Raw genomic sequence first — 285,244 nt, 5'->3', positions numbered from 1 at the left:
TACTATTTTCATCTTTTTTTCCTTTTGTCTTTTTTTTTCTTTTTCATGGTTTTCCCCTGTTGTTTTGATGTTTCAATCCCAATATGACTTATATGGAAAATTAAATAAATGTACTTATATTTTTAAAAATTTTAACAGAGAAAAAAATGGAGGCTAGAAAGGTGAAATGATTTGCCTAATATCAAAATTTATTTAATGGCAAATCTAGGACTAGAATTCAGTTTTCTAGATTCTGGTGAATTATGTTGTCCTTTAGAGTGTTAACATATTCTTTGGCTATGGCCTTTCCCTGTGCCCTTAACTGTTAGTGTTTTCCCCTTTTAGGTCACCTTGTAACTACTTTTATGTATCTTGTAGTAAACTATTTACATATGCAGTGTCTCTTCCTATTTGAAAATAAGCTCATTAGGGTTAGGGACTCTGCTTTTGGTGGGGGAGAAGAGTTTTCTCAGTCCTTTCCCTAGTCTTTGGTGTACAGTAAGCTCTTAATAAACCTTTGCAAATTGATTGAACAGAGGGTCTATCCAAGGAGAGAGGGCTTGTAACAACATAAATGACAAATGATCATCTTGCCTTTGCCTGGAGACTTCCAATGAGATAGGACTGTCTTTTCTTTTCCATTTTTGGATAGCTCTAAGGATATTTTGTTTTGTTTTTGATATCGAACCTAAATTTGTCTTTTTGTAACTTCCATCTATTATTCCTAGTTTGGTCCTCTGGTGTCAAATGGAATTACCTTAATCTCTTTTTCAGATGACAGTCCTTTGAATACCTGAAGACATCTATCCAGTCCTTTTTCCCCCCCTTCTATCAGAATTATACCATGGCAGGTAGAATAGCAATTGATATGTATACTCTGCCTTCCCAGGAATATCAGTTTCAGTAGGGGAACAAATGGGCAAATTTAGATTTGATGTAAGGGAAAGGAGCTGTCCAAAAATGTCTAGGGAGTCATCTTAGGAGAGAGGGAGTTTTCCTTTCCTGGAAGTCTCTAAGCAAAAATAACATGACTAACTACTTTGGCATAGATTGGAGAAGGGTTTCTTTTTTCAAGTATGGATTGTACTAAATGACCTAAGAGGACCTAAGAGGACCTCTGAGATCCTCTAATTCTCATTGTTGTTTTGAGGCGAAAGGAATTTGATACAGGTAAGCTCTCTAAGGTAGTAATAACCCCTCCAATTTTTGAAGATAATTTCTGCCCTATTACTAATTGTTCTTTAAAAGTTTGGTAAAATTTTTCTTTGAATTTATCAAGACCAGGTTTTTGTTTTGTTTTGGTAGTTCTTTTTACAGTTCCAGCTCCTTTATATTTTTAAAGTTATTCCTCTATTTCTTTAGAGTTTTTGGTTGTGCTGTCTTATACACTGCTCATAGTAGATTCTGGTCATTTTATTTCTTCTGGTTTGTTGTGATTTCCCTTTATTTGCTTGGATAATTTGATAGTTATGCCCTCTTTTTAAAAAAGATTGACTAAACAGGAGGACCTGAGTTCAAATTTGACTTCAGACACTTAATACTTCCTAGTTGCCCCAGAAAAAAAAAGATTGACTAAATTATTGATTTATTGGTCTTTACAAAGAACCAGTTTTTAGTTTTCTTTATTATTTTTATAGGGTTTCTTTTTGTTTTTTAGTTTATCCTTCCCCCCTCTAATTTTTAAACATCTCTTTTATATGATTTTATGTTCTTTATTTATTTATACATATTTTAAATTTATTTGTTGGCTTTCTACTTTTGTATATTCAGTTCATTAATCCTCTCTTTTCTATTTTTGTTTATGTAGATTTTTAGGGTTATCATTTCATCCTGAGAACAGCTTTAGCTATATCTTAGAAATTTTGGGATATTAGCCACTTGATTTCTAAGTCTTCTCCCAGCCTGGATCCTCCTATAGCCAGACTAATCTGCTCTATAGCATTTGATTAATTCTATTTTCCTACTTTTGAACATGTGTGATTCCCTCCACAGGACTGCCCATCTTCTTCCTAAACCATATCTCTTGGTAGTAAAGAGGAAGGGTAATATAAGACAAGACAATATGGTTTAGTGGATAGAACTTTGGACTTAGCACTTAGCACAGTGCCTGACATATAATAGGTGTTAAAAATATTTATTAATTAATTAACAGAATCAGGAAGGCCTAGATTTGCATCTACTACAGACATTTAGTGGTTATATGACCCTAGGTGAATCATTTAACCTTTCTGAAGCTCACTTTCCTTACCTACACATATCTATACATAATAAATGTATCTACTTTTAGGGATTTTTGTAGGCTTTAAAGAGATATCTGTAAAGCACTGAAAGTCAGTATCATCATCATCATCATCATCATCATCATCATCGTCATCATCCTCTCCTCCAGAAAACCTTGACTCCATATAAGTAATACTTTTCTACTAAATGTCACCTTTATGTGGTTGGACTCTTTGCTACACTCATTTGTACATGGATTCATAGATTTAGAACTGGGAAGGACTTCACAAGGACATCCAACACAATTCCTTTATTTTATAGTTGAGGAAATGGATGCCTACCATATAAATTAAGTTACTTGCACAAGATCCCATAGTGGCTGAGATAGAATTAAAACCTTTGGGCCTTTAACTTAAAATCCAGAGTTCTTTCTCTAGAAACATAGATTTATGTGTAGCTTTGTCATACATGTGTTGTTTCATGTATGATTGTTCCATCTTTTCACCTAAAATATAAGCTGCTTGAGAGTTAAAATCTGTATCTAAATTGTTCACCTTTACTATAGGTGCTCAAAAAAATGCTGCTGATGGTGGTGATGATAATTGTGACAATGATGGTGATGGTTATGAAGGTGATAGGAATGGGGATAATAGTGATGGTGATGGTGACAATGATAATTTTTGAAATGAACATGCAAAGAAAAAAACTAGAAAAAATATAAATTAACCCCCCAATTAAATACCAAATTAGAAATTCTGAATATTAAGGAGAAATTAATAAAATTGAAAGTAAAAAGCTATTGAACTAATAAATAAAAGTAAGAGTTGGTTTTATGGGAAAAATAATAGACCTTTGGTTAATTTGATTAGAAAAAGAAAAGAAGAAAACCGAATTACTAGTATCAAAAATGAAAAGAGAACTTACCACCAATGAAGAAGAAATTAAAGCAATAGCTTTAGCTATTGCCTAACCTATTTGCCTAAGCTATGCCAGTAAATTTGACAATCTAAGTAAAATGTATGAATATTTACAAAAATATAAATTGCTTATATTAACAGAAGAGAAAATAAAAATTTTAAATAATCCCACTTTGGAAAAAGAAATTGAACAAATCATCAATGATTATGGTGGTGATGGTAATTGTGACAATGATGATGATGGTTATGAAGGTGATAAGAATGGGGATAATGGTGACAATGATAATATTTGAAATGAACATGCAAAGAAAAAAACTAGAAAAAATATAAATTTTGAACCCCCTAAGAAAAAATTCCCAGGACCAATCAGATGTATTTACAAATGAATTCTACCAAACATACAAAACACAATTAATTCTGATACTATATAAACTATTGGAAAAATAGACAAAGACAATCATAATTTTTTGGAAAACCCTTTTGTCTCTAGTTTCAATCACAAAACCTTATATTTAGAAAGAATCTAAGAGGTCATCTAGCATAAAATGTAAATTCCATCTACAATCCTCAGCCTATTGCTTTCATTTGGAGAGATTTAGTAAGGGGGAGAAACCATCACTTCCTAAGACAATATATTTCATTTTAGGAAGAAATGAAGGAAACGTTTACTAAGCACTTACTATATTCTAGGCAGTATCCTAAGCTCTTTATAAATATTACTTCATTTTATTCTCATAACCATCCTAAGAAGTAGGTATTATTATTATCGCCATTTTACAGATGAAAAAAAAAGTGAGGCAAAAAGTGATATAGCTTGCAAGTATTTGAAATCAGATTTGAATTCAGGTCTTCTTAACTTCAGTCACAGTGTTCTATTTACTGAACTACCTAGCTGCCTCTTTTGGATAGCTCTAAATAGAAAGGAAGCTTTTCTAACATCAAGCTAAAAATCTGCCTCCATGTATCTTTTAAACCATTGTTCTTAGTTCTGCCCTCTGTGGTTAAACAGTGTGAATCTAAACACTTTTCCATTTGACAATCCTTCAAACAGATAAAGAGAGGAATTGTGGAACTTCATGACTCCAAGGAAAATGACTTGCTCAAGATCACAGGCAATAATTAAAAGCCAGCATTTGGACCCAGGTTTGCCAGCTTTAAATCTAGTATCTGTTCTAGAGTGTCATGCTGTTTCTCCCACAGATCACTAAAAGTGATGTTTGAATCAAGTTTTAAAGGACCAAGGATTCAGGAAATGAAAGGAAGGAAGAAAAACATTCCAGATACAGTGGATAGTCCAGTGGAAAGGCTTGGAGGTCAAAGATGGAGTTTTGTATGTGGGGAATGGCCATGTTTGGATGGGAGAGCATGGAGGGGACTAATGTACAAGAAGACTAGAAAATCAGGAAGGAACCAGCTTGTGAAAAGCTTTGAACACTGAACAGAGCAGAACTAGAAGAGAGAAATTAATCAATAGATAAAATAAAGCTATTTCTCTACATATAATATAATTTATTAACATTGTCATGCAATTTATTAATAAAGGACAGGTCAATGACCTGCCTTTATTTTGTGTCAAAGACCCCGAGTGAAACCCAGTATAGGCTTTTATACTAATCTGTGTCTTCCTTCTGGCAGATCTGACAGATACTGGAACCTGCCCTGGCAATCCTGACTGAAGGACATTTTAATGAGGATGAGTTTTAGTGTTGTCCTTGGGTTTTCTTGGCAAAGATACGGGAGTGGTTTGCTATTTCATTCTCCAGTGGGTCACCTTTCGTCAGAATTCTCCACTATTACATGTCCATCTTGGGTAACTTTTCATGTCATGGTTCATAGTTTCATCACGAGCTCCTCTGTCATGACAAGGCAGTGATTGGGGTATATGTGTGTATGGAATAGTATTGTTATAGTTCAGTTTTATCCAGCTCTTCACAAGGGTTTGCTTGGCAAAGATACTAGACTGGTTTGTCATTTGCTTATCTGGTTCATTTCATAGATGAAGAACGGAGATAGAGTTAAATGACTTGCCCAGGGTCACACAGTTAGTATCTAAGACTGATGAACTCAGGTTGATGATTTCCTGACTCCCTTGCATTCTATCAACTGAACCATTAGCTACAAGTTGGATTATAAAGAAAGCTAAGCACAGCACCATCAACACTCTGGATTTGTGATGGGGGAGAAAACTTTCGAGAGTCCCTTGGACAACAAGAAAATCAAATTATTATTATTGTTATTAAATTCAGACTATCCACTTGAAAGTGACTTTGGTCACATAATGTGAAGATGAGATTAATTGGAAAAGACCCTGATGTTGGGAAAGATTGAAGGCAAAAGGAAAAGGGGATGGTAAAGGATGAGATGGATACAGTGTCATGGAAACAAAGAACATGAACTTGAACAGATTTCAAGAGATAATAAAAGATAGATGGGACTGGCATGAGGTCTTTAGGAGTCACACAAGACTGAACAGCAACTGACTAAGTTCTCAGCCCTTCTCTTTTACTTCATCTTTGGGAGGAGAGTAGGAAAGATAGCTGGGAAAAGTGGGTAGATCCTCAGATGTAGTTGATCATGCCCTTCTCTGACTCCTAAGGAATAGGAGTTGCTAATAATCTTTTTTTTAATTATAGCTTTTTATTTACAAATTATATGCATGGGTAATTTTACAGCATTGACAATTGCCAACCCTTTTGTTCCAATTTTTCCCCTCCTTCCCCCCAACCCCTCCCCCAGATGACAGGTTGACCAATACATGAGTTGCTAAGAATCTTAACCAGAAAAACTTAAGTCATTTCAATCAGGTTTTTACTGGCTTGTTCTCTCCTTTGTTGATCAGGTCACCTCAAATTTTAATGGAGGGAGCAAGGACAAAGCTCATACTTCCTGGAGGAGGATCTAATTCAACTGGGGTCCTATTTATAGAATAAACAGAAGCCAGGGTTCCATTTGGGTGAGACCCAGCCCACACTAGTTATGAAGCGGATGCCTTGGGGGCTTAGTGATCACATAAATTGGCCATACCCTTCAGTGACTACTTGGCTTTTTCAGGAGTGGGGTATGGCCAAAAATAGCAGGAAAAGGATGGATCACAAATTAGTAATAGGATATTAGTGTAATATTAATTTCTCTCAATAGGTAGCCACTGGAATTAATTGAGTCTGTGGGGTTTTGACATCAGACTTGTGCTTTCAGAAAATCCCAAGTGTTGTAGGGTTGGAATGTGGTATCCACAGAGCTGGGCTGACCTTCAGGTTGCTGAGTGTTTCTAGAGAGGAATGGTAGCAGGAGTCTGCCTGTCCTTCCCTGCATGGGTAGGTCCATCTCATTATCTGATATTAGTAGCCTGACAGCTAATAGCAGCTGGGAACTGCCTCAATTACTCGAAATCTCCACATTTCACTCGGCCTGAACACTCCCTGTCCATTTAGCCAATGAATCCTCTCTGTTATCACACTCACTGTTACCTGCCAAGCTTTTGGAGATTAACCTTGTGAACTTGGCTACTATTCGGCTGCAGTTGCTGTTATTTGAAAGAAAGTTTTCTCATCTTTCAGGGGATGGTTGCTTAAATATGCCAGGGGAGTATATATACAGCTTGTGGCACTCAAGGAGAGGAGTTATCTTTTATTTTAAAAACCTCTCACAATTTTCAGCTCTTCTAAAGCTGAGGATCATCTCCCAAAACCAACAATCTTAGAAACCCAAACACTTTGCAAACATCAAATCTGTTTCAGAATCCAGCGACAAAAAATTCAGCTCCTTTATAAATGGTACCAGAGAGTGCTTACCTGTGATCATCAGTGATATGTGGCAGCTTGTACTTGCCAACAGATGACAACTCTTGCCTCCCCATAGGATGTGGGTGCAAGAGATCAATGGCAGTTTCCTCTCACGGAAAGTAGATATGGTATCAGGTTTGAAGTTGGGGACCTGTGTTCAAATTCTAACTACATTACAGTATAACTTTCGGCAAATCACTTAAGCATTAGCCCTCCCTCCTGATGTGTAAAATAAAGAAGGTTGGACTGGATGGCTTCTAAAATCGCTTACAGTTCTAAACTATATTATCATGGTCCTCTTTGTGCCTCAGTTTCTTCATCTGTTAAATGAAAGACTTGGATTAGGTCACCTATGAAGTTCCATCTAGCTCTAATTATATACTCTTGGACCTATGGAGACTAAATGCAAATCAAATCATACCATTTTCACCTTTTTGGGGGGTTTGCTTTTTCTATTTTCTGTATTTTTCCTTTTGTTCTGATTTTTCTTTCCTCACATGATAAATATGGAAATATGTTTAAAATGATTGAACATGTGCAACCTATATTGGATTGCTTGTTATCTTGGGGGAAGGGAGGAAAAAAAAAACTTGGAACTCAAAATCTTACAAAATAAATGTTGAAAACTATCTTTACATATAATTGGAAAAATAAAATGCTGTTGAGGAAAAAATATATACATACTCCTATCATTTCAAAGTGACTGATAGCTGGAAGCACTGAAAATAAAATATTTGATTTTACTTCTTTTGTATTAAGCAGGATGGTCTTGGATTTTGGATCTTCCTGATTCCAAATGCAGTACTCTATCTGCTGCACCATATAGCTGCTTCTTTAAGAGTAATCATTGTTAGATAATTCAAGGTAATTCCAATAGATTTGTGATGGAAAAAGCCATCTGCATCCAGAGAGATTATGTAGACTGAATGTGGATCACAACATAGTATTTTCCTCTTTGTTGTTGTTGTTTGTTTGCTTGCTTTTTTTTTTCCTTACTCATTCCACCCCTCCCCCCATGATCTGATTTTTCTTGCACAGCATGACATATGTGGAAATATGTTTAGAAATATGTACGTTTAATCTATATTGGATTATTTGCTGTCTAGGGGAGGGAGAAAAATTTGAAACATAAGATTTTGCAAGGATAGATGCTGAAAACTATCTTTACATATATTTTAAAAAATAAAAAGTTGTTATTAAAAAATTAAAAAAAGAAAGTCCTTGGGGAAAAAAGAGTAGTCATTGTTTCATTCCTCATATTTGAAGCCCTGATTCCCAGAATAGTCCCTGGCACACAGTAAGTGCTTTATAAATGCTTGTTGATTGATTTTGAGTTGTTTGTGGTTTTCACTTTTCCCTGCAATTCTAGTGTTTCATGATTTGAAGCTATATACAGTCATTCAAAATGAATGAAAGAACATTTGTATTAAAAGATGAATTATTGCAAGAGGAAAATGCATCTCTCCTCATTTATCCCTTGACATGTCCCTTGTTAAAACATATTTCACTGAGCTCAGGGTGATGTGGCAACCAAGAAAGTTAATGGGATCTTGGGATGCAGTAAAAGACTAGCTTTCAAAAACAAGGATTAAGAATCTGCTGGGTTAAAATGTTAAATGCTGGGCAGGCCAGTCTGAAAAGGACATGGATAAACCAGGAAACACCTCAAGGAGGGCAACTAAAATACAATACAGCTTTGAATTCATCTTACACTGGGGATGGTTAGCCAGAAAAAGAAAAGAGCTTGTGGACAGACATGATATCCATGTTCATACATTTGAGGGAAGAAGGATTAGACTTGTTACATGGCCATAGAAGGCAGGAATTAGGAGTGGAAGTTGTTGTCTTGGAGAGAGGGAACTACCTTTCAGGGATATGAGTCATGTACCTTACAGTCCTAGCTCAAGTTGATCTGTGTATGGATATTTGCCATGAATCCTTCATCAATGAGGCAATTAGCTCTGGGATTCTGATGGCACAAAATGTCCAGGTTGTATATTTAACCGAGTTATTTAAGAATGGTCTAAAAAAGAGTTATTGCATCTAGAATCAGCATATCTAGGCAGAGGCAGCTAGGTTGTCAAGTGGATTTCTATCCGCTTAGACTGGATTGGGAGTCAGGAAGCCCTGAGTTTGAATTCTGCTTCATATGTTAAGTAGCAGTAGGGCTCTGAGGAAGTCGCTTAACTGCTGTCTGCCTCAGTTTCTTCATCTGTAAGATTGGGATAACAGTAGCTCCTACCTCTCAGAGATTAAAAAAGAAATAGCAGATCTTAAAGCACCATGTACAGCTAGTTATTTTGCAGTATTATCATTATTATTAGATGTCCTTTGTTGAAGAAGAGAGGATGAAATGAGACAAGGCAGAGCAGTAAGAGTCTAGGAGTCCTGGGTCAAATTCTATTCTGATGTCCCTTTTGGAGAATAAGACAGTGGAAAGGGGCTGGTTTTAAGCTTGGAGCACCTAAGTGCATGCATATTCTGGTTTGACTACCTGCTAATTGCATAACTTTGGCATTGATTTCTCTTCTTTGAGCTTTAATTTTCTTATTTATAAAAAGAGGGAAACTGATTAGGTGGTTTCCAAGGTCTCTTTCAATTCTTAAAAGTATGATCCCATCATTTGAGTAGGACTTTCACTCTCTTATTCCTGGGAATTAGGACTCTCATTGCACAACTCAGTCACCTCAGCAGTTTTAACTGCCATATCATACCACTGATTCCTATTGAGTTCATAGTTCACGAGAACCCCTGGATCTTTTCAGACAAACGGCTACCTAACTTTGTCTAATACTTGTGAAGTTGATTTTTTTTGAATCTATGGGTTTATCCTATTGAATTTCATCTAATTAGATTCTACCCAGTGCTCCAGCTGGTCATTTTTTTTTTTTTGAATCCTGACTTTGTCGACCTGTGTGTATGTCATTTATCCCTTTCAACTTTGTGTCATTTATAAATCTGAAAAGCTTTACTACATATCCCTTTATCCAAATTATTGATAAAAATGTCAAACTATATAGGGCAAGCACATTGACAGTATGACAAATAGGAATGCTGGGTGAGTGTCCTTTAAACGATTTTGAAGACAAAATTGAAACATGAATAAATCCTTAATACAAAACAAAAATTCAAGCAGAATGATAGGAATCTTTTGTCAGATTGAGACACTCTTGAATATTCCTCTGGCGATCTCTTACCATGTTGACATTGATATTCTCCTGGAGCTAGTCAGTAAGCATTAAATCAATCTAATTTTATTATAATTGTGTACATACCTTTTCCTATAAGAATACCATGAGATATTTTTTCAAGTGCTTTGCTAAAAATCTTATGGCATATTTATTGCAGCTCTCTTCATGGTGGCTAATAATTGGAAATCGAAGAGATGAAAATCAATTGGGGACTGACTAAACAATGTTTAGTCATATGATTATGATGGAATATTATAGTGCTATAAGAAATGATAAGCAGGTGATTTCAGAAAAACCCAGAAAGACTTAAATGAATTGATGTAAAATAAAGTGAGCAGAACCAGGAGAATCTGTACACAGTAATAGCAATATTGTTTGATGAAGAACTGGGGATAATTTAGTAATTCTCAGCAAGATAATGATCTGAAACAAAACCAACAGACTCATGATGAAAAATGATCTGAAACAAACCCAACGGACTCATGATGAAAAAATCTTCCAAAGGAATTGATATTGTCTGAATACAGATTAAACATGTTATTTTTTTCCATTTTTCTTTCTTTTATTCTCTTTTTGCTTAAATCTTCTTGTCCCAAATGACTAATATGAAAATGTTGTACCATGATTACAAAAAAGAAAAAAAAACTTATGGTATTCTGATCCATTTAGTCTGGTATCTCTGTCAAAAAAGAAAAATGAGATTAATGTTTTAGAATATTTAGTTTTCTTCCAGCTTAACTCATCCACCATATCCTCCCTAAGGGAAGCCTTTCCTAATCCTTTTTTTTTGCTCTATTCCTCCTCAAATTGTTCAGCATGTTTATGCACATATATTATATATGTACATACTCTTCTATTTGCATGTTATATATAGCTCCTTGACAGAATGTGATGTTAAAAGGAGGAACTGTTTTTCATTTGGCCTTTGTAGCTCAAGTATAATGCCTGGCACACAGTAGGTGATTAATAGGAAGGAAAAGAAGGAAACAAACATTTATCAAGCATTTACTATACACACTATGTGCTGGGAAGTATAATGAGTGCTTTAAAACATACCTAGAAAGGTAGACACTATTTATCACCCTCACTTTATAGTTATAGAAAATGAGAGAAAGAGAGATTAAGTCATTTGTCCAATGACTTATACAGTTTAAGTGTTTGAGATCACATTTGAATTCAGGTCTTTCTGACTCAAGGACCAATAAATGATCCATCCAGCATACCATCTAGCTGTTTATTGAATTAGATTAGCTAAAATTACATTCATTTTTATTCCTTCATAAGTTCCTTTGGAAAGGTATTCTTGAGCAATATCCTAATATCCTTTAGGTATTTAATGTATCTCCTCTTTTCAATTTTTAAAAGTAATTTTTGTTAACTGTGGCTCAGTAACTATAGTTACTGGATGAACAGGGACTGACTTCAATCTTGGAAGTCTCTCTCTAATAAAAAATTCTATGGTTTTGTTCCCACCCAGAGAAAAAATCTGGGAATATTTGACTTTTGCTTTTCTCTTTCTATTTCTTCACTAGATTTTCAGTTCTGCTTTAAACACTTAGTTAATAATAAGCATTTAAACCTACAAGGGGCAGAAAGCACAAAAAACTCACACCCAAATCCATTAATGATCAGGAGAACTCTTCCTTCTGGTGGACTCCACCTAACTCTTGATTCCTGTGATTGAGGGGCTCTCCTCCTACTAAGATTTCTCTTCCCTTGGGGCCATATAATCCACTTGAAACATAATACCAACAATTGTTTCGAACCAAGATAGGTTCAGGATTATAGTTAGAGATCTGGAAGGGACTTTGGAGGCCATTCTTCATTTTACTGATGAGGGATTTGAGGCCTTCAGTGGAGGGAGGAGGAGGGGGATGAAATGACTTGCTCACTATCACATAGATAGTGACAGAATCAGAAGATGAGCCCAGTCTCCAGATGCTGAAGGCAGGGCTCTCGCCACTGTACTACATTGCTTCTTGTGCTACTTCTCTTTCTCCTTTTGCCAGGGAGAAATAGAGATGGAGATAGACTTAAGGAGGAGGGGGGAAAGCCTTTAAAATTATTAAGATGAAATATCTGGCCCCAGTGTAGTTTCTTATTAATAGTCAAGTCTCGATGGCATTTTATCAGAGAGAAAAGTTAGGCTGCTGATGAGAGAATAAGTGAACTTTCCAAGCAGCCTGGGTCAGTCCCCCTGTCCCCCTCCCTAACTAATACATGCAGGAGACTCAGGGGTGGGGATTCTGCCCCAGTGGGCATTGGGTAAATGTCACCGAAAATCCAAGTGCACCAGGATTCATAGGCACCAGGGGAGTGCTCTTCCCCAAAGGTTAACGGTTGAGGCTATAACTTAAGACATGGTGGGCCTGATTAATGTGCACCTCTGGAGGGTATTGAGGCATGAGACAAAGTGGAGTATTTCCAACTCACTTGAGAAATGCATAATCATTAATCAACATTACCCTGCCACACTCAGCAGTCTAGACTAAGTGGCCTCTTGTGATTAGGGCCTGGGCCCTTGAAAAATAAAAGTGTAATATTTTAACATTTTAAAACATATAGGGATGTGCGCATTTGATAACGGCTGGGGAGAGCTTCCGGGGGAGCTTGCTGGGCCAGACCAGCCAGGAGGGGGGGAGCTTCGGTTTCCCCGGAGCCAGAGGAGACAATGACACTCAGTAGGGAGTAGGGGTGAGAGGGAAGGAGCAGGGGGAGCGGGGCTGCCATCAGACATGCAGATGAGCACTTTACAATGCTCCTGGAGAGCCCGTTTTTCTTCCCTTGCCCAATTCTGCAACAGATTACAGTGGAGAAAAAAACAGAGTATAGCCATGAAAAAAAGGAAAGTAAAATTCTCCTCCGGTAGGAGTTGTTATTGTTCTTCGTCCTTCATTTTGAAGAGAACCAATGACATCACTACTCATGCTACAGCTTCTCTGGAGCCACAGGTGAAAAATGGGTGACAGATGGACACCAAAGGTGGATGAGCAGCCCTGAAAAGGGCTCAGCAAGCCCTCATACCAAAGGTGTTAAATCCTCTCTGAACACTCCATGCATCAAAGTACAGCTGATTTAATAATAACTGACATTTTTGTAGCCCTTTGAGGTGATCCCCACAACAATTCTATGAAGAAGATAATACAAATGTAGCTCTGGGGGACAATCCTCTCCTGGACCTTTACCATCTAGGTTAGGGCCTCCATTGGATGGTTCAGGTTGTTCTGTGAATCTTCAATTCTAAAACTATAGCTCATAAGCCACCATTGATGGATTTATATTTAATAGTCAGCCAGAATGCACAATTAGTTCATAGAGAAGGTATTTAAAGAAATAGTGAAGTAGAAAAAGTAGCAACAAAACCTATTCTCCATAAATATGAGCTTCAGTCTGCTATTCACTTGGGGCACATGTGATAGGGAACACACCTAGAAGGCACATGTGTGCCTGAGGGATGCACCAGAGGGACAATTTACACCCATGATGTTGCAAGGATTGTTACTGTCTTGTAATGGGCTGATAACCTTGTGGTTTCTCTATTAGATGGTCCTACTCCCTGCTGGATGCTGTTCTGAACAGTCTTTGCTGCTGGCTGCAGTCTTAGTTGAAATCCTTCGTTACACCTTCCATAGCTATTATATTCCATTCCTTCTCAGCCCTAGGAACTATGTTTTTTTTATTTATTTATTCATCCATCTATCCATTTATTTATCTGCTTATTTGTTTGTTTATTTATTGCTAGGCAATTGGGGTTAAGTGACTTGCCCAGGGTCACACAGCCAGGAAGTGTTAAGTTTCTGAGATCAGATTTGAACTCAGGTCCTCCTGACTTCAGGGCTGGTCTCTATCCCCTGCAACACCTAGCTGTCCCCAAATTATGTTCTTTTGATCAAAGACCACTATCCTCTGAGCTAGTTTACATTCTTAGATTCAGTTTATTCTTTGGATTCTTCCTTCTGGTACAGGAACTAGGTTCCTTTAACAGATACCTCATCCTAGCTAAGAGTGATTATTGCATATACTTCCAGTTTCTAGTTTTGGAAGTCTATACCTTTTCTTTCACCACAAAGGCTTTTGCTAACAAAGGGAACAAAGGATATGTTTCATTTCTTTAAAAAAATTGTTTGCTTTATTTTTTCTGGTTATACATGTATATTAATTTTTTTTTAAAATACACATTTCTGTACAAGTTATGTTGGGAGAGAGAAATCAGAACAAAAGGGAAAATCCACAAGAAGAAAAAAAAAAGAAAGAAAAAAGTGAACATAGCATGTATTGATTTACATTCATTCTCCATTTGGATGCAGATGGCATTTTCTATCCAAAGTTTATTGGGATTACCTTGAATCACTGAATCACTGAGATGAACTAAATCTTTCATAATTGATCATCACACAATCTTGCTGTAACTGTGTACATTGCATTCGTGGTTCTACTTGTTTCGCTCAGTGATAATTCATGTAATTCTGCAGGTCTTTCTGAAATCAGCCTGTTCATCATTTTTTATAGAATAATAATAGTCCATCACTTTCATATACCATAACTCATTCAGCAATTCTCCAATTGATGGACATCCACTCGCTTTCCAATTCTTTGCTACCATAAAAAGAGCTACCACAAACATTTTTGCACATGTAGGTTCTTTTCCCTTTTGATTTCCTTGGGATACAGACCCAATAGTAGCACTGCTGGATTAAAGGGTATGCACAGTTTTATAATCCTTTGGGCATAGTTCCAAATTGCTCTCCAGAATGGCTGGATCATTTCAGAACTCCATCAACAATGCATTAATGTCCCATTTTCCCACATTTCCTCAAACATTTATCATTATCTTTTCCTGTTAGCTTAGCCAATCTGAGAGGAGTGTGGTGGTGCCTCAGAGTTGTTTTAATTTGCCTTTCTCTAATCAATAGTTATTTAGAACATCTTTCACCTGATGGAGATCAGGTAAGATTTCTTCTTCCTGGGGTGTAGCAACCCTGGAAACCTGGCTTTATTTCTTCACATTGCTAAGGTTTTCATTAAGTTGCTTCTTGCCATTATCATCCTGCTATTTCTTGCAGTATTTGATGAAGGCCTGCTTCTTGAATTTGTATTCTTAGTATTTGTAGGACTGCCTTTTCCTCCCTCCCTCCCTCCTTCCCTCCCTCCCTCCCTCCCTCCCTCCCTTCCTTCCTTCCTTCCTCCCTTTCTCCCTTCCTTCTTTCTTCCTTCTTTCCTCTCTTTCTTCCTTTCTTTCTTATTAGAGTTAAATGACTTGCCCAAAGTCACATAGCTAGTAAGTGTCTGAAGTCTGATTTGAACTCTCATCCTCCTGCCTCTCGGGCAGTTGCTCCATCCATTGCATCACCTACCTGCCCCAGAACTGCCTCTTATGCTCATCACTGGTGTTTTTGGCAAAGATGGTTTTCCATGCCTGAAGATCACTCCTTTCCAGCTTCCCTCCACTCCCCATGATACTTATATTGACCATGGGGACTATCTTCACAGTGATGGTGGACTCTGTTACTTCCTGGTTGTTCATCTTGGACCAGACACTTCCATCTCTTACATGGAGTCCTTGATACCCTTTTAGTCCAAGAAAGCAGTGAGATGAATGGGCTTAGTGACTTCATCTGGGGGAACTTTGTGCCTATGGCAAAAAGCCCAGAGAAGGCAGTGAAGTACAGTGGAAAGTACTCCGTATGTAGGGTCAGAATACAGATTCAAATCTCAGCTCTGATACTTACTGTCAGTGTGGGCAATCCAAATCACTTAACTTCTCTGGGACCCAGTTTTTTAGTTGTAAAATGGGAGGGTTGGATCAGGTGGCCTGTAAGGGCCCTTCCAATTTTTAATCTATGATCCTGAGATTTATGTCTACTAATGTGAGCCAGGAGAGCCAGAGGGTACATTTCCTACTCAAACGTCTCTGTTGCCATCCCTATTTGTATATCCACTAACTGGCCAACAAGGTCTCAGGAATAGGTCCTTAAATCACAGGAATGATATGGAAACAGCTGCTAGTTTTAAGGACTGCCGAGCTTGTGTTATTTTGTCAAATGTTAACAGGAGCTGTGGGAATGCCCAGGCAAAACTACTCGTGCTGTCGCCTGACTGGCCCCTTTGCACCAAATTAAAGGTTTGACAGATCCCTGTAAAGTTCAAGGAGATGGAAATTCAGTTGTTTTCTCTCTGTTGTTCTCCATCCCCTTTCCCACCTTCTCTGCCCCTTGTCAGTCTAAATGCTTTCTCTCCTTGCTGCCTGCCAAGCCCCGAAGGGAACACCCGCTGGGATTTACCACCTGTCCCCTCCAACAGATGTCTCCAATAATAAGACTGGAACACATTTCAGGCTGATGTTCTAGGGTGATGATTGAATGTCATTTCTCTACCAGAGCAAAACCTCAACAGCTGTACTGGGAAAGCCTAATGGAGTAGAAGTAACTGAGAAAATGAGTGAGAGAAAAAGAAAACGCCTTTTAATATTCCTTCTACCGAATTATGCTCCTTTCATCTTTAAAATTAGAAATGAACAGGCTATCTCTTCCAGGAAGCCTTCCAGACTGCGTTTGCTTATTGTTGTTAAGTTGTTTCAGTCTCGTTCAGTCATTTTAGTATAATTCCATTTGGGGTTGCCTTGGCAAAGATACTGGAGTGGGTTATCATTCTGTCTCCAGCTCATTTTACAGATGAGGAAACTGAGATAAACAGGGATAAAGTGACTTGCCCAGAGTCACACTGCTAATAAATGTCTGAGGTCAGATTTGAATTCAAGTTGATGGGTTGGGCCTGGAGTCAGGAAAACTGTGCCATCCAATTGCCCTGTCACTCATTATTATCCCATTAGATCCTAAAGCCCTAAAGTCTCTCCTTATTTTGCTCATTTGTAATACACACACGTATACTCATATGTGTGGGTGTATATGCATGCATTATATAAATACACACAATATATATCTTTATAGTTATTTAAATTTCTATATAAATTTCTATATTTATATGCTTCAATAAGAAGTACATTTATCTCTCACAATATCTATATACTTTTATTGAAAGAGATATATTCATTTTTCATAATAAAAGCATATAGATATAAAAATAAAAATATATTTCAACACAGATAAGGATTAGAAGCCCCACATGTAAGGAAAGACTTCTTCTGCAAAAAGGGCCTTTTATGGCTTGATGGGGAGCAGAACATATCTCTCAAGCCTCTTTTCCCCTCATCTTCTCCAAGAGAGACTTTCATTCCTGTCAAGATAAGAAACAAGAAGTCACCACTCTGATAGATAAGAGAAGAGAGAGAGAGACAGACACACAGAGAAACAGAGACAGAGACACAGCGAGACATAGAGACAGAGAAACAGAGACAGAGACAGAAACAGACTGAGACAGAGAGATAAAGACAGAGACATAGAGAGAGATACAGAGACACAGAGAGAGACTGACAGAGAAACAGAGATAGAGACAGACAGAGAGATAGAGAGACAGAAAAAGACAGAGACAAAGACAGACTGAGACAGAGACAGAGAGATAGAGAGACAGACACACAGAGATAAGAGACAAATAGAGACAGAGAGAGACACACACAGAGACAGAGACACACACATAGAGAAAGGGAAGGAGAGAGAGAGAGAGTATGAGATTAGATGTATATCTGCTCCCTATGGGAGATGGGTGGGTTTCATCTGACTTCTGATAACTTTGTCATTTACTCCTAAGAGTAACCCTGAACTTTAATATCCAGATATTGACTTCTGTCCCACCAAATATCACTTCTACCAAGAATATATAGCATATAGCAGAGAAACCCACTTATTCAAATCATAGCAAAATGGGAATCAAAGACAGTATACATAGGAGAATATATGCCAACAATACAGAGTAAAGGAGCTTTCCCAATGGGATGGGGTGAGAGAGAGACAGACAGTCAGACAGTCAGACAGAAAGGGACAGAGAAAGAAACACACACACACACACACACACACACACACACAAATAAAAAGAGACAGACAGACAGTCTTAGATCTCACCCAAGGGGAAACTCCCTAAAACTGGGGACAGGAATATGATGGAGGTTGCCATCTCCTTTTTTGTCTTCTGAGTCTTTTCTTTCAGCAATCTGAAGTGGGGTCAGTCTCTTCCTTCTCTTTTGAAGTTGGAAACCAGAAGTTCCTGAAGTGACTCAGTCTGAAGCCTGAGGAGTCCCCAAGAGGATTGGCTTTGTGAAGTCCTGAAGGGGTTAGTCAAGGCTGAGGCTCTTTCAGTTTTCACCACCTGCTCCCTACCCTTGTCACAAGGCAGAGAATTCATCTCTACCAATAAGGAGAGTCCTTTTGGGATGGGGGTTACATATGCGTACACATACATATGCATATGTGTATATATCACACGTAATATAGGCTACATAAATTATATGTACAATTTTAATGTACACATGTGTATATGCTATATATATGTTATATTTCTAAAGCTCATTGTATGGAACTCTTATGTACATATATGTTCAAAAATACATACTTGCACACCTATTACAAGGGCAATGTGACAGTGGATAAAGAACTAGCTTGAAGACCTGGTATGTAAATCCTGTCTCTAACCCATACTTGATGTGTGACTCTGGGAAAGTCACTTAACCTCTCAGTGCTACAGGCAACTCTCTGAGACTATAATAAATTGCTAAGAAGATGCCCACCTTCATTGATAAAGAGTATTTTCTTATCCAGGAATTGCTTATATTGATGAATTCACAAGCCCAGTCCCTGTTCTTACTGATGTTCCTATAGCCTTTTAAGATTACAAAGCACTTCTTTATAAGCCCTCTGTGACAAGTAGTTCCAATATGATTATCCCCATTTTTATAGATAAGGAAACAGGCTCAGAGAAGTTAAGTAGATTACCTAAAGGTCCTATGCTTAGTCATTCAATTCAATGTAAAGAAGGTAGTTTAAGGAAGCGTCTTCTTTGTCCAGGGTTCTGTGTCATCCCCAATGTAATGGGGATAAAGGGAACAGAACAAAAACTAGCGTTTGATCTCCAGTTGCTCAAAGGTTAGCAGATACAAGGGAATCTGAATTTACAAAGAGCACCGGCATTTGGAAGAAGAGCAAAAAAGTCTTTAAAGAGAAATTGGTCCCCGAATCGAAACTTGAAAAAAGGTAAAGAATTTAGGAGGAGGTGAGTGAACAAATGAAACATTTATCAAATGTCACTATATGCAAAATCCTGTGCTTTTACTAGGCAAAGAGATTTCCAAAGAGGGAAAAAGACCCATATGAGCAAAAATGTTTATAGCAGCCTTTTTGTAGTGGTAAGGAATTAGAAATTGAGTTAATGCTCATAAGTTAGGGAATAGCTGAATAAGTTATTAAATATTATTGTTTTCTAAGAAATGATGAGCAGAATGATTTCAGAAGGACCTGGAAAGACTTACATGCACTGATGCTGAGTGAAATGAGCAGGACCAGGAGAGCAATGTACAAAGTAACAATAAGATTATGTGATGATCAGCTGTGATAGTTAACTCTTCTCCTCAATGCAATGATCCAAGAAAATTTCAATAGATTCCAATCTGATATAGATTATATATGTATAATCCTTTTAACCAGATTTTCATATTTGTCATGTACCAAAAAGTTCAGACCAAAAGGGAAAAAACCAAAAGGAAAAAAAAGCAAAAAAGTAATCCACATTCAGTTTGCATAGTCTATCACAGCTGATCATCCTTTTTTTTTGTTTTTTCTTGTATATATACATATATACCATATGTATATATGTGTATACATCTTGTATATACACGTGCACACACTATATATAGCTGTGTATATACACATGTGTGTATAATCCTATATATGTTATATACACACATACACATAATATAGAATATATATGCATACATATATATCAGGGCTTTGTATCATTTTGTAAGGTAGCCAGGTGGCACCTGAGCTTTATCTATCTATCTATCTATCTATCTATCTATCTATCTATCTATCCATCCATCTATCTATCTATCTAGATCTATATATATAGATATATCTATATATTTGTATCTATCTATATATCTATATAGATCTATCATATAGAGTATAGCATCTGGAGTCAAGAAGACTCATTTTCCTGAGTTCAAATCTATCCTTAGATACTTCCCAGCTATGTGACTCTAGGCAAGTCACTTAGCCCTGCTTGCCTCAGTTTCTTCATGTGTAAGATGAACTGGAGAAGGAAATGGGAATCCACTCCAAGATCTTTGCCAAGAAAATCCCAAATGAGGTCATCACATAACGCTGAAAAAATGACTGAACAACAAAGATGATTTTATGTTTAGTTGCTACTTAAAAACAATCTCTTCCAAATGTCAATGTACCACCTGGAATCTTAGATGAATTGGAATTGAATATAATTGACTTGATCTAATAACTTAAGGCGGCTTTTAAATAACCATTTAGTTAACTAAATTAGTCAGCTAGTCATGTAAGTTTTATCCTTATTGTTGGAAAAGAGCAGAACATAGACCACCCAACAAACACAATATGAATAATCTAAGAATCATTGAAATATGGCTTTGGCGTGGATCCAGAGATGAGTTTCCAGGCACTCATAAACTTACGCCTCTCTCTCTTTTGCCAGCATATCATCACATGCATTTTCCTGAGCCAACAAAGGGTTCTAAGAAACAAGTTCACCAGTGAGTCAAGCCATCGCTTTAACTGTCACATCTCCTCAGACCCTGGTGAAGAGTCCAGGATCCAGAGCTCATGAGTCCCTGGAATTGCAGACCAGCAGTCCTCCTTTCAGTACAGAACCCACTATCATTAGGGGATTCCCATGGAGATTCAGTCTCTTCAGGCTCTCTCTCCCTAAGTCCAAAAAAAGATGATTATTAGTAATAATAATAATAATATAACAATATTAATAATATTACATTTATATAGTGCCTACTATGTGCCAGGCACTGTGCTAAGCACTTATCTCATTTGATTCTCACATAGATTTATCAGTGAAAATGATTTTGAAGAAGATGCATTACCATCCGCTTTTCCAGATGGTTTTCATGATATGATTCTCTCTTGATCCTCCTGATCCTACTTTGTCTTTGACAGTGGATCTACTACTTTCTTGGATCATTCTCACCAACTGTAGGAGTCTCCCAAGGCTCCATCCTGGTCTCTTTTCTCTTCTCTATCTAGAACATTTCAACGGTGATTTCATCAGTTCGCATGGTTGCAATTATTATCATCTCTGCAAATATCAGACCTGTTTATTCAACCCCAGTCTCTCTCCAGACCTCCAGTGACACAACTGCTTGTTAGGCATGTCAAAGTGGACATCCCATATACTTCTCATACCCAACACGTTCAAAACTGAATTCATTATCTTTAACCTTTTTCATAGCTTTTCCTCTTTTTTATACTTCCTTGTTACTCTTGAGAGCATCAATATCCTCCTAATAACCCAGGCTTGAAATTTATGCATTATCCTTGACTCTTTATTCTCTCACTCTTCCCCCACCTATATCCAATGAGTTGCCATATCTTGTGATGTCTAATTTTATTTTTTTATTTTTGACAATGCATTTTATTTATTTATTTTTTAAATTTTAATATCTTTTTATTGATAGAATGCATGCCAGGGTAATTTTTTACAGCATTATCCCTTGCATTCATTTCTGTTCCGATTTTTCCCCTCCCTCCCTCCACCCCTTCTCCCAGATGGCAAGCAGTCCTTTACATGTTGAATAGATTACAGTATATCCTGGATACAATATATTTGTGCAGAACCGGACAGTTTTCTTGTTGTACAGGGAGAATTGAATTCAGAAGGTATAAATAACCCGGGAAGAAAAACAAAAATGCAAGCAGTTTATATTCATTTCCCAGTGTTCTTTCTCTGGGTGTAGCTGCTTCTGTCCATCTTTGATCAATTAAGGCTCTCTTTATCAAAGAGGTCCACTTCCATCAGAATACATCCTCAAACAGTATCATTGTTGAGGTATATAATGATCTCCTGGTTCTGCTCATTTCACTCAGCATCAGTTCATGTAAGTCTCGCCAGTCCTCTCTGTATTCATCCTGCTGGTCATTCCTTACAGATAATTTTATTTTTTTATTATAACTTTTTATTTACAAGCTACATGCATGGGTAATTTTTCAACATTGATCCTTGCAAAAACTTCTGTTTCAACTTTTCCCCTCCTTTCCTCCACCCCCTCCCCTAGATGGCAATCCCATATAGGTTAAATATGTTTTTTTTTTGTATTTATATTCCTTTTAGTCAACTGTTGGATTGTGAAAACATGGCACATTACAGAGTATAATTAAATTAAATATGTTAAAGTATATACTACATACAATATATGTATACCTATTTATACAGTTATCTTGTTGCACAAGAAAAATCGGATTTAGAAAGAAGGGAAAAATAACCTGGGAAGAAAAAACCCAAAAATGCAAGTGGACAATAATAGAAAGAGTGGAAATGCTATGTTGTGGTCCATACTCATTTTCCAGTGTTCTTTCTCTGGGTGTAGCTGGTTCTATTCATTACAGATTAATTGAAACTGATTTGGATCCTCTCATTGTTGAAGGGAGCCACGTCCATCATAATTGATTGATGTCTAATTTCATAACATCTCCCCTATATACATCTTTTCCATCTCTGACACTGCCATCACCCACTATAGATTCTCATCATTTCATACTAGAACTGCTGGGATAGCCTGCTGTTTGGCTTACCTGCCTCATCTCTTCCCATTCCAATCCATGCTCCACTTGGTTGTCAAATCCTAGGTACAAATCTGACCATACCATTCCTCTATTCAATATATTCCAGTGGTTTCTTGAAACTTCCAAATTGAATACAAAATCCCTTATTTGGTTTTTAAAAATTTATTTTCTAATAAACTTAAGAAAAAAACCCCAACATTTCTATAACATAGTAGAATAGAAGAAAATGATTGTACATGCAACTCTATTATGTACAATTTGCAACTTCTTTTAAATATATAATAAAGTTATCATGTAACTTTTTTCCTTTTTCGTTCTCATTTTTTAATTCCTTACTCCAAGCCCCATGGCTATCATTAGGGACAAATATTAGGCACACATGCATACATATCTATATCTATATCTATATATACACATACACTTATATCAATAACATACACATATATATGCACGTGTATACATAGAGATGTAAAATCACTTTATACATAGTTTATCGGTTCTTTCTTTGGATACAAATATTGTCTCCATTTTTTATATTCTTTATAGTTAATTTGGGTACTTGTAATAGTCAAAATGACTTATTTGCTTAAAATTATTCTTAAAACAATATTGTTGTTACTGTATACAATGTTCTTTTATTCTCATTTCTGTCTTTTTTAATATTTCAAATCTTGTTTGTTTTTCAAAGTTCTTTGCATCCTCATCCTTTCTCCTTTTCCAGATTTCTTAAACTTTCTTTTCCATGATTACTCCATGTACTCTGTGAGCCAGTGACATTGGTCTCTTTGCTGCTTCCTGCGCATGACACATTTCACAATATTCTTATATCAGCATTTGTTCAGCCAATCTGAACTCCCCACCCCAATTCTTTGCTCCCAAAAGAATTCTGGTATTAATATTTTTGCTACATGTTTTGGATGTACAGAATCTGAGATGTCTATGAGCCAACCAGGTAGAGAAGCACAGGGGACAGCTGTGAGGTGGTCCTGGAGTTTAGAACTATTAAGTTGGACATCTATGTTTGGGAGTTTGTTCACTCATGTCTCAATCCCTTGCAGAATCTGGCTTTTGTTCCCAGCACTCAACAGAAACTTGTTTCTCCATGGTTTCCAAGGATTTTTTCATTGCTAAATCCCAGAGCCTTCTCTCAGCTTTGACCTCTCTGTGGTGTTTGACATTGGTGATCAATTCTTCCTCTGGAAACTCTCTTCCCTGAATTTTCATGACATGGCTCTCTCCTGAGTCAGACTACTTATCTGACTATTCCCCATGCCCCAGCAAAACTAAAGAATTATTATTATATGTAAATTGACCATTCTTTAGTACTCATTACAGGATGGTTATCTGTTCATCTCTTAAATCTAGAGATCCATTCTGGGTGCTCTTTATACTCTTTCTTTAGTAATTTTACACTTCTAAAAAAATGAAAAAGAGAAATAAGGAAAGGAAGGAAGGAAAGAAGAAAAGAACCAGCATTTATATAGCAGTTTAAGGTTTTCAAATTGCTTTACAAACATTTTCTTATTCCCCCCCCCCCCCCAACAGTCTTGGGAGATAAATGCTATCTTAATCAGAGGTTAAGTGACTTACTCATAGTTATCACACAGCTAGTAAATCTTTAAGACTAGATTTGAACTCATATCTATCCTTTACTTAGTGGTCTACAAGGGTTGAATTACCATTTCTGTGACTTCTGTATCTGAATATCCATCTCTAATTTCTCTTCTGAGCTCTAGTCCCACATCATTAATTGCTTTATACATGTCCACCTGGATAACATAGACATCTTAGATTCAACATGTCCAAATTAGATCTTTTCCCCTAAGTGGATCCCTCTTTAAAAAATTTCCTTTTTCTTTACAGAGCACTTCTGGAGTTTCAGTGACCCAGTTTTATTGTCCCAGAGTCATAACCTTCATTTTCCGTTCTACCAACCTCTAAATTTGATCATTTGTCAAGTCTTGTTGATTCTATCTCCACAAAGTTTCTTGCATCTATTCCTTCCCTCTACTCACACATCCATTACGCTTGCTCAGACTCTCTTCACCTCTCACCTGAATTAGTGTAATTGTTTCCTAATTGGTCTACTTGCATCCGATTTTTCCCTTCTCTTATCTACCCTTCAAACTGTTGCTGAAATGATATTCCTAAAGCACAAATCTGATTGTATTAGTTCCCTGAGCAAGAAGCTTCAGTGGTCTCTAGTGTCTCTTAAGTAAAAAAAAAATATTCCGTTTTTGGCATTCAAAGTCCTTCTCAAGCTGGTTCTAACCTGACTTTCGTGACTGTGGTCACATCAGACCTACTCATGAACTTGCTTATTTGCTGCTTTTTTGCATTAGTTTGTCACCCCTGCTTGGAATATTCTCCCTCTTTATTTCCTGATCTTTAATCTGTTTGTGATTCAAGTGTCACCTCTTTAAAAGAGGCTGTTCCTGATTCCTCTAGTTGTTAGTGCTTTTCCTTCCACCCCTCAAATTATTTTGCATTTACTTCTTTGCATCTTCCCTTTCTTTCTGCCCCGTCCTTGTAGCAGGGGATGATCCATTTATATCTTTGAATCCCACTCTAAGCACAGTATAAATGTGTAACAAATGCTTATGGATCAAAGGAATGAATCTTTAGGATGAGTGTGATGGAATATTATTTTGCTTTAGGAAATAGAGAGTTTCAGAAAAACTTGGGAAGACCTATATGAGTGGAGGCAAAATAATATGAGCAGAACCAGGAGAGCAATTTCTACTTTAACATCAATGTTATGGAAATGAACAATTTTGAAATACTTGAGAACTCTGTTGAAAGCAGTAATTCAGATAGGGAATCCTTCATTATTCCAGAAGAATGGTGACAAAAAATGCTGCATACTTCCTGACAGAGAGGTGATGGATTCAAGGTACAGAATGAGACACACAGTTTTTTGGTTAGTCAGTATGGGAATTTGTTTTGCTTAACTATGCTTTTATGTTACAAGGGTTTGTAATGCTCCCCCTACCTCCCCTCCCTCTGATCCCAGAGAAGAGAGAGACTTCTGAGCTCACACTGGTCTGATCAGCCAAGGTAGGACGCATTGTAGCTTGACTCCAGGATTACAGCTTGGCCAGCATGTCATTTTGATCCTCTTTGAGAATGGACAACATCCATCCAACCAATCAACCAACCAGCCACATATTATTTCCCATTAGAATATAATTTCACATTGGAATGTAAGCTACTTGAGGGCAGGGGCTGAATTGCTTGTATTTATATCCTTAATGCCTAGCATATAGCTTGGTGCAATGTAACTGCTTAATAAATTATTTTATATTATTATTAAATTATTAAATATTATATTTTTATTTTATATTATTACAAATTATTTTATTATTTATCCACTCATCTATTAATCCATTCATTCATCCATCTGCCTATCCTTCCATCCATTCATTCATAAAACAAGGAGACCAGAGTACCCCAGGTGTGAAGATAGGAAGTATCTCTTGGTGAATAATCTCTCCTAGGGAATTTGGGTAAGGGGGCTTAGCTCTGTCAGAGCCGTGCACCTGTTGAAAGACTGAGCCTTTTGAGGGAATGCTATCCTTTACAGGGCATGTACCAGCTGCCATAATTATAAAGACAACACACATTTCAAGAGTTCTTCTCAGAACAATCCTGTGAGGCACAGTTACAAAAAGCTCAGTGGGATAAAACATGGAGACAAATTGAATAAGATGAAATTTAATAAAGGCACACAAAAAGTCTCAGAAAAAAATCAATTTTTCAAGTGTATGCTGGGAAAGCACGGAAATTTGGTTGAAAGGGATCTGGGCTTATTAGCAGACTACAGCTCAGTGTGAGCCAGGAGGGGGATGTAGTGTCAAAGAATTCCAGTTAACAGAGGTGTAGTGTCTCATCCTGGGTGGGGGGGCAGCGATAAAGTTTGGTGGTACTCTGCCCTGGTCAGAGTGTATTTAGAATATATTTGGTTGGACGTATAGCTAGAAATTATGGACCTGAGAGCAACTTCAGTTCATGCTTCTGGGGGACTGCTTCTGGACTGTGAATCTTGGAGCTTTCTGGTTAGCACCGAGTGTGATACAGAGAAGTCCAGCTCTCTGGCCTGTCCTTCCAGAGATTATGATTGGGGATGGATATCACTTTTTAGCTTGCTTTGTGTTCCAGTCTGTGTGGGAGCTGCGTGGCCTCCTCAAGATTGTATTTGCTCGAGAGCAGGATCCCTAACTACTTCCACCCTTTTTTTTGGTATCATGAACCCTTTTGGAAGTTTGGAAGCTTTTGTATACCCCATCTCGGAGTATTTTGTTTTTAATTCAGAATTGAAGGAAATGCTAAATTTTAGTTAGAGGTCAATGAGAATGAATATGTAAATTTTTTTTTTTTCATTTAAATTTGTGGATGTCCTGAAATCTATCCCTGGGAAAACAGGATCCCAGATTAAGAATCCTTGGTAGAGAGAAACAACATCTTGCTAGAGACCCATATCTTGCCTGTTCTTTTCTCTGGAATGGATTTGATCCTCTGTTCTTCTTGCCTCTTTAGATTCTCTTTTTCCAGCATTTCTCTCACCCTTTCTCCACCCTTCCTTGTCTGACTGTGTCATAAAATTGGTATCTTCTGTGCCTTTCCCTGTATGCACTGCAATTTGTGGATTCTGAACACAACCCGGAACAAAGTTTGGTAAGGCCCAAATACTTTTGTTTTTGTTTAGGAAATCCCACAATTTCATCACAAAATATGAAATGTTAACACACACACACACACACACACACACACACACACACACACACACTTCTTCCTTGGAACTCCAGTCCTTATTTCACAATACTCAGATGACTTATCATGCAAGTAAATCAGCAACACTTGGATTAAATTTCCATTGGAACATACATAGATTTCAAAATCATGGGCAAAAGGAATTAAGAAAAATTGGTTCTACTCAAGCCAAAGTCTCCATTTATATTCTTTGGCTGCTTTCCCAACCCGGCTTCCACTAGGTCCTTCCACCTCTGCTGGGGCTCTCTTCATTTGGGGAACATCAGCCAAGTGAGGGGTCTTTGAGCAGGAGCACTTGCCCCTTTCAGAATTGCTGATTTGATGCCATTGAATTCAATTCTTCAAGCATTTATTACATGTCTTGTATGTGCCAAAGTCATATGTTACGGGTCAGGGCTAAAAAGACAGAAACAAAATCATTCCTGATGAAATTGCTTTGAACAAAGGTCCTCTTTTTTCTCATCTGTCTGCTTATAAAATGTCATTTTGCATTCAGCTCATCGAGGAGAGAGAAACACTGGAGTCCCATCACGGGCTGAAAGTGCCACCATGCACAGTATGCTGCGCAAAGTTTCCATGATGTCTTAGCTGCTCTTTAATTAAACAATGTTTATAGGCACATATGCTTCTTAAAGGTTCCCAGGGGAAAGTTGGGGATGGTCTTTGCCAAGTAGATTCGAGGGACTCCCTACTCAGAAGCCGCTCCGTTAACCGCTGCTTGGAGCCTGGCCCAGGGAGCAGAACAGCCAGAGATGCCGGCCCCGAGCCGGACCTGGCCCTGCCGCTTGTGCTGTGGGACTGGGCCGGGCCACCGACTCTCAGCTGCAGGCGGATGAAGCTTCTCTCCTACCCCCCAGAGCAGCATTGCTGGGAAAAGTGGCCCAGCCAAGTGAGATCACACAGACACACACTGGAGAACGAGGAGGAACTTTAGGAGCAATTTTAGCTAATCTCTTCATTTTACAAACGAGGACACTGAGGTTTAGAGGTCTGAAGTGACTGGTCCAATGTTAAAAAGTGGCCTAGGCAGGATTGGAACCAGACTCCTGGTTCTCAGCTCTTCTGACTGGTCATGCTAATCCGTGGAGGCAGGTTCTCAGGCAGTAGCCTGTTCTCATTAAGGTCTTTGAGTTTTAGCTTTCTGAATATCTGAGCTTATACCCCAAAGAGATACTAAAGAAGGGAAAGGGACCTGTATGTGCCAAAATGTTTGTGGCAGCCCTGTTTGTAGTGGCTAGAAACTGGAAAATGAATGGATGCCCATCAATTGGAGAATGACTGGGTAAATTGTGGTATATGAATGTTATGGAATATTATTGTTCTGTAAGAAATGACCAGCAGGATGAATGCAGAGAGGACTGGCGAGACTTACATGAACTGATGCTAAGTGAAATGAGCAGAACCAGGAGATCACTATATACTTCAACAACAATACTGCATGCGGATATATTCTGATGGAAGTGGATCTCTTTGATAAAGAGAACTAATTCAGTTTCAATTGATAAATGATGGACAGAAGCAGCTACATCCAAAGAAAGAACACTGGGAAATGAATGTGAACTATCTGCATTTTTGTTTTTCTTCCCGGGTTATTTCTACCTTCTGAATCCAATTCTCCCTGTGCAACAAGAGAACTGTTCGGTTCTGCAAACATATATTGTATCTAGGATATACTGCAACATATCCAACATATAAAGGACTGCTTGCCATCTAGGGGAGGGGGTGGAGGGAGGGAGGGGAAAAATCGGAACAGAAGTGAATGCAAGGGATAATGCTGTAAAAAATTACCCTGGCATGCGTTCTATCAATAAAAAGTTATTATAAAATAAAATAAAATATTCAAAAAAAAAAAAAAAGAAATGACCAGCAGGATGAATACAGAGAGGCTTGGAGAGACTTACATGAACTGATGCTAAGGGCCAGGAGATCATTATATACTTCAGTAACAATACTGTATGAAAATGTATTCTGATGGAAGTGGATTTCTTCGATAAAGAGAAGATCTAACTTAGTTTCAATTGATCAAGGATGGACAGAAGCAACTACTCCCAAAGAAAGAACCCTGGGAAATGAATGTGAACTATTTGCATTTTTGTTTTTCTTCCCGGGTTATTTATACCTTCTGAATCCAATTCTCCCTGTGCAACAAGAAAACTGTTCGGTTCTGCACACATATATTGTATCTAGGATATACTGTAACCTATTTAACATGTAAAGGACTGCTTGCCATCTGGGGGAGGAGGTGGAGGGAGGGAAGGGAAAAATCCGAACAGAAGTGAGTGCAAGGGATAATGCTGTAAAAAATTACCCTGGCATGGGTTCTGTCAATAAAAAGTTATTAAAAAAATAAAAAAATAGCTTTCTGAATACCACAGTTATGGGGGCACTAGTAATGTGGCAGGAACACCGAACCACAGTCTGAAAACCAGGATTTGAATCTCAGCTCTCTCCTGGCTGAGTGGCATTGGGCAAGTCAAGCTTTTCTGGGTGGAACAAGAGGGGCTTGATTATTTTGCCCTACTTATGGGCACTTACAGTTTTAAATCTATGGTATTCCAACCTTACAGCTAAAGGGAGAAATGTTTCCATCTATCACAAAACACAGAGCATACCTTACATGACTTCAGTTATTTATCTTCTCAAGAAGTAGCTTGGGCTCTTTTGATCGAGTTGCTGTGGTAGGGTCGGTTCAGGAAGACTGTTCAAATTCTGAGTCCAAAACTTAGTAGTTATGTGTGTGTGAATAGCTATTAAAGCGTATGTCTGTTATGATCTCACTCGGCTGAATTCACTTTTAGTAGCAATGTGCTTCTGTGAAGGCAGGATAGAAAGAGTGATCTGTCTGAAGTTGAAATCATCTGAGACCAGTAAGTATGAGAGTTAATGGTTTGTCCCAGTTTTCCCATCTGAAAAATGGACATTTGAAATTATTACCTAATATGGTTACTGTGGAATTTAAATTTAATAATAGATGCAAAGAATTCTGCAAAGTTGTAAATGTTCTAGGCAAATGCCAGTCATTATCTTCAGTTAGAATATAATACAGGACACTATCTCAAAGTCTGATTCTTTTTGTACAGCAAAATAACGGTTTGGACATGTATACTTATTTTGTATTTAATTTATATTTTAACATTTAACATGTATTGGTTATCCTGCCATCTAGGGGAAGGGGTGGGAGGAAGGAGGGGAAGAATTGGAACAAAATATTTGGCAATTGTCAATGCTATAAAATTACCTGTGCATATAACTTGTAAATAAAAAGTTATTAAAAATAAAATAAAAAATATTCTTTTTGGCATAAAAAAAGAATATAATGCAGGAAGGGGAAAGTGAAAGTACTAAGAATTGACCAGTGCATTTATAAGGCATTTGGGCAGCTTAGTTAGTAAAGCACTAGATCTGGATTCAAATTTGGCCTTAGTCACTTGCTAGGTTAGTGACCCCAAGCAAGTCATTTAACTCTTGTTTGCCTTAATCCACTGGAGAAGGAAATGGTAAACCAGTATGTTTGCCCAGAAAATTCCATGGATAGTATATCTATACTATGGTCCACAGAGTCATGAAGACTTAGTTACCACCAAACAACAACATAGCATATATTATGTGCCAGTCACTGTATTAGGTACTTTTTAATTTTTATAAATATTATCTCATTTGATCCTTACAACAATCACCACCAGAGGCAGGAGGGAGGTGCTGTTATCATCTGCATATTACAGTTGAGGAAACTGAGGCAGGCAGAGAGGGTAAGTGGCTTCCCCAGAGTCATAAAATTAAGAAGTGTCTCTATTTGAACTCAATCTTTCTTACTCCAGACCCAGGGCTCCAGGCACTGTGCCACTTTGCAGCCTCAAACTAAATCATCAGGCAAAAGGAAGAATTAGGAGTTTGATAGCAAAAGCAGAGTGAGTAGAATCATTATAACCTAAGGGCTCTTCAGGATCTTCCAAAAGACTTTAGGTGATCATTAACACACAGTCATGAAGGGAGATGCTTGAGAAAGATAGCAAATTCTACAGATTACTGAATTAGGATCTACTATGATCTCTGCAGGCTGGAGAATTGGGTCAAATAGAATAGGATGATTTTTTTTTTTAGGAATAAATGTAAAGTCTTCATTAGGGTTCAAAAATAAGGGGGATTTAGCTAGTTGGCAATTTGACTGGAAAGGATCCAAGGCTTTATTGTCCTGCAATCTCTCTGATATGATACTGCATTCCAGAAAGCTAATGGAGTCATAGGCTACAGCAAGGGATACAGTGTCCAGGACTAGAAAGTGATAGTCTCACTATACCTTGCCCTGATGAGAGCATACCTGGAGTATTACCTTCAGTTCTGGATGCCTTATTTTAGAAAAGACATATTTGTATTTGTACTATGTCAAATAACTGCAATATATGTAGAAAATCATGTTGTTTTCCATCCTAGAAGGTAAAAAAAGGTCCAGGTAGGTCCCTCTGCTCTCTAAGTTATTTGTTGTTCTTGAGTCATTTCAGTTATGTCTGATGCTTCGTGTCCCCATCTGGGGTTTTCTTGGCAAAGATGCTGGAATGATTTGCCATTTCCTTCGCTAGCTCATCTTACAGATAAGGAGCTGAATCAAATCTAGAAAGTCTGAGGAGGGATTTCAACTTGTGAAGATGAATCTTCCTTATTCCAAGTGCTTTATCCACTGTGCCACTAATTGCCTAACTTCTCTAATTTATCAAAGAGAATGAAATATTCTCTGAAAAAGAAAATGGAAAATTTCAAGGTAAAAACAAAGAAAACATTGAAGATAATTAAAAAAATATCATTGGGAGGGTCTGTGGGAAGACATGAACACCCACCATTCTGGAAAACAATTTATAATTGCATGAGAAAAGTTACTAATCTTATTAAAATCCTTTGACCTTGCACTCCCACCACTGGGCATGTACCTGAAAGGAGAAAAAGGTTTTATCAAACATTCATAGCAGCCCTTTATGTGGTAGCAAAAACAGAAACAAGACTGGAACAAAATGGACAGTTATCAGTAAAGCAGTAGACAAATGACTTGTAGTCTGTGAATTGCAATTTATTCTTACCATGTCATGGGATATTATTGTATGGTAAGCATAACAGTAATTTAGAGAAAAATAGGAAGACAGGGATTCATTCAGAGTGAAGTGTAAAGAAGGGAGTTTTATGCGCCAACCTCAATCAACCAAGTAACAAAGCAAATTAGTTATTAAGGAACTTTCCTATAACCCTATCATAATTATTGGATAAGCTCTTAAATAATTGAAAAGATTTGTACTTGAGAGTTGGTGAGGGTGGATGACCAGAGATGGCAGGTACAGGAGTGGGAGGTGAGGAGGGGGAGAGAGGGAAAGAGGATTGTTTCTCACTCTTCTCTAAGAACAATCCCTTTCCAGGAGATCTTCACTAGATTTGACATCCAATTTACTGACTATACTGGCTTCTTCTTCTTCTTCTTCTTTTTTTTTAAAGCATAGTCTAAGAGATGAGAGTTGATCTTTCTCACTCAATCTCAAGACATTTTTTGTATGGTATTATCGCTTTTCATCCAATGGCCTCTCTATGATTCTTTTAAATTGAACACAGGCTTGTTGATCGACTGCAATGAGGAAAATTTCTTAATATCTAGTTTCTTCTGTTGGTTAACTGATTGAAGGGAATAACAAACCCTTCTGGGAAGTTGAGAAGAACCAAGAGAAAAATATATGTAAGACCATAATAATGTAAATGAAAATGACACTTTAAAAAAGTGACTGAATTCAGGTTCAGTGAGCAGTCTTGGCCCTGAAAAGCAGGCTATGCAACATACTTCCCTCTTAGTAGTGAGGTTGGGAACTACAGGAGCATAATGTTACATGCCTAGTCATTTTTTCTAAAATATTTTCCTTGTTATAATATCATTGGAAGAGTATATTGGGAAATATCTGGGCTGTAAAAAAACACTAAAAAAGCATTCATAAAAACTTTGAAAAATTTGTTTCAAAGAATATGAAAAATGTTTAAAAGAATCTTTGTTAGGAAGTTGGAAAATAGAAGAATGTGACATGGACAAAAAAATGGGGAAAAAAGACCATTAAATAATTAGAACAGATATAAGTTATGAGATTCTATCCATAGAAGAGAAAGTTAGGCCCTCTGAGGAGGAAGCAGCTGTTTATGTGCCAAGGCAGTGGACCAACAGATGGCAACAAGAGGGTGGTCATCCAAGAAGAGACAAAGGAGAGAGAAGAGAGTAGTGGTAGTTGGTGACTCCCTATGGAAGGGGACTGAGATAGCTATTTGTCAATCTGACGTTATTAATGAGAGGTCTGCAATCTTTTCAGAGCATGTATTTGGAACATGATAGTGAAACTTCTCAGGTCTGTAATCTCTGAAAACTTATCCATTTCTGATGATTAACAAGGGGACAAATGATGCTGCCTGAAGAGGAACATAGAACTCCTTACTGAGGATTATGGTCGAGGCACAAGCAATATTTTCATCACTGTAGTTGATAGAAGGCAGGGACTTTGAAAGGCTGGGGTATATTTAGAAAGGGAACAGGTTTTTTAAGAAGTTGAATTTATGGTTTTAAAATAAGAATGATAGGTCCTTGACCAAGGATGGAATGTATATAATAAAGGATGATAAAAATATATTTTCCTATAATCTTACAAATCTGATCAAGAAAGTTTTAAACTGAAAATGGAGGGAGAAAATTGTTTACATATTTCTATCAAGCCAGATATCACAGGGAGCAGAAACTATAATATAGGAAGAAAAATAGCAGTAGGTCCAAGAAATAAGCGAACAATATAATTTATGGCTTGAGATGCATAAATTTTACAGAAAGCAAGCCATCAGAGCATATTATATAGAAAATCCATGAAAATCCCATCATAGTGATCCCAGTAAATGCTAGAGTTCTCTCTGCCAATAGTAGAAAAGTTATTAATTCCTTGACTTGCCTTAATGATAATTTCATCCTTCAAAAGGTGGATAAACCAAATAATTCCTCTGTCTCTATTTATAATAACAAAGAAAAACTTTGTTGGGGTGGAAATAATGGGAATTTTCATGGGAAATATCCACTTCATCTTAGAATTTGTCATAGAGAAGGAGAAGAAAGTTGCAAATAGTCTGACATGCACTTTATGTTGTGGAAGAGTAGATTTCAGAGGGTTTAGATAAAGAATAAATAGAATCCAAGGGAAAATAAACTCTATAACAAAAGCAACCCTATTGCACTGGGGAGCTCTTAATGATATTCTCAAGACAGAGACAGGAGAAGAGAAAGAGAAAATTGTTTAATGAGATGACATGGTTAAAAAAGAAGTCACTGATCAAAAGAATATGATTTTTAATCTTTATAAAAATGATTTCCTCTATCTTTCATATACTTTGTACTGCATTCCTCTTACTCCAAATCCTGAATCTTTAGACACTCTTTAATGTCCTCCTGTCCCTATAGCATATGAATTCACAAGATTTAGGAATCTTTTTTCAGGTGTGAATGGGGTATGGTCATTTTTCCATACCCAGTCTTTGTCTCTAATCAGTTTACTAATTTACTTGTTACTAAAGAACATTCAGACTGTGTATGTTCCTAATATTTATAATATAATATCATAATCTTCTTCCTCATGCTCCTCCTTTCTTTCTGCTTCTCTTCCTCCTCATCTCTTATATAGAAAACCTTTATAAAATGTCTGGTTTTCATCTGTTTCTATAAGAATCTTGTGACATAGAGAAGACAGGTATTGTTTTGAATTCAGAAAGCCAAAAAATCACTCTTATTATAGGTGACAACAAGAAGAGGAATGCTGGTGATATGCCTGAATCAAAGAAAAGATTCCTCTCATTTTCCTTATTTGAAAAAATAAGTACAACTATGAAATAATAAAATGCGAGTATCATTTTAAAGCATTTATCTTGAATGTGGGTGTTTGATTAAAAACAGGGTTAATTACAGAAGACTGAGAAGGTATGAAAAATTTTATGGATGTTATGAAGAAGACATCTGGCTACTGTCAAATTTGTTGGGTTTTTTTTTGCTATTAAAGTATTAGAATTTAATTATTAAAAGGAAACATGGATCCCTTTGTGGCTTTTTTTTCTTTCATTTAAATATGCTTTAAAAAAATTACACAACATATTTGTCTCAGTATTGCAAAGATTTAAAAATACAAGTGGTATTCATTTTAAATTCTGGATATTTTTTCAATAAACACTCCCCATTCACCCTCAATAATAGCAGTCAGTATCAAAAACAATCCTATTCCATTAAGGCATTGAAAAACTTTTTTTTCTTTTTAAAGTAGTAAAATGTCACATATTTTGACTTTTCCTCTTTAGTAGCATAGTTTAGTATCCGAGTTTTAATTCAGAACACATCTGTACACAGCAGTAAATGATATTGAAATAAATGTGGTCTATCATAGAATAAATATTTTTGTTTTCAAAGCATGTTTTCTTTAATAATCTACTTCTTCTATTATTCTTCTCTCCTCTCCCCTATTTTCATTGAACAAATTTAAAAACAATAACAATAACAAAACCTTGGGAAATAAAGCACTTAATGAATAGCTGCATACTCTGGCAAAACAAATTCCCCTGTTGGCCATGTTCAAAAATATGTCTTTTTATGCATTTTAAATTTGTCACCTCTCTGGTAGTGGGTGACTGGTATGTTTCATCTTTGTTTCTTTGTATTTAAGCCAGCTAGGTGATGGATTTAGAATCAGGAGGATATAACCTTTGTCTGCCTCAGTTTCTGCATTTGTAAAAGTAGGATAATAATAGCACCTAACCCCAGAGTTATTGTGAGGATCAAAGGAGATAATAATTGAAAGCATATAGCACAGTGTCTCATATATAGTAAGCATTATATAAATATTAGCTATTATTGTTATTATGTTGAACAAGTTATAAAGTGTTTCAAAGCTATTTTTCTCTACAATACAATCCTTGGGTAGATTCCCAAAATCCCCCCCCCCAAAAAAATGGCTTACTTCCTTATGGTTATAATTTCTCTTGTTCAATGAGTAGCTCTGTTATAAGAAGTTCAAAAAAGGGGCCATGGGGAAAGAGGAAAAGAAGAAGAGGGAGAATTTTCTTACCCCTTTCTGCTTGCTTCATGCTGCATCAGTTCATAGAAATCTTCCCAGTTCCCTCTGAAACTATCCATTGAATCATTTCTCATGGCAAAATAATACTTCGTTACATTCATATTCTGTAATTTGTTTAGCCATTTCTGAACAGAAGGATGTCCACTTAGTTTGCCATTTTTAGCTACCACCAAAGAGCTACTATTCTCCATATTTTTTTCCCTTTTTCTTTGATCTCTTTAAGGTGTAGCCCTCATAGTGTTATAGCTAGATCAAAGAGAATGCACATTTTGAAGTTTTGGGGGCCTAATAACTTTCTGTTGCTTTCCAGAATGGCTAAACCAATTCACAGCTCCACCAACAGTGCATCAATGTATCTGTTTTCCCTAGGACCCTCCAACATTTGTTATTTCCTTCTTTAGATGTCTTTTTCCAGTCTGTTGAATCTGAGGGGAAAGATGCCTTAATTTGCAAGTTTTTACTTCCTGGTGAATTTGAGCATCTTTTCATTTGATTATTAATAGCTTAGATTTCTTTCCTTAGAAGCTTCTTATTTATATTCTTTGACCATTTATTTATTGGGAACACACAGACATTTTTCTATATTCTGTTCTCTCCTCCCATTGAATTTACCCAGTAACAAAGAAAAATTATTAACCAAAACCAACTGACAAACCAATTGTATCTGAAAAGTATGTAGCAATCCATAACTGTAGATTCACCACGTCTTTACTGAGAGGAGGAAAGCTTGTTTCATCTTCTGTATTCCAATTAATCTGTTACACTTAAATTTTCTATTTTAATTTACTTTATTACAATTATTGTGTATATTGTTCTGACACTTCTTACTTAGTGTTGTATTAATTCACACTCTTGTTTCTGTAAATCCCTCACATTCGTAATTTTTCCAGTATAATAATATTATAGTGATGTAGGGTCCTTTTTGGACTAGCCCCTTCCTCACTTGCTTTGCCTCTCTAAAGGGAATGACTATCTTGGCTTTTAGATACTCTATGAGTCTGCACTCCCCAAACTAGTTTGCAAGCCCCAACCCGGTGTGCATACCTGTAACAGTCAGCCAGTAGGTAGAACTAGCTCAAACAAAGGCTTATAATGAGATGTCAAAATAGGAAGAAGAGTAACTCCTCCTCCTCCTCCTCAAAACCTGGGGGATACACTCATAAATATACTGAGCATCATTTGGAAGAGCAGCCCAAACATAAAGTCCTTTAGAAGAGAGGTATATAAATCTGTGTGACACACAGAGCTGAGACAACCCCAAATTTTGGGCACATGGAAGGTCCCCATTTCTTCTCCATTTTGGGGGTTTCTTCATATTTCCCCTCCTGAGCTCCTTAGTTTTCCTGTGCAGACTTCTGAGATGGGTTCCCTGGACTTATTCTCCATAACTCAATTACCAATGGTAAGGGCTGGTTCTCTTCTCAGTTCATGGAGCTTGACCCAGCGGCTTACTTCCTTATGGTTATAATTTCTCTTGTTCAATGAATAGTTCTGTTGTAAGAAGTCCAAAAAAGTGGCCATCGGGGGAAAGGGGAGAAAAGGAAGAGGGAGAATTTTCTCACCCCTGAATTGTAAAGAGTGATTCCCTTACAAGGGTTGAGTTATTCTTCAATATCTGGTTTTCTTCTCCGAGACCAAAGGTCATGAATTATGGCCATTGCCTGTCAACTGACTTCAGAGCTGTCAAGATTCTGTTTAAATTAGGAGAGTGCAGATCTTTCAGCAGCCAGCTTCTTTCTAATTGCATAAAATTTAATCTTAAATAAATTGAGCAATAATGTGTAAATTACTTCTTCACATTTTGCTTAATACCTTGTTGTCTTTATCAACCTGCCCCTTAACTTTTGTGATTACATCAACTGCGGTTGGAAGAGATAAATTGTTGGATGTAGTGGGTGTTGGTGATTTCTGATGAGTCCCTTCACCACTACTTTAATAAATCACAGTTTGTTTAGCCATTTCCCAGTTGCAGTCATAGGGAGAAAGTCACTTATTTTCAGTTTTTAATCACAAAAAGAGTTGCTATGAAAATTTTAGTATATATGGTACCTTTATTACTTTAATTTCACTGAAGCATATGGATTTCATTTTTTGATGGACTTAAGCACTAAGATAAACTTAGTATATTCTCTCCAGTAAATATTTTAATGTTCTTTCTATCAGTATTTGTGTAATAATAAAATAATAATTACTAGCATCTATATAGCACTTTGGGGATTAAAAAGTACTTTATATATAGTATCTCATTTGACCTTTATATCAATCCTGGGAAATAGGTGCTAATGTTATCCCCATTTTACAAATGAGAAAAATGAAGCTAAGATGAACTGACTTGCATAGGATCACACAGCTAGCAAGTGTCTGAGATAAAATTTGAACTCGGGTCTTCCTGATTCCAATTCTAGAATTCTATTCATTGAACTACCTAAATAGAAAGTAAGAATTTTGAGGATAGAGGTAGGATGTTCTTTAGTCTGTAAAGTCCCACAACTGGGAGAAGAACCTCACTAGATATTCAATAACTATTTTTACAGACAAGGAAGGAGATCACAGACTATCATTGTTTATCCTTCCTTCCACAGACTATCATTATTTATTCTTTCTTTCTTTCTTTCTTTCTTTCTTTCTTTCTTTCTTTCTTTCTTTCTTCCTTCTTTCTCTCTTTCTCTTTCCTTCCTTCCTTCCTTCCTTCCTTCCTTCCTTCCTTCCTTCCTTCCTTCCTTCCTTCCTTCTTTCTTTCTTTCTTTTTTTCTTTCTTTCTTTCTTTCTTTCTTTCTTTTTTTCTTTCTTTCTTTCTTTCTCTTCCTTCTTTCATTCCTCCTTTCCTCCTTCTCTTCCTCCCTCCCTCCTTCTGTCCCTCCTTCCTTCTATTCCTTCCTTCTTCCTTCCCTCCCTCCTTTCCTCCCTCCCTCCCTCCCTTCCTTCCTTCCTTCCTTCCTTCCTTCCTTCCTTCCTTCCTTCCTTCCTTCCTTCCTTCCTTCCTTCTTCTTCCTTCCTTCCTTCTTTCCCTCCTTTTCTGCTCTCAAGAGCCATCAAAGTCTAGTGGCAAAAGAAGATAATAATGGTGACAAGGATAAGCAGGAGATTCAGTGGAGAGATATATATTTATGTCCAGCCTAGAGGTATTTATGGCTTTTAGCTTTCAGGAATCAGTGGGAAGGGACTGATTTGTCTCCAGATTGTATTGTGGCGGGTCTGTGAGAGCTGTCATTTCCCCAGGCTGTTTTTTTTGGGAAAGAGCTCCTTCCCGCCTACCACTGAGGTGGCTTAAAAAGAGTCTGTTAGCTTTGTTGAATCATGCATTCTCCCTAGTCTTAATTTCTACCTAACTCTCCCCAGAATCCCCAGGGTCCAAGGAATGACTGGGATTCCAGGGAGAGAATGTTATACTGCAGAATCCCAGACCTGAAGAGACAGTTTGGGTTGCAGAAATAACTATTTAACTGGATCACCAAAGGACAAAAACAATGTATGACAGTGACTGAAACAATGATCTGGAGATCTAGGTTCTCATCCTGGATCTGCCACTTACTGGCTGCATCACCAACTCACAGAATTTTAAGAGTTGGAAGGCACTTGAGCTGCCAATTCTTAAATCCAGTTCATTTGCGAGTCAAGCCATCACCCTTCTGATGTCATTATTCTTCTTTGAGAATGAAGGATAAACATCACAACTGAAAATGAATCTCAAGGACAACAGTCATTCAATCTCTATTTAAAGACTCTTGGGGAAGTCCACTCTACTTTTGGACAAGTTTGGCTGACAGTGATGGCCCCCCCCCATCCCACCCCATTTCCTTCTCCATTCCCATCCCCTATATCAAACCTAAATTTGCTTTGTTAGCACTTCTACCTATTTCTCATAATTCTGCCCTTTACTGTCCTTTTTTGAAGCAGACCGGTGACATCACTGGAGATGTTTTGACTGTCAAGTGAATTAGACTTAAGGAAGGCAGGGCTGCACAGTCATCAGCTTCATTCTCTCTCCCAGAGTCTTCCAGTGGTGGGACAAAAGTCAAGATGACGGTCCAGGATGCAATTGATGATCTTTGTGTCTTTGACACAACAGCACTTGATTCAGCAGCTGACTCATCTGATAGAAATTATGCCTTTTGGGTATAGAGAGATTCAGTCTAATTCCTCTTGCCTGTGACAGATCTCCAAATACTTGGAAAAAATTGCTACACACACATACACACACACACACACACACACACCCTTTCCCAATCTTCTCTTTTCCAGGTTAAACCCCCTCAATCCTTCAATTGAACCTCATAGATTGATCCTCTAGACTCTTCAACTCCTAATTATCTCTTTTTGGATGCTCTACAGCTTTTCTATGATCTTCCTAAGGTGTGGAACTTAGAACTAGATTTTTGCTCCAGAAATGTTCTGTCCAGCAGAGAGTGAAGTGGGATTGACTTTCTGGTACTAAAATACCTTTATATATATATATATATATATACATATATATATATATATATATATGTATGTATATATTTTGTGGAAATTGGTACTTTATTTTATTTTATTTTAATTTTTATTTAATAATTACTTTATAGTGACAGAATCCATGCCAGGGTAATTTTTTTTACAACATTATCCCTTGCATTCGTTTCTGTTCCGATTTTTCCCCTCCCTCCCTCCACCCCCTCCCCTAGATGGCAAGCAGTTTTATATATGTTAGATATGTTGCAGTATATCCTCAAATACCTTTATAAAAAGAAGTGAAACAAGTGATCTCAAAGGCTTTTTATCGTTTATTTATTTATTTTTATAACTTTAATGTTCAATGATTCTAACATTCATCTTCATTGTCTTCTTGAGTTTTTTTCAGTCATATCCAACTCTTCATGACTCCATCTGAGGTTTTCTTAGCAAAAAATGTTGGAGTGGTTTATTATTTCCTCCTCCATCTCATTTTACAAATAAGGAAACTGAGGCAAACAGGACTAAGTAATTTGCCCACGGTCAAGTGTCTGAGGCTAGATTTGAACTTGGGAAAAGGACCCTTCCTAAATCTGGATCCAGCTCTCTCTCTACAGGGTCTCCTAGCTGCCTTACTTTATTGTCTACTCTTTTGCAAGTAGATCTACTGTGGGGATATTTCTTTTTGATGGACTTTCCACTGCCCTCTTTTATTTTTATTTTAAAGTAGTTTCTATATTTTGAAGATATCTTTCTTTTTGATAGGCAAGGTCAGTCATACTGGTTTCAATTTAAAGATTTTTAGGTTCTTACTTTAGAATAGCATACTTGAATCCTTCCAAGATAGTTTTATCAGTTAGTCAACAAGCTTTTTATTAAGCTCTTACTATGTGCCAAGTAGTGATATGATTCCTTTACTGATAAATTGTAATCCTATCAATGGGGTAGCTAGTTGACCCCATTTGGGTGTCACAAAGAATCAAGCACAACTAATAACAATCCTTTCTATGATTTAGTAGATGGTCTTTAAGAGTGCCTGAGGTAGAAAAGTTCACCAGCTGGGTTCAGATCTTTATCATGACCATTATTTTCTGTGTGACATTGGGTAAATCAAGATGCTGGATAAATTACTTAATCTCTGTGCTTCAGTTTCCTTGTCTATAAAATGGGCATAATAGTAGCATCTGTCCACAGTATTTTGTATGAATGAGTTAACATATGTAAAAGGCGTTGTTAACTTTATTTTTTTTTTTTTTGCTGAGACAATTGGGGTTAAGTGACTTGCCCAGGGTCACACAGCTAGACAGTGTCTGAGACCAGATTTGAACTCGGGTCCTCCTGACTTCAGGGCTGGTGCTCTATCCACTGCGCCACCTAGCTGCCCCATGTTGTTAACTTTAAAGAACTATATAAATACTATTGTCATCAACATTTTTTTAAATTATTAATTTCTCCAAGCCCAAGTATTTCCCTAAACTATGAGGAATTTCCAACTGACAGGTCTTTGATCTTTTGACATGATATGTTATGCTCTCATGCAGGAAGAAGCAATTGTTAAGAGGGTGAAACGATTCTTGATAGGGAGAGGAGCTGCCTTACTAATTGTGTTAGTGGGACTGAGATAAGAAAAAGGTGGCAGTGAGAGAGGCTGCGTGTTGTAGTGGATAGAGACCTAGTTTCAAGTCCCTCTTCTCACACATACTGGCTGTGTGATTCTGGGAAATTTATTTAACACCTCTGTGCCCTCAGGCAATTTTGGAAGACTCTAAATTGCAGAGTTAGTGTTAATCTGGCAACTAGATGGCCCAGTGGATAGAGTTCTAGTTCTGAAGTCAGAAAGACTCATCTTCCCGGGTTCAAATGTGACCTCAGACACTTCCCAGCTGTGCGACTTTAAGCAAGTCATTTAAACTCAGTTTGCCTCAGTTTCCTTATCTGTAAAATGAGCAAGAGAAAGAATCGACAACTGTGTTAATTAATCTGCAGAAATGACATTTGAACAACAACTGTGTTAATCTGCATTTCTAAGTGGAATTTCCTACTCCAAAGAATAGATCTCTTTGATTTAAAAAAAGAAGAAAAAAAAGTGGGAAATATCTATAAATATTGTGGTGTGATAAACAATGCGACATCCACCCATCCAGGTTGAACTAAATTTAAGTTCTAAGCATATAGGAAACTGAGACAAATCTTTTTAAAGCTTCTATCTATTGCACCACCTAGAGTCTGGGATATTTGGCCCAACGGAAAAGCATTCAAAGAAGGAAGAATCCAGGATTTCTTGAGAGAGAAAGGATGCTCTTAGGAGAATTGAGTAAAGGGGCTGAGTGCTTTGCACTAGAATGAGTAGTTTGATAAGAGTGATGAATCAAAAAAAAAAAAAAAAAAAAAAAAAAAAAAAGGTTTTTTCCTAAACCCTCAGTTAAACAGGGTTTCAAATTTACCTGGGCTTCCTCGTTTCTTGAGCATTCAGGATGGCAAGTTAAATTTTTTTAATCATTTCCTTTATCTGAGCTTCCTCAATTTTGGAGCATTCAGACTATTATATTATACTTTAAGCCATTTCTAATTCTTGCTGTCAGTTGCAAGATTTGGCTCTCTCCCCAGCAGTTGAGTATGGTGGTCCTGGCTATCCTAGAATATATTCTATCTCCTCTGCCTTTTTTTAAAATTAAAGTTTATTTTTTTATGAACAAAAATTGGTTTTCTCCTGCCACTCCCCTTTCCCTTGAAAACAAGAAAAAGGAAAAGGAAAGAACAACAAAATCAATTAACATGTGCATAGTCAACAAAATTAAATTCCTAAATTGGCCATATCTAAAATATATATATTTTTTCATTTTGTCTTTTGCAAGTAATACCTCTCAGTCAGGAGATCAGGAGCAAGCTTTATCACTAGTCCTTTGGAATCATGGCTGGCCATTAGATTGATCAGAATTCTTAATTAAGTCTTTCAAGTCTCTTTTTCTGGTGGTGTTATTGTAAAAATGGTTCTATATTCTTTTTATAGTATATTATTTTCATACAAATCTTCCCAGGTTTCAATGAAACATCTCCATAATTTCTTAGAGTCAGTCAACAACACTTGTTAAGTGCCTACTTTGTACCGGGCATTGTGGTAGGCACTGTGCTAAAGAAGGATACAGAAGGAGGCAAAAGACAGTCCTTGCCTTAAAAGAACTTAATCCATACAAATAAGCTATATATGGTATCAAATCTAGAAAAAAATGACCAAAAAGTCATATGCAACTAGTGTTAACTCTGCAAATACCAAAGAGCTCCCATACATTATCACAACCACTGTTAACTCTAAGAAATAAAATAAAACTCAAGAGCTATAAAATAATCACAAGCAAAAAACTTTATTCTGTGGGAGGAGGGAAACTAGACCTGTTCTGGGGCCTCCTAATACCGAGGAGACCCACTTTAGTGTGGGCAAATCTCAACACATGTCCTAGTTGTTATATAATGAGCTGTAGCCCTGACAGTGAGGGATAATGGCAACAATGAGACAAATTTGATTCACGGCAGGACTTCATGACCAGGACATGGGTCCTGTAGGTGTTTGTTCAAATTCAGGAACCACCTGGGGCTAGTGTGAAACAATTCTGGATTTTGCTGTAGTGAGAGTTCATCCAGAGGGTGAACAAAGGATCGTTGTTATTCCAAGCTCATGGTACAGCTTGCTTTCTGGACCTCAGTTTTGGAAAACAGGGTGTCTCCTAATAGTAAAAAGAGAGAAGGAGAGAGAGTCTTGGGTTGGGGATCCTGACAACAGGATAATAATATTCCATTACATGTATATACCACCGTTTGTTTAGCCATTTCCTAATTGATAAATGGCCCAACTATATGAACAAGTAGGTTTCAAAGGAAGGAATTCGAAATTTCAGAACCATAGGAAAAAAATCCACTATAAATCACAAATATTCAGGGAAATGCAATTTAAAGTTATTCTGTGGTTCTACCTCATATCCATTAGATTGCTAAAGTTTATAAGAAGGGAAAATGATAAATGTTTGAAGAGCTTTGGGGAAAAAGGCATACTGTTGCCCTGTTAGGTGGAATTGTGAATCGGTAGACTCATTCTGGAAAGCAATTTGGAACTATGCTCAAAAAAATAATTAAACTGTGCATTCCCTTTGACCTAGCCATACCACTATTAAGCCTGTGACTCAAAAGAAAACAATGAAAGATGAGTGCTGGTATTCAGTGCTCTGAAAAAAAAGAAGTGAGAAGAATACACTTTTAAGTTTAATTTGCATTATTAAAATTTCCTTCATCACTTTCTTAAGTCTAGATAATAACAACAAAAATCAAGCCCTGATTTGTAGTGTCTCAATTTTTTGAAATGTAAATTCTTATGCTGCAAATTTTACAATTGGCTGTGAGTTCTTTCAGGTTGATTCCCCTGAAAAGTATTCATGAACAAAACTTTATCTCGTAGCATTTTTTTTTTAACTATTAGTACGAAACTGGAAATGAAAGGTTTTGTTTTTCTTAGAAGAAGTGAGATCTTACAGAGTTCCCTTACCAACAATAGCCTCTCTTTCCTATCCCCACCTCCAATGTTGCAAAATTTCATTTTGGTAAAATCTGAGACCCCTCTCAATTTGCATTTGACCAAGTTGGAGAAACTCAGAAGAAGAAGGGGAGCCACTGATCCAAGGAGCAGGAAAGCAGCCTCTGCTGCCAACGATCCTGCTGATGAGTATGCTATCGCTGCTTCTCTTCCTTCCAAGTCATCAGTAGATGCCAGATTCAATGTTAGCCCTCCTGGGATTGATGATTCTTCTTCTTTTTTTTCTTCTTCTTTTCTTCTTCTCTCTATCTCTTTTTTAGTTAATGAAAGGCCTTTAAGTTTGCTTGTAGCAAGCCTCTGAAGTCAAAGTTAGCTAACATTTCTGAGCTGGTGTTTTTCTTTATTTCATTTTTTTCTTTAAGTAATCCCCCCATCCCCAATTACATATAAAAAAGATGCTGTTTTGTGATAATTCTTTTATTGGAGTTGTTTTAAGTGCAGTTCTGAATTCTAGGACTCAGTGATCTGTCTGGGAAAGGGGTCTCACATATGGGGAGTGGAATGGAGGAGGAAAAGCTCCTATTCTTAGGAGATAAAAACAACATTTTTGTCTGTGGAAGGAAATGCTAACAACCTGCCCCTCCTTCCTACTCCAACCTGTAAATTTTTCCATTGCATTGGATTTATTTTGTGGGCTCCTGCTCATTTTGGTTCCGTTTGTAATTCTTTTCCCTGTTAATGCTTCCAGCATCTGCATCATGGAGGCTGCTCATCACTTTCATGCTGTTTCTCTCCCTTCTGGGGCCATTTAATGAGCATCAAACTCAACTCCAGCCTTGCCAGGATTCCTCGGGCTTCTGTGGCAGAAGGCAGCCTTTACAGCCCTTCTGCCTTCTCATCTTCCCTGCACCCAACCTTGTTCCTACCCGACTCCACCCCCATCCCTTCATGGTGCTTCTTTCTAAGGCAATTTAAATGATTTCTTCAAGCAAGACGGTGTGTGAGACAGTAGCAACTGTTTCACAAAAGCAAAGGGAGAACTTTATGGGAACATCTGTCTTCTGACTAATTTCTGTACCTAAATGAATTCCTTGATAATTTGTTATGCTTTGGGGGAAAAATACAGTGCGTGGGAGAAGGAGAAAGGTCTTCTAACTCAGATCATAGGATTTGAAGCTGGAAAAAATTATCATCTAGTCTAACTCTCTAATTTTACAGATGAGGAAAACAAGGGCCCGGATGTAGTATGTCAGAGGTAGAATTTGAACTCAGTCAATCAATAAACATTCATTAAGTGGCTTCTGTGTGCCAGAGAGACTGTGCTAAGAAGGGAGACATAAAAAAAAACTCAGTCCTTGCCCTCAAAGAGTTTAGAATCTAATAGAATCATAAGATTCTAGAGCCAGAGCTCTTGCCAATGAACCACACCCTACTAGTGCATAACTATTATGTTGGGTAAGGGACCATATCTGATCTACATTAATCTAATCAGTCTCAAACACAGTGTTCTGCACACAGCAGGTACTTAATAAATGCTTAATGACTTGAGTGAATTGACGGCATGTATGAAAGATGAATGATTTTAGAGTTAGTTAAGATCTAGAATTAAGTCTGTTAACTAGTTAGTTAAGATCTCAGAGTTGGTAACTTAAAATCTGATCTAGATTTGTGAATTCGGATAGGGCAAGCAAATACCCTCTTTACATGTAAGATCACTGGGATGTAGTCAGGAGGACCTGAGTTCAAATCTGGATTCAGACACTTAACACTCCCTAGCTGTGTGACCCAGGAAGTCACACAGAAAAGAAAAAAAAAGATCACTGGGGTGCTCCTAAGCCCACATAACGGTAACCGGAAGGAGCAGTGGAACACAGGGGCTTCTCTTCCTCATTCAGTAAGATCCTGGGGTCTTACTGATCACTTCTCTTAGAAAACTTTATACTCTCAGAATACACTGATAGTTAATCCTCTCAGGATCCAGACTCTCTCTGCAAATATTCTCACTGACAAATCAATTCTGGAAGGCTCTCACGTAGGTTGACAAAAGAGCCCATCTTCTGTGTATCTTTTGGGAGAAAATCAACTAGGAGCTTCCCAAGCCCTGTGGAGAAGATTCTGACCCTTGGAGGATCTGGGACCAAATCTCACTTCTGCCCCGAAGGCTCCCTGGCTGCTTCAGATAGGAGGTACTTCCTAAAGATGCGCTGGAAGACTAACAGAGCAAGTTTAAGCCCTTTTGTTATGACAGCCCTTCAAAAATGAGAAGACAGGCCTGGTACACTGAAGTGGGAGCCAGCTCCCGTAGAAACGGGATCTACTTAAAGATCCCAGTGGGCCCCATGTCAACTTAGTTTTGAAATGTAACATTTATGCTTAGGGGCAACTAGATGTGCAGTGGATAGAATGCTGGGTCTGAAGTCATCTTCGTGAGTTCAAATCTGGCCTTCCTTTTCCAAGAGGACAATGATTCATAGGTGATGAGTTGTTTATGAATTGGGTTTAAGTGAGGGAGCATTACACAAACTAAGCAAGTCACTTAACCCTGTTTGCCTCAGTTTCCTCATCTGTAAAATGAGCTGGAGAAGGAAATGGCAAACCAGTATTTCTGCCATGAAGTACTGGAAATGCCTGAAGAACAAACTTATTTATGTCTTATTGCATTTTTATTTAGTTAAATGTTTCTCAACTATACTTTAACCTGGTTCTGCTTCACTCCAGTATTGTGGGTCAAATGTCTGAGACTTCTAGTGCTATATAGAGAGAGGCAGGCCCAGAACTAAAAAGACCCAAGCTCAAATCTTGTGCAGGCTGCATGACCTTAGGGAAGTCAATTAATCTATCAATACTCCAGAGAATTCTTTAAGATTATAAGGTACAGAGTAGGTACCCATCTGGAGTGGTAAAGGAGATTAATAATTGCCTATACTAATGAAAGAACAGGTCCAGGACTTAATCCTTATCATGGTCCTGAAGGAAAACAAGAGATATGGGAATATTTTAAGAAATTTTAAAGATTTCAGATATTAAATTTTAATTTAATTTTAATTGTTAAGAACTATTTTAAGAAAATTTCAGCATTTCCAGAGAAACCTTAGAAATCCTCTCTCCTGACAAATATTAGAGAAACAACCTTCAACTCAATAGACTCTACAGGTTGGACATGGTGGCACATGCCTGTCTATATCCTGGTAGAAAAAGGCTTTAGTGGGTGGGTTAGGAGTTCTAAGAAGTATAACAAGTATCTGAACTAAGTCTGGTACCAGTCCCATGAGCCCTGTCGGATGATGTAGTGTAGGGCAGGAAAGGCATCGGGATGCCTAAGGAAAAACCAATTAACCCAGGTCAAGAAAAATGAAAACTCTTGGGCTGATTAGTGGTAGGATCAAGCCTATGGGTGGCTGCTGTACTTTTGGTCTGGGAAAAATAGGGAAAACTCATTTAAAAAACAAAACAAAAACAAACAAAATACCCTTTAGCATACAAGTGGACCTATCCAGGTTCTGCCAGAAAACATCCAATATAGGGAGTCCTTTATCCCTAGAGGAAGCTTATTCCACTTTGGTCTGGATCTACTCTGGAATTTTTCCCACCTGATGTGGGAAAAATGTCTATTAATGTCTTTCCATCGTTCCAGTTCTGGCTTGGGACCAAACTGAATGAGGGTACTGCTTCCTTTATGTGGCCCTTTGAGTATCTGGAGATAGCGACTATGTCTCCTCTCCCCAGGCCCTCCTGATGAATTCATCAAGGCAGAGATTTGCTCTTGAGACTCAGACTCCAACAATTTTGACTTGTTTGTCTTGCCTTTAAGAGCTGATCTAGCCAAAATATTCTTCCCTCTGTAATCCATTGTGTTATGGTCACTTCTGAACTTAGCTAGCCTGGTCCAGTAGGGGAGAAAATACCCAAGACTCTGATCTAAGGGATTCTTCTGGGGAATAAAAGGATTCTTCTAAGGGGGGGGAAATAAAGAAAAGCAGCAGAGGAAAAGGTTATAAAAATGTTTAGTCTTTGTTTTATTGAGTTACAACAAATGAGCAACAAGTTATAAAAGTTGGTTTTATCCACACTCCCTAAACGTTCTGATTTGTGCGGTGTGCTGAAATAGGGGGTGGGGGGTGGGGGAAAGTTTGCCAACACAACTATTCATACTGCAACATTTACATGAGATATCTTTCATTTTATTTTTTCCAAGTTAGGGGCATTTGAAAAAAGTGCACTCAGGGATCTAAAATTGCTTAAAAAAAATAATAACAGTGAAGGCTTATGCAGAGATCTTGTCAATTATCACACCCACAAAAAGGCAGTTAAGAAAAAACAAGACTCCCAAACAGTTCATCTTGGTACCATCCAGGTATAAATTCCATCTTAGAAAAAAAATTCCTAAAAAACATTGGAGCCCTTCTTCTAATTCATGTTGGTACCATCCAGGTTTGATGAATTCCAGCTTTGAAAAAAAAGAAACACTGGAGCTTTTCCCCCAGTTGATCTTGGTACCATCCAGGTATGATGAATTCCATCTTAGAAAAAAAAATCCTAAGAAACATTGGAGCCCTTCTCCTCCTTTTATATAAAAAGGTGCTTTAAAAGGACAGGTGCATGCCATGCAGCTCTCGGGATGCTCGCTGGGCCAAGAGCGTGGCTAGGGACATACAGTAGTTAGGCAATCAGCCCCCGCTCCCAGCAGTGCAGAAAGCCTTTTATGGAGAGCTTACAGCAGGGAGTCCCATGCAAACAGCTGGGAAGGAAAGGGGGCTAAGTCTGGGTCTGAGGCTGCTCTGATTATAAGCTACCTCTGGGGTAAACTAAAAGGAGACTTCTCTGCACACCCCGTTGGAAATCTCCCCCATTCCAAACTAGGTTTAAAAAATGAAACAAAATCATGAGAATCCCTCCAAAACCCAGATGCAGATATAGTGGTTGCTAATTCTAAAAACAAAAACAAGAAAAAAAAAGAGGGGAAAAAAAAGAAAAAAGAAAAGCACACATTACCAGCCTCCCCCCCAAAAACCTTGCAAGCATATGATCTGTAAAAGCAACTGGAGCCGATTCAAAAAGGTAACAAAATGGCCACGTTGTACAAATCAATTCCAGTATCGCAAGAAGTTGGGGGCGTGAGAGTAGGGTGGGTGGGGAGGGGAAGGAGGAGCAATCTATTTACAAGGACCCTTTGAAAATGCAGTAGTAGGACTTTGGCACTATGAACAATTCCATCGGATGAGTGCTTGCCGGGGGTGGAGGCCGTGGAAAGGCAGACCCCAGAGCAGCTCAGCTTGGAGTTAGCGGTCCTTGGCGGTCTTGTCCAAAGGCAGGAAGAGTGAATTTCTCTGCTCTCTTCACAGACGGAGCCCCACTGATGATCGGGATAGTAGGTCTGACTGGTTTCTCTGAAAACAAAGCACAAGGAGAAAGGATCAGTGAGGTGCCCGTCATTGTCTTTGCCGATCGGCCAACATCCTTCTTTGAGGAGAGGAAAAATAAAACTATTTCAGACTTTTCATGGTGTCCGTGCATGGTGAAGGGCTTTTAGTGTGTGTTCTCCAGTGAAGGTTGGGTATATCCGGTGAGTAAATTTGCCAGGGACCTCCAAGGCCATCTGGTCCCACCTGTAATTGAACATACATCCTTTCTGAGACATTACCCATCAATATTTTTCCAGCTTTCACCTGTGAGGGAAGAAAAACCCACGAATCCCCGGGGATCCTCGTTCTACTCTTGGGGAACTCCAGCAATAACAACGGGGAGAGATGGTGCAGGGGATAGTCAGGAAGAGCTCTTCCTGAATTCAAATCTGGCCTTAGACATTTACTAGCTGTACGAGCAAGTCACTTACCGCTGTTTGCCTCGGTTTCCTCGTCTGTAAAATGAGTCGAAGAAGGAAATGGCAAATTACTTAATGATCTTTGCCAAGAAAACCCCAAATGGGGTCATGGAGAGTTAGACATGACTGAAGCAACTAAATAATAAAACTAGGTGGATAGAGCCTAGATAATGGTATTTGAAATGATCGTGGTTCAGGATCACTGACTTGTAGTTGAAAGGGTCCTTAGAGGTCACTTAATCTAAGTCCACTCATAGATAAAGAAAGGTACTGACCCTGAAGTCAGGAGAACCCGAGTTCAAATCCTGCTTCAATCACTTAACACTTACTAGCTGTGTGGTCCTGGGGAAGTCACTTAACTCACCAAAAAAAAAAAAAAATCACTTCTAAACTTTATAATTGCACACAGTAGCATTTAATGTTTATTGTATTAGGTTGTATTTTAACTTTATATCCCCACATTGTCCAAAGCAGGCGCTTAAATATTTACTGAATTAAATTCAATGACTAATACCCAATTTTTGTTGGGCAGCTTTTAACACGTACAGAATACTAGGGGGTCTCGATGTCTCTTCCTCCTCCATTTTTTGGATAGCCTTTTGGCCATAGTTTGCTGCCTTTTCTCATTTTCAGTAGAAATAGGGCAAATAGTTAAAAAGAAGATTTGGAATAAGGACCAAGGGAGTTGAGATTTTTCACTTGAAGGAGATCAGTGTTTTGCAAAGATGTTAAAAGATGGAAACAGTGCTAGAGGGACTGTGGGGAGACAAGCACATCAATATACTGTTGGTAAAGCTATCAAGTGGGTCCAACCATTCTGGAAAGAAATATAAGTGAATTTTTTATGTGGCAGGGGGATGGCCTAATGGATACAATCCTGGACATGGATTTAGGAAGAACTGAGTCTGAATCCTGTTACTTATACTTATCAGTTTCCTCACCTGCAAAATGAGGTAATAACAATACCTCTCAATTTTGAGGATCAAACATATGTAAAGTGTTATAGTTCAGGTTTGCAAACTTTAACAAATTATATAAATGCTAACTATCATTAGACACTTTGCTCTACTAATACATTATTGAGCATATGTTGGAAAGAGATCAAAGACAAAGAATCTAAGAAATGCAAAATAGTCATAATTGCACTTTCTGTTGTAGTAAAAAACTGGATACAAAATGCGTGCTTTTTTATTTGAGGAATAGTTTTAAAAATGTGGTCTAAGAAGAATGCAAGGGGCTATTGCTACACCAAATGGGCAATTAGGTGCACAGTAGATAAAGTACCAGTTCTAGAGTCAGGAAAATGTGAATTCGAATCTAGCTTCTGACACAAGCTGCAGGACTCCAGCAAGTCAGTTAAATCCGAATGCTCCCCCTCTCCCCAAAAAAAACAACACAGGATAAATTCAGAGAAATATGGGGAACAGCTGAATGGATGTATATAGAACCAATAGAACAATAGCCTTGTGGCTACAAAAATGAAAATACAACATAAACTGGATTCTCTGCAAGACTCAGTTTTGGTTCAAAAGAACAGATGTCCTGTCTGTGGAGAGATGGTATGGGTGCAGAATAGTGCATTCACTAACAGACTCAGTGTGAAGTTTGGCTTACCTCTCTGCCATTATTATAAGGCAAGGCTTTCGGGGACTGTGGTATAATCAACAAAAGGCATTATTAATAAAAGAAAACCAATAAAGTTGGTGGAGGGATATTGGAGAAGTGGTTAGTTTTTATTAGGTTTATGTTTATGGTTACCTGTATCAGAGGTTAATTGAAAATAATTTGGAAATGTCTCATAAATCAGGCTGGTTATTAGGTTTAAGAAATAATTTCATCTTACATTATATCAAGAATGTTTTTGCAAAATTGCATAGTTGACAAAGAGTGTTCACATACGGTGCATTATTAAAACAAAGAGGGTCTGCGGGGTCTATTATCTGTGTTGGTAAAAATAACCTGTGCTATTTTCTGAAGCTCACAATAAACTAGCTTAGCATGCTGGGTTCTGGTCTCTGGAGACATTCTATCCCATTCTGTTTAGATCCAAAGTGAACCCATTCATTAAAGTATCTCTTGTCAGGGAATGGCCAATTCAAAGTATAACAATGGAGGAAGGAAGTGTGATATCATGCCAAGAGCACTGGATTTAGTGCTAGAAGAGTGGGATTGTGCCCCTTTTGAATATTATCACTAACAACAGATGATCTTTACTCCTCTGCAACTCAGTTTCCTCATCTGTCAATGGGAGTACTGCTTGTACTACCTACTTTACAGAGTTGTAGAAAATAGAACATGAGAAAGAAAAAATTCCTTAAAAATTAGAGTTGTTCCAAAATGGACCGATGTGCCTTAGAAAGTGGGGGATTACCCACTGCTGAAAAAGAAAGGTCTGGAAGGGGAGGCTGGGTAACTGTAGGTTTGGGGATGGTTATAGATTGGAGGTATAAAATTAAAATAGAAACGGATAATTCTACATATTGATGTAGAAAGTCATATCTGTTGCTCTTCGGTTGTGTCCGACGCCTGGTGACCCCATTTGGGATTTTCTTGGCAGATATTGGATTGGTTTGCTATTTCCTTCTACAGCTCATTTTAGAGACCAGAAAACTGAGGCAAATGGGGTTAAGTGACTTGCCCAGCTTGTGTCTGAGTTCACACTCAAACTCAGGAAGGTGAGTCTTCCTGACTCTAGGTAAGCTCTCTCTACTGTACCACGATAGCTGCTCCATAACCATATTGTCTATAATCTATTATATTTTTATTAAATATTTCCCGATTACATTTTAATCTGGTTTGAATAGAGTGGTGTAGGGTATGTCCGACACCTCTGACATAGAGGACAGTTTGATTCCATATGGTTTAGATAATGGGAGGGGTGTATAACAAGCACCTACTATGTGCCAGACAGGGGCAGTGAGGTATTACAATGAATAGAGTTCAGGGTCTAGAGCAAGGAAGACCTCTTCCTAGTTCAAATCTGGCCTCAGACACGAGCTGAGTCACCCTGAGTGAATCATTTCATCCTATTTTCCCCATCTATAAAATGAGTTGGGAAAAGAAATGGCAAAGCACTCCAGTATCTTTGGCAAGAAAAACCCAAATGGGATCATGAAGAGTTGGACATGACTGAACAATAACAACAAATGTACTGGGCAATGTGCTAATCATGTTACAGGTATTATCATACCTGATCCTCAAAACAATCCTGGAAAGTAGGGGCTGTTTAGTACCCTACTTTACAGATGAGAAACTGAGGCAAACAGGGTTGCCTAAAGTTTTATAGTAAGTGTCTGAGGCCAGATCTGAATTCAGGTCTAAGCCCAGTGCTTTCCCCATTGGGCAACCTAGATGTTTCTAGACAAAGCACCCTAGATTTAGAGCTGGGAGGTCCTAAGAGACCACTGAGTTGGATCTCATTTTACAGATCAAGAGAATTGGGTCCAGGGAGGTAAGATTTACTGAAGTTCGTGCAGGTCCTATGGGACAGGAAGGGGAGGAGGGACATTAAGCCAAGTCTCCTGACTCCAGAATAAGTGTTTTTTCCACTGTACCAAGATATCGGCATCTTGCAAAGGGAACCTGAACAACCTTTGGACAGTAGGATGCCCTTTACTCGAATGTGGTTTCATCTCTTTGGGAGTTCCTTCTATTTACATAGATCAGAGGGGTCAAACTCTCCCAAGAAGGAGTGAGTTTCTCAAAGGAAGGGGCTGTCTTTTGCTCCTTTTGAATACCCAGTACTCAGTACAATGCCTGGCACACAACATGGTGCTTAATAAATGCTGACAGTTGGCTAACTGCCATGTCCAGCACCAAGTTCTTTGATGGTTCATGGTACAGAGGCACATAGTAACTTCTGGGTAACATCCAAATCTTTGACTTTTTTCATTCCTTCTTCCCAAACCAGACTCTCCCAATATACTTCCCCCCATCTTCCCCTTTTTCCAATTTTTCCCCAAAGTCTCCAAATATGAGTGTAAGCCGAGTTTGATTTGGAAGATTTTACCAAGTTCTTAGAATTTCTCTACCACTTTATCTTCAGCAATTGATACTGGGGCATAAGCAGTTATTTTAATATTTTTACAACTATTTATATTTAGTTCTGCAATAACTGATGATCAAATCCAATGAAATAATGCCTTTACAAAAGTCTTTGGGTACAGAAATCCTATTCTGCCAATTCCTTTCTTTGCTTCTCCAGGGTGCCTGTGAATTAGCAATCCTCTCACTACAATTTCTTGCTTTCTCCTGGTTTCATTTATAGCACGAAAATCAAGCTTGATATGATTCAGTTCCTCCAGCAATATGTCCACTTGTTGGACAAGGATATTTAAAATACAAATGATCAAATCAAAATTTATTAATAGTTTAAAAATTGTGATTCTCAGCACCTTCTGCTCATCTCCCCTTTGGTATCACTGTCACCTCAGAAATGAAATGAGGGTCATACAGGGAGAAAGGCCATTTTTTGTTTTTCTCTGTTTGTGGCGTTGCCATGGCTCCCTCTGAGATTCATCACGAGGTGGCCCAGTCTACTGATGACGAGCCTCTCTACTTTAGGTTGGTGCTCAGGAAGAGATCTGAGCTGTTAGAGGGGCCATAATTAAAGTTTTTCTAGCTTGGTAGAACCAGTCTAGGCTTATACTTCACTGACGTAGCCTCCAAGAATCCTGGAGTCACCTCTATATCGTGATAAGATATCAGAAGCTGGGAAACTTTTAAGACTGTGAAATGAGGCTATGTTTTTAGCGGGGGCTGGGTCACTGCTTCTTTCCATTGCTGAACTGAAGAAATGCTCTCAAGGCCAGTGTAAACATGCAAAAAATCATCCAAGAGTAGGGAGTTCTCAACCTAGGATCTGTGAACTTGCTATATTTTTTATAACTATATTTCAGTGTAACTTTTTTTTGTAATCCTATGTATTTTATTTTAGGCCTTTCAAAACATTATTCTGAGAATAGGCTTCACATGGTCTGCCCAAGAGGTCCATGATATGAAAAAAAAAAAAGGTTTATGATCCTCTGATCTAAAAGTTCTTTTCAAGATCAGATTGTATATGGCATTCATGGCTTGGAGACTGAACCAAAGCAGGATTTCTTAACCTTTTTTTGTGTATGTCCTAGCTCTGTTGGGGGAGTTTGGCAAAGGTGACAGACTTCTTTGCAGAGTGAATAAATAAAATACAAGACTGATTACAAAGGAACTGATTATGCTGAAATACCATTATCAAAATAGTGAAAAACTGGGGAAGGAGGAAGGAAAAGAGAAAGGGCAAAAAAACTGGTACTTCAAATTGTACAGAAATGAATGTTGAAACTTATCTTTATATGTGTAATTAGAAAAAATATAGCAATTAGGTGCAAAAAATAGTGAAAAACAGAAACAATAACACAAAACAAGGTCAAGAACCTCAGAATTAAAATTCCTGATTTATTTAGATGAACCTGCCCTTTCTGACTCCACTCCAGCACCAGATGTAGAATTCTACTTCAGACAGTGTTGGTGAAAATACTGATAATGGTAAAGCCCAACAGAAATCCAAGTTATTCTGAAGTTTAAAAGACAGTGTGCTCAATGTTTGCATGTGTATCTCTCCACCCCCCTTCTTGAACTCCCCAAATACACACGTTCCCACAAGCTAAGCAAAAGTCACCCTGAAAGCTACCTTCTTTTTTTGCTAACTGATTGGAAAAATCTCTCCCTCTCTCTCTTTGGATGACACTCAATGCACGGCCCCCTCTCCATCTGGCAAGTGAGTACGCTTTTAGGTTTTCTGTCTCATTGTACATGGTTTGAAACAAACACTATCTTCCCATCCTGCAAGCTAGCAATGAAAAAAGCTGAAAAGGGCTCTCTGTTTACCCGATCAGAAGGTCAAAAGGGAGGTAGGGGAGAAACTATGTCTGGAACGGAGGGTTTTTTTGGTAGAGCAAAAAAAAAAAAATCACAGATGATGTTTATGGGTAATTTAGTGCATTAACAGATACGCCCCTGAGTCTCAGTATTTGGGCTGTGTTTCTTCTGGGAGCTTTCTTCAGGGAGCAACAATGAATGAGTCAGGAGCTACAGTATTGGGGGAAGTGAACACGGGGGCCGGGAGGGCTGGAGGAATGACAGCCAGGCGCTCCTAAGGAAGCTGCCACTATTAAATGCCAGAAGAGAAGAACATTTGTTCTCACACTAGAAGGCTGGACCTGGGAAAGAGCCTGTGAGGGGAGTGATGGAAAGATGGAAGAGGCCCCCAAGAAAAGCTGGTTTTCTGATATGTTAGCAGCTTCCATTTTTAGAACTCAATTTTATGTCTCTTCATATTATATAATTTCATATGATCATTACGACAAGTCTTTTGGGGAGAAAGTATAAATATTTTTACCCACATTTTATAGATACAGAAACTAAGATATAGAAAGTGTAGACAAATTACTACCCAAGGTCACATAGCTATGAGAATATGAGATCCAGTTTCTAAAATTTAATAATATTATCTATATATTAAATAATGATAAAATACATATTTGATTTATATATATATATGATTACTACCTAATATTTATATGGCCATTACTATAGCTAAGTGCTTTACAATTATTATCATACTTGACCCTCATAACAACCTTGGAAGGTGAACGCCATTATTATCCTCATTTTAAAGATGAGGAAGGTGAGGCAAAAAATTAAAGTGGCTTGCCCAGAGTCATACAACTAGGAAGTGTCTGAGGACAGATTTGAACATTTGACTCCACGTCCAATGTTCTATCTACTATGCTACTTAGCTGCCCCAGCCACTTTTATTTCTCCTACATGGAGAGGTGTAACTAGGGCAGTGAGAATAGGGCTTTGTCTCAGGTACTGATGTGGACCATGCCTAAGTGGGAAAGAGGGTCCCCAAGAATGAACAGAAGAGGCCAGGTGTTAGACGACAGATTCCCTGCTCTTTATGACTGTGTCTATGGCTGGTCTACTCTCCATGGGCTACCCCTCTCCCCACATCCTTGCCATCTACTGCAACTCTACTTCTCCTCCCAGAATGTCCTTTATAATATGTTGGCCTCTAAGAGTTCTCAGACTACACAGTAAGACTCACTTGCCTTTAATAACTGATTTAAGGGGAAAGTAAATTAAATTAGTAGCACTTATCCCTAGATAAAAGGCATCAGAATGGATGGTATAAAAAAACAAACAAAAATACATTTATCTCCAAAATAAAACCAAACCCAAGCAAGTATATGAGGAGCAGAGGCCCCTGACACATTTCACCTAGAAGACTTTGTTGTTCAGATATCAGAGTCCAGGCCCTTGAGGATGGGACATGATCACAAGAGAAGCTGCTCCCGAAGTTCTTGGTACTTGTTTAGTTTGTATCTCAAGTCAGGTACCAGCAGAAAGGAGAGAAGCCAGAAAGCAGAGTATGGTCTCCAAGCCCACTTTTTTACTTGTAGCTGCCAGGAAGAACCTTCAGGGAGGAGAAAATCAAGGGGATGGGTAAGGATGCAAGGGAAAGGGGGAGTTCCCTGTTGTCAAATGCCAACAAAATGAGGCACAGAGAAGTTGTGTCTCTGAAATCTTTTTGTATCCATTACTGTGCCTAAAATTGTTAGGATTCTTACAAGATACTAAGACAGTGGAATTGATAGAGACCATAATTATCTAATTTAGCATGGTTCAGTATGATTGATTTAATCCTACAAGGAGATGTTATGGGCCAGAACTTGAAACAAGGTACTAAGTGGAATTGAGGAGACAGTGGTTAAATCTAGTTTAGCACTGATTTAATTCTGACAAATAATGGTTTCCTAGTGATATAATGATTGGTGTATACTCAGTGTGGGATATATAAGGAAGAGGTTCTCAGGGCCAGGAAGGACAAGCCCACTAAAACAGAAGCCCACTAGAAGCTCTCGGAGCCTCAGCCAGGATTTAGTCGGGGAGATTCACAAGCCAGAGAAGGCAGCTTAAGCTCTCGGAACCAAGACTACAGAAGGCCTCTAAGAAAAATTAGCCGAGCCCCAAGTGAAGGAGATAAGACTTTGAAGGAGACAATAAAGAATCAGGACTTTAACTCCTGGCTGCATTTGGGGTGATTACTCTGAACTGAAAGAAGGCTGCCTCCAGAAGCCTCCTAAGAAACCTGCTCTCAGAGAACTTTACATTTTAGAGGAGAATATTACATAAAATTTCAATTCTTCCCACAATTTTTTTTTAAAGGAAGAAATATTACACTGTTTCTTTCAAAATCTCCTTAGCTTTAACTTGGTCTAGGGGTCACCTCTATGGATACAAACTTCACAGTCATAGAGATGTTAAGAATTTGGAATTATGGAATGTAAGAATTGGAAAGATCCTCAGATATCTTGTCATCCTCGTTTATTTTTATAGACAAGAAAACTGAGTCCCAGAGAAGTTCCATAAATCACTTGTCCAAAATCATCTGGGATCAGATCAGGGACTAGAACTCAGGTCCTCCTACTCTTGGTACACTGAGCTATTATTTATCATTATCTAGTCTCAATTTTAGTCTCTATAGAATCAGTATAATAATTTATGTCCTACTTATCTCACAGGATGGTGAAAATCAAAAGAGCATTTTTTTCAAGATAAAGATGGTAGTCATTTTGGAAATCATCGAGTCCAAGTTCAATGGAAATTCCTTCCACAAGGGACTTTGTAATATATTGAATGAGAATTCTTTTACAATACCATCAAGATGATATGGTCATCCACATAAACTCAGGACATTCTGAGAAAATCTAGTTAACTATTGGACAGATCCGATTATATTACTTCTTTTCCATCTTAGAATTTGGGTCAGGAAAGGTAAAGAAGGTTGGACACTGATCTGAATATACAGCCTAGATTTTAAGAAAGCAGATACCCAAGGATTTAGGGTGAGGGCTCTGTGAGCTACCACAGACTAAAATTCTGTAGGGGAAGTCAGCCCAAGATGAGTGGGAAATTCTCAAGAATGAAATTCTGAATATCCATAGGGAAAGTAATTTTCCAGAGGGGGAAAAGGAGAACTATTTATAGAAAACAACATAGATACATGGGAACTCATTTATGAAATTAGAATTTAAAGAATCAAGTTCAGAAAATGGATTTAGAAGCAGATAAGGTGCCCACAGAAGTGTGGTATGGTACTTTCAAAAGAGGATTGATATTTCTCAGCTGTGTGACCCTAGGCAAGTCACTTAATTCCAACTGCAAAACAAAAGAAAAGAAAACAAAACAAAACCAAAACCAAAACAGAATAGTGTTAAAGAGTCCTGAAACTTATAATGAGATGAGGTTGACATGAAAAGTTAAGGACAACAAAAAGGATATATTATTGGTGGGGGAGGAATCACAGAAGAAGTATCACTTTTTTAGCATGGACAAGCCAATTTTTGTTGTTGTTGATTCACGACAGTCATATTCAACTCTGTGACCCCATTTGGGGTTTTCTTGGCAGAGATACTGGAGTGATTTGCCATTTCCTTCTCCAGCTCTTTTGATAGGAGGGAAACTGGGGCAAACAGGGTTAAATGTCGCACAATTAGTAAGCGTCTGAGATCATGAAGATTTTAAGCTTGTCCTTATGAGACATTGACAACATCCTTATATAAGACATCAGGGCACGGTGACAGAATAATAGACCTGGAGTTAGGAAGAACTGAAGTTGAATTCTATTTTAGAAACTTACTAGCTTCCTGATCCTAGGTAAGCAACTTAATCTCCGCCTCAAGTTTCCTCAACTACAAAATAGGGTTAATAGGTGTTATTGTAGCTGCTTCCCAAGGTTGTTGTTAAGGATCAAATGATAACATGTGCAGAGAATGGTACAAATCTTAAAGGACTATGTCAATATGGGTGATGATAATGGTTATTGCTTTACTTCTGTTTTCTCTGATAAGAAAGAGCTATGAATTGGAAAATACAAAACAAAAATGAATAAAAGAAGTTAAAACCCAAGATAAGTAGGGAGTACGAGAGTCCCTGACCAGCCTTGACGGACTGAATCAATACTTTTAGACGAACAATATTTTGGGACACTCAAGGTAGCTGAATTGCTGCTTGAAAGATCACGGACAATAGGCAACGAGAGAAGTAAAAATGTCCTGATTTACAAAAAAGGACAGAGAATGATGTCTACATACTGTGATCCCCTGAGCTTGATTTTGATTTCGGGCCAAAGTCTAGGGCACATTATTAGTCACACAGAGTGCTCAGAGTTGGAAAGGACCCAAAGATCACCCAGTCCAAGCTGGATCTGAAGGGAAATCCCGACGGCTCCACCAACAAACAGTCACAGCCTCTGCTTGAAGTCCTTCAGCGAAAAGCAACAGTTGTTAGAACTTGTCCCTAAAGATTCCTAGTGAGTCACTCTCACTGCGGCTTCCGCCCAAAGGAGAACTCCCTGCGAAGGACGCTGGGATTCAGAGTCCTGAATTCACATCTCGCTTCTGACACTTGGAAGTGCTGGGGGCGAGCTCCTAAAATGCAGAAGGCCTCAGTTTCTGTGTGAAACGGAACGAAGGAAGGAAGGAAGGAAACAAACGCATATTAAGCACTTACTGTGTGCCCAAGCTCGGTGGGAAGTGCTGGGGAAAGAAAGGCAGAAGGAAAGCCATTCCCAGCCCTCAAGGAGCTTACATTCTAGCGGGGAAGGCAACTCATAAAAGGAAGCCGGAACAAGGGGGTACAAAGGGAAGCGTCACCATGGGCCCATCAAGTTTCATTGAATTTAATGGGCACGTACAATTAAGGAACGGGCCAGGAAAGGAAGGCAGGCTAGCCCAAGCCCTGGACAAAATGGGACCCAGGAGGAATGCCCAGGGGGAGAAGGGGGTGGCTAGGCTGGGAAGGCAGGTGGGGCAGTCATCTCCAGGGATGAGGAGGCTCCAGGTGATGAAGGCAGTGGTTCTGAAGTCTGGAAAGCAGGAACAGGGCCAGGAGGGGACGAAGGAGACACTCCTACTCCATGGGGCTATTCAGGTGAAAGCTTTCTGAGTCTTAGAGCCCGGTTCTCTGACCTCACCGACAGGACTCCTCAGTCCCAAAGCCATTTCCTACAGGAAGCCTTCCCAATTGCTACCGTCAGAAATGATCTTTCTGGCCTGAGACGGCCTGGCATTTTGTACCAGCTTCTGCTCTGCCTGGGAGAGCCCACATGTTATATAGTAAGAGTTCAAGTCCTGGGATAGAGAGAAGTGAGACGCTCCAGACTGTACACGCAGGGAAAGGGAACAAGCATTTAAGCAACTACCAGGAGCCAGGCTGGACAGCTGGCATGCCGAGTACAAAGCTAGCCTCGCACGCCGTGACTTAACTGGTTGCCTCGGCTTCTTTACTTGTAAAATGAGCCGGAGAAAGAAATGGAAAACCTCAGTTCAGTATCTTTGCCAATAAATCCTAAGTGGGGTCAAGAAGAGGCAGACATGACTGTACAAATGAGAGGCACTGCTAAAAATGATCTCATTTGATGCTTACTACAACCCTGGGAGATAAGTGCTATTATTATCCCCATTTTACAAATAAGTAAACTGAGGCAACCAGGAGGCTGTTTTGAATTCAGATCTTCCTGACTCCAGTCCCAGTATCCTATTTATGTGTATGCATATATATACATATAGACCACTAATTTACTGAATTAGTAGATTTAGGTAGTCGTATCAATTTTTATATGAGCACATTCCAATTGTGGATAGTATAATACTTCTCCACTTACTTTGGTCTCTAATTTTTTAATAGCTACCTGCTGTGGAAAATTTTCAAATTCAGTTATTAAAACTATTTTGCTTAATTTCTTAAAAAGAGGTGGACCCCATATAGACTAGTATCTAACCTGGTAATCCGTCAGAGGCAGTCAGGTATCTCAGAGGATAGTGCTGGGGCTAAAATCTGGAGAAGCTGGGTTTGAACCTAGCAACGCACAGTAACTAGCTATGCGATCCTGGGAAAATCACTTCGTCTTTATCTGCCCCAGTCTCCTCATCTGTAAAATGTATATAAGAGACCTACATAGATTTCTCTATCGATCACTTTCCAAACCTTAAAATGACATGTGAAAATTGCAGCTATTTAACTAACGCCACAAAAAATCTCCACGTATACGCGGCTAGAGGGTCTGGAAGAGCAGAGAAGAGAAGACGTGAGGTTGGAGGGAATGCTTGTGGCTAGTGATTTTTTTAAAATCACCACCTCATTTTGATGAAATGTTTTCCCTTGCTCAAGAGATCTGTGGGCTGGGTTAACACGGTCTCTCTCTCTCTCAGAGAGATCAATCACTAACACCCAGTAGCATCTGCTGGTGAAACTTAACTGCCTGAGAAAGGAAAAAAATAACTCTTAAAGAATTCAGGCCTGAATCCCAAATCAGGCTCTCCCCGTCCCCTCTCCTGCGGGTGCCTGCCCCGCCGGCTCTGTCACCGCTAATGCATGCGATGCCCGTTAGCACCTACACCAGAAGGTGGACAGCGAGGAGGGAGAACAGCACCAGTCAGACCGGCCAGCTGGCTGCTAATTAAGCAAAGGGGGGTGGGGGTGGCTGGGCCTGGCTTCCAGTTCCCTCTTTCATTCTCATCCTGCCCAAGTTTATTCATCAAGGGGAAGTGAGCATCTCTGCTGCTTCATTTAGATACAAAACTGACACTGAGATTCCTACTGTTCTTTTAAAAATAAGGTGTGAGGTCTTCGTACACCATTAAACTTATGTGCAGCTCCTTCCTGGGGAGGCGGGTGGGACTATAAGAGGGCTCAGCCACAGGAGGGGCCCCCCCTCCGACTAGCCCTGGGCTGGCCGAGCAGTGTTTGGGCTGCGGAGGAGAAGGTGGGCCCGTCTGCATCCGTCTCCTTTCCTCACTCTGCATCCTCTGCATTCCCTACCAAGCTGGCGATGATGCAGGAGGGGCCCCATCTGCACTGACCTGTTGAAAAGCATCAGCCTAGATCCGATTCCATGGAAAGGCCCATTATGTGGAGGGCATGGACATTAGTAACTATGGTTACCTCCTTCGCCTCTGCTCTTGGGGCTCTCTGGGCCTAAATTACACCAATCCAGTATAGATTTGCAGGGTTATGGGTGACCAATTCAAAAGAGAACACATTTACTTAACTAGGGCAGGCAACTCAGCCTCTCATCTCTGCCACTGGACAGATCAACTACTTCAGAAGTCTTTTAAAAATATGTTCAGTTAAAGAAAACAAATCTAAATCCTGCTAACTACCCTGGGTACTTACTCTTAAAAACCATATTCTTCTTTAACAGTGGCCAACACAAAGTATAGGATGGATTCGAACAACTACTATTAGAAAGGGAAAAAAGGCACGTGGGACATCATAGACTGGGCAGAGAGGTGACTTCATAGGTGAATGGTAGACATGGCCAACTGTTATAAATAAGGACATAATCTGTCAACTCCAATTAAATGTATATCTGTGTGTGTGTGTGTGTAGGAAATACAAGGAAAGAGTCAAGGGGGGAGAGAGAGGGGAGAAATGGGAAAGAAACAGAGGGAGGAAATGAAGGGATGGGAAGAGAAAAAGGTGAGGAGAGAGGGAGAGGGAGAAACAAAAGGTGGGAGGAGAGACACACACACAGACAGACAGAGAGACAAAGAGACAGAGACAGAGTCAGAGATAGAGAGACAGAGACAGAAAGAGACAGAGAGAAAGAGAGAGAGAAAGAGACAGAGTCAGAGAGACAGAGAGAAAGAAAAACAGAGAAAGAGAGACAGAGAGAGAAAGAGACTGAGAGAGAGATGAGAAAAAGAGACAGAGAGAAAGAGAGAGAAAGAGACAGAGAGAGATGAGAAAAAGAGACAGAGAGAAAGAGAGAGAAAGAGACCGAGAGAGAGAGATGAGAAAAAGAGACAGAGAGAGACAGAGAGAAAGAGAGAGAAAGAGACCGAGAGATGAGAAAAAGAGACAGAGAGAGACAGAGAGAGAAAAAGACCGAGAGAGAGATGAGAAAAAGAAACAGAGAGAGAAAGAGAGAGACAGAGAGAAAGAGAGAGAAAGAGACCAAGAGAGAGATGAGAAAAAGAGACAGAGAGAAAGATGAGAGAAAAAGACAGAGACAGAGAAAGAGACAGACAGAGAGAGACAGACACACAGAGAAAGAGACAGAGAAAAAGACAAAGAGAGAGAGAGAGTCAGAGAGACAGAGAGAGACAGCGTGACAGAGACAGAGACAGTCAGAGACAAGAGAAAGAGAGAGACACACACAGAGACAGAGAGAGAAAAAGAGAGAGAGAGAGACGCGCACAGAGACCTGAGAAAGACAGACAGACACACACACACAGACATAGACAGAAGGAGGGAAAGAGAAAGAAAGAAGGAGGGAAAGGAAGGGAGAGACAGGAGGAGAGAGACAGGGAGGAAAAGACAGGGGAAGAGAGGAAGGGGGAGATATTGATTGAACTCAGGAAAAAAGATCTTCCCGACTCCAGGCCGCCTTCTCTATCCGCTGTGCCACCTGGCTGCCCCTCCATCTCTATACATTAATTTAAATTTGCTTATCACACTGACCTGGCTATATGCGTATATATGGACGCGCATCCGTAGGCACTCACTGACGTGTGCGCACACATATGCGTGTATACCATACGACCCCATTACTTTAAGGACTGACACGCCCCAGGCTCTCCCTTTCATGTTCCCTGACGGAAGAGCAGCGACTTGGGAGACGGCAGGAGCTACCTCTCTCTCCCTCGGACTCTTTGCCTAGCAGTGACTTAGACGGTGACTACTTCCGAGGCAGAATTACCTGTCTAAACGTGGCCAGTGTCTTCAGTTACACCTTCAGAATCAGAATCATAACTGGCCGGCTCGGCGCGACCGTCTGGTGCAGCGCGGCTCCAGCTATCTGCACAGTCTGCGACGCCATCGTCCTCCCCAACCGTCACCTCTACCCAGTCCACAACATCAGACTCCTCATTCTCATCACTGCCATGACCATCCCGGCTGTTACCTTCAGATCTGTCCGAGGCGGCCTCTGTTGTCTTGCCCGGCAAGGAGTCTTTGGTCTTTTCGCAACCCACTTTTGCCCTGGTCACCAGTTTGTCCAGATCCTCTTCGCTCAGCTTTTTGTGGTCCTTAAAGTACTGCTGCACCATCTCGCCCCCGTTCTTCGGGCTTTCCGCGAGGTGGGGCGCTCCCTTTCTCAGCACGGACTCGCTGCCGTGGCTGTCCGCAGCGTGCTGCTGCTGGTACTGGTCGATCCACTTTAAGGTTCCGGTCTTTAGCGAGCACCTGTTCTCCTTAAACCAGCGCACAATTTCAGTTCTGACTAGACCCGTTTTTGCTGCGAGCTGGTCATACTCCTGCGGGGTGGGCCACTGGGTTCTTGCAAACGTGCTCTTCAGGAGGTGGATCTGCTCCTGGTTCTTCATCATCGCTGGGGAGGGGCTGGAGAGAGAGCCGGCCAGCTGGGCGCTGGAGAGCTGGTCCAGCCGAGATAAGGTCCCGTTGGGGACCGCCGCTTCCTTGCCTTTTTTGCTGGATCCCATGGAGTCTAAGACGGCTTGCTCCATGCTGTCCCTAAGCTTCCTCCTCTCTGAAAACCAGGTATCGATTTCTCTCCTGCTCAGCTTGGTTTCTGATCTGAGACGATCCAGTTCTCCTTGAGTGGGGAAAGAACTTTTCATGAAACTATCTTCCAGAACTTTGAGCTGACCCTGGGTTTTTTCTTTGAATTTTTGCGGGGCAAAGTCTGGATACGCGTGGTAGGAACGTCCGTGTCTGGCGGCCGCGATGGCCAGCTGGTCTTTGGCGAGGGACTCACTGGTGATATGGACGATGCCCCTTTGGCTCCTGTATCTGTGGTCGCTGAACCATTTCTTGATCTCACTCCGGGCGAGGCCGGTGACCTCGATGAGCCGGTAGACTTCTGCATCGTCGGGGAACTGACTCTGGAGGAAACTTGCTTTCAGTTCAGCTATCTGCTCTTTTGTCTTTTTCCGATCATTTGTCGTGGGCAATATGGTGGGGGTTACCTTTGGTGGGGGCTCGGGAACCTGGGCCACGTGGGCCCGCTTGGGCTCTGGAGCTGCTTGGAGATTTGGTAAAGGTCTCTTCTGGCCGTGGTTGGTGACCCCCGCGACAGCGAGCGTGATGGGGGAGCAGGAAACCGTCGATCCGTTGGTCACTTGGGTCAGGACCAGGCTGGTCTGGCCAAGGATTTGGCAGGGCAGAGCAGTCTGGATGATGGGCTGGGACATCTTCGTGGATGCCAACTGGGCGGGCAGCACAGTGATGGTCTGGGGGACCGACTGGATCGTGCCATTAAACATCTTCTTCCGCGCCTCTTCCACCTCCTCCGGAGACCAGCTTATCCCGTGCTTCAGGCGCTGGGTGGCGAACCAGATTCGGATGTGCTCCTCGGGGTGCTTGGAGGCAGCGGTCAGCCAGGACAGTTCTGCCTGGGTCGGGTAAGGGAACTTGTTGAAGGAGTTAATCATGGTGGCATTGGTGTCCAGGGCACAGTTATATTTGGTACTATTCAATGGGACAGGGACCTTGGGGACAAGGTTAATATTTGGTGGTAGCTGTACAGAAGGCATCACGTGCCCTAGCGAGTCCTGGAGCAGCTCAATGCCGTTGAGTCTCGCGAAAGCCTCGGCGGCTTCCGTCACCACCCGGGCGGCGGCGCTCCCTTCCACGTGGTTATCGGAACCGCTTTCTTCTGGCTTCCTGGGCGCCTTCTTGGTGTCGGCTTTGGGCTTCCCCAGTTTCATGATGGGCGTCTTGCTGACAGGAATGCTGGGGTCGCCGTCGCTGCTCGCCAGGCCGCCGATGGCCGTGCCGTGGCCGGAGCCTTCGATGGACTGCTCTAACACAGTTTGGTTATTGCGCTTTATCAGTTTCAGCTTGAAGTTTGTCTCCCCGGGGTGGAACTTGGCGTTGTGGTCGGACAAGGAGTCGTACTTTTTGGTGGTGAAGTTGCACTCCGCGCACACGTAGAGCGGGTTCAGGATCACGTTGGGATGCTGCATGTCCACGTGCTCCGTGAATTCGTTCAGGTTTTGGGTAGAGTAGGGGCAGTATTTGCACTCGTAGCCCCCCTGGAGTTTTTTGGACTGGCTCTCCGCTGCCGACTTCACCTCCATCAGCTCACTTTCTTTGGAAGAGTTTTCGGGCTCTGCGGTCCAGCCTTCCTTACCAGAGTCAGGCTGGGGAGCTCCGACTTCTTTATCTTTGCCTCTGTCGACATCCTCGGGGACTTCCTGTTCCACCACCTGGGATGCGCGGACCATACAGGGGGTTGTTGATTTCCTCTTGCTTGCCATAGTATCTGTCTGGTGTGAAATGTCTTATTTTACTTAAGTTGGGTGGGGCAGTAAAGCGTGGGGAATGATCCAGAAGGACTTTGCTTTTGAAATGGCTTTGGCTTCCTTCAAATGTTCGAGTCTGGCGTTTATGTTTTCGAAAGGATTTCAGCTCAGAAAATGATTCCTGTCAGCTTCATCCACTAAACACATCAGACCACATTATATCTGCGGAATGAGAACAGAGGCAGGGTCAGTTTCTCTTCACAATGCATATCAAATTTTTAAAAATGAATAAACATTTATCGGAGTTGCTCCCATAACCCGTCCCAATTGCTGTTTCAAATAAACTGTGGAATGAGAACAGAGGCAGGGTTAAGTTCTCTTCATAATGCATATAAGTTTTTAAAAGCAAACATTAATCTGAGTCGCTCCCATAACGCATCCCAATTGCCACCTCACATAACTGGGTAAGTCACCAAAAAGAGATTGGATTGGGGTAGTGGAAGTTCTAAACAAGAATTTAAAAAATCAATTTTGTGGGAAAAAAACACCAAAGCAAGGACCAGGGATCACAATAATCATTCCATGGCTTAGGAGAAGATAGAACAAAAAAGACAAAGGTATTGAATGCTTCTCTGTGAAAGAATGGTTCTAGGACCAGTGAGGAAGGGGAGACACATCAGGTGAACCATTCTGTACTCTTGTGTGCCTGCTGATTCTGTCTGGTTCAAGAGGACAGAAGCAGAACAAGTGCTAGCTGCAATCTGCTGCTAGTTAGATTTTCACAAATAGAGACTATCCAGAAGTAGAAGGGCTTGCTTTGGGAAAAGTATGAGCTCTCGATCAATAACTATTGGATAAGTTCCAGTGGGAATTCCTCTTACGATCCTCCAATCCTGTGATTAATTTAAGGTACCTGACATGAGACATTTGGAAAGAGCTTGGGCAGGTGGAAGACATAAATTAAAGTTTAGGTAGCGAGGCCCCTTCAGAAAAGACCCTCATATCTCGTGGCTTAATTTGTCTTCCCTTCACATCAAGGGTAATAATACGCTGTACTACCTACCACACAAGATCCTTTTCTGTTTTGATCCAGACATGATTTCTCCTCTGTAAAGCAGGAGAGTATTAGAGGCCACTAACAAGGTAGAAAATTTACTCCTCATTATACGGTGTCGGGACCTTAATGTGGATCCAAGGCCACCATTCCTCAGTCTCACTGGGCTGTTGTGGCAGCTCAGCAGGAAGATCTGAATTCAAATCTAGTCTTAGCCATTTATTAGCAGTGTGGCCCTGAGCAAGTCAAGTAAGTTCTGTCTGCCTTAAATTCTTCCTCTATAAACTGGAGTTAGAAATAGCACTTATATCACGGGTTGTTATCAATAAAAAAGATGAATATAGGTAAAGCACTTTGCAAACCTTAAGGCACTACATATTTATTGTAGGGACACAATGAGCCGATGCATGTGAATGCATTCTGTAAACTGCAAGTACTGTGGAAATGTCAACTATTATGCTATTTTGGTAGCTATTATGTCAGACAAGCTGTGTGACCCTCAGTAAGTCACTTATATTGCCTCATTCTCCTCAGCTGCAAAATTGGGGATAATAATCAAATGAGATAACATTATCAAAGAGCCTGCTGCGTAGGAAGTGATTAATAAATGCTCGTTTCCTCCCTCCCTCCATTTTGAGCATTTTTTCTAATGGTTAGAAATAGTTTTCTGCTTCAAGTCTTTCTTAATTCTGATTCAGAATCTGCTGTCAAAGGGATTTTCCTAGAGCATAAATCTAGCCATGTGACACCCCTACTTACTAAACCCCAGCAGTTCCCTGTTATCTTTGAGAACAAATATACGGCTCTCTACAACATGGCTCTAACATTCTCTTTCTAGCCTTATCACATACTACTCTCCTCCACACTCATTGTTCTAGCCAAATGGACCGTTTCTCCTTGTAGCAATGCAGTTCCCACCACCATCCCTTTGCATGGGCCTTCCTCCTTACCTGATGTGCCCTCCCTTCTCACTTCTATTTCTCAGGATCCCTCACTACCTTCAAAGTTTAGCTCAAACAACCTCTTAAAGAGGAGGCCTTTCTGGATCTGCCTGAACCTCTTAGGGGCTGCGCTTTCTGTTTTCTTCCCAAATCACCAATTACCCATCTAATTTTAGACACCTGATGGTGTAGTAGACAATGCTAGACTTGGAGTCGGTGTTCTAACCCTGTTTCACACAGGCTACACAACCTTTGGGCAAGTAAATTAGCTTCTCTCAGCCTCATTTTCCTCATCTATAAAATGGGGATAATAATAATGCCTTCCTCTCAGAGTTCCTGTAAATATCAAATAATGTAACATATAAAAGTACTCACATGTTGTTTAGTTTCTTCAGGATTCCAATTTGGGGTTTTCTTGGCAAAGATACTGAAGTGGTTTGCCATTTCCTTCTCTAGTTCATTTTAGGAAACTGAGGCAAATAAGGTTAAGTGACTTGCTCAGGGTCGTGCAGCTAATAAGTGCCTGAGGCTGGATTTGAACTTAAGAAGATGAGTCTCACTGACTTCAGGCCTGGTGCTCTATCCATCTAACACACAGTAGGTGCTTTAAAAAAAGGTTGCTAATTGGCTGATCCTAGGGGTTACATGCAAAGACATAGGAATATATATATATATATGGCTTCAGGGTTTTTGAGGCAAACCATTTTTTTTTTTAGTTCAGATAGAGACTATGGATGAAACTAAAAAGAATGACCTAACAAGTTATTTCTGTCTTGGTGGTACAAGTCACATTAAACTGGTGTTTACTGAATTGAACTCTGGACCAGACTTGCTAGCGTCTCTAAATTAGGTAACAGCAAACTGTGCATGGACAGGGGGGAAAAACAACAAAAGACTTCACTTAAATTAAACACCTAATTGTTTCTCATGTGTTCTTTCAGTGGCAGATGAAATTAGTCCCATTCCAGTGACTGGGCCATTGCCTCTCATGGATCATAGGACAGGAGGGAAAAAAACAGGGGCACTGTGTGCATAGAAGGGAAAAAAAATCCCACAAAATATCATATGTGGATGAATATGTGTTTGAGTTTTTTTTCCCCTAAGAGTTTAGTTTTCCCATCTAGGAATTATGGCTTTATCTTTCACTGGGAGATGTTGCCTTCCACTCTACCAAGATGTCTTCACTAGTCACATTAAGTCTGTCCCAGGTGGCTCCTGGGAGTTGACATTTTGGATTTCAATCCAAGCATTTCTTTTATTCTGGGCAGATGGTGAAAGTATAGAGCTGTGACAACAACCCAGAGAGGATCATGGTACAGTGCAACGAGCCAGCATCAGACCTTAGTGCAGAGCCCACTGACTTTTACATCAGCGGTCTGGTCATTTTATCACACTGGCTTTGTTTCCTCATCTTTAACACCCAGGGGTGATGATATGTGGCTTCCGAGGACCCATGATCCAATTTACGATTTAAGATTAATAAGTAGAACTTGTAGAGAGGCAGTATTTGGAGCAACATCTGGAGGAAATCTTAATGATTTTTCCTAGCATTATCTTACAGGATAGAAAATTCCCTATTGCTAGAAGCATTCAGGCAGTGACTAGAGAAGCATTTTTGGGAAACTGTAGTGGGAATCCATGCTTCAGAGGTAGGGGTTGCAAATGGTTTTAGAGGTCCTCCTTCCAACTACGATTTATGATTTCAGAGACCTCTTCCCCGGATATACATCTTGGAGCTACTATGTATTGCCAGAGCAGAGATGGTGCCTCTCTCCAAATTGTCCATTGGGGGGGGCTTAGCTTTCCCTCCTTAGTGGTCCTTCCCTTTTGGTGAGGTGAAAGAATACTGGGAATAAAGTTAGGGGACAGGAAGTGATGAAGGTTCTACAAAGATCTGCTTATGAACCATATGAATATGGGACAGAGAAGAATGATACGATAGCTAAAAAATGATGGTAATCTGATACATTAATTAGTGCCTAGGAGAAGACAGACAGGTAGGCAATAGTCCCACAGCCATGGTCAGAACTCTCCTGAAGGTTTTGGAAGTTCAAATCTGGATGGCAATATCTTTGAAAAACTATCAGATGAGTAGAGAGAATGAAAGAGCTTGAAATCATGTCATGTCCTAAGCAGTTAATCTAATTAGATAGTCTTTTTCTATCTGAAAAAGTTTTTTTTTTTTTTTTTTTTTTTCCCGAGAGAGGAATGCATGGGAAGACAAGACCATCATAGAAATCTTCAGATATCTGAAGGACTGTAGGGCAGAAGACTGACTCTTCTGTTTAGCTCCAGAAGGCTGTTGCAGGAACAATGAGTGAGAGAAGTACAATATAAGGAAAGACTTCCCAACAAATAGGGGTTGGCAGTCTAAAAGTAGAATGGGATGTTTCAGGAAGTAGTGGGTTCAATGCTTCTGAAGTCTCTAAGAAGAGAGTGGATCACTAGTAGCTGGATATACTGTAGAGCCCAGTTTCTTAAACTGTGGTATTGTAACTGAATGTGAGGGCCACAAAATTTTGATTATCAGTAAATGTTTGGTTTGTAAACCTATTTTATATACCTGTATATTTAGGAGTCACATAAAAATTTCTCAGGCCAAAAGGGATCATGAGTGGAAAAAGTATATGGCATGTATTCTTTTTCTCTTTAAAAAATATTTATGACAAATACAAAATAGAAGAAAAAAAATTTTGCCATAGGTACAGCAGAACATAAGAAAGGATTCAAAATAGAAAACAATAAATTTCCACATCAAGAAAGCCAATATAATAAATACTGCACATTGTGTTCAGAACTATCTTTGCTTTGCTTCCTTGTAGGTGCTTTTCTTCTTTGCCATGCACTTTTACTATATTCTTTTTTTCCCCTTTTCTCCTTCCCCTCCCCCCAAAAGGCTGCAATTAAATGTGGATACATTTATATATACACAAGAGCTTGTATTCTTAACCTGGGGCCTGGAAACTTAAGAAAAAATTCCAATAACTGCATTTCAATCTATTTTTTTTTTTTAGCAATCCTATGTATTTTACTTTATATATTTAAAAACATCATTTTGAAAAGGGCTCCACAGATTTCACCAGGCTGCTAAGGTGTGACACAAAAATAATGGAGCATGTCTTTTTTCACAAGGATTTCTGTTTAGAAAAGGGTTGGATGAGATACCTTATAATATCCTTCCCAACTCTGAGGTTCTCTGATTCCATCAATGAAATCCCAAACCAGACATGTGGATGAGTCCTAAATTAAAGCAGCCATGGCAGTGTCTGGCTCTGCAGAAGCTATTTTGGCCAGCAGACCGCGAGGTTATTTTAAAATTAATTCTAGGAGTGGCTTATCATTATTTTGGGCATTTATCCTTCTAGTTTAGCCGACTCCTTCCTCGCCATATTAAATTTCTAAAAGGCTGACTTGCAAAATGGCACAACCATATGGTTTCTTAAGTAACCACTTCTCCATCCCCTTTCCTTCAGTGTCTATCTGTCTATCCATCCTTCCCCGCTGTTATTATTCTGAGAACAAAGCTTCTTCCACAGCAAAGACACGGGCATTCTGGCCCTTTCCCCACAATGGCCTGCGGTCTTAGGGGCCAGAGAAAATAGGTCACAGAGCCCGAGAGCCCCAGTCTTCAAGCAGATGACACATGGCTTAGTTGTCAGGGTGAGGGAAATGCCCCTGATATTTGAACTCCTTAATGAAGCATTTTCAGTCCCGAGACAGTGAGCAGTCAGACTTCGGAGGTGCTCGACATCCTCGGACTTTGCACGAACCTAACAGGGACAAGAGAAAAACTAGGAGGGTCAGGACTGAGCGCCCTGTACCCTAGAGGTCCCCGTCAGCTTCCAGAGCCCCACAGGAGCAACGTGCCAGATTTCAAAGCCTCCCGACTCATGGCTTTGGAGGGGGTGCCACTTCTCATTTAATGGCTTTTTCCTGGAACTGTCAGGGGGAATAACAGCCTTGTCTGGAAGCTTGCAAGGGATGTACCCTGTCAAGATATCAAAGCTACCAAAAGGAGGCTTCTGGCTTCTTGGGGCCTTGCTAACAGGGCTTGTTAACTGATTCTGCATGGATGCACATGGCTCCTCTCCACCTTGTGGGGCCAGACAAACGCACGCACTAGGGGAAGGGGCACCATGGGGGAACGGGATGGGGGAGTAAAAACCAGTGGCTCCTGTTCCCAGCCCCCAGCTCTATTCCCCCAAAGAAGAGGAAACGAGCGGAGAGACCATGTCAAGTCAATCCCTTCGTTTTACAATGGGGCACCTGAAGGCTTGGAGATTTAAGTGCTTGTCCATCATCATCCAAGTACTAAATGTCCCAGATGATGAACTCAAGTCCTTTGACCTTAAGGTATGCTGATCATTCTGTCTTCCTTCTTTTTTTCATCTGTGAAATGGAGACTGATTTGTAACCTGGCACTGAGCCTTGCAAGGACTACTTACAGTATGGTCACTTATCCCCTCTGAGACTCGTTCCTCATCCATAAGAGGAGAAAGCTGGATTACATGGCTTTGAAACTCTTCCGGTGCAAAAAATATTAAATTTCCAAGGTTCTGGAAGGTTTTTTTTTAAAAATCAGAATTAAATTACCACCAAACCTCAGAGTTGGAAGAGACCTCAATAACCTATCCTAAATAGGAATCCCTTATAAAACATCTTCCTTCAAGTAGCCAAAAAGCCTTTGCCTGAAAACCTTTGGTGAAGGGGGAAGTATTCCATCCCCACATTTGATCAGTTCTAAGTAATAGGAAGTTTTCTTTAATTTAAATCAAATCTCTGTCTCCAGAATGCTCATTTATAACCAAAGAAAGCATTTTGTATTTGATTCTGGACATAAAGGGATGATCATCAATTAGCCATATCAAACTTACTCATTCTTCTCTTCCATTACCAAAGTAAAAAAAAAAAATTAAATAAAAATAGATGATATTTATATATTGCTTTAAGGATTGCAAAGTACTTTATGTAATCTTTCTCATTTGGTCATAAAAACTCTGTGGTACCTAAACTGTGGGTTCCAACCCCAAATGGAGTTATGTAATTGAATGTGGGATTTGCAAAAAAAAAAAAAAAAATCAGTAAAAGGTATTAAATATTCCACCAAGTTTTAATTCTTTATGCAAAACAATTTTGTATGTGAAAAATGAAAATTATTGTGTAAATTGTATGTGTGCCAAAGAATTTTTTAAAAATAAAATTTAAAACATGATTTAGTATGAGTAAATGTTTGATTTGCATGCTTATTTTATATATCTATATACCTGGGATGGCATAAAAATTTCTCAGATGAAAAGAGTGATGAAAAGATGAAAAAGGTTCTGAATGGAAAAAAATTTAAGAAGCCTTATTATATGTGTGTTATTTTGCCCATTTCAAAGATGAAAAAAACAAAACTCAGAGAAATGCTTGCCCATGGTCACCTAGCTAATAAATGTCATAATGATCCCAGAACCAGAACAGATAAATTTGAGTATTCCTTCAATTTAACACCATTGTACCCCTATCTTCTCTCATTCTAGTTTTGAAAGGTTTAGGCAAGGGAGGCAAGGAGTTAATGCTACTCTCAAAAATTCTTCCTTTTTTTAACACTCAGAGAAAAGAATACCATGTAGTTTTTTAGAGAGGCATGAAGACCCTTTAGATCTCATTCTAGTGTCTTGCATGAAATCACTGATTAGTCGCTTGTCAAGAGCTTGCTGAATTTGACTTCTGAATTTAGTAATATATAGCAATAACAACACTGCTGCCTTATAGTACCCCGATGCTTTACAATTAACAACATACATTTCCACCCAATTAACTGATTTGATTCTCACAAACACTCTAGGAAGAGTAAGTAGCATCACTTTTATTTTACAGACGAGGAAATTGAGACTCAGAGGGATTTATCCAATGTTAGCGAGACTTAAACTCAAGTCCTTGGACTCACAAGCAGTTTTCTCTCTAATGGGCCACAGTGTGTGTGTGTGTGTGTGTATATAACATGTGTAAACGTTTATAAACTTGCATAAAACCTCACCAAGCCTTACTTACTTATTGGGATATTCTTATCTATTCAGTAAAGAGAAACACAAATTTATGCATTTCCTGGGATAGTGTTTTTGACTCTGTAACAATAGTTTTCATAGGTATTCTTCTTCTGAACCACAGCTCTCCTTTTCCTTCTTTGGAACTCAGTTTTACCCATCTATGAAATAAAAGGGTCAGACATTTGGTGCCTTCATGCTCCTCCTCCCCTCCTCTAGGATTCAGGGTCCAAGTTGGGCTTTATTGTCCTCTTGCCTTAAGGGCACTGTCTGGCGACAGTGGGAGGGACCACCAAAAATTCTGCGTCTGGCTGCCTAGCATAGCTATCCCAATGTCACCCATGAACTTGAGCTGCATTAGAAAGACAAAAACGGGAATTAGCTTTCAAGGCCTGGCTGATACAGACAGGAAAGGGGAAGAAGTTGGGAATGACTAAAGTGGGGGGAAAGATCTTTGTGTCTTCTCTTTAGTATCATGGGCCTAAAGGAGCTCTCTACAGTCACAGAGAGATTTTCTAGATTAATATCTATTGGATTCTGAATCAGCAAAGCTGCTACAAAGCAGACCTACAACTAATTTATCCTGTCTGACCTTGGATCAGCTCCAGTGTCTCAATGTCCTTATCTGCCAAGGCTGTTGGGTCCCGACCAGAGTTAAATCTTTCTTAATTCTTTCTTTGTCTAGTTAATCATAAACATTCTTTAAGCACCTACTGTGTACCAGGAACTGTGTTAAGCCCTGAGGCTACAAAAAGGCAACAGACAGTCAACATATGATTGAAAACAGAACATATGACTGAATTCAACAAATGGTTCCCAGTATGTGCACAACACAGTGCTAAGTGCTAGGAAAGATATAAAATATGCATAGAACAGTGTCTCTGCTCTTAGGTGAATTCAAGTCTAGTAATGAGAATGTGACAGATGGCTCTGTGCATAGAGAACCGGTCTCAGAGTCAGGAAGATCTAAGTTCAAAGTTGGCGGGAGACATTTATTAGACTTTGGGCAAGTCGCTTAATTTGTCTGCTTCCATTTCCTTAATAAGAGCACCTAGCTTCCAGGGTGACGGTGAGGATTAAGTGACTTATCTGTAAAATGCTTCTCATAGAGCCTGGTACACAGCAGGTGACAAATAAAGACAAATCCTTCCTTCCTTTTTCTCCCTTCTCAGTGTTCCAGACAACTTCCTAAGTTGAAGTTTTCTGGTAAGAAAAAAGCGTCAGTCTTTGTAGTATAATGGACAGGGGGCTGAACTTGGAGGAAGAGGAAGTTCTCAGTTAAAATCCTATTTCTGATACCTAGTATAGGTCAGTCAACAAGTATTTATTAAGCCCCTTACTATTTTCTAAGTGCTATGCTAAGCGCTGGGAATATGAAGAAAGGCATATAAGCATAGCTTTAGAGGAGCTCTCATTCTAACTAAAGAGGTAAGATGGAAATAATTGTGGCCAAACATAACACTAGTTAGCATTTACATAGCACTTTAAAGTTGACAGAGCGTTTTGCAAATATTACTTTATTTTATTCTCACAGCAACTTAGTGAGGTAGGTGCTACTAGCATTCTCATTTTGCAGATGAGGAAACTGAGGCAGACAGGAGTAAAATGATTTGCCTAGGGTCTGAGGTCAGATTTGAATTCAGTGCTTCCTTAGGGAAGGCACTAGTCCCAGAATGAAAGGACACTATGAGGAAATGACAGTATTCCTGAATCTCAATTTCCTCTTCTGTAAAATGGGAGTTATTATCTCCCAAGCCTATTCTAAGGAGGCCGTGAGACAATACTTATGTTTTTTGCAAACCTTAAAGTGAGCTATATGTCAGCTAAGAAGAAATAATATGCTCTAAGTATTATCAGAAATCAGGAAAGATGCTTCCTTGACTGGAGCATCTGAGTTTTGCTTTTTCCAAAGACAAAGCACCAACTTCCCTCTCTCCTTTCACACTACCTGCTTACATATATTCACAGAGTACTTGTAAAAAAAAGCATTTTATTTTATTTTAGAAACCTGCAACATTTTATTTTTTAAAAAAGATTAACAGCTTCAGAATTGTTCCAAATATAATAACTTTTCAAAAAAAATTAAAAAAAGTGCAACATAAAGCACCTTTTCTCATTAAATACAAACTTTCTTTTCATGATGCCTTGCATCAATGTTTTGCATTGATCTTGATGCAAAAAGAATTTTATATTGCATCCTGGAACATAGAAATTGTACATACTGAAACAGGATGACTAATACCAATGAACTGCTTAAATTCCAACAGAGGGACTTTTTAAATTCTTAACAAAACTGACCATTTTCTAATGCTTGTTAAAAGTCAATAGTCAAAAATTTCAACTTTGTTGTAGCAAATGCAAATTTGTATTTTTAAAAGGAAAATTTTAGGTTGAATAATGTTATGGATGCATTTACACAAAAAACTGGAGAAACCAAAACCATTCCTATTATTCAATATACTTAATGTCAACATTCATATGAGATTTCAAAATAAAACAGCATGATCTACATTATTTTTGTAGAATCATTTCCAAGACTAATGCACAATAGGAAAATAAAAATAATTTTTACTCTCTTTTTAATCTTTTCCACAAACGATTATGGCAGCAAACATATTTGGATTTTGGTTATTTCTTTTGTAAAATAATCAGTCAAGCTGGACTACCCTCAATTTAAAGCCCACTGTTCTTAGACTGACTATTAAGCTTTGTATCTCTGAAAATGATTTGAAAATGGATCCCCAAGTTCTATTAGAAGCATAAATTGTCAAAAGAGCAATTTTAACTTACTTTTAAATAAGAAAGTATTTTATTAACCACAAAGTTTGCCAAAAGTGTGACCAAGAATCCCTTTGAGATCCTCCTTCAGGTAAAATTCACTTCTGGGGCTTGTTCCAACTCTGAGAATTTAGCATTCTATGATAGTGAATCATTATCTATGAGAGTGTTCAAATGTTTATTAAGTGCCTACTATGTGCCAGGCACTGTGCTAAGTGTTAGGATACAAATAAAGGTAGAAAACTATCTCTGTCCTCAAGAAGCTCACAAGTAATGGAGGAAAAAACATATAAACAGTTATAAATAGGATAAACTGGAGTGATGTCAGAGGGAAGGCATTAATATTAAGGGGGATTAGGAAGGTAGGTCTCTAACAAGGAGAGCCATCCAAAAAGTGAAGTAGGTTGCCATGTTGTCCCTCACTAGAGGTCTCCAAGAAAAAAATCATTGTCCAGTGTATTTCAGGTGCCAGAGAAGATGAAGAATGAGAGCATGCCAGAAATGGGAGACACTCAGTAAAAATGTTTAACGGTCAGGAGATTGAGTCTCTCCTAGGAGGAATAGCAAGGAGGTCGGGGTCTCCTTGTAGAGTATGTGAGTAGGAGAAGGCTGTAAGAACACTGGAAAGGTAGGAAGGAACCAACTTATGAACGACTTTAAAAGTCAAATAGGATTTTATATTTGATCTGGGAAGTAAAAGGGAGCTACTAGAATTTATTATATCAGTTACATTACAGTGACTCCATTAATAATTCCCTTTTTCCCACCTTATACCACACATCCCATCCCTACTATTCTTTCTTCCTTCTTTCTTTCCTTCCCTTTCTCTCCCCTCTCTCTGTGTCTCTACCTCACCCTTTCCTCATTCTCAGACTGTTAGCTTTTCACTTTTGTTAAAAGTGAAATGAGTTCCTCAGAAGGAGGAGGCTTCCTCCTCACTGTAGATAAGACAGCAGGACTGCTATAGAGAGGATCCTTCAAATTGGACTAGATGGACTCTTTGGTCTCTTACAACTCTATTATAGAGTTGTTACCAGTTCAAAAGAAGAATGAATAGGATAAACACCACGAGGCCAAATTTTTGGAGTCTGTTTTTGATTCATGAGATTTTCTCAATGCCTGGGATTTTTTCCCCCTCTTCTTTCAGAAAGGATAATAACTACATGCACACATAATCACAAAGACACACAATCAGACTTCAGGGCTTGAAGGAGAATGATATGCTCCTGAAAGAAAAATCCTGTTGAGACTGAAAGGAAAAAAAGAAATCAATTCTAGTTTTACACGCCACATAAATAAATAAATAAGGTACTATCAAATGTTTAAGATGTTCCTACCCTGATTTACAATCTGTCAACATTGGTGATCAAAACACTGAGAGAGGCTGAAAGACTTCAGGGATTTATTTTACAATCCTAAAGAATCTTTTCATTTGCTCATTTTTCAAGTTTTTGGCATGGTTCATGTTGTGGTAGATGAGATACAGTTTTTTCTGCTTCCTGAGCACAGGGCAGGAGAGTGCTAGGCTGGTGCTGGGTGTCAGAATCGAGGTGAGAGCCCTACATAGCCATCTACTCCAGTTTGTACCCCATCATCCCCTCCCCAACACAGAGGACATGGTCTGTTCTTGGAGACCTCTAGTGAAGGGCAACATGGCAGTCTAGTTCACTTTTTGGATGGCTCTCACTGTTGGGACTGATTTTTTCAAACATCTGACTTAAATTTGCTTCTTTATAACTTCTACCCATGGTTTCCAGGTCTGCCTTCTAGAACTAAACAGGTTAAGTCTTCTCTTAAATTTTTAGCCCACTGAAATCCTTAGACCATTTTCAGAATAGTCACTGCCCAATCACACTTCCTTAATCTTCTACTTCCAAAGTAAATTCATCTTAATTGATGCTATCCCATATTTTAGTCTTGTGAAACTCATTCTGTCCTCAAGGCAGTAGTGTTAAACTCAAATTCTGAATACTGCATATAGACTTGGAAAACTACAAATTAACCTTATGTATGTAGCACTGCATTCTTAATACATCTTTTGTTAAACAGATCTTTTAATGTGATTTAGGCTGCACTGGAGAATTTGGCTGGCCACGATCTTGAACCCTATGCTGCAAAAGTAGTAGTTATCCCTCATACCTTTGGTTAGTCTGCATGCTCGATGAGCAGTTGATTTCAGTCATCAAAAGACCCTTAAGATAAAAGCTTCAGTTAAAACCCTGGGAAATATTTTCTTAGCTTGTGGCTAACAATAAACAGTATTGTACTCTTGTGGTAGGTACTGGGGATACAAAGACAAAAGAGTTTACAATGCAGATGATTCCTATTTAGGAAGGCAGAAAATAGATATAAGGTAATTAAGGCGGGGATGGACAGCTAGGTGCTACCGTGCCTAGAATCAGGAAAACCTGAGTTCAAATTCAGTCTTAAATATTTCCTAGTTGTGGGACCCTGGGCAAATCACTCTGCCTAAATTTCCTTATCTGTAAAATGAGCTAGAAAAGGAAATGTCAAATCACTCCAGTTTCCTTGGCAAAAAAAACTCTATGTGAGGTCACAGAGAGTCACATGTGACTGGAAAAACAACTCAACATCATCATCAAAGTGGGAATGAAGAGAGCAAGGATACAAAATCTCTCTCCTTTCTAAAGGACTGTCTCAGTCTACATCTTTTGTTCACCCAGTAGGTGCTTTATAACTGTTAAAGGACTGATTGCTTTCTTGCTTGGGAGACTCCAATACACACCAAGATGTACCCTCAAACTCTATTCAATTTCTTTGTCGGCCATGAGAAGCACCGTTTCACTTCTGTCATACAGAAAAAGCCTTCCCTTTGATTTCATCATCACCCATAAGTTCTGTGACCAGGATCCAGAAATTCCTCCCTCTGATTACACGACTTCCCATCTTTACCTGTATCCTGCTCACTCTCCCCAGACTGCTCCTTCATCTTCATCACAATCTCTACTCATTCCACTTCTTCCTTGTACTTAAGGAATTCAACCATACATCGTCTTCTCCCCTAGAATCCTTTGCCCCTTATCCTACCACCACTCATGCTTTGCTAAACCCCTAGATTTCTTCTCACCTTCTGCTGAGAACTACGAGAAGAAATCACAAAATCTGATTGAATGAAGTACAAATTTATTTACCTTTACCTGGGTGTTCACCATCCTCCTTTCTTCACTAATCTCTTAATACATTCCTTACATCAACTGTTCCAGATTTTCTCTTCTCTCTTTAGGTTTTTTTACACCCCCGCCCCCCTTTTCCTATCAGCAGAGAACTCTACATTTCCTACTTTACTTAAAAAAGCAGAGCTTGTTTCCCCGTGTGGTGTGTTCCTCTCATCTACGACTCAAAAATCTCTGCAAAATTCCCTCCTTTACTCCATCTCTGCTTCTCTCCTCACCAAGATCACGAGCTCTACACCTGCTCTTGATTCCATTCCTTTCTCTCTCCACTGGTAGTTTCGTCCATTCATCATCCCTCACACCTTTCTTTCATTTGCAATCTTTCCTTCCTTAGTATCCACAAACATACTCAGTTTTCCCCTATCTTTAAAAATCCTTCAGTTGACTTTAACATCAAACTATTATTTTATACTCCCTGCTTCCACTTCCAAAACTTCCCATTCACTTCTCAATCCTCAGCAATCTCAGTCTGATCCACTACTATATGGAAATGGCAATCTCCCAGGTTACAATTTCTTAATTGCAAAATGCGATAGGTTTTTCTTGGTTTTTATTCTGCATTGACCTGTAGCACTTGAATTAGCTTGCCATATGTTCTTTCCTGGGTTTTCCCGACACTATTTTCTCCTGGTTTGTCTACTGATATAACTGTTTCTTCCAAATTTCATTTGTATTATCCATGACCCATTCTACTACCGTGGATGTCCCCAAGGGCTGTCTAAGGCCCTGTCTCTACACTCCCTTCCCTTGGTGAGTTCATCAATTCTCAGTTTTAGTGATCTATATGCAGATGACTTCCAAATCTCCATCTCTTTCATCTCTTGATCTCTCATTACTCCTATATTAGTTTTTGATAAGCCTTCTGAACACCGCCATCTGATGTCCTGTAGGCATCTCAAATTCATATTCAAAATTAGCAGAACCAAGAGAATATTTGTAGTAACAGCAATATTATTTTAAGAACAACTTTGAGCAACTATGTCATTTTGACTAATATAAAAAACCAAATTAGCTACAAAGGACCTATGAAGGAAGATGCTATTTGCATCCAGGGAAAGACTGAAAAATACATGTATGGAAGGATTTTACATATTTGCACATGCACGCACGCATCCACATTACATGTGTGTGTCTAATGGTGGTCATTTATAGGGAGGAAGAAAAGAGAAAAAAGAAAATCACATGTTATCTTTACTATATATTCAAAAGAAATAGCAAATTCTACACAATGGATTTGCAGTTTGATATATTTTTTGCTATTTTATTATGTTATGGAAATACTTGTTTTATTAAGTTCAGAATAAAATAAATCAAAATTTTAAAATGAATTAAAGAAAGCAAGTCAATATTGTTTCCCCTAAAATCGCTCCTTCCTTCAAATTTTGGTGTTCATGTTGAAGGCATGACTATCTTTACACTGATCTAGGTTCACAACCTCACAACAATAGTTCAAACACTTCAAAGTGTTTCTTTCTCCCTTGCCCATCATATGGAATCATCTGCCAAGTTTTTGTCACTTTTTATTACTCTTAAATTTTGCCAGGAATGAAAGTCAAACATTCCTCAATAGTTTGTAGACTCATTCTCTTTTCTTTTGGAAGAATTGGGACATTTGCCCATGTCCTTCTGCAAATTTGACAAAAGGAGTTCACCCAAAGTGCCTTCTTGACATTACCAACAGAGCACCCAGACTATCCATCTGTTATTGGTTCTCTCTTGTTTGACCAGCCTATGCCCTTTTCTGATTTTGCTTCTGTATATATTAAGGACCTAAGAAGTGTTGAATTTTAACTGGTTGCTTTTGCAGGAATATAGTCTATGGTGAGGGTCTTGACTAATTTTTTTGTATCATGGTCCCCTCTGGCAGTGTAGGGTAGCCCATGGACCGGACCCTCTCTCAGAAATAATGATTTTAATGCATAAAATACACAGGCTTACAAAAGAAAACAATATAATTATCCAAATGTTTTTCTGACCCAAGTTCATGGCCCTTTAAATGCTATTCATGGATCCCTTGAAGGTCTGTAGACTCCAGATTAAGACCCTGGCTATCTAGTGTCTGCTTTCACTAATACTTATTAAGTCAACTAGTCTGTCTCAACTTCTGGGGTCAAGTAGCAATGGTAACAGGGAAGAGATGGCAAGCACCTTCTCTGCAAAGCCAAATGAAATGAGGGTTTCCTATATACAGTGAGGGCTCAGAAATCTGTCTAGTCAAGTTCAAAACTAAAGTCCTGGCTATTTTCTTTCCTTTTTCTGGATATGCAAAAGAACTTGTGCATGACTTCAGGTGTATTAATATTTGGGTTCCGAATTTGTTTTGCCATTGTATCAACTTTCACCCTCTCCCTCTGGCAATTCTTTTAGCAGGAATTAGCTCATGGCCTTCAGAAAGTTCACAGAAGTCCTGGATAAGGCAGGCACTTGTTTCAATATCAGGTTTTTCTACTGAGTCTCTCATCACAGGTGCCTCATAATAACTCTGCTCCCTTAACTGTCCAGGATGTCTGTTGCTAATGTTCTTTCTACCTTTCAATCCTTGCCTTACCTTCCTAAAAGATGAAATCACTGACCCTTAGAGTTGAGAGTGACTTTAGAAGTCCCAAATCAGGAATGCTGTCAACAATATCCTCCCCACAAGATTACCAACGGAAGCCCTGGCCTGAAGACCTTAAGCGATGAAAAGTCCCGGACTCCCTAAAACAATTCCATTTTTACAGTTCTAATGGTTGGAAGCCCTCCGCTTCCCCCTTTTTGTAAGCTGAAATTTACTTCTGCTTACAATTCTATAGTCTGAGCCCAATAAGACATACATGGGTATATGTCTCTTCCACAAGACAGCCCTTCAAATTCTCAAATTCACTTCAAATTGACATAGGCTTTGAAGTCTACTGGAGTTTAAGTGCCTACTATGCTCCTGGCACAGCGTAACGTGCTGAGAATAGAGAGACAAAAACAGTCCCTGTTCACCATCTGACAGGGAGACAACATGTGAAACACTGAGTACCAACTAGAAAGATACAGGATAAATTGGGAGAAGTCTGGGGGTGGGGAGAGCACTAGGATTGAGGCCTGGGGAAGGCTTTTTGCAGAAAGTAGGACTTAAGCTGAGACTCGAAGAAAGCCAGGAGGCAGAGATGAAGAGGGAGAGCATTCCAGGCGTGGGGATGCCAAAGAAAATGGTGGAGTCAGGAGGTGGAGTGTTTTGAGGGAGGAATAAACAGCAAGACAGGGCAGTAGTAGGTGGAAGGATGTAAAGTATAAGAAACCTAGAAAAGTAGGAAGAGGCCGGCGTAGGAAGCCTTTTACAAGCCCAACAAAGGCTCTCATATTTGGTCTTGGGATAAGTAACAGGAGCCACTGCAGTTTACTGAAGAGGGAGGTACTTTAGGAACATCCATTTGACAGCGATGTGAAGAGGGGAGAGACTGGAGGCAGGAAGAGCCACCAGCAGCTAGTTCCTCAGTGCAGGTGTACGGCGTTGAAGAACTGCACCAGGTTGGTGGCTGGGTCAGAAGAGAGAAGGAAATCTATAGAAGAACTGTCACAAAGGCAGAACCACAGGATCAGACAACCAGTCGGATATGGGGAAATGAGAGAGAGGAGTCATTTTTGTAAAGTGTTTTGCAAACCTTACCATGCCCTGTAAAGAGTAGCTCTGGATTTTGAGTACAGAAGAGAGGCCAGTTTAACTGGAACATATAGTACAGGAAGAGGAGTAATGTGAAATACCTAGAAATGTGAGCGGGAGGCAGAGCAGGAAGGGCTTAGATGTCTAATAAAAGAGTTATATTTTGTCATAGAGGCCTTGGGGAACCATTGAATACTCTTCAGCAGGGAAATGACAAGGCAGCTAGGTAGTGAAAGGGAGGGACTGAAGAAGAAAAAGACTGGAATCAGGGACATCAATTAGGAGGCCACTGCCATAACCCAAGAAAGAAGTTATGGGAAACTGTATGTGGATGATATAGGCTGTGAGTAAACAAAAAGGGATAAATGCAAGGAATGGTGTGGAGATAGAGTGAGACCTGGAAATTAAATGGATATGGGAGAGAGAGGCAAGGATGAACTTGCTATATTGTGAGAACCCAAGTGTATTCTCAGGATGATATGTTCAACAGAAATGAAAAAGTATAGAAAACAGGCAGGTTTAAGAGCAAAGATAATCAGTTTTTATTAGACATAATGAGTTTGAGATCTTTTAGAGGACATCCGATGTTTGGGAGATAGTGGGCTGGAGGCAGATATTAAGTTGTCTTTTCTCTAAAAATGTTACATCTTATTATCCATGCTCCCCCTCCCTTTTTATAGGTAGGTAAGGAAACTAAGGTTCAGAGAAGTTGCCAAAGACACAGCCAGCAAGAGAGTCCAGCAAGAAGAAGAGTACATGTTGTGTACTCTTCACAAAGACCAAAGTTCAACCAACTTGGAGCAGCTGCTCTTAATGAGAATGGAGACACCTGGGACAGATAAATAAGCAAGCCTGGCACATGAAGCTGTCCAGCCTGAGGGTGATGGAAAAGAATCCTTAGCAAAAGGATGTTACTTGCCTCAGAATTTGGGCAAACAATATATCTCAACACATTTAGCCAGCTCTGCTGAATGAATGGGGTTGACAAAATATTCTGGGATCAGTGGTAAGGAGATATTTGTATCCCCTAAAGCAAGGACAAAAGAATTGCAGAAGATCATATATTCCAAATCTAAGGTGGAGTGGAGGGAAGTTTGGGATTTTCTGAAGGTTGTCCTGGAATATTTTCATGAACTAGACCAGAAACCTGAAAAGATACAACAGTCCTGTGGGAAGGAATAGTAGGGTTCCCTCCAAAACAAACAAAGAACTAACTTGAGTGCACAGCACAGTAGAAACATGTCATATGATATCTCTGCACCTCCGTTTCCTTATCTGTAAAATAAAGGACTCAGACTGGATGGCCTTTATCCTTATTTCCACCTCTGAACCTTTGCTTCTTAGTCTAGAGCACCAAAAGCACACATTGGAGCTTTGGTGTTTTCCCAACTACCAAATGGAAGTGATCATTCTCAGACCACATAAGATCCAGATTTTAAAAATTAGAATAATAGGCTTGAGAATAAAAGAGCCTTTGGTGGCTTTCCTTTGTTCTTGAAAAGGACCAAAAATGACATCACTACATTAAGAGTCAAATTACAGTGTGTCCCACTGTGGGCTGATCAGATCAATACGAGGCTCAGAATGCTCTGTCACAGGTTGCACTGATGGTCCCTATGAACATTTGGGGCAGAATCTAATTGCTTCACTAGAGCTAAATGAGATGCCACTTGTTCCAAGGTTGCACAGGAAATACCAATGGTAAGATCTGAACTCATATCCTTTGACTAAATCCACAATACCTTCGATAGTATGTGGAAGTCTTCTATTAAATCAAAGGCTATGGTTTTTAAGCAAAAGCACCACCAGGGGGCCAAATTTCTTATAAAATAACCAGAGTAGCTTTAGTAGAGAAGTATGGAAATGACTCTCTCCCCCCTCTCTTCCCCTCCTCCTTCTCCCTCTCACTTCCCCTGTCTCCTTTCTTTCCCATCTCCTCTCCTTCACTCTCTCTTTTGCTACCGGTTCCTCTTTCTTCTGTTTTTCTTTTCTTTCTTTTCTCCTTTCCCCTGATGAGTCCTGGGTCACTAAGTGGGGTTGGCAGAGAAAGCCTAAAGTACTGATAAAATTACTTGCTGATGGGGATCAGCTCAACCTTACAATCCTACCCCACTGTGGAGGTTTTGGGTAACCCCACCTTACAATATCTAATCAAAAAGCCAAATTATGTCAAACCCCTAAGGTTAAAATTTCCCCTTAAATCTGTTACTGGCCCAAGCCCCCTTGCTGAACTCCCTTGTGGGTTGTCCCTCCATCGTGTTCTTCTTAGAAGTGTCTTCCTCCTCACTCCTCCCCCATACCTCATGGTAGCTCCTCTCCTTCCCCGCTTAGTCTTTTTCCTTGTTATGGCTAATTATGGCTGTCTAACTCTTGTCTGCTCAATTCCTCTATGAATTTAGCCCACCTGTTAATGGCAAAATCCCACTTCAAGGCATATTCCCTTTTTTCTGTTAATTGTGAATTCCATTAGGAAACTTGTCCTTTCCATTGTAAATTGTTAAAAACCCCTTTCCTTGTTAAGTATATGCGCTCCCAAATTTATTTCATATTTACCAATCCTAGTATCTATATTATCTCTTCATTTTGTCTGTATACTCTTTTTATAAATAATCCTATCTTTTGCCAATGAGAATGGCCATTGTGAATTTGTCACATGACCTAACCCCAACGTGTGGGATCAACTGCTCTCCCAAACCTCATCTTTTGGTGTGCCTACACCAATCTCAGCATTTGATGCTCTCCTGAATCTCACTGCCCTGTCTTTCTCCCCCCTCCCTCTAGCTCTCTTCTCTCTGCTTTGTCTCTTCTGTCCCTCTCTTTCCGTGTCTGTCTCTGTCTGTCTCTGTCTCTGTCTCTGTCTCTCTCTCTCTCTCTCTCTTCCTCTCTCTTCTCTCTCCTTTCTCTTCTCCTTCTCTCTCTTCTTCTCTCTCTCTCTCTCTCTTCTTTCTCTTCTTCTCTCTCCTCTTTCTCTTTCTCTCTTTTCTCTCTCTCTTCTTTCTCTCCTCTTTTCTCTCTCTCCTTTCTTCTCTTTTTTTTCTCTCCTCTTTTCTATTCTCTCTTTTGTCTCTCTGTTTCTCATCTCTCTCTCTCCATCTCTCTCTTTTGTCTCTCCTGTTTCTTATCTCTCTCTCCATCACTCTCCTCTCTCTCTTTTCTTTCTTCCTGTCTCTTTTTTTGTCTCCCGTCTCTCGTCTGTCTCCCTCTCCTTTCTCTCTGTCTCCTTTCTGTCTCTCTTTATCCCTCCTTTCCGTCTCTCTTTCCCTCTCATACGGGCAGGGTTACCGAGCTAGCTGCTTTTGCTCCAGTAGTAAGCAACGAAAACCCCTGGCATTTACGGAGCGCCCGGCTCTCCAGTCCGCCCCAGAACTTTGCCTACCAGCACATCCCCACCGGGCCTCAGGGCAGCCCCGAGAGGCAGCGCCTCTTCCGGGATTTGCTTTTCCATTTTTCTGAACAGCGCAGAAGCCGCGGCTCTTTTGTTAAAAACCACGGGTCTGTTTGTTTTTGCCGTCCCCAACAGTTTTCTCCCTCCTCCCCCGCTCCCGACACAATCCCTCGGGCTCTCTCTGGGGCCTTTCCTAGAGTCAGCACGTTCCGAGACTCCCTCTTTACCCACCGAGCGGGAAAGCCGGGTCCTTCTCGGGTCACCGACTTGACCAAATTCACCACTCTAGGTGAACCTCAAAGCCGAGCGCAAACGCTACATCCCTCGCCCCCCTTCTCCCTGGCGTCCCTACCCTTTCTCTGTTCTCCCCCCTCTGGAAAATCGCAAAGGCATTGGACAGTCTTCCCCTCCCCCCTCAGCTAATTAAAAATAACTGGGACAGAGCAACCCGCCACATGAGCAGAGCCAGATTTGTCCCGGCACCCTCGGTGTCACATGTGCTCTAGCAAGAAAGGATGTGAGCTCGAGGGAGAGAAGGTCGGGGCGGATTAAAAAAATGCAGCAAATGTCTTCCCAGACCTGCTCGAACGAGGGGGCACAGCCACTCCGCCGGCACCGCTGCCGGGCTGGGGCCTCGGGTCTGCCCTTTCTGGGGCACAGTTCCGACAGGAGAGGTTGCCGCGCTCAAGGTCCCACGGACAGGTGTTTGGATAAAATTACAAGAAAAACACGTAGGCGGAGAGGCAGAAGCAAAACTCTAGGAGGCACTTAATTAATGGGAAAATGGGCCGCATCTTGGCTTGCAGGGATAGCACAGTGAGTCAGGCCGCTTTTTTGGATCCGCAACACCTGGCATGTAGTAGGTGCTTAATAAATGCTTGTTGATTGACCGTTTTATCTACCATTATTGACTAGTAATAGTTAAAACTACACTAAAACTTTTAGGATAACCTATATAAGTGCATTTTGTTTTGCAAACCAGATGGCTGAATTCATTTCACATTTGACTCCTGGTGAGGAAACTCCTCTACCAGCAGATTGACAACTGTTCTGCAAGTGAATGTCTCCGAATGTGGTTTGGGAACTGAGAGAGTGAGGGACCTTATACAGGTCTTTCTTCCTTTAGCCATCCATCTATCTCCTTCCCTCCCCCTCTGGGTCTATTTCTCTGTCCATCTAGCTGTGCCTATCTGTATCTATCATCTATCTGTGTCTATCCCTATCCATCTATTCATCCACCTGCCTATATCTATCCAGTTATCTATCTATCCATACCTATCTGTCTAGCCATATTTATCTATCTATATCTCTATGTCTGTCTATCCCTATCTCTTTCTCTATAACTATCTACCTACATCTGTGTCTGTCTATCCATATCTATCTACTATCTGGTTCTCTCTCTGTGTGTCATTCTGTCTCCCTCTGTTACTCTATCTGTCACTTTCTGTTACTCTCTGACTCTGTCATTCTGTCTCCCTGTCTCTCTGTCACTCTGTCTCTCTCCACTATGTCATGCTTTCCCACAGCCCTTCTACCACCTGTCACGTGACACATGTAAAGATCCTGTCCACCAACCAGGTCTCAACCTCTCTGGATTCTAGTAAGGGGTCTTTGAGACACTACAATTAAAAAAATCCATCCCCCTGAAGCCAGCTTGATGATGGATCTTTCTCAACTTGGCAAGGCTGGTCCTTAAGACAATAGATAAGGTCTCTGCTCTGGCCTGTCCAGAAAACATCTTCCAGCTTCCTCAGCACAGTTTCTAGGAGCCCTGGTGTAAGCCTTTAGCGGAGGGCAGATTTAAAAAAACACAAAAAACCCCAAACCAAGCTCAAGTCCCAAAAAGAGAAAAGGAGGAAAAAAAGGGAAATGTTTTAGACTCATGTGGGTACACAAAGAGAAACTCTACAATGAAAACTGGAAGCAAAGGGAATTCAGATCTAAGAGGGTCTTCTACTAGGTTGTCTTCTTTACCTTAAACCCCAAACTTGAAAGAATGCTCTCCCACAAATGGGAACATGACACAGCCTGGGAACCCTCTTCTGCATTCCTCATCTAGGTGGCACAGTGGATAGAGCCTTGAATTGGGGGAGGGGGAAGGGAGATCAGGAAAACCCAAGTTCAAATCCTACCTTAAATAGTTATTGGTTGTCAGATCACTTAATATATCTGCCTTAGTTCTTTCATCTGTAAAATGGGAATAATAACACACATCTTACAGGTAAACCTTACATCCTCAAACAAGATAAAATGAGATACTTGTACAAAGTACCATATAAACATTAAAGTTTTATATAAATGCTTAGATGGTACTCTTTTTTCTTGTCTCTAGCTCTAATCTGTCACTGAATATGATCAGTCAACATGGATTTATTAGGTACTTACTATGTGCCTGGCACACTATCAGATATTCCTTTGAAGTGGGAAATCTAGCATATTAAAAGAAATCATAGAAGTTCAACGCTGGAAGGGGCAAAGGTCATCTAGTCCAACTAGTACCCACTCAGGAACTCCTCCTACACCAATACTCCCAAAATGGTCACCCCAGCTCAGAAGAGACTCCCAGAAAAGGGGAACTTCAGATTGCTGAGGTGACCCCCTTTCCACTTTGCATAGCTCTAATTATTAGAAATTTGACTCTAACTAGCAGCTTCCCTGCAAAGGAGCATGCTAAAGACCAGTGGATTTGCAGTCCAAAGCCCTGAGTTAAACTTATGATCATGGACAAGTTATTAAGCCTCTTCCTGAGCCACTAGGTCCTGCAGATAAAAAATGAGTGTAATGACACTTAAAATACCCACAACATACAGATGCTGATTGGAAAGCACTTTGTGAAACCTCAAAGCTACGCCCTCTGATTCTGCAGCTAGAATTCTTTTCATTTCGGCATCCATCTCAAATTCTATTTTCTTCAGGAAGCCTTCCTTGATTCCCCAGCAATCCTAATTTCCTAAAGTGTAGCTCTGGTCATGTCACTTCCCTACTCAATAAGCTTCAGTGGCTCCCTGTTACCACCAGAAGGAAACAAAATGCTCTGGTTGGCTTTCAAAGCTCTTCATAATCAAGACCTCTCCTCACTTGCTAGTCTCACCCTTTTCTCTCTGACATGTATTCTGTGAGCCAGTAATATTGTCTTCCAGGTTGTACCACAAATAAGATATTCTATCTCTCAGTTCTGGGAATTTCCTTTGGCTGTTCTTGATGCTTTCCTGGTTTCCTTTTAGTCCCAAGAAAAATCTCATCTTCTACAGGAAGTCTTCCCCAACTCCTCTTAATTCCAGGGCCTTTCTTCTGTGAATTATTTCCTGTTTATCCTGAAGAAATCTCATTTTGTAGATATTTATTTGTATGTTGACTCCCCCATTAAACTGATAACTCCTTGAAGGCTTCTTTTTGTATCCCCAGCACTTAGCATAATACCTGGAACTAACTGTAGACATTTAGTAGTTGTGTGACTCTGTGTAATCTCTTTCTACCTCCGTTTTTTTTTTTTTTTTCATTTGTATAATGGGGACAAATAATAGTGCTAATCTTCCCGGGCTGTTTTGAGGAAAAAAAAAAAACAAGATAATATTTTCAAAGCTCTTTGTAAATCTTAAAGAGCTATATAAAGATGATAATGATGAAGATGATGATGATGTAGATCAGATTGAGGCAGAGATCTAACTAGGAATTATAGAATTTGTAATTAGAAGGGATGGTAGGAATCAACCAGGCCATTTTACAGATAAGAAAATTGAGTTCCAGAAAGGTTGCAGGAGGTCACATAGACATAAGGATTTAAATTCAGGCAGTTATCTTTATCCCCCACAATTCTCTCTGCCACTAGGAGTTTCTACTAAAATGGCCACTGGACTCTTCTTAATGCCAATTTTAAGGATGATAGGCTTTATTACTGCTGAATTATTAGGAGCAAAGATAGTGACTAAAAGTAGTCACCTCCCTCCCTAATCTACAGTCCCCATTCCTCTCAGCACCAAGAGCAATTTGGACTTGTCCACTTATCTGTTTCTATCCCTTGCTCATCACCCCGGGGTCATTCATTACTCTGACCTATGTCGGCAATCAGAGACAGAAGACAGGTAGGAAACGAGACAGCTAAGATTCAAGAGCAGAAGGCAGCTATTACTTTGGTCTTGGCTTACTTCCCATTCCTCTGGTCCCTGCTCTGCAAAAGTGGCACAGGCTGCCTTGGAAATCAGCGAGCTCTTCTACACTGGGGGTCTTTCATACATTGAACAACTGTCAGGAAGACTGGAGTAGGGTTGCTTGGTCGGGGGAGAAGGGGCTGGATCGTTTCTGAGACCCCTTCTGACTCTGCATTCCTGCAATGAACACAGCTCCCTTGTCGTTGCTGAGTTGTGTCCAATATCAAGGGACCCAAGGACTATGTTTTTGTTTTTGGAGTTTTCTTGGTGAAGATACTGGAATTGTTTGCCATGATCATAAGTTTAATAATAAATGGGATCTGAATTCATGGCTTTGGACTACAAATCCACTAGTCTTTAGCATGCTCCTTTGCAGGAAGCTGCTAGTTAGATTCAAATTTCTAATAATTAGAGCTATGCAAAAGTGGAAAGGGGGTCACCTCAGCACTCTGAAGTTCCCCTTTTCTGAGAGTCTCTTTGGAGCTGGGGTGACCATTTTGGGGTGTAGGAGGAGTTCCTGAATGGGTACTAGTTGGACTAGAAAACCTCCCATTTTACAGATGAGAAACTGAGGCAAATAGGGGCTAATGCATTGCTCAGAGTCACACTGCTACTAAGCTTCTGAGGCATAATTTGAACTCAAGGTTCCTGATTCTAAGCTCCATCCACTGTGCTACCAAGCTGCCCCACATTTCCTTGACCTGGTTTTTATTCCCCCTTTTTATTCTCATGTTTGATTTCTTTCTCCCCTTTTTCCAGTCTATGTCCATGAATGGTGATGATAATACCTCTATGATGGCACTCTTGGAGACTCGGTATTGACCTGCAACAGCCCAGTCCTATAAAGACTGTATCCTTATGTGAAGGAACAGAATGGGATGCACAGACTTGTGCCTCCAGCCGGCCTCCCTCCCTAACACATGAGAAACTGGAACCGCTGACTCCATGAGAGACAACCCAGGATATCCACCCTGCACACGAGCAGCCCAGGACATCCATCCTGAACACGAGCAGCCCAGGACATCCATCCTGCAGCAGCCCAGGACATCCACCCTGCACACGACCAGCCCAGGACATCCACCCTGCACATGAGCAACCCAGGACATCCATCCTGCAGCAGCCCAGGACATCCACCCTGCACATGAACAGCCCAGGACGTCCATCCTGCAGCAGCCCAGGACATCCATCCTGCACACGAGCAGCCCAGGACATCCACCCTGCAGCAGCCCAGGACATCCACCCTGCACACGACCAGCCCAGGATATCCACCCTGCACACGAGCAGCCCAGGACATCCACCCTGCACACGAGCAGCCCAGGACATCCACCCTGCAGCAGCCCAGGACATCCATCCTGCACACGAGCAGCCCAGGACATCCACCCTGCAGCAACCCAGGACATCCACCCTGCACATGACCAGCCCAGGACATCCACCCTGCACATGAGCAACCCAGGACATCCATCCTGCAGGAGCCCAGGACATCCACCCTGCACATGAACAGCCCAGGACGTCCATCCTGCAGCAGCCCAGGACATCCATCCTGCACACGAGCAGCCCAGGACATCCACCCTGCAGCAGCCCAGGACATCCACCCTGCACACGACCAGCCCAGGATATCCACCCTGCACACGAGCAGCCCAGGACATCCACCCTGCACACGAGCAGCCCAGGACATCCACCCTGCAGCAACCCAGGACATCCATCCTGCACACGAGCAGCCCAGGACATCCACCCTGCAGCAACCCAGGACATCCACCCTGCACATGACCAGCCCAGGACATCCACCCTGCACATGAGCAACCCAGGACATCCATCCTGCAGGAGCCCAGGACATCCACCCTGCACATGAACAGCCCAGGACGTCCATCCTGCAGCAGCCCAGGACGTCCATCCTGCAGCAGCCCAGGACATCCATCCTGCACACGAGCAGCCCAGGACATCCACCCTGCACATGACCAGCCCAGGATATCCACCCTGCACATGAACAGCCCAGGACATCCATCCTGCACACGAGCAGCCCAGGACATCCATCCTGCAGCAGCCCAGGACATCCATCCTGCACACGAGCAGCCCAGGACATCCACCCTGCACATGACCAGCCCAGGACATCCACCCTGCACATGAACAGCCCAGGACATCCATCCTGCACACGAGCAGCCCAGGACATCCACCCTGCACACGACCAGCCCAGGATATCCACCCTGCACACGAACAGCCCAGGACATCCATCCTGCACACGAGCAGCCCAGGACATCCACCCTACACACGACCAGCCCAGGACATCCACCCTGCACACGACCAGCCCAGGACATCCACCCTGCACATGAACAGCCCAGGATATCCATCCTGCACACGAGCAGCCCAGGACATCCACCCTGCAGCAGCCCAGGACATCTACCCTGCAGCAGCCCAGGATATCCACCCTGCAGCAGCCCAGGATATCCACCCTGCAGCAGCCCAGGATATCCACCCTGCACACGACTAGCCCAGGACATCCACCCTGCACATGAACAGCCCAGGACATCCATCCTGCACACGAGCAGCCCAGGACATCCACCCTGCAGCAGCCCAGGACATCTACCCTGCAGCAGCCCAGGATATCCACCCTGCAGCAGCCCAGGACATCCACCCTGCACACGACCAGCCCAGGACATCCACCCTGCACATGACCAGCCCAGGACATCCACCCTGCACATGAACAGCCCAGGACATCCATCCTGCACACGAGCAGCCCAGGACATCCACCCTGCACACGACCAGCCCAGGACATCCACCCTGCACACGAGCAGCCCAGGACATCCACCCTGCACACGAGCAGCCCAGGATATCCACCCTGCACATGAACAGCCCAGGATATCCACCCTGCACACGAGCAGCCCAGGACATCCACCCTGCACACGAGCAGCCCAGGATATCCACCCTGCACACGAACAGCCCAGGATATCCACCCTGCACACGACCAGCCCAGGACATCCACCCTGCACATGAACAGCCCAGGACATCCATCCTGCACACGAGCAGCCCAGGACATCCACCCTGCAGCAGCCCAGGATATCCACCCTGCAGCAGCCCAGGATATCCACCCTGCAGCAGCCCAGGATATCCACCCTGCACATGACTAGCCCAGGACATCCACCCTGCACACGAGCAGCCCAGGACATCCATCCTGCACACGACCAGCCCAGGACATCCACCCTGCACATGAACAGCCCAGGACATCCATCCTGCACACGAGCAGCCCAGGACATCCACCCTGCAGCAGCCCAGGACATCTACCCTGCAGCAGCCCAGGATATCCACCCTGCAGCAGCCCAGGATATCCACCCTGCAGCAGCCCAGGACATCCACCCTGCACACGACCAGCCCAGGACATCCACCCTGCACATGAGCAGCCCAGGACATCCACCCTGCACACGAGCAGCCCAGGACATCCACCCTGCACATGACCAGCCCAGGACATCCACCCTGCACATGAACAGCCCAGGACATCCACCCTGCACATGAACAACCCAGGACATCCACCCTGCACACGACCAGCCCAGGACATCCATCCTGCACACGAGCAGCCCAGGACATCCACCCTGCACACGAGCAGTCCAGGACATCCACCCTGCACACAAGCAGCAGTCCTGTACGTGAGCTCAAAGACCTAAATGTACGTTTGTGATAACTCACATTCATAAATCACTCTGTTACACAGCAATAACCACCAGTTATAGTGTGCTTTTCAGCTTATGAAATGATTTCTTCCCAACAGTCCTATGGGATAGTAGTATCATTTCCCCCATTTTTTTAGACGAGGTAGCAGAGGTACGAAGACATTAAGTGACTTGCCCAGAATTACACTGCTAGTAAGTGCTCAAAGTATTCTGATTCAAAGACAAATGTTATTTTACACCAAACTACCTTAAGTACTTCTCTCCCAATTATCCTGGGAGGGAGGGAGAGAGGGAGAGTCAGGGGAAGAGAGAAAGAGAGAGGGAGGAGGAGGAGAGAGAGAGAGAGACAGAGAGACAAAGAAAGGGAGGGAAAGAGGAAAAGAGAGAGAGGAAAGGGAAGGAGAGAAGGAGGGAGAGGAGGAAGAGAGAGAGGGAGGGAGGGAAGGAGGAAAGAAGGAAGAAGAGGGAGGGAAGGAGAGGGAAGGAGAAGAGGGAGAAGGAGTATTTTAAATACCTATTTTACAGAAGAGGAAAGCTGAGGATCAGGTCAGATTTTTGCATATGCAAATTGAACGAGATCCCACAAGTGGTAAGAATAAGGCCTAGGAATAAGTATTCCAACACATGAACACAAGATGATCATACCTGAAATGGTAAATTGGTTTTAATTAGTTTTTCCTCCTACCTAGTTAAAAGTTGAAACACATTTTTTAAACAAAGGCCTTTTTCTTTCTGTGTTCATTTTGGAACACTTTTCCATATATTGTTCTGGGTTTTGTGGTAGTCATCCTTATTGTTTACATAATTGTAGCTAGTCTGTATGTTGTTATTGTTATGATTTGGCTTCTTTCCTTCTTCATTTGCATATAACTTGTATATATTTAGTGTCATTATATGTACACATTGTTTTCTCCATAAAATGGAAGGTCGTTGGGGTATGGGGGTGAGGGGTAATTGTTTTTTTCTTTTCTTTTTTTTTGGTTTCAATTTCCACAGCCTGGTGCAATGCCTGCATGTAAAAAGCACTAAACAAATGCTTGTTGAATGAATGAATGAATGAATAAATGAATGCAAGTAAGACTTGTTTTGTAGTCAGAGGTCACAAACCAAACCAGAGCCTGTAGTTCTCTCTTTCATTAAACTGAAAATCAGAGAGTGATCCATGAATTTCTATCTCATATCGCTGGGGTAGGAGACAACATGGTATTGCAGATAGAGGGTTGGACCAGAAAACTTGGATTAAAATACTGGCTACGTTATCTGGGACAAGTCACTTTTCAGTGACACAGTAACTTAGAAATCTGAGGTGTGGCTATCCCTCGGTGGAGGGAGTTTTCCCACTTGGAGTTCTCTGCATGGAAGGGGGAAGGGGAAATGCCAGCCTAGAAAGCTGAGTGCATAAATGTGAGCCAGCATCAGGACTCCAGCCCCCCTCGCAGAAGCAGAACTGAACCACAAAGGGATGAAAGAGGGCATTTCCTTTGCCGAAAGGAGCTCACGGAAGAAATTAAGACAAGAAGGACAAAAATGAGGAGGCCAAATCGGAGTCCAGGCCTCCGGGGAGGTCATTTACTGAGAGGTGACAGAAAGCCTCCCTAAACACATGATTCCATCTGGCAAACAGGCCGGTAGCCTGCGTTGGAGCCAGCCATCCGAAACACTCTCGCTGTGCCGGGCTCGATCCTCAGGGCGGAAAAAGGAAGCAGAGCGCTGACTGGGAGACAGAGAAGACCCTGGCCAGTTCCAACATCTGCTTATTGTGTAACTGGTTATATTTAGGGGTAGATCACAGTTTAGGTTTTTCTTTCAGTTTCATAACACTTTAAAAAATCTGGCTTGTCCTATTTTTTAAAAAAATTTCTTTCCTTTTTTCTTGCATGAACTCACAGGTGATGTTGCAGTTCTTTCCATGGCAACACGCTAGGAAACTGAATGTGCTTTTCCGTAAGGCTTGAGCCTTGGAAGAACATAGTGGGGGGGAAGGGAAAAGGAAAGACTGAAGAAAAGGAATTTTCTAAAACCCAATCTGAACTTTTCCTCCCTTCCCCGCTCCCAACTGATTGCGTAGAGGCTTGGCTATCGTGCTAAGATGACCACATGGCCTAATCACTCACATGCAAAGAAACCAATATATCAAAGATATATTGTTGATGAATCACCTCTTCCTATAGCTGCTCTCTGCAAACTGATCCTGCTAAAGCACAAGTCTGATTGTGTCATGCTTCCTACTCAACCAATTGCTGTGGCTCCCTATTACTTCTAGGATCAAATATAAAAACCTTGTTTGGCTTTTTAAAAAGTCAATGCAGTCTGTTCTTATTTTTCTGGTCTGTGAATAAACGTTAATCTTTTCCATATACTCTGCAATCCATTGTTCCTCCCTCAGGACACTCCATCTCCTGACTCCAGACATTTTCCCTGGCTTCCTCCCATCCCTGAAACTTTCTCATGGTTTCCTTGAGATCTTAGCTAGATACCACATTTTGCAAGGATTTTCTCAGTTCTGCTTAATCTTTGTTGTTAATTGTTCAGGTGATTCTAATTCTGTATGACCCACTTTGGAGATCTTGGCAAAAATTCTGCTTTGTCATTTTCTTTTCCGCTTCATTTTACAGATGAGGAAACTGAGGCAAACTGGGTAAAGTGATTTGGCCAGGATCATCCATCTAGTAAGTGTGTGAGTTTGGGAACTCGGGCCTTCCTGATTCCAGGCCTACCTGCCCTGAATTTTAGTTCCTTCCCTCTGAGATTATCTCCAATTTATCTTGATTATATCTTGTTTGTATGTCATTTCCCTCATTAAACTGTGATCTTTTTTAGAATAGGGACGGGGGTTTTTTGTCCCCTTTTTTTTTAATCCCCAAGACTTAGCATAGTGCCTGGCATAATTAGACACTTAATGAATGCTTGTTGACTTGATTTCATCATAATCTCTTTGTTTTCTCTCTCTCTGTTAAACAAAGAAATGATACTTGGGCTTGAAGCAGAAACAGGCAATAAGAGATGGAACAGAGACGCTATGTCAAGAAGACCAAGGAAACGAAGTAATAAATGTGCATATTTAAGATAGATGTGAACTTATGAATCTCTGGGGTTTGCATTCTAGTTAAAATGGACTTTTCATCACTCCTATCCCCCACAATTCTTGTCTTGCTTTTATTCAGTAGACTGTGAACTACTATTATAGAGGAGTCAACAAGTACACATATAAGTATGCAGAGAATAAATAAATACAAGGGTAGCAGCTGGATGATCATAAATAAATACAAGGGTAACGACTGGGGAATAAATACAAGAGTAGCAACTGGATGATGGGGAAATTTTCCTTATGAAAGGAATGCTTTCTATTTTCAGTAAAAACTAGAGCTGCGTTTTGAAAGAGAGACTTTATGAAAGAAGAGCATTTATTAAATACTCACTGTGTGCCAAGTACCATGCTAGGCCTTGGGAATACAAATACACTGAGGGAACTAAAACCTGCCCACAGTGAGCTTCCAGTCTAATGAAATGCTTCCTCATGGTTGGAAGTAATGTTAGTGGAAGTACAAGCTCTGGAAGGTTCTATCAAGCTAGGAAGGTTGGAAGCAGCAATCCATCACCCAATTCACAAGCATCTCTTCGGGTGCCCGCTATGTGCCAGACTCTGCTGGCACAGCGTCTCAGAGCCGGCCTCTAAGTTTGGAAAGCTTATGGCTGGAAGACGGCCTCTCAGTGATTATTGTGGCTGTATCTGTTAAGCTGTAAGAATTCATGGACACAGGGTACAGGAGGAAGTCGAACAAAGAGGACGAAGGGAGGAAGGGGTTACAAAACAGCTAGCATAGTACCCTGCACAAAATAGGTACAGTACTTAATGAATGTTTGTTGAATTTAATATGAAAACTCTTTTTAAAGTACAAAGTGTGATATCAGGGTTGGAGTACTATTCTCATTATTTTTATATTGTTGCTTGGCAACTGCCATGATTAATTATAAGGAGGGTCCTTAAATGGGAAAATGAAGACCCTAAACTAAATGTGGATCCAGCCTCCTTTCATTTGCTAAAACTGTCATCCTCTCCAGGCAAAATGTACATTTGTTTCTTTCCTTCGGGGAAGGCTTCTTAGGTTTCTTTTATTCCTTCATCAATTATTCATCTAATATTTCTTGAGCCCTTACCAGCACTTTGACAGTTAGATGATACAATAGATAGAATGCTGGACCTGGAATCAGGAAGACATGAATTCAAATCGGGCTTCAGGCACTTACTAGCTATGTGATCCTGTTGACCTCAGTTGCCTCATCTGTCAAAGCTGTCTCCTTCCTGGAGAAGGAGATCTTTGCTAAGAAACCCCAACTGGGGTCATGAAGAGTCAGGCGTGATTGAAAAGAATGAACTACAACAATAATGGGTATGCATGCATAGGTGTATATACACATATAAACACACACATCCATACATTGTATGATGTGTCCGTACACATGTGTGTGCATATGTACATATGTGTGTGCACACACAGAGACAATGTGGCTGTATAAATGTGTGTATACACACTATTATTCCAGAAAGTCTGTGACTTAGCAACGAGGCTCTCCCATTCATGGGAACAGATTCCAAACTACCTGGGCTTGCCATCCTGTGTGACTCTGTATTCCCATAAACCTGCACTGAGAAGTTTCACAATATGATGAGGAGAGGAGAAGGCTTCCTCACACACGGACAACCCCAATGGTTAGTTCTTCCTCCTACCACGGGACCAGGGAAAATTTTTTTTTCCTGTTCATATATTTCTCATGCATGGGAACTCATGTGCAGGAATTTTGTGCTTGGGTAAGTGACCTCAGATATATTCTCAGCTGAACAGAAATGAGTAGGAAAAGAGAAGTTCACTTCAGCCTGCCATCTTGGTGGCTTCCTAAAGTAGCTACCTATTCTTGTTATCTCGGTAACTGGGTTCTGTTGTTTCTTCGCTGCTAAAGGGCTGCAATGCTTTCAGTTTCCCTTGAAATTCAGCATCCCATGGCAAAGCTCCTCGTTACGGCTCTCAGTTACACACGTGTTTGTGTCTCACATGTGTACACACATGTGACATAGACATACACCACACGTGTGTCGTGCGCCGCAAACACAAAGGGAGAGGAGACAGAGATGGGGAGAGGTGTTGCCCTCTCAGCCCAGAGCCTCAAAAAGTACATCTCGGTAAAAAGGAATCAGAAGAGCCTCTCAAAACAGCATTGAAGTAGAGGGGGGATAAAGCAAGGGAGATGATTAGAGCTTTCCCAAGATGCAATGCAACTTTCTTCAGGTTCCAAAGGGGAGGGACACCTCTTCACCCGGTTGTCTGTATTCCACTTTAATCCCCGAATGGTTCAAAAGCGCAGGGGCTGCTGATACACAGCACCGGGTCAACCTTGCCCAGCAGGTGACACAGTGATAAATCAATCCCATTTCTCCTTGTTCTCCTGCCATCCTTCTCTTTTTGGAGCCTTGCTGGGAAGGAGTAAAATGGGGACAAAGTAGAGATGAAAGGGACTGTAATCTCTATAATAGGGCTGGGTAGACACGTTAAAAGAGAATGAAAAGCAAAGAGCGGCCCATTTGCACTTCAAGGCTGGCATTCTGAAATGGGTCCAGGTGAAGAAGTTTGTGCCCTCCGTTCCAAGGCCGGATGTGCGGATTCTCCAGCATGGGCTAGGGTACCCACGCGGCTCACCTCACCCACGTGGTCCGGGACACGGGACGCTGAAGAGGGAAGGGCATAATGAACCACTTAGGCAGGAGCCCAAGCAGAAACCCAGATGTGGAAAGAACATCAGTCTCAGAGAACACGGCTCGCTTTCTTTCCCAGTGCATTTTTGAGGAATGACAGACCACTTGACTAGCTAGAGCAAAACACGCCACAGACTCCAGCTGCTCTCCCAAGCAATTCTTCATTACAGTTAACTGAAAGTGAGGTGACACAGTGGGCTGAACTTGAAATCAGGGAATCAAGGGTTCAAATTCTGCCTCAGATATTAGCTGAATGACTCTGGGCAAGTCACCTGTAATCTTTTTCTATTTCTTGTCTGTAAAACCGCATTGAATGCCTCCAAAGTCTCTTTCAAAAGGATCAAGGTCCCTTTCAAAGATTTAGATCTTTGATCCTATGGAACAAAAAGTAGGAAAGAGGACTGTTCAGGTTTGATGTAGGAAAGACTCGTTATCAATTAGGGCCATCCAACAGGCACTGGAGACTGGGAGGGGGAGCACGGCAGCCATCTTCAATCAATCATCAGATCTACTTATGGGGAGCTCCTCCCTACTTCAACAGAGGCCAGATGGCCACTCATTGGGTATGTTTTTTCAGTAGAGACTGGACTAGATGGTCTCTGAGGTCCCTTGCAGTTCTGAGATCCTTAATTCTGTGAAGATTGTTCTTAATGAGTCACTAATGAAATTATAAATGCTTAAAATTAGATATCATGAGTAAATTATTAACTTACACCAGAAACCAAAGCACAAGAATGTGTCACACTACAAAGCTTGGATGGGAGAAATGGAAACAGCTTTTGGGCAAACAATTGTTTAAAAGACAAAAAACAAAGAGTAGCAGTAAAATACAACATACTCATTTTTAAACGTCAAAGTGTTCATTGTATGCTCTGGGATCAGACTTGGCACAGGTCTTAGATAATATTTTCATAAATGATCTGGAAGGAATATATGGTGAATATATTCACACAATAAAGTGAATTCTCCAAGCTTGAAGAAGACACTACATTCTTCTGGGCTGTGAGATCATATCCTGATGAGTATTAATTAGAGAAAGCAGTGTTAAATGGGCTAAAAAGTGGTTGGTGAGCTCCAGTGGCATCAAGTATAAAGTAATGTGCCTAAGAAAAAGTATCTTACTTCTGTTTTATACGATGAAAGCCTCTGAGTCATGAATGATGACTCAGGAAGGGATCTAGGTAGATTGGAGAGAGCATTGAACTGGGAAGTCATAAGGCCTGAGTTTTCATCTCATTCACCTTCTGTGTGACTCTAGGCAAGTCATTTCATTTCCTCTAAGGTTCATTTTCTTCCTGGCCAAAATAAAAGGGAGAATGTTTCCTCATGGGTAAAATAAAGATATATTTTGGTTCGAATTAGAAAAGAATAACCAAGATGGTGAGTGGTCTCAAACCCATGACACAAGGAATTGTAGACATAGCAAGCTCGTGGCAGCCATCTTCAATCAATCATAATATCATAGAGATTTATCAGAAGTTATACCAAGTCCAGCTCTCTCATTTTACAAATGAAAAAATTGAGGTCTGAAAACAAGAATTATTTGCCTAGGATCACAGAACTAGCAGAGATAAAAGATAGGACTTAATCCTAGGTTTTCCAATTACAATTATATTCCTTTATTGACTACCCCATACTGCTTTGTGAAATGCCTGCTATGTGCTAAGTTCAGGAGACAAAAATTAAACAATTGCTACACTCAAAGAGCTTTCATTCTATAGAGGAAAAATGATAAGTGGGAAAGATAACAAGCATTCACTGACTACAAACTATATCCTACGCATGATACTAAGTACTTTACAAATATCATCCCTAAGTGGGATTAAATTTATTCTTCTCAGCCCAACTTGAAGCAGTGAATAAATGGAACCTTTTCCTTTGACTTGCAGGTGAAACTTCCCATAGGTGCTGACTCCCACATTAGAATATGCGTTCCCTGGAAATTGGAGTTCTCTTTGATCTATTCCTATCCCCAGTGCTTAGCATATAGTAAACGCTTAATAAATGCTTTATTTACTCATCAGAGGTGTGGTAGAAATTGGCTTAAATAGTCTCTTAATCATACAGGTTCAATTCAATTCAACAAACTTTTATTAAGTGCTTACTATATATCACAAACTGTGCTAAGCTAAAGTCCCTTTCATTTATGAGATTCTGTGACTTGATTTTTAGGTTGCTTGTAGCTCTAATCTAATCTAATAATTATCCTAAGGATGATTCCTAAGAATCTAATAATCATCCTAAGGAAGGGGAGGTGGTCAGTGGCTCATGAACAGGATGGAGAGGTTAGGACACTCCTACTTGAAGGAGAGGTATTTTCATGTAGCAGCAAATACAATGACCTTAGGAAGATCTGAATTTAAATCTGGCTTCTGCTACTTGCCATATATGTGACTGGTTGTAAGTCACTCTCAACCTCTTTCAATCACAGTCCATTTCTCTATAAAACGTGGACACTAACATCTATCTCACTGGGCTGTGCTGAGGATATCAAATGAGACAATGTATAGCTGTAGTCCTGGGCAAGTCCCTAATATCTGTTTTAATCCACTGGAGAAAGAAATAGCAAATTACTTCTGAATCTTCACCAAGAAAACTCCATGGATCCCTATGGTCCACCAGCTGATGAAGAGTTGGATATGATAAAATGAGTGAACAACAATGTAGCATGCTCTTAAGACAGAAAAACTACCACAAAAAGTCTTCTGGGACTGCTTGTCAGTTAATGAACAAGTATTTATTAAGCACTTACTATATACTAGCCTTTGTGTTAAGTACTAAGGATACAATGAAAGTCAAAAACATCATCTCTGGTCTCCTAAAAAGGGCGTATGCTCCCATGGAGGAGCTAATTTTTTTTCATGCCCAAAACTGGAATGCATTCATTCAGATGCCCGACTTAAGAACAGACCCCAAAAGAGATAAGAACAATCTGCCTCCAGCATTTCATTTGAGCAATTGGAGAGGTTTATTAGTGAAAAGAGAGGCCCATTGCCCAGGAAAAAAAATCTGCTTGAAATGTTTAATTAGTAAGTTTTGATAAGAGGGCAAATCCACCAACCAACCAGTTGCCCAATAGTGAGATTGAAAGAGTAGCTGGAGGATTCTGCTGGGGCAGCAGCATGTAACAAGGCCCAAAGTGATTCACAAACTAGGCTATGGCCTGAATGGGTGCCTTGAATAACTGATGACACTTAGGCAGGGGCACTGCACTGAGGGAGCCTCTGCCTCCAGTCTGAGTCCACAATGCAGTGGCCCTTCCTAACAGGGAACCTGCTCCTGGACGAACAGATGGGCCTCCAGGGTCCTTGGGCAGGAAGGTGGAACCAAGAGCAGGGAGCCGTCAGGGAGAGAAGATGCCTTAGGGGCTGACCCCAGGTTCTGCAAAGACCTTCAGAGGCAACATTTTATTTTAAAAAATGACCTTTGTTAGCGCTTTAAGGTTTGAAAAACACTTTACCAGACATTTCCTCATTTGGACACCACACTGTCACCCCCATTTTGCTGATGAGAAGTCAGTCACTTGCTCAGAGTCACATAGTAAATGTCAGAGGTAGGATTTTAACACAGACCAGTGCCTGGCACAGGTAAAAGCTTAATTAAAAAAGGTTTATCAACTGATTGAACTCACAAAGGCAGCTCCCTTAAATAATGTATCTGGAGCTGCCTGGCTAGGACGTCATCAGTGGTAACAAGTTATTATTAACAGTTAACAAACATTTATTAAGTGCCTGGTCTCTAGAGTAGATTACCGGGGGTCCAGCACCACAAATATAAGAAGAAATATAAGTAGAGGGTCCAAATGTTATCATCCCCATGATACAGACTGAAAAACAGGCTCAGAGATGACCTAGTAGGAGGTAGAACTCACACCTGAGGCTCCTCACTCTAAATTTGTTGTTCTCTCCACCACACTGATGGTATCACTAAAATTATGTCTTCAAGGACTGAGTGCATCAGCGGATGGGATTTTAGAGCTGGAATGGACTTGAGAGATTATTTGGTGAGATTTGTGGTGTTCTGTGTGGCCATCGATTATACTTGCCTGAATTTTAGTCACTTGTTTCATAGATGCTTTGGTTACAAAGCTCTTTCCCAAGTGTGGTAAGCTGGTCTTTTTATTTTATTTTATTTTATTTTAATATCGTGCTTGGTCCATAGTTAATGCTTAACAAATGTGCATATGCACTCTCTTCCCTTCCCCTTTTCGTTCTTCTCCCTTCTTCCCTCTTTTCTTCCTTCCATCCCTCTCTCCATCCTCCTCCTTTCCTTCCATTCTTTTCTATTTCCCTCCTTTCCATCTCTCTTCCCCACTGGGGAGTGTGTGAAAAGCATTATAATCATGTGCCCCACTGCTACTAAGTGACTTGTATGGTTTTTGTATGCATGTGGAGTATGGCTCTTTCTCTCTTTATAGACTAACACCAACCAGAACCACTAACACTTTCAGATTATCTCTCAGCTTTCCTGGGGACATAAGCGCTAAAGCATTATTTAGGACTGAATAGAAGATAGCCCAATTCCTCCATCTTCTTGTAAAGGACACTGAACTGGGAGGGAGCAGAGATCTGGGCTGACACACAGCAGTTATGGGGCCCTAGAAAGATGGCTTCATTTCTTGGGTCCCAGTTTTCTCATCTGTAATATAAGATCAGTAATATTTTCACTGTGTCCATCAGGGGATTGTTGGAAAGAAACAGCTTGGTAAAACTGTAAAGAAATACAGAAATGTGATGGGTGATAGGTCGAGGAAGAACACAGATGCTGCAAACCTTTAAAATTTACTAGTTGATAGTGATTTTTGTCCCTGCCAGTAACGTGATGGGGTCCTCAGTTAATGATCTGTTTCAATGGAAAGAGTTATAGATTTGCAGTCATCCTACTTCAGCTCAAATTCTGACTGCCACTTACTGCAAGAATGACCTTTGGCAAATCAATTAATTTCTTTTTCTTTTCTTTTCTCTATTTGAAGCAATTGGGGTTCAGTGACTTGTCCTGTCTCACACAACTAGGAAGTGTTAAGTATCTAAGTCAGCTTTGAACTCAGATCCTCCTGAATTGAGGACTGTTACTCTATCCACTGTGCCACCTAGCTGCCCCCAAATCAATCAGTTTCTGAGGGCTTCGGTTTTCTTTTCCCATAAAATGTGGGCATTGGACTAAATGTATTTGGGAGAACCTTCCATCTCCAAATCTATGATCCTATGTTTGATATTATGATTTTGAATCCTAGCTTGGTCTCTTATTGGCCTCTAGCTTGGTTTCCTATGGAGTCTATAGTCAAGGTACACTCTCCTACTTGTTCTTCCACATACCCCATATAACATACACTCTCTCCCAGCTCCATGACTTTTCAGTGACTTTCCCTATATGGCTGAAATGTATGATCTTCTCAAATCCACCCCCAGGCTTCCATGAACTCAAATCCCACCTTCTGTAGAATATTCTTTTCAATCTCTTTCCCTTCCTCTAAGATTACTTCCTATTTATCTACCTATCAATTATTCTATCATCCATCTATCCATCCACCTATCAATCTACCTATCCATTCAACTATCTGTCTACCTATTTACACACACACACACACACACACACACACACACACACTGTATATATATGGATCTGCTAGATATTGCAGTAGATAGAATTCTGGGTCTGAAGTCAGGAGAACTTGAGTTCAAATTCAGTTTCAGATATTAACTGCTTCTGTTTCCCTATAAAATGAGAAGGAAATGGCAAATCAAAAAATTTTGGGTTTTCTTTGCTAAGAAAACCCTAAAAGGATCATGAAGAGTTAGACATAACAAAACAAAAAAATGCATGTTTGTATGTTATTTGTCATGTATGTGGTGATTTGCATGTCATTTCCCCTCAAAAAATGGGGAGTCCTTGAAGACAGGAACTGGTTTTTTGTTTTTAACTTTTTTGTATCCCCAGTGCTTAGCATGGTGCCCTGCCACATAGTAAGTGCTTAATAAATGTTTGCTGTTATTGTGCAATGTTGGGTAAATCACTTTATGTGTCTGAGCCTCAGTTTCCTCATCTGTAAAATGAGAACTGGAGAACTTGGATTCACTCCAGTCCTATGATCATATGTGGTTATTATTTTTATATCATATAACTTGGAGATATATAAAATCACGGACTTGGAACTATTCAAAATGTATATGTATGTGTATACATACATACATACATACCTTACATAGATATATACATGTGCATAAATATGTTTAAGTATGTATATACATGTCTATCCATTTCCTATCTCCTTCCCATGCAGCATTTAGGATAGAGGGCTGATGAATATTTGTTGAGACTGCTGTAGGCTTTGGACTCCCTCCCCCTACTCCCCCAAGCACATGCCCCTTCTTCCAGCTGAAAGGTTTTGCTCTCACCTAGACTGTCTTGCACAAGATGCCATTAGTGCCGTGTGGTGAGGAGCCGTTTCTGAAAGGCTGAGCACGTTTGTTTGCCTAAGCCTGAAGCCTGAGGCCGCCAAGGCCTGGTGGACACGTCAGATTCTATTCCCTGCCTCTCTCCAAAAGATAATGTCTGAAGGACTCCCCCAGACTGCGCCTGTCGTTTCTCTGCCAGGATTGACGCCAGCGTCTACCTCAGACTGTGTGCTTATGACAAGTGCTTAAAAACCAAAAGTAAAATCCAAAATAGTTTTAACTCAGTTTCTGAAGGGTTAAAGTTGTTGCAAAGCCTTGAACTGTCATTCAAACCATAATTGGGAAGTATGAATCAGTCTTGGAGGTAAGTTAAAAAAAAAAAGTTCAGACCAGGAGAAAAATACACATACACACAGATATACACAGACATTTACTCCCTGACAATTAGTCAAGTCGACAAGCGTCTATTAAGCACTTTCTATGTGCAGGCATTGTAGTGGGATATAAAGAAAGGCAAAAAATCTGGCCTCTGATCAATTTCTAATGAGGGAGACAATAATACAAAAATGATATTCAGATAATATATACATATATATATTTGTGATTTACAAGGCTTATACAGGGCTTATAGTGAACTCAACTATAAAATGTGGATGATGATAGCACTTACTTCCCAGTGGTGAGGATCAAATGAAAAAACATATCAAGTCTTTTTAAACTTTAAAATGCTATATAAATGGTAGCTGGTATTATTACTATTGTATTTAACATGGTGCTAGGCTATGAGATTCAAAGGAAGAAGCTGTGATCCTAGGGCTTCACAGAATTTATACAAAAGAGACACTGAAACAATCCAACTAACGCTAATAATGATAATAACAAGAGCTCACATTTATTTAGGGCCTGCAATACATGCAAGGCACTGGGGTAAGTGCTTTACAAATATTACCCCATTTGATCCTTATGACAGTCCTGGGAGGTAAGTGTTATTATTATTACATCCACTTTACATTTTAACGAGAGGAGAAATGACCTGCCTAGAGAAACAAAGCTAGTAAGTATCTGAGGCCGGATTTGAATCTAAGGGTGTCTTGACTCCAGGCCTGGCACTTTAATCACAGTACTTCCTAGCTGTCCTTTATAATCTAGTTTATATAATACAACATCACTGACATGGTCCCAGCATGTCATTAGAAATAAGGTAGGAGGGAAGAATTAGTTGTGCGAGAAAGAAAATAAACAAGGAAAGGTGATGGTTTTATAACCAAAGGGCTTTGTGGTTTCATCAGGTTCTAGAACCCAGGTCTTCAGTAAATGATTGTAATAAATAACACTGATGACAACAGGTAGTATTTATACTGTTCTTATAGAAAGCTCTTTCCAGGAATTATTTTATCTTATATTCTTGTTGTTGGTCCTTTGTTTTTGACTATCACGGTGATGTCTTGACTTGTGTGTGAACTGGATTTAAGTGAGACAGAGCCGTACAAAGTCATCCGTTTCACTCTGTTCCAGGGATATCGAAGTCCTCAGGTAAGACAAAACGGGATGTTCAGGATGCACGGGATGATCCTGGGGTCTATCCAAGCCCTACAGAGCCTGCTCCAGCTGCCTTCGTGGATGCAACAAATTGTTCTCCTCTCCCGTTTACAGTGGGGGGAGTCTTCACATGCGGGGTAGACACCCCTCAACTTACCAACAGGATTGAGGCCTGTCAGCTACCCTCAACCTGATTTAGGCTGTCTGCTGGGATGGTTTTACTGTGGAGTATTCATTGCTTTGAGAAGCCACAGGTGAAAACATGAAGAAAGTGCTATTATTATAACACTCGTTTTACAAATGAGGTGACTAAAGCTAACGGTGACTTGACTAGGGTCACACAGCTACTAAGTAAATAGCTGGCCAGGATTTGCGTTCAGGTCTGTCTTCTGAGAAAATACTAGAATCTCAACACTCTGGAGCTAGAAGGAATCTCAGGAAGCTACCAGGTCTAACTTATTGGCTCTGTTGTTATTTTTTTTTTTTTCAGAATGAAAAAAATGTTTGTTGACCTTTGTGGGGGGAGTTATCTAATTATAGAATCATTCATGACAGAACTAGAGATAGAAGCTCCTAATACTACTCACCCTGCTGGGGATCCAACTGGAACTGACCAGTAGGGCAACATAGTGTGCCCAATTTTGCCCTCCTTCCTCCCTTCCTCTCCTCCCTCTTCTCTCTCTTGCTCTCCTTTTTCTCCCTCCTCCCTCCCTCTTCCTCTTCCCCCACCCCTGTCTGTCTGACTCTCTCCTCTTCCTTCCCCTCTCCCCCTTTCTTTTCTTTTTTTCCCTTCCCTTCCCTTCCTTTTGTCCACAGAGAGCATCATACCCTTTTCTGAAGGTGTTCTGCCCAAAGGAATGTGAATTTTGATTGCTGAAATCTTACATCTTACGAGGGAGAGGCTACATTTGTTTCTTAAGGACTATGCCTTACATCCCATGTCCCAAGACAAGTCCTAGCTGATTATGTTCAGGCCCAATGGCCTGAAAGAGCAATTCCTTCGGTTTTGGCCAGAAACCTGGAGGACCTTTCCCTCCCAGGTTGGTCCCCACCCGCTTTTTGTGGATCAGGTAAAAGAGGCCAGCTCTGCTCATTTCTCTTACCTAGCCTTAATCCCTGACTGGGATGTTGCCTCAGTCAAACTGAGACCCGTTAAAGACCCTAACTTAAAAAGGCCAAGGTCTCCCACGGCATCCAGGGCTATCTCCTGTTGTCCTGATCTATCTCTGGCCCCTGGACCCAGAGGGCTCTGGAGGAGAAAGTGAGGCAGTGAGCTGGCCCAGCCCTCCCTCCTGAAGCCTTATTAACTTGTATGTGATGGCGTCACCTCCCTCATGTCACGGTCCGCTTCAAGAACGGACAAGAACAGAGCTAGAAGGGCCTGCATAGGACATTTAGTCAACTGCAGGACAGAAAACTGAGGCCCAAAGGGTCTGTCCTCAAGAAGCTTCCATTGGTTGATTGATTAAAGCCATTTTTTTCTGTTTTACCTCACCTCTTTCTGGGAGTGTGATGGATCTGAAATCAATGGACCGAGGTCTGAAGGACCCAGGTTCAAATCTGAACTCAACCTTTATGAGCTGGGCTTCCTCTGTAAAGCAGAGTAAGACTAATTGGTCCTTGACGTCTCTTCCAGCTCTAGAGCTATGATCTCAAAATTAGGGCCTCATTTTTGTTAAGTTTCATTCAGATTGTACATATAAGTCCTGGCAGGCTCCCCAAATGGAGAGGTTTTGAGCACATGGCCTGACAATGAACTGCATTCGACTCTACACTAGTTGCCTAACATTGACTACTGACTAGTTAAGTCACATGTTGTTTATATTTTGTATCTCGCCAGAAGAATGGAAGCTTCTTGAGATCAAACACTTTTCCTTTTTTGTTCTATGAATTTCCAGTTCTCAGTATGGTACCTTAGAAGATAAGCATTTAATCTTTGTTGGACTGAATTGGAATGCATTTTTTAAATGATCCAATTTAAATATAGTTTTATTTTCATGACATGCAAAATTAGTAGCAACTTTCACAGGCCAGACTTTTTGGAGTTTTTTAGTTATATGGGAAGGATTTTAATTACAAAATCAAAATTCACTGATCTTTCTGGAAGGGAAGAAATAAAAAAATTAAAAAAAAAAGTTATATTAATTCAATAATCTCCTTAGGGTCACACCAGGTTTTAGCTGCCCCAGAAATCAGATAAGTCTCACAAATTTGACTAAGAACAGTAAGACAAAGGTTTAAATATATTAAAATATTTTGCCTCAATTTTTTCTAATTTGCTCCCTCTACCCTTGTTTTTCTCCATTTTTCTTTTAAGGAAGAATATTTCTACGATTAGTAATTCCTGAGGTATATGTATATCTATGGCACAAATGGTCACCAATGTGAAGGGCTAACAATAGCCCTTTGGTCTTTGGAGAAGTATCCAGTGTTTAAATGAGGGAGGGAAATATCCTCCCCCCTTACCCCTGCGAAATAATAAAATAAAAAATAACCAGTAGTTATTTTTTAGGAAGAGTAAAAGAAAGTATAGCAATATTTCACTTTTCCAAAGATTAATCAATCATAAAGGCAGCATAATTAATTAATTAATCAATAGGATTTCATCTAATTCAATTTTCTTATTTCACTGATAGGGAAACCAAATTGCCCATCACTCCATAGATAGCAAGTGGAGAGGCAAGAGCCAAACTCAGGTACTTGAGTATTTTCCACCACATTGTGCCACCTGAAAATGAGGAAACTAAGATCTAGAGAAGATTTGTTCAAGATTGTGCAGATTAAAGAGAAGAGTTTGGATTTGACATCAGGTTGTCTGCCTCAAAAGCCACAGGTTTTTTGATTCTGGTTTGACTTAATCATCTTGATGGTGGCTCTGCCAGGAACTAGATGTGCTCTTGGGTGAGTCTAGAGTAAACATTTCTAGGTCTCAGTTTCCTTATCTGTAAGATATTGGGGGTTGAATGCTGCCATCTAAATTCTAAATTCACTGTTCCCAGGACAAGCTGACCAGGCAGCAGATAGACATATGATGACTCCATGATGGGTTCCAAGAAATCCTGTCTCTATTATTTCAGTTTTAGCTTTCTTTTCCTCCTTTCTTCCTCTTCCATACTCATTTTACCAGAGACCCCTTTCAACACACACACACACACACACACACACACACACACACACACACACACACGAGTAATTGTTGGAAAGTATATAGAAGACCTGAAGGGGAACAGTGTGACATGTAAGTATGACAAGGAAGGGCATCACAAAATTTTGAAGGCTATTAATGTCAGCCAAAAAGAAATTTGATTTTATATTATAGATAGTAGGAAGCCATTGAAGAATTTTTAACAGAAGAGGGAATGCCACGGTCTGATCTGTATATAAGGAAGTTAAGTCTGTTGGCAAATATGAAGGATGGTGGTGGGATGCAGAAGGGAGTTTGGAAGTAGATGAGGTGAGGAATAATGGAAGCAAGAAGATGCCTATTATATTGGTTCAAGTAGACAGTAATGCACTCAAGCTCATGGACTTTATTCACAAGAGAGTTCTTTAAAAGAAGGCTTCTTAAATTTTTTCCACTCATGACCCCTTTTTGTCTGAGAAATTTTTATGTAACCTCAGGTATATAGGTATATAAATCAAATTTACTGATAATAAATCATAATTTTGCAACTCTCACATTCAGTTACATGACTCCATAAGGAGTCATGACCCATAGTTTAGGAAGCTTTGCCTTAAATCCTTATTACTTAGAACCTATCCATTTTTATTTTAGATACAATTCTGCCAAGTTTGGTATTCTGGCTTCTCACCTCATAGAAGTCAGAATTCCAGGCTCAAGAGTGAGGGAAATACTAAACAGGACCATTTTGTGTCTATATAGAAAAAAACAATCTAGATACACACACACGCATATATGTATGCAGATCACAGAGATCATAAATACCCCTATTTATTTATTTTTGTATGCTTATTTCTATAAAAGGGGCAGTATAGCACAGTAGGTAAAGAGACAGCTCTGGAGTGTGGAAGATTCATGATTAAGTTCTACTTTGGAACTATAAAAACTATGCGACCCTGGAAAAGTCACAATCCCTTACTGCTCCAGACAACTCTGGAAATCTAGACATCTATAATCTGAATTATAGGCTGTAAACAAGTTGTTGATCTGCTTTAGATAGCATTCCATATCAGGAGTTTTGAACACTAATGACACACCATCTATCAATCTCCTTTCTCCAAAAAAAAGTCTCCAATTTTAGCCTGCCTCTAAGAGTGAAGTCCCTATCATTAAAATCCCCTGTACCTCTTCCAGGTTGTGCTTTGCACAAAGTAGTTTTTAACATGTAGTTGTTGAATGAATGGATAGTTGGCAAGCACATCTGTCTCTTCTGCCCTGGGCGTCCCACCTGAGTCTGGACTAGCTGATTCACTAGTAGTCTGATGACTTGAGACGGGAGTCACTTTCCAAGCTAAGTTATTCAGATTCCCATCTGAGATACTATTCTGAAACCTTACCTTTATCCAACAGTTTAGAGGAAAGTAAATATGTCCAGAGTGTAAAGGAGAGAAAGGTACTGGTTGTTTCAGGAGACAGAAAAACCAACCCAAAAGAAAACCAGGTAAAAGAACTCAAAAGAATTGGTCTAGAACCAGAATAGCCCTCAGAAATGATCAATTCCCATCCCTTGCTTTTAAAGATGAGAAAGCCTAGAGGAGGAAAATGATTTGCCTAACATCCACAGGATTGTTTATAGCCAAAGTGGAACGTGAACCCAGGACATCTGACTCCAGGTCTTCTTACAGACTCTGGGACCCAGTGACATCTCCACCTTGTGAATTCCTTCAAGCACCAGATAAAATCCTACCTTCTACAGGAAGATTCCTTCCCCCCCATTCCTACCCAATTCTTCTTAATTTTAGTGCCGCCTCAATTTATCCTGTTTATCTTATTTATTTATTTTCAAGTAGCTTATCTGTACTTAGTTGGCTGAATGCTGTATCTCCTCATTAGACTGTCAGCTCTCTGAGGGAAGAAAATATTTTTTTTTTTTTGGCTTTTCTTTATCTCCCCAGAACTTAATACGGTGCTTGGAATCCAGTATGTGCTTAATAAATATTTACTGATTAACTAACTGTAAGGAAGAGTAAAAAGTAATGGATGACAACAAGGTTGGGGGAAGTTTACTAGGTGGTAATACCTTAATAGAAACAAGGGCTTTTGAATAGGGGCAGGTTTAGGGGTAAAAAACCCAGCAAATTCTATTCTGGATACAATGAGTTTGAAATGTTCAGGTAAAGATAGTTAGCAAGTGACCTGTGAGTAGAATCTAAGAGATCAGTTTGTTATATATTAAATTTGGGAGTTATCTGTGCAAAGAAACAAATATTATCTCAATTCAATTCAATTTCCTAAGTATTTATTAAATGCCTACTATGTGATGGGCACTGTGCTAGGTGTTAGAGATAAAAAGACAAAAATGAAATGTTCTTTTTCTAATCTCATATTCAACAGTAGGAATACAACATGAACACAGGTGAATAGACATCAAGTGTTCACAAGATGAATGAAAAGTAGGGTCAGGAAGAAGGCAAGTAATATGGAAAGATTCAGGGAGGGCACTGCATAGGAGATGGCAACCGATGTGTGTCCTGAATAAATCTAGAGATTCTAACAACTGGAGGAGGAGGATGCATTTTAGACACTGAGGATCACTCCTGAAAAGTCAAGGAGTCAAGGGATAGAATGTGTACAAACAACAGCCAGTGATGGTGTTTGGCTAGAGTGTAAGGGGTAAAAAGGGAAGTAACATAATAGGAAAGAGCCAGATTATGGAGAGCTTTAAATTGCAGTCAGAGGACCATGTACCTTATTCTCAAGGCAAGAACCAATGGAAATTTTTGAGCAGGGGATGAGTGTTTTAAGAATAGACTTTAAGAATATCAATTTGCAGCAGTCTGGAAGAGAGACTGTAAGAAACAAGAACTATTAACAAGCTTTCTTATTTGAACCTCAGAACAATCCTTTGTGGTTGGAAAGGTATTTTTATCCCTGCTTTACAAACGAGGAAACTGAGGTCCAGACAAATTAAGTGATTTGCTAAAGGAAGTTCAGGCAGGATAAAAGCACTGGTCCTTTGGTTTCCTAGCCAAGTGTTGCTGATCCTAAAGTTAGGGAGCTTTCGGAATTATATCATTTCAAGTTTAAGAAATTTTAGAGATCATATACTCCCACCTGATTATTTTTATAGCTGAGGAAACTGAGGCTGGGAACATTAAATGACTTGTCTAAGGAGGCAGAGGGGCACTAGAAACCAGGCTTTTTTCTACCATGCCACCTGTGCCAATCATAAAGTTAAAAAACAAAAACAAAAACAAACATTTGAAGGGTCCTTTTTTGCAACTAACAGAGACATAAGTGGCTTAATGGATAGAACTTAATATGGTGCTTGGAATACAGTATGTGCTTAATAAATATTTACTGATTAACTAACTGTAAGGAAGAGTGAAAAGTAATGGATGACAAGGAGGTTGGGGGAAAAGTTTACTGGGTGGTAATACCTTAATAGAAACAAGGGCTTTTGAATAGGGGCAGGTTTAGGAGTAAAAACCCAACAAATTCTATTCTGGATACAATGAATTTGAAATGTTCAGATAAAGATAGATAAAGATGGATAGAACCTTGGACCTGGAGTTATAAAGTGCTGAGTTCAAATTTGGCCTCAGACACTTACTAGCTAGGTGAGTCTGAGCAAACTTTTGTCTGCCTTCCTTTCCTCAACTGTAAAATGGGAATACTAATAGCATTTTTATCTTCCAGGGTGGTTGTAAAGATCAAGTGAGATAATATTTATAAAGATATCACCTGGGTATGTTGCAGGTTCTTAAAATTAAATTCTAATTACTTCTCCCCCTCAGGCCCACAAAAAAAGGTTCCTTCTCTGGGTGGCTGGACATGGCAACATCTGGGAGAAGCTAGTGGGAAAAACTGAGCCGGAAGGTCCTCCCTATCTGAGTATACTAATAGCTTGAGAAAGATCAATGGCTAAGAAACAAACTGGGGATTGAATGGATCAATTAAAGATGAAAGATAAACCTTGAATACTCAGTAACACTCCACGCACAGCAATCAGATGAAGCTAACTAGAAATTCTCAGACAAGACACTATGACAAAGAAGTTTTGGTCTGTTAGGCAAAATTGATGTTCATAATAATAATCCTTGGGGTGGCTTTTGACCCAGAACCTTAAAGCACTCGATACTCACTTTCCCTTCCTTCCTTACAGGAAGTGGCAGGGAAGGCAGGCACTCACAAGCCTAATCTTGCACCATCACTGTGTCGTTATCTTTTTGCCTCACAGCAGCTACCAGTTCATAACTTACAACACTTTGAATGGAAACATTTGAACCTGAAGAGCTGCGAACTGGAGGCACCTGATGGTGCAATGGAGAAAATATTGGGTCAGAAGTCAGGCAGACCTGAGCTCAAATTTGATCTCAGAGTTCTAATAGTCTGTGTGTTCTTAAGCAAGTCACTTCTGATGTCTCTATTTCCTCAACTGTACAATGGGTACGATAATAATAAGCCTTACTTCATACTTTATACACACATTTTACAAATTTTAGTTCATTTGGTTCCCCACAACAGGGCTGTGAATGAAATGAAATTTGTAAAAATGCATTTTAGAACAATGCCTGGAACATGGATGCTTTACAGAAATGTTTATTCCCTTCCCCTCAATTAAAAACAAATCTAAAAAGTAAAACCAAATACCAGTTCATTCATTTGATTATTCATATAATTGGTTTATCCATTCTTAATTCATTGATCATTAATTATTTCATCATTTTATAAGCACTTATTATGGGCAAAACACCATTCCAAGTTCTGGGAAGATATAGAAATGCCAGAATTTCACTCATACACTGTTCATAATCTATGTTCAGGACAAGAGAAATGGGATCTTCATTTTTCAATCTCTTAGTTTGAGAACCCTAATTTTGGGTCAAAAAATACCCAGCGTTAGAAATAATTAATATTTCTTTTAGGAATATGGGGTAAGTAGAGGTACAGTTTCTCACCTAGAATTAGATGAATAAAACATTATATGGGCAAAACCCATTATTTCCCCTACTGTATAAGACAGTAATCTTCATATTGTAGGTGCTTAAAGGATAATGGATGAGTGAATGAATGAAAATTTTCAAGGTTTTTAAATGGCTTGTTGTCCTTGTCTCTGCACACATTCTTTACCAAACTCAACAAAAAAAAGGAGCAGCAACGAATTGTGAGTGGGCCTGAATTAAATAATGAACACTTTATTTCCACCTTAATTTTTAATGTGCATTAAAGCCCCAAGCCAGATATTCACCCTGGAAGAACCTTCTCCATCTTTCACCTTTCCATCAAGCTGAAACCAACTGATTCCACATAGAAGTCTGGAGATGAAATGGGGGGGAGGTGAAGATGATGTCAGACTCAGGGTAAGGAAAGAGGTTAATAGCTAGCATTTACAGAGCACTTTAAGGTTAGCAAAGTGCTTTACTCGGGGTTAGAAGTAAATGAATATTTCTGCTAGAAATAGGGATGAAATGGAATGATTTTAAAAAATAATTAGCCACAAGCATTCCCTCAAGCCCAGATCCCTTCTACCTTTGTTCTTTCTGATCCATGAGACAAGAGCAGGGAAAAAAAAATTTCTAGACTAGTTAATAATGATAGCTACGATTTATGTAGCACTTTAGGTTAGTTAAGCACTGTACATAGTTTATCTCTTGATCCTCAAAACAACTCTGGGCAGCAGGGGCTATTATTATCACCATTTTATAGATATGAAAAATGAGGCTGAAAAGTAATTTGTTTAGAGTTATGTAGTTAGAATTTGAATTCAGGTCTTCCTGACTATAAATGTAGCATACTATTCATTGTGGCACTTTGTTGCCTTGGGTTAAAAAACGATATAGCATACAGTTATCCCTTCAACATCAAGACTTTTCCTATCATTTGTTTTTATGTATCTTGGTTTGGCATAAGAATTTTGGGGGAGTTTTGCAGATGCTGCAGATGATACAGAAAAAATTAAGAAACTCAGAAATGCATAAAATGTATGTAGTATTGTATAACACCAACCAAAATGTTATAATAAGCTACTATAAGCATCTCATAAAAGAAAAAGAAAAAATTCAGACTTCTTCTCTGGTTCAAAGGGAAGGCCAAAATTTTTTACAGGGATTTTCTACATTATAGGGGGGGGGTGGAAGAAGAAGGGTGGTGATGTGCCCCTAATTCCTGCAATGTGGAAGGGAGAAGTGTACATGACAGAGCAGGTCTCCCTTCTGTAGGAAAGGCTTAGAATTTATGGATGCTTTTTAGAGGTATCGGCAGATCATGCTGCTAGCCATCTTTCAAATGCTTATTAAAGAGGAGGTAATGAGATAACCCTTTGCCAAACTTTTAAATGAATGCCTTCTGATGCTAGGTCAGTAGCATTCTCCTTGTATGGGGTTGCCATTCTGGACAGCCCAGTCATCCTGTTCTTGCAATATCAAGAACATCCTTCATTTAGTCTCATATGGGAGAAGGGCAAAAAAGCAAAACTGGCGCTTTGAGGGTCAGTCTGGTCTGGAAAGAAGTAGTCCTGAAGTCCCATGTTTTTTTCCCTACACATACACAGATGGGCAATGGACTGGGACCTGGGTCTAATAGGAGATAGTCAACTAGCATTTATTATTATTATTATTTGTTTTTTAAATTCTTATTTATTTGTTAGTTTTCAACATTTACTTTTATAAGATTTTGATTTTCACTTTTTTCTTTCCTCTTTTTCCCTTTCCCCAAGACAATAAGCAATTTGATGTAGGTTATACATGTACAAACATATTAAATATATTTCCACATTAGTCATGATAAATTGGTATTAAGTGCCTAGTAAGTATTAGGCACTGGTAACCGTTGATATAATAAAAGCAAAAGAAAAAAATCCTAAATAATTTCTAGTCTCAAGGAGATTGACATCTAATGGAGTGGAGAAAGGGGAAAGACGAAATGAATAAACAAGATATAGACGGGATAAATCAGGGGCAGTCTCAGAGGTCAGGCACTTAGATTAAGGAGGACTGAGACGGACTTCCTTGCAGAAGGTGAGACTTTAGCTGAGACCTGAGAGAAGCTGGGGATGTCACGTTCAAGGAACAGAAGAAGGGAGGTCACTGTGACTGGATTGAGGAGTGTGTGGAGGGGGAGTGAGGTATGAGAAGCAGAAAAGCAGGGGGCCAGATAGTGAAGATCTTTACAAGTCCAGCTGAGGATTTTATAATTGATCCTAGAAGAGACAGGAATTATCACTAGAGTTTACTGAAATGGGGTGGGGGAGGGTGGATGGTCAGACCTGAATTTTAGGAAGATCAGTCTGACAACTGAGTAGAGAGTAGGGAGAGACCTGAGTGGGAGATGAATCAGCAGACTAATAACCCCAGAATGAGGAGAGGACAGCTCAGGACCCATTTAAGAAGCTTCCAAATTGCTTCCCGACACCCAAAGCCGACCACGTAACACTGACATTCTCAGGATGAAGCTACATCTCTACAAGTCATGCGATGCTATGATCTCAGAAGGACCAAAATTGCCAGCGACCCCCAGGGCATGGAGAGAAGCATGGTGGGTGTAAGGGGCCTGAAGCCGAGTCCCAATGATGACTTGAGGGTAAGAAGAGGAGAAAAAAAGTCAATCCAAGAAATGGATAACCAGGAAAAGAGGGGGGCAGGTCATGAAGTGAGAGTGAGGGATAATGGATAGATAACGTGGGTGTTGCACTGGTACTCATGAAATATTCAATGACCTCAAGAAAGACCTTCAATAAAAGGGGTCTACCCTCTCTGCAGGATTTATAGAAAGATATGGTCCAGAATCAAAAGGGATGAGACAATGAGGATGAGCCATGATCTGTGTCTCCTCTGGCAGTATCCACAGCAATGAGATCATGGACCCACTGAAGTAAATTCTTACTGAAAGTGGATAAACTGTAATTAAAAAAAAATTCCCTCCTGAGTTGCTTCCCTTTTGTTTTTCCCTCCGAAGATTTTGTTCTCCTACATGCAGAACTGTTAACTCTTTCGCAGCCTGCAAAATTCATCAGCCACCATCTAATTCTTTGTTTATAACTCTGAGATTTTTTCATTGAAATGAAAAAAAAAACGCCCAGTTTCCTCAGTTCTTTTCCACCCCTCATTAATTTGTATTCTTGGATCCTATCCCCAAGCCAGTGGCATCCTAATGCTGAGCCTGTGTCCAGAAAGACTGACTGCCAGAGTCCCTCGCAGGCTGGGCGAGAACAAATATCCCCTTAAAGCTTCGAGTCTTTGTTGGCCTGGTCACTTTCTTGGCACAAACGGTTCTCACAGTTTAATTACACAAAGAGAGCTTGGGTGCTGGGGAAGAGGCTCCAAAGGCCAGACAAAGAAAACAGCTCCATGTGTGAGGGAGTGTCCCGCCACACTAATCCAGTCCCTCCGTTTCCATTCCATTAACACTGTAGCACAGTAAACGGAGACAAAAATGCTCCATTAACTTTCTGAACAACACATTTAAAAAATAACTCAAATAAAACCACATAAGGTAGAATAATGAGACAGAATCTCTCCTCTCCTCTCCCTCCTTCCCTCCCCACAGAAATCACCAGGAAAGAAGGAAGCAATAAGCATTTATTAAAAACCTACTATGTGCCAGATTCTGTGCTAAGCATTTCACAAATGATCTCATTGGATCCTCACACCAACCCGAAGAGGTAAATGCTGCTTTAGTTCCTGTTTTACAGCTGAAGAAACTGGGGCAGACAGAGGTGAAGTGGTGTCCAGAGTCATACCACTAGTAATTGTCTGGGGGTGAATTTGAACACAAGATTCTTGATTCTTAACCACATTCTATCTGGACCATGGCCCAAAAGAGAAACTTGTTTTGTGCTTCTAGATAGAACTGTCACAAACATCATAGCCAGCTCCCTCTTCCCTGCTCACTGAATCATCACTTGTAATTTTTTTTAAAGAAAGGAACAAAAAAAGCAGTTGGACAATATATGCGATACTTTATACCTCTGGCTCCTACTTTTGCAAAGGATGGAGGAAGATGCAGGGGGAGTCAAGCTTGGTGAGTATAATTACAATTCTCTCCGTATCTCTAGCCATTGTGTAGTCAGTTTGTCCCAAAAATCTTGGTGCAGTTTTAAGTTATTAAATATATAGTTTTTTAAAAAATACACTAAGATTTTTGGGACACCTTGTACTGTCTGGTCCAGTGCTTCTTACTTCATTTTGTACCAGTTCATGAGTCTTTTCCTAATTCTCTGGATTCTTCGTTTTCATCTCTAGGGCTGCCATAACATTTCGTGACATTCCTGTTCTACCATCATTACCTATTCCTCCAACTGATGCAATCCTTTCTTTATAAAGAGGGAAAAAAAAGTCCAGAAACTAAACCCAAGAGAGTTCCGGTGACTCATAACGTGTTCACGCGGCGAAGGCAAGTCTTGGGCTCAGGAATAGAACCGAGGTTTGCTGACTCCCAGTCTGTAATCTTTTCCCCACATCTCGCTCTCTCCCCACCACCCTACCCTCCCAAGGCCTCCTTTTTTTGTCAGAGCTCGTAATGAATGACCTTGGAGCCTCAGTTTCCTTAAAGCCCAGGGGACTAGGGCACCTGAAGGGTGAGCTCATGAAGGCAGCTGCTTATGGCCAGGGTTCGTCCTGGAGGGGGAATCAATCCTTTGCAGACCCCAATCAGCCCATTACACGAGTGTCGCTGTTCCAGGACTCTGTGCAAGCGTCCCCGACTGGCCCTGTCACAGCGTGTCAGGAACAACCGACGCCAGGGAGGGGCGGGGGCAGCTTTTTCTGCTGTCTCAGTGCCCGGGCTCCCCTCCGCTGCTCGGGCTCTCGGGAGAACGGCTTGGGCATTAAGCTGTGGTACAGGCTGCTTGATACATAATACATCAGAGGGCCGGGCAGGGGTGATTCTGCAAAACATCAGCAGCAATAACAATGGCATGCAGGCCCCTCTCCAGTCTTCCGAACACAATAGTCATCTGTAAAAACGGGAGCGCGGAACCAGGTAAAACTTATTTCACAGACTTATAATGTGAGTCAAAGGAAACGATGTATATGAAAGTGTTTTCCCATAGAAAGTGATCCACTAGGTCAAGTGTCAGTTATTACCAAGTATTACTTAACTCTTCCAAGTGAAAGGAATTCAGATTTCTTCTCTTAAGCAGCTGGCAGCTTGCCGGCACCACAGAGCACCAGCCCAGAGCTAGGGAGAACCTTCCGGAGTGCGACTCTAGCCTCAGAAGTTTCCTGGCTGGGTCCCTCTGGACAAGTCACTTAATCTCATTTGCCCCAGTTTCCTCCTCTGTAAAATGTGCTTAGAGAAAGAAATGGCAAACGACTTCAGCATCTTTGCCATTTGTTTTTCTTGCTTTCTTACAAACAAGAGTAAGGAATAAGAGAGAATTCAGATCTGAAAATAAAATAAAATTGAATTTTAATAATAAAAAAAAAAAAGACCAACAGTTCTTGGTCACAAGGAGCTGCTTTTTAATGGGTGAGGCAATGTACATACAAATGGGTTAGTTTTCCCCTCTCCTCCCCCAAGTAGACAGAAGGCAATCTGAGAAGGAGAGATGGAACCCAGGATCTGGGCTCATAGAGGAAGCCAGGGAAACTAGAAGGCAGAGATAAGGGGGAAAGGCCTTTCTTCCTCCTTAAGAAAGCCTGTGACGAGTTCTAGCCCACACAGCAGTGTGACCAGCATTGGGAAAGGAGTGGAAACCACTGTTTATGAAGATCAGTTGAAGTAATGGAGGATGTTTAGCCAAGAAAAGTAGAGAAATTAGGGAGGGGGCCCGGGTGCAAGGTGGGGAGGAGAGAGAAGGGCTATGATAGTATTTGGAGAGCTGTCATGTGGAACAAGGGATTAGTCTTGTTCTCCTTGGCCTTAAAGGGCTGAATCAGAGCAGATTTTGGCTTCATGTCAGGAAAAAAAATCCTAACAATGGTGTCAGCTCAGTTCTGCCCCACTGAAGGTGAGGAAGCATGCTAGCGAGGAGTGGAGGTGTTGTAAGAAACCCCACTGGTATCCAAGGGGATTTGCAATGAAATTAGGTTATTTTTCTGCCACTGGGAAAATGGCTGGCTAGTGAGGGGGAAGGGAGGTTAAGATGGGGCTCTGCCCAAGAATACTCTGGTTGGTCATGGCATAGCTTGCATTGCATTGTCAGAAATGGGCTAGATTACATAACTTCACAGGTCCTTTGAAAGTCTATAATTTTGTTAATTTTTTGATCTGTGGATCATCTGAGGCAGACGATAATTCTTTTAAATTTTTCTTTTCTTTTTCTTTTAAAATTAAGAATTTTTAACTGTTATCTTTGGCTTTTCTATCACTTTCCTTTCTCTCTCTCTCTCTCTCTCTCTCTCTCTCTCTCTCTCTCTCTCTGTGTATGTGTATATATATATGTGTGTGTATATGTGTGTGTGTGTGTATATATATATATATTTTTTTTTTCCTCCCTCCATCTCTCCCTTTTTCCTTTTCTTCCTCCTCTCTCTCTCTCTCTGTCGTGTCTCTCTCTCTCTCTCTCTCTCTCTGTCTCGTCTCTGTCTCTGTCTCTCTCTCTCTCTCTCTCTCTCCCTTCTTTCCCCTCTCTCTCCTTCCCTAAACTACATTCAGATGCAGTAAGTCACTTTCCTTCACTTTCATTTTCCTTTTGGGCCCCTGGAACAAATGATCAAAGTGAGTCCCAGAGAAGAGATTTCATATCCTCAGGTCGAATGTAAAGTCCTTTGTTTTCATTGTAACCAGCACCCCAACCAGCTCTTTGGAGGCACTGAATTGTTGCTGTTCTTTGTCCTAAAAAGGAGGACCGGTATCAGGGAGATGGTGCCATGACATGCAAAGGAGTTGGATTTAAGTGAGGTAAGTTGTGCAAAGTCACCCACTTCAGATTCTCCTCCAGAGCCATTTCAGTCCCAAGATGTTAGATGAATTAGCCCCAGGTCAGCCTAGGTAGTAAGAAGCAGCCAGGACTCAAACCCACACCCCTGCCCTCCAGATCAAGAGCTCTTTTCACAGCTCATTTCACAACGTAATTAGCAGTTGTTGAAGAACTTAACTGAATTTTTCTCCATCCATTTTGTCCTCTGATAACAATACAAAAAAAAAAAAAAAAAGGCAGGATTGGCAACCAATCAACAATTGTTTAATTAAGGGCGTAGACTATGTTGGACCCTGACAATATAAAAAAAAAAATACTCCTGGAACTCAATGAGTTTACATCCTATCTGGGGATATGACGATGTGTACACAGGTAAGTAAATCCGAGATAATTTGGTAGGAGAACAGGGACAGTTGCTGGCGACATCTGAGCACATTTTTGATGGAAACAAGGAATTCTAAGGTGAACAGAGAAAGCGCTCCTGGCAAAAAGGGCTCAGAAACTGAACATGGGGTAGGGGCGTCGGCGTGGAGGTGGGTGTACCTGCCAGAGACACCTTGGGTCTGGCTAAATGAGAGCACAAGAGTGATGCTATTAAGTTACCACCAACAATGACAGTGCTAATGAATTTCAGGCTGATGAAATGCTGATTGCAGGGTGGGGGGGGATCAAGAATGAATTGATTATAACTATAATAAATGATACTTGTTCTTTGGGAAGGGGATGTGAAAAGCTTGGTTGCTGTCACTGATTTAATGAGATTTCTTCTCTACTGTCCCTAAGGATCAAACTGTACTGACTGAGCCAGAGGGGTCAGAATTCCCAGTTTTGCCTGGATCAGAAGAACACGAGGCCCAGGAAGGTGGACTCAAATCACCAAGTTCAATAAGGCCCAGTATTCCTTCTCACAGCTTTATTTATGAACAACAAAGGCTTTTATAGAAAGAATGGCCTTAAGTAGAGCTAAGCAAATCCAATTACTTTGGAAATACCTCTTGCACACCTGTTTTCTAAGCTGCTGGATAACATGCGTGGCAATGCACAAGAAGAGAAGAAAATTTTCTCTTGGAGGCTGCCATCTTAGCTGCCCGCCCCCCATTTCTGGGTAGCCATTTTCTCACTGGCAGAAGGGGAACCTAATTTAATTGCAAATTCCCTTGGACCCCTAAGGGGTGCCTGTAACATTAAGTCTTCAATTTAGGAGGGTTCACTTTTTCAATGGCCCGTCACCAGCTAGCTCCAAACAGTCCATTTTAAAGGGACACAGGGAGGAAAATGGGGAGACTAATAATAATTGACATGGATATTAAAACATTTTATAGGGCTCATCTCACTTGACCTGATCCTTCCACAATCATGCATAGTAGATATTATGGTTATGCTCATTTTAACAGATATCAAAATTTTGTAGGAGTCATAATATTAATAAAGAAACAATTCATAACAATAGGAGCAGCTGCCATTTATATAGCATCAGAACATCTGTAAAGTGTATTATCATTTGCATCTCCTAACGACTCTGGAAGGTTGCTGTAGCTATGTTAAGATAACCATTTTACAAATGAGGAAAGTGAGGCTCAGAGAATTGTCATGATTAATTCAAGGTTGCATAACCATTTCATTCACTGATGATGGGGGTGTGAGTGGTGGTCAAAGCAGAAGCAACAAAATTAATTTCAGAGGTTAGAAGATAACATGAAAACTGGGAGACTGCATACAAACCCACTGCTATTCAACAGAAAAGGAAATAACAGCTCACAGTTCTATAGTAACTTTACAGCTGAATTCAGTTCATTAAACATCTATTGAAAGTGTATTATTTATGTTCCAGGCATGGGGGCACAGAGACTAAAATGAGATGGTGCTTGCCCTTAAGGGGCCTGTGGATATGTTTGTGTGTGTAGGGAAGGAAAGGGAAGGAAGGAATGAATGAGAGGGAGAGAGAGAGAGAGAAAGGAACAAAGAGGTAAAGAGAATGAGAGGGAAAGAGGGAGAAAAAGAGAAAGGGAGAGAGAGAAAAGAATATGAAAATTAATCAGCAGTGTGATAGGTTATCCACAAAAACAATGGGATTTTAGTCTACATTAATATCCAAGAGAGGGGATAGTCTCCGTATATTTCACTTCAATCAGACCATATCTGGAGGGTTTGTTTTGGGCATCACATTTTAGAAAAAATAAGAAATCCAAAGGACATTATTTCAAGTATCTTTTGAGGAAAAAGCGTGGCAGCTTTTATGGTCCAAACTTCTGAATAGGAAAATCCTTTCCCACATCCAATGGCTGTTTGTTATGAAGCAGGGTTAGTTTCAGCACTGACTAGGGATGGGACAACTTTTGATCAGGGTATACGCACACTGCCTTGTATTATGATTCCCTCTCATAAGGCAGAGGAAAGTCATTTCTGTGATGGTAGGGAAGAGTTCCCATCCTTGATGGTACCAGTAACGGCACCAGGAAAACATCTCATCTTTGTGGGAGAGGGAGTGCTGAATGGCCACCCCAGAAGAGAGCCAGCATTCAGATAATTACTCAGCTTCTCTCCATTCTGATTCCAACTCTGAATATGTCCACTTCTGGACACCACTCTGCTTTCTTCCTGTGTAGAGCACAAAGTGAAGGGATGGAAAAGGAGAGAGGACAGGAAATGTTTGGGGAGGTTAAAGAATTACTATTTGATCAGTTCCAATAGACTTTTGATGGAAAGAGCCATCTGCATCCAGAGAGAGAACTATGGAGACTGAATGTGGATCAAAGCATAATATTTTCACTTTTTTTAATCGTTGTTGTTTGTTTGCTTGTTTTTTTCTCGTTTTTTTCTTTCACCTTTTGATCTGATTTTTCTCACACAGCATGATAAATAAGGAAATGTGTTCAGAAGAACTGCACATGTTTAGCCTATGTTGGATTGCTTGCTATCTATGGGAGGGAGAAAAATTTGGAACACAGGATTTTGCAGGGATGAATGCTGAAACTATCTCTGAATGTATTTGGAAAAATGAAAAGCTATTTTAAAAAAGAATGACTATTTGTGGGTTTTTGGAGGGAAGAAGTGAGGATTAGAAGAAGGAGGGCAAAAAAGAGAATCCATCATGAGAGAGTGCAAGAAGATGGGCACAGTCAATCTGTCAACAAGTATTTATAGTATTTATAAAGCACCTTCTATGTGTTAGCTACTGTGCTAAATTGAATTCCTAGGTTCCTTCAGAGCTTAGCTCATTTGACACTTACATGTACCTCTTTCCCAGTAAACCCCCCAAATGCCAGCGCCTTTCTCCACTCCTCCCCCAAATCTTGCTGATTCTTCTTTAGAAGTAAAATTCTTTGTTTTTTTTTTTTGTTGTCCTAGTATTAAGCACAGGTCCTGGAACATACTAGGTGCTTAATAAATGCTGATTGACTCATAGGGGAAGAAACTTGAAGCTGACTGTTCCAAGGTAAAATGACGTATCCATGATCATAAAGCTAAGTAAGTGTTCAGTCTAGAACTCAAACCCAGACCATTTGGATCCAAGTTCAACATCTTTATTCCAGTGGAACATATTGCTTACAGTTGGCTGATTCCTTCATCCCTGAGGAAATTAATAGGAATATATGACCAAAAAAGACATTAGGAAATACAGCCAACTTCTACCACCAATATAGCTGAGTGTGTCTCTTGAGCCTCGATCTGTAATATATATTCTCAAACTATCCTGTGATCTCCTCCACCCTCAGGTTATAGTCACAGGTCTCAGAGATGGAAAGGATTCTCTGCCTCTTTGCCTGCTGCTAAATTCCTTCTATGACATCTTCTATCTGCCTGAACTCTCTTAGGAACAAAGAACTCACTACCTTACAAGTAGTCTATTGGAGCAGCTAGAGAGCGCAGTGGACAGAGAGCTGGCCCTGAACAAATACTTCAAGTTTGTCCTCAGATGTTTAATACTTATTAGCTATGTGACTATTATTACTATTATAGTATTACTATTATATTATACTATTATTAGCAAGTTACTTACTGAACTCCAATTGCCTTGGAAACCCCCCCAAAAACCAAGTAAATCTATTCCATTTTGAAGCAGCTTGGTCATACAAAAGATAAAAAATTAAAAACTGGGCCTAGAATTAGAAAGACCAGAATTCAAATGTGACCTTAGACACTTACTAGCTGTGTGATCCTAGGCTTGTAACTCAACCTCTGTCTGCCTCAGTTTCCTCAACTGCAAAATGGAGCATAATAGCATCTATCTCCCAAGGCTGTTTCGAGAGGCAAATGAGATAACAGTTGTAAGGCATTTAGTATAGTACCTGGTATGTAGTAGGCACTTATTAAAAGGTCAGGGAGCCACTGATCATTGCCATTACTTAGGTGGGCTTAGAGATCTGATTATCTAATTTAAATTTAAATTAATTTTGAATATGTATATTTTTGCTGAAGGATTTTTTTTTTTTTAAAGAAGGCTCTGTCTAGCCCTACACAAAACTGTAAAGCTGGTGATGTGACTAGATAAATCACAACCCTCCAGGCCAGTGTGCTCATCCATAACAGGAAGGGGTTGGATTAGAAAGCCTCTGAGGAGCCTTTTGAGCTTCTGAGCCATAAGTCTTTCTCATCACAATATCACCTTAGCACAGAGTGTTATATAGTAGAAAGAGCATGAATTTAAGAGTTGGAGCACTCTACTAATAATACACATGTGACATTGGACAAATCATTACACTATAAGGCCAAGGAATCTTCCTTTGTCAAAATGAGATGTAGAAGGGACTAACTGTGCATGAAAAGTCAGAAGGCTAACAAGTGCTTTCCATACATTATAGGAGAGAGTATGGGGAAACAAGGTAGGAAGAGAGGATGCAAGTTGAAGGGATGACCAGAATAAGAGCAGGGAGTGATCGCTCCAGAGCAGGGTCCAGGTCTGGGGGCTACAGAGAATGAATAGGAGGACTGGATTTTTGTTGCTGCTCAATCATTTTCAGCAGTGTCCCATTCTTTGTGACCCCACTTGGAATATTCTTGGTAGAGATACTGGGGATTTGCCATTCCCTTCTTCAGTTCATTTTACAGATGAGAAAATTGAGGCAAACGAGATGAAGTGACCTGACCAGGGTTACACAAATAATATCTGAAGCTACATCTGAACTCAGGCTAGTGTATGAGACCTAACTCCCTATCCACTGAACCACCCAGCTGCCCCAGGGACCCTCCCTCACCCCGTACAGAAAAACCCTCCACTAAAATATCCCCCATCCTATGGGCAGGATTTTTTTTTGAAATCTCAGGATGAGCAATGGTTTTAGCTTGTGCTGCTCCTCAAACCCAGCAGCTAAACAGAATCACAAAATCTTAGCCTTGGAAGGGGCTTAAAGAGCTATATTCTCCATCCTCTTTCCTGTCCCTTGGATCTCTCTGACAGGATTCCTGGCAAGCGCTTACTCCGTCTGTTTGGAAATCTCCAGTGACCAGTAACTCAGAGGGGAGCAGGCAACCCGTGTCTGCTGCTAAATGGGACGGGTGGCTAGATACTTCTTTCTTCTGTGGAAGAAAACTGGTCAGTGGGAAAGCCAGGCTTGACACAAGGCTTGGACAGATCAAAGACTGCTGGCGTGTGAGTCAGAGAGGTAGATTTATTAGAAACTGTGCAAACTGGAAAAGTCAACACTGGAGGAATCACGAGGAGATAAGTCTATTAATGCACCGGTGGCGACCTGCGGGTTGTTCTCACTGTTCTGGCTAACCATGTGGATAGCCATAAGAAATGTGCTGACTCTCTTCCTACCCTTCGGCCTAGAGATCTTACTACTGGCCACATTCCCCAGGAAAGTCAAAGACAGAAGGAAAAGTCCAAGTGTTTATAGCAGCCTTTTCTGCCATAATGACATCCACAGACCTACAGTTGGGAAGGACTTTAGAGACCAGTGATTTCACAGATGAGCAAACAGAGCCCAGCTCTAGAAGAAATTACACAGATACTTCATTTGACAGAAGAAGAAACAAGCTTCTGTTGTTGTTCAGTCATTTCAGCTGTATCGCATTTTCTGTGACCTCAGTTGCAGTTTTCTTGCAAAGATACTGGAATGGCTTGCCATTTCCCTCTCCAGATCATGAGGAACTGAGGCAGTTAAGTGGCGTGCCCAGGATCACACAGCTGGTAAGGCCCAACGTCACATTTAGACTCTAGATAAGTCTTCATGACTCTAGTCTTGGTGCTCTATTCACTGAACCAGCCAGCTGCTTCAATTTATCCAAGATAACACAGATAATGAACATCAAAAGTGGGCTTTGAACCACTTTTTTTAAATTTTCAAAATTAAAAAAAAAATTTAAACCCAAGTCTTTTGAATAAAGGATCAATGTTCCTTCTCCTGTATCCTCTCCTCAGCATCTGATCTGTTACTTACTTACTATTACTTACTATTCAATGATGTTGGATCAATCATTTCACCCTCAAGTCTAAAATCAGGAAACTAGATTAGTCTAGTCTCCTGATTTTAGACATGAGAGTGAAATCATTGCTCTTGTTTCTTTCAGAGCCTATGATATTTCATCCCTCTTCTATTTGTTCACCTAAGAAACAGTGACTAACTTGCTAGCACAATATTGGAGAAGGAAATGGCAAGCTACACCAGAATCTTTGCCAAGAAAATCCCAAATAGGTCATGGAGAGTCAGAGATGACTGAATACCACTACACCAACCATTTACTACCTGATGGCCTCAGATTCTTACTAGTCTTGGAAGCAAGTTGCTTTACCCTGTTGCCTCAGTTTCCCTATTGGCGAAATGAGCTGGAAGGAAAAATAGCAAACCAGTCCAAAATCTCTGCCTAGAAAATCCCAAATGGAGTCACAAAAAGTTAAACCTGATGGAAAAACAAACAAAACCCAACAACCAAACAACTACTAGCATAAATCTGTTTAGGAAGAATTGAGAGGTGGTTAGATGGCCTTAATGGATCTATCATTCTTCTTAAAGTCAATTAGGCCTGAACTTAAATCCCACTTCAGACATTCACTAGCTAGCTGTGTTATACTGGGCAAGTGACATAATCTGAGGCCTCAGTTTCCTTATCTGTAAAATGGGAAAATAGTAAGCACCTCCTTCCCAGGATTGCTGTAATGATCAAATGGGATAACTTGGTTTTTTAAAAATTCTTCTTTTTTTTATAATTAGATCTTTTTATTTACAAAACATATGCATGGGTAATTTTTCAACATTGACCCTTGCAAAACTTTCTGTTCCAAATTTTTCCCTCTTTCCCCCATCCCCTCCCCAGATGGCAGGTAGTACTCCAATACATGTTAAATATGTTAAAATATATTTGAAATAAATTGGGATAACTTGCAAAGGGCTTTATAAATGCTAGTTGTCATTATTAGTATTATTAACAACAACAATAATAATGAGTTTTGTCTTTGTCCAGGCATGTAAAAAAAATTGCAAACTTGAAAGCACTACATAAATGTTAGCTAGTAATAATAATGATGATGATCTTTATTTTTTCTAGACATACACAGGAAAATTAGATAAGCTGTCTACTGATTAGGGTAAAAATAAGGCAGAATTAGGCAGTATGTATTCCTCTTTTCATCCTCGATCATTTTTCATCTCCTCTTTCCTTTTTGTTTCTTTTTATTGCCACATGGTTGAAACCCAAGACTTTTCCAAGTCATAGATTATTCCCTGTCTTCTGGAGATATACAAGAAGTGAGTTGGGGCTGAAGCAGCTGACTAGTTCTTTCCCTAGCCCAAAAATGTTAAGCCCTAAACCTGAGCCTTGAAAGGAAAAGAAATCCCAAATGTCAGCGCCTCATTTTGAACACATCTTATTCATTCCTCTCTGTTTCTCTCCTCCTACTCAAGCCAATCCTTTATTCTCTGTAGAATGATAGTATGGAGAAATAAGAGAAGTTTTATATTTCAATTAATTTGCCTTCTCTTGCTGAGTAATTCTGGATGGGTTACCGTTCTTGAATTGAATGGGAATTAAGATTTTTTTCTTTTTAAAAGGAGAGTATAAGGAGTGCTGGCAATAAGCCAAATCCCCAAATTTGCATAATTCCATTTAGGTTCTGGGATCCAGAGTTGTAAAAAAGCTTAGATATTTTTAATATTCAAAAACTGTAGGGTTCAGAAAAGATCTGTTTAAGTTACACATCTTTTTTTTTTCCCCAGGGTGAAGAGAGAAGTGATGTAGAATTCTAGTACTGACTTTAGAACTATAACCATGATGTGATAAATTGTTGCCAGTTTCTAGAATAGGACAAAAAGGGGAAATCAGTCCTTTTAAGAAGGAGAGCGAAATTATGTAACTTCAAATTTGATTAGAAGCGGCTAAAATCAGATTTCAAGTTAGTAAACCATAGTTTAAAATGTTCCCCCTCCCTTCTCCTATTTTTTAGTCTAAGAATGAAGGGTTGAGAGAGATGAATTTAATCAAACTAATTGCTTAATTAAGTGTTCTTAGGTCACAGTTGTATCCTTCAAGGTTAATGCAAATCTGGGTTGAAACCTTCATTAGTGGGTTCACAAGTGGTTCTATTTAGAGCAGGACTTGTTAAACCCGAACTTGCGAACCCTTTTTATCTGAGAAATTTTTATGCAAACCCAGGTATGTAAGTGTATGGAATAGGTATACAAATCAAGCATTTACTGATAATAAAGCATAAATTTGAGAAGCTCAATTCAGTTATGAGATTCCGCATGGGGTGTAATTTAAGACGTTAGGATTTAGGGGAGTGGGAAAGTAGGTTCAGATTTCAGTTAGCTGTGAGAATACACATCTTTTTCACAGAAGGGAACTGCCAAAAGAGTTGACTGAAGGAGAGTGCAATTCCCTTTAGAAGAATTTAGTAAGAGAGGGATCATGGAATCATATATTAGAGCTGGAGCAGCCTTAAGTAGGTGCAGTAGAAACCACCCTACACTGAGAGTCAAAAGACTTGGGTCCTAGTCCTGGCTCCAACACTAATTGGTGGTGTGTCCTTGGACAAGACTGTAGTCAATGATTAATGCTGGGCTTGAAGTCAGGAAGATTTGAATTAAAATCCCTTCAATTACTTATTGTCTGTGGTTAAATCACTCATTTTTTGTCAGCCTCAGCTTCCTCATCTTTAAAAAGGGTAGAATAATATACCTACCTTACAATTTTGTTGGGGGGTTTAAATAAGATAAAATTTGTAAAGTGCCTGTGGCAAGTTACTAGGGATGTTCTAACATGTTTCATTGCTAAATACAATGCTTGGCACATAGTAGGTGTTGGTTGAGGCGAATTGACAACTTTTGCACAAAATAGCAAAAAAACCCAACCAAACAAACAAAAAACAAAAAACAAAAAAAAACTTTCCCAAGCCTTCCCATATATCAGTGAAGATATTTATGACTAGAAAGGGATATGGGCGAGTTGTGTGATAAGAATGCAAAACAATAGCATAGTTCTGGTAACCCCAAGATTTTAAAGTAGTCAAATACAATTTACTGGGTAAATCTTTTGTGAAATTATCTTTCTCTTTAAAAACTTATTTATTTAATATTTTCCCCAGTTACATTTCAGACAATGTTTTCATTTTTTTTTAACTTTTGAGTTCCAGATTCTCTCTGTTATGCCATCCCTAGCCCCTATTAAGTAACCACACGTGAAGTTGTTGAATACCTTTCCATAAAAGTCATGAAAGAAAATGTAGATCTCCCACTTTAATAAAAAAACCCTCAAGAACAATAAAGTTTGAAAGAGAGAGACACACACAAAGAGAGAGACAGAAACACAGAGACAGAGAAGGAAAAGAAAGAGGGAGGGAAGGAGAGAAAGGAAAAAATGATTCAATCTGTATTCAGTAACAATCAGTTTCTTCTCTGGGTATGGATAGGATTTTTTTTATCATAAGTCCTTCACAGTAGTAGTGGATGACTGTACTGCTGAGAAGAGCAGTCATTTACAGCTGGTCATCCCAAAACACTGCTATTACTCTGTATATAATACATTTTACTTTGCTTGAGTTCATGGAGGACTTTCCAGATTTTTTTTAAATGGAATTTTTTTTTTTAAAGATGGTCATCCAACATTCACTTATTAAATGCCTACTATATATGGACAAAAATGTGGGTGCAACAGAAGGAAAATCTACAGAGAATAAGATCATGGATTTGATGGTGCAATCAATGAACATAGTAACAGTTGTGGAGGGGTGGATGGAACAGAACTGACATTTTCGCCAGACTCCTCACAGAAAGCAAAACTCTCTGAAAGACCAGGCACCAGGATTTATTCACAGTAGCACTGGTCATAGGATGATAAAATAGTCCTAGTGCTTCTAGAGATGACGACATTTCCATCTGAGTTAGTGCGGTCCAGTGAGCTTAAGCTTCTAACATGATACATTTTATTGCCTCTAAGAGAGAGTGAGTGATTTCCCATGATCTGAAAAGGACAAGTGATATGTTATAAACTTTATTCCCGCTGCAAGTCAGGCTTTTCCCCCTTTGTTCTAATTACGACATTTTCTGTCCCTATAAGTGGCCATCCACATGGGATGCCCATGGCTCATCAATTTGGTACGATCATCTTTTAAGAAAGAATCAGGCTGAAAAGACGATGACCTAGGTTTCTAATCCTGATTCTGCCACAATCCTAGTATACAGCACAAATGATTACACACACACACACACACACACACACACACACACACACACACACACAGTGCTTTGCAAAATAAAGGTTTTTTTTTTTTTAACAGGTTCTTATGACTATTTAATCCTCACAACAAATCTGTGAGGTAGATTCTACGATTATATTCCATCCCCTCACCCAGGTGAATTTGCCCAGAGTCACCCTGCTATTAAGTGACAAGGCCTGAAAGTGAGGCGTCCCTGAATTCAAGTCTAGCACTCTTTCCACTATGTCGCCTAGCTCACATATGACTTGAAGAACTGAACCCCATCAGATCGGAAAATTAAAAAGAAACTGTCATGAAATAGAAGTCAAATGAAGTCAAGTCAATATACATTTATTGAGTATTTATCATGTGCTATGTCCCTACCTATAAGGAGCCCATTATTATAATGGGGAGAAGATAACGCATAAAAAGAACCCAAAAGGACTTTGGGGAAGGAGAAAAGAAAGGCCCCTAGATGTGCAAGGTAGAAAAGTCTGGACAGCAGTGAGACAAGGGGAGGTTCTTACTAGTGGGAAATAGGACAATTCCTGAAGCAATAGTTCACAACTTTTCCTATGGCAAACAAAAAGGTTTCAAGAGTTGCTTTCATTGTTTGCCAAGAGGCAGTAAGAAACATCTCATGGGACACACTCTTTCCTCGCAGAGTTCATAACCTAATGAGCAAAGCATAAAGGTTTCCATGAAGATAACTGCAGCTTGTAGCTAAGGACTCAACATCTGGGGCATTATATGATAGATAAAAAGAAATGGATAAGATAGTCTACAACAACTCAATGTAGACCCTCAGTGTTAGATGGCTCCAAATGTGAAGGTCAGCAGAAGAATACTTAATTTCCCTGGGTTTCTTATAACGCCCATCTTGTAAAGTCCTTAATGTGCTCTATAAGTGGTTTTATTATATTATACCTTGGGACCCTTGTTGGTCTGTTCAAGCATAGGAAACACCTTATCTGAGAGAATAATTTGATGTGTATGTTAAGCCTAAACTCTACATCTCAACTTCTCTATGTGCACACAACGTTGTTTTTCTGTATAGAATGTAAGCTCCTCGAGGGCAAGGGATGTTTTGTTCTTTGTATCCCTAGGCCCTAGGAGAGTGCCTGGCATGTTGCAGGTGTTTAATAAATAGTTACTGAAAGAACTAATTAATGACAGTCACAGTATCATTCTGATAAAGAAAGCCTTAGCGGGGCCCTGAGCAATTCCTGCTTTCCTGCAGTTTGATTGCTAGCTACCAAGAACTACAAAGCACAAGTTTAAAAAAAAAAAAAAAACTATGGTATTCCATGGCTTTGATCCTGTCTTACTGTCTCTAGTCCAGATTTTGGCTGATGATCCCTTGTTTCTTCAATTCTCATCTTTCCTCGCGTGTGTGTGTTTTCCCTTTGAGAATGACTAGTCAGATGCCCTTTTATTTTATATGTGAACATGGAAAGCTTTTCTTAAAGGAGTCCTGCATTTCAAATGCTGACATTCTCTCACTATGTTCTCTTCCCAAGTTCCCTAAATCAAAATGAATCTTCACTGTATTTGCACGAGTGGATGGAATCTGGAGCCAGTCCCTTTGATACCTTTCCTTACTTCTTCCAGATCAAAATATTACATCCATGTCATTTTCATAAATATATAGTGTGTCTCTCTCTTTCTCACACTCCCTCATTTATAAAATTTTAATTGATATCTGGGATATAGCCAACACTTAGTAAGTGCTTTATTATCGTATATCTTTTATTTCCAATATTCCTCTTTACATCTATACCCAGAGGGCCATCCCTTGTTACAAAGAATAAAAAAGGGAGGGGAACACACTTTCATTTCTGAATATATTCTTCTCTCCTCTCAGGCACAGAGCCATCTCTTGTAACAAAGAATTTTTTAAAAAGGGAAAAAAGTTCATGAAAACCATCATCCTATTTATCCTGCCTATAGATTACTTTGTATGTATTTGTTTGCATGTTGCCTCTCCCATCAGATTGCAAGCTCCCTGAGAACAGGAATCGTCTTTTGCCTCCTTTTGTGTTCCCACTGCTCAACACATGCTTGGCACAAAGCAGGCTCTTAATAAGTGTTTATTAGTTGGTTGATTGATAGGCCACATTTCTCACACACAGCCCCTCGCTTATGCAGAGAACAAAGGGAGTGCATTTTTTGTTTACTGTTCACTAGTTCCAAGCTGGCTCCAAACCCTTTCCTAACATGCTCCAGCTATAAAAGGCAGGCGCCTGCCTGGAGGGAAGCATCTTCCTTTTTGAATATTCATCATTATCAGGATGGACAGGAGTCTCCACTTCGAAGAGAAACCAGGTTTGGTCTCTTAAGCTGGCACTGGACAGGCTGCCAGGGTTCTGGATACCCTGGCAGGTGGGGGATTCTCGCTTTCCAAGTTGCCGCCAACCCTGAAGGAAATAAACAAGGTTTCCAGGCTCCCTCGGGCAGACAGGGGTGAAATGAGTAGTTTCGTGTACAAAGAAATACTTAATGATGCTATCCCTCTATCCTGTTCACATGGCGAAGTTTTGACATTCAAGGCTTAAAAGAAAAAGTGGAAGGATGATAGACCCTCAGCTGCTGAGTAGAATGGAGGACTTGGGTTATATTTCTTTTGTGTTCCATGAACATTCACATTTCCTAGCAGCTGATGAATGAGAGAGAGAGAGACAGAGAAAAAGAGACAGAGAGACAGAAAGAGAGAGAGAAGGAAGAGGAGGAGGAGGAGGAAGGGAGGGAGGGAGAAAAAGAGACAGACAGACAGACACACACACACACAGAAAGCGTATGTATGTGTGTGTGTGTGTGTGTGTGTGTGTGTGTGTATGTACTAAGAGGAGAAGGAAAGTCAGGAGGGACCCGTGGCTTCACACCAAATTGTAGATCTTAAATATTCAGTTGCCTCTTAAGGAAAAAAAAACCTAACCCTTTGTAGCTGTTGTTACTCTTACCCTGGATTGCCAGAAGCATAATTTTCATTAAATATTAAGGAGCTATTTGTTAAAAATCACGTTGCCATGGTAACTAGGGAGGAAAAAGTGTTTTTGGGGGAGGGAGGAGCTGGCACTGCTGACTCACAGCATATTAATCAAGAAGAGCTTGCTATTATTTAATGAGTCCCCCCTGGAAGGCCTTCCAGTAACAATGCACTAGGATGCTCAACGCTGAGCTTGTACAACCAGAGCAGCCAAGAAGGGCTCTCTTGTAGACACCCAAATTCTAGGCTCCCACCTACCTTAGGTTGTCTGTGTTGTCAGGATCCCAGCTTTCTCCAGCTCCTCCCCTCCCTAACTCGAAAAGACAGTACTTTTTTTGTCTGGAAAGCGGGAGCTGGGGAGGAGGAAGGAGGAAGGGAGGAGAGTATGATTTTTTTTAATTTAAATTTTTTTTCAGTTGTATGCACACTGAATTTTCTTGCCTGCAGAGAGAACGGGACACTGATGATCACTACAGGGGAACATCCTGAATGCTGTTTTCATCCTTAGCAAAGGCTTTACTCAATACATCTTGTTCCTCAGAACAAGGCCTCCAAGTTCGGTACTCTGTCCACTGCTCCACCCAGTTGGCCCCTAGCCCAAAAGAAGTAGTCACTGCCCTATTGACTTGCTGGAGAGGACACAGACCACTCAAGAATCCCGGGAAGAATCCTTTCATTCACTCAGCTAATGCCTTTAGAATCTAATTTCCTGATACTCTTCACTACCTAGATCTCTCAGACCTGAGGTACAGTCTCCCATCTGCAAAACAGATGGTATTAAGACTTGGACAACCACCCAAAGCCATCACTCCCAGCACTCCAAAGATCCTGTGAGCTCTTCAATGTGGGTATTCTCTTCCCACTCTCCCATGCCTACACATCCTGCCTGACCCTTGTCTGTGTCCTCCCGTAAGTATGACACCCAACAGGCTGGGGTCTTTCCTCCACTCAGTTAAGGGTTTCTTAACTCGGGGTCAACCTGTAGTTCCTAATCCTCTTGGGGGCATGTATAAATAGATTTTAAAGGGGCCTGTGAGCTTGAACAGGAAAGACTATATTTTTATTGTCACTAACTTCTAATTAAAATTTAACATTTCCTTCAATGGACATGATTCTTTGAAGGGATCTATACTCTTCACCAGACTATCAAAGGCATTTATTACATAAAAATATTAAGAATCCCTCATCTAGATCTTCTAACCAATGAATGCACCTTCTATTAATCAATTCTTGCTTTATGACTAGCTTTTTTTCTTTCTCTAGTCATGCATTTCTCTGATGTTATACTACCATCTATAATATTCTCCTTCCTATTCCACACACATATTTTTAATTAAAAAAAAACCCCATATGAAATGCTACTCTTGAGGCTACAGAAAAAGACACCAAATCTAAAGATTCTAGTATTCTGATAAATGTTGTTTGTTGATTAAATCAAGTCCAATAAATATATAAAGCACTGTGTTAGGCACAAGGGGGGAGAAAAAAATTGACAATCAAAAATCCATGTTCTTTGGCAATTTAATCATAGAAACAAGGAATTTATGAGAACTGACCCCAAAGAAACCATCCAGTCCAACCTCCTCATTTAGAAGATAAAGAGACTGAGAAAAGTTTGATGATTTGCCCAGCTAGCCAGTGTCTGAGGCAGGATTTGAACTTGGGCCTTTTAAATTCCAAGCCCAGCACCTATTCATTGTACCACATTGTACCACCCTAGCTTCTATCTCATCTGACAGAGAGAGTAAGCAACACTTATGCTGAGAGAGAGTGGGCAGCACTTAAGAATCCTAGGAGAATTTCCTTTATTCGTTCAGCTGATGCCTACAGAATATAAACTTCACTGCATTCTTACTAGATCACTCAGGCTCAGACTGTATCTCATGAGGTTCCTTCTTATTTCTCACATGAATTAAGGGAAAAGAGAGTGTGTAACTTTTCTTCTGGCTCCACCCATAGCACTGTGGTTAGAAGGAAGCTTTCCTGCTTAGATTGCAAAAGAACAGTGACAGACAGACATGGAAGAGAAGGAGAGAGGGAGAGGGAGGGAGGGAGGGAGGGAAGAAGGGAAGGAGGGAGAGAGATAGAGAAAGAGAGCGAGACAGAGAGAGAGATAGAGACAGACAGAGAGAGAGAGAAAAGAGACAGAGAGAGAAAAGAGAGAGAGAGAGAGAGACAGAGAGAGACAGAGAAAGAGACAGAGAGAGAAAAGAGACAGAGAGAGAGATAGAGAAAGAGAGCGAGACAGAGAGAGAGAGAGAGAGAGAGAGAGAGAATGTGTGTGTGTGTGAGAGAGAGAGAGAAAAAGAGAGAGAGCGAGAGAGAGAGAAATAGAAAAAGAGAGAGAGAGAGAGAGAAGAGAGAGAGAGGAGAGAGAGAGAGAGAGAGAGAGAGAGAGAATGACATGGGAGAAAGACAGACAGATATGAGAGAGGAGAGAGAAAAGAGAAGGGAGAAAGAGAAAATGTGTGTGTGTGTGTGTGTGTGTGTGTGTGTGTGTGTGTGTGTGTGTGTTTGTGACAGACAGACATGTAAGAGAAATAATATGGGTAGAAAGAGAAAAAGAAAGAGACAGAGAAAGAGAGAGACAAGAGACAGAGACAGAGACAGATATAGAAGGTGTTCTTACTGATTACCATGTGGTCATTAAGAAAAAGTTTATCATTATCCTGTATGTCTGTTCCTTTAGCATCAACAAATATCAACTAAATCTTTATTGAGTATCTATTGTGTACAAGGCACTATGATGGCTTCTGTGGGAATATAGAATTCAATTTAAATAAGAATTATTTATCTGATTATTTATCAGATACTGTGCCTTACTGTTCAGAACTACAGAAATGTCTTACATTCTTGAACTTCCATTCTAGGGGGGAAGAGTGGCTTACCACAGATACACTGGCAAGTGTAAGTATGAAATGTTCCTATAACTTTTAAGCATCTTGCAAATTAAATGCATAATAATATGATAATATTTCTCGAGCCATAAAGGTTCACAATGAACTTTCTTCAGTGATGTTTTCTAATATCCCAATAACTTAATTCTAAGTTTTCTAATAACTTAATTCAATTTAACAAGCATTATTAAATATTTTCTCTGTGCTAGGCACTGGGGTCAGAGACAAAATGAAATGCAGCCCTTGACTTTGAGCTTATATTTGTGGGGAAAGGGAGGAAGAGAGACATTGTCAGTTTGTGATGGATACATATATATATGGGTATACACACACACATACACAGAGAGAAATGTTAACACTGTCTGTGTATGTGTATATGGCAGTGCAATAGCAGGAGGGGTCAGTCAGGCTTTGAACCGAGGTAAGGATTCCAAGAGATGAAGGTAAGAAAGGAAAGATGAGAAACAGGAGATGGGATGTTGTATACCAAGCATAATAAGTAGGCCAATCTGGCCTGGGAGACAGAATTCAGCAGTGGGGGAATAATGTGAAATCATTCTGGCAAGATCAGTGGTAACCGGATCACAAAGGGCTTTCAACGTCAAACAGAGGAGTTTGTATTTTATCCTGGAGATAGAGAGAGTGTGATTGAAGCTGTTTGAGTAGGGGTAGAACATGGTAAAAAACTATGATCTAATTTTAAGTCAGACCTATGATAATTAATTAACACTAATTAATATAACACTGTTATATGACACTTTTTAGGCTTTCAATGAAATCAAGAAATAACACATTTCTTTTCACTGTCAAAATAAGACTGACAGGAAAGAATATCCCCATTTTCTGGATGAAGAAACTGAACCTCAAAGAGCTTAAAGTGTCTAGGTCAGGCTCACAGAGCTAACGTTGCAAGGGACTTGAGTCTCTTCTCACTCCAGTTTCCATATTCTTCCCACCACCCATGATGCTTCTCTACAATTTACAGGTCAAGAAGCTCAAGCCTGGCCAAGGTTACATGGCTGGAATTCAGAGCTGGAAGGGAAAGGTTCCTGAGGAGACTGAAGCTGGGGAATGCCACAGGACTTGTCCCACAGATAACAAGCTAAACCGCTTCTGATCTCTGCCAGAGACTGCTCTTCATTCTACCTTCCCCCCGGAATTCCTTTGCAGTTACTCAGGAAGGACTTTGCATATACCATCGGCCTACATGTTGCTTCCTCCCTGCTGGGGGTTAGGTGCCTCGGGGAGGGACTGGTTTGATTTCATCTCTGCATCTCCAGTGTCTGGCGTGGTACCTGGGACAAAGTAAATATTCACTAAATCTTGTTAAAATGGCACCAGAGTGAGGAACTGAATTTTGTTCCCCCAACTCCAAATCTGGCAGTCTTTCCATTAAGCCTCGCGAGTAAATGTCGTAACTAGAGTTAATGAATTGAATATGCATGAAACCTTCAGAGAACAATGACAGAGTATATAATTGAGTGCTCACATGTATGGGAGAGATCACAAAAAGTTCAGGAGATTAAAATGAGCTGGAATAGTTACCGGGAAGACTTCCTGGAAAAGGTGGGTCTGAATGGGGCCCTGAAGGAAAGTTAATTTGAAAAGGGTCAGAAAAATGGGATGGGGAAAAGAACAGATAAATGCTGCTACTTTGGGGACAAAACGGCCGCAAATCTTGGTAATGACTTCCATCCCTGTTCCACCCAAACGGCAAAACCCATCAAGATGTGTACTGCCCGATGCTCCGGTTGTTGTGAGGCATCTGCCCTGGTCTGAAGCCCGCCAAACCCTTGGATCAGTCTCTCATTCTGATGTAGGTTTCCTCTCTTTGGAGAGTGGGAGACAAGGGAGATGTTCACTAAGGGGGGAGATTTAGGCTGCTAAAGAAGGGGGAGGATTGGGGCAGGGGCAGAGGGGAGGAGGGGGGAAGGCACTAGACCTTCAACTTCATTAATAGAGGTAAGTTCCTTTGTCCTGCTGATTGATTCCCCCTCTGAAAACTATGTACTTAGGGAGTTGCCTAGAACATTCAGAAGGCCAACATATGAAAGAACTAGGACTCAAAGTCAGATTTTCCTGGCTTAGAGGTCGGCTTTCTACCTGCTAAGCCATGCAGGAGTCATGCAGTTAAAAAAAACAAACATACAATTCAGAACCCAGCTAAACAGAACCCTCTATGAGCCAGATCCTCCCTACTCTGAGTCCCCCCAAACAGATCTCCTTTTTATTGATTAAAATAAATCATTCATTCAATAAATATTTATTAAGCACCTACTGTGTGCCAGTACTGTGCTAAGAAGAGGCAAAAAATAGTCTCTGTCCTCAAGGAGCTTAAGAAGCAATTGGCAACAAAACTACCTCATATCAGGAATTAAAGAAATCATTTGGTCCCAGTACGGGGTATATAAATCCCAAAGGAGGTCAAAGACAGAAAGAAAGAGCCCATATATACCAAAGTACTCAAGCAGGGCTTTTTGTGCACTGAAAAAAAGAAAAGAAAGAGCATGTGCTTATCTACTGGGGAATAACTGGACAATTTTGGGAATGTAATGGAAAACTATTGTAAGGAATGATAATTAAGGAATTCAGAGAAAAATAATAAGATGTGTAGAAACTGATAGGGAGGGAAGTTAGTCCAGGACCAGGACACAACACAAGCAATGAATCCAATGTCAGTGAAAGGCAGTTGAGATCTAACAAATTATAATGACCAATCTTGGTCCTGGAGATGATGAAACTACCTTCTTACCTCTCTAGAGAGGAGTCAGGAGACAAGGGTGGTTCTGCTTAAAAGTTTTTCAATTTTATGAGAAGGTTGGAGGTGGTGGTGTAGAAGTGGTTAAAAACTAGAAGATATCAGTGAGATTTGCTTAAAAAGAAACTGAGTCTAGAGTATGTTCTGGGTTCAATAAAGAATCAGATCAATTCATTCTCTTTCTACCTATTTCTACAGAATGAGGTCTTTCACCTTTGATGTTCAGCACTGTGATCCAGAGAGATTACAATGCCTTAAATCATCCAACTCTTAATCAAGTTCATGATCCTCGAATTGGTGAAGCAGAAGGTGAGCTCTTATATTTTGCAAAGGTTTGCAACAGCCAAAAAGTATGTAATAACTGAAACACCTAATTTCCGAGTAATCCATTTAATTGAGATTTCACTGTAGTCTCAACTGTGTACCTACTGGCTGTGCCCACATACTAACACCCCAAAGTGGTATATACTGAGGATCTATCATCTATCTCTCTTATCGAATAAGCTGTGTGTGTGTGTGTGTGTGTGTGTGTGTGTGTGTGTGTATATATATATATATATATATATATATATATATATATCATATACAGATGAGCAAATATGGTTGTATACCTATGTATAGGGTCACAGGTATAAATATTTTTGTCTCTGTGTGTATACACACTTACACACATACACATATAAGGTCACAGATTCTAGCCTGGGTGCTGGGAAGGACCTCAGAGGTCTTCTTGTCTAACATCCTTATTTTGTAGATAAGGAAAGTAAGGACTCCAAAGAGCCTTAAGTCACATGGGAAGTAAATGTCAAAGGAAGAATATTATTCCAGGTCCTTTGACTCTAGAGACAGTAAGTGTTCCTTCCACTGGGCCATCCTTAAAATCCTTTTGGATCAGGGGAAACTAACATACATAATGGAAGGCATCCTGGGACAATGGAAAGAGCTCAGGTCCAGAATCTGAGGCAAATGTGGCTTCATCCACTGGTGACCTTGGGCCAGTCATTTAACATCCACAAGCCTCAGTTTCCTCAACTGTTAAATGATGAGTTTGAACTAAATAGCCTCTGAAGTCTGTTTTAGCTCTAGGGAAATGAATCTGTAACTTAAAATAATAAGAGAGCAGCACAGATCAGAGCATAATCAAATTCCAGACAGTCTGTGTGGCGTAGAGTAGACAGTAACTATGGAGTTCAGTGGGAAGGAGAATTTGTGAAGGTACTGTGGAGGAGGAGGGGTTGCAGGTGACAGGCTCTGAGATTTCTTTCAGCTCTAAATCTCTGATCAAGTGTGTGTGTTTTTTAAAATTCATATGTGTGAAAATTCTCTGCAGTAAGGAGTTCTCTTGAAAACTCCTTAGGCCTGTCAACTTAAAAACATTCTCATTTTCATTTCTTCTGTTGCACAAGTTGCAAAGTCTGTTCAGGAAATCAGGAGAGAATTGGATTTGAATCTCACTTGTAATGCTTTTGTTAGCTGCAGCTCAATAGGCAGATGTGAACCTCAGTTTCTTCAACTTTACAATGTGAGGAGCAAGTGAACTGATGTATATATGTACATACAGTGCTTGTAAAGCTTAAAATTCTAAATAAGCAACAGTTATGACTGGAGGCAGCTAAGTGGCTCGGTAGATAGAATGCTGGACCTGAATTCAGGATACCTGAATTCAAATATACTTACTAGCTATGTAACCTTGGGAAGACACTTAACCTTGGACTTAAATCTACTGGAGAAAGAAATGGCAAACCATTCTAGTATCTTGCGAAGAAAACCCCATAAACAATATTGGTGTCCTACAGTCCACAGGGTCACAAAGAGTTGGACACAATTTAGCAACAAAAACAACAATAATTATGATGATGATGTTTATCACGTCTATGGCTTATCCATCAAAACTACTGAAATGAAATTCTGACACTAAAACTTGATAACATTTTAAAATAATTTTTAAAAAATAATTAATTTTTGTTGATATTTTTACATAACATTTTTTTCTGAAGGATATTCCTCATACTCTTTCCTCTACCTAGTATTCTATCTCTTGTAATAAAAAGGGAAAAGCGAAAAAGCACCTAGTTCAGTAAAGCTAATGAATATGTCAATTAAATCCAAGAACCTATGCAATGTTCCACCCCAACAGCCTCCCACCACTGTAAAAAAGGCAAGAAAGAATATTTTTTCTCATCTTTTTTTCAGGGATAATCTTTAATGCTTTAATGTGATTTTCAAGGAAGTCTTCCTTTCTTTGGAGAAAAATAGGCATTTGAGATTCATTCTCAGAAAATTGGGAGGGAAGCCTATTTCCCCACTAATGTATTTTGCAATACAATACAGAAAAAGATATTTTCCTAGTAGAGGTCACATGGCTATTGTGGAATGAAAAAAAGGTCTTAGAATAAAAAATCCTGGACTGGAATCCTATTTCTGACATTACCTTTAGGACCCTGGACAAGTCACTTGCCTGAGTCCGAATTTTAACGTATTAGAAAAATTAAACTATCACAAGTTTAATATGAACAAAGTACCAGTAAGCCTTCAAGTACTTTATGAATTGATACAGTAAACTACTCATTAATCAATCAGTCAAGAAGTATTTATTAAAAATCTACTAATCTGCTAAGCAGCAATTGTGTTAAGGCTGGGGATAAATATAAATGGAAGTGTCCCTATTCTCAAAGAGTTTACATCCTAATGGGGGAGACCACAAAGGTCATAGATATTCAGGCACAAAAAAATATCAAAAGAATAAACACAAACAAATACAGGGTAATTTAAGAGAATAAACACAAACAAATACAGGATAATTCAAGAGAATAAACACAAATAAATACAGGGTAATTCAGTGTGGAAGACACATAGTAAGTGCTTAGTAAATGCTTGTGGACTGACTGAGGATGAAAAAAGCAATATTTGGCAGCTAATTGTATTAAGTTGCCAGGAAAGTAAGGAATAGGAGATTAAGGTGTTGGGTTCCCACTTCCAGATGGAAAACAACCAGACACAAAAATAAAGTAACGTTTAAAGTCCAATGAGAAAGAGAATTCCATGGCAAACAATTTAGCAAATACAGCTTTTAAGGAACACATCCTTTCCCCAGAGTGATTCAAACTCAGCACCTGTCAGTGGTCAGAATCTAACTCATTGTCCAAAAGGTACCCTGATGATAGAAAATGCTATCCAGAGAGAAAGCTATAGAGACTGAATGTGGATGGAAGCATTATCTTTTTACCTTTGTTTGCTTTTTCTTTCTCTTGTTTTTTCCCTTTTTGTCTGATTTTTCTTGTATAACACGACAAATAGGGAAATATATTTAAAGAGATTATATGTGTTTAACCTGCATCAGATTGTTTGCTGTCTTGGGAAGGAGAAGGTAAAGGAAGAAGAGAGGGAGAAAAATTTGGAACACTAAGTCTTAAAAAAACAAATCATGGAAACTTATTTAGAAATATAAAATAGTACTAAGGAAAAGAAAGGAACCCCAATTATAGATATACCTGACAAAGGACCATCTGGATCTCTGCTTGAAAGCTTCCAAAAGGAGAGAGAGATCTCCCCGCTTCTAAGTCAGTCCTAAAACCTGTGTTTTGTTTGTTTTTTTTTAAGAGAGAGCCTACATGTGCCTCTTTGTAACTTGTCCCCACTGCTGCTGGTTCTGTCTCTGGCGCTATCCCGAAGTCCAACCCTTCTCCTACAAGAGAAACCATCAAACACTTACTTGTACAAACCTTTCATACCCCCCCACCCCAGTCTTCTCTTCTCCAAGATTCCTATTTCAACCACTCCTCTCACGGCACAGACTCCAGGCTCTTGACCATCCCGACTACCCTCTTCTGGACTCTCTCCAGCTAATCAATTGAGTACGGCACTCCTCACACAAGTAGGCACTTAATAAATGTTCACCGACTGAACAATGGCATAAATACAGGATCCCGAAGAGCCTGCTAAGCCTGGCTGTTTCCGTAAGCCCTCATTAATTCAGGCTTGGCTAGTTGCAGCGGCCTAAGAGACTGTTACCCACTTAGGAAAATCACCTAGTGCTTCTAAGAGCTCGAGACCCCATTCCTCTGTGATTGCAGGGTATGATTTCAGTCAGTACAGGTAAGTCCTGCTTAACCTTGGGCTGCCTTTGCAGCAGAGGCACAACGCATGGAGCGAAGGCTCTGGAGTCAGGAGGCTCTGAATTCAAATCCATCCTCAGATACTTCGTAGCTGCGTGACCTTGGGCAAGTCATTCTTTCTGCTTCAGTTTGGGGAGGACACCAGCACCTACATTCTAAGGTGGTTGTAAAGATTAAATGAGATCTTTTTTGTTGTAAAGACTAAATGAGATCTTTTTTGTTGTAAAGACTAAATGAGATCTTTTTTTTTAAGTGCTCAGCCCAGGGCAGCTTGGTAGTTCAGTGGATAGAACACCAGCCCTCCCGAAGGACCTGAGTTCAAATTTGACCTCAGAACCCTAACACTTCCTAGCTGTGTGACTCTGGCAAATAACTTAATCCCATTTGCCTTGTAAAAAAAAAAAAGAAAAAGAAAAAGCAAGTTTTTTTTTTTTTTTTTTTTTTTTAAAGTGCTGAGCCCAAGTCTGCTCATTCTTTTTCTTTACATCAAAATAACACCTCGACTTGGGGGCAATGGCTTAGTCCCACTGAACTGACAGCAGCTAAGTGATGCAATAGATAGAGCCCTGGGCTTGGAATCAGGACATTTTCCTGATTTTCCTGACTTCAAATCCATCCTCCCAGTTACAAGCTGTGTGACTGTAGGCAAGTCAACCCTGTTTGCCTCAGTTTCCCCAACTATAAAATGAGCTGGAGGAAATAACAAGCCATTGCAGCATTTCTGCCAAGAAACAAGACAACAGCCACAAAGCCGAGCACCCGGCACACCGGCAGAGACTCGGAAGTCGTCGGGACTAAAGCTTGTCTTTTTCCAGACAAGGAAACTGAGCCTCAGCCACGAGCCCTGAGGTCCCACAAACCACCGGCTCCAAGCAGGCGCTCCTTCCTCTAGGACAGCTCCATGTACCTGGAAGCAATAAATATTTATCTGCGCACAGAAATATGCCACAGTTCAGCCTAGCCCTCCTCCCAATTAGCATAGATTGACACTTTCTCCATTTGTAAAATGGGGTCACTGACACAGACTCTGCGATGTCAGGAGATTCACGGAGAACGGCAGATGTTGGGGGCGCGCACGGGGGAAGGCAGGCATTTATTATCAGTATTTATGATGGGCCCGTGTACACGAGGCAGTGGGCGAGGCATAGATGGGGAGCTCTGCCCTTGTCTGCCGAACCCGGCGGGAACGGGGGGCGGCCCCCCCTTCCCCTGTAACTCCGTGGCTTAACCCTCGCTGTGCTCTCGGGACTAACGGGCGCTCGAGCCCCCTCTCCTAGTCCGATAACGAAGTAAGCGCGCTACGCAATAAATGGGTCGGGATAACCGAACCGAAATCCGCCTCCGCTGCGACATCCTGGGTGGATCATTTAAATCCCCCTACCTCAGTTCCCATTAGGTTCAGGGGTTTCTAAAGCTCCTTCCAGCCATGATCTGTTAGGCTCTGGAATTGAGCAAACACTTACTGAAAGGGCTGATCCGAGGAAAAGCAAGAATTGCACCCTACCCTCAGGAGACTTACAGTCTAGAAAGATCCCCCCGAAAACCCAATCTGAGTAAATGAGATGCTTATGTAATAACTGTGGCTTTGGGAATTTTCAGGTAAAGGACAGAAGCCTTCAGGAAGCCAAGAAAATTCCATTCCTTTAAGCTGTCTCTCTTAGCCAGGTTCTTGTACTCAGTCACTTGCCACTGTCTGCCTCAGTTTCCTTATCTGTAAAATGGGGATGACGATGATAACAGCACCAACCTCCCAGGCTCAAAGGACTTAGGGTTTCTGAAGCACTTTACAAACCTTAAAGTGTTATATAAATGCTAGTTATGATGAGTATTATGTCCCTTCTCCCCCGTCTGAAATGCAAGGAACTTGGAAGTTTCACACAGCAAGTTTACTTCACGAGGTGGGGCTCTGTTGCTTGCTCACTCATTCCAATCCAGCCAAGTCAACTTTCTCATGTTTTCCCTGCTATTCTTTCCCTTCTAAAACAGCAAACGGCTTCCTTTACCCTCATTTCAAAACCTGTCAAGCTAACTTGTAATATTCTCAAATTGGTGACTTTATTTAGGGTCACAGACTTTTATGATCGTTTGGCGTTGTTTCATTGTGTCTAATCGACTAAACCCTATTTGGTGATTTCTTGGCAAAGATATTGTAGCAATTTGCCAATTCCTTCTCCAACTCATTTTATAGATGAGGAAACTGAGGCAAGCAGGATTAATCCATCTGCCCAGGGCCAGGCAGTTAGTAAGTGTCTGAGCTGAATTTGAATTCAGGTCACCCGGCCTCTAGGTCCAGCACTAGCACCTACTAGCTGCCTCTAAGGGGGATTTTTTTTCAGGGTAGGGGGGACAGGACAGAATCCACATCTATGTTTCTCTTGGTATTGAAATTAATCTGTAAAGGCATCTCCATCTTTTCATCTTAGAGAAGTGTGTTTTAATGTCATCTGCATCCAAAGAGCAAACTATGGAAACTGAATGTAGATTGAAGCACACTATTTCCCCTTTTTCTTTCGTTTTTTCTTTCTTGTGGTTTTTCTCTTTTGTTCTGATTGTTCTTATACAACATGACTAATATGGAAATGTGTTAAAAAAGACTATTCATGTATAACCTAGATCAGATTATTTGCTATCTTGGGGAGGGGGAGGGAAGAGGAGAAGAGAGAAAAATTTAGAACTCAAAATCTTACAAAAGTGAATGTTAAAAACTATCTTGACATATAATTAGAAAAATAAAATACTATTGAATTTTTTTTTTAAAGAGAAGGGGTTTTTAGCCTATTTTGTGTCAAAGACTCCTTTGACAAGCCTGGTGTATAGATCTCTTCTCAGAATGTTTTTAGGTGCAGAAAATACAATATAAAGAGTTATGAAGGAAACCAATTCTGCTGAAAGATACTTAGGAAAAATATTTTTTAAAAGTTCATAGGTCTCTGGTTAAGAAGCCCTGAGAAGGGAATTGCCAGGGTCACTGAGAGGTTAAGTCAGTAAACATACAGTAAAAGCTTACTACAAACTAGATACTGTACTAAACTCTAGGGATACAAAAAGAGGCAAAAAACAATTCCTGTCCTCAAAGAGTTTAAAAATCTAATAGGGAGAGGGAGAGGAGGAGAGAGACAACAAATAAATATGTATGGAATAAACAAGAAGTAATTAATAGAGGAAAGGCATTGGATGTAAGATGGGTTGGGAAAGGTTTCCTGTAAAAAAGGGAATTTTAACTAAGATTTAAGGTGAAACTTGGAAAGTCAGTAGATTGAAGAATTCTATTTTCATCTTTTTGTTTCTTTTTTCTTTCTTGTGGTTTTTTCCTTTTGTTCCAATTGTTTTTATACAGAAAGTATTCCAGGTGTGGGGGGGTAGTTAGAGAAAAGTCAGTGGAGAGACAAGAGATGGAGTGTCTCATGGTGGAATAATTGGGAGACCAGTGGATAGCATAGTATATAATGAAGAGAATAAGGAATAGGAAAATTGGAAAGAAGCACACAATTGAGTTAAGAAGGGCTTTGAGAGCCAAACAGATCTTGTATTGCTTGCAGGCAACATGGAGTCACTAGAGATTACTGGGAGTTTGACATGGTCAAACCTGCATTTTAAGCAAACCAGTGAATGGAGGATGGAGTGAAGTGAGGAGAGTTTGAAACAAGTAGATCCACCAGCGGCTATTGCAGTAATCCAAGTGTGAGGCAATGGGAGCAATGTGAGAGAGAAAGGAATGAATCTGGCATGTTACAAAGGTGAAATCTGGCCGGGATATAATGGGTGAGAAACAGTGAGGAGTCCAAGCTGAGAGCCACGTCATGAGGGCCTGGAAGGATGGTTAAGGGGCCTGCCCATGGTCTCTGAGGTAGTACAGAAGTAAGGCAGATCAATCTTGAACTGCTTCCAAAATGTCCACTGTATCAGACTTCTTTAGGCATACTTGGTAAATATTGATGGATTATGGTCAATACATGGGAATAAAGCAAAGTTAGAAAGCAGAGCTACAACAACAAAGAGACCCCTCCTCTGCTCTCCTATTATTCAGCTCCTCTGATCCGAAATGGGTGTCTCTTCTGCTTCATTTCTCCATTTGTGTGGCGGCGTGAGCTTCCTCCTGAGTGACAGAGCCATCCGAAGTCCTGTTGCCAAGCTGTGCTTGCCAGGTTTCACTCATGCATGCACCAGCCTCCCCGAATTCCTCCTCCCATCAAGGGGCTTCAGGTACCCTGGCAACCCAATGGCACCGTAACCACAGCCCTGCTTCCCCTCCTGGGCCTCTGAGCTCTAGCCCTGGTCTACCAGGGGAGCCACACGTCCTGGCCGAGGCCTCTGCTTGGTACGGCTCCCTCTCTCTCTGCTGTGGCTCCCCTCTTCTTCCCTGGCCTGAAGGGCACGGCCATCTGTGTGGTGCTGAACACTGATATGGGTATGAGATACCAGATGCCTGGACTCTTTCCCTGGCTCTGGGAAGATTGGCAGGAGCTGAATCTCTCTCACTGGACAAGTCCAATACCCACTGTGTACTCAGTACCACAGACTGTCGGCATTGGGAGGGATTTCTCAGGTGCCCTCTAGCTCTAACGTCCCGTGGTTCTAGAATACAATGTCGGCTACTGTCAAGGAAAAGGTCAGTCAGTCAGTCTGCAGGCATTTCATAAGCACCTACTATGCGCCAATGAGTGTGCTAAATGATGAGGATACAAAAAAAGCCTGCTCTTAAGGAGTTCATGGTCTAATGGCATTTGGATAGAGGGTACATGACAGAGGCATCCCAATAGTGAAGAAACACTGGACTTGGAGTCAGAGATCTGGATTTCAGTCTTAGTCCTGATACTTACTAGCTTTGTGTTGCAAGCAAGGTATTTAACCACTCAGCTGATCACTTTCCTCATCTATAAAATGCTAACAGATCTCACAACGTTGCCAAGAGGAAAGCACTCCGTGCATTCATGATTACTATGACTAAGTGCATTTCTGACTAGTTTTATCAACTGGTCATATGTGGAATTAGCTTTATTACTGTTCATTTGTTTCGATCATAGTCAACTCTCTGTGACCTCATTTGGAGTTTTCTGGGCAAAGATACTGGAGAAGTTTGCTGGAGTTGATCTGGAGAAATAAAAGAGAGACAGTTGCTGCCCTCAAAGATTCTACATTTTAATAGAGAAGATGTGTAATATTTTGAGTTGTACAAATGTTTTAAATCTACAATCATAAAGATTTTTAAATTGTTGTTGTTATTATTCAGTTATTTTTCAGTTATGTCTGACATTTCATATCCCCTTTTGGAGATTTCTTGGCAAAGGTACTAGAATGGATTGCTATTTCCTTCTCCAAATCACTTTACAGATGAGGAAACTGAGGCAAACAGGGTTAAGTGACTTGCCCAGGGTCATACAGCTAAGTAAGTATCTGAGGCCATACTTGAATTTATATATTCCTGACTTCAAGCCTGATGCTCTATTTATTGTGCTGCCCCAAGAATTAGCCATCAGAGTCAAAATAACAGTCACTGAGAAAGTCAGAGAAAGGATTATAGAGGATTAGTTGACCTCTATAATCCTTTCTCTGACTTTCTCAGTGACTGTTATTTCCTGCTTGTCCAATATTCTTATTACATGATAATAATATTAATAGTAACATAACCACCACCACCACACTAATTTTGGATCAGGATCTCAGATTTCATCAATATAAGGAATTCCTGGTGTGGAATTTTCCTCTATTGACACAGCTTGGCAATTCAACTGTAATTTCCAGAAACAGTGACTTATCTTGGGCACTGAAAGATGATGATTCCACTATAGTCACCCAGCTGGGATATGTATAAATGGCCCAAACCTTTCTGACTCCAAAGTCTGCTACTAAGCCATGTTGCTTCTCAATAGCAATAAAAATTAGAACTGACCTTTACAGAGAGCTCTACAAATATTATCTCTCTTCACAACAACCCTGGAAATTAGATGTATTATCACTATTTTACAGATGAAAAAACTAAAGCAGACAGAAGTTAAATGACTCACCTATGCTCACATAATTTATTAAGTGATGTAGGTAGGATTTAAACACAGGTCTTCTTGTGTGTGATTTCCAGTATATTTCCTACTATACCATATTATCTCAGAAAGTCATCCAACATCTGCTTCAATGTTTTTTGTAAAGAGGAGCTTACTCTTTCATACTCATTCCATTTCTAGAAAGTCCTAATAGTTTAAGAATTCATCCTTATAGAAAATTTGAGAATTGCCTCCTGTAACTTCATGCCCCAATTTTCCCTTTTGTAGCCCCGCAGGTTAAGTCTCATCTGTTCCCACACTGACAGCCTGACTGATAATCTTTCTATAGGCTAAGCATCCCTAATTCAAGGGTTTCTTGGTCTCTGATAGACTAGGGAGTTAGTCCTGTTCCCTGGTCAAAAGCCACATCTCTTTTCTTGGTCAAAACAGGGAGGGAAGGAAGAAAAGATGGACAGATGAATGAGCGCGAACTTGTCTGTAAGAGCACAAAAAACCCCCAAGTAAAACTCTTCCACGGCATGAGCCACCAATGTTCCCTAAGCTATAGAAGACAGCATGTTCACTGATGCATCTGGTTCTGCAGCTGAGAAAGATGGTTATGTCCAGGGAACTTGAATGTGCCTCCAAGAACTGGACCCAACTGTTGGAGGATGACAATTTGGGGATCCCCCATATCCCACAGCTCATTCAGGTTTTATGAATGACCAAAGCCCAGATGTTCCAGTGTCACAGACACACTTGTGTCTAGTTGTGGGGGCCCTGTTTTCCAGGGTAAACACCTCCCGGCAGACACTACCTCAAATAAGGTAATTTCCTTTTTGCTTGACACACCCATGTCTTTTCTCTATTTAAAATCCAATCCAGCCACCCTCTACCCCCCAGCAGACATCACCCCATATTACTCACTGGTGCTGTATTGCTTACATCCTGGGAATCTTCTACGATTTGACTCTGGGGATACCAGTGCGTCAGAGATCTGAAAAGGAAAGAAACTCTACATCAAAACCAATTTGGGGGTGTGTGGCAAATAGGTGGCCCCTCTGCTCTCAAGGAATCTTGAGTCAAGGGAGGTATCTGCAAGGGTAGGGAAAGAGAGAGCATGGCGTAGTATTGGACTTGGGAGACAAGAAGATCAGGATTTGAATCTGGACTCTGAAACTTACTAGCAATGTGACTGAAACTTTTCTGTGTTGCAGGTTTTTTATCTATAAACCTAATTTTCAGAGCTATTGTAAAGATCAAATAAGATAATAACTGTTCAATGTCTGGCACACAGTAAGATCTATATGACATAACATTAACTATTATTATCACTCAAATCCCACTTCTGATATTTACTAGCTGTGTGACCCTGAACAAGTCACTTATTCTGTTTTTGGACTTCAGTATTTTTCATCTATAAACTGAATGAGTTGGACTCAACCTGTAAGGCTTCTTGGAGATATAAATCTATCTGATGATTATCTAAAATTCTTTGGGGTTTTGTCAAGAAAAAAAAAAAAGACTCCAATTTGGTCTAAGCCAGCAGATAGGAAGGTTAAGAAGGATGAACTTCAGGAGAGAGAAACACAATGGTAAAAATGATCAAGGATTAAACTTTCTTGAAACTTCACTCAGGTAAATTATTTTCTTTATCAAGAGGGCAACTGGCTGCTGAATTGGATGTCAAATTGTTATTATTCTTTTAGTGGTGGGCAGTGTGGCGAGAGGCTCTGTAATTTGCTTTGAACTTGGAAAGATAGCTATTCATACAAAGAAAACAAAAAAGAAATCTCAACGTATATTTATATCACAGGAGACTGCTGCTAAGAGAGCTAATTGTACTCTGAAAATTCCTGGGGAACACCATAGCTCACCAGGTCTCTGGAGCATAGAATATCTGACTAGTATCTTGAGTTTAGGTCTAAGTGGACGAAAACTGCTGCTACTGGGAAAGGGGCCCTCCTAAAACATGAGAAAGAGAGAGACAAGAGATAGAAAGAAAAAGACAGAGAGATACACAAAGAGACACAGAGAAAGGGAAGGAAGGAGAGAGAGAGAGAGAGAGAGAAGGAGAGAGACAGAGAGAGACAGAGACAGAGAGAGAGAGAGAGAAAGAGAGAGAGATTGTTTTTCCACTGGAACCCCAGAAGAAGAAAGAGGTCAGAGAAAAGGACTAAGAACAAGTTGCTTGTGACTCACATAGTCTTGTAGTCTCCCCATTTATATTCTTTCCCTATTTGGGGTGGGGAGGGCTAACGCATGAGGGTTTTTTGCTATCCAAGAGCCACAGGTGGCAAAGGCCTTTTTTGGGGGGTCTTAAAGAAACACAGGAAAAACTAGGAATAGAGAGTAAAATGAGAGCTTGAGTTTATGCTTTAACACTGGGGCTGGCTATGGACATACTTCCCTTGGATCCAAGGCTGATCAATCCTTCAAGTGAAGTATAATGAAGAAGCATTTATTAAGCACAATATAGCAAGACAAAAATAGAATAGTCCCTTTCCTAAAAAAGCTCACCTTCTATTTGGAAGACTAGATAGATGGAGAGAGAGAGACAGACAGACAGACACAGAGACAGAGACAGAGATGTACAGATAAAAAGATATATATACATATAGGCACAAAAACACACTTATAAAGAGATGAGGAATTTTAGTCAGGCTGAAGAATATACAAGGAATCTTTCTAGGCTGTTTCCCATTCCTTTCATTTTAGTGAATTGTTCAATCCATTCAAATTTAAAGTTATAACTATTAGACCTGGAATTCAACACATTCCCTCCCTTCTCTTCATCTCTTAGTTCAAGTAACATTTTTTTTTTTTTGCAGCATCCTATTCTTTGTCTCTTTCCTGTTCTTTTCACTTTTATTCTCTTCTACATTTTATTCTCTAATTCATGGGCTATGTCTTTACTTGTTATTTATTTTCTCTTTCTTCAGTGAGACTTCCTCTTGGCACAACAAAACTCTTTTGCATGTCTTTGTCATTGCATCTGTAGGCCTTATTGCATCTTCCTTTTTCCCCCCCTACTGTGCCTCATTCTGAATTTATCCCTTTCTTCCTCGTTCGAACTTCTAAGACAACTTCTATTATGGTATTTTTTATAGTAAACCTTTCATTATAGTTATTTCTTCACCATGTGATCTCCCCAACTAGGTTATAAATGCCTAGAAAAGCAAAGGCTAGACTTGAGGGTCAGGAAAACCTGGAATTAAATCTGACATATGCTAGCTGTACAACTATGGATAAGTCACTTAACTCGTCTGAGCCTCAGCTTCCTTATCTGTAAAATATAGATGATTAATAATAGGAAATTCAAATGAGATGCTGCATGGATGTGCTTTGCAAATTTTAACATACTATACATTATACCAATAATGTGTTGCAATCTATATAGGCAGTGTGCACACACAAGCATGCATGTGTAGCTATAAACACACAGGCACAAACATATGTACATATACAAGTAATTAGGCGGATTAGATAGTGGGCAGAGTACTGGATTCCTGAGTTCAAATCAGGCCTCAGACATTAACTGTGAAACTGGGCAAGTCACTTAATCCTGTTTGCCTCAATTTCCTCATCTATAAAAATGGCAAACCACTCCAGAATCTTCGCCAAGAAAACCCCAAGTGGGGCCACAAGGAGTTGGATAAGACGGAAAATAACGGAATAAACACATAAATGTGTACAGGTAGAGAGAGAGTATATCAAATATCTCAGGGCAGTTTAAATTTTTAATAGCTTAAAACTGCATTAAGAAGTTTGGGACACTATATAAATGTGTGTGTGTATATTTGACCCGGACTTATCATTTTCATCAAAATAAAGAATTCCCTGAGTAGCAGCTCCTTCCAGGCGTGCAAATCAGCAACTCAACTAGAATTTAGGCACAGAGAGTTGCCTGGGAATTGAGAGGCCAAGTGACAGCCACAGACACACAGACATAATCGTTAGGACTTGAACTCAGCTCCAAGACCAGGTCCTTAATTCATCAGTCTCTTTTTCCTCTCAATGGCAGCTATTATTATCGCTCTGGACATCCCCCAGCACCCAGCTCAAGACCTCTCCACAATTCCAACAGAATCCACATTTTGGGCACTGTGGCCTGTGGGCAGGACAGAGGTATTCTGGGAAAAAGGCTTGCTCAAAACATCTGAACAACTGCCTCCTCTGTCAGCCTCCAGAAAAACTTTCATAGCTATTAATTAGCCAACAACCATTTGCTAAGCAGTGACCGGGCACTAGCGCGCTAAGGGGTTACACTGCGATGAGGAGCCACAGGTGCCTAGCTAGGGATGGACGGGATTCGGGAGAGGAGACGGGGCCTGGGACGAGACAGGCCTGGGAAAGGCACCCCCGCATGTCATAGAAGGAGGGAGAAGGGAATTCCCTGCGACAGACCACGGCCTGATCCCACACTGTGCTCCTCGGGCCTGGGAACACCGGCCTGACTTGACCGCCGAGACTTCCACCAACAGGGCGGGGATCTCTAGGAAACCCTGCGGTTTCCAACTAGACAGGCTCTAACCTATAGTTTCAAGCAAACCTCCTGAAAGATTCTTGGAAGCAAACAAAGGCCGGGGCAGGCTGCCCGAGAGCGGTGCACGCAGTCCCACACAATCAGACAAAGACATGAGAGTATGGACGTCTGTCTGGGCTGGCAGGTGCCTCAAGGGCAGTGGGTGCGCAGGTGAGTGACGAGACAGGACTCCAGACCGCAAAAGGGAGGCCTGCCTCCAAACCCCAGCCTCAGCAAAGAAGGGTCCAAATACATCATTCTCTTAATGACTTGGCTCCAGGACGGAGTTTGTGCAAGCCACTAAAGCCCTGGGTTTCCACAACGTGAAAATGCAGATAGGACTCCTCCTCTCAGCTGTTTCAGAGGGCTGTTGTCAGGAAAATATTTGGTGAATTTTTTGGGGGGAGAGGGAGATAAGGGGAGGTCTGGACTTATGATTTAATTAGTGCAGGCTGAGTTGCTAGTATGGAAATCTCCCTCCTGAAGCAGATTGGTATCACCTCTGTAATTTAGATTAATTAGCTTTAAAGCTGGAAAGAACTTACAGACTGTGTACAATCATAGTTTGAAGACTTGCAAGGGATTTTAGAGGTCTTCTTAGTTCAGACATTTTGTTGTTCATCCTTTGTTTTCAAAGAGCCCAATGACATCATGGGTGGCGTCTGGACTCCTGTGTGAATTGGATTTAAGTGAGGCAGTCGCTCAGAGCGTCAGTCTCTCCCTCTCTCTCCCAGAATCACCGAGTCCAGGAGCAGGACAGATATCAGGACGGGGGGCCCAGGACGCAGTGGAGGACCTTGGTCTTTGACAGCTGACCCTCAGCTCTCCACAGCACCCGCTCCCAGTGTCTCTGTGGCCACGGAATAAATTGTTCCCATACGCGAGGGAAGTCTTGCTCAGGGCACCCCCAGCTCGCTGCCGGTCGGAGGCCCATCAGTTACCCAGCCTGGCTTAACCTGTCTGCAGGACCCTGTTTTATGGGCTGCTGGGCATGCTACGGCTTCTCGGAGCCACAGGTGAGACAAGGGACAGGTGGACACCAAAGGTGGATGAGCAGCCCTGGAAAGGGCTCGGGTGAGCCCTTAACCCCAGAGGGCTGAACACACTATCCATGCCCACCCTCTCCTACTAGAGAGGAATAGACCAAAGGGATGTAGCTGCCAGAGTCACACACAGCTAGTTAAACTTATCAGGAACCCCTGGGGCAGCTGGCTGACATACTGCATGAAGTCCTAGGCCTGGAGTCAGGAAGACTGAGCTTAGTTCAAATCTGGCCCTAGAAAGGGACCAGCTGTGAGAAACTCTGAGCAAGGCAACTTACCCCCGTTTGCCTCAGTTTCCTCGTCTGTAAAATGAGCTGTATGAGGAAATGGCAAACTAGTATCTTTGCCAAGAAAACTCCAAATGGGGCCATAAAGAGTCAGACACATCTGAAAAATTGGCAAAACTTCTCGATTCCTTGGGTAATCTCAGCAAATGACTTAGGACATTGACAGAGAAAGTGATTTTAATTTGTCCACAGTCTAATGCATTGCGAGTATGATTAGAAGGATGTAGACCCAGATTTCCCTGGCTTCAGACTAAGGAATATCTTATACACAGTGGCTGTGGAGTCAGGAAGACCTGGGTGCAAACAATCTTACTTTTTAAGGAACTAAGTGATCCTGGGCACTTCCTTTCACTGCTAGATGTCTCAGGCAATGCTCCAGGACAGCTTTATTAGGGAGTTTCCCCAGTGGAGAATAGGATCCCACTCAAGAAATCAACCAGTAAGCATTAATTAAGCACCTACTAGGCATTGTGCTAAGTCCTGGGGATACAGAAAGAGGCAAAACCCAAAAAACAACCTCCCCCAATTCCCTAAAACCCAATCCCCTCTTCACTCCCCCCAAAATCCAGTTCCTGCCTCAAGGAACTCACAATCTAATGTAAGGGACAAATATATACAAAAAAGTTAAATACTGGATAAACAAATGTGATTAAGAGAAGGAAGACCCTGGTATTAAGATTGGGCAATGCTTCTGGTAAAATAGGATTTTTTAGTTGGGACTCTAAGGAAGCCAGGGATCACAGATCTTTCAAGTATTTCCAAGGGGTGTTTAAGTTTAGGAACTACCACCTCTGGTATGAGGACTTGTTGAGCCCTTTTCAGGGCTGCTCAATCACCTTAGTGTCCACATGGGAATTTCCAAGAAACTGTAGCACGCACAGCAGCTATATCCTAGTAAACCAACTTGGAAGAAGAGCTAATCCAAGTGAAGATAACCAATAGATCTCAAAGTCATCAATGAGTTAGGGGGATTTCTCCCCTGCCGCCGCCGGCCCAAACTTCCTCCGGCAGAAGGGACAAATGACAACAATTTGTTCCAACAGCCATGATACTGCCTGAAGATGATGCTGTGGAGAGTTAGTGCAGAGGTGATGACTTGGAGAATCTTTTTTTTTTCCTGCCAAGGGCCATTAGGATCTTGATAACATTTGCATACAAAATTATCAGCTTATAGAACTCAAGCAATGGGAGACGAAGCTTTCAGCTCATCATCTTCTGCAGCTGAATACAGAATCAGGATGATTTTGAGAGCCTATATTTTCCCATCATTGGTTTAGAGCTTGGTCCCACCCTGAAGATACCAAGATCACCCAAGATCAGAGACAATTGAAAAAGACCAAACTTTGTGATCCTTTTGTGTCCTGCCACGGGAAGAGAGACTGTACAGTACAATGCTGCCTCATGTAAATCCAAATCACGTAGGAGTCAAGACATCATCTCATGATGTCATCTATCCTCTTTGAAAAGGAAGGACAAATAAGAAAAATAACAACAACAACAAGAAAGATGTGAGGAAGCAGTCATCAGAGAGGATGGTAAGTAGAATCTCAAGACTTGGAGCAGCGGGGGACTGGGAGAGCATGTAATCCAAAGCTTCCTAAACTCTGGATCATGCCCCAAGATGGGGTCTTATAACTGAACGTGGAGGTCACAAAATTATGATTTATTATCAGTAAATGTTTGATTTATACACCTGTTTTATATGCTTATATATCTGATGTCTCATAAAAATTTCTCAGACAATAAGGGGGTGGAAAAAGTTTAAGAAGTCCTGATCTAATTCAACTTTCTCATTTTACAAATGAGAAAACTGAGGCTCCAAGAGATGAAATAATTTGTCCAAAGTTATGGGAATAGTTTAAGCAGCAAAGCAAGGATTCGAACCCAAGTCCTTGGATACATTCCAGTGTTCTCTTCACGACACCATAAGTATCTCTCTTAAATCTTGGCATTTGTGATACATCAGGAAGTAATGTCGTAAGGTCGGATATTTCCAGGAATCCAGAAAATGGAGAATTGGAAACGAAGAATCTGTTGGCATTACTTGAACATAGGGAAGAGAACACCCCCAAAAAGCCCCCTATGTATCCCCTCCAGATATGGTGCTAAAGTAAAGGACACAGTAAGCTTTCATACCTCACTGCTTATTTCAGTTGTGTCCAACTCTTTGGAAATCCACTTGTGGTTTTCTTTGCAAAGGCACTAGAGCGATTTGCCATTTCCTTCTCCAGATCATGTTACAGATGAGGAAACTGAGGCAAGCTTCAAAGTCAGGTCTTCCTGACCCCAGGCTCAATGTTCTATCTACTGCATCACTACTTGATCTCCACATAATAACAGCCAACATTACTTGCGTGCAGTTTACAAAGCACTTTACAAACATTATCTCTTTTGGGATCAACAAACATTTATTGAAACCTTCTACAGCAGCAAGGCACTAGACATACAGAGAAGAAAAAAGACCAACTTCCTGCTCTCCAGGATTTAATATCTACAAAAACAAAACGTTTATGAAGCACAATAATCCAGTGGGGAGAATGCTGCCCTTTGTTGCTGAACCTGAATTGCTGGAATATGAGTGTCAATTCTGGGTCTGACCCTGACTCACTGTGAGCTCATTCAAATGACTTAACTAGTGGGCTTGTCTCCTGGTTGGTAGAATGGGAGATCTGGGTGACATGACCCGAGACCCCTTCTAAAATCAGATCCACGATCCGGACACTAAGGATGCAGACGTGTTATCCAGCGGGCAGATTAGTCCAAAGAGCTGAGGTGTTACTCCTGCAAGCACCGAAATGCTACAATTTTCACCATTCAGGATGGAAATCTTGCTAAGAAGTATTTTACACCTTGCCATTCAGTCACCTCGATGGATGTCAGGCTATAATGTGCCTCCATCCCCTTCTCACTCTGTAGTTCAGAGGTCTAGGCACAATTACTCTCCTCTCTGGGCTGTGGGTGGGGTAGGAGGACTAAATCAGGCCTGTGCTGGAGCCAGCTTAGGAGAGCTGATTGTTAATTTTTCAGTGTGAGCATTTACATCTCTGAAATCCAAACTACAAATCCGGGCTTGTCTTACTATTTTGTTGATTCCCCAGACTTAAGAAAGTGATGGAGAAAAATGTAGATTAAAATTCAAAACTGTGTTGGGGTACATTTATCCTTTCCTTCTCCAGCCTTCCCCACTTTCTGCTGAGAGTTTTGGACCTGGAGTCAGAAAGAATCATCTTCCTGAGTTCAAATCTGGCCTCAGACGCTGTGTGTGACTTGGACAAATCATTTTAATCCATTTGCCTCAGTTTGCTCATCTATCACACAATTTAGAAGAGAAAGCAGCAAATCATTTCAGTGTCTTTACCAAAAAAAAAAAAACAAAAAAACAACTCACTGGAGTTATGAAGTCACACATATAATAAAAAACAACTGAACAACAACAATAATAACCCCAAGAAGAGCTGGTTGTTAAACATTTACTAGCACAGTCCTTAATAATTCACTATTATAGAACCCCATTCTTAAGGCTGAGATATACTGATTGGTAATGGGAGTAAAAATACCTGACTCTATATTTAGATTGGATACCACTTCCCACCCACACTAGACTATTGCCATCTACTTTGTCACATGATAAACTCTACTCCCCTCAGTCCCAACTATCTACTTCTTGCTCAGAGAACAATAATCAAATCAGCATCTCTAATGCATATATCTAATCTCTAAGGGAATGAAACCAACTGTTCTTTGGCTCCCAAGACTTTCCCTGCCATGATTCCCAGACATGTATTTTCCCCAAGCAAATATAAGTTCTTCGAAGGCAGGGACTGTCTTGCTTTTATACTTCTATCTTCACTGCTTAGGAGAATGTCTAACACATTCATTTAATTCCTCTAAACAATTCATGACCAGTGGCTCCCTGTTGGCTCTAGGATTAGGTACAAACTCTGGTTTGGGTTTCAAAGTTTAACTTTCCAATCCCTATACACATTACTCTCCTTCCCACACTTTCTATGCTAGACAAGTCTACTTGCTGTTCCTTGTGCCTACATTCCATCCCCCACCTATGTTTTTTTTTTTAAAATATAAGCACAAATATGAAATATTTATTTTTCTAGAATTATCAATATATATCTTTAAATTTTTATTTATTTTATTTTTAATTTAGGAACTAAAACAAGCATTTCCGTAATATAGTAGAATAAAAAAGAATGATTGCCCATGAAACTGTAAATTTATTATGTATAACCTGCTGTATTTTAAAATATATTAAAATTATTATATAACTTTCTTTTTTCCCCTTTTTCACTTCCCTTTCCCACTCTAGGGATGGTGCTATCATTAGACACAAATATGTATATATATATATGTAAAAAAACTATATATATATTCATTCTGTATATTCTATACATACATCTGTCAGTTCTTTCTCTGGCTACAGGTAATGTCTTTCTTCATAGGTCTTTTGTAGTAAATTTGGATATTTATAAAAGTCAAAATGGTATTTGCCAGTTATTCTTTTACTATATACAATGTTCTCTTGATTCTGCTTATTTTTTTTCATTATTTTGTGCAAATCTATTCACGTTTTTCTATAATGAGCTCATCATTTCTTTTTCCTTCCTTCCTTCTTCCCTCCCTTTCTTCTTTCTTTCTTTCTTTCTTTCTTTCTTTCTTTCTTTCTTTCTTTCTTTCTTTCTTTCTTTCCCTCCTTCTCTTCCCTCCTCCTCCTTTCCTTCCTCCCTTCTTCCATTTCTTCCTTTCTTCTCTCTCCCTTTCTTCCTTCCCTTCCTTTTCTCCTTCTTTCTTTTCCTTTTTCCCTTCTTCTTTCTATCCTTCCCTCCCTCCCTCCTTCCTTCCTTCCTTCCTTTTTTTTTTTGGGCAAGACAATTGAGGTTAATGACTTGAGTAGAATCACAGAGTCAAGTGTCTGAAGCCAGAATTGAATTTGAATAACTCCAGGGCCACAATGTCACGTAGGTGCCCCTTGAGCTCATCATTTCTTATAATACAGTAACATTTCATCATGATCATGTACCACAATTTGTTCAGTTATTCCCCAGTTGATGGACATATCTAGGCAATTTCCAGTACTTTGCTACCACCTGCAGAGTCTGGAGTTTTCTGATCTATTCCACCATCTTTCCAGAATCCTCCTCCCCACTTGTGTCTTTGCACAGCAGTCCCCCGTACCTGGAATGCACTCCTTTCCCAACTTTTGCCCCTAAGAATTTCTAGATATATCCCTTGAAGGACCTGCTTTTTCTGATCTCGGTAGTGATTTATCCTTCCTTCCTCCAGAATTATCATGTATCTAGTTCTCTGGGTATATGCTGTATCTGCCTGCTGAATATAAGTGATTTCTTTGAAGGTAAGAATTGTATTTTTGTGTGGTTGGTTTTTGGCTTTGTATATTCAGCCTTGTGCAAAGAATCCTGAACATAGTAGGTACTTTAAAATATTTGTTAGGTTTTTTTGGATTAGGCTTTCTGCCTTTCTCCTTTTCCTTCTCCTCCCTGCCTAGTAATGGTAATCAACTGACAAATATGTATTAAGCACCTACTATGTGTGTAGGTGCTAGAAAAAGAAATATATAAAATGAAATAATCCATACTTTCAAAGAATTTATAATGTGGAGGGGAGAAAAACATCAATTATGCTTATGTACCTATAGATTATAAAGAGATCTATACAAAATAGTTAAATATAAGGGTATGAATAGAGGAGGGAGGGAGAGAAGGTACTAATAGTCAAGGGAAAGTGTTCAAAGAAGTAGAGAAAGATACCTTTGAGCACCTGGATGAAGGAAGGTGACCAGATTTACTCCATACCCTGGGGCACTAGCTCTAACCTTCTTAGGGTTCTTTCATAGATGAATCATTGACTGAGATGGAAACAAGAGAAGGAAGACCAGGGTCTTCAAGAACATGAAAGATGGCAACATTTCTATAGTGCTAAAGCGTTCTCCATCACTCATCAAGGCCAGAGTCATGAAAACCAGCTGTTTTTAGCAATCCCTACACACAAGTCACTTGTTAGTTCAGGTAATAAAATAGAAACCCTGAAAGAAAGAAATAAATCAGAAAGAAAGAAAACAATTCTCTCTCACCCCAATAAACACAGCTGCCTACTAAGCAATATATCAAAGAATCACAGAATGAAAGGGCCCATATAATATAACTTAGATCAGAAAAAGAAATGTTAGAGCTTTTCTGGTCCAATGCCTTCATTTCAAAAATAAGGAAATTGAGGCGCAAAAAAGCAGGAGAAGCAGCTAGGATGGCAGAGGGGCAGAGCTGCTTAAACTTTTCCCATTTGCCAACTTTTTGCCCAAGAAATTTTCACATGATCCCAGGTAAATGGATATATAAAATAGGTGTGCAAATCAAACATTTACTGATAATAAATCATATTTTCACAATCCCCACATTCAGTTGCAAGATGGGGTCATGAATCACCGTTTAAGAAGCAGAGTAGCTAGAATGCTGAACTTAACAGTCAACAAGCTGCTATTGTTCAGTTGTATCTGACTCTTGTGACCCCATTTGGAGTTTTCTTGGCAAAGATACTAGAGTGGTTTGCCAACCTGAGTTTAAAACCAGCCTTTAGAGACTTACTAGCTAAGTGACCCTGGGGCAAAGTATATAATGGTTCCCAGCCTCAGTTTTCTCATCTGTAAAATGGGGATAATAATAGCATCTATTGGTGGTTGTGAGGATAAAATGAGATCATATTTGTAAAGCATTTTGCAAATCTGAAGACATTATGTAGATATTAGTCATTGTTCTCAGTGTCCAAGGTCACATAACTAGTGAATGGCAAAGCAATAATTTGAACCCAGAACTTTGAAATCCCAATTAGGATTTTTTCTATTGCTACTAATACAAACTTAAAAAAAAATCTTTCTATTTCTACTGCTAACCCAGAATTGTTTTCACTCTCTGAATTAGTGGGATAATTGCTAAATTGATTATCAAGGCCTCTTTCTTGGCTGTATCAACTAAAAAGTTGTTGGAAAATCTAATTCATTTAGAATCCAAGAATTCCCCTAGAATACCAGGACGATAGATTTTTCTCTGATTAGTTTAATTTGCTGATCTCAGAAGCCCTCAAAATAAATATAAAAAATGAACTACTTTAAGAGGAAAGAAGTGATCTGGGAAAGTAAGTTTGAGAAGCTAAAGTTTGTTTCCCCCTCCCCCCTCCAAAGATGAAGGTAATAAAGACAGCAAAGTTCTCCATAACATCATAAGATTTAGAGCTGAGAGGAGTCTTATAGGTCATCTAGTACAGCCCATTTTACAAAAGAGAAAAAATGAAGCCCAGAGGGAGGGCAAAAATGCATGCTAACTGCTTTTTAAACCTAAAAGGGCAACACTTAATGATGATATCTTAATAAGAGAAGTACCTCAAGAAAATAACAGTCAGATCTTGCTGAAATTTAGTATCTTAACGGATGCCACTCCCCAACTTCTCCTCTTTGTCTTTACCTTTCAGACTTTTGTTTCTCATACAATCATCTTTTTTTTCTATTCTATTATGTTAAAAATTTTTTTTATTTGTTAAGTTCAAAAGAAAAAGAAGGGTTCAGTTAAAGTGCCCATATACTCTGTGAAACCCTTGAACATCTTTCTCAGCTGAAAACATCTTTCCCTCCTCAAATTTTCCTAGGATTTCTTATTGGTTCCCCCTTATTGATTGGGTCTGTTTCCATCTGTACATCATAATTTCCTCCCTCCACTTTTTCTCTTAGCCTCTACCTCTGTTCCCCGCTACCTCCTAGAAGTATGCTGATAAATCCTTAACAACTGAGCATAAGTAATATCTTCAAGTTCTATCTATATTAATATTTTTCCATCACCTTCTTAAGTCTAGACGATCAACAACATGATAAATCAAGCTCTGCTTTATAGGATTTGTGATTTTCTAGGCTCCCTCCTCCCTCAAGTTCAAGCTGGCTCCGGTAAACCTCAGCCAGTAGCCAAATAGAATTTAAGTTTCTTGGAGACAGATAATTTTGTTTCTGTCCCCAACACCTTGTACATATAGTAACTTATTAAAAACCATTTCCTGAGACAGACAGAGAAGGAGAGACAGACAGACAGAGATAGAAAATGAGAGAAAGAGAGAGAGAGAGTGAGAGAGAGTAAGAGAGAGTAAGAAAGAGAAAGTAAGAAACAAAGAGAGAGAGAGAGAGAGAGAGAGAGAGAGAGAGAGAGAGAGAGAGAGAGAGAGAGAGAGAGAGAGAGAGAGAGAGAGAGAGAGAAGGGGAGAAAAAGGGAGGGAGCTGAGAGAAATAGATTAAAGTCAAATATTCTTCTCTACCCATTTTATAGATGAGGAAAAGCTGAGGGCCCTTTAGAGAAAGTGACTTGCCCAAAGCTCATTTGACTAGTATCAAGTGTTAGAACTGCAACCTAGACATTCTGACTTCAAATTCATGGCTTTCTCCACTATTTACTAAAATTGTTGTTCACTTGTTTTTCAGTAGTGTCTGACTCTCCATGATCCAGTTTGGGATTTTCTTGGCAAAGATACTGGACTGGTTTGTCATTTCTTTTCCAGCTCACTTTACAGATGAGGCAACTGAGGCAAAGAGGGTTAAATGACTTGCCCAAAGTCACCAGCTAAGAAGTGTTGGAGACCAGATTTGAATTTGGGAAGATGAGTCTTCCTGACTCCAGGCCTGGAACTCTATCCACTGAGCCATCCAGGGGTCTCATACTTACTAAGGTAAACTACATTAAATTTTTTTTAAAAAATCAATTTGTAAGAAAATTATTCCTGATTGAAGGATGCAAATGGAGACAATTGAATAACATACATCATTCCCCTTCACACACTCATATTCCAGTTACATTCAACAATCTCTTTGCTCTCTCTTACATACACTACTTCATTTTTCTTCCTCATGCATTTGCACTAGCTCTTTCCTGTGCCTAGAATGCCCTCCCTTCCTTATCCCCACATCTCTCAGAATTTCATCATCTTCCAAACTCCACTCACATGGCACATTCTGTGTGAAGCTAGCTTTTCCTGTTCCAACTAGCTGCTTACTCTCCCACCCTTTGCCTTCTACTGATATATACTATATGTACTTATTATAGTGCAAGTTTTCTCCTACAGAATGTAAGCTCCTCAAGGGAAGGGACTGATTTTCTTTGTCTTTGAAGTCCTAGCAAAGTACTTGAAACACGGTTATTGTTCAGTCATTTCAGTCATGTTCGACTCTACATGATCCCATTTGGAGTTTTCTTGGCCAAGACACTGGCGTGGTTTGCTATTTACTTCTCCAGCTCATTTTATAAGATGAGGAAACTGAGGCAAAAATAGTTAAGACTTGCCCCGGATCTAGGAAGAGTCTGAGGTCAGATGTGAACTCAGGGAGATAAGTCTTTCACGGAATCCACTGCAGCACCTGCCTGCCCCTTGGCACATGGAAGGCAGTAAATGCTCACTGCTGTGCACATATCCAGATATGGGGGTATGGCTTTTAACTGCTCTCCCCGGGGCTGTATGCTTCTCGAATGTCCCGACTGAATCTTTTCCTTCTCTTGTTTCCTTTTTCTCCAGCATCTAGGACAGTGATGGGAAGATACTTATTTTAAGGATCTGGGTTTTGTGTCCTGTGGTACAAATTCCAATCACTGTCCCAAATGGGGTCATGTAGAGTCAGACATGACTCAAATGACTGAACAATAACAACACTGTGTTTCAGGAACTGTGCTAGGGTTTCAAAAACAAAAATAAGTCGGCTCCTTACTCCCAAGGAGCTGCAATCACCTGCAAGAGTAGCTGTGATTGAACAATCCATTACCCATAGCCAGCTTCAGTGGGCCATTTTATTTGATTCAGCAGGCATTTCTTAAGTCTCTAATACATGCCAGACACTGGGGAGATGAAAGATAAAAATAAAATGGTCATTCTCCCCAAGGAATTTACATTCTACAGAAGGAAATCAACATATAGAAAAATAAATATAAAACTTAGACTAGTAACTTTGGGAGGCTGGGGAAAGTATTAATAACTGGAGAGATTAGGAAAGGTTTTTTGTAGTAAATGACACTTGGCTTAAATGAAGTCAGATTCCAAAAAGTAGAAGTATATATATATAGAGAGAATTTTAATCAAGGGACAAGACTAGGCAAAGATGCAGAGGTGAAAATGTGACCCTCGGGAGACAGACGTACACTCCACCACTTTAAGCTTGCAAGAGCTTGGGTTCCAATGGTGGAGCCTTCAAGAACCTACGCTCACTTCTTCATGAGGATGAGACATCAGTGGGGAACTTAGTTACTGGGTGTATAAGTAGATGCCTAATTGATTTCATCTCTGTAAGGTTATACCACATAATAGGAAAGATTCAGGAGTTGTTTTTATCAACCAGATTGATCCTGTTCAAATGTTTTTGTAACATCCTTTCTAGAGTACTCCCCCACCTACCCCTGGATGCCCACAGGGTGGCTCGTGTTCTAGTTGAAACCCTATGGATGGATGGCTACTGCTAGCACTATTACACTTTCCCGACTACTTCCACTATGCTGCCTCCACTAGCAATTTCACTTCTACCTCCTGCTCATAGTCATCTGGACTCTGCCCTGGGGTCTCTTTGCTCTGACAAGTTGGCATTTGCCCTGTTTTGCTGGGCTCAGACCTCCACCCCCATTTCTAGCTCTCTCCTCCATCAGAATGTAAACTCCTTGAGTCCAAGGACTTGCTCAATTATATTTGTACCCCCAATTTTTAACATGGTGCTTAGAAAATGCTTGTTCCATTAAGCATGTATCTGTCTATCCATCTATCATCTTTCTCTCATCTATCCATCCATCAACTGCATCTATTATCCATCTCTCATCCGTCTATATCTAACTAGCCATTATCTATCTATCCATCATCTATCTCTCATCTGTCTATATCTACCCATCCAGCATCTACCTCTTATCTGTTAATCTGTGTCTCTCATCTATCATCTCTCATCTCTCATCAACTTACCCATTTATATCTTTCATCTATCCATCTATCATCTATCTCACATGTGTTTGTCTTTATTCATCCATCAATCACCAATCATCTGTCTAGCTATCCATCTCATCTGTCTATCAATCCATCCATCATCTATTTCTCATCTGTCTATATCTACCTACCCATCTATCATCGATCTGTCCATCTAACACCTACTTCTCATCTATCTATCCATCCACCACCTATTTATGTTCCTCTCTCTCCTTTCTAATTATCCACCCATCATCTATATCTACTTCTATCTCACATCTGTTTGTCGATATCTATCCATCCATCAATCAATCAACTGTCTATGTATAATCTATCTCTCATCTGTCTATACCTATCTACCCATTTATCATCTGTCATTGGTCTGTCTACCCATCCATCATCTTTCTAGCTCTATTATCTATCTTCCATATGTCTGTCTATCTAATCATCCATCCATTATAGTTCCTGTGACCCCAAATACTAAGAGATTTCCTAGACATTTTTTAAAATCTTATACTAATGAATGACTCTTTTATTTAAATTAAAGTATTCTTCTTAGGCTTATTTTTGTATAATAGTTTGTGGGTTTTTCTTTTAAAGTGAATATGTGTGAGAGCATAAACGTTCTGACTCATAGCTGGAAAAACCATCTCTCTAGCTAACTAACACATTCCAAATCTGTCCAGTCACATGAATTGAGCAAGAATGGTTTGCTCAATTGGGTTGTTATGCCTGAGCTGACATGTGTTTAAGCCAGCAACTCTGGGCTACTATTTAGTCCTATTCTCTCTCCTCATATCAAAAGGACAGGGATTCAATTGTGGTGGGACTGGGGTGGTGTAGAAAAAGACCATCAACCTGGGTACTTTATACTCAGTTTTATACAAAACCAGTGTAATGTAAGAGGACCCTAGGTTTGATGTCAAAGGACCCTAGGTTTGATGTCAAAAAATCCTGGGCAATATGATCTTTTAAACTTAGGGCAAGTCACATAAAATGGAGTTAAAATTTCTATTCCTTACCTACTTCATAGTTTCTTAATTTTTTTTTTTTGGATTTTCCTGGTAAAGATCAAATAAGGTAATATATAGGAAAGTGTTTTTCAAACTCTAAAACATTATGTATATTTAGGCCATTGGTACAATTCCCTGAAAAATGGTATATAAATTTAAGTTTCTACAAAGTGAACCAAACTTTAAGTGCTTAGGGCAGTTATTTTACTTAAGTTCAAATACCTTTTATTAATGACTTTTGTTTTGAGATCATAGTCAGGTCAGAATTGTCTTCTATAAGACAAAAAGCAGTGACACAAAACCAATAGACACAAGGAGTGTGTCTACAGAAGACAGTGTGTCTTCTATAATAGTGAATTCTTTCTTGAAGTGACAATAGTTTTGCAGTGGGAATGGTACTTATCTGTAAACCGTGTGCAGTACATTCTAAATGATTTTGGAGATTTCTTCCAGCTCTGAATAGTTCCAATACTAATATGATCTTAACTTATCTGTTTCTACAAGTCAAGAACTATGAGTAGATAGACAGATAGATAGACAGAAGCCAAGTGGATGTGGATCACTGCATATATATTAGATTTTTTTGGAATGTAGGTTTGTTTTGCTGAACTTTATTATAAGAGATGGTGCTCTGGGAAGTGATGGGGAGATACACTGGGAGATTAGATAATATGAAAACAAAAGATAAAAGTTTATTTTGAAAACATCTTTTTTTAAAAATTGAGGCTTTTTAAAAGGACATACTCTTATTAAATAGAAAAAAAATCCCTTTAGGGTCCTAGTGTCCTCAAGAAAAGTAAAAACTGCCAAGGGGATTAAATCTTCTAAAACTCCAAAGCAAGTTTTTAATAAACTGGAAGGAAAAAAAATGGTGTCCTAGTCAACAAATTGACTAACTTGGTAAGACTATATTATAGATTTAAAGGTGGAAGAAACTTTGGAGATCATTTAGTATAACTCTCTTCCATTTTACATATGAGGAAACTGAGACCATGAGAAGGGAAATGGCTTATCTGAGATCTCATGGGCAGAACAGAGTAAAGTTAGTATTTATTAGTTGTATAGGAGATGAGGGATAGGATGTGTGGTGTGTCCAACACAGAGCTAGAGATATGTCAGCCTATCAGGCAAGTCATTCAATATTTCTGAACCTCAGTTTCCTCATCTATTAAATAGGACTAATAATATTTTCCTTCCCTTCCCTCCTAGAGTTATTTTGACAATGGAGCTAAGGAGATAAGAGATGTGAAAATACTTGGGAAAAGTAAAAGCTCCTTGGAGTGTCTGAATGAGTCATATTAACACCCCACCTCTCTATTCTCCACACTGTAGGCGTTCAATACATATTTGCTGAATGAAGGAATGAATGAACAAATGTAAACGAATGCTGAAAACTCTGCAAACTAAGAGCTTTACTTCTTTCTGTGGCATCTCCTCCCCTTCCTGGGTGCCTTGCACAGTGCTGGGCACATGACTACTTAATGTTCAATTAGAGTAACTGAAAGTAATTGATCTTAATATTTAATTGGATAGAGCCCAGGGCCTGGAGTCAGAAAATTCATCCTCAGATACTTACTAGCTATGGGATCTTGATAAATCATATTTAAATTCTGCTTGCCTCAGTTTTACAACTATAAAATGGGAATAATAACAGTACCTCTTTAAGGTTGTTGTGAGAATCAAATGGGATAATATGTATTAAAGTGCTTATACAGTGCCTGGAACATTGTAGATGCTATATAAATGCTTATTCTCTCCCTCCCTATTAGCCAGATTAAGGAGCCCTTAATACTCAACAATAAAGAGGCAGTTTTGATTGGTAGATCCTTTCCACACGCTTTTTTATTGTTTGTTCATTTTCAGGCATGTCTGACTTTTGTCATGACCACTTTTTGGGGTTTTCTTGGCAAAGATACTCAAGTATCAACTACTCAAGTAGTTTGCCATTTTTTTCTCTAGCTCATTTTACAGATGAGGAAACTGAGGCCAGATTTGAACTCAGCAGCAACAATAGTCAGATTTTTGGTTTGGGAGTCAGATTGAATTCAGGCCTCAGTTTCCACATCTGCAAAAAAGGGGGGCAGGTTCTACCCTGATCTGACATTCTATCATTCTGAGAACTGTTTGTAGGAAGCCCGGGTTTTGCAGCCTGAAGATAGAGCGCTCAGGACATAGTCTGAGAGGAACCCAGAGGAAGCTTGCCAGTTTATGGATGTTAACTTTCAGGTTCTTAGGTCTTCTGGCTTAGGGCTGCTTCCAGGAGCCTCCTCATTGATTACCTAATCCAACTTCCTCTTTCATTTTTTCGGGGAAGCATCCAAGACCCAGAGAGATTAAGTGATTTCCCCCCTCACACACATAGCCAGGAAATTCGCAGAGCCAGGTTTTGAACCTAATCCTTGCCTCTACATGCAGTATTCTTTCCACTAAATCCCAGCTGCCTCCTCAGAGGTCACCTGGTCCAACCTCTACCTGTACTGAGGAATCCCTTGGACAGTATCCTGGATGAATGATTACATTTTGGCAGAAGACCTTCAGGGAAGGGGAACTTACTCCCTGCCAAGGCATTCCATTTAATTCCAAGACATCTTTGTTATGAAGTTCTGTCTTGCATTGAGCTAAAATCCATATCCTTTCAACTTCCCCCTATAGTTTCTAGTTCTGTTCTCTGGGACCAAACAGAATAAACTGAATCTCTCTTCTATTGGAGGACAGGAATTGTAATACCTGAAACCTTATTTAGACTAAAAATTCACAGTTCCTCCAAATGATTTTTTTTGATGGCACAACTGCTCTACTAGTTAATGAATTAATCAACTTGCATCAATAATCAACAAGAAACAATAATCTTTAAACCTACTATGTGCCAAGACATTGGTCCTGGACAGAATGCCTTTCCCTTAATGCAGCATAAAATTGAATTAGATTTCTCAGACTCTGCTGCTGACTCAAATTAAGCTTATTGTCCATCAAAGTGACCTTCTGGCCTCATCTTGCCCATTTCATTTTACAAATCAGAGAACAGATACCCAGAGCTATGATCTTTCCCCCAGGCAGGGTTATAGAGGGGAAAGAGAACTGAGTTTGGAGTCTGTGGACTTGGGAATGAATTCTAGTATACTTCTATCTTATGTAGCTTGGGGCAATCCATTTAATCTTGTGGGCCCTATTTTAAAAATGAGGCTGGGCTAAATAATGCTTTGTTGTTTAATCATTTTCAGTCATTTCATATTCAGCAACCTGGAAAGGTTTCAAGTAGAGACCTTTAAGGGTATCAAGGTGGTGCACTGGTTAGAAAGTTGTATGACCCTGGGCAAAACAATTAATTTTTACTTCAGTGTTCTCATCTAAAAAAACTGGGGATAATAAAATGGAGATAACCTATGTATCAGAGTATAGGTTACTCTGTTGGGGGGATCAAATAACATAATAATTGGAAAGCCTTTAGCACAGTGCCTGGCAAATAGTAGATGTTATAAAAATGTTAGCACTCTCATTGTGTCTGTCTGTCTCTCTCACATATACCTACACACACACATCCCTCCCCCCATAATCATTATCCCCATTTTACAAATGTACACATACTCACAGAACTAGGGACGGGTAAATGGCACAGTGGATAGGGTGCCAAGTCTAAAGTCAGGAACAGTCATTGTCTGGAGTAAGTATCTGGCTTCAGATACTCACTAACTGAGTGATTCTGGGCAAATTCCTTAACTTGGTTTGCCTCAGTTTCCTAAACTGAAAAAAATGAGCTGGAAAAGGAAGTGGCAAACCCCTCCTGTAGGAAATGGCAAACCGCTCCTGTATCTTTGCAAGAAAATCCCAAATGAGGTCAAGAAGTTGGACACAACTGAACAACAACACAGAGGGATGTTAATAATATCCAAGGTTATTGGACAGATAAAATTAGAAATATATAAAATGCTATGCAAACCATATATGTGTGTGTATATATATATATTCACACACATACACACATATACATACCTACAAAAATGTGCTATAAATGCTAGTTACTAAGTATGGTTCCATTCACTTTTGTCTCTCAGAATTCCCTTGTTTTCCTTCAATGGTATTTTCTACATGAAACTCTTTTCTCTTGCCTAATAATGCTGCCTTTCTCTCCACTACAACATTTTCCTTGGGTTATTTTGCATCTATCTTTTTACTTCATTGGTACCTCTCTCGGCCTCCTTATATGCTACTCGGAATGCTTAAGGTCGGTGAGGGCAGGGATGGAGTTTTGTTTCCTGTAATCCCCTACTTAGCACCGTGCCCTTCACATGGCAGATGATTTTAAAAGGCTTGGTACCGAGTCCAAGACAAGCTATGTGTAGGGAGGCGCATGAGAGGAAGACCAGGGAAACGCCAGTTCAGATATTGAGGAAGACTCTGGACAAAGGGCCTACAATCTGCTTTAAGGGAGGATGTGCATATTTCAGAGAAACCACAGCTCCTAGAAAGTACTGACCCAATTATTTTATCCTCAACTCCTGCCCCAAAGCATTGATCGGGAAGACCATATTAGTGCTGACAAACTCGGGCTCTCAAAAAAGCCGACTGACTCAGCAGCTGAACTTTGGGGAGAATGCTTAGATAATCTGATGACACCATCTGGACTCCTCTGGCTTGGCTTCCTGGGCCTTCCATAGACTGCTCTGCCCTAATGCCACAAACCCCTCTCCCACACGAACATCCATCTCCACCGAGGCCATGCTTGCCGCCACCTTTCCCTATGAGGCAAGGCCAGTTCTAACTCTCTGGGTCTTCCTTCCTTGCCTAGAATGTCTGCCATCCAGTCTGTTCCCACCCGTTTCAAATTTGTGTCATCTTCCAAAGCTCACGTTCTCCTGCCTTGAAGCTTCCCCTGCTCCCTCTGATTCATGCTGGGTTCTCTCTTCTGAGGTCCCAGACTTTATGCTGATTGCCAAGCCCTTCTGGCATAAAGCAACAAAGGCCTAATTAGCCATTTCATGTGTGTCTATCTCATCTCCCCAACCGGACTCTGGATTCTGAGAGAGCAGGTTGCTTGTTTGTCTCCCCACAGAGCCGAATGTAGTACCCTGGATACAGCCGAGCAGCTCAGTCAGTGCCTGACTTAGAATATCTTCTTTCCTGGAAACTGGGATTCCCAGCAGACTTACTAGGCACAGGGAGTCTGTCCTGAGTTCCAGTCCTAGTTCTGCAAACTTTCCTGTGCTTCCGTTTCCTCATCTGACAAGCGGGGACAATAATCTCCCATCCTGCCTCTTTCACCAGGACACTGTCAGGATTATATGAGCTAATGGAAGGGATAGAGTACTTTGAAAAAAAATTCATTAAGAGCCTACTGTGTGCTAGGCACTGTGCTAAGATCCAAAGGAAAGCATGGCTTCTCCTGCTCATACCCTATGCTTCAATGATCCCTGGAGATGAAAGATACTTGTGGGATTTTAATGAATGGGCACAAACACTGGCTTTGATCCTATACATTTTGCAACACCCTTAAAAAAATGCTCAGAAAAGATTTCTCAGCTCTCTAACCAGTCAGACCTCATTTGGCCAACATGGACTCCATCCTATGCTTTGGAATTCAAATAGATCTGGTTATTTTCATTTTATAACTGCTGCTAGTGAATGCTAGTTTCCTTAAAGGGACCCTGGTGGGATAGAGTGCCTCAGGAAAAAGAGAATTCAGTGGTGTCTCTGGACTCATAATAGTCACTTGGAAAATGTGCTGTGCCAGGAGCTAGGGTCTGTATTTAAAAACAGCTTCCACTTTTCCATGTTGAAAATCTTTTGGCTTGAACAGCTGGGTCACACTGATGGAGGCTTGAGAAACCCTGGGAACGCTGTTATTTGGTTCACTGATGATTCAGGCAGCAAACTGGAAACTAGCCCCAGAGAAATGGTTACTGCTCATTTTCCCTTCTGAGGGTGCTGCAGAATGGTGCTCCGTTTTACTGAACAATAAATATTAGGAATACAGAATGCATCCAATTCAATAATAAACATTTATTAAGCACCAAGCCATAGGAATGCAAAGGTGAAAAAATGAGACAACATGAAACAGTGTCTAAAGCATAGGAGTTCAAGTTGAGAAAGCTTGGGTTATAATCCTGCCTCCTACAATTACTGACTCATTTCTCTCTGTAGAATAGGGTTACTAGTAGCACTCAGTTCATAGGTTGCTGTGAGATTTTATTAATTAATGCATGTGAATCACCTTGAAAAATGGTTAAATGACACATAAACATTATTATAATCATCATTCCAATACTGAGGGAGGGGATATGACTCGTATACAACTATGGAGACATGATGTCATTTTGGAGTCAGAGGCCCTATCTTTCAATCTTGTCTCTGCTAATCACTACCTAAATGACAAGTCACTTAGACCTTTCGTGGCCTCAGTTTCTCCACATGCAATCAAATGATCCCATCTCTACCATCGGATCAATGGTCCTATGAAATATATACAACAAAAGAGATTCAGAGAAAATACTCCTGGAAACTGAGGAGAGAGCATTCAATCTGGGTGATCAAATCAGGAGAAGTGTCAACTCAACTGAACTGGGGAGGGAAAGAAGGATTTCTATAAGTGGAGATGAAGACAGAATACAGTGCAGGAATGGGGGTGGGGTGGGGTGGCCATTGTAATTTGCTGAAGATAGGACATTAGTAGATTAGGCAAATTAATAACAATTAGAGCAGGCTTTTATATGACACTTTATGGTTTGCAAAGTACTTTATAAATATTGCTTTATTATATCCTCACAACAACTCTGGAAGGTAAGCAAAACCCTCATTTTGCAGATAAGGAAACTAAGACAGATTGAGTGATTTGTTCTAAGTCATACAATTATTAAGTATCTGGGACAGGATCTTACATATGAAGTGCTATGCAGTGCTGTACCTAGCTGCCAGTTCAGCTACATCATCTATACATAAACAAATAAATAAATACAATATGAAATAAACAGAAAGGTGGGTAGATACAGAGAGAATAATTCCCACCATCTTCCCTAAAACTGTATTTTTGTCTATACCCCTTGACTCAGAGATTCCACCAATGGAATAATATCCCAAGACAGTTACTGGCAGCAAAAAACCAAACAAAACAAAACCATGTGTATAATAACGTTCACAATAACATTATTTGACATAACAAAAAAGTAGGAAACAAACATTTACCCAGTGAGTACGAATTGGCTCAATAAATCCAAGAAAAGAAAGTCATACAATATTACTCCTTCAGAAGGTATGGAGGAGATGAAGAATTCAGAGAAGCATGAGAAGACATATGACTATACAGAATAAAGAAAGCAGAACATACACACATAACCATACCGTGTAAATGAAAGCAATCAGTTGATAAGCATTTATTAAGCACCTATGGTATGCCAGGCAGTGTGCTTAGCATTGGAGATACAAAGAAAAGCAAATGACATTCTGTGACCTCAAGAATCTATCATAACTATGTGCCAACAAAATGTACACAGGGTTAAGTCTGAAATAATTAATAGAAGAAGGGACTAGAATTAAAGAGGAAAACCTTCCTGGAGGAACTTTTTCACTGGGATTTGAAGAAAGTCAGTAGTCAGTAGATGAAGAGGGAAAGCATTCCAGGAATGGAGGGCATCCAGGGGAGAGCAACAAAATTCTGACCAAATACGAGTCAATACAGGTACTACAGTAGCAGAGTTAAAGGATCAAATTGTAAGGAGATTTATTTGGGTGTGTGTTTGTAAGCATCTATTGTGTCAAATCAAAAAAAAATTAGAACTCTGCATCCCATATTGTTGTTCAGATGCTTGTATCTGACCTTGGTGACTCAGTGAACCACAAGTCCATAGAGTTTTTTGGGCAAAGATACTGGAATAGTTTGCCATTCCTTAAGGGTTTAAGTGACTTGCTCAGGGTCATACAGCTAGTAAGTATCTGAGGTCACATTTGGACTCCGGTCTTTCTGCCTCCAAGCCCAGTGCCCTAACTGTTCCATGTTAGAACAGTTCCATGCATTCTATAACCTGCCATATTATCATCACCTGATAATAGATCAAAGGGGCACAGATTTCAGGTTGAAAGGGTCCTTGAGTCCAACTTGTTTTACAGATAGATAAACTGAGGCACAGAGTGACTTGCCTGAGATGACATGGGTAGTGAAAAGCACACCTGGGATTCAAGTCTAGGTCCTTTGATCTCTACCTCTTTTCCTACTAAATGTTCAATATTAAGCAAAGTACAGAAAGGAGGAAAGATTTCTCCTGGTTCAAGGAGCTCAACCCTGGAGCTGATTAGTGGGGTTAACTTCAGTTGTCTGGGACTTACGTGCACAATCCCATGCATATAGTTTTCTCCTCCCTCTATAGGGTGCCTCAATTGATAAGGCAAAGAAGACTGCTGTTCCATGAGCAAATAAATACCGGGAACTACTGATATAAAGCAAAATGCAGGAAGTGCCACAGGAGAGTTATAAACAAGACTCTGCTAGGGCTAGCTCTAATCGGTTCTCTGAGCTGATTGTTCAATTTTTAGCATCAATATTGACATTTCAGAAATCAGTAAATACTAAAAATCAGGGCCTGAATTATTGTTTTGGTGATTATCTAGACTTAAGAAAATGGAGAAAATGTTAATGATGGGTTAGCTAGGTGATACAGTGGATAGAAGACCAGACCTAGAATCAAGAAGTCCTCAGTTCAAATGTAGCCTCAGATACTTAGTTAACTGTGAGAGCCCGGACAAGTCACTTTAATCTGTCTGCCTTAGTTTTCTCGCCTGGAAAATGGGGATAATTACAGCACCTGTCTCCCAAGGTTATTATGAAATTAAGAGGTAAAGCACTTAGCACTGTGCCCAGAACATAGATGCTTAATTAATGCTAATTTCTTTTTCTTCTCCTAATGCAGATTAAACTTCCAAGTGTGATCTCCTTTGTACGCGTGTGTATATTTGTTTTTGGATAGTCAGTTGCTTTTATCAATACAACCTTGGTTATAAATGAGATCAAGGGAAGACTTTTTTTTGGGGGAGGGGGAGGCATGAAAAGGGGTTGAAATCAGGGAGGGCTTCTCTGTCTCTCTCTCTCTCTGGCATGAAAACACAGAGGGTAAGGGAAGACTATAAGCACATTAGGGATGGTGGGAGCCAAGATTCAGCAGTGGGAAAGGCTGGTAGGATCAAAATTAACAATCTGTAAAAATCTGAACACACTCAGCTTCGGCCAATCTCTTCCTCACCCTCCTCTTCACTTCCACCACACACCTGAAAACACACACACACACACACACACACACACACACCCCTCCTACTTCCCAGAAACTTTGACAAACTCCATTTAGAACATGTAATGAAGCGATTCCATTGAATTTAGGGTTATTAGGGATTCTAGAGATCACCAATTTACAAAATTGAAGCTTGGAAAAGTTTCAATCATCACCATTGATACTTGTAGTTTGCAAAACAATTTACTTATGTTTTTCTTCTTTAAGCCTAATAACCCTTTGAGGCAGGGACTATTGGTATTAGTATCTCTATTTTAGAAATTAAGAAATAGTCTCAGAGAGTTTATATATTAAGAGATTAAGATCAAAAGGTTAAATCTGAAATAAAGTTAAATTAAGACTTGCCTAGGGTCAAATAGCCAGTAAGGGTCAGGGGTTAACATTTGAACCTAGATTTTCTTGACTCCAAGGCCAGGATTCTATCCACTATGCCAAACTGCCTTTAAATGGTCATTAAAGTAAGGAAGGAAGTAAAAGGAGGATCAGGATTCAAATCCAGATCTTTCCCCTTAAATTTGTGGTTCTTCCCACTGCCCCAGAGTTAACCCTGGGGAACAAAGAAGAGGGGAGTTAAAAAAGAAGAAATTTGAGTCAGCTGAAAAATTGTGAGAATGGCAGGGTCAGGAGTCAAGACAAATGAGCACTGCATGTGAGAGGCCCTTTCAAAGTGGGCCTTGGGACAGCGTGACAGTGATTAACGATGCCTACGTCATGGTCTCTGCCAATGACACTGAAAGGGACACATTGTCTGGTTGCCACAAAGCCGTCTAAAAGGCACAGACTGTCCAAAGTGTGGCCATCCTGCTGGCATGCCTCTGCCCATTCAGCCTGGCAGCACACACATGGCCACTCGGACGGGCTGTGCACAGGCCCTCGGCTTCAGCCAGTCTCCTCCGCTCCATCCCTCACAATCCTCCGGGTCTGAAACACAGATTGTCTCTCTCTCCCTCCCTCCCTCCCTCCCCCTCTCTATCTCTGTCTCTCTTTCTCTCTCCCTCCTTCTCTCTCTCTTGTTCCTTCCCTCCCTCCCCCCATCTCTCTCTCTCTCTCTCTCTCTCTCTCTCCTCTCTCTCTCTCTCTCTCTCTCTCCTCTCTCTCTTCTCTCTCTCTCTCTCTCTCTCTCTCTCTCTCTCCTCTCTCTCTTCTCTCTCTCTCTCTCTCCTTCCTCCCTCCCTTCCCTCCCTCCTTTTCTCTGTCTCTGTCTGTCTCTCAACCAGGACCGCGGTGTCTCAATGGCTGACTAGCCGCGTGTTCTCACAAACACAGCCAACCTTGCTTATCCAAAGAGATTTAGCTAAGGAAGGGCCCACAGAGGTGACCCAGGACACAATCTTCATTCTGCAGGGAGAAAACCAAGACCTGGACATGGGGAATAATTTGCTGAAGGTCACAGAGGTAGAAACGAGCAGAGAGAACATTCACAAGATCTTTAATTCAGAGCTGAAAAACACCTCAGAGGTCCATGGAATCCCATCTCCTCATTTTACAGATAAGTAAATTAAAGTCCAGGCAGCCAAGTGTCAACATGGATGGAGCACTGGGCTTACAGATCTGAGTTTGAATCATTTACTATTCAATTACCATTGATGTGACCCCAGGCAAACTTAACCTCTATGTCTATGTCAGTTTCCTAATCTGCACAACAGAGGTAATAACTGTATCTCCCTTTCCTTAGCTCTAAAATAGAGTAATATAAATAATTGATATATAACATATCAAATAGATATTTGTGTAACACATTTTATATAACAATTTCATATAATATATAATTAAATATATATCATAATAATAATAGCACCCATTTCCCAGAGTTGTTATGAGGATAAATTGTATTTGCAAAGTGCTTTGCAAACCTTTGAGAGCTATGAAAATGCTATTAATATGATATAATATATTAATATATCATTAAATAGACATTTGGTACCATGCTATTTTTTATAATAATTTCATGTAATATATAATTAAAGATATGAAATAATAATAGCACCCATTTCCCAGAGTTGTTATGAGGATAAATTGTATTTGCAAAGTGCTTTGCAAACCTTTGAGAGCTATGAAAATGCTATTAATATGATATAATATATTAATATATCATTAAATAGATATTTGGTACCATGCTATTTTTTATAATAATTTCATGTAATATATAATTAAAGATATGAAATAATAATAGCACCCATTTCCCAGAGTTGTTATGAGGATAAATTGTATTTACAAAGTGCTTTGCAAACCTTTGAGAGCTATGAAAATGCTATTAATATGATACAATATATTAATATATCATTAAATAGATATTTGGTATCATACTATTTTATATAATAATTTCATGTAATATATAATTAAAGATATGAAATAATAATAGCACCCATTTCCCAGAGTTGTTATGAGGATAAATTATGTTTGTAAAGTGCTTTGCAAACCTCTAAGAGCTATGTAAATGCTAACTATTATTTAGTGATTTGTAAATGGTTTTAATCATTTCAACAAGTAGAGATGACAGGAGAGTATTGCAGGAATAGAGGGGGCACATAAATTGTTGGAGGCAAGATTATATATATAGTTAGTCAATCAATCATTGCCATCATCATTATTACTAGCATTTAAATAGCATTTTAAAGTCTGCAAAGGTACTTTACAAATGTCATCTTTTTTGATCTTAAAAACAATCCTGGGAAATAGAAGCTACCATTATTTCCATTTTACAGGTGAGGAAAAATAGATGTTGTTATTATCCCCATTTTACAGATGATGAAACTGAGGCAGACAGAAGGCAAACTAATTTACACAGCTATTAAGTGTTTGAAGCATCATTTGAACTCAGATCTTCCTGCTTCTAAGTCCAGCACTTGCCACACCATCTCTCAAACTTAGGTTCTTCTCTGATTCCCCATCCAGCCCTCTGTTCTTGGCCCACTGTGCTATCCTTCAGAGTAATGGGCTCCTGGAAGGGTATTGACTTAATTCCAACAAAGACATTTCTAAAAACTGCTTGAAAACTTTTTTGGCCCCAGGGGACAGAATTAGAAACAAAGAATAGAAATTGTAAACATGGAGTCTGAGGCTCCAGGTAAGGAAAAACATTTATCACCAACTAGAGCTGTCCAACAATGAAATGGCTAATTTGAGAATGAAGAGGTCTTTCCCCAGTAGGGTTGAAAAGGACCTCAGAAGCCACCCAATCCAACCTATTTGTAATTATTCTATTGTGCCTGACTCTTTATGACTCCATTTGGAGTTTTCTTGGCAAAGAAATTGGATGAGGAAACTGAGGCAGACTGGATGAAGTGACTTGCCCAGCCTCACATACCTGGTAAGTATCTCAAGTAAGATTTCAATTCAGGACTTGTTGACTACAACCCTTAGCTGCCCCAGTTCAACTTACACCTGAACATGAAATCTCTTCCACTACAACCTTAAAGGCCTCCAACAGGAAGAACTGGCTGCCATCTGAGGAAGAAGCCCACTCTACTCTATTGATAAGAAGTTTCTCTTCCATCAAAACCCGATGGGCACTTGCACAGTCTAATGAGTTGGCTGAGATGCCACCTCTACGATTTAGTGGTTCCTCTCTAAGTCATTTTTCAATATTTCCAGAACTCAAAGTATAATGATTACAACTATTGAAAATCTCAAGAGAATGTTCCAAGAGCTCACAAAGGCAGGTTCCCAAATGTCTCCAGCAATGGCGATGTTGCTAGAGTGGAGGTATAGCCAACTTTGAAAAAGAAAACATCCATCTGGATGTTTGAGTTCCAGTATATTTGCTCAAAAACAAAAATTGGTCAGATTTTCCAATAGACTGATCGAGTGAATGGTACTGTGGAGGATATTCATGGCAACATGACACAATGCAGAGGGTATTCACACTTCAGATGAGGCTAAAATATATATTCCATTCTCTAGGTCTTAGTTTCCTCATCAGTAAAATGATAGAGTTAAACTTGATTTTTAAGGTCCTTTCAGACCTTGATCTCTGATTTTATCATCCAAAAGGTCTATTTTAGCTAACTTAGATTTCATTGTATAATACCTGCTTCACAGAACTTCCAGTATAGGAGTAAGCAAGATAACCATGTATAAAACAACACTCAAAACAATATACAATACAATAATGGGGGAGAAATCATGGATTGTAGAGAAGAACTAAGCAAGCAATAGGTGGGGAGGAGGGTGATGGTCTACCTACCTGCCTGCCTTTTCTAAACAACCTTGATTCAGACTCATATCAGGACAAAAGTGATTTGAGGACTAAGCATAGAATTAAAAGAAAAATGAAACCCCCCCCCCAAATGCCAGCAGGTAAAAGGTTCAGGGGAGAATGGGAAGGAAAAGTTACAAAGTGACTAAAAGTTTAGAAGCTAGGACTCCCCCCATAATTCTCTTTCCCCATCCATTCTTTTATGAGGATGAATGCAATGAACTGAGATTAATTTCTATCTGTCTTTTTGGCAACAAAATACTGCCCAAAACAGCATTCTTTACAGGAATTCCAGGAGTTGATGGGGTAGAGATAATCACTGGCTAAGAAAGTACACATTCAGTGACTAGATAAGTTAGTATAGCATGTTTTCTGACCTCAAAAGCCAAAGAGTTTGAGACAATATGTTAACATTGCCAAAGGTCTGTTTTTCTACTACCATCACCACTACCCCTTTTCTTGAGGGCCTTTTTTCTCCTCATTCTGTTGGATTAGAACAGAAACAGTAGGGTAACCTTTTGGTGAAAGTTTACTTTGGGAATAACTAGAGACAGGTGAAGAAGAACAAGACCTGAGAGAACTTCTCAGAAAAGGAGCCAGGTAAGAAGGAGGCAAGGAAGCAATGAATTGGAGAGGATTTAAAGGGACAAAGGAGGAGAAGCAGAAATGAGGTGACTGGAATTTTTTGCTGAGTGACTTGTGACCCTGTAGTGGAACTGGAGAATAAAACCTCAGGCCTGAAAAGACATCAACACTGCCTGTCTGTGTGAAGCTAGGTGGTACAGTAGCTAAGAGTTCTGGGCCTGGGGTCAAGAGGACTCATCTTCCTGAGTTCAAATCCTACCTCAGACACTAGAGTATGACTCTGGGCAAGTCACTTAACCCTGTTTGCCTCAGTTTCCTCAACTGTAAAGTGAGCTGAAGAAGGAAATGAGCTGAAAAAAGGAAATGGTAAATCCCTCCAGCATCTTTGCCAAGAAAACCCCAAATGAGGTCACGAAGAGCTGGACACAACTGAACACCAACAAAGGCTACTCCCACCCTCAGTCTTCAGTCTCTGCTTCTGTTAAAACCAATACGTGCATCTTTTCAAGAACTTGATCATTACCCAAAGAAAAGTTGTAGGCTCGTAGCTGCCAGGGTGGTAAGAAACCTTAGAGATCATTGTGTCTAACCCTCCCGTTTTTCAGATGAAGAAACAGGCAAAAGAAGTGAAGTAATTTATTCAAGATCTCACAGCTAGGAAGGGTCAAAGGCATAACATAAAAATAACAATAGTAATGATAATAATGATGTTAGCTAACATTGATATAGTGCTTTCAGGTTTACAAAGTACTTTACATTTATTTTTTGCATTTGATCCTCACAACCACCTTGGGAGGTAGGTAGTATTATCATCCCCATTTTGTAGATAAGGAAACTGAGGGAGATAGAGATAAAATAAACTTGCCCAGTTTCTAGTAAATATCTGAATCTGAACTGTCCCCAGGCCCAGAGCTCCATCCACTGCACCATGCTGCCAGCTGGGTTGATATACTGTAAAACACTAGATGCTCTAGGGTATAAATCCGAGTTATGTGGCCATCTGTGTTCTCTTGACTCATTCTCCCCAGGAGACTTCTCCAGTTTCTATAAACCAATAGGCCGAGCCTGTCTGCCAGGTAAGATACTCTTCCCCCCTTTCACCATGTGATCAGTATTGAAGTTATTTTTAAAACTAGTGGTTCAAGGGGGTCGGATTACATGATTAGGCCTAAAAGGGAAGCTGAAAAATACCAATTCCTAATTCAATCACAGATCTTAGATCAGGAGGGGACACTCAAGACATTATCTGTTCCGACCCTGTGACTTCAAGCAATGTATTCTAATCCCCATTTTATAGATGAAGTGATTGAAATTCAAAAGGGAACAAATAACTTGCTTTCAACAAAAAACTTGTAATAACTAATAAGTAGCAGTGAGAAAGCAGAGACATTGGTCCCCTCTTCCTTCTCTGATCTCAGACTATGACACTCCGGTAAGCACTATGTCTCACTGGGACCCTGCCAGACTCTCAGGTGAATAATCACCGTGAAGATTAGACCATAGAACCAAAGGCATCTGGTCTCTCCTCCCACTGTCACATTCCAGTCATCACCAGGCAGTGGACCAAGCTCCCTGCCCTCCAGGCATCCAAATCTTAACAATCTTAAATATGGTAGGTCCTGGACAGGCTAGGAGTGTCTGAGGACACCCTAGTCAGGAAAGAGACAGGGACACCATGTTCTTCCGCATTCACGGTGGTACTGAAGAGAAATGAGAGCTAGCCGGTCAGGGAGACTGACTCAGAACATGATTATGCTGACATGTGATTTTTTTTTTTGTTTGTTTCTCTATTCAGATTGAATGCTATACTTATTTAATGTGATGTTATTCATCTTTCTGGGACTTGGTTTCTTCAACTATAAAATGATAGGGTTAGATTGGATAGGAGGAAGTGGGGAATCATGGATGGGGCACTGGATTTGGGATTAAATAAATCTCACCACGGAAATTTTTTAGCTTTGGAACTATGCCCAAAGGGCTAGCTATCAAATTGTGCATACACTTCAACCCAACAATACTTCAAAACTAAGCTGTGTCCATATGAGTTGATGTTGAATGAAATGAGCAGAACCAAAAAAACATAGTACACAATAACAGCAACATTGGAATGATGATAAACTGTGAAAGAATTAGCTATTCTTATCAATATAATGATTCACGACAATTCCAAGGACTCATGATGAAAAATACCATCTACTTCCAAAGAGAGAACTGATGAACTGCGAGTGCAGATTGAAGCATTTTTTCTGTTCTTTTCTGCAACAAGGCAAATATGAAAATATGCTTTGTATGATTCCAAATGTCTAATGGATATCATATTGCTTGCCTATTCAGTGGGTGGAGAAGGGTCTGGAGAGAGAAAATTTGGAACTCAAAAATTTTTTTAAAAAGTGTTAAAATTTTTAATTAGAAAATTTAAAAAGTAAAACATTAACTTTAGAATATTAAAATAGAATATTAAATATATTTACTATTTATATTGGAATTACTAAACTATTAATTTTTATTAGAATATTAAAAAGAAAAAAAATTCCTAGATGTGTGAGCCTGGTTCAGTCACTCACCCTCTTTTTTATCCCCATCTGTAAAATCTGTAAAAAATAATTCACTGAGATAACATTCTTAAAGTTCAGTTATTTTCTATATCTAATAATCGGCTAAGCCTCAAAAGGATTAAGACTGTAAGAGACCTTAAAGGCCAGTGACTACAACTTCCTAATTCCATAGATGAAGAAATGAAGGCTTAGAGAGTGATGACTCATTCTGGGTCACTCAGCTAGAAAGTGTCTGAGGAAGGTTTGAATTCTTCCCAATCCCAAGTCCAATAACCTATACTTCTCACTGTCTATCATCTTACACACCTCTCTTTGAACAGATAAAGAAACTGAGACCCAGAAAGCTGAAGTGGCTTGATTAAAATCACACAAAAGAAATAAATTCAGTTCACATTTTCAAACAGTTATTGATCTTAAAAGATAGATGAAAGACAAATAAAAACACAAAATATTATAACAATAACAACTCCCATCTCTGCAGTGCTTAAGGCTGACAAAGCCCCCTGAGGGAGTAGTGAAACTCTGGTCATTTTACAGATAAGGAAATGGGAACTCAGAGAGGCAATTTTTTTTTCCGATGGGCCAACAGCTTCCAAGGGTCAGAACCAGTAAATTTCACAAGGGGAAGAACTATGAAGACTGGCATAGCCAGGAGAGGAAATGAGATGAATCTTGAAGGAAGGATAGGTTTTGGAGGACACTCTGCCATCCAGCTACACACTGACCCATTTACAATTTCTCCAAAATGACACTCGATCTCTTTGCCTTTGCACTCTCAGTCCCCATAAACAGAATACTCTGTGTCCTCACCTCTTAGACCCTCACAATCTGGCCCCTTGCCACTTTCTAATCTTTATATATTTTACTCCTCTCCTTTATGATACAGCCACACTCATTGTCTTTTTACTGGTTGCCTCTCATTTCAGAAAAGCTCTCCCTTTTCTCTTAAAAAAATTTATTGCTTATTTTTTAACAATCACTTTTTTTTAAATTGAGTTCTAAATTATCTCCCTTTCTTACCCACTGAATGCTTTCTCTTCTCATCTCTGCCTTCTGGCTTCCTTCAAGACTTGGCTCAAATGCTACTTTCTTTAAAGGGCCTATCTCAGCAATCTCTCCATCTATTTGCCCTCCCCCATTTCTTTTCCTCTGAAACAATCTTCCATCTATTTTCTTTATGTCATGTATGTACTCACATTGTCTCCATCATTAGAATGTAAGCTCCTTGAGAGCAGAGCTGTTTTTGTCTTTCTTGGCATCCCCTGTGCTTAGCACAATACTTTGTACATAGTAGATGCCTAATAAATACTGGTTTAATGTTTCACATATATTGGATTACTTGCCATCTAGGGAAAGGGGTTGAGGGAAAGGGGGAGAATTGGAACTAAGGTTTTGCAAGGATCAATGATTAATCCTTGCAAAGGTTTTGAAAATAAAAAGCTTCAATAAAATAAATAAATATATAAATAAAAACAAATAAATACTGCTTTACTATTGACTGACTGAATAATAATAGTAGTAATAGTAGTTGTTAGATTACTGTCTCCCAAGGCATCCCTCCCTTTCCATGAACAAAATTAGTCTGAAAAGAAATCATATTGAATGTATGGGGTTTAAGTAAAATAAATAATCCTTTTCTAAGGTACATTCTTCCTACTCTCCAACCCCTGGAGAGCCCAAACCCATGGGCAGTATTCCTCTGTATTCAGAGTAAAGAAAACAGATCACTAGATTTTTGTGTAGGAGGAAGATATTACCAGCATAAGACTCTGCTTCTGTGACAGGGAAAGATGAGGAAGAAAGAGGAGGGAGAATGTGGAGAAGGCCCACACTTTATGCCTTTTAAGGTAGTGTTTGCCTGAATCCCCAAAGACCTCTTCATCTGCATGAGAAGGATGGGTTAGAAATTTTTGCTGTTGAAGAATATTTACATTTCTTTTCCCTCTCTGATTATTTTCTCTCTTCAATGGTGTTTTTTGATTAAAAATCCCTGGAACTCTGGTCTGACTCCATGGGTGCTCCACACTCATGAGTGGTCTTGTCTCTTTCCTTTGCCAACCATACCTCACTATGGGACACTATGTCTCCAGTGGGAGAAGAGTTTGGGGGAAATGAGAACAAAACAGACTTAGGAAGAGTCTGCAGTGATCAAAATCATTCACTCTGAAATATAAAAATTGTTTCCCAAGTGGAGAAATGTCAAAAGGAAAACTAGATGACATTCAACTTGACAAGCTGGAAATTTTAATGATGGATGGGAAGAGGTAGTTCTTAGTACCATATTACAGTGGCCTTGGCAAGAAGCCCTCCCCAAGCAAGGAATTTTCTCCTTCCATCCTTATCAGGAAGTGGGGAAGAACTTTGAGTTCCTTAGGAAAAATAAAATCATGAGTAAAGTAAGCCAACTCAAAAGAACAATTTTCAAAACGATCACAGTAGCATAAAAAATGGTATTAAAAAAATGGTATCGAAAAACATTAGACTAAAATAAAAGGAGCTCGACTCTGAATGAACCACAATGAAACATACCTCCCATCTCTTGGCAAAGATGTAGTGGGTTTTATATATATATATATGGTAAGAAATAATACCTGTTTTGTTTTACCTAAATGCATGTGTTTAAGAGAGAGTTCTATGGGTGCTGGCATTGCTAAGAGAAAAATGTAAAAAAAAAAAAAGTTATCAACAACATTAATTTTTTGAAAAGAAAATGAAAGGGTTGGCCTAGTTAGTCCATGAAGTCCTTGGATAAATTCTAAATCATCTGTTCACAAATTGTATTAACAAATTAGTCATGGCTCTTCATGAATACAGAGAATTCTCACAGCATTTTAAAATGAGAAAAGAACTTATTAGTGCTATTAATATTGATTTTTAAAATGAACCATTAAAGAATTTTTACTCCCTTTTTAAAAAAGCATGAAATAGTCTTGGAATTAGAATGGAATTTAGAGGTCATGTAGTCAAATCAACTATCTATTCCTTTTACAACATTCCCAATACCTAGGAACAGGCAGCTGGGTGGCACAGGAGAGTGCCAGGCCTGGACTCAGCAAGACTCACTCAATTCCTTGCGTTCAACTCTGTCCTCACACACTTAAGCCATGTGACACTGGGCAAGTCACTTAACCTTGTTTGCCTCAGTTTCCTCATCTGTAAAATGAGCTGGAGAAGGAAATGGCAAACCTCTCCAATATCTTTGCTAATAAAACCCCCAAAAGGGATCATGAAGAGTCAGACATGATTGAAATGACTGAATGTAACACGTAGCCACTGCTTGAAGACCTCCAGGGATGAATGAATGAATGAATAGATGGATAGATGAATGAATGAAATAGCATTTATTAAATTCCTCCCATGTATCAACTTTGGCGCTAGGCATTGGAAATACAGACATAAGTGAGACAATTTCTGTTCTCAGAAAAGTTACATGTTAGTACAGGGGAATAACATATAACGGGGTATAGTAGCAAAAGAAAGGAACTTTGATCTTGGGAGTCATAAAAATGGTGGCGCCATGGGGAGCCCACCTGTCCTACCCTTTCTAGAAGCAATAGTAGTGTTGATTTGATTACTGATCCCAAAGCAAGAAGTAGAGAGGTAGAGGCTCTCCTTTAGACAACGGCAATTGAGAGTGGAATGGCAAGCTGTTTAGAATGATGGATGTGAAACCTGTCTGGAACCAGGTGAGTTGATCGTTGAGTTAAGGGAATTTTACTCACTCACTGGCCAGTTAAGCTGGGCAAGACAAAGTCTGCTAGGAGCAGAGGCCTGGTCTTTGATTCGAATATAGTTATTTTGAATAGGAAAAATTGAAGGGAGACTTACTGCCTCAGAGGGCTGCCCATTCAAATTTTAGGAAGGCCTAATTGTTAAGGTCTTTCTGATACTGGAGGACAGAGTGTCTTTGCACAGCTCAGTCTCACTTAAATCCAATTCACTTGCAAGTCAAGACATCCCTTCCTGATGTCACTGGTCCTCTTTCAGAATGAAGGTTCAACAACAACAACAACAACAACAACAACAGGTTGTGTTCAGGAGTCAGGAACTGGAGTTCAAATCCAGCCATAGCCTCTTACTAGCTGTACGATCCTGGGCAAGTCACCATCTATAAAGTGGTGATAATAACAACAGCAACAATAGTAACTTCCCAAAGTTGTTTTATCAAATGATTTAATATTTGTAAAGTGCTTCATAAATTAGTTAGTAGCATAAAAATTTATCTAGCTAATAAATATCTAGGATGGGATTTGAATTTATTTATTTACTATGTCACCTATGCCTGCTAGGAAGTCTCTGATCTTTCAGGACAACTTATAAAATAGCAAAATTCCTATTACTGAAGGGATGGGAAAACAAGCCTTTATCCTCCTCCTCCACTCCCTATTTAAAAAAAAACCCTAAAACAAAAACAATCCAACCACTCAAATCTCTAGCTGGGAGAAATTAGGTCAGGACATAATTTTTTTAATGGGTTAATTTGGGTTAATATGTCCTGTGATTAGGTAGCTAGATTTCCTTTAAAAAGCTTTCTTCAGCAAATTATAACTGACAACTCTGTGAATTTAAAGTAAACTCAAACAAAATTACACTTCTCTGAGTTGGCCTTCCAGGTTGAGTGTCCACAAGGACATAGATTTTTTAAAAAAATGTCTTCTCAGATCACAGGGCAGGAATTTGGTTGTCAGTGATGAGACCCATAGATTCACAGAATGTTAGAGCTGCAAAGGCTATTTCTTGTTACAATCACCTCCTATTACCAAGGAGAGTACTCTGAAAAAGTGTTTTTAATACCCATGGCAATCTCAGAGTACCCTAAAAGCAACCCTCCCTCTTCACACTAACGAATCTAGAGCAGGGAATGATCTTAAAGACCACCGAGCACAATTCCTTCATATTACAAATAGGGAAATTGAGGTTCAGAGGGAGTGAGGGACTTGTCCAGTATTTAAGAAAGGATTTGACCCCAGATTTGGCCCTAGTGAAAAGAATGCTACTCTGTTCTCAGAGGCCCGGATTATAATCTGTGGGACTCTGATACTTTAAATTCCTTTTAAAGTATCCTCAGTTTCCAAATCTATGAGATGACTGGATTGGATGGCCTCTGAGGTCTGTTCCCGCTCCATCCATCGCCTTCTAATAAGAAGGAAATATAGGAATGAAACCTCACACCCACAGATGCAACATAAAATGACTCTTTGTTACAGAGATATGGACAAACTGGAAAATATTGTGATCAGGGAAATGGAAGGCTTGCTACAGTATCACTCCTCAGATTCCCAGATGTATCACTCCTATCGTGTGGGGATTCTGTCATTCTGACTCCATCCTACTGTGCTGAAGGTTAGTTGGATTTGTGGAAAATGGCAACCTAAAGGTTTTCTTTTTATTGAAGCATGTCCCCCTTTGCTTTCCTTCATCTCAGAGCATTTGGAAAATGAGAAATAAGTATCTCGGACACGAGGTTAATCGATAGCTCCTCTGCTCCAAATCCATTTAGCTTTAGACTGGGGCCCTGGGGTTATCTGTTGGATCCTGGTGGATGGGGCTTGGGAGGGGCTCAATTTGAAATGGAACTGTCTCCAGGTGTTTTCATTTTACCCTAGGTGAGGCAGTCAATTACCTTTTCCCAAGCCTCCACAGCTACAGAAAGAAGACTATTAGGAACTAACAAAGACAAGAGACATTATCTGTTAGCAAGTGTGAATGGTGCATCCTGCATCTCCAGCAGAGATGGAAATTAAGCTGTTTACTTGGCAGTATCCTGGGAGGGAAAGAATGAGGTTCCCACAAGGTAGAATTTCTTTTTTAAAATTTTTACAAAATATTCTTATTTAAAGTTTTTAGTTCCAAATTCTCTTTCCTTTCCTTCCTTTCTCCATGAGATGGTAAGCAATCAGATATAGGTTATACACGTGCAATGATGGAAAAATTCTTAAATGTATTTTTCACCCCACCCCAACTCCCATCATACCTCTCTCTTCTCAGAAATACAAACAGAAAAACAAATACAAACACGAGTTTGCAAAATTAACTCAGCTAAAATTCAGTGGGACCAGTTCTGATCACCTAATGCATACAAAGTACAGGTTTTTTCCAAGGAAACTACAAAAGATTGGCTCTAGATCTTTCCTGGAGGCTTTCTAGTCCTTTGGTTTGCAAACAGAACTATCCCATGTAACTTTCCATGTCACAAATGTGTTTCCAAGGTGGGCTAGAAATCACATTCCCATTGGGGTTATGGAGATCTGGGATTTTATTTCTAGTGATTCTAATAAATTTTCTTCTTCCAGGAGGGCCTTCCAGATTAGGCAACTGGGTGGGATAGAGTACTGGACTTGGATCAAAAAAACCTGAAGTCATATATTACCTCTAACACTTAAAAGTTGTGTGATTCTGGGTAACTTCACATCTCTGTTTTCTCAACTGTAAAGCAGGGATAATAACAGCACCTATTTCATGAGATTATTCTGAAGACTGAATAAGATAATATATTTAAAATGCTTTGTAGACCTTAAAATATATACCATATATGAAACATATAAAAAACTAAACATTATTCTTATTGAGACTTTGTTGGGCAAATCATCCAACCTTTCTTTATCAAGGTTCGTTATGTTTTAAACATGGGCTTAGAGCACTCTGTAACAAAGAATTATAGACAAAATATATACTCATTCATTTGAATGAAGTTTCTTAAATCTTCTTAAAAAGACACAGACCCCTCTGGCAGTCTGGTAAAAACCTATGGACAGGTTCTCAGAATAATGTTTTTAAATGCATAAAATATAAATGATTACAAAGGAAACTAATTATACTAAAATACATCAATCAATGTGTTTTTTTTTAAAGGCCCCAGACTCCAAGTTAAGAAACCCTAAATTAGAGAGTGCTAGGTTATATGAATGTAGTGACAGATACACGTACAGTAGAAAGAATGCTGCTTCTGGGATTAAACCCACCTTCACTACCTCCATAGAATAGATGGCATCTAAAATCTCTTCTGAATCTAGATTTGTCAACAGTTCTAGTAAATAAGGAATTCAGAAAAAGCTAGAAAGATCAAAAGAATGAAAAGAAAATGAAAAGAACAAGATTAAGTAGATTTCAGCTATGTAAATGAAAAGATCAGTAAAAGGAAGATGAAATCAAAGTGGCTGAAAAATCAATGGCAATACCAGAGAGCAGATCATGAAAGCACACTTCTCTCCTCAAAGAGAAGGGCTGCTTAGGGTAGGATGTTGTATACACACTGTCAGAAGCAGTTGCCAAGTATTTTTGCATAATGGTTTTTCTTTATTATAGGGGAGGGTTCAATAGAGGGGGGCAAGGAAAGGGGCAGAAATGACTGATATAAAAATGAAAGGCTTCAGTAAAATGTCTTTTCTTTTAGAAATGTGGGTTGAGTCCTTGGCCCTCTGCTCTCCTCACTCTACAAATTCTCGTGGGTCCCAGTTTCCTCATTTGCAAGATGGTGGGGTTGTAATCTGTGATGGCCAAGGTCCTTGCTAAATATAAGGGCATTCAGGAGACACTCACTCATAGATCTCTCCATGTCTTTGTCCCTCTAATTCCCTCAGGATCCAGAACAGTGTCTTGTACATGCCAGTGTGAAATTAGTGTTGACTGCTTTTAACTGAATGTTTTTCCTCTCTCCCTTTATAGCACATCCTTGGTCATCTCATCTCTTAAAACCGGATGCAAAATTCATTTCTTCCTTTTGATGAATCCTCCTCTGATCCTTTCTACTGATGAATCCTCCCGTGATCCCTTATGATTCTACAACCTCTTTCTTATTTTCAAATTGTATTTCTCTGGTCATTTTGCACACTTTGCTTTGTTGTTCTATTGTCATCCTCATTATTTTTAGCCACCCTGAAGAAGTGCAATGTAAACTTTGAGAGGCCAATTCATATGCTCAAAAAAGACAGAGCCTCTTAAAGAAGAGTTGGGAGACTAAGTTCTGGTTCCAAGTTTAGCTGACTGTCCTTAGACCATCTTTGGAGATGCTTTTTAAGGCCTCAAGACAGGTGGTATTTGAACTGAGTCTTTAAGGAAGTAATGAGGGATTTTAAGAAGTAGAGATGAGGAGGAAGGGAATGTACCACAAGCATGGACAAAGGCACTAGAGAAGGGTTGTATCTGAGAAAGGGTAAGAAGGGTTTCAAAATGGTGCAGTGGATAGAGTGCTGGGCTCACGAAGATGTGAGTTCAGGCCCAGTCTCAGAAACTATGTGATCCTGGACAAGTAACGTAACCCTGTTTGCTTCAGTTTTCTCTTCCATAAAAATAATCTGGAGAAGGAAAGAGCAAACTACTCTAGTATCTTTACCAAAAAAAACCCAAATGGGGTCATGAAGAGGCAGACATGACTGAACAACAGCAGCAGCAGCAAGGAAGTCAGTATGGCTGGATCAGGATTCTCAGGGGAGAGTAAAGTGTAAGAAAATTGGAAATGTAGGAAGGGGTTATTGAAGAGGTTTAAATGCCAAATGAAAATTTAGTGATGCAAAATGATCTATACCCCTCTCACAGCCATCTAGCACAATCCTTAATTTTATAAATAGGATGTTGAGGCTTAGAGATGCCCAACACCACACAGAAAGGAAAGGTTTTGGAACCAGGACCTTTGACTCCTGCTCTTGAAATCAAGTGTCCTGGGTTCAAACACCATCGGCAAGCAAGGTTTTCTCTTCACCCCGTAGAAGGCAAAGGGAGTGCCATACGCTAGCCAGATGGGTTTATTTCCCTTTCTCAGCTTTTCCAGAGAATCAATCACTCAGAATGCTTTTCTAGTGACCAAAGCTGGGAACCAATGGTTTGTTGTTATTCACTGTCTTGTTTCTCTTTCTTGGGGGGGGGGAGGGAATACTAACTAGCTCCTCAATTTGGGACCTGGCTCCTAGATCTAAAATAAATGTGTCTGGCCTTGAATCAGATAACTTCTAAGATTTCTTCCAGTTCTAAAAGTCTGGGATATAACTACTGGTCAATCAATATTTTAATGAACTTCTCTTTCTTTCCTTCCTTCTTTCGGAAAGCCACTATCCTAAGTAGGTTGTAGATCTATAAATACATAAATAAAATATACATCACAAGGTTCCCCCGCTAGCACCCTGGGGGATCCTACTCAAGGGGCGCCAGGCTTAATTGCCTCCTAAATCTTTATCTGTATAGCCTTGATCCTTTACATGATCTCTTTTTATTTCCATATCAGTCCACAGAAAAAGGAAAAGAAGGGAGATAACAAAGACAACAATAAAAGTTATACAAAGTCATTTAAAATATACAGATCACTTATCATTTCATTTCATCCTCTTGACAACCCTAGAGAGCAGGTACTAGTGCTCCTGTTATTATCTCCGTTTTATGGATGAGAAAACTGAAGTATCAAGTCATTAAGTGATTTGTCCAAGAATCCTAGGTCCTGGGAGAGCTAGTATGGTATAATGGATGGAGCCTCAAAGCCAGGAAAAGCCGAGTTCAAGTCCTACCTTTGTAGTACATATGCTAGCTTTGTGACTTTGGGCAAGTCATTTATGAGTCAGCTAGGTGGTTTAATAGTTAGAGCATGGGACTCAAAGTCAGGAAGACTGAATTCAAATCTAGCTTTCTGGTCCTGGACAAGGGTCCTTTTAACCCCTTCCTGCCTCAGTTTCCTTAGCTGTAAAATGGGAATCATAAAAGCACTCAACATTGTTGTGAAGATCAGATGAGACAATATTGGTGAAGTGCTAGCTAGGATAACAACCTTTCAGAGCTCTATAGAACTATATGACGCAGACTTGGATTGGTGGTTTTTCCTCATCTGGAAATTCCCTGTACCAGTGAAATCTCAGTTCTAGGCTTTATCCTAATGCTAATGAGTATCATCAGTTCACATTCAAACTCAGGTCTTCCTGACTAACTCCAAGGCTAGTTGCCCTATGCACTATTCTATGCCATCTCTACAAAGACAGGGCTGACATTTGTGAGGAAATAGGTTGTCTTCAGAAACAACAGGTTTCCTAGATGGTCTGTAGAATCACTCCTAAGGATAAGATTAAAGCAGGTGGGGGAGCGATAATTTCTCCTTGCCTCTGGGATTCCTGATCTCTTCCTGTTTTCCTTTCTGAGCGGCCCTTCTCCCTCACCCAGTTCATGAAGGCACAACCCCTCCACAAAACATAGCTATGCAACACAATGTCATCTTTACCCCAAAATTCGAGAGCATCTCAGGCTACAGGTTGCCCATAGCCAGGTGAAGATCCTGATAAATGATCTTCTGGCACTCAATTAGACACAAGTTAAAAAACAAAAACAAAAACCCTCTCTCCCAGTCCCTGGCTCCAGCTCCAACCCCAAACACTGCAACGACTGTTTATTCCTTTCTTTTAAATTCAGGCCCAGAGTGAGTATTCTCTGTCAACTTCCTAGGGGCCTTTGTGCTCTGAGTCAAGCCTTGCTGCCACCTGAGACAGTGACTCAGCCCATGTCCCTAGAGTCTACTCACTAAAGTCCCAAACCAGTTTTTCCTTTGTTCTGGGTATTCAGCACCTAACTCAGTTTCTTTGACTTGGGTGGCCTGTTTTGAAGAGCCCATTCCTTTGGCTTCTGTAGCAGCTACCCACACCCTAAAAACTCTTTCCCATTCTCCTCTTCTTGTTTTTGTTTTTAATGCTTTCCAAGTGTGTTATTTTAATGTTTTAAAGACCATTTAGATCATTTTGTATTCTCTCCCCATTTGGTTTCCAGTTTGTTTCCCTTCTAAAAGTTTCTGATAATTCCTTTACAATTCCAGATCTCGTCACTCTCAATCAAAAGTCACAGGTAGGTTTTCTAATCAGTCAACAAGCATTAATTAAGCCAGGAACCATGCTAGGTGCTAGGGATACAGAGACAAATGAAATAGGACCTGCCCTTAAAAAGTTTACATTTTAATGGGGGAAACAATATGGAATAAATACAAAAAGAACATAAAAAATATAAGATAATTTGGGGAGGGTAGAAGAAAATCAGGAAAAGCTTTCAAAACAGAGATCCCCTTGATACCCTCTCATTTTCCTGCCTGTTTTTTCTTTGTCGATGTCGAACAACAATTCCAGAATATCTAATGACTGTCCAATTTTTCTGCTCCCAGATTGGTGGGAGACATCCTGCTGATTCACAATAATTCAGGGTCCTCTTAAGTCCCCATTTTTGAGTGACAGTGGGCTGAGCTCCCCTCTACTTTCCCATCTCTCCTAAAGAGTGATATACTGAGCCATTCATACCATGGACGACTAGAGTTTCACCAAGTTAAATCTAATCCTGAGAAGGGGGGCTCCTTGTACCTGCATTTGACAACATTTTTTGTGCCCTGCTTAAGATCATCCCCCAAGTAGTTCCAGGGTTGAGGTAGAACCATTGCAAGCCATGGGTCACAGGAGACAGCAGGTGGGGGGAGGGAAGGAAGTACCAGCTACTTCTGTCAATCACTCCTGCTGTCTCATGGGTACTTTCAGTTCCATCAGGGCTCACCCAGGGGATCTAGCTTTATTTAGCAGTTCTATCATTTTTATTTATATCTGTGCAGACTCAGATCATGTTAACTGGAGAACGGGAGGGTGGCCGGGACATTTTTTGAATGAAACTGTGAGAAGGCTCCTGCTTTCATTTTGGAAGAAATCCTAGCAAGAAATCAGAAAATCTTAACGTCCCACCTGGAGCCCCCAGCTGTGGTTGTGAGCCAGTTTCATCAGGCTTTCGATGCCCATTTGTCCCCCTTTTTTCCTTTAAGGCCAACAGCTCAAACAAAGCATCTCCTTGGTCGTGCAGGCAGCTCACTCTAAGGCATGGGCTCAGTCCTGCCTGCTAAACACCGACCTCAAATACCCCTTCCCCCTCTCCCCCGGATGCTGCCCTGGGCCTCGGCTGCCAGCTCTGCAGAGACACTCACCCCGATGACAGAGCCTACTCCCTCCAAGCAGGTCTGGACACTGCCTCCTTGAAGAACCTCCAGGTTCCAACTCCATTATCAACTGAGCCTCCATCAAGGATCTGATCTCAGCTCCCTGTATACTTTAACTGAAGAGCTGTTGAAAGCAGGCTGGATGTACATTGTATTTTGACTCCTGTCTTACACTGGGCCTTAATTGATTGTTCGGGAGCCCCTCCCTCAGCCCTCCCACCCTCTTCCTCTTATGAAAGAGGGTTTTGAAAGTAAGACGGGAAAAAAAAAAATCTCAGCCGGAATCACGTACAGGGGGCAGAAAATGAACTGCAAGCTTTGCTACAAAAACTAGGACAGGGTTCTCTTGAGCAAGTCTCCAGGTATTGCTCAGACGATAACAGGATATCATGGTCCTTAAAATATGCACACGCTATTACAATGTCTCCTGATTAAGGCCGGCTGCTGTAGTGCTTCATAAATTTCAGGCATTAACTGGGAATTTCGAAACCCGGACAATTACTGGCCATTCAGGAGGACTCTTTCTGAAGCACCACGGCCATTCATTTAATTCATTTTCTAGGTTCTTTTTTAATGCAAAATATGCTAATATATTTCAGAACTGCCACTAGGAAATCCTTCTGGAAACTGGGGGGCCTCCTTTTCTGCTGAAGTTGACAATCATGGGCTACTAGGCACTGGGCACGTCAAGAATAATGGTCTATTTTCCCCCCAGTGAAGAAAAGGGGGCCCAATGCCATGAGATTCAAATGTTCCTTTGTGGTCCCCTGGGCAGCATTACCCGAGAAAAGGTACAGCCACTCTCCCAGTCACACACGGAGAATAAAAGGCTCTATTCTCCTCTGAGCCTAAGTTCCTTCTCTGGTAGTAAGTTATGCACTTGGGGTTGCTTATTAACTCCTTCTGGCCCTGAGGGAATAATTGAGGGAGAAAATGAAAGGTGATACTAAAAATCAAGGAAATCTGAGAAGAAGCAGAATATCTGCCTTGTGGGACATAACATGTCAAATCCAAGGGTTTTGCCTCAGTTTCTCCTATTTGCATACTGGCAATAATGACATAAGGGATTGGCTCACAGAGGGGTTATATGAACTAAACAACACCTCAAGCACTAAAAGGAACTTTGGTTCTTCCCCGACCCAAATTCTTATCTGAGCACCAGTTAGTTGGAGATTGAATCAAATCTCTATTTCATTCATTCATTCATTCATTTGTTTGTTTGTTACTTAATGTGCTCTTGATATGAGAGACAGCACGGTTTATATAATAATACATAAAGGGTGGGATATTTTGGAACCAGAAAGACAAGGATTTAAGTTCTTGACATATCATCTATGTGGCCAATGAGAAACCACTCAATATCAGTTGTCCTGGCAATTCTCTCAGACCATAAATTAAACATCTATAACTCTCAAAGAGATTTTTCCAAACTGGGAAATCTCTAGTTCAATCATAGATAATAACCTCCACCCTCCCCATATACAAATGTACCCAGAAATATGATAGACTGGAAAATGGAAGAGTTAAAGAAATATGAGACCTATCCCCAAGGAGTTTTCACAATTTCAACAAATATAAAATAATAAATATTATTTGTACCATATGGCAATTACATGAGAATCTATGTAGTGGAATGAATAGAGTATTGACTTTAGAAAAACCTGGATCCAAGAAGTGCCTTTGACACTCAGTAGCTGATTATTAAACCCACTTAGACTATAAATTACAGACAGGGTGCAATCAGCCAATTTGTGGGATGCAGTTTCCATACAGATGAAATCACACAAAGATTCAAAAGAGCGATAGATGCTACAGGATGGTTAAGTGTTGCCACAGTGCCCAGAGCACTGGACTCCAGAGACTGGAGTCTCCCTAGTTCAAACCTGACCTCAGACACTACTGAATAGCTGAGTGACTCGGAGCCAGTCACTTCACCCTACTGACCTCAGGTTCCTCATCTGTAAAATGAGGTGGAAAAGCAAATGATAAACCACTTTGGCATCTTTGGCAAGAAAATCCCTAATGGAGTCATGAAGAGTCAGATATGATCTGAAAAACAAGAATGTCCCAGAGAAAGTAATCTTTGCTGAGAATCCCTTACAACACCCTTGCCAAGTGGTCATTCTAATGAGATGGGTCCCTTGACTACCTGAAGCTGTTTATTTTCACTTAAAGACAGTTCTATTGTTGGGAAGCTTTCCCTCATATTCTTTCTTTTGGGGCTTCATCAAACAAATCAGTTCTACAGGACATTCCTTCCTAAGCCCTCACTTTCCTGAGTCCTCTCTTCTCCAGGTGACATAGCTCCAATTCTTCCAATCAATTCTCCCTCTCCCGGAGGCAGTTGCCATTAAGTGACTTGCCCAGGGTCACACAGCTAGGAAGGGTTAAGTGCTTGAGACCAGATTTGAACTCGGGTCCTCCTGATTTCAGGGCTGGTGCTCTATCCACTGCTCCACCTAGCTGCCCCTCAGTCAATTCTTAAATAGCATATTCTGTTTGTCTGTTTTCTGGCACGGCAAGTGACATCATGTTAAAGCCCTTGTCAGCAGCCTGGACCCTCTCCTTTGGGGACACTACACCTTATCACATCTTTCCCCAAATATTGATTAATAACTATACTTTGGGTTCAGTCACTTAATTAGTTATGAGTCTATGCTCATCTAGCCCCCAGGTGATTGTGATCCTGTATAGAGTCTTGTAACTAAATATGGGGATCACAAAATTATGATTATCAGTAAATATTTGATTAATATATATCTATTTATTCTGCCTATATACCCAGGGTCATGTAAAAATTTCTCAGGTGAAAAGGGGTCACAAGTAGAAAAAATTTAAGAAGCTCTGATCTAGCCTACATCTCTCCATCTTGTCCACAAGAACAGCAGAGAGATTTTTCCTGTGCAGCATGATAAATGTGGAAATACGTACAGAAGAATTGCACATGTTTAATTTTTATTAGATTACTTATTATCTAGGGGAAGAGATGGGAGAAAGGAGGGAGAAAAATTTGGAACACAAGATTTTGAAAGGATGAATGCTGAAAACCATCTTTGTATGTATTTTGAAAATAAAAAAAACTAGTATTTTAAAAAGGAACAGCAGAGAAACCTCTATCCAATGCTTAGATAAAGTCTATATTTATAGAAGTCTTACAACCCTATCAAAAAGAGAAAAAAGATTAGTTTAAGAATTGTTCTTAATAAAGTAATGCTGGCTTTCTTCAATCACTGGTTCCTATTCTGGATATTCATTAACTTCCTTTTAGTAATACACTCTATACAAGATACCCAAACTGTGAGGTTCTGGGACTCCTTCATTCTACTGTCCAAGTTCCACTCAACAAATTAGTCACACAAAGGAAGAAGAAATGTTCTAAGCTGATACCTTGGTTGTACCTACCATGGCAGTCAGCAAAACAGATTTTCCCAAACCTTCTCGGTCTGCAGAGATCAGCAAAAAAAAAAAGGACATCGGGGTGTTATCTACCTCCCTTGTACCCACTGATCACTAAACCAAGAAGTTTCAGCTGGATAAATATGAAAAGCAACACGGACTGGATGAAGAAAGCCCAGGTGGGCCCACACAGGAAATAGTCATGTGGTCTGAAGTCCACCTGAAGATGGAGGCAGTCTAAAATTTGGATGCTGCAAGAAATCAGTTAGAGGCCAGAGCTGAGGTAAGTTGGCCATGATCATTCAGTTAGTTGGTGTAAAAGATATAATTCAAACCTAGGTTTCCAAACTTTAATTCCAGTGCTATTCTCGGGGACGATAATATCCTTCATCCATTCGTCAAATATCTATAAAATGGCTATTTTCTACAAGGCACCGTGAAAGGTGTTGGGAATCAATCAGTCAGCAATCAGCATCATTTAATAAGTGTTTACCACTGCAAGGAACCGTGGTAGGGTTTGGAGACAGTGAGTGCCTGCTCTCAAAGTGTTTACTCTCTATTTGGGGAGGCAATTTGTGCATAAATAATAATGATGAGTTCTAATGAGTCCAAAGCCAGGACTTTTATACCAGATCATGTTGCATTAGTTTTCTTTGCCTTACATTCTTCTGTACATGTAAAGCAGAGATAAATAAGGATGACGAAGAGAGTTTCCTCTTATCATGATGTTACTGCAAAGTCTTTTATACATTTTCTAAATCTTAAGGCATTCTCTAAGAGAAAAAATGCTGGCTTTGATTCAGAAGTTGTTCAATTGTGTCCAACTCTTTGTGACTCCATTTGGAGTTTTCTTGGCAAAGATACTGGAGTGGTTTGCCATTTCTTCAGCTCATTTTACAGATGAACAAACTGAGGCAAACAGGGTGAAGGGTAACAGCTAGTAAATTGGAAGTCAAGTCTTCTTAACTCCAGACCTGGCACTGTAGCCACTGTACCAGCTAGTTGCCCTTGATTCAGGAGACCTGAGTTCAAATCCTTCCTTACCCCCTACAGGCTGTGTGGCTTAGAGAGATCCCTTAATTTCTTGGGTCTTCAGTAGCCTATGAAATCAGGAGGTTAAACTATACGGCTTCTCTTCCAGCTCTAAATCTAGGACTATAAAACAAAGCAATAGTGACTTAACAATACTCTAATTTGTGGGGTCACAGGAGTTCTTGGTCAGTAAATTAGAGAGTTAAGTCAGCTGGTAAGAGGAAAATTCAGCATTGGAATCCCCAAAGCAAGTGCTGGAGCGCAGTCCAGAAAGGGCAGTTTTTATGGGAAGGGCAACCTTAAGCGAGCCCCTATTACTGTTCTCCCCATGGAGGAGGCTGGTGGGCCCTTTTACACCCCAACACTGAAACCCCAGGCCCCCCCACCGCACAAGGTGCAACTCCTGGGCCTCGGTCACTCCGCTACCCTCCCCCCACACTTACCACGAGGGAGGCTGAGGGGGGAGGGATGACTCACAATGAATACTTTGGTTGGGTCAGAATGCAGCAAGGAGCTTTTAATCTGATGCTGCTGTGAGAGGCTCAGGCAGGCAGGCTTCCAGCCACCGGGAAAACAAGGGCCAGGCCTGCCTCAGGGCCGGGCTAGGTTCGGCCTGCCCAGGACACTCCCCGGACCCCTAGGAGGGTGAGCCAGAACGCTTCCCAAGGTTGGGGAGATGCAGGCCTGCCTTTACAAGGCTGTGTTGGAATTTACCCACAATATCCCTTCAAAGCACTGGCGGAGAAACGATGCTAAAAGCAGCCTATTACCCTTAACCTAAGAGAGCAGTCTCAGAGTAGTCCATGACATTTCCCAGAGGAAAACGGTATTTTTAAAGAGTTCCTCTCCTGGCCCTGGTCGGAAGGATACAGAGAAAGAGCACCGCTATGTGGCCTTGGGCAGATAAATGGCTCGAGCTGTCAAGGTCTCTGTTTTCTCATCTGTAAAATGAGAGAACTAGACTGTGTTCTCTAAAGTCCCTTCAGCTCTCAGTATAGGATACAATTCTCTTAACAACTTTAGAATCGATTGTACGACATGAGACCATGCACAGGAGTGCCCAGCACGGCGTGCCCTCATCGGAGAAGATGCTGGGCTCTATGAGCAAACAGAAATGAATTAACTCAGAAGAAATCCGAGATGCACAGTTACAGTCCACCCCAAATGTCATGGGGACTATTTGTGTCCAACCTGTGGCAGGTCACTCCGAGCACGCACCGGTCTGATCAGTCACAGTCGGACACACTCTAACTGGACTCTAACGTGGTCCTCTTCAAGAATGAAGGACTACAACCAACAGACCAGGATACAATTATTTCTATGATCCCTGAGATCCTATGACGCGACAAGTCCTCTCCCAAATCGGGACTGAAAACAATTGGAATTCAATTTCTAACATCTATCTCTAATACTTCAGATTTGTCCAATCCTAGAACTGTCTCTCCAGGGCACTGTTAGCTAAGTTGCAAACCCTTCACTTCTTTCTTTTTTTTTGGGGGGGGGGGGCAGCAACAGTAATGCATTATCTTTTGTTGGCTTCCTGCTTCCTTCCCTATTAGCTTCCAACACTCCCGCCCTCAAGTCTGGAGAATGCCAGCTTTCTAGCATTGTAGTCAAGGCACCAGAAACTGAAGTTAGGAAGGAGGAAGAGGATGGTGTAAGGGAAGAACAACCACTTCAAAAGTCCTTCAGTGCCCCCGGGGCCAGGAAAATGACAACAAAAATGGCAAAGCCCACCGGGATGGACTGCCACAGCACCCTGGGAATGGAAGCCATACCTTGCGATCCAAACAGGAATAACCCCAAAGTAGCATTTGCGAAAGACAGCTAAATGCTAGCAAAAGGCTGGGCCACAACCTTTTCAGGAGTCCACTTTCCCCGAGGCTTTTTTCCAGTCACACAACTGGCCAAGCCACCCCCACCCTCTCTCCCAAGCCCCTCAGTCTTCAAGGCCCCAGCCAGAAAACCCAGAGCCCAGGGCTGCAGCAATATGGAGCAGTGATATCAGCAGGAGGGAAAGCAAACGGGCCTTCATAGGTCCCAGCAGAGTCAATCCCACCCCCTTTACAGAATCCAGAATCTCCCTTTAAAATTTTAAGACCTTTGCAAATTTATCCAAGGTTCCCTTTCATGGGTGCACATGATGGATAGTTTCTTACGGTTGGGGCTCTCATTTATTTATTTCAAACTGCCATGCAAACTCATTATCCTCTGCACACTATGAGAAACGTGCTAGGATTTACTGAGAAGGAGATGGTGTCTCTCCATGACATGAATGGTCTGAGAACTCTTTTGGGTAAAAGGCTGGAGGGAGGAGGCTTTTGGGTAATCATGCTGTGGATGAGAAATAAGAATATGAATTAGGAAGTTTGGGAAGATAGAAAAAGTGAAATTTGGGACAGGATAACCGGAGACAGCCCCTCTAAACCTATTCCATAACAACAGGAATTTCTTTGGCTTTCTTTCTATCTAGAGAGATTAACAACTTTTAAATTTTAAATGAAAAAAGTTAACAATTTTCTTACCTGAAGAGTTTTCCTCACTCACAGCGTTTGGTAAAGTCTTTTCCTATTAATCAGAAAACAGTATATTAATTACTTCTCTGCCAGCTCCTTTCTCTCCCAACTTCCCTCCCTAATTTGTTCAATGCCAAACTTAAGCCCTTTGGGTGACAATCATTCAGAGTTAGGAATGGATGGGATGATAATTCTGCCTGGTTATCTTTGAACTTCCCATTCCCTATACTAAAATATACTCTATCCTTTACCTCTGTCTCACAGAATCTCTCCTTTCAAAATACCAACTTCTCTTAGGAGCCTTTCCCAATTCTCCCCAACTGTCAGGGTGGTCCTCCTTCTTAAACGACTACGATTTATCTTACATTCATTTAATATAAATGTTCATATCCATATATATGTAAAATAAATGTACATGACACAACACGTGAGCCCTTTCAGATTAGGGAATGTTTATTTTATCTTGACAATGTTTGGCATACTACAGATACTTAATAAATGCTTGATGATTAATTGATGGTGATATTTATGCTTTAGATTGATCCCCCCACCCCACTCTGGTATTTGGTATAGTGGGAAGAGCCTTGATTTTTAGGGTCAGTGGAAGAACAGGGCTCAGATCTCGTTTCCAACATATATGAGGTACATCATCATGGACAAACGACCATCTTTCTGAACAGTATTCTTATCTGTAAAATGAGGGAAGTCAGAATTTGAACACAATATAATTGAGAACAATGTCTGTGATATTTAGCTTTTGGGGATTGTTGCAGGGACCAAATAAGATAACATAGAAAATAGTTTTGTAAATCTTTATAGTGCCATATGAATATTCATTTAATAATTAATTTTAGGGCTAGGAGGGACCTTAGAGATCCATCTAATCCAATCCCTTCATTTTACAGATGACAATAAAGAGAGGTTTTAAAAAAAGAAAATTATTTACAAGGTCACATAAGAAGGGAAACGGCTGAGGCAGAATTTGAACACAGGTCCTTGGACTGTTATCCATTGTTATTTTTGAGTATCTAAGAAGCACGTTTTTAAACTGACTACAAATATGGCTCTACTTGCCAGTGTCTACAGGGTTAATGGGGAGGTATTTTGCTCCTAAAAGAGGCTTACCAGGACCCTAGCAAATCAGTAAATTATGGACTCAGTAGGCTCAATCACACACATCCAGCAGCATACAAAACACATGACAGCCCAGCTGAGCATTCTGCTCTCTCAGTGGGGGTTCTAAGACAGGGAGGTGAACAGAATACATCAGCCATGGCAGACCACTTGGGAGAGGGAGGTCTTGAGAGCAGAACTTTTTTTTCTTAAACCCAAATTTGAATAATAATGGCAATTTTAAAAATGTATTATTACTATTAAACATTAGATCACCTCTTATTTTTGCCAAGTGTTTTTCAACTGTTTCCATCCTGACACTTTCTGTGCATACAGACCAGAGTTACCCTCTCCCTTCCCCCACACCTACCTCCCCCCAAGCTCCAATTGCTGGATTAATAGTCACCCAGAGGCAGACGTGAGAAGAAATGGGAGAGAGAGGGAAGCCAAGGCAACAGCAGTGGGGCTTTTTGCAAACAGATATTTTCTACAGACTCTCAGCTTTGATTAGCATATATTAAGGAAAAGGGCAAAAAAAAAAAAATTGCTAGTCTTCCCTCTGCAAAGAAAGCCTTGAGATCTGTAACCCGATGCCCCATTGCTGGGTGAACTGGGCCCAGGAATAATAATGAGAACTCATTCCAAAAGAGCTTTCAAGTTTACAAAGTGCTTTCTTTGCTCACAACTCTGTGAGGCAGATAGGGGAAGGATTATTCATCTCCCCCTTCCCCAGGTACTGAGAAGTATAGGGACTTTCCCAGCTAGTGGGTTTACTGTCAAAATTTGAATTCATGTACCAGGAAAAAAGGAAAAGTGGAGAGGTAGGAAAGATAATCAGTTCTACATTACTTTCTATCAAAAGATAACAACTGGAGGGGTGGAAGAGTCTTCAGGGGTCATTTAGTTAAACTCTGCCTTCCTTTAACAGAGAATCAGCTAAGGAATGGATGCTTAAGTACACTTGCCCAATATCACAAACAACTTGAACTTGGGTACTGTGATTTCAGGTTCAGGGTTATTTCCACTATATCATGGGGCAATTTTATACACACACACACACACACACACACACACACACACACATGTATATAAAATATTTAAATATCTTACAAATATATAAAATTATAAATATATGCATATATAGTTGACTTAGAAAGATTTGGATTCAAGTCCTTGACTTTGACGTCACAAATCACTTTACTCTTAGAAATCTTGAAATTTGCTACTTGTAAAACTAGAAGATAATAATCACCATACTATTTATCTCTTCAAGCTTTGGAGATTGCTCAGTGGCTAGAGCTAGGTCTGGAGTCAGGAAGATCTGAATTCAAATTCAGCCTTAGGTACTTACTGGGTATGTCATCTCTGGCTGTCTCAATTTCTTCAACTATAAAATGGAGATAACAGTATTTATTACCTACTTTCCAGGACTGTTGTAAGGATCAAATGAGATAATGTTTGTGAAGACCTTATCAAAGAGGTTAAGTTGTTCAATCTTTTTCACTCATATCTGATTCTGATACCATTTGAGATTTTTTTGGTAGTGATAATAGAGTGGTTTGCCATTTCTTTCTTCAGCTCATTTGACAGATGAGGAAACTGAGGCAAACAGGGTTAAGTGACTTGTCCAGGATCACACAGCTAATTAAGTATCTGAGGTCAGATTTGAACCGAAGATGATGAGTTCCTGACAATAGGCCTGGCACTCTATCCACTGCACTATGTACCTGCCTTGGCACATAATAGGTATCACCATAAATGTTAGTTATTATCATCATCGTCATCACTGCATACACCCCAAAGCACTAGATAAATATAAACCATGAATTATTTTCCCTATCATGATTATTATCCTGACTTGGGCTAGCAAAAAGCAGATACCATTATAATAATCTCCTGAGAAATATATATATATATGCTTGATTTCCATTTCTAACAGTCTCTAGTAGGAAAGAGCTGCACTGAAGACCCATCAGTTTGTTTAGAAAAGTCAGTTTCCAGTCTTCTCTGAGGATGAAGACCCTTTTTTATTGTGAAGATATTTCTAAGACCTGCTCATGATAGTACCCTTATTTGTACTCATGTGCTTGAGAACATATGTTGCTGGGTATGGATTCTTAGTGACAAATTCAGAGGTCCCCATTCATTGCCTACAGGTTGGGAGCCACTGGTCTAGAAGTTTGTTACTGGAGTTCTTCCCCTGAGGTTGCCAGGCTGTATATCCACTCTTTGGCAAGAGAAGCAGTAGAAGGAATTTCAGCTTCAGATGATGATCAGACTACCAGAGAATTACAGAATGTCAGAGTTGGAAGGTATCTTAGTGGTCATCCCAATCCAGTCCCAGCTTGGACAAGAGTCCTCTCTATTTCTAGTCTTTTTGTGAAGAATTCCAATGAGGAAAAACCTGTCCATCCATTCATTCCACTTGAAGACATTTCTCATTTTTGCCCGATTTCCACCCTAAATTTTCCTTTTCTGCCCAGAGCTCCTACTTCTGAAATCTGGACTCCAAGAGAATAAAAATGACAACCCTTCAAACACTTCTTGAAGATACCCAATATTCCTGTCCCTGTGATTTTTTTTCCTTATGCAGACTACACATGTCTACTTCCTCAACCAGTCTTCACATGGCAAAAAACTTTGGCCTTTACTATTTTGGTTGTCCCTTCTCAGTACTTCCCAATTAATCCATGTCCCTCCCAGCTCTTACTGGACAGAGGACTCCAGATGTGACCTGGCTGGATGATTTTTTCATCTAGGTCTCTTAAATTCACACAGCAAAGAAAAGTCCAGATTTGCGTTCAGGGCTTCCATGATTCCATGTCCAGAGTCCTCTGCATACTATGACACTGCCTCTCAAGGCCCAGCTCATTCTTTTCCTTCCCCATGATGTTCTCCTCTTCTAATCCACCGCAATCTCATCCAGCTAAATATTCACAGGGTTCACTGTCTGCTCTCCTCTGGCAATTATTCACATGCTCCTCATCAACCACTCTTGTATTATCTCCCTGTCATTTCACTTTTCAATATCTGGCCAGCCCAGCTCCCTTTGTGAGCTTTAGAACAGACAAGTATCTAAAATCATCAGTGAAAACCAGCTTCCACTTATTTGGCATCACATGGTTGCAAAGTAAATCATATATGGCATCATCTCCTGTACTAGGAATCAGTAGATGAACCTGGTTTTTCATGAAAAAAAGAGACTCCATCTCTTCTACTTGGCCCCAGAGGGAAGAATTAAAAAGTGAGAGGTAGGCGAATTCTATTAAAGGAAAAACTTCCTTAAACTAGTAAGAGCTCTCCAAAAGGGCTGCCTTGAAATGTAGTGAGCTCCCTATCCCTGGAGCTCTTTAAGCAGAGGTTAGTCAGAGATGCTGTAAGAGGAATTCATGCTGTAGACTGGGGTCCAACAGGAAGACCTGGGAGACTCCTTAAAACAGGCCCTCAGGAAATGCCTCCTAGCTGGCTTTCCATTAAGAGAACATCTTGGTTCTCAGTTTTCATCTCCATAAAAAAGGGGGATTGAATACGATCTCTAGGGTCTCTTCCAGCACTCAGATTCCAATTCCTTTGTGGAGATCCTACAATTCCAAATCCAGGGTTCCCCAATGCCCCCAACCACCGGCCCCTGGCTAACTCCTCCACTGTACCCTTCCTTTTTTCCTAACAGAGTGCCTCCTACCTAGCACATTGGTCTGACAGATAACAGGTACTCCAGACATCTTTTTGGCTGAGGAGATCAAAGTAGCAGAGCAAATACCTGGGACTGGCCTCAGGCCTGGCTTGGGATCCCGAGTGGTCTGCCTGCCAGGTTCCATGGGGTCCCTCTTTTCATCCTGTGCTCGATCCCTCTCTTCCTCCCTCACCTATGGAGCTGTAATTCTGGCTCTTTGGAGGTCCTGATCATTTCTACAGTGACCACTTGCGATGTGACAAGCATGGGATTGTGACTTCAGCAGGGAATAAAGCAGCAGGACCTGATCAACTCCTAAGCAACGCAGATCCTGTTTGGATGCGAGCGTCCTCGGCACTAAAACAAAAAAACAAATTCCTCCCGGGTAGGGTGTGGGTGCCAAGTCTCAGTCTGAGGCCACATGTGAAAGCAAAGTTCTACTCTGATTCGAGAAGCTCAGGGACTAAGGGGGCAGGGTGACACTCGAATCTTATGGCACAATCACCCCTGGGTGACAACCCAGTCCTGGGTTATGGCAAGCAACTCACTCTGACCAGAGGATTGCCCATGAAACTCCCCCAGAGGCAAATTTTTTTTTGTTCAATATGATTTAAGAATAAAGAAATCAAATCTTTTTAAAAGGAAAAAAGGGAGAATTTTGTGGGTATATATTCTCTCCTTCCTGCAATGTCAGATCTTAGTTTGAGTTTGGGAGAAAGAGCTGGAACTGATTCAGACTTTGTTCAATTGGGGCCTCCGACAAAGGCCTTTGAGCCACCGTGATTGGCTAATTATCCCTTTCAATGCCCAGCTCAATAATGATTAGAATTACTTGACAATGGAGAACACCCAAGCCAGGAAAGCTTCTGCTATCAGCGTTCAGCTCCAGAGAACAACAGCCAGAGAGGCAAAGCTGGGGCACAAGAGAGGGAATAAGAAGTCCTCGAGTTCCAGGTCCTGTCTGGCCCTAAATAATTGAGATTTGGGGCAGGTGGAAAATAAGGCTACAGACAACAACTGCTGGCATTTATAGCGTGCTTCTAAAGTGTGCAAATATGCTTTCTCTGAGTAATCTTCATCTGATCTTTCTAACAATCCTCTGAGATGTCTAGAACAGGTTATATTAGGAAAATGTGGTCAAACTGTTAACCAATGTCAAAGAGAACTTGAGAACTCTGGCTTCTCCTGATTCCAAATTCAGGCTACACCTATGATGGCCACAGGAGATAAGATACTCACCTGTAATCACAGCCTCCGATTTGTGGATTCCCAGGTCCACAGCAATTCCTGTGGTATATTTATACCCATTCCGTCCTGACTCTATTCCCTTCCCCTATTTCAGAGGGCTACTAACTGAAGGCAGCTATTTTTAACCTCTTAAGAATGAACCTCCTTGTAGTGGGAAGATTGGGTGAGAATAGAAAACTCAGCTTAATTTAATATACATTCATGTGCATGCCCTTGCATTTAAGTGCCAAGGATAGGATACAAAATTTGGATGAGACTCAGTGACTCCCCCTCCCTCCCCCAGGAAGCTTACAGTCTTGTAAGGGAAAAGGACCCATGTACAAATAACTATAATATAAAATAATACAGGATAAGGACACGAGAAAAGCACAAAGTGGTTTTGCAGGTTCAGGTTTGTAATGAAACTCAGCAGACCACAGTAGAGAGAGAAGGCAACATGGAGTAAATGGTTCTGAAGCTGATTAAGAATTCAACAGATGTGGGAAGCACTCCATATACACAATTCTAATTGGAAGGGACCTTAGAAATCATTGAATCCAATCCCTTCCATTTTACAGAAGGAAACTGGGCTTGGAAAAGTGAAATAAATTGTTTAGGGCCATGCAGTTAGAGGTGTTTGAGGTATTTGAACTTAAGACTTTCTGAGAATAAGTTCCAACACTCTAGGCAGAACAGCAAGATGCCTTTCTACAGGATGTTTGGACCCTAGAAGATGGGAATCATTCAGAAAAGACTGGGATCTATAATTTAAACGAGCAGATTAGGTGGACAAAGTACAGGCAACAGTAATGTACATGGTATTTTCATAGAAAGAACATTGATCAAACATTTCCATAGTATGATCAAACATTGTTTTTGGTGAGTAAGGGGATGAAATAAGGATGAAGGGGGATATGATTTGTAATTACTAAATATCTGTCCGGACTGGTGGAGCTGTATGGAAGGGAAAATGTCAGAATATGTATACTCTTGAACGCCAGGTTAAAGAGATTAAATTAATGGAGTATATAATAGGGATCTCCTAAAAGTTGTCTGATTACAAAAGAGGCCTCCAAAGGGCCCGCAGGGTGCCACAGAGAGCCAACACTAGATCCAGGGATAATGGATAAGGGGATTATGGGCACCTGAACTCACTAGTAGAAATTTTGGAGTGTTCTGATTAGTAGGATACAAGCGTCATAAGAATAGGCCACAAACAAGAGATCTTTTTACATATATTATCTTATCTTAACCTCTTAACAGTTTTAGGATTCTGGAATGTTGGGAGTTACAAAGGATCTATATAGTCCCAATCTCTTTCTGATTCCCCTGTAGTTTTTACAGATGAAGTACCTGAGATGAAAAGAGCCTCAAAGACCCGAAGTCAACAAAGCTACTTAGTACCAAAGTTGAGATTTGAATTCCTGGATCCCTAGTTGAATGCTTTCCTCACTATATTATATGGTAATTATTTCTTATAAAAAGTACATTCAAACAGGTTCCAACTAGGCCCCAAGTACTAGACTAGTTATGGGGATTAGGATGGGAAGAGATGAGCACAAGGATACTAAGGGGAGGAAGGGAATAAGCATTTATATAGTACTTACTATGTGTTAGGCACTATGCTAACTATTTTATAAATATTACCTCATAGAAACAGTTTTTTCAGGAATTTATAATTTTGATGAGGAAGCAAGAAAATCATAGTCACTTAAAAAAGCTCAAGAAATATCCTGAAACAACATATGTATAAGTGCTGCCTTTAGGTTAGTGCTCTATAGAGTTATTCTGATCTATATCTGGCCCCTGGACTCAGCGGGTCCAGAGAGGCTGGAGACCTTGCACAGTCCTGGCTCTTTCAAATCCCAATTCTCTTGCACATCATGGCATCACCTCCCTGATGTCCTGATCCTCTTCCAGACAAGTCCAGGGTCCAAGGAAGGATAAATAAGAACAGTGCTCTGTAAGAATGGATGATGGAAAGTTTTAGGGATAGGTAGGCTTCCTGGAGGAGGTGGGAGTCTGGAGTTGGACCCTGGAGGACAGAAATCATTTAGAGAAGAGTGAGGGTATCCATGGAGTGGACTGAGTGGGCAAAGTATAGGCTGCAGGAATGTACATGGTATTTTCCTAGAAGGAATACTGCTCACCACCCCCAAACCTGCCTCAAGCTGACTTGTCTCTGAAGCCTTAGCTTACCCCATTTCCTATACTTGAAATTCCCTCCTCCAATCACCCTTGGTCTGACTCCTTAAGATTTTATTAATTCTTTAAAATAAAGCTCAACTGTACATGATTCCTTTGCTGAATACTCTAGCTGGAAAGGATTGCTCTTAATCGGAATTATCTCCCTTCCTACTTTTATGCACTTTGCTATGTTCTAATTTGGTATGTCATCACTTCTTACTCAATAGGATCAAATCAATGAACATTTATTAACCACCTACTATGAGCCTGACACTAGGTTAATTGCCACAACTTAGCTAAGGACTCACGACAGAGATAGAAGAGGCCTCAGAAATAAATTAGTTTAATTTCATCATCTTTCAGATGAGGAAAGAGGTGCAGAAAATGGCATGGACAGGATTTGAACTCAGATTCTCTGAATCTAAATCTAATGTCTTTCCCATGATACCACACTGTGCACATGTCTCTCTCAGATATTCTAAAGTCCCTGACCCTTAAGTGACTTGCCCAGAGTCACACATCTAGTAAATAATCTGAAGCCAGATTTGAATTCGGCAAGAGGACTCTTCCTGAATCCAGGTCCAGCACTCTATCTACTGGGCCATCTCGCTGCCCTAGAAATCAAGGAGACTGCAGTATGGTTGTGTATGACTGCCCCATTAAACATCTCTTTTGCCTCAACTTCCCCATGTATAGAATAGCATTTACCTCCTAGGGTTGTTGTAAGGAAGATATGAGATAAGATTTGTTCTGTAAACCTTAAAGCTCTATATAAATGCTAGCTATCATGATTAAAATAATTATTATTGTTAGACAAAACAATGTTCTGATTTGTTTTCCTCAGCTATACTTCCTTTGTTACAAAGGAATTTCTATAGATACAAGCTGAAGAAATCATTAAGAAGTAATAGTAATGTAAAAAATCAATAAAACACTTTTTTTCCTTAAAAAACTTGCTATTTGATTTAGGGTATCAAGACAATCCAATCCATCTTGTATACCTCTTAAGGGAAAAACCTGCCCAGCCAGAGTTAAAACTCAAAAATAAACTCTGCCAGTTTAAAATTGTGCTTTCTCATCTTCCTCCCAAATGTACTCCTCTGAAGGTCTAATTATAGTGACTTCTATTTTCTTGTAAATAATCACATCTGTCATAACTGATTTAAATGATCCAAGATTCTGAGTTGGCAATCATGACATCCTGAGCCAATGTGTCAATTTTCTCCAACAGGCTGTGAGCAAAAGTTGCATGAGATGGAAGGAAGAAAAAAAAATGAGTCACAGTCCTATAGATGGCAGAGACGCCAATATGTGCATTTTCACAACACAACATCAACACAAACTCTTCAACGTGGTGAATGAGTGTCGTCCCATCTGCAATCTATAGCAACACTAAACTTACATGCCAGCTTCAGAAGGGGGAAAAATCTTAGTGGAAAGCCATTAGTAGAAGAGTCAGCTTGTACATTTATTGGGTCTAAATAGAAACCGTGCTAATATTCACATCGCTTTTTATTCTAATTCTTGGAAAGTAAGAAGGAATGACTGTTACACATGATTCATCGACTACTGAGTCTTAAAGGCTAAATCCTGAGTTTAAGAAATTAACATGTATAGAGACAGGCCTTCAATACATGGTAATCATACCTCTACCTCCTTTCTAATTACCCTTACTAGAAATAGCTGTATTTCTAGTCAGAGAAAAGATGAAAGATGTTTCTTGGGGAGCCCTGCTTTTGGAAATGGGGGAGGGTGAAAGGAAACATTTTTTTCTTGGTCTAGACTTGTTATATAATGGGTGTGGGAAAATTCCCTCTAGTAATCTGGATTGACAGTGTGTCTGTTACTTATTGTTTTAGAAAGTTGCCTAGGATAGGACTTCTTAAACTTTTCTCACTTGTGATCCATTTTTGCCTGAGAAATTTTGATTCGATTCCAGGTATGTAAATAGAGACATAAAAGAGGTATACAAATCAAACATCTATGATAAGGAATCATAACTGTGTGACCCCCAAATCAGTAATGCAATGCTATAAGGGGTCACCAACCAGAGTTTAAGAAACTTTGGCTTAGGGCACTGAAAAATTAGGTGATATGTCTAAAGACACTCAACTAGTAAATTTAAAAGGCATGATATGAGTACAGGCCTTCCAGATTCCGAGCATAGCTTTTTATCCATGTGGCTGCTCCAGAAGGAGAAATATTTTGGGGATCAGCTATGTAAGCTCCTAGGTATGTGAGGAAGACTACTAACAAAATCACAGCTCCTTCCCTCAGGTCACCTTACAAGTGTAGTCAGGTTAGCAAGCATTTATTAAGCACCTATTTTGTGCCAGGTACTAAGTGCTGAGCATACCAAGAAGGGCAAAAACAGCTCCTGCTCTCTAAGAGGTTCAGTCTGATGAGGTAGACCACTTCCAAACAATTATGTACAAAGATGCATAAATTGGAGACGATCTCAGAGGCAAGGCTCCGTAGTTCAAGGAGAAAAGAAACCTTCTGGTTCCACCCACTCCCATGAATGGACCCTCAGCTTTTGGCACAAGATGCAACAGAACTTGCATGCAGGTGATAGAATTTTGGGGATGGAGCTAGACTTTGGGATCCGAATTTTCCTTGCTGAATGTTAGTCACCATGAAATAACAAGAGTTTTATACACACTTGCCTGTCAGGCTGTCTGCAATCCTTTCACTTCTTCCCATTAACATGCACACAAAACATTTTGGCCGCCTTCAAAAGTTTTTTTAGGCCTTCCTCTCTTACTGGTCAGAACTAGAGAGAAGAGATGAAATAACAGACTGCCTAATCTAGAGGATAATACAATGCAATTTTCGCATTCTGTTCCCTACCTTTTTACACTCATGTTTCCCAAGTCAGAAAGAATAAAGGGAAAATTCAAAGGACAATGGAGTTTCAATAGCTTCAGGAACTGCCTGGGAATCTCTGGTCAAGATGTATTTTTTCCATTAGACCATGTGAAATGTCAGAATGAAGTACATTATCTAGAAGGGTCATACAAATAGTATTCCCTTACAATTTCTGTGACATTTTTAAGGTTTGCAAAAGGCTTTTCTTGAAATAAACTAGGGTATTACGCTTTCAAATATCATTATCGTTGTTTTCCAGATGAAGAAATAAGTTCTAAGAGGTCAAGAAACTTGATCATAATGTATTAAGTATTGGAGGCCCAAAATGAAACTGAGGCCCAGGACCTCCTAAAAAAAAGCATAATACCCTAGTTTATTTCAACAGTTGACGCCAACTGGTACCAAGCTGAACCTGAAAGGGCCAATTTCTCTTCCGCTGACTTTTTTGCTTCTACCTGGATTAATCAGAAAAGTCTTGAAGTCTTGGAATCAGGAGAAGCAGAGTTCAAATCTAACCTCAGATACTTAACACTTACTAAATTCAAGACCTTGGAGAAGTCATTTAATCCCGACTGCCTTGCCAAAAACAAAAAACAAATAAAAATAAAATAAAATTTAGGTATCTGTATGCAACAATAAATACACTAAGTTCTAGACTTGTTGTATCATTGATAATGAAAATCAGTATCACTGATTTTAAAAGCTGAAAAGGACCTTAGAGAATAACCTAGATTTGACTATATAGAAAATATTACTGGCCTAATGATTTAGATATTACTCAGCCAGAGCAACTGAACTGAAGCTTCCTTATATTGCCTTTTGGACAACAGGATCAAATCATGTCACTGGTCTGACTTACTGACCTCCTCTAAACCAAGGAAAATTAGACCTTTTAGATCAGGCCTATGCTGGCCATTCAGGGATGGTCCAGAGTCCTCAGCACAACAAAAACTGACTGATTCCAACACTGTGAGCTAATTCTGCTTCCAATTGCAGGTATGAGACATAAGACTTTCACTTGTTAAATGATTATTTTAATTTTCTAACTTTTCCCACCAGCACCATGGATAGTATTCCACTATACCCTACCATTAATCCTCCAGTGGAGAAGCTAAATTCACCACCCTTTTACCCAGCTCCTTCCTGGAGGTAGCATAGTGGATGTGTGCTGGACTTAGAACCAGGAAGACTAGTTCAAATCTTAACTTTGACACTAACTAGCCCATGAGTAAGTTACTTAAACTCTTCCAGGGTTTTTATGAGAATCAAACAAGATAAATATTGAATTACTTTGAAAAACTTAATGTGATATATTTTATATATATATATATAAAATCAGGGAGTCTATTTCTGATTCTCTCTTGTCTAATCTGTCCATTTTAAATTTTTAATCAATACCAAAAATGATTGCCACATATTTTGGTACCTGCAACTATTATTCTCCCCTCATTTTATTACTCCTTCATTATTTCCCTTCACTACTCTAGAACTTTTTGTTCCTCCAAATAAATTATTTAAATTATTTTTAATTTTGAACTTTTCCTGCCTTCTTTTGCTAATTTGATTGATTTAACACTAAAACTGCAAGTTTACTTTGGAAGTATTCTATTTTTAAAATATTGGCATTATATAATCATGAGCACTGGATATTGCTTCCAACATTTAAATTATCTGTTTCTTTAAGGAGCATTTTATAATTGAATCTACATAAACATTGAGTATACTCTAAGATTGACTCCCAAATATTTTATATAGTTTTTGTGATTATTTTCAATGAGATTTCTCTTTCTATTATTGACTTCTGGATTTTGTTATTATATAGAAATTATAGAAATGCTATTGATTTTTGTGGGCTTATTTTGTAGCCTGAAACTTTGCTCAAAATATTAATTGTCTCAATTAGGTTTTTGCTAATTACTTAGAAATTTTCTAAGCACATCCATGTCATCAGCAAGTAAAGATATTTTTGTCTCCTTTCATTACTTTTATGTCTCTAATTTGTTTCTTTTGTCTTATTACTACTGTCGGCATTTTTAGAATTAAATAACATAATAGCAAGGAGAAAGGGTATCCTTGTTTTATTACTGTATTTATTGAGAAAACTTATCATGTTTTTCCACTGCAAAAGATACTAGCTTTGGTTTTAAAAAGACACTTTTTATACTAAAAAGAATCCCATTATATGTATAATTTGTAGGGGTTTTAGTGCAAATGAACACTGTACTTTATCAAAGGCTTCTCTTACCTTTCTTGAGATAATTATAAGGTTTAAAACATTTTTGTTTTTAAAACAATTAATTTTGTTGCTTCCTCCCCTCCCCCTAGTGTTAAACCATCCTTGCCTGGTCTAAAACCAAGTTGGTTCATAATGAAAGAATTCTTGGATAAATTATTATTTTCTACTAAAAAGTATTTTATTTTAACATTTTAAATTAATTCATTAATGATATATTGGGTCTGTAATTCTTCTTAGCTTCATTGCTTTATATTTCCCTAAGTTAAATATGAGGACTATATTTGTCTCATAAAAGGAGTTGGTTTATGTTTAACAATAATCTGTATAGTACTGGTATTAATTGATCCTTAAAAGTTTGATAGCATGATTATAAATCCAAAAGAATAATTTTTTTCCCCTGATAGTTCTTTTACAGCTAGTTCTATGCCTTTTCTGAGATTTGAATATTTTAGATCTCTATTTGGTATTCCTTCTGTTAGTTTAGGTATTTTATATTTTTGAATGTAATTTTCTATTTCTTTTTTGCTTTGTTAGCATATTGTGCATTTCTTCTACTTTTGTTGTGATTTCACCTAGCTCACTTGTTCCTTAACTGATTTTCTGCTCTCTTCTTTTTGGTCAGGTTGGTTAAAGGTTTGGCACTTGTTAGCTTTTTCAAAGAACCAACATATTGACTTAGAAAACCACAATTAACATCATCTAAGTTGTACTATATTTGTATTTATTTAGTTAAACACTTCCCAATTAGATTTTACTCCAATTCAGCTGTACTAAATTTTGTTTGCTAGCTAATACCAGGCCTCCAGAATTTGACACCTCTGTTGTAAGGCACAAATACTACCTCAGATTCAGATGTAACATTTCATAAGGAAGGTAATGATTAAAGAATCATTGCCCTGACTAGAAAACTTGTCTCCCACATCCATCACAGAATCCAATCCTGTCCCAGGTCCTCCCTTGATCATTTTTTTTCCCCATTGGCCATGTAGTAACCTTTAAGCCTTCGTACCTGAGGGGGGCATCTAGCATATAGGCCCCCTAAGAGCTCCAATTTCTCTTCTACTAAGCTAGGATGTTGTCCATGAAGGCACTATACTCTCTCATAGGAAGGGTTCTCCCTATACACCAGTCCCCTTAGGATTAAATCCACTGTAAGGTCCTTATCTCTCATTATTGAATATATTTCCCTCCATGGGAGTTTTCTTCCCTGAGACTCTTTTGTCTCAGTGAGTTGAGATTTTTCTACTTTCCACTCATATTTCAGTTCTTCCCAATGCCATCTCTTCCACTCTACAGTAATACCTTTACTAGCCAAGAATCATGGAACTGTCTTCTTTTTATTTTTTTCCTCATTGATGTAAATAGAGTATATCAATCAATCAATCATCTTACTCTGGGTGAAGCATGATGCTAAAATCTGGGGATACAAACAATGAAGGAAGAGAAATAGTACCTGCCCTCAAGGAGCTTATATTTTAATGGAGGAAGACAAGATCCAGAGGAAAACTGGAAGGGGGAAGGAGGAGGAAAGAGATCAAGATAGTGCAATTGGAGCAAAGTTGAAGAAATCCAGAATTCACGAATGAATGACTGGCTGGCATGGGTGGATTTTTAAATAAAGTTCTAGGAAGAGCCATCTGACCAGAGGGAGATATCCAAGGAATTATTTCCAATGAGTCCAATGAATTCCAGGGTAAAGAGTGTGCTTCCAGGTTGAAAGGCTGGGTATGGTAAGACTTCTGGATGGTAAATGAAGTTTAGAGGGGTATCCTCCTTCATTTCCTATCTCCCCTTTCATGCATCTTCTGTGCTGGGACTATACAAATTTAGTTCCACAAAATACACTGATTCAGCTACAAAATATGTTGTGGGTTTGAGTCCATGATATTTCAGGTTTGTAGTTTTACTATTATATCTCCTATTTCTTCAAATTAAGCTTTTCTCTTTACTACCTTTGTGTACTTTTAGAAATCTATTAATACATCCACTGTCGTTGTTTAACCCAATAAGTGCTTTTATTTTTCTGTTTTTTCCTTTTAATAATCTCTAGAGATGATAATTTTTATTACTTATTCTTTACTTGGAAATTTTATTTAGTTATCATTCTTGAATTCCTGGTGTTTGGATGGCTTTTAAGTCAAATAATCTACTTGTCTGATATTTGTAGAAATACTTCAAATGCTCCTTTTATTGAACATCTATCTTTTATTTTGCATCGCTTAGGTTCTCAGGGTATATCATTGTGAGCTATTTTGTGAACTTTGCTTTTTCAGAATATATTTTTCCATCTCCTTCTGGGGTTTCTGATGGATAGTCTCATATTATTCAGATTTCTCTTCTTTTATGTTTGAAGGACTTTCTCCTGGTTGCTTGCAGAATGTGTTTGTCAATGAAATCATTAAATTTAACTACTATGCTTTGTAGTTTGAAACATGATTCTGTTGTTTTTCCCCCAAGAAGGGATCTGTGGAATCTTTTGACTGGCACTTTGTTTTTTGTATTCAGAAGTTCTGGGTAGTTTCCTTGTATTATTTCTTGCATTATGTTGCTTAGATTTTTTGACTTGTCATGTTTTTTTAGGATGTTTATGATCTGTAAGTTGTTTCTAGACATCTTGTCTTCACGTTAAATGTGCTTTGCTTTGATAGAAATAATAAATTCTTTTAATGTTACTGCTTTTTGCTTGTCTTCTTCCAGAGTGTATTCTCAAGCAATTGTTTTCTAGTTCACTTTTTTTTTGGACACACTTGTCACTGTGTGCTCATGTTTTTCTATTCTCTGTGCATTTCCTGTTTTGCTGTGCAAGCCGTAAATTCTGCCATTTGTTCTCTTGTAACTTATTTCAAAATTCTGATTTCTCCTCCAAACTATTAGGAATATCATTCTGTGGTTTCATGCTCGCTTGAGAAACCACAAAGTTCTGTTTCTTCAGGTGTAAAATTCAATTTCTTTTGTCTTATGATCTTTATTTAGAAAGGTTTGTAAGTCCTGGATGTCTTAATAATCATCTCCCCTCGTAATTTAGTATATCCTCTATCAATTTCTGTTTATGGTTTAGGTTTTTAACTAATTTTTCTTCCTCCTAAAATTTTTGATAAGTTTAGTCTTTTTTCTCCTAGGGTTCACTATATCTCATTCCCCCCCACTTTTGGTAGTGGCTTTCCCCATGGAAATAAATTTCAAAGCTGTCTCAGGTTCCTCCTATGTTAGGAAATTTACTCTTTACTAGTCTTGGCCCCTTCTCCAAGCAGCTTCTGAAGTAACAACAGGACTGGCCCCAGCTAGATTCAGCACAGTCTTGCAGACTGGATCCCTGCTTTGGTTCCCTTCAATCTTTAGTTCTTTAATTAGGATGAACCAACATCTTAAACTTTTTAAGGAATCAGGGGATAGTGAAATGGATGCCCTAGGAAGAGTTTTGCTGTCTTGAGTTTCCCATCCAAGAATCAGGAAATTCAATTCAATTCCTCCTCTTTTTTCCTTTTCCTTCCCCTCTCTATAGGGAAAGTTGAGGTCATTTTGCTTGTTGTAATAGGGCACTGGGAGAAGAGTAGGGGTAGGGTTTGCTGGCAGAGACTTTAAGCATAGGGAACTCTCTGAATGGCTCTGAAACACCAGCCTATGAGCCACAAGTTGGTTTGTTTACCTTATTGAAGCACAGAGGTTGGTGAATGTTAAATGAATGCCTTAAGGTTTGGCATTCTTTACCTTTAATTCATAAGGCTGTTACCTTGTTAGGCATCTTGCTTTCTTATCCTGTGGAAACAGATGTAAGTGCTCTGCCTCTGGCACATAATTCCTAATTTTTTTTTTTTTAATTTAGTAGGGACTGGAGAAAACATCTAGTCCTCCACCTTATTGGTCATGTGATCAAGCCCCAAATCCCTCATTTATGGATGAAAAAACTAAGGCACAATGTTTAGGTAATGTGCCCAGAGTCACACAGTTAATAAGTGCTCGAGACAGGATTTCAAAAGGTCAAAATCAGCACTGGATTAGAAGAAAAGGTAAAAATGAGAAGACACTGAATTTAGTTCCTACTAAAGAGCTAACACGACCTAACCAAATATGCTATTGAGGCTATATATTGGAACATGGATAAAAGGATAATTTTGAGTTCTGTCAATATTCTTAAACTCAATTTGTTCATCAATAAACTAGGGAATAGAGCAGCTAGGTGTCACAGTGGATAGAGTGTGAGATCTGGAGAGAGGAAGACTCAAATCTGCCTCAGATACTTATTATTTGTCACTTAAGTCTGGGCAAGTCACTTAAACTTATTTGCCTCAGTTACCTCATCTGTAAAAATGAACTGAAGAAGGAAATGGCAAACCACTCCAGTATCTCTAACAGGAAAACCTCCCAAAAGGGGTGACAAAGAGAACAACAAACTGGGAAATAAAAATACCTTTACCACCTATCTAAGAGTCTGGTACAATGCAAACAATCTCTCTTTAGAAGTTAACTAAGTTTGTTTTAGACCTGAGCTGGGTGCCACTGACTAATTATGGCATGTTACCTGAAAAGTGGGCTACATTTGAAGTTAGAAGAACTGGATTCAAATCCTGGCACCTAGCACTTAATATTAAGTGAGCTAATACGGGCAAAATATTTACAAAATATTATATAACTCTTAGCTAATTATTATTATAAGAACGTGTATGGTCTTGAATAAACTACTTAACCTCTATAAGGTAGGGGTAATTATAATACCAAACGTTCCCATCTATAAAATGGAAATGTGTATACTTGTAAGCCATCTAAGATTGTTGTGAAGAATTTGATATTATATTACTAGGTACAATTAGTACCACTGGTTTGCTGAGATCTGCGATTTCTCCAGTTTAGGAACTTTCCTGCTGAGGAATCTCCCTCTGCCAATCCAGGTCTTAGTCTTAAAGTTGCCTAATGAAGTTATAATAAGATCAGCATCATAAAAGGGAACATAAAGTAACATATAGTGCTGTTTGAGTTATTATTCAATACAAATTGAGTTATTAATCAATATTTATTAAGCTCCTAATAGGTGCTAAATTCTGGGGATACAAAAAGGCAAAAGATAATCCTGTCTTCAAGAAACTTATTATCTAATGAAGTAGAAAACATGCAAAAAAGTATACAAACAAGTTATATGCAGCATAAATAAAAACTATTCAAGAAACGGAAAGGCACTAGAATAAAGAAGGGCTGGGAAAGCCTTTCAATAAAAGATGAGATTTTATGTTTGCGGCAGCCCTTTTTGTAGTGGCAAGAAACTGGAAACTGAATGGATGCCCATCAATTGGAGAACGGCTGAATAAATCATGGTCTGTGAATGTTATGGAAAATTATTGTTCTGTAAGAAATGAGCAGCAGGATGATTTCCAAGAGGTTTGGAGAAACTTACATGAACTGATGCTGAGTAAAATGAGCAGGACCAGGAGATCATTATACACTTCAACAACAAAACTATATGATGATCAATTCTCATGGATGTGGCTTTTTTCAACAATGAGATGATTCAAACCAGTTCCACTTGTGCAGTGATGAAGAGAGCCATCTATACCCAGAGAGAACACCATGGGAACAGAGGGTGGAACACATTCTCACTCTTTTTGTTGTTGCTTGTTAGCATTTTATTTTGTCTTTTTTTAGGGTTGATTTGATTTTTTTGTGCAGTACAATAAATTGTATAAATGTAAATAAATAAATGTATGCATACATTAGATTTAACATATATTTCTAAAATAATTGATGAGATTTTAGCTTGAACTTAAAGGAAGCCAAGATGTGGAGGCATCCCAGTGTGAGGGACCACCAGGGAAAATACCCAGAGTGGAGAGACTGAGTTTTATCTGTGGCACAGCCAGAAGGACAGTATCACTGGCTCACAAAATACATGTCAGGGACTAAGGTATAGAAGACTAGAAAGGGGCTGAGGGGGCACTCCATTGTGAAGAGCTCTGAATGCTGAGCGGAGCGTTTTGTAATTGTTCCTGGAGGTGACAGGGAGTCACTGGAGTTTATTGAGTAAAGAAATAACATGATCAGATCTGGGCTTTAGGAAAATTACTTTTGTGGTTAAATGAAAGATGGTTTGGAGTGGGGAGAGATTTGAGGCAGGCAGATTCACCAACAGGCTAGTGCAGTAATCCTACACCACAGGAGTGACAGTGTCAGAGGAGAGGAGGAGGGTACATGAGAGATTTTTGCTGAGTGAAATCAGTTTTGGTAACAGATTGAATGGAAGATGGTGATGGAAGAGTGAGAGACAGTGAGAAGTGAAAGACTTCTGGGTTTGGGAGGATTACCCTCTACAGTAATAGGGAAGGTAGGAAAAGGCGTCCAAGTAGGGTAACCAGGTAGCCCAGCAGAAAAAGCACTAGGCCTGAGGTCAGGAAGACAGGAGTGCAAATCTAGATACTTATTAGTTTTGTGACGCAGGACAAGTCACTTAACCCTGTTTGGCTTAGTTTCCTCATCTGTAAAATGGGCTGGAGGGAAAAAAAGGTAAACCACTTTAGTATTTTTGCCAAGAAAGCCCCCAAATAGAGTCAGACCTGATTTAAACAACTGAACAATAGGAGGGAGAGTTTAGATAATTTTTGTTTTTGACAGATTGAGTTTAAAATGTAGTTTGAGATATCTGAAAGGTATTTGTAGATATGAGATTGAATATTAGCAGAGAGATTGAGGCAGAAAAGATAGATTTGAGAATTGTCAGCATAGAGATGGTGATTAAATCTTTGGGAGCTGAGGAACTCACAGAGAGAAGTATAGAGGGAAAAGAGAAAAGGGCCCAGGATAGATCCCTGAGAGATAACTATAGTCAAAGGGCATGAGGATGATGAGGATCCAGGCTAAGGAGACTGAGAAGGAATGGTCAGATAGGTAGCAGGAGAGCCAGGAGAAAATGATGTTCCAAAACCCTAAAGAGAAAAAGTACTAAGGAGAGTGATCAATAGTGTCAAAGGCTTCAGAGAAGTCAAGGAGAATAAGGACTGGAAGTAAACCATTGGATATGGAAACTAAGATCCTCAGTAACTTTGAAGAAAAAAGATTTGGTGAAATAAGGTGGAAGCTGGATTGTAAGGGGTTACAAGAGAATAGAGGAAAAGAATGGAGGCACCCACTATAGACAGTCTTTTAACTATATTTTGGGCCTCAATTTATTCATCCATAAAATGGAGGTATCAGATTAGATTAACTTTGAGGTACCTAGTAGCTCCCACGTATTACATCATATATTTACATGTATATCATATACTTGGGATCACATGTTCCCAAGTAGATGATCCTAAGTGTTAAGAGGCAGACTAATGAACAGTGGGAAAAGTGCTGGGTTGAGAGTTTGAACGTGGGTTCAAATACAGATTTAGGCCTTATTGTCTATATCCTAGTTTCTTAAAGTGTGGTTTGTAACTCCATATGGTGTGTTATAACTGAATGTGGGGTCGTAATTTATGATTTATTATCAGTAAATGTTATGTTTGTATACCTATATAGACCCAGGATCACTTAAAAATTTCTCGGGTTAAAAAGTCAAGAGTGGGAAAAGTTTAAGAAGATTTATTTATGACTTAGGGCTCGTTCTTCTGGGCAAGTCCAAATTGGACTACAGAGCCTCTGATGGAGTCGATGATTCCTCCCACTACTGCCTACACCTGAGCTTTGTCTGAGCACAGGTGGGCACTTCCTTAGTCAGGTGGATAGGAAGGAAGGATTTGAGGTTTTACTCCTTGAAGTGAAGGAAAAGAGAAAGAATCTTCACTTTTGCCCTGGGGTACTTTGACTTTCAGATTCTCAGGCCCCACAATAACATGGTTATAGGTCTTAGGACCGGAAGGAGAGAGGGATGGGGAGGGAGAAAGCTGGGATGGTAGAAAGGCAGTCTAAACTTAGGAGACTCTTCATATAGCTCAAATACCTTCTATCAGGCAAGTGTCTGCTTTGTATTAAGACCACAATCTTCCTTCATCTCAGTCTCCCGTCCCCGTCACAGGCACTGACATAAACACACCCTAGAAATATCAATTGGGCCTTCCAGCCTCCTTCAGCAACTGGAAAAAGTGATTTCCCAAGATAAACAGGGATACACAATTCAGTAAATAAACACCACATTCCAATGGAGGAGGGAGGGCTGCAAGGATCTCTGGGTCCAGAGTCAGCTCCCCCCACCAGGATGAGCCATTAACTTTGAAAGCCAAGCAGCCTGAATTGGTAAATGTCCAAGTGCTTTCCCTGCCCCCTCCCCTCTTTACTGTAAATCAGTTTCAACCTAAATCCCAGAAGGTTTAGCAACATGCAGGCAAATAACTAACCTTTTTCCCCTGGGAAAATGGTCAGAGAACCCTGTTTGCTCCATATTTCTTAGTCTGCCTGAAGTAACAGCGGAAAATCTCCAGGGTTCATTTCCATTTTAAGGACATGTTCTTCTCTCACTACAGTGGGAGTCCAAAGTCCTGGGTTCAAAATTCCCACTCTGCCACTTAGGTTGTTAAGTTTTGAGCTGGAAGAGGTCTTAGAGATGCTGGACTCTCATTTTAGAAATGAGAAAATTAGGGTCCAGGAGGGAAAGAGCCAGGATTCAAAAAAATACAAATTTGCTACTTTTTCCACTATGATATATCCATCCTAGTCACATACTAAATACCATATGATAGTCACTTCCTTGCCCATTTCCTTTACTTCTAAAATGAGGGGCTAGATCACATGAGATCCCCTCCAACTCTAAATCTATAATCCTTGAATCTTTAATGAGGAACAGGTGACCTGGGGGATAGAATACTGAGTCAGGAAATCCATTCTCAAATGCTTACTAGCTGCATGGTTCCGTACAAGTCATTTCACCTGTCTGCCTCAGTTTCCTTAACTGTAAAATGAGAAGAATAACAGTCCTGAATTTCTAGGGGCGTTGTAAGGATCAGTGTTTGTAAGGTTCTTAGCCCAGTGCCTGACACACAGCATAAGTGAAGAGACTTTGTTCCTTGGCCTTTAAAACCCTACTGCCACATATGTACATGCACACACACATATATACACACAGTTTTAAAAAATCTATTTCTAAGGAATCATTTGTATGGTATTCATTAAAATCTGCATAATCTTGGTGTAGTGTAAAGAATCTGAGACCCAAGTCAGGGCAGCCCTGGATTTAAGTCCCACCTATAATACAAGCTTGCTGTGTGACCCAATCTGAGTGACCAAAAGTCATTTAACCTCATTTAAGCTACTCTTTATAAGTTAGAGATGAGTCAAATCCTACTTTGCCAGAAAGAATTCCCACGCTGACAAAGCATGGTTAGGTCCTGGACTTATTATGATCGTTTGCGTAGTTGGCAGAAAGGATAGAAATGAGGAATATAAATGGCTTCCTTAGATGAAAAAAGGAAAGAAAGGAAAAAAGCAGCTGCTACATTTTAATCCGCATGGTGGGGGATTGGGGAAGGGGATAAGCAGGAGCTGGCTAATGACTAGCTTCTCTTCCTTCATCCTAAATCACTTGCCTTCTGAAACTGAAATATTACTCCGCGTTTTCCCAATGAACATACTATGAACCCATATGTCAAACCTTCAGTCCATGAGGAAGTGTCTTCTAACCCACACTTATAAAAACCCTCTAACAACAAGGGTTCATTAAGGGGAAACTGTAAGTAAATTTTTTCTTTAAAATAATGGTTTTATTAAAACTATAATTTGCTCAGAGTACTTGAGAATTTAACAAAGTGTGTAATTAGCAATAAATTCAGGAGAATGTCTCTCCAAATCTAAGACAAGAAAATTTTCTAATGGCTAGCTTACTGATTTTTTCTAAAGCTTTTTTTTGGTATATTCATTAACAGGGTCTAATATCTAAGTTGCACCACACTGAAACTTGGCATACAAAATTTCAATCCAGATGTGTCTTTTTGGCTGTCCAAGTTTGCACACCAACCCCCACACGCTGCTGAACAAAAGATTCCCAAACATCCAACTTTCTGCTGCTTTTTACTCTTGTGTGTACACCTGCACAACTTGCACACACGTATAGATGCACTCACACGTACACTCACGTGTCCTCTACAATCCATCAATCTCCAAAGGCCTTTGCTTAAGAAAATGATGTGAGTTAGCAGTTCCAGAAACTGCTTGAGCAGAATAAAAACACGATTTTTCTAACTTGGAGAATACTTTGGATATTAAGTAACTGCTGCTCTCAAACTGAACTAGAAGGGGAAGAAGATCCTTATCTGATCCCCAGACCGGACTTGGGGACACACTTTATGTCATTAGATACATGGCGGGGATAGAGGTAAACAGCAGACTTTCCAGAAACAACAACATACTCAGTCAGATGGGAGACTTTGGCTGACACCGATCCAGCTCCGACAGTGCAAATGGCTCCATTGTGTTGTGCAGGCCCAAGGAATAGGCCTGGGGAAGAATGCCTCCTGACTGGTTTCTCCAGGAGAGAAGTGAGTGGGGCAGGTTGCTGGAGGAGGCAGTTGGTTTCCCTGCCTACTCTGTCTGAAAATTTGGGAGGCTGGAACAGCCAGACAACCCCAGGCTGGACCCTACGATCTCATGGAATAAAGAGGCATTGGAAATGGACAAAGATATCAGGAAGGAGAGGATAAAATGGTGACGGAGGTTAAAAGTTAAAGGATCACAAACTTAAGAATTTCTCTCTGCTTTTAATGTCTCACATGACTACACACAGACTAGAGGTAGGATGTCCTAAGTCAGGGATTCTTAACCTCTGGTCTCTGAGCTTGTTTTAAAATATCTCAATAACTATATTTCTTTTTGTAGTTTATTTATTTTTAATATATATTGTTTTATGAATTATGTTGGGAGAGAAAAATCAGAGCAAAAGGGGAAAACCATGAGAGAAAAAAAAAACATAAAAAGAAGTGAACATACCATGTGTTGATTTGCATTCAGTCTCTTAGATCTTTTTCTGAATGCAGATGGCATTTTCAGTCCAAAGTCTATTAGGACTGCTTTGGATTACTGAATTACTGAGAAGAACCAAGCCTTTCATAGTTGATTATCACATATTTTTGCTGTTACTCTGTACAGTGTGTTCCCAATTCTACTTGTTTTGCTCAGCATCAGTTCATGTAAATCTTTCCAGGCTTTTCTATAATCAGCTTGTTCATCATTTTTTATTGAACAATAATATTCCATTACCTTCACGTACTACAACTTGTTCAGCCATTCCCCGATTGATGGACTTGATAACTATATTTCAAATGTAATTAGTTTCAATCAGCAGGGATTTCAGAGAAGCTGGAGAAATTTACATGAACTGATGCTAAGTGAAATGAGTAGAACCAAGAGATCATTGTATATGGTAACCACAAGATTATATGATGATCAATTCTGATGGATGTGACTTTCCAACAATGAGATGCTTTAGGCTACTTGCAATAGACTTTTGATAAGGAGAGCCATCTGGACCCAGAGAGAGGACTATGGGGACTGAGTGTGGATCATAATATAGTATTTTCACTTTTTTTGTTATTTGTTTGCATTTTGTTGTCTTTCTTATTTTTTCCTTTTTGATCTTATTTTTCTTGTGTAGCATAATAATTGTGGAAATATATATAGGAGAATTACACATGTTTAACATATATTGGATAGCAGGAAGGGAGGGAAAAATTTTGGAACACAAGTTTTTGCAAGGATGAATGTTGAAAATTATCTGTGCATATGTTTTGAAAAAAAAAAGCTTTAATAAAAAAATAAAGTTTGAGAAAAAGAAAAATATAATTGGTTTCATTTGTAAATTCTACATATTTTATGTTTTGCATTTAAAAATATAATTCTAAAAAGCATATACCATTCTGAGGAGAGGTACACAGTTTTCCCTAGACTGTCCAGAAAGAATCTATACTATAGACAGGTTAAGAAACCCCAAGAACTTCTTGTTTGTGTCATGTGGCAATTACTCTGATATAGGATATGAGGATTCTAGGTCCAGAGCTGGAAGGTACTTCAAAAGCCAAATCTAACCCTCCCACCTTTTCAAATGAGGAAACTGAGGCCCAGAAAAGCTAAATATGTTGCCCAAAGTCAGCCATAGAATAAGCACCTGTAATTTTCCTGACATGGGTGGGACATTCACAACTTCATCAATTCTTTAGTAGTTTTTTTTTTTTTTAATCAATGGAGCAATCAGTTCAAATCAATTCAAAAAGCATTAGTTAATTGCTGTGTGCAAGCCATAAAGCTGTTTTGAGTATACAAAATTAAAAAGTCCCTGCCCTCAAGGAGCTTACATTCTACTAGGAGAAAAGTGATCCACTGCCTGCTGGCCTGACTTCTGACAAGTATCACCAAATTTGGCCAGTTTAACTTAAGTTAACAGACACCATTTTCCTTGTCAAGGATTTCTAGGTTGGTAACCTACATGCCATGAAGCTTAGAGTAGACTTTTGTGGAGGAAAGACTACCTGATGTATGAAAATGAGAGTGTATACTATAAGAAATGACAACTATGAAGGTGAATTCAAAGAAGCAACGAAAGACTTTTATGAACTCATCAAGGACAAAGTAAATAATACCGAAAATAACAATGTAAATGAAGACAGCAACAAAAAACCCCCAAAACTGGAATTAATAAATGATGAGGATTTTTTTGGGGGCAATGAAGCTGAAGTAACCATTTGTATAGTGTTAATGAAAGCATGAATAATCTTCATGGGCAGCTAGCTAGAAGATGCAGCTAGAGCAATAGGTTTCAAACCAGACCTCAGAAAATCACAAGTTGTGTGACCCTGGACAAGTCATTTCATCCTGTTTGCTTCAGTTTTTTCATCTGTAAAATGGGTTGGAAAAGGATATAGTGAACCATTAGTATCTTTGCCAAGAAAACTCCAAATGAGGTCATAAAGAATCAGATACAGATAGAATGACTAAATTACAACAATAAAAAGGGTATGCTTGAGAGAAGAGCTAAAAAAAAAAAAAAAACAATACTATTGCCCTCTTTTCAGAGTAAGAGCCTTTACTGTCAGCCTTGTTTGTATGAATTACTTTTGCTGAAGCGTTTTTTATCTTTTTTTAATTCTTTGGGTAGGGAAGGAAGAATATATTCAGAAAAGGTTACATAAAAACACAAGATAGCAATATATTTCTCTAAAAAAAAGAAAATGCATACTACTGAATAAACACTCCAAAATAGTCCAGGACTTGTCAGATATTTACCAAAATATTCACAGTAGCGTTATTTGTAGTGCTACTTTTGCACAGCAGACTAAAAACAAGGTACAGTCAGTTCTGCTGTGATACCTGCTTTAAAAACTCCAATTTGTCCCGAGAATGATATATTAGGGAACATTTTCAGCATAACTGAAATTTCAAGTTTGTTTCTGTTCAGTTTCTAGAGAAACATCAAGAGAACACAGAAAATTGTATCACTTTGAAATAATATAATCTATAATACTTCTGATCCCACTTCTATTACAAACTTTGGATCTTAGTTATGGTGATGGTCCATATTTACTTCTATTTTCTGGTACAGAAGAAGCTGTGAGTGTAGATGGGCTGATCCTCACCACTCCCATCTCCCTTTGGCCATGACCTCTGGCCTCCAATGGCCTTTCCAACTTGCTGTACAGCCTGGGGCCAAGTCTGAGCAGCAGTCCAAGGTCTCTGACAAGGCTACTATTAATTGTAATATTTATGTATCTCTTAACCATTTAACATGTATAAAAGAAGGCAACTGTTTTTTAAAATTAGATTCCTTTTTTTTTGTTTTATGTGTCACTGTTTAAGTTTTTGAGCACTGTGTCCCCTAAAATTCATCTCCCTTCATAAAGCTCTATGTTGTTTGTTTTTTTAATTTTGAGAATTTTACATAACTTGGTGCTTGTGAGAAAATCAGATGTCTTGTAGCAGAATTGGCTGTAGTTAAACATCAGCTATGGAGTAGTTCAATAAACAAATATAAAGAATACTGGGAAGTAAGAAGTGATGAATATGAGAAATTCAGAAAAACAAGGGGAGATTTGTATGAACTGATCTGAAGTGAAATAAGCAGAGCTATATACACAATAATTACTGTAATTGAAATGTTAAAAAAAAACACTAAAGGGAAGCCAACTTTTGGTCACTGTAAAAACCAATTTGATCTGGGAGAACGAATAACAAAAATACCTCCCTTCTCTCAGCAAAGACACTAGCAAAACAGCAACAAGAAAATCACTCTACATCCACCATCAGGCAAAGTCACTGTAACAGTTTTTAGTTAATCGATCTTCATTGTTATAAGATATAGTTCAATACTAGGGTGGGGGAAAATATAATATCTGGAAATGACTCCAATATCCAAAAAGTTATCAATAAAAGTTATCTGTACAAGAAGATAAAACAAAGAAGACTGAAATAAACATCACAGATATATCCTCCTGCTTAGTGAAGGATTCACTCAATTCGAGAGGTAAAGAACAATGTGGAATGAGGAAGACTTGAATTTGAATCCTGTTTCAGGCATTTACTAGCTATGTGGCTCATGGCAAGTCACTTAAAACAACAATAACACCACCACCACCACAAAACACAAAAGAAAAAATTTAAAACCCTGCTTGCCTCAGTTTCCCCATCTGTAAAATGAGGATAATAATAATACCTACCTTCCAAGGTGATCACGAGGATGAAATGAGATAACATATATAATGAATTGTGAAAACCTCAAAGCATTCTATAAAAGTTATTAGTATCTTCTCTAAACAATTTAAAATACAAAGTGTTCTACAAAGGTCTTAATTTCATTCCAAAAACTTAATAAAGCTTGTTATAGAAAGGGGGTGTTTTTATACTTTATATAAGTAATAACATCACAAGATTCAGAAGTTGTAAAGAACATTGAAAATAACTAATAAAATTAGTAAAAAATAAATTAGCAATAACGAACATTCATATAGCCTCTACCATTTTGTCAGCAAGGCATGCCCTCATTAGAGAGGATGCTGTGCTATGAGCAAAACAAAACTGAATTAGCTCAGAAGAAATGTGAGATGCTGATAGAGAATCTACCCCAAATGTTCATAGGGACTATTTGTGTCCAACCTGTGGCAGAATATTTAGCGCTTGTACTGGTCTCATAAGCCATAAAAGGACACACTAATTTGACTCTAGCACAGTGATGTCATTTTTGGTCCTCTTCAAGAACAAAGAACAACAATCATTTGCCAGGCACTATGTATATTGTCTTTTTTAGTGTATTTATATATATTGAATCTTTTTATCTTTACAACAACCCTGGGAGGTAGCATCTACTCCAGTAGTTCCCATATTTTATTTCTCAAAGTGGGAGTTTGTGACAAATGATCCAAAGGGGGAATGCCAAAAATTCTTTCATGATGTCTTTAACAGTAAATAATTACAAATAATACTAAGTAATAAGTAGACTTACCCTAAAAGATTTATGACACAATTTTGTTGTTGTTGAAAGGGGTTTACATGAACAACTTCAAACATTGGGAATCACTGATGTCACCTAATCTCCTTTAAGTGAGGAGAAAACAGAATCCAGGAGACAGAAGGGACTCAACATCTCCCTCCAAAGAAGCTGGCCCAGTACTTTGCACAAAGTAAAACATCCTATACTTTGAATAATAACAGTTAAAACTTAGAATTTTAGGATTATCCAATTCAAGATAGGGTTGCAAGAGTTACAGTTGCTTGAAGAGAATTTAGAAATTGTCCAAACCCTCTGTTATAGATGTGCACCTTGTTTCAGCTCTGCCACTTGTTCTCTGTGTGACTTTGGCTAAGTCCCTTAACCCCAACAGTGCTCAGTTTCCTTGTTGTAAAATGGGTAAGATGGAATAAAAAACATGCTTCAATAAAGATGAGAACCACAGAGATTCTACGGCCATGTCCTCTGATTTTATTTTCAATTCCACTAGAATACCTCCGAATACATTAGTTCACTGGACTCTTATAGGTGAGATAGGGAGTGCAAGGATTGTCTAAATTGTCTAAGTTACAGATAAGGAAACTAAAGCTCCGGAAGGTTGCAGGCTGAGTTAAATGGCAGATCAAGTACTCGAAATTGGCCCTTCTGATAAGAAATCCAAGTCTCCCTCCACCTGACCACACTGGTGCAGGGTTCTAAAGTACATGAGTGTGAGGAGGGTCCTGATTGGCTCGAATGACTCACACCTGCTCCGTGAGAAACCTCTTCCTAGACTTAAGTCACTGCTGGGAGGCATTTAAGGAGCAGTCTCCGAGAGGGGCAACATTGTGCAATGGGGTAGCCTAAGCAGGATCCTGCCGGAGAAGTTTAGCTGAGGTTTGCAAAACGCTTTACAAATATTATCTCATTTGATCCTGACAGCCACCTTGGGAGTTTTTGTTGTTCAGTCATTTCAGTCACGTCCCATTCAGTCATATCCAAATCGTGGGGTTTTCTTGGCCCTGGAGTGGTTCGCCATTTCCTTCTCCAGCTCAGTTTTACAGACGAGGAACTGAGGCAGACAGGATTAGGTAGCTTGCCTAGTGTCACACAGCTAGTGTCTGAGGACTTGTTCCTCCTGCCTCCAATCAGGCTATGGAGACCTGCTAAAGACCTCAACTTAAAAAGGCCAAGGATTCCTGCTGCACCCAGGGCCATCCCCAGTCTCCCTGATCTCTGTCTGGCCAATGGACCCAGAGGCTCTGGGGGAAAAGTGAGGTTGGGGACCTTGCCCAGCCCTCTCACTTCAACCCAATTCACTTGTATGTCCGAGATCATCTCCCTGACGTCATGGCCCTCTTCAATAAGGAAGGACAAACCCCCTACGTGAGGCAGGGAGAAAGTTCAGTGACTGCCCCGTAGTCACACACAGTCAGTAAGTCTGAGGACTCGAACCCAGGTCTTCCTGATCTACCACACTAGGATTATGCACACCTAACTGTGAGTGAACTGGGTAAACAATCACTTTTCCATCACAGACTGGTGGCTTATTCAGCACCCACAGCCCGGCACACTGCTCACCACCACTCCTATGTACGAGCCTAGAAAGGCAAGCTCAGAATCACAGAATCCTGAAGTTCAAAGGATTCTCAGTCATTCTCATTTTAATCCATAAGAAGTAATTAGGAAGGTTAATGGGCTGTTTAAAAAGACACAAGGATGTTCCATCTCTTAATTCCTGTTTTTCACTGGCTGTCTGCACTCCTGGAGTACTCTTCTGTCTCAATTCTTCAAGTCAGCTCTCATCTCACCTTTCCCCAAACCTTCACAGATGGAGCTTCTTCTCAGGTTACTTCCTACTTACATTGTTTATGTCTTGAATGTACAAAGTGATTTACATGTTGTCTCCCCCATCAGAATGTAAGCTTCTGAGTACAGAGATTCTGTTTTTGCATTTCTTTGTATCTTCAGAATTTAGCAGAGGGCCTAAGCTTAAGGGCTTACATAGTAATCCCTTAATAACTACTTGTTGATTGAATGATACCTCCAACAGATCAAGGATGGAAAGAACCTATATGTATGAAAAGATTCTTAGCAGCAAAGACTGGGAGGAAAAAAGTGGTGTCCGACAACTGGAAAATGGCGGAACAAATCAGGGCATAGAGATGTGATGAAATATTATTACACTTTAAGTAATGACAAAAGGGACAAGAAGCCTGAAAGGATTTGTATGAGAAGCCTCTGATAGGACCTATATAAACTGATTATAGAGTGAATAGATTATAAAGTGAATAGAACCAGAAAACAATTTACAAAATGATAATTACATGGAAAAAAGGAAAACAAATGTGAGAACCAATACCATGACCAATCATAATTCTAGAAGACTGATAATGAAACTTGTCTTCTGCCTCTTAACCGAGAGATACAGAATAAGATATGGATTTTCAGATAAGACCAATATGAGATTTAAAAAAAAAATCTACTTAGACAAGGGAAAGCTTTTTTTTTTTTTTTTCAGATGAGGGAGAGAACTGAAGGATAGTGACAGTAATACTTAAAAAAAGGGGGGGGGAGAAAAAAAAGAACATCCACGAATGATTTTTTAAAAACAGAAGAAAGTAGAAGGAAGTTCAGCAAGGAATATAGACAAATTAGATGGTTATGGAAATAACAAGTTAAATTTGACTTCTATAAAATAAAAAAAGTTATACATAGTAGGGAAAAATGAAAAAATGGTACAACACTGTTCATAATATCATTCCCTTTTCCCCTTTGTATAATTTCAATATTCACATTTGTTGGTGCTTATTAAGCTCATAATAAAAAAGAGAAAAAAATTTAAATCTGAAAGCAATGTGGAACAATCTTTTAAAAATAAAAAGTATGTGCTCAAGACCCAAAGAAACTGTTGTTTAACCTTGGTATTATCTAGAGCTCTTCTTCCCCTCAATAAGCACAGACATGGAGAGCTGACTGTACATCTAGAATGCATCCTCTTCATCTCTTAAAAATCTCTCACCTGTAAGTCTTAGCTTAGGGGCTACTGCCTTCCAGACATCTTTTCTGGTCCTAGTAGCTGTTAATATTCTCATCCTCCTCAATCAATCGCTTCCCTCACTGGGCCAATCAATCAACAAACACCTACTGGGGAAGGGGAAAGATGATGACTTATCAGGCCCTTCTATGTGCCAGGCACTATGCTAAGCAATTTATAAACATTGCCTCACCTGATCCTCACAATCACCCTGGGTGCTAGAGGCTATCACTATCCTCATTTTACAACTGAAGAAGCGGAGGCAAGGAGAAGTGAAATTGGGTGCTCAGGGTCCCCTGGAACCTAAGAGGAGAGCTGCACTTCACTTTTCTCACTCCGGGCCCAGTGTTCTATCCACTGAGCCTCTCAACCAAGTTGAGCACTGAGGAGACAGACAAAAGGGGAAAGTCCCTGTCATCAAGGAGCTGTCCAAGGGGTAACATGCACATCTCTAAATTGCAGAAAAAACTGCAGTCTATGCTGGCAAAGAACATGTTCTTATCTAGGAGTTCCTATATTCCAGAAATCATAAGTCACTTTCACCCCCCTTTTTGTTCTCGTGCTGTCCTTCTGGGGGTCCTTCATGACCCTCTTGGGGATTTCGTGGCAGAGGCATTGGACTGGTGGCCATTTCCTTCTCCGGCTCGTTTTACAGATGAGGAAACAAGGCAAATTTACGTGCCCAGGGTCTCCCACTAGGATTGGAACTCTGAAGCTGCCCTCCTGCCTCCAGGCCCACTGAGCCACTTGGCTGCGCTGCCTTGACCAGCCCGTGGTCTCTCTCTTATGTCACAAGGACTTATTCTGAGTCGGCCTTCTCAGGTGGCCGCAGCCTAACCTACGGGTAAACCCAGAGCCAGCTACCTCTCCTAACTCTGCAGTCCGAGTGCAACATCCAGACTGAGCCAAGCGCAGCACAGAGGGAGCCACGCAGGGAGGTCCAAGCTTAGCCTAAGTTTGCACTGCGTAATACATATAATGAGAAATTTGGGATGGTGCGTCCCTGCCAAGCTTTACTCCAAGCTGGCCTCTATAATCTTGGCAGGAAAAACTGTTGGGGGCAGGGGCGGCGGTTTGCAGAGAAATAGAAGGAAAAATCAAACCAACCCATGAGGGTGATATTATAGTGAAGAAGCAAACTTCCCTATTTGTTCTAATTCAGTTTAAGTCAACAGATATTTATTAAATGCCAATAATGCATTTACATTATCTACTGGGCCCTTACCACAGCATGGCAATCCTTGTATTCCTCCCTGGTTGATTCCCTACTTTGCTTTCAAACGGTTTTTCTCTTCCCTCAAAACACACACTTCCCTCTCCCCCATCCTCTGAGCTGAGAATCTCCCTTTTTCTTTAGCAAGAAAATGAAGGCCATTCACTGAGAGCTTCAACCTCTGCTCTTCTCCCCAGGTGAAAAGCCCTTTATATCTCCCTTTTAAGTCTTCCCTCTGCTCTGCCAGTCTCTGACAACCAGGTGGTCCTTCCCCTTGCCAAGGCCAACGCACTAACATGTGTCCTTCATCACACCCTGTCTTCTCTAACAGACTTCCCCCATGATCCTCCACTGCTTTTAATCTTCAATTCATGCACTTTCAGCCTATATCTGATTGCTTCCTGTTCTGGAGAAGAGGTGGGAGGAAGGAGAGGGAGGAAAATATGGAATACAAGGTTTTGCAAAGGGGAATGTTGAAAACTATCTTTACATGTATTTGGGAAAATAAAATACTATAAAAAATCTTCAATTCAATCCATCTATCTAGTGCTATTCTTGACACATTGCAAATGGAACTCACCTTTCCCAGCAAACTCATCCCTTCTCCCAAACTTCTCTACTTCTTCTCAACCTACTAGCTTTTTCTGCTGCCTATAAACATGCTCTTGTCTTTCCCATCCCCTTCACTAAGGATATCCTTAGACTAGCATCTTGTAGTTTTCCTTAGGCAAAGGTCTCTATATCCACTGCCTCCATTTCCTTTCCCATCACTCTTCACCCTTTCTAATCTTCATTTCCACACAGCCTTTTATAACCCACTACAGATTCTGCTTGGTCTTTTGGCTCTTCAGAGAACGTTTTCCCCAGGAGAAGCTCATCACCAGAAATCTCACCATCCCGGATACCGTTAGAACTTTGGTCCCCAGTATCTCTCTGGTATCCTCAGCTGCCTCTTTCCTTTCTAGAGAGTGGAGGAATTTTTTGCTCCACTCTCTAGAAAGAAAAAATTCCTCCCCAAACCTTCATTTATAAAAGACACGGAATTCTCAACTCCATTTCCCATGAGTTTTTCCTGCTTGGTTTTGACTCCAAGGAGATCATGGTCTGGGTACCATCTCTCTCACTCTTTTCCCCCATAATCCTTTTCAGGATCCCTTTGTGTACTGTCTTTCCCCATTAGATTATGAGCTCCTGGAGGGCAGGGCCTAGCTTATTTATTTATTTTTCTTATTTATATTCCCAGTGCCTGGCCCAGTGCTTGATAAATAATATTGACTATTGTCCTTCTAATCTGCCTGCAACTTCACTAAAAAGGCTCTCTCCAAAGGAACCAATGATCTCGACACAGCCAAATGTAATGGTCTTTTCTCAGACCTCACCCTTCCAGACCTATCTGCTGCCCTTGACATTACTGACCATGCTCTCCTGGACACTCTCTATGGATTCTGGTGACACCATTTTCTTGGTTTTCTTCCGATCTGTTTGATCATTTCTTCTTAGTCTCCTTTGCTAGTTGATCTAACTTTGGGAATACCACAAGGCTCCGTAATGGCCTTTTCTCTCTTTAGAGACAATTAGATGACTCAGGGGATAGAGCGCTGGGCCTGAAATCAGAAAGACCTAGGTTGAAGCCCTGGCCTCAGCCTAGCTGTGTGACACTGGGCAGTCACTTCATCTATTTGCCTCAGTTTCCTTAACTTAAAAATGGGGGCAATACTAGCACCCTCCCTTTTGGGGATCAAAATCATATAGATAATAGGCACCTAGCAAGTACTTAATGCTTATTTCCCCTTTTTGATGTCCTCATTAATTCCTATCACTTTAATTACCATCTGTTTTAAATGCTGCTACTGATATTTTAGGCTCCAAACTGGATCACTCCTGACCATGCCTGGAGCTAGGCCAGTTCTATATCTCCTGGACCTGTGTCTTCATCTTCACCTCAGATATTTTCTGCCCTTCTCCACTCCCTGTTTCCAACTCATGCTCTAAGAGCTGTAATCAAATCACAACTAACATTGCTTCTAGCAAGGGGACATCAAAATGGATTGTCCTGTTTTTGCACTCACTACCTTTGTAACTTCCTAAACCAAAATTTTACCTTTTGTGTTTTCTCCCCCAACAGAACACAACTTCCTTGAGGACAAGAATAATTCTACTTCCACATTTGTACTCCCTGTGCTTGGCACAATCCTTGGCATATATTACATTTAAATATGTAACAAATTAGCTCTTCATTCATTCATTCTATGTAGATGACTCACACATCCATTAACTCCAACTCCAGTCTCTCCCCTGAGCTCCAATCCAGCACCACCAATCAGAGGCCTACAATCTCAAATTCAACTTGTTGAAAATGGCACCCATCTGTCCCCCGAAACTCATCCCCTCTCTCAAACCTCTCTCTTCCTCTTGAGTAGAGTTAGTCTCCCAGTCTCCCCCTTTCTTAACCCCACATAACTTTGATTTTGATCTCCTTTGCCCCAGCATGGAATCAGTTACCAAAATGTGCTTTGACGTCCCCACTCTCTAGTCATAAAGCCATCACTGTAGTTATCACATCCTGAGTGGACTCTTCCAATGACCCTAACTGGTCTGTCTCAAGTCTTTCCACTCCAAACTATCTTCCAGGGAGCTGCCAAGGGGATAGTCCTTAAATTCAGATCTGACCATATCAGTCTCCTCCTACTCGGTGAACTCCAGAGCCTCCCTACTACTTCTACAATCAGATGTGCACTTGGGTGTTTTTGCATCCCAGCCCCTGTCTACCTTCCAAGTCTTACCCACTCCTCCTTGACATGCACTCTGTAATCCAGGCATACTCCCCCAGCTGTTTTTGACACATGACCTTCCAGTCCCCGTTTCTGAGTCTCTGCACTGGCTGCCCCTCAAGCCACCACCTTTACTTCTTAGAATCCCTGGAATTGTTTAAGAATCAGCTCAAGAACTTACATGAGCTGATGCTGAGTGAAATGAGCAGGACCAGGAGATCATTATATACTTCAACAACAATACTATATGATGATCAATTCTGATGGACCTGGTCATTTTCAACAATGAGATGAACCAAATCAGTTCCAATAGAGCAGTAATGAACTGAAGCATCCACACCTAGCGAAAGAACTCTGGGAGATGACTATGAACCACTATATAGAATTCCCAATCCCTCTATTTTTGTCCGCCTGCATTTTTTATTTCCTTCACAGGCTAATTGTACACTATTTCCAAGTTCGATTCTTTGTGTACAGCAAAACAACTGTATGGACATGTACACATATATTGTATTTAACATATACTTTATCATATATAACATGTATTAGTCATCCTGCCATCTGGGGGAGGGGGTGGGGGAAGGAGGGAAAAATTGGAACAAAACGTTTTGCAAGGGTCAATGCTGAAAAATTACCCATGCATATAACTTCTAAATAAAAAGCTATTAAAAAAAAAAAGAATTAGCTTAAGAGCCATGTTCTACAGGTGGCCTTTCATGGACCATCACATCTTAATAATTCCTTCTGTTCCAAGGTAACCATGTATCTGTATGTGTTTTATACATGGGCCTAACACACAGGAAGTGTTTAATAAATGCTTGCTTGGGTTATTAATTGGACAAGAAGCCTCCTGTACTTTTCAGGCTATAGTAATATCTAACTTTTTAGATAATGATCAAACCATATCCTAAAGACTAAAAATCTTCATTATAAAAATGTATCATATCAAAAGGTGGTACTGAATAGAGTACAATAGACCAGGGGAAGTTCAGAACCTAGGGACACAAGAATTTTGTTCTAGAAATGTTCCTGAAAAAAGCCTAGAAAGACTTACATGAATTAATGCTGATTGAAGTGAGCAGAACCGGGAGAACATTGTACAGAGTAACAAGATTATGTGATGATCAACTGTGATGGACTTGGCTCTTCTCACCAATGTGATGATTCAAGGCAATTGCAACAGACTCAGGATGGAAAATGCCAAATGCATCCAGAAAGAGAACTGTGGAGATTGAATGTGAATTGAAGCATAGTATTTTCACCCTTTTTATTTGATTTTTCTTGCACAACATGAGAAATATGAAAATAAGTTTAAAAGAATGCACATATTTAACTTATATCAGATTGCTTGCTGTCATGAAGAGGGGTAAGGTAAGGGAGAGAAGAAGAAAAATTTGTAATACAAAGTCTTACAAACATGAATGTTGAAAACTATTGTTATATATGTTTGGAAAAATAAAATACTACTGAGAAAAAAGTTTAATTTAATTTAATTTAAAAAAATTCTTGAAGTGCTTTCATCTATATTTCTCTAGAATTTTCACTTCTTTAACTGAAAAAGTAATTTTCTTCCTTTCTACTCAAACTGAGACCTGTTGAAGACCCTAGCTTAAAAAATACAAGGTTTCCCATTTCATCCATGGTTATCTCCAGTTGTCCTGTTCTATCTGTGGCCACTGGATCCAGATGGCTCTGGAGGGGAAAGTGAGGCAGGTGACCTTGCACAGCCCTCTCTCATTCAAATCCAATTCACTAGCATGTCATGGTGTCACCTCCCTGATGTCATGGTCCTCTTTGAGAATGAAGGACAAACAATTACTATTTCTTAAGTAGGGTCTTTTCCAGACCTTTGAAGTGATACCTTCTTTGGGAATTTTTGCTCATTTTTAAGCACCAAAGCTTTCTGGACCCTCCCTACTTTTCTCTTAATAAATCCAATTACTTAAACAAAATTATACAGCACTTTCTCCACAATTCTGAGGTTGATAATAACAATTATAATTTATGATTGCTTATATAGTGCTTTTAAGGTTTACAAAGAATTCTCCTCATATCAACATAGGAAGATAAGTAACAATAACTCACATTTTTAATATTTCAAAGAGTCAGAGCATGTCAGAGCTACAAGGAACCTTAGTGGTCATTGGACACAAATCTTTCCTTATTATTGGATTTCCAAACAGCTCATAATAGTGATGGCACTAAAAGCTAAGACCTGATACTCTAACTACAATTCTCTATCCATTATCATGGTATTGGGCAGAAGGGATGGGGAGATCTGGACCTGTCTTTTCATCAGCACAAGAAACTAGAGGTTGGGAAGCTTTCCACCAGTGTGGATCAGCTAGTAGTGTGCACCATGTAATCTTAAAGAATTATCAGGGATCCTGAGACTTTGTGACTTGCCAATGGTCATACAACTGATATGTGTCAGAGGCAGGAACAACTAACACTTTATCCACACCATAATATGATAGCCTGAGAACTGGAGTGAACTTTCAGAGATCCTTACATTCTTGTTTTTTTATGAATGAAGAAAATAAAGCAATAGCTTAAATGACGTGTCCAGAAACACAGAACAAGATTCGAACTGGCCCCCTAGACCAGGTCCCTCTATTCACTCTGCTATGCTATCCAAGGCCAAGTGGATAAAGCATCGGACTAGGAAGTCAGGAAGACTCATCTTCCGGAATCCAAATTTGGCTTTAAGACACTTACTAGCTTGAGTGACCCTGCCACTTTACCCTGTTTTCCTATAAAACGAACAGAAGGAAACAGCACATTATTCCAGCATATTTGCCAAGAAAACCCCAAATGGGATCACAAAAAATCAGACATGACCAAAAAGACTGAGCACCATCAACAACCAAAGTCTAGGGCTCTGGGGAGGATACAAGATTATGACTACTTGTGTGTCTTTGGGCAAATAACTTAATCTGGACTGGGTCTCTTTATCTGTGAATTGAGAGAGCTGACCTAGAATAGTGCTGTCAAACTCAAATACAAACAGATTCCCAAGCCACATGGTGACTTAGAAAAACACAAATGAACACTGTCTATATTGTATTATATTTTTATATTTTATTTATATTATTACATAACATAGATTTATATTTTATTTTTACTTATTTTGTTAAACTCTATTTTCATCTGGTTCAAGCAGCCCCCTGAAGTTTTGTAGACCCATGGATTTTGACACCTTTGGTCTTGATGGATTCTGAGATCCTCTCCAGCTTAAGTTCAATAAACTTGTGAAATACAAAATAAAATCCCTGTTCTTAAGGAACCTATGGTCTAGCTCAGTGGTTCTCAAGCTTAGAATCCATAACACATCCATGGAAAGATTTCAGGGTGTTCATGAGCTTGGATTGGAAAAAATTAGATCTTTATTTATACTGACCTCTAACTGAAACTTAGCATTTCCTTCCATTATGAATGCAGGCAACAAACCACAGCAAGTATTAGATTTCACCAGACTGCCAAAGGGGTCCAGAACACACAAAAAAGATAGGATCCCCCTCATACAGATGGGCAGCCACCGCACACAAGAAACACAACCATTAGTAAACAATAGAAAGCAGGGCGTCATCAAATGCCAAAATGGACCAGTAATACGCGTGGTGAGTATTGAGAGGTATGCCACATTGGGTCACTGTGATTGTGACTGTGTGTGCACCTCACAATGAGCTGAGGATAATGAGGACTGTAAGCACAGGGAGTCCAGAATGACTGTCAGTGAGCCTTTCAGGGATGGAAGGTGTCAAGTAATTAAAAAGTGATAGCCCTCTGATCTTACATTATAGGCCAGAGGGACAGGGCGGCCCCGGCCTCCATCCCTCAAAGAAGTGAGTCAGTTCAGCCAACTGTTGGGAACCGAGGTGGCTTTTAGTAGCAAGCACTCCCCAGCTAGCCCTTCTACCCCCAAAGTCCACTGAGGACGAGTGACCTCCCTGGGGCACTGCCCCAGAGGCCCTGAAGCCGCTAAGCCAGGCTCTCTGGACAGGGGCCTTCTTTCAGCCACCTCCCAGTCCGCTCTGGCCTCCCTTCCAAGTCTGGAACCAGGAGTAACTTAGGCAGCCGAGAGAAAACTGCTGGGTCAGCCTCGCCCCAGCCTTGGAGTTTGCGGTCCCAGAGAAGTCACTGGGTAAATCAGTAACGGACCTTGGATACCAGCCCAGACCTCCTTAATCCCAGGGTACTGCTCTCCCAACCAGCTGACTGCCAGCAAGAATTCCCAGCCCAGAGTCCAAAATGCAGCCTGTGACCCTCCTGTTGGGCGGAAGGCAAAGCCCCGAGCCTGGGCCGAGGAGGCAGGGCGGGTTCTCCCCCCAGCTTTCCTGGACGTGCTCTTGCCTGGACGAGATAGGCAAACCCACCTCCATTACTCAGGGCTAGAGGGAGAACAAGTTAATTAAAAGGCAAGACCACAAGGCACGGTGGAGACTGTGAGTCTCTGAGACAAGCGGCTGCTCCTGCCAGGAGGAGCTGATGGACTCTGAAAGCAGGAGATGCCCGCCCCGTGGCAGGAGGCCTGAGGCTCCCAGGCCCAGATGGCTGCCGACTCTGCCTCCTCCAAGCCCACCCAAGTCCGGGGGGACGGCAGAAATGACTGCTGACACTCTGATAAGGCTAGAAGGTTTCCCAGACCTCCGCAAACATGCGCTCCCTGGAGCCCCACACAGGTAAGTGCCGTCCAGTGTTATCCCCATTTAACAGAAGGCAAGGACAGACTGGGCTGTGTCTGTGGGTCTCACCACCTGTGAGCGTCGCAAGCAACATTCAAACCCAGGTCTCAACCTGACTCATTATTTAACATTCTTCCCACCGTGCCCTCATTGGCTCAGAAAGTATACCCCCACCCCCTCCCACTGTATATGTGGAGGGGTCCGTTAGTTTGGAACAAGGCATATGAAATCCACATTTTTCCAATGCATTATTGATTGATGTAGTTGGTTTTTTCCTCTTTTTTTCTAAAAAAAATTGTTCTAAGGGATAGCACTCTGAAATGGGGAAAGGGATAAATGCAGAGCGAAATCTAGGCAATGTAAAAACAAAAGATATTAGTAAAAATCAACTTAAAAAAAAAAAGCAGATTTGTCTTTCAGGCATGTCAATTAATCAACAAATGGGTATTAAGCATCTACCTTGTCCAAGGTGCTGTTTTGGGTTTTAGGGAGGAAAGAGATGAACTTGTGATTTCATGGGTACAAGGAAGTCCCAAGTAAAGATATTCCAAATCAATATAGCCTGGCATAAAACTCACCTGAAACATGAGTCACTAAACTATACTTAAGATCCCAGTTAGCTGCATAGTGGCTTAGAAAACCACAAGTTAACATTACCTATGTCCTAATGCAGTTTTACTTATTTTGCTGTCTCCCAATTCTTTTTTAATCCAGCTCAGGCTGCACCCTTTAAACATGTGGGGCCTAGAGAAGAAGCTAAGTGACTTGTTCATGCAAATAGGATGTACCAACTCTTTAGCAAGTGTGCACCTGGATTCTCTGTGGAAGGCACTTTAAAAACCAATTCTAATCATCAACGAATCTAGAGCAAGCATCAGTCAGTCAACTGATTAGCAAACATTTACTAAATGCCTATTCTGTGCCAGGAACTGTGCTGTGTGCTAAGGACACAAAGAGAAAAATGAACCAGTCTCCCTTCTCAAAGAACACAAGGGACCTACCCAAGAAAAATTAAATATCAACGTAAAGTTATAAGATAATCCATCATCCGCTGAGCAGGAGAGGCACTAAGGGCCATACTGGGCAAGGAGGATGGTGAAAGGACTGGAAATCAAGCCACATGAAGATCAGCCAGAAAAACCGAAGCCAATGAACCGAGAGGAGAGAAAGCTTGGGTGGGACGGACATTACAGCAACTTTTCTAGTAGTTAAAGGGTTATTACAATGCAACTTGGGCTTGGGGCAGCTAGGCGGCTCAGTGGACAAAAAGACCAGAGTCAGGAAGACTTCTTCATGAGGTGAAATCCAGCCCCAGACATGTACTAGGTGGGTGGCCCTGGCCAAGTTACTTCCTCAGTTTGCCTCAGTTTGCTCATCTGTAAAATGAGCTGGAGAAGAAATGGCAAGTTATTCCAGTGTCTTTGCCAAGAAAACCCCCAATGGGGTCACAAGAAGGCAGATACAACTGAACAATAACATATGTGGGTGAGGCTTGTTCTGCTTGTTGGTAGAAGGCAGAACTAAGTGACAAGTAGATGTTGGAGATTTAGGCCCAATGTAAGGAAACCATTCCTAACCATTTAATTCCTAACCATTAATTGACTGAGTGAGTCAAGAGCATTATTAATGACTTATTTTGTACTGAAGATACAAAGGAAAAAAAATCAAGGTACCTGCCCTGGAGGAATACATTCTAATGGGAAAACTATGTAAATGATGAGTTACATTCTAGATATACAGAGTAGATGAATGGTCACCTTCCTGGGAAGGGAGTAGCAATGGGGGTGGGGGTGGAAAGCAGATGGAGGGGGGAGGGGTTGGAAAAGGCCTCCTTCAGAAGGTGGGATTTGAACTGAAAGAAGCCAAGAGGCTGATGAGAAGGTTCTCTTTCTGGAATTCTGCATTCTGGACTTGGAAAAAACAATCAGTAAAAAGAATCATCCCATAATTTCATGTGTATTCATCTTGTCCCCGCTCCTATTCTACTGGTTTGTAGAATATTTGTATTATTTAAGTTCAGAATAAAATAAAGTAAAATAAAAAACAAAGTACAACCTGCTACATTGGAAGGTAGCCAAGCAAAGCTGATGAAAACTACCTATGTAGACATCATGGAGGAGATCAATGTTTAGATATATTTTGGATTAAGTGTTTTTGTTTCAACTCTGAGAAGAGATCACTTCCAATGTATATTTGAAAGACAGAGAGAGGTAATTTCACTAAGCTGGACGAGGAAAATTTCATCAAGAAAGTATGTTATGAAAACCAAGTATCAAAGGGTAACTAGCTGAGTGGGGAAAAATTAACATCAGCCAATTTGGAAACAACCACCAGGTCAAGAAATTAGGCCTATTATCCAATTTTTCCAATTTTCTATACACACACACACTATAAACCCTATATAACTTGGCAGAAGTTCTGAGAACTGTTGTGGCTAAAAATTTTAGCACCAGCCAACCTGGGCCTCGACCTAGCAAAAGTAGGTCCTGGCTGTCACTACGATTTTAGGGGAGTCTTTTACATGGGGTAGGGTCTGCCAGAGTCAAAATTGGACAACTAAAGGAAGGAAGGAATTTTTTTAAAAGCATGTATTTACTCCGTTCAAAGCCCTTTGTTAGGCATTGAAGAACCTGTGGAGGAGCAGGACGGTCCCTGCTTTCACGAAGCTCACATTTTAATGGGAAAGACAACACATGAAGGAGATTTCCGCTGTAACCCAAATGGAAAGGTCCCATGGTCTTTTGGGTGAAGCGAGAAGGCAGGTACATCTTTTTATATGCTGTTTTCTTTGATAAAATCATTATTAACAGTGTTATAATAAGGCACCAGAAAAGAACAAAAAGGGAACAAAAGCTACAGACCAACATAGGAGGCTTATATGATGCACACTTATGTGTGGACCTGAGGACAGGAAATTCTGCTGGCAAAAAGGTTTTAATCACCCTACTACTACTAGTGCTACACTAAAGTCTTATTCTGATGTCTCAGCAAGCTATGGAGGTACTACCCCTAATTCCTCCCCATCCCCCAGTTTCTTTTCAAAGAAATTTAGGAATATATTTTAACATCTCCTTCCTTTCTGCATATATCCCCATCACCAAACCAATGAGCCATTCCACATAATCCTACCTCCACTTCAAAAAATAAATTAAGAGAAAGAAAGGCTGGGGGGGTGGGGGGGGAGAGATACTTCAACAAAGCAACCAGCACAGCAATCTTAAAAGAGAGAGATAGGGAAGTGCACAGGTGCTGGACACTTAGGAGTCAGAGACCAAGGTCCAAATGTACCCTGACATAGGTAAAATTAAGCAGAAAAAAAAAAAAAAAAGATTAGGTTAGTATTCAGGAAGAACTAGTTCAAATCTGGCTGAATGACTCGGGATAAATCACCTCACTGCTCCCTGCCTCAGTTCTCCCAATTATCAAATGAGAATAATAACAGCTTTGACCTCCCAGGATTCTTGTGAGGATCCTAAAGGGTTTAGCCAAATGCCTGGCACAAAGTAGGAGTTTAATAAGCGCTTCTTCCTTTCCCTCACCAGTGTGAAGTTCAAGGGAATGTAAGAGTTTTTTGACCACAGCAACTTATAAAACAAATGAAAGATGTGTAGTAATTTGCATTAATGGAGGGAAGTACCCAGATCAATGAAATCACACCTTTCTAGAAAGTAACCAAATAAATCAAACCGAGTCTCACTTCAATTTCAACTTAGTACTTGGTTTCCTGAATTTACAACTTCAGCCCATGCACAATCAAGTCCACTTGCAATACATTGCTCCGTTGACCTAAGAGCCCTTTGTCTTGGAAACAATATAAAACAGTCAGGATCTCCTAGTTTTTGGCATAAGTTCACAGCACTCTTAGAATCCAATTTTAGTATACCAAGTTCCCCTGAAGAAAACAGCAAGCTGTCTTGCAGCAGGATATAAGCTTCTAGCTCTCCTCCAGGATTCCTGGACTGCTCTTGGGCCAATGGGCTTACCACCGCCTTCTCCCGACTCATCAACTCAAAAAAAAGGAGGGGGAGGGGAGACTAACCTTAACTCTCATCCCTTCCAGCCCTCACCCTCAGCATTTTAGGGCTTCTCTAACTTCCCATTAATATTCTTTTCTTTTTTTGTCTTTCAGTGAAGGGAAATTCCATTAAAACATGATCATGACCTGGGGAGAATGGAGAGTTATCAGAGCTGCCTCCAAGTACTGGAAACACTGTCCATCCTGTGGAAAGGGGGTTGGACTTGTTCTTCTTGGCCCCAGAAGGCAGAATCAGGAGCGCTGTGGTTGGCGGGTGAAGAGAGGAAAGCTCAGACCTAACCTGTCCGGGAAAGTTCCTGACCATGAGCAGTCCCTAAGTGCTATGCCTTGCTTACTGGATTCCTCTCGCTAGAGATCTGCAAACAGAAATGATGTTATAAGTTCAGAGAGCAAGAGTTAGAATCCGAGGGCATCTAATCCAATTTATAGATGAGCAAACTGAGGTCCAGGAAAGTTAAGTAATCTTCCCAACATCTTCCAGGTAGGATTCAAACCCCTGTTTCTTAACTACTAAAGGGCTCTTTGCATTGAATCACAATTCCCTCCTGATGTTTACTTGTCAGAAATGCTCGACCCTAGATTCTTATTCAAGTTGAGGGCTAGAGCAAAGCTTCTAAACTGTGGGCTGTGTAACTTAATGTGAGAGTGGAGAGATTATGATCTATCATCAGTAAATATTTGATTTGTACACCTATTTTATATACTTATATACCCAGAGTTATGGGAAAAACATTTCTCACGTGAAAACGGACTGGGAGTAGAAAAAGTTGAAGGAATCCTGTTCTACAGGACCCCTGAGGATCCTTTTAGTTCCAGAATTGGAGCTTCTATGATCATACCTGTCTCCTGGCCTAACTATACTATCTACAAATGGTCCCCAAGAGCAAATTTCAAACCCAAAGGAAAAATGAAAATGACTTGAAAGTTCCTTCCTTTCCCACCCCCTTTTCCTGCCCCTTGCCCTAGTATGCCCTGAATAGTCCCGTGGGCACTCCCAGAATACAAACCGGGGCCAGGTGTGGACAAGATGTTCTGTTGTTTGGCCCGTTTTAGCACTGTTCGCATATTTTAAGAATAGCAGGAAGGTAATATTTACTGAAAAGAATTCTACATACCATTTAACTAAATGGCTCTATAGCTGGGAGATCTATAGACTGGAAGCATTATGATTCAAGGACTCTCAATTATAGTGATCTTATTTTATTGTATAAAAACACCAACAGAGCTGGCCATTCTCCCTCCCTCCTCCACAACCTAGCCAACTTCAGGTGTTTCTACTAGTGCAGTTCTCAGGACTCTGGAGACGGCTTCAAAACAGGGAAGCAAGAAAAAAGTTAAATGTCACCCTAAGAAACTATTCTTCTATCTACTTAGAGACAGCATGGTGCCATGTGAAGAGTGCTAGATTTTAAGTCAAAGGATCCGAATTCAAATTCCAAGTTTCCCATTTACTTTGGACAATCATTGAAATCAAAGCTTCTTAAACTGTGGGTGACCCCATATAGGATTGCATAACTGAATGTGGAGGTTGTGGAAAACTTGGCCACAGTAAAAAGGTATCAAATATTCTGCCAAGATTTAATCCTTATGTAAAAATAAACAAGCACATTCATTAATATGCAAATTTCATTTCTTTTTTTAATAAATGTTAAAATTATTTGTGTAACAAAAACTTATTTTAAAATAAATTTTTTTATGATTATCAGTAAATGTTTGGTTTGCAGACCTATTTTCAATACCTATATACCTAGGGTGGCTCAAAAATTTCTTGGGTAAAAAAGAACACAAGTGGAAAAAGTTTAAGAAGTCCTGTTTTAAATAATATAAGCTAGCACTTTTTTAGGGTTTCAAGGTTTGCAAAATGCTTCAAAAATTATCTCATTGTATCTTTATGACATCCTCTGGCAGGTATTTACTATAACAACAACTAATATTTATAGAGCCTTTACTGTGTGCCAGACATTGTTAAATGCTTTACAATCATTATTTCATTTGTTCCTTACAACAAGTCTGTATGATAGGTGCTATTATGATGCCCATTTAACAAGTGAGGATACCAGGCAGACAGCAGTTAACAAGCCCTTGGTGCAGAATTTGAAATCAGGTCTTATGGACTTCAGGCCCAAGCATCCATCTGCCTGAGCCATTAACAAATCTATTCCTCTTCCCTCATCTATAACATGAGAGGTTGGAATAGGTAGCTTTCTAAGTTCCATGCTAGTTAATCTATGATCCTCTAATATCATGGATATTTAAATATTTAATATTTAAATTTAAGCTTAGGACTCAGCAGGAAGGAACTTTATAGAGTTTACCTCAAACCCTTCATTTTACAGAAAAGGAAACAGAGGCCCAGGGAAGGTAAGTGATTTTTACTTTCCCAAGTCACATAGCTACATAAGGAGCAAAGGATTCGCTAGTTCAATGTTCTTTCCCCTGCCCCACTGGCCTATTAGACTTGTAGGCAAGGCCATAAGCCAGGCTTCTTTAAAAGTATGTTTTTAAAAATTCTGCTTCTTTCTGATCCATTTCTCTTAGGTTACAATGGGAATGTCAGTTTGGAGAGAATGCTGAATGCACAACAGCAAAGCAGGGTCTCTATTGCACTCCTAACATGGATGGGGGGAGCCAGGCTGTAACAAGAGGGGGCTAAGTGCAGGTAACATCCCTGGGTGGGCAGAGGAGAAAGTGTCAGTGAGATACAGGGGCATGTTTTTCTTTAACCTCTGAAACACTGATCTGAACAAACTCCTGTCCTCAATACAAATATATTATATTATACATTATATAGTTATCTGTATGATAAATATAAAGATTTACCAAAAATAGGTTTCTCCAACCGTTACCAAGTCCAGAGTTATACTAGCACACCAAGGACCTGAACTTCAGTGTTCAACTGTAATTCCCACGATCCTTGCAGCCTTATCCCACCACCAGAGCCATAACTAATGGGGGGCAAATGGTGCTTTGTCCCGAGAACGGACATGAGGTGATGAGGTATGTGACAGTCACGAAACGTCCCAACCTGCTGCTGTCAGGATCTCATCACTACAGAAGCCTTCTCATGGGGGCCTACTTTCTTTTCCAACCCCCGCAGGAACAAGGCCCAAGCTCTTTGAAGAACAATTTGATATTACATCCAACTATATTTGCCCTAGGTACTTGTAATACTAGTTCTGAATTTGCTCCCTGCTATAGCCTACCTTCCGACCAAACTGCCCTTTCCCCTGCAGGTTCCCTACCTTAAGTCAGGAATACTTCCTGAATTCAAATCTGGCCTCAGACTCTTACTAGCTTTGTGATCCTGTACAAGATGCTTAACCCTGTTTGCCTCAGTTTCCGCATCTATAAAATGAGCTGAAGAAAGAAATGGCAAACTACCAAGAAGTCAACAACTGCAAACAACAATCTCTTATCTTTGTGCTGTTTACCTGCGAAACTTCCTATTTCTACCATGTCCTTTTTCTTCCTTTTCACCAATTCAATTCTCACTTCATTCTTTAAGACAGGACTTTTTAAACTTTTCCCATTTGTGACCCTTTTTCAACTAAGAAATTTTTATGTGACCCCAGATATATAGGAATTATAAAATAGGAATACAAGTCAAACATTTAGCGATAATAGGTCATAAAGAAATTTATTTTAAAACAATTCTTTAGTACACATATAATTCTGCCATTTATTAAAGATGAAAGCAAATTTGCATTCAAATGAGATGGATGTGCTTGTTTATTTTTACCTAAAGAATTAAATCTTGGTGGATTTTTGATGCCCTTCACCATAGCTAATTTTTTTTGACATCCACTTTAAGAAGATTTGCATTAAAGAGCAATTTTAATGCTGCCCATTCCAGAAGACTTTCTCTGAAACACTGTATAATCCTACTCTTTAATAAACTAGACCTAAGCACACAAATACATATATTGTACTTAACTTATACTTTAACATATTTAACATGTATTGGTCAACCTGCCCTCTGGGAGAGGGGGTGGGAGGAAGGAGGGGAAAAATTGGAACAAAAGGTTTTGAAATTGTCAATGCTGAAAAATTATCCATGCATATATCTTGTAAATAAAAAGCTATAATAATAATAATAAAAACTAGACTTAAGCTTACCCCTCATATAGTTTTTTTTTCCTCCTTTCCCCTTCTATTTAACACTGGGTTTTGCACCTCTCTAAAATACTTATGATTTATTATTATATATCACCAATTGGTAATATATAGTAGGCACTTTACAGATGCTGTTTGTTCTCTGACTGCTCAGAGTTATCTCTTTATATGTCTTACCCTCCTTCTATGTGAGAAGCTCTGGGAGAGATGGGATTAAGACTTGTTTAAACCTTGTGTCCTGGCATTTATCCCAAATGCTTTCCATTGCGTAGATATTTACCCGATAAATAATTTACTGAAATTAATTATTTTTATACCCCATGATCTGAATCATTCACAGATTGTTAGAGCTAGAAAACACCTTCAAAATGAGCTAGTCCGCCACTTTCCTTTTACAGATAAGAAACCTGAGAACCAAAGAAGTAAAATCTACTGGGCCAGTAATGATTTTATTTCTCAACACTATGCATGGGCATAAGGACACTCCTGGAATAACCTCCTTCCTCTTCTTCAACTTCTAGAATACTCCTATTCCTGAAGACTCAGTTCAGGTGTTATTCCAGCTTCCCCCCTCCATCCAACTTCTCCTTCCATCTTTCAATGTTTTTTCTTCCTCAAATTGCCTTTATAACCTCAAATTAAAAAAAAAATTACTACCCCAAATTAGCATTGAAGTTCTGTGTGTCTGTGTTTTATTCCCAACCTCAATAGAAAGTGAACTCCTTAAGGGAAGGATCCAGGGATTTTGTTGTTGTTTTCTAGCTGTATAACCCTAGCACCCAGAATAGTGTTTTGCACACTTACACATTTAACAAATAAATCTTTGTTGAATGGAACTGAAATGACTTGTACAAGGTCAAGTTGATTTGGTATTGTTCTTTGTTTTAGAAGAGAACCAAAACGACATCACTATGTTGGGGGTCAGGGTCCACTGTGTCTGACTGTGGCTGGTCACACCAATTGGAGTTTGGAAAGCTCTACCACAGGTCAAGTACAAATAGCCTGTATGAATATTCTGAGTGAACTAAGGTCAAGTAGGAAGTTGGTAGAAGAACCAAGGTCAAACCGAGACCCATTCAAGACCTTAGCTTAAAAAGGCCATGGTTACCCACTGCTTCCAGGACCATCTCCGGTCATCCTGATCTATAGTTAGACACTGGACTGAGATGGATCTGGAGGGGAAAGTGAGGCAGGTGATTTTGTACAGCCCTCCCTCACTTAAATCTAATTTACGGGGTTGTCACAGCATTACCTCTCCCTGATGTTATGGTCCTCTTCGAGATGGAAGGACAAATTACAACAGAGCTAGAGGGATTGCACAGAACAGCTAGTCAATTCACCTTTTTCCCAAGACATTTCTCAGGTAAGAATAAAAGAATATAGGCTTTTCTAATGAAATGTGTCACCTTGGGCAAGTAACAAGAGTCTCAATTTCCTCTTTTATAAAACGACAGGGTTGAACTAGGTAGCTTCTAAGAATACTTAAAAATCTATGATTTCATGATTCCCAGATTTCCTACTCCTATTTATCCATCTGCTTCCAAGTTGGAAACACTGTGCCTCTATTTCAAATCTACTCTGGAAAAGTGTGTTGTTGAGAAAGGGAGAAAAAAAATAAAAGTTTGCATTTCTTTTCTCTGGTTAAAAAAAAAAAAAAGGCCATCCCCCCCTCCCCAAGTGGATCTCTTTCACTAACCAACAAAAGTCCACAATTTTGGCAGGTGGCAACTATGCCCACAAATAACAGGATTCTGTTTGACTGAGGAGAAGGTCCAGAGTTCAGCCCACAGCCCAATAAGATGATTCTTTCCCCCATTTGACACAGAAGCATGTCTTTGGTTTGGCTCTGGCTGGTCCAGACAGATTGATTATCCTCTCCTACTCCAAACCAAATCCACCCACTTAAGAGAGACCTCCAATCCTATCCAAGAGGCAACACTGCAGGGTGAAGGCTTGCTGGTATCACTGCTGCAGAGTAAGAGCTGACATTCATACTGTGCTTTATGCATATTATCTCATTGGATCTTCAGAACACTATGAAGTAGGTACCTCATTTTACAGATGAAGAAACTGAACTTCATAGAGGCCACAAGTAATAATATTATGAAACACTAGAAGTGGGGGATCCTAATGACCATATTATATTGTTTCATATTGATCCCTCTCGTATCAATGGAGGAGAATCCCTTTCATTACTGATTTTTGCTATGTATTGTAAAGAATGGCACACGATGCAACAAAGTTTAATCAGTGCAAAGGATTTTTAAATACACATTAAAGTGAGGAGGGAAGGACAGATCAAAAGTGGCCTTGACAGCTAAACTGAATAATAACAAAGCAAGGGGCGGGGGAGCCGTTTGCAAAATAATCTTTCAGGTCATCCACATGCTAAATTCCCTTGTACATTGAAAAAGCATCCCTGGCTTTAGGAGAAATGTAATGTTTTAGGAAGGCTCTTGCAGTGACTAGAAGTGGATAGAGGGCTGTCTTTGAAATCAGAATGTCCTGTTTCCAGGTCCACCAAGGGAAAGATACTAGGCTGAGTGGCTATAGCTAAGTCACTTAACCAATCAGTCCCTCCATAAAACTATTAAGATTGAGCTGCCGATCTGCATAGGTAAAAGAAGTTTTCTTCACCAATGAAATCACATCTGGACCCCTTCCTCTTCCCCAAGGACCTTTCAGTGTTCTTTCCACCTTGAGCATTTAAGGAAAGATGACTAATCCAGCCTTTTAAGGTGCAACACCACAAGCATGAGCATTGGGAAAAAAAAATCTATTTGAAACCGTAATATCCGTAATATCCCACTTGTTCAAAAGTGGGATGATTGGGAGAGAAAGAATAACTGGACATCTCAAAACGAGTGGCCTTCCTGGGTTTTCCCATGACATAGCACATCGAAGGTCTCCTTAAAACGATAAATCAATGCCTCATGTTTATTTATTTTGATCCTTTGTTCTTGACTCAAAGAAACGGCTTGGATTTCACACATCCAAAAAGTAGAGTAAGTAGCACAGTACAAATCCATGATAGAAAGAAATTTACACATAGAATGTGAGGGCTAGAAGGGGCCTAACTCTGACATCTCCTCTCCACTCTTATTCCAGCTAATAAGGTTCAATGATGGGAACTGATTTGTCCAAATAGAAGAAGGTCAAAACCTTTTCTGGGAGGTAAAGTAATTGAAAGCCATAGATTGCCTGGAGTGAAAGGTCCTCAAACACCATTTAAGTCAGAAATTCTTGAGGTCCAGAATTTGTATTTTTAAAATACTCCGATCATTGTTTTAGTTTCCTTATAATCCTATGTATTTTATTTTGTGCATTTAAAATCATTCTGAGATGGGATCTACAGGCTTTTCCAGGCTGCCCAAAGAGGTCTTTGAAACAAAAAGAGTTACCCCATTCTTATCCTTTAGCTTCATTTAAGAGCCGAAAAAGCTTGCTAATGGTCACACAGCAAGTCTGGGGGCAGAACCACTACTAGAATGTGGGCCTCCCAGCAGTTCACCCCATTCTCCTTCCATCACACTATGCTGCCAGACACTTTCTAGCGTGTTCAGCTCCACCAGCACTATTGTCAGAGACAGCAGATTGTTACCAACTGTTAAAGCCTGACTAATACCAAGCATAAAATACTTGATGCAACTCATTCTAAAAAAGGAACCATTCCAATACTGAGCCTCCATCCTCTGCTGTCTTTTCTTTGGTTCAAGGTACCATAGCTTGGATTTACCCAAAACCCACTTGCGGAATAAACAGGGCTGGACCAGTATAAAGAGCTAGCATTTGCACAGTCATTTAAGATTTACAAAGACCTCTACTCCTTTAAGTAGGTTGGGCAAATTCTCCTGATGTCCAGCTACTGGACAGAGTATTTTTTTGGGGGGGAGGGAAGGAGTAGTTAAATATAAGCTATTGCTCTCTTCCAATAATTAGAACTGTGAGAAAAAAGTGGGATAGTCTATCTTAGCACATAAGGTATTTCCACCACTGATGTTCTTTAACTAGAAATTGAATTGGCCACTTGTTGGGGATATGTAGAGGGAACTCCTACGTACTTAAGGGTTGATCTTGATGGTCGAAGAGATTCATTTTAACTCCAAAGTTTTGTGACTCTCCTTCTAGATGTCTACTTTCTAATGCTCCTCAGTCTTCAAGATACAGAACCATCAATAAATGCATCAGCAGAAGAAGTTATAGAGGAAACTGGGAGGGTCAGAACCTCTAATGCATGAAGTTGTTGGGGGTGGGGTGGGGAGAGGAAGAAGGGGCTGAGCTGAACCAGCAGCTTGCTCACAAATGAAGGGGCAAATATGATACAATAAAAAGACATGGGACACTGGAGTCGGCAGGTCTATTAATTCTTTCTGACACATACTACAACCCTGACCTTGAGCACTTAACCTATTAGGGTTTCAGTTTCCTTATTTGTAAAAAAGGAATGTTAGACTAAATGCCCTTTGAGATCCCTTCTACCCTAGTGTTTGTGATCTTAAGAATAAAGAACAGATATTTATCTCCTCTTAACATCTATCTGGGGACACAAAGTCAGAAAAGAAACATTTCTTGCCTTCAAGAAGTTTGTATTCCATTAGGGGAAAAACATGTAATAACAGGAATTATTAATAATTCACACATATTATGCTTCAAGATTTACAAAAGGCTTTTCATTCGCTTTCTCACTGGGTATTATCCCCATTTTACAGATTAAGGGGAAGGATGGCTAAGTGAATTGCCTAGAAAACTATAGTCTCTGAAGCTAGGACTTCAAATTCAGCCACATCACCATTAGGCCTCAATACAAAGTTATAGGGTGCAGCGGAATGAAAAGAGATACCTCAAGTAGAGAAAAGAACTTTGAAATGTTTGGCAAAAAAAAATATCGTAAATTCTTTATTAATGTAAAGTAAATAAATTTCCTTTGGGCTAATAATAAAGATGTGTTTGAGTTTATATTTTGAAGGAGGACTAATGTTTCTGATTAACAATAAAACACTGACCTCCTGAAGTAGTCTCCCCTAGAGAAATCACTACAGGTAGAAGCACAGTTGATGTTACATCTGGCCAGATGGAAGGAGCAAGAAAGGAGCGCTTGAATATTCTTGCAGACAGACCACAAGTCCAGCTAGATTGCCCAGCTAGAGGATAGATTTCAATTTTGGGGGGTTTTTTTGTTTGTTTTTCCAGCCCTCTAATGTGATGTGTACACCTATATCCATTTGTTACATATATTTTGTCACATAAATCAACTCTTTATGTCAGTTTTATTCAACCACATGCAGTTTGTTAAATCTATTTTCAATATTCAATATGCCACTTTGCAACTTATTTATTGCAATTGGTTGTCATCCGTTGCTTTGTGACATTATTGCCCCAGGACAGGGCTGCTCAAAATGAGTTCCTTTATGAATATAAAGTCACTTTCTGGCTGAAACCAAAACAGAGATCTTACCCTCTACAATCCCACACACATTTCAACGCTGAACGTGCTACTCTTTTTGGTGAGAGGAGGCTCACTCCGGTGTTTTATCTACAAGATGCTCAGGAGTTAGCTACCTGAGGGACTGGATAAGAACAGCAAAGCAGAGGATGGCACAATGACCTCTGGGGCCTGAGAAGCACTGGCAAGACTCTTGGGACCCAAACCTGACTAGCGACACTCAGCAATAAACTAGATGCACTCGTCCACCCCACCCCACCCCCATCCCCACCTCCTCCACAAAAGAAAGAGCACACAAAAGAGCTTGACCACAACCAGGCACAAAATACTTTTCTATAAAAGGGACCAGTCAGGAAAGAGTGGAGAGCAAAGACCCCCACACGGCTTTGAAGTCAATCAATCCAGCAAATCACAACTTTCCCTCCTGAGAACCAAGTTTTCTTCCCCGCCTAGAAAACAAGCCTTCTCTTTCCAGACTCCAGTCACTGACAATTAAAGGCACAGCAAAAAAGAAAAAAATAAAATAAACGAAAGGGGTGGGGTAGGGTGGGGGATACATGTGATATTTGTTGTTCAAAACTTTCCGCTCGCTAGAAGGGGAGGTTTGCGAAGCTGACAGAATAGCAACTCTGGAAAGCAGCAAAGGAGTTACTAACAGCAACTTAGATTACCTTTTTTTGCGGGGGAGGGGGCACTTTTTAAAAGGTGGGGGGAAGCATAAGGAAGGGGATTATAAAGTTAAAGGGGGGAGTGGAGAATAAACAAGAGCCGGTATTGGAGCGAGTGAAGTGTTTCTCCCACCCCCACCACAACCCTCTTCCTCTACTACTACACACACATCCCTCTCCTGTGTGCCACCTGAGTTAGAAATAGTGACAGGGTCCACTGACCATGTATCTGTTGCTGTAGCTTCCTCTCTCTCTCTCTCTCTGTCTCTTTCTCCCATCTCCCTGCTGCAACGACCTATAGCGTCATGCATGGTCCTTGCCACCACATTACGACAAATCGTCACAGGGAAAGGGGAGAAAAGGGGAACACACACACACACACACACACACACACACACACAGAAGCTCGCAACCTATTTAACTATTAAAAACACCCACAGACACACACAGAGACACAGACACACACAGAGGAGATGGGGTCAAGTCTCCAACGAGCCTCGCTCGCTGCACAAAAGACCTGCGGTTTCCCTCGGACTCGAGAGGGGGAGGGCGAGGGAGGGGGGGGTGGGGGTGGAGAGACGGCCGCGGCAGGAATGAATAAATAAATAAATAAATAAAGCCAGCAAGAGTCGCGTCTACGTAACGCCCTGTCGAAAGCGGACGCCATATTTTTTTGTGGCTTATGTCGACATAGGGAAACGTAGACATGTTTTTTCTGCCCCCCCCCTCCTCCCTTCCTCCTCCTCTTTTTTCCCCCCCCATTACTCAAAACTTGTCGTCAAGATTTGGAGAAAGAAAGAAAAATGAGTGTCCACTTCACCCCCCGCTAGTTCTTGCTCCTAAAAATAATAATAATAAAAATTAAACAGCCAAACCCTCCTCTTCCTTCTCCCCCCTCCCCCCTTTTCAAAAAGCCGGCCAAGTCCCATTAACAAAACATTTTAAGGAGCTGCTACTGCTGCCGCTGCCGCTGCTGCCGCCGCCGGTGGGAAAGTTAGGTCGGAGTCGCCGGCGATCAGAGGTGCTCCCGGTGCAGCGAGCAGTTAGAAGTGTGCGAGATTTCAGCGCCGGGGAGGAAAGGAAGAAGGAGGAGGAGGAGGAGGAGGAGGAAGAGGAGGAGGAGGAGGAGGAGGAAGGAGGAGGAGGAGGGAGAGGGAGGGGGAGGGGGCGCCGCTCGGCCGCCGCGAGGGGAAGCGAGGGGGGAAGTTTCTTACCTTGCACCGGGGCTTTGGAACGCGGAGACACGGGTTTGGAAAGCGGAGACACTGCGCGAACGTTCCAAAATGGAACTCTGGCTGTTTCTACACCCCCCCCCCCCCCAATCACCACCAGCACCACCACCACCAGCACCACCACCAGCCACCCCCCTCCACACACACACACTCACACACACTCACACACACACCCACCGGTCCCCCACTCCACACCGTGGAATCGGATCCGATTCTGTGGTTTAAAATGATACTAATTAATCAGAATACCCTAAACGTTAAGACGGTGGCAACCCCCCCCCCCAAAAAAAAAAAAAAGGAAAAAAAAGGGGGATAAAAAAAATCCCTCGATCAGTGGGGAATCTACGCCAAAACCCACATGATCTCTAACGTCAGCATGCGTATTTGCATACGATACCACCACCAGCTCTTCCACCCGGGTCTCGTATTCCGCGGAAAGTTGCAAACTGAAATTCTTACCCCTCTAGAGACGCTTCGCAAACATTTTTTTTAAAAACAGGGAAAGAAATACCCCTTAAACGCACGCTGTTTATTTGCAATTAGAGGGAAGGGGTGGTGTGAAGGGAGGGGAGGAGGAGGGAAATTAACTTAAAAGTGTGATCTCAGTAACGGACCCGGTGGAATTTCTGCGAGAAGTGTAGAGCGAGATCATTGAATATTAAGTACTGCTCCGGTGGTGGTGCATCCCCGCAACCGGACAGGGAGCGTCTTGTAAGGGCAATGCCCCTTTTCTTTAGGAAAAGTTCAAGGTGTCACTGATGAGCTCGGCAAACTGTTGATCCTGACCACGTGGAGTAGAGATAGAGGAACGGGTGAGAAGGAGGGAAGAGGCAAAAGCCGAGTTGCAGGAAGGATGCAGCTACTGGAGCAGCTGCTGTCGCCGCCTCTTAGATCTTTCCTTTGGGGATCGAAACCGCCTCAGACCCTGGAGTGGGTGGATGGGGAACACAGTTAAATCAGTTTGCTTGTGCCCAGGGCTCCCCCTGCTTTGTGCTGCGGTTAGAGAGAAGAGGAAAGGAAAAAAAAAAAAAAAAAAACACAGGCGAGACATTTCACGTTTGCAACTGTTGACGGGGGCTGAGGGAGAGGGAGGGGAGACTGGGAACTCGCTTACATAACTATCCTTCAAAATTAGGTCACGTTAACCTGGGAGTTTAACGGGGTTTCCCTTCTCCATCTGCATTCCTGATGCCGGTTGGAGATCTCAGTCTTCAACTTTTTTAAAAATGAGAATTATTCCAGGCGAGATTCCGTCGGCTTCAGGAAATGCATACTTCTGGCAGATAGAAAAAAGTCCTTTCTATGTGAGAAAGTGAAATTTAGAATTGAATCCTCTTACATTCACCCTCTGCCCTCTCTCTAACAGAAACTTTAGAGGATTAGCCCCCAGATTTCTCTCCCGAGATAGTTTGAATTAAAGAGATCCACAGAGAAAAGCTCACTAGCTGCCTTTAGCATGTAAGATACGGGCCAGTGGCTCCTAGTGTAACCAAAAAAAGCGGGCATTCTTATTACAGCGCCAGGGTTAGTCTTTGGGTCTAACTACTGACTGTGTGGAGTCCTGGGGAGAGGAGGCTTTCAAATTCCTTCTCTGTGGAGAGCGGGGTGATTTGCCAGATTATCCCGTGGGGAGGGGGCGGGGTGGCATTTTCCAAGGACAAATAGATGAAAAGATAAAAATTCAAACTTGAGCACCTTGTTCCTGGATGGATTTAGGGATGAGGAATGTATGAGGGACTTCTAGAAGCTTAGAAACAGACAGTAAACTTCTCAACACGTAATTAATTACTTCGCATCTACAAAATCTGTAACACGCAGATCTGTAACACGCACTCTCCTCTCACTTCCCTTCCTCCCCTTGTATTAGCAGGCTTTAGAGCAGAGCTTTTCAACTTTTTTTTTTTTTTTTTTTTTTTTTTTTTGTGGTATAAACTTCATTGACAATCGGGTAAAACCTATGGACCTCTTCTCAGAATGCTATTCTTAAAAGCATAAAATATAATACGGAACATTACAAAAGAAACTAGTATATTGAAATGCAGTCATCAAAACATTTAAAAAGCAAGTTTGGGGAGACCTCAAGTTTAGAGCTACTCTAATTGTGATGGTCAAATGATTAAAAGACATTAGGGATTAACAAGTCTGAAACCCTCCTTTTGCAGAGCAGGAAAACAGGCCCAGGAGGAGGAAATAACTTATCTGGCATCACATAGTAAGTAGCACAGTTAGGATTTGAAGTTACATTCAGATTGTGAGCATATTGACAGATGAGATAGTAGTTATTAGTAAGAGTCCTAAAAAAGTAAAAAATGTATAATGGATGATAACTACATAATGTAGTTGTACAAATTGTCCGTGTACAGAAAACATTCACATTACAGTATCTTATTTGAGCTTCACAAACAACCTTTGAGGTAGGCAGTGGATATATTATAGCCATTTTACATATAACAAAACTAAGGCCACAGAAAAACAATGACACATGCAACCAATATCTTCATAGTTAGAAGTGTTAAAGATTGCCTTGAATTTGGGTTTCCTAAATCCAAGTTCAATGTTATTTTCATCAAAAGAACTAAACTCAATCCCATTGTCCTTAGGGAGACTGAACAGTAATTGAATAGTTTCCCCCTAGTCTGGGGCAGTCAAACAAATGTTAGCTGGGAGAGTGGGAAAAAAAAAGAGCTAAGGGTGGAAATGTGATTAGTAAACTGAGTGCTATGGTTCTGTTATTAGTTCTGGCTTTGTTATTAGGCAGCCGGGTGGCCTTGCCCAAATCAATTAACCTCTGTGAACCTCAGTTCTCTCATCTGTAAAATGAGAGGTTTGAATCAGAGAATCTTAAATTTTAAAGTATAAAACCATTCTTATTACAAAAATGTAGGAAATCAGTTTGCAAGGGATAGCTCTAGTGAAGAGTCCAGGGTCCAGGAGTGAAGAGATCTGGACTATAGTCCCGGACATTAGCTATGTGGTGCTGGCAAATCATTTTATTTCTCAGAGCCCCTGTTTCAGAATTGATAAAATGAGGGTGGTACTACTTACCTCACATAGTTAGGAGAATGAAATGAGGAAGCATCTTGTAAACTTTAGATTTTAATATTTAAGGACGACATTTTTATGATAATTTCCCCCCAGTATCAGCATATTTTCAGACATGTTGAGAGCATCACCATCTTTCCAGGCACTCAGACCTTTGACTCTCCTTTCACTACTTTCTGTATCCATTCAGTTGTTGAGATCTTGTTGATTCTGCCTTGCGATATCTCTCATATCTATCTCTTTCAACCCATTCAGATAACACAATCTTAGATCAGATCCTCATCTAAATTACTGTAATAGATTTCTGCTTTATGTCTTTCTCTTCTCCCCTTCATCACCCACACCTTTTAGAAAAGAATAATCCTTAGAAAGCGGTCAACCAGATTACTCTCTCACTCAAAATCGTTCGGTGGTTTCCTTTTGTCTCCTCTCAATTAAAAATGTTCTCAGCATGAGTAAAGTTTCATAGGGCACTTTGTATCTCTCCTTGGCTCCAATATTAATTTATTTTGTATCATACTTATCTATATACATACCTGTATTTTAAAAGTCTAGGCTCCTTGAGGTCAGGCACTGAGTAAATTTTCCTCTTCATATCCTTGGTGCCTAGCTCATAAACACTTAATATTTATTAAATGTTGAATGATCCAAAACATTTTTTCTGGCCTCTTTGTTTCCCCTTCTAGCTCCTCTATCTGTTAAGCAATATGTTAAACAAAATCCTAGATATACAAAAAAATGTAAATATTAAGTATGGTTCCAGGTAAGGAAGAAATTTTTTAACTATCAGGAGTATCCAAAATTGGAATGGACTCTCTCTTAAGAAGTAGTGGGTTCTTTCTCATTGAAGGTTTTGAGGGGGGAAACTAAATAATCTTTTGTCTTGCAAAGAGTTTCTGTTCAGGTGGGAGTGATATACTATGGAAGAATGTCCAGTGGGGAAGCTAGTTGGGTGGGTAGAGTACCTGATGGTAGAAGGTGTGTGCCCTATATATAAATGGTCTTTATCCAAGATATCTTAGTTCCTTTTAAAGAAATCATTTAAAATATTGGTATTGTGCATAGGGTTACTGAAAATACTGATCATCATCAGATTTTTAAAAATGTATTCCAAAAGTATTTATTGAGCATTGTCTACATGTTCAGAGATATGTTAGGGATACAAGGGACACTAAAGAATAATAATAAAGTTTTTCTCAGGTAGGGGAAGTGCTTATGAAAGAGAATTAGTTGAAAGTGGGATATGAACCCTGAATTCCTAATTCCAAGCTCAACATTCAATCTACTAAACCACATGAAAAGATAATGCTTATTATCTGGGAGAAGAAAAAATTCAGCTAGAATATGAGAGCTGTTTTCAAGAATTTGAAGGGTTGTCAGCAGAAGAGGGATTCAACTTGTTCTTTTTGTCCCCAGAGAACACAACTAGAAGCAATGGGAGAAAATTGCAGAGGTAGAGTTAGATAGGATATAAAGAAATACTTCTTACATTTATAGCTACCCCCAGTGTAATTGGTTGCCCTGGGAGACAATGATTTTGCCCTTAGTGAATATCTTCAAGCGAAAGCTGGACATACTTCTCAGGATGTGTGTGTGTGTGTGTGTGTGTGTGTGTGACAGAGACAGAGAAGAGGATTGTTACTGGGGTTGGGCTGAATTGATTAGCCCCAAAGAATTCATTCGCATTTTTCAGACTCTCTGATTCTCATTGTTATATGAGTTTATGTTAAATATATGACATAGGCAAAACTTTACAAGAAGGAAAGATAGCTTGAAGCTGGGCTCCTCAAGAGGAAATAAGGATTAAGGAAGTATGGCAAGAAATGGTTTTTAACATTACAATTTGTATGGGGAAAGGATGTGAAAGATATTCTAGTATAAAAATATCACAAATAGAATCTTGGAAATGGATAGGAGCAAGATTTGTTTCAGGGAGAGAGACTGGACTAATTCGGCTAGAGTTGTATATGGAGAATCAAGATAATAGCCCGAACAGGTCAAAGATAGGAGGAGTAGCATCCATATATACAAAAATATTTATAATAGCATCACAGTTTTTGTCAAAGAACTGGAGACAAAGTAGGGGTTCCACAAATTGGGAAATGTCTGAACAAATTGTCAGATATGAATATAATGAAATATTGTATCATAAGAAATGGCAAATATGATGAGCATGATGGTATATGCTATTATGGTCTCTGCTGTTGAGGGGACTAAGACTAGTGGATTGAGCTTGGGAGTTCTGAACTGCTATAGGACTAAGTATTAATAAAGCGTTGACAATCAATTTGACACTGGAAGTAGAGCTCTAGTAGGCTGTCTAACTAAGCTAGGTAGGAAAAACATAGTAGGTTAAAGCTCTGTGCTAATCACTTTTGGAATTAGTTTTATGAATGGTCACTGTATTTCCATCTTGATTGAGAAAAAATAACTTAGAGGAGAGAAGAGGAAAAACAAATATGACATATCCAGAGAAAACTGGAAAAAGCAGTATGAACTGATACAAAGTGAAGTGAGCAGAAATAATAAATATTTGATTTGTATGCCTGTTTTATATTCCCATAGACACTTGGTCACATAAAATTTCTCAGGCAAAAAAGGAATTGTAAATGGAAAAACTTTAAAAAATCCTGTTATAGTTTATCAGTTTTAAGAGGGCAGAGGTTATGATTTGTTTTTATTTTTTTGTATCTGTTTTCTTTTTAGTTGTTTTTTTAACTGGCCTTATTTCATAACCTTCTTTGGTGCTTTTTGTTTAATAGGAACCCAATAAATATTTACTGGATTGATGAATTACAAAAAGATTGGAGGTATAAAAGATTACCCCAAATCACCAACGTTAAGGGAACTGTATCTCAAAAAAAGTTGATAAAGATGACCAAAAATGGAAATAGTCAACAGTGGGACTGTGAAATGGTATCCACCCTAATCCTCCTGATAATGGAGCCACACATTTGTGGAAACATTCTGGAAAGTAATTTGTAACTATGCTGTTTTTCTTTTTTAATTATAACTTTTTATTGACAGAACCCATGCCTGGGTAATTTTTTACAACATTATCCTTTGCACTCGTTTCTGTTCCAACTTTCCCCCTCCCTTCCTCCATCCCCTCCCCCAGATGGCAAACAGTCCTATACATGTTAAATAGGTTACAGTATATCCTAGATACAATATATGTGTGCAGAACCGAACAGTTCTCTTGTTGCACAGGGAGAATTGGATTCAGAAGGTAGAACTAACCCGGGAAGAAAAACAAAAATGCAAACAGTTTACATTCATTTCCCAATGTTCTTTCTTTGGGTGTAGCTGCTTCTATCCATCATTGATCAATTGAAACTGAGTTAGATCTCTTTGTTGAAGAAATCTACTTCCATCAGAATATATCCTCCTACAGTATCGTTGTTGAAGTATATAATGATCTCCTGGTTCTGTTCATTTCACTCAGCATCAGTTCATGTAAGTCTCTCCAAGCCTCTCTGTGTTCATCCTGCTGGTCATTTCTTACAAAACGATAATATTCCATAACATTTATATACCACAATTTATCCAGCCATTCTCCAATTGATGGGCATCCATTCATTTTCCAGCTTCTAGCCACTACAAACAGGGCTGCCACAAACATTTTGGCACATATAGGTCCATTTCCCTTCTTTATTATCTCTTTGGGATATAAGTCCAGATGTAACACTGCTGGATCAAAGGGTATGCACAATTTGATAACTTTTTGGGCATAATTCCAGATTACTCTCCAGAATGGCTGGATTTGGTCACAACTCCACCAACATCAGTGTCCCAGTTTTCCTGCATCCCCTCCAACATTCATCATTATTTTTTCCTGTCATCTTAGGTGTATAATGGTATCTCAGAGTTGTTTTAATTTGCATTTCTCTGATCAATTGTGATTTGGAATACTCTTTCATATGAGTGGAAATAGTTTCATTTTCATAATCTGACAATTGTCTGTTCATATCCTTTGACCATTTATCAATTGGAGAATGGCTTGATTTCTTATAAATTAGAGTCAATTCTCTATATATTTTGGAAATGAGGCCTTTATCAGAACCTTTAACTGTGAAAATATTTTCCCAGTTTGTTGCTTCCCTTCTAATCTTGTTCGCATTAGTTTTGTTTGTACAAAGGCTTTTTATTTGATAAAATCAAAATTTTCTATTTTGTGATCAATAATGATCTTTAGTTAATCTTTGGTCACAAATTTCTTCCTCCTCCACAAGTCTGAGAGGTAAACTATCCTATGTTCCTCTAATTTATTTATAATCTCATTCTTTACGCCTAAATCATGGACCCATTTTGATCTTATCTTGGATACAGTGTTAAGTATGGGTCCATGCCTAATTTCTGCCATAGTAATTTCCAGTTTTCCCAGCAGTTTTTGTCAAATAATGAATTCTTATCTCAAAAGTTAGGATCTTTGGGTTTGTCAAACACTAGATTGTTATAGTTGACTATTTTGTCTTGTGAACCTAACTTATTCCACTGATCAACTATTCTATTTTTTAGCTAATACCAAATGGTTTTGGTGACTGATGCTTTATAATATAGTTTTATATCAGGTACAGCTAGGCCACCTTCATTTGATTTTTTTTCCTTTAATTCCCTTGAGATTCTCGACCTTTTGTTCTTCCATATGAATTTTGTTGTTATTTTTTTTAGATCATTAAAATATTTTCTTGGGAGTCTGATTGGTATAGCACTAAATAAATAGATTAGTTTAGGGAGTATTGTCATCTTTATTATATTCACTCAGCCTATCCAAGAGTACTTAATATTTTTCCAGTTATTTAAATCTGACTTTATTTTTGTGGAAAGTTTTTGTAATTTTGCTCATATAGTTCCTGACTTTCCTTTGGTAGATAGACCCTCAAATATTTTATGCTATCAACAGTTATTTTGAATGGAATTTCTCTTTGCATCTCTTGCTGTTGGATTTTGTTGGTGATGTATAAAAATGCTGAGGATTTATGGGGATTTATTTTGTATCCTGAAACTTTGCTAAAGTTATGCATTATTTCTAATAGCTTTTTAGTAGAATCTCTGGGGTTCTCTAAGTATACCATCATATCATCTGAAAAGAGTTATAGTTTGGTTTCCTCTACCTACTCTAATTCTTTTAATATCTTTCTCCACTCTTATTGCAGAGGCTAACGTTTCTAATACAATATTGAACAATAATGTTGTTTAGTGGGCAACCTTGTTTCACTCCTGATCTTACTGGGAAAGGTTCTAGTTTTTCCCCATTTATGCTGTTTTTTTTTTAAGTAAATGCATACTTACAATAACAGATTTTGATCCTAAACAAGAGATTAAAAAACAAACAAACAATCCAAAGATTTTGTTTTTCTTCTTTCTTTTTTTTAAATGGGGCAGGAGAGAATGAAATGCTTATTAATTGAAAATAAATCAAAATTCAAAATAAAAAGAAGGATGTCAAAGTTATCTCTTTTCTTTATTTGTTTAGGTAAGAAACTATGGATGTGAATAAATTTTTTATACTTTCAGAGTTGGTTGACAAATGAATTTGGCTAAACTGCTTCCCTCCCCAGCCCATCATTTAAGAATTCTTTATTGTATGAAATGGTTCACTGAGTAGAAAAGAGGGGCAGCAAAAGATAGAAATAATATAAAAATTAAAAAAAAATTGGAAGTAGGTTGTGTGAATATTTGAATGACAAATCAATGAATCATAGAATCTCAGATTTTTAAAAAACCTCAATAACCATCTAGATCAACCCATATTGGGGAAAAAATTTCCTTTTATAACCACTCAGCCTCTATTTGAAGACCATCCAACAGTAGCACATGTATACTTCCAGTGTCAGAGAACTCATTTCTTCCTAAGGCAGCTCATTAAATAGTTTCAATTGTTAGGAAGTTCTTTCTGACAAAAGTGAATTCCACTTTTCTACCATTTCCGCCCTTTCTTTCCAGTTTTACTCTCTTTAACTTGACTTCTCTTCATATATTGGAAAACGCATCCCATCTAAATCTTCTCCAGGTCCTGAAGTGGTTTTGTCCTGTGGTCCTTCAACATCTTGTTCACTCTTCTTTCCATGGCTTCCAACTTGAGAATGCCTCATAAAATGTAGTCACTAGAACAAAGCATAATGTTCCAAATATGATACAACCAGGACAAAATGCAGGACTTTTGGCTCCTCCATTTTGCACTGGAGATTGCCTTCCAGATAGTTTCATATGTAAAAAATGCAACATAATTAACTTAATTTAAGATTATATGAGCCTTTTTGGCTAGCAACTTACTACTGATCATTCATTTGTTTTTCACTAGAGTCATCAGATCTTTTCCAGATAAATTGCTGCTTAGATCTCACTCCTCTACCATGTAAAGTGGATTTTTTTTTAAAGTGGATTTTTAAGACCCAAATGTAGAACTTGTCAATTACTTCCATTATATTTCATCTTGTAAAAGAATATAAAAGGATCACACAATCTTATGAGAGGAGATTTGTTTGCTGAATCTCAGAATGAACTCAGGATAGTATGGAAAACTAAGGACATAAAAAATAATTTTAAAGCTATATTGGAGGAAAGAAAGAAAAAGTCAGAAATGGGATTAGACTAGGGTGTACCAGAACTAGGTCATACCAACTGACTTTCAGAGAGATTAAGATTTCACTATGAGTATTTACACCTTGGAAATTGGCAAACAATACTAATCAGGGCATAGTTTATTATTTTGTTGATTGTCTAGACTTAAAAAAGCAATAAAGCAAATGGTAATAATACAAATTAAACTTAAAAGTGTGTCAAATTTACATTTTTCCAGAGAACTGATTGTTACATTTACAGGCAAACAATGGATAGAATGGCTCCTCTGAGTAGAAGTGGTAACTGAAGGTAGAGAGACAGCAAAATTAATGCTGGAAAGGAAAGAAGAAAAATGGCATACAAGGAATGGAAACCTAAGATGAACAGATGTAGTAATAGAGCACAGACATTAATGAACTTCATCTGAGGGTAATGGGAGAACTGGAGGATGATTTCTGAGCAGTAATCAGTGATCCTTGAAAGGTGAGGGAGATCAGAAGAAAGAGAGAAAAAAGGAGCATTTATTAAGTATCTAGTCCATGCTAAATACTGAGTTAATGTCTTACAAATATGATGTCATTTGATCCCTACAACAATGTTGGCAAGGTAGGTGCTATTACTATTTCCATTTTACAAATGAGGCAAACTGAGATAGAGCCAAAATGATTTACCCAAGACCACACAACTAGGAAATATCTGATGGTTAATTTGAACTCATGCCTTTCTAACTTCATACCCTAAGCTCTTTATCCACTGTCCTTTCTAGCCACCTCAGAATTGGAGGTTCCATAGAATTGCAGATAAACAAGTCTATGTCTACAGACAACAAAAGTGGGCCACTGGAGGTGTCTTTTGAAGGAAGCTAGGGATTGTAGAGGGTGTCTATTTCAATCATATCGGCTCAGTTCAGACTGTGAAAAAATACAAAGGGAGGAAGCAGCTGAAGTGTCAGCCAGGTTCTTAGCAGAGCAAACAGGCCCATTTGGTTGGAATGTTGTTTGTCCTTTGTTTTTGAAGAGGACCAATGACATCATAGGGTGATGTCTTGACTTGCACATAAATTGGATTTAAGTGAAGCAGAGTTGCACAAAGTCCTCTCTCTTCCAGAGTCATCAGACTCTAGTGGCAGGACAAAAGTCAAGGTAGCTGGTGATGGCCTGGTCTTTGATGTCTGACCAAGCAATAAATGCTCCCCAAGACCTGCTTTGACTGTTTGGGTCCCTTGGAACAGATTGTTCTCATCTACCCATCTACCAGGGGAAGTCGCCACCTGCTTCAGGTAGATAGACCCCTAATTCACTGATGGGTTTGAGGCCCACTAGTTAGCATCAACCTTGTTTAGCTCATCTGTCAAGGTGGTTTTTACCAGGACATGGCCACTGTGCACGCAACAGCTCTTGGATTCCTAGGTGAGAATTGGATGCAAGGTAGACAACAAAGGAAGCTGAGCAATCCTGAAAACTAAGCCCTCCTATCAGAGGTGCTAGTCCTCCTTGAATACCCCACATACTCCAATTTGGTTGGAATGCAGAGTGTTTGAAAGCAAGAAATGTGAAATAATCCTAGCAAGGAAGGCTTAAGTCAGAATGGGAAAGGCTAATCATTATAATAATAACAAAAATGGGACTTTTGAAACATATATATTGTCACACCCCAAACTCTTAATCTCTAGGCTAAATGACATTAAAAAAGCTTTCAGAATATAGGATCCTAGCGGAGGAGGTCAAAACCATGTGAGAACAGGATAAGATACATATATATCATCTCTGTTGTCTGTTACAAGAATTATAGCAATGATGATCCTAGAGAAGATGAACTTACCTCCTAATGCTTTTATTAAATTCCAAAAGTAGCTTTTTGCTACTCTACATGCAAGACTCTAACGTTAATTAACGTTAAATTAAATTTAACATTAAATATAGAAGTATAATAATCTGATAGTGACTTGTTCCAGAACACTTTATATCTGAATCTCAGAAAAAGATGAGAATTAAATGATAATACCAAGAATGGCAACAATTTTTAGAATGGATGTTGCCAAATACTACTATTTGGTATATAAGTACCAAATACTCATGTTGTCTTAGCTATGTGTGGAAAAGAAGATTTCAAAATATAGATGTCCAACAGAGGAATCAAAGTTTTATGGGAACGGTACAAAATACATATCACTCCCAGAATCCTATTTGCTATGGGAGTTATATAGGGGATGTATATATTGAAGGGGGATTATATCCCAGGACGTTTTGTTCAAATATAAAAAGCAGTTATTTTATCCATCAGTGCAGTCATCAACAGACTATTAACTATAAAACAATACCATGATAGTGAGTTGTTTTAGGAATATTCTTTTTTGAACTCCCTTAAAAGAGAGAGAATGGGTTCAACAAGAGCAACAACAATAGTCAATGAATGTTTATTAAGGACCTAGGATTGTGTATCATCAGGCAGACAGCTAAGTGGTGCAGTAGACTGTGCCAGGTCTTGAGTCAAGAAGACTCATCTTCCTAAGTCCAATTCTGGCCTTAGATACTTATTAGTTGTGTGCCTCTGGAAGAGTCATTTCACCCTGTTTGCCTCAGTTTCCTCACTGTAAAATAAGCTGGAGAAGAAAATGGCAAACCATTCTAGTATCTTCCCCCCAAAAAGATCATAAAGAGTCAGATATTACTGAAAAATGAGTGACCAACAGAAAAATAGTCCCTGTCCTCAAGGAAATACAATACACAAAAGCTAAAAGAGAATCCTGAAAGGAATAAATACTTGGAGTAGGTGGGACCTCATGAAATTCAAAGGTAATATAGCTAGTTAGGAAATTAAAGTAAATAGCTAAAGTGTACACTGCATTTTAGTATGTGCAAAGTACTTTACAAATATTTCTTTTGATCGTCACATCAGTCCTGAAAGGTTGTTGCTGTTATTATCCCCTTTTTACAGATGACAAAACTGAGGCAGAGAGCCAATAATATGTTCATGGTCACAGGATTGGTAAGTGTTATAATGAGAGACAGACCCAGAACTTTTGACTCCAACTCAAGTATGCTTCTCATTCTGCCACCCTAATGAATCAGTTAAATGTGATAATATTTATAAAGTGCTTTGTAAATTCAAGGCACTCTATGTATGAGAACTATTGTTTTTATTATTTCAGACATTAAAGCTGTGAACCCAAGCATTGCACTCTCCGTAATAACCCATGATCAATCTATTCTATCTGAATTTATCTCAACCTTTTATGAAACAAGATCATTGGCTTTGCATTCTGAGGACCTTGGTTTACATCTCAATTCTGCCTGCTACCAATGAGATTTTACACAATTCACTTGACCTTTGTGAGCTCCATTTCCTCATTTGCAATTTGAAAATGTTGAATTTAGCTCTTCCAGGCCATTTTCAGCTCTAGATGACCCTGACATCTATGGTCATTTGAAATTGTCTGCCTATCTCCCAGCTCATTTGAATGTTTCATTCAGATCTTCCACCAAGTAAGTCCACTGAGGATAGGGAAAAGAATGGATTGGTGCCATGGAGAAGAAAGGCAGGAGGATAATCTTTCATCAGCAAACATGGTGTACTTGCTCCCTTCTGTCTGCTGGGGTTGAGTGGTCCTATGTGATACCATGTGAGTTTCAAATATTGTTGGTTTCAGTTGAATTTCAGTTAAACTCTTGAACAGATTCATTTTTGCTCTTAACATATACCATTTTTTGAAAAAGTTCAAATTTTTATTAGATACAAACCATCAGAATGAACTGGAAATACACACAACAATGACTTTTACAAAAGGGTTTGAAAATGATAAAATGATACATACTCAGATCTGTTCCCTTTGTCAACCCATCCTAGAAACTCATGATTGAAGATAAAATACTATAAACTCTACATCCAAATTGTGTGTCAATCATAGGTATATTAAGTATGTAGGAAGTATGTAGGTTTATATTGAAATCATTAGGATAGAGTTGAATCTAAATAATCGAGAGTTTGTGGCAAGATCAAGTTTCTCAGCAATCTATCCTGCTCTCTCTTTCTCACCAGGGTATCTAGCCCAGTTTGTGCAGATTTGGGCTTTCATTCTAAAGGTGGGGGGAGCATCCATAATAGGTATGGAAAATGAGATAAGATTTGTTGCATATAACAATTCCAAACTTCCTTCAGCTTTAAGTCATCTACTCAGAAAACACTGAATATAGCCTAAAAATGTTAACAGTGAGTCTTTACATGTGTGAGCTTGAATAAGTAATTTTACTCCTTGGGATCAAATAGTCAATTTACCTATAATAGATACCTGCAGTATCTAGTTCCTATAGTATCTAATACCTATAGTAAGCATTTAATCAAGCATTTACTAGCTGCTAGTCTCTACTTGAAGTGATGTAGATCACCAAACAAGCCACAACAGCTCTTGTATTCAAAAAGATGACATTCTAATAGCTTATAAACATAGAGATAGAAGGAATCTTACAGAAAGAATCGGCCTTCTTATTTTATGATTCTTTGTTACTACAAAAAGAGGTGTTATAAATATTTTTTCTATGAATTGCTTTCCTCTTTCTTTTATCTTTATGGGAAACAGACCCACTAATGGTGTTATTGAATCAAAACACACGCAGAACAATTTGGGCATACCTTCCAAACTGATGTCCAGAAATGCTAGCAAATTCACAGTTTCATCAGCAATGTTTATTTTCCCATAACCCCTCCCATGGTAGTTATTTTCCTTTTTGTTTTTTTATTTGCCTTTGTCATCAGTTTAATTTTCACTGATAGTAGTTACACAGTTCCCAAGGGTTCAGGTGCTTAGATCAAGTTAAACCTTGCTATTGTAGAAAGCTAATATTTTCTGACTCAGAGAAGAGTTAGTCAGTCCGCATATAGAATGCCTATAGTGATAGGGAATCACTTTGTAATAGGAATCAGGATACCTGGGGTTTAGTCTGACTTCTGCTTTCAGCTAGCTATGAGTAACTTATTTGACCTTTTTATGCCTCGGGTCCTTTATTTGCAAAAAAAAAAAAAAAAAAAAGTTAGATTTCACTATCTTGGTCTAAATTTTCCAAGTCCTTCAATCTATTCAATTATTAAATAGCTGCTATCTTCTGGGCACTGAACACACAAGAAATAGATAGGACATAGGCCCTGAACTCAAGAGACTTACATTCTAAAGGGAGAAGAAAGAGACATAATATAAGAGAAAATATGGCAAGTGCAAAGAAGAAGTTATGAGAAATGTGAGGAGAGAGTGGGAGAGATGGTAACAAGGAAGACCTAAAACCCTTAGGCACTAAATAAATGTTAGCTGTTACTATTACTATTATTATTTACTCTGATATTATTCCTGTGATGCTATATGCCTGCAAGTCACCTGTGTAGTGATACAGCAGCAGTGTCTGTATACTAATAAATGTTTTATAACCAGCCTTCCAGAAAAAATTTACCCATCAGCATACTTTTATATTTAATCTGTATTATTACCATTTTCTCCATTGCTTTCTTAAATCTAAATAATTAACAAAACAATAAACCAAGCCCTGATTTGTAACATTTGCTGATTTCTGAGGTGTAAATGCTTGCAATGAACATTTTACAGTTGAATTTGGTTCCAGCAAACACCTGGATGTGGGTCCATCCAAAGGGTAATGGAGAATGGTCGGCTTCAGGAGACTGCAATTAAGAATTATTTCCATTACAGAAGAGATGTAAAGGAAGTACAGGAGAGACTGGATAGGGAACTCTGCAAGTGGCAACTCCCTTTACCCATGCAGTTTTCCGAATTTGTATTGCCTCAGGGAAATAATTGGACACTCACTGAAATTTCCTAAAAGCGGTATCAAGAAATAAAGTCTAAATTAAGGGAATTTTGTCTGAGACACAAAGAATGTACTCTCCCAAGATCACAAAGCTGGTAAATGTTGGGATTTGAACTCCAAACCTAGCACTCTACACTGCATCGTTACCTTTCAGATTGATGTATTCTTGTGGGAGTGGTGGGAGATTTAAGGGAGGTGGGAAAAGAGCCCTATCCTGTTGTGAGAGAGGAGATACCAGTGAACCATCTGGGTGTCCCATTGATGTCCACATCTCATTAGGAACTCCAGAGGATGGCCCTCAGATTGCTGAGTGGATGCTCTGGGAAGGAATTATGGAAAGACAAGCGCTTCACTGATGAGTAGGAGTGAATGGGCTGTGATGTAGAAAGCATATCAACATACTTTTATTTGGGAGGTGTATATATGTGTCAGATGGAGAGATGCTCACGGGCACATACAAGGTTTTAGCTGTGACCTTTGAAACCTGACCAAAGCGGGGAAAAATCGAATTTCAAATGTTTGCTCTTTGAGGCTTTAAGAAAAGCCTTTGGTTAGCTCTCAGAACTCATGATGATAGTGATGGTATTATTACTGCTGAGGAGCACCCCCTTCCCCCAGTGAGCAAACAGAGGAAGGGCTAGAAATGCAAGGGGTGTGACTGGCCCTGTGGGAGAAGAGTCACAGGTACTTAGCGTGGCAGGGCTGCCTTTAGTTCCCTCTTTGACAGGTTTGTAATTCATTGCCCTTTAGAGAAATAAATAAATCTTTCCCAGGGGACAGTCAGCTTTTTTTTTTTTTTTTTCTTGCTGGCGTCACACTGGTCTCTGAACTTAAATCATGCTTCTTTCATGCCAGTTTGAGACTCGAGTGGTATGGATGTGTGAGAGCGTATGTGTGTCTAGGGAGGAGGAGCATCTGTGTGTCCATTACGCATCCTCTCAAATATGTGCCCAAAACAAGGAATGTAGGTCAAATAGAGTCTCCCCACTCCATCCTGCCTCATCCTGTCATCTTCCCTGAGCTGTTATTCCTACTGAGATCACTTAGGGCCTGGAGACTGAAGCTGAGAAATGAGTTTAAATCCCCAGGAGGACAGATCCTTCTCTCCTGATGTCACCACCATCCTGCTTCCCCGCAGGCTTGGCTGCGAGAGGAGGATGGTTAATGCTTGGCCCACAGACAGATGAGAAACAAAAGGCAGGAGGACTGGGCTTGGTGCCTGCCCTGAAAAGGTCCCCTGGAATTTGGTCAGCAGAGTCTGCACAGGTTCCTGTGGCTAGAGGGGAACTAACTGCAGAGCTATCACTTCTCCTTAATAAGTGAAGTGGATAAAATTATCCTTAAATTTAAAGAAACCCTTGATTGGGCACATCTTACTTTCTTTCTGTTTAAAATAGGGATTGTCATGCTGGTGTATGGAGATTAGTAACAATTAATAAACAATAAATAAGTAACAATTAACATATTAGTAATTAATTAATAAAGGTTTGGAAGGACTTGGTGTCCCTATCATATGAAAATGAAAGGCATTTTAGCCTGGTGAAAAAGGGCTCACAGTCCCTAAACACTTGAAAGGATTAAACTTATTCTATTTGGTCTTAGTATGTGAAATTTAGGAGCAGTTCAGGGGGGAACTTAAAAGAGGGGATTGAGGTTTGAAAGAAAGAAAAACATTCTAAAGCCATTCGGTATCTTGGTTTTACCTGCACAGGAGGCTGGATGACTAGGGAAGCAGAGGAGAGAGGAATACTCTTTTTTGGGTACAGATTGGACTTGCAAGCTGAGTAACTCCCTTGATAATTCTGTAATTTTTTGATTATGACCTTAAGAGTCTATCTGACCCATCCTTTCGCTTCTGAAGTTTACTAAGGAGGTCAAGGGGATTAAGGGGTGGGAGAAGGGGAAGATGCTTGTTTAGAAGAAGAATTATCTTTACCTTCTTACAAGTCCCCTAAAACCAGTTAACAATTCATAAGCTGGTTTATCTATTGACATTTTAATGATCAGTGGAAAATTTAGTAAGAACTCAGTGTTGGCTAACTGAGGAAGTCTGTATACTAATAGATATACTCTTAATACTAAGAAGGTGGGTGGACTCTAAAAAACGTGCAATGTAAATGGGGGAAATATAAAGATATTGATTCAACATAAAAAAAAACAATTGCAAAGCTACAGGATAAAGGAAATATGGCTAAGATGATACATTGCTCAAAAATATCATAGTGGATTGCAAGATTGGTACAATCCAACAGTTTGATTTGGCAGCAAAAGCAATGAACTCAACCTTCAATTTTATCTGTAGGGGAATCCACTCTGGAAGAAGGGGCTTAATCCTCCCTTTTCACTCTTCCCCGATCAGCTTGCATTTGGAGTATTTAGTTTAATTCTGGATGCCACCTTTTTGGAAGACCTTTGACAAATTAGAGTGGGTTCAGAGGGAGGAGATATGGATGCTGAGAGACAGTCCTGGAGCCCGTGACATAAAAGGATTGAAGGAACTGGGGCTATTTACCTTGGAAAGGAGAAGACAGAATTGGAATTATCTGCAAAGTCATAGAGGGTCCCAGAGAAACAGACTAGGAGAATTAGTTGCGAGTTGTAGAGAATCAGATAGAGCTCCCTTACAAGGAAAAACTTTTTATAATTACACTTACCAAGAATGGGAATGGGCTTCCTAAGTTTCTCATCACTGGAAGTCTTCAAATAAAAGTCGGATATTTACTTGTCAGAAATCATTGAACCAGAGATGTAGTGGTCTCTAGAAGCCAATGAGACCAGTCTCTCAATTCTGTAGATGTAAAGAATGAGGCACAGAGAAATTAAGTGTCTTGCCCAGGTCCCGAAATGGGATCTGAACTCAGATCTTATTTACCCAAGCACTCTCCATGACGTTAGATGTTGGATGTTGTAGTGAATCCTTGTTTATAGTGTCTGAAGTCTGTGAAGTTCTGTGGTTCTGTAAAATAGGAGTAAGAAAGAAGCTAGGGAAGGAGAGAGTCAATAAACATTTATTATGCTCCCACTACTTGCTAAGCACTTAGATAAACATTTGGGATACAAAGAAAGGTAAAACCCAGTTCCTGCCCTCAGGGAGCCCACGATTTAATGGGAGAGACAAGTAAACCACTAAGTGCAAATCTGAAGTGGACCATTAGGCGTGGGCTCTGCTTGGAAGCCTGTAAGGAAAGGGAGGAGGGGAAGGAACTTCTGTCCCATTGAATAAAAGGCCTGAGGTTCTTAGGCTTGCAAGCCTCCCACTCACCCAAAGGAAAGGAATGGAGCAGTTCCCTATCTCTTTTCCCTTCTTTTACACATTAACCAGATCTTTTGTGACTTTATTTCCTCCCTAAAAGCTTTCCTTTGATGGTTAATTTCATCTGATGTCCACTGGATAAAAGTGTTAGGGGAGGGGTCCAACCACCCGGTGTGCTTTTCCCAGCTCTAATCCACTGGTGATGGTTTTGTATGCTGTTTACCGCTCCTGCAAATCATTTAGACAGCTAGTTTGTGTATTTGCGTATACGTATGAAAAACACGGGCGTCAGCTACATCATCATCATCATCATAACAGTAGAGATTGTTTTATTTTTGACCTTCTATACTAGCACAAAATAGGTACTTGTTGACTGATTGATACAGAGGTTTGAGGTTTGCAAAATGCTTCCCATAAATGGTCTCACTTGATTTTCAAAACAACTCTTTAAAGTGAGAGCTACAGACATTTTAATCTCCGTTTTATTTCTTTAAAACTTTTAATTTTGATTTTTATAATAGCTTTTTATTTTCAAAATACATGCAGAGATAGTTTTCAACATTCCCTCCCTTCCTCCCAAGCCTCTCCCCTAGACAGCAAGCAATCTAATATAGGTTAAACATGTACAATTCTTCTTGTTTATTTATTTTTTTTTTATTATAGCTTTTTATTGACAGAGCATATGCATGGGTAATTTTTCAGCATTGTCCCTTGCAATCACTTTTGTTCCAACTTTTCCCTTTCCTTCCTCCACACCCTCCCCTAGATGGCAGGCAGTCTCATACATGTTAAACATGTTAAAATATAGTTTAAATACAATATATGTGTGCATATTTATACAGTTCTCTTGTTATGTGCAATTCTTCTAAACATATAATCTCTATTTTAAGGATGAATAAGATGATACTGTTTGAGTGAGTGTCAGGGGGACAGCTAGTTGGTGAAGTGATTAGAGTGTTGGATCTTGAGTCAAGAAGACCTGAATTCATATCCAACCTCAGATACTTATTAGATATAATAAGGGGCAATTCACTTAACTTCTATTTGCCTCAATTTCTTCATCTGTAAAATGGAGATAATAATAGTACCCACCTTCCAGCATTGTTTTGAGACTCAAAATGTGCTATTTGTGTGTGTATTTGTACATAGTAAACGATTAGCTACTATTGTAAATGTCTTATTCAGGGTACATAGCTGATATGTTGTCTGAGATAGGATTTTAACCCAAGAAAGGTATCTATCCACTCTATCCAGCTCTAATTTAAAAATAAAAGAAGAAATTATACTCTGAATAAGATTTTTATAAAAAGACTATCAATTGCCAAACCATACCAAAAAAACTCTGTTTTTGATTTGGAAACTATTATCACAAAAATCACTGGTTTCCAAGTTCCAGTCTGTCCTATTCTTTTTTTTTTTATTACAGCTTTTTATTTACAAAACATATGCAAGAGTAATTTTTCAACACTGACCCTTGCAAAACCTTCTGTTCCAACTTTTCTCCTCCTTCCTTCCACCCCCTGCCTTAGATGGCAGGTAGTACAATAAAGTATATGTTAAATACAATATATGTATACATATTTATACAGTTATCTTGCTGCACAATTCTGTCCCATTCTTAAAGATTCTTCAGTAAAAAGATTTTTACATCCAGACATAATTTAAATATTCTAGGTAGATACCTTTTGTGTGTAGTTTTTTCTTTAAAAAAAAATAGTAGTACCTTACAATACTAGAATAGTCGGTCCTAGTTTGCAAAGTGCTTTTAGATACATTATCTCATTTCATCTTTTCTCCATACATTGGAAGAAAGCAAGGAGATA

The 285,244-nt window shown here is 39.9% G+C and overlaps 2 protein-coding genes and 1 long non-coding RNA gene across 5 annotated transcripts; 2 read left to right on the top strand and 1 right to left on the bottom strand.

Annotated features, from left to right (window-relative positions):
- Positions 1-49,618: 49,618 nt before the first annotated feature.
- Positions 49,619-264,857, bottom strand: ZHX2 (zinc fingers and homeoboxes 2). Of its 3 annotated transcripts, none has more exons than XM_051971037.1 (5): positions 264,735-264,855; positions 208,896-208,938; positions 156,480-156,549; positions 66,398-68,921; positions 49,619-51,013 (listed from the first exon to the last, which is right to left on the bottom strand). In XM_051971037.1, the coding sequence occupies exons 4-5, from the start codon at positions 68,712-68,714 to the stop codon at positions 50,895-50,897; spliced, it is 2,436 nt and encodes an 811-aa protein (XP_051826997.1). In that variant the 5' UTR covers positions 68,715-68,921; positions 156,480-156,549; positions 208,896-208,938; positions 264,735-264,855; the 3' UTR covers positions 49,619-50,894. The 3 variants fall into 3 exon arrangements, with proteins under 3 accessions (XP_051826997.1, XP_051826995.1, XP_051826996.1); XM_051971035.1 differs by having other exon boundaries at positions 50,915-51,013; positions 66,194-68,921; positions 264,735-264,857; XM_051971036.1 differs by lacking the exon at positions 208,896-208,938 and having other exon boundaries at positions 50,915-51,013; positions 66,194-68,921; positions 264,735-264,857.
- LOC127547682 (splicing factor 3A subunit 2-like) lies at positions 95,353-96,847 on the top strand. Its single transcript, XM_051974653.1, has 2 exons — positions 95,353-95,629; positions 95,988-96,847. The coding sequence occupies exons 1-2, from the start codon at positions 95,353-95,355 to the stop codon at positions 96,845-96,847; spliced, it is 1,137 nt and encodes a 378-aa protein (XP_051830613.1).
- LOC127544416 (uncharacterized) lies at positions 247,731-257,211 on the top strand. Its single transcript, XR_007949439.1, has 2 exons — positions 247,731-252,022; positions 253,395-257,211. It is a non-coding gene; the product is annotated as an uncharacterized LOC127544416 (long non-coding RNA).
- Positions 264,858-285,244: the final 20,387 nt, after the last annotated feature.

Source organism: Antechinus flavipes, chromosome 1, assembly GCF_016432865.1.
Source record: "Antechinus flavipes isolate AdamAnt ecotype Samford, QLD, Australia chromosome 1, AdamAnt_v2, whole genome shotgun sequence".
In the NCBI taxonomy this organism is placed as follows: Eukaryota; Metazoa; Chordata; class Mammalia; order Dasyuromorphia; family Dasyuridae; genus Antechinus; species Antechinus flavipes.
The sequence above is the reverse complement of the archived record's forward strand: the minus strand, read 5'-3'. Positions and strand labels throughout refer to the sequence as shown.

Excerpts from the sequence above, each read along its gene's own strand:
- ZHX2 (XM_051971035.1), bottom strand. The coding sequence starts at position 68,714 with ATGGCAAGCAAGAGGAAATCAACAACCCCCTGTATGGTCCGCGCATCC.
- LOC127547682 (XM_051974653.1), top strand. The coding sequence starts at position 95,353 with ATGAACAGCCCAGGACGTCCATCCTGCAGCAGCCCAGGACATCCATCC. Across the intron at positions 95,630-95,987 it reads ATCCACCCTGCACATGACCA|CCCAGGACATCCATCCTGCA; the intron begins GCCCAGGACATC and ends GCACATGAACAG.